Below are 288,358 nucleotides of genomic sequence, written 5' to 3'. Positions count from 1 at the left end.
AAGCCTTTGTTACTTATTAGTTAATGGTTTGTTCATCATTAGTAATTTCCTTTTCATACATAATTTATCATCAGTAAAGCATTTGTTCACACATTTATAAATGGTTTGTTCATAGTAAGTAAGCCTATCCAAAAAATATGTTTGTAAGTACATGATTTATACTTAATAAGTAATGATACAACCACTTATAAATGAAATAATTTTCTTATTATAAACCAGTTGCAAACTGTTACAAAATGCTTTGTTCATCATTTGTGAAGCATTGTTCCTATGTTAATTCTCATAAATAAAGTATTTGTACAAACAGTTAAGAATGGTTTGTTCATAGTAAATAAGCCTATATCTAAAATATGTTTATGAATTATTGTTAATACTTAATAGATTATGCAATAATATTTTGTTGATGAAGTAATATTTCCATTATTTAACAGTTGTTACATACACATGCACTAATGATTAGTTAGGGTGAGGATAGATATTTTATAAACCACTTCCTAATACTATAATTTATGATTAACTCAGGAGTTACAAGTGGTTAGTTAATTATATTTTGTGTGCTTATCTAAAGTGAGGACTTTCTATGCCTTGCAACACATTTTCAAATGAGTTGTAAAGATTACATTCACATTCATTCATTTAGCAGACAAGCGACGTACACATGTCAATTAAATTGAAGGCCATCGACATAACAGTGAAAGCCGGGAATCGAACCCCCAACTTTTCAGGCTACTGCATGCTAGTCCAACTCCTTATCCACTACACTACCTTGGCCCAGACAGAAACTCATGCAAGAGTTTCTGTTTTCTTCTATTACACACTGTTAAGCATTTATTAAACATCTGTAAACTATTATTAAATGCTGTATTCTTCGTTTGTAAAGCATTATTCCTACATTAATTCTCATCTGTAAATCATGTTTACGCACAGTTAAAAATGGTTTGTTCATAGTAAACACGCATATCTATATTACATTTTTGAAATGACTGTTGTAATACCACTGGGCAGAGGTAGTGTAGTGGATAGGGAGCCGGGTTAACATGTAGTAACCCATAAAGTTGGGGGTTCAAAACTTGGCGTCCTCCAATGTGGCTTTGCCCTTTAATTTCATTGGCATGTGTAAGTCGCTTTGGGTGGAAGTTTTGGCTAAATGAGTAAATGCAAGAGTAAACTTTTTAACACATTTGTAAATGTGTTGCAAGGCATAAAACGTCCTCACTTTAGATGAGCTCACAAAATATCATTAACTAACCACTTGTAACTCCTGAGTTAATTATTAATTATAGTATTAGGAAGTGGTTTATAAAATATGTATCCTCACCCTAACTAATCATTAGTGCATGTGTATGTAACAACTGTTAAATAATGGAAATATTACTTAATCAAAAATATATTATTGCATAATTTATTAAGTATTAACAATTATGTATAAACATATTTTAGATATAGGCTTATTTACTATGAACAAACTATTTATAACTGTGTGAACAAATGCTTTACTGATGATAAATTATGTATGAACAAGAAATTACTAATGATGAACAAACCATTAACTAATAAGTAACAAAGGCTTAATAAATGATGAATTGTGTGTAGTTATTATAAAGTGTTACCGATAAATTATGTGACATGAGTGTGAACTGTGACTAAAGCCACAGCCATTTCTCATAACTTTTCTACTGACCACCGCCTAACGGTTTAATAAGTTCACCGCCCAATCAGTTACACAATGAGAACTTCATAAAGATAAGTAAAGCCGTTTCACTTCCACAGTTTCAAACATTTACAATTAGTTGTAACCAATATGAAAGGACATGGAACAACACTTGGATCAACTTGTAAGTAGTGAAATTTTCATGGCATTATCTAATTGTATTATTTATATACTGTACAACCACATATCAGGAAAGGTTGGGATGTTGTGTAAAATAATATTCAGAGAATACAGAATATTAAAATATTCAGAGAATACAGAAAAATCTATGCAAACTAGGGATAGAGCTGAAAAACAATATTGGATGGACGTGGTATTTTGGACCTCAGATTGTACTGCATTAAAACTAGAACTGTTTCTGTAAAGAAAATCATTGTATGTGCTCAGGATAATAATAATTCGCCTTGCTTGCCACTGATAACCATGGTATTGAGCACAGCTTGATACTCAATTCAGAAATGCTAGTGTAAACTTTACCATGCAACAACCCAAATATACATGATACTATATAGAAATACCTCTGGGCATGAGCTTGTTTAAAATGGACTGGGGTAACGTGGAAAAAGGTCCTGTGGTTACACAAATCTTTTTTGCAATTCTTTTTGGAAATCATGGGCTCATGTGGGGCAAAAGAGGAGAGGACCTATTCAAGTATCCAGCCCATCCAACTTGTTTTAGTGCTCAGTTCGAAACCCAACATTTACGGTGTGGAGGTGCATCAGTGCCTACAGCATGAACATCTTGCCAGTGGCGGACACTTACACAAGTACATTTACTTGATTATACTTGAGTATGATTTTTGAGTATTTGTACTTTACTTGGGTATTAATATTTTTGAAAATTCACACAGAACCGTCACAACTCTGTTAAGCTTGCCAACCAACTCTATAGTATACATGATGTGATTGACCTGACCAGAGTTTGGTTTTCCAGCTCGCAAGCCAACAAAGAGTTGTTAGACGACAAATTTAATTTCATCCTCATTTCATACAATGACATTACATCTGGCTGCATTTCACATTCTGTTTTTATTTGCATTTTACACAACGTCCCAACTTTTCTGATTTCGGGTTGTAATTCTGCAGTATTTATGTTAGATGAGATGGTAACACTTAACTTAAAGGTATGATATGAGTGACATGACACTCATAAATGACATGACTCTGTCATGAACGTATCATAAACATTATAAACAAGTCATAAAAGTTTATGACTTCTGTCATTAAGTGTCATTTGGTTTTTGTCATGACAAGTTGACATTGTTTGGGTTGTCTTGATTATGACAACTTGACATTAATCAAAGTGAATTTACCAGAAGTTGTATTGGTCATGACAAGATGACATTAAACGTGTTTGGGATGTCTTTGTAATGACAACTTGACATTAACCAGGATAACATTACCAGAAGATGTATCTGTCATGACAACTTGACATTACATTTGTTTGGAGTATCCTTATTAAGACAACTTGACATTAAACAGGATGACATAACCAGAGGATGTATTTGTCATGACAATTTGACATAAACAGAAAATCCACCTCATTTTGTATTCATGACATGTTGACATAATGATTATCATAATTAGATATGTAACTTGTTTTTTTTATATATGTACAGTGCGTTTACTATTGTCCTACCGTAACCATCTACCCTGTTTTAGTGAGACCCAATATCCATATAAGGAGGGGGGGAGTATAGCACCACGTACAGAGGGTAACACATAACACAAAAAGCGTGACAAGGTGACAGAGAGACAACAGACAACAGAGGGAAGTGAGACAGGACGATAACAGAACTGAAAAGATGTGACTGGACAAGACCTTTGACAAACACAAGGACGTATTATTAATGATCTGTGATTCACATTAGGTGGTCACGGTTAGGGTGTACAAAGGGGTTGGCAATCTTGTTATAAAAGAAATACAAACAAATAAATAAACAAACTTCACATAACGGAAGAGGGAGGTATGCGTCTGGTAATGTATACAGCCTGTAGTTATGTTTTTGTTGAATTTAGAAACGTTAAAAATGGGGACAAGGTGTCTTCAAAGGCTGATATTTGCTTCCTTCTGTGGGCATCATGTTTTTCCATTGAAATGTGTTCTGAGATTAAATTTGTCCAGTGATTGGTGTGGCAAGATTTCTTTAATTTCCAGTTTTGGAAGACTACTTTCTTAGTGACAGCTAGAGATGAGCAACGGATTCTTTAATTTTTTGCAGGATGTGGATTTCGGAGGTGTCACCAAGGAGACATAGTGTTGGGGATGATGGGATTCTGTAGCTCAGGATGGTGGACAGTGTCTCAGTGACAGTGATCCAGAAAGAGTGAACTGGTTGACAGAGCCATATGGCGTGCAAATAGATGTCTGTGCTACCTAAAGTGCATTGTGAACAGATATCTGTGTTGGCTAAGCCCATTTAGAACATTTTTACTTTTGGGTGAATGGTAATGTGTTGGCATTTGGAAGTTGGATTTCTTGATTGATTGTGAAAGGAAGGGGAAGTCTGCATTTGGGATATTTGTACATTGTTTTTTTTTTTCAATTACAGCCATGGGTAATTATGCTTGTGTATATTGATCCATTTAACTAGGTACTGTAATTGATTTGCCAGGAAGTATTGATGGAAGTGTGGTGCCCCCTGTGTGATTTTTTTATTTTGTAGAGTTGTGAGTGATATTCTGGGTTTTTGTTTTTTGCAATAAAAATGTGTTGTTAATGAATTGAGAGTTTTGAACCATTTGTCTGTAGGAATGATGGGGATCATAGAAAAAAGGGGTAGGGTTTTCATTTTGACTGCAGCTATTCTTTTGATGAGAGTGAGTGGGAGTTTAGACCAGTGTTTGTATTACATTTTCCTGAGGAGGGGAGTGTAGTTGAGGGAGAAACGCTCTGACAGCCTGGGGGAAATCTGAATCCCTAGATACTTGATGTTGCCTGTGTGATGGTGGAGTAAAGTGTCCTGAGCTCCAGAATCCCATGCATCATCTGAGAGGGGTAGTAAAATTGACTTATTCCAGTTGATAGTGTAATGTGAGACAAGGGAGAATCTGTTGATGATATTGAACGTTTCTTGAAGTGATATTTTAGTGGCTGAATTTTAAATGTTTTTTTTTTTCTGTACGATTTCATCAAGTTCTATTCTGAGTTCCTTTAATTCCTTCTGTTTTGTTTCACTGGGATGGTGGGATATTTCATTTGTTAAGAGTTAGATTTTTTGTTCTAATTACAATGTAGGGGAGACTGGGGTTGGTTGTCACAATTTTTACTCATGCATGAATTGCTCATCTTCAAAAACTCTTTCAGCAGTAATTCCTACATTAAATAAAAGCTTGGGGTCTTGGCTTTAAATGTGTATAATTTTTACTTTTAGAATGTATTGTAACAGGGAGCAATTAACCATCAAATACACTCTGACACAATGTGACAATCAACCCCATCACGGGGTTAGTTGTCACAGGGTATGGGGTTGGTTGTCCCTATAGAGTTTCAATGGGATTTCAGTGATAAAATGGGATCTTAAAAATGATGTGTAACTTTTTAGTTTTTTAAGCTAGAAACTGCAAATAAGTTTTAATATGAATACCACCCCTATGGTAGTTGTCATCAATGCTCCTTATGTTTAAACAATGGGATTAAAGTAGGTGATCAGTTACTTGAATTGTCTACTGTGTTGAGAAATGCAATGAAATACATGTGACAACCAACCCCACAAGCTATGTGACAACCATCCCCAAATGACCTCTTGACAAAGATGTTAACCTAGCTGCCACATGGCTTTAACTTGGTAGCTAAAATATGACTCAAAATAAAGCTACTACCTTTGGCTTTTTAATGAGTGTTTTGTTTTTGAATTACTAATATCCTACAAGCTCTCAATACAAAAACAACACCAACATGAAAATTTACTCTGACCCATAAAATTTAAAAATGGTTTCCTCACCTCAATGTTGTGTGTCTGCTCAGCAAAATTCCTAGTGCAAATGAGTAAGCTTTCAAAGGGTTACAGTTTGATATAAAAATTTTACCACAGCGCCACCTAGTGTGCCTGGAATAAGCAACGTGACAACCAACCCGTGAGACAACCAGCCCCGGTCTCCCCTATATAAAAAAAGATGTGCAACTTGTTTATAATGTTAATGACATGTTCATGACAGTGTCATGTCATAGTTATGACAGTGTCACTCTTATGTAGATACCTTCAAGTAAAGTGTTACCGATGAGAAGAAATGAAAAGAAGTAAACTATTCATTTTTGTGAGATTGTGTGTGTGCATGTGTGTGAATGAGTGAGTGAAGAAGAGAGACAAAGAATGAAATCATAAATCATTTCTGTGATTTTTTTTTAACCACACCAGCAATCATTGTATTCTACCATGGCGCAGAAGATGGGCTCCATCTCCATCATCTCAGCGGCCTTCCTCACTGCTTCTTGTGTGTTTTGCTCTCCCTGTGACACTCAAGAGTACCATACAGACCAACACACATGCTGTCCTATGTGCTGTCCTATGTGCAATGCTGGTAAGTCATTTTGCAGATGTGTTGCACACTCAGAGCATGTGCCAAATGATTGGTGACTTAGAAAATTGTACAATGTCGATGGGTAATGTCCAACGCAGGGTTCCATGTGTCAGTCACTGTTCAGAACTGACTCATATGTGAGCCTTGTCCAGCGTCAACTTTCACCCAGTGAACTTTTTCAGTGCAGGCCCTGCACAGTTTGTGATACAGGTAAGCAAACTCCAAAAAGCAAACCTGAAATGAAAGCAATTTACCTTATTATAACGGCCACGCTAGCGAATCGACGGTCATACTTAGTCAGAGTTTTTTTTCATTTACTTCTTCTGGGCTGCATGACTTGGCTGCATGAAACTTGGTGGGCATGTAGTCTCACAAGGATGACACAGAACCATTATTTTTCGCTTTGATCCGAATGTAGGATCATTATCACACCCTCTGAATGCATGCCAAGTTTCGTGGAATTCCGTTTATGGTGGCCATATCTACACACATGCACGCACACACACACACACACACTCAAACACACACACACAGTACACATGCATGCACACGCACGCACATGCACACACACAGGCACATACACATGCACACACACAGGCACGGACACACGCGCACACACGTACGTACACACATGCACTCATGCACACACGTGCATGAAATAAACACACCTACATGCACGGATGCACACACACACACACCAGTGTTACGCGGACTGCCTGAAATTACTGTAAGCGGACACCTGACACATGATTGGGTGATACATGTCACATGATTGGGTTCACATAAATTAATTTATTGTATGGCCCCCCATGAACGAAAGTCCACGAAACTTGGCATGCATTCGTGAGTGTCATAATGATCCTACACTTTCAATTTTGTGCAGTTTTGACCTTGTCAGCCAGAGATATTGTGATGAAAACACCTAATTTTTTGCTTTTGAATTTTTAACTAGGTGGCACTATACATGAAATAAGTGGTAATGGGATGGGTTGACATGCCCCCTTAAGACAAACATACATAAAAAAGGTGGACCTCCTAGGCCCTACGGTTCTCGAGATATTCACAGAAAACTGTCTCCGGCCACCTACAGGCCAGTTGGTGTATAGTAACATAAATTAATTTATTGTGTGGCCCCCCATGAACGGAATTCCACAAAACTTGGCGTGCATACAGAGGGTGTCATAATGATCCTACACTTCCAGTTTCGTGCAGTTTTGACTATGTTAGGTCACAGATACCTTCAATTACAACACCTCATTTTTACTTTTTTGTGTTTAACTAGGTGGCGCTATACATGAAATGAGTGTTTATGGAATGGGTTGACATGGCCCCTTGAGATCAACATACAAAAAAAATGGTCCTCCTAAACCCTACGGTTTTCGAGATATTCACAGAAAACTGTGTCTGCCCTACCCTCCTTTCGGGGGGTCCAGTCCAGCGGGGAGGCTACAGATCAAAACGAAAAACGATGGTTCCATGCTATCCATGTGGGGTTACATGCCCACCAAGTTTCGTGTACCCCGGTCTTTCAGTGTCCCGGGAATCATTGACAGAAATTTGGGCATGCGAAAAAGAAAAAAAAGAGTCATTTGAACTATGCCCGTTGATCACACCTCTTGTGCAGTAGAAAATACATAACGGACTCCCCAGAGCAATGCTCAATCTTAAAAGATTGAGTTTGGTCTGGTGAAAGCCAGGCTAGTAGAGACCACATGAGTAACTCAGGTTTAACCCATCTGGGGCCTACATTAATCTGCCTATATGTGGTCTGATGATGGGCACTTTCATGGATATCATGTAGGGCCCACATGAGTAACCCAGGTTTCTCCCATTTAGGGCCTACAGTAATCTGGCCAGGTGGATTTACTTGGTATTTTAACATATTACAAATCTTAAGATAACTTTAAGATTAAAGATGTCAAGATGAAGTCTTGACATGAACATTTCTGAATATGTTGTCACTCACAGTATTCAGAAACATTCATTGTGAAAAGAAACATATAATTCTGAACCACTGATACTTTGTGCATACTCAATACTTAACACGCTCATGGTGGGGACAAAGTATGGTCCATCTTAAGCATAAAATAACATACAACTTCAAATTCTACTGATTTCTAAGCCTTACTCTCTTTAAGAAAACCCATGTGAAAACCTTTGGCAGCATTGATAGCTGTGTGATTATCTCTATGTAGTGTTCTTGCAAAGGCTCATGGGTACTCAATGAAATGGTGACACTCAGGCATTCCATGTGTTCATTTGCTTTCCGGGTTCAGTACACGCTTCACGTTGATCTTACATGGTTCTGTTGGATAAAATAATAGCATGCAAATAATATCATGATAAATGGGTCAGCCCAGACTTTGGCCTTTTTTCAGTGTTGGCATAACATGTTTTATGCTTTATAGATCATCGGACAATGCAATTTAAATTTTCCTTTGAGAATGTCACCCAGTTGGGACCCATGTTCGGTAAGCCCATTTCTAGTCACCATGGTCCCCATCTAAACCTACGCTCATGGCTACATGACATCTGCACATATGCAAGCACAGGTTACTTCTGGTCACAAATACAAAGGAGTATAAGTAAGTAAGTTTTTAATTTATATAGCACGTTTAAGACCAAAGTGCTTCACATACCGACAGTACTCGTGACCTCGAGAAACAGAGATCTATGTGAAAACTCGTCAGATTTCTTCTTTAATATTATAGAAAAATGAGGGCTGAAAAAATGAAACGTGGAAAGTCTAATAAATAAAATATTTATTAGTCATATAACTGCTTAAATTCTACGGAGCCCGAGAGGTGACATGAGGCTACATTGTGTTAATTCAGAGATTGAAGTTAAGAGTAGCTGTCTTTTTCTATTGGGATCCATAATATGATCCTAGCTTGCTGTTCCCAACAAAGAGTGTGATGCAGAGAAATGTTTCATTTTACGACGATATGCTGGTTGTGTGAATAGGAGGTGGGGGAGCCAAGGCTGTCCTTCAAGCTTTACACTACAGTGGGAGGGCCAAGCCAAATTACTTCTGCCTTTGCTGTCATTTAACTGTAGAAAACTTTAGGACTTCCTGTCTTTGATGTCTGTGATACACTCATTGGCCCTCATTTTTTAAATGAATGTACATAAAACATAAAACAGGCGTAGGACAGGCATACAAACATTTCCACCTAAAGCATGGCATTTATCAATTTGAACGTGAGTGATCGCTCGAATCTCACGTCAAGTCTCAAATTTTTGAGGCGGCATAGCATGGTGCAGCAGTAAATTGGTGGAGGATTGGAAAGTCGCTATAGTTTTCCGGGCTTTCTTAATGGCACTTTTTTTACTTTTTGTGGAACTATTATTTTCATCAAATGTTACACATTATTTTCAACAAATATACTGTAAGTCCCTTTAGACCAAAATCTGACATGAAGACTATAGCACATGCTTTTTTACAAAGTTACAGCTAACTGAGGATAGAGCCAATGATGCTAAAAATAAATTTGTACTAACAAATCCAACATAAGCAAATGCATCCCTAACATCACCCATCTGAATTGGAATTGAAGAATATGTAACCAAGACAAAACTCTGACAAATACAAGTGAGATGACAAAACATACCATACCAAGTATCCATAATTGTTCAAAAAATAAGGATATAAAAAAAGATATGACCAGGCCCATGAACCAGAAGATACGCCTCTCTGTATTAGGGCTGCATAAAAGAAACATGGTATGAAAATAAGTTACAAACCAAATGCAAGAAAAAAGTTGCATTGTTCTAAATCTTGGGTTTAATTGTGTGTCTTCCACGGGCCTGAAAAATACAAAAAGATAAAACAATATTATATGTGTAATATACATTGATAATATAAACGTGAAGTACTTGACTAATCCCCAAAAGTGAAAATATAAACAGACATAAACATTAACATATAGCAAAATTAGGCCTACTGTTTTTGTAAAAGGCAACGGCCATGGCTGCAGTGCAACATCCCACAATGCACATCTGAAGATGCTGTTCCTGTGTGTATTAAGAGTTGTGAATTGTTATTTATGCAGACACTTTTCAGCAGAGTGCTATGGATCAATAAATTATCTTTTCACACACCGTTCCTAGCGATTTGCTGTCCTGGTAGGCATTTAGAGTGTGCCTTAGCTCTTAGGCAGCCATCATTGATTGGGTCAGTACACCAGTGATATTCCAGAGGCTCACAGAGTGTGTCTGATGTTGGGCTGCATGCCCTCTTGATCTTTAAGCCCATCTCTGTTAGATACAAACAACAACAACAAATATAATTTTAGTATAGGTTAATAATGATAATATAGGTTGTGACTTGTGAGGTTATGGGTACCCATGCAGGCGAGTCACTTTTGCATTTCCTGTACAACTACGGTTAGCTTTTTACTAACATGGTACAATGCATCGTTCAACTAACCAACATCTAAGTTACAACAGTTTCCCAAAACCGTCGTACTTTAGTTAGTTTCCAAACTTCAGTAGTCTGGACTAAGGTGGTTAATGACACATTATAACACATGGACTGGCATACAGTACCTGCAAATAACAAATACTTAATGATGGACTATCTTAGTTTAATCCATGAATCATCTGTTTTATTTATTCAGGATCATTCAAGTTAATTAATTGGTTCTCATACAACAGTTAGGGCCGGTTGAGCTATTTATTAATTTTTGATTGGACGAGAGGCATTCTATCCCAGCACAGTACCACTCAAGACGTTTTACTGCTAGTAATCACTCTGCATATTGCATTGAATTACCAACACCAAAATTCCATTCATTCATAGTGAGAGAGAAACGATTTCATAATGTCACCTTGGAGTGAGAAAAACGCAAAGTAGGTGGCTGTCAGATAGCTTGTTAATGAGCTCAGATGTATTTGGTCACAAAACCTGGGTTATTAGATTTAATAGGGATTGTTTCTCGCTAAGTATTGCAAAATATAAAGGCACAAAGGCTGAACTTACTTTTTAATACCGAACTACTGCCGTGTTAGAGTTAGCTCCGCCATGTTGGATCATTTTTTTTTTAGTTCACTTTCAAGCAATGTATGTCTTGAGTGGTGTCATGTAGCTTGGCAAGGGTAAACGAAAAGCCTAAATATTAGAACTAATTGTGTGGGCGGAGGATGAACGAACACAAATCTAAATAAACAATAGAAAAAACTATTTTGTATCTGAAAACTACAGTAAATTAGTCGGTAATGAAACTGTTGCATAAAAGCAATATGACCCTCCTGTCATGAGGTTAGTAAAGGGTATCGCCACGGTTGTAATTGCCTTCGGTCTTGTACCTACGGCCAAATTACAGCTGTGGCGATATCCTTTCCCAACCCCACTCCTACTCGTGTGATATTGCTTATTGTCCCTACCTTGTGAATTAACAACTTCATTGAATTAACTTTTAAATATGTAATTTAAATGTGTTGATGGAACAGTTGTGCACTCTATTGTTATTTACACTATATGCACTCATTTACACCATCAGCTCTGCATCACGTTAAGGCTGATGACAGCTTGCGATGTGTAGCATAATACAGTCACCTGTACAAGAGTTTGAATCTGGGTTATACGTTTTGACTACAATATTCTTAACATTGTTTATATATAAGTCTATCTATTGTGCAGATCATATTATCCTAGGCTACACATTCTCCACTGACTCATCAAAAGTCTGCACCTTGTATCTGCAGGTATGTGAGTTTGAATTAAGTGCATTTGGCTGTAAATTCACTGTTAAATTATGTACAGTATTTTCTGCCTAAGGCATTTTAAAATATGGATTTATGGTGGTTGGAAGTGTAAAATATCAACCAGTACTTATTTACTACTAATAATAATGATTCTATTAATAATGACAAATAATACTAAATAAACAACAATTAATGACAATTTAGTTGTCTGGAGTTTACATACTTGGGTCACAAACTGTGCAAGACTTGAATTGCTGTCGTCCGTTAAGTCCATCAGTAAAACTTTGAAGGGGACATGGCTTACAAATTGTCATTCTTAAATTTGTACAATGCCTAAAAGCATAAAATCCTTTGGATAGAACAGAATCACAAAATATTAATTCAACATTAGATATTAACAAAAGTTAAAAAAAAAAAACTTAACAAATCCTGTTCCATATAAGTGTTTTCAGTTTTCAGCAGCTTAACATCCATGTGCCAAAACCACTCTCACCAGCCTTACACATAGGGCAACATCTTTGTTTGTCGGTTAGATACTCATGTTGGCCACAGGGGGTGCAGAACACACAGGCAGCAGTGAGGAACACTGCGGATGTGATGAAGATAGAGCCCAACTTCCACATTAGGATAAATGATGAGACCTGTGCAAAAGAGAACTTTTTTTTACTTTTTTGTGTGATATAACAGTAACATTATAGGAGTAGTACAAATAAGTACAAATAAGAGTATGTGCAGGATTAATAATACAAGCAGCAGTAGAATATGGCTGTATCTAGTGTAATTACAGTATGTACATTTATAAATGTAAATAGAACACTATGAGTGGGATAGAGTAGTGTAATTATCTAGTGGGATTGGGCAAAATGTCCACAAAATGTCTGCCTCCTTGTGAAGAGTACAAAGAGTAATAGAATATGGCTATGTATAAGTGTAATTACAGAATGTACACAGGTCAATGATTAATCTAGTTATGGCCTTGTCACATTCATAATATAAAGAAGGTATACTGTAGAAGATGATTGATCTCATTTTGCTACAACTTCTTCTATGCTTGTTTCTTATCCATCAAGACAAAAATGAGAATTGTTAAAACCTGTAAAGAAGGTTGTTTAAATGCTGTAATTCTGTGGTAAGATATTCTGAGACATTGATAGATGGTGGACTTGTTGTGACCTGCAGGAAGTCAAAGACCATTCTCAGAAGTGTCATGCTTGTGTTGAGAATTTGAGAAATGTGTCTCACATGTCATATCATGGCGAAAGCCGCCAAACAAATCCCAATGTCCTATTGCATTGACAGGGACACTGTACTGCAGGAGATGTTTTCCTTTGCATGAATGTTAAATTGAGGTCCTGACTCACCATGGTTGTTAAAGATTCCATGGCACTTGTCGCAAAGAGTAGATGGTTCCCTGATTTGCTTTTTTTTATGTACACACACATAGACACACACAAATGCGCACGCACACACACACACACACACACATACACACACACAAAAACACACACACACACTACACAAAAACACACACATACATGCACACACACGACACGTACAAACACGCACACAAACACATAAACACACATACACACACACACACACACACACACACACACACACACACACACATAAACCCACAAATACAAACACACCTACCTACACAAACACGTGCACACACACTCACACACAAATAAACACATACAAAACACATATACACAAAAACAACCACCCACTCTGCACACACTCAATTACAAACACACAAAAAAGGAACAAAGTAGGAAATGAACACAAGTTGACAAGCGTGACTTATTTTTCTTGAAAAAATGTGCTGGACTGGGCAGCGGTCATATTTTATACCGCTCTGCGGTAAATCTAGTATAAAACACTGCAATCTTTGTGTTTTTAATTTTATTTTATGTTTATTGTCAAAACACATTAGTGTGTTGAGTCAGTGACATTAAACTATAGCGCACCAGATTAACCTCAGAAATGTTAATGTAAGTTGAATGCTGTTTTTCGGGGTCACAGATTATGAGGGCTTGTAGTCGAGGCCATTTGCTGGCATCATCAGGAGGAGTGATGCTGTCTTGACGCCTCAAAAATCTTCCTGCTGACTTTATGGATAAACTACATCTTGCACAGATTCAACAATTTGAACAATGTAAAACTTTCAACAACTGTAAAACAACATCAGTTTAATTTAGAGTGGCTTAAGAACTGCATGCTTAGAGGTGGATAAGCATAATTTACAGGTGCATAAGTACATACTGTACCGATTAGGTACGTACATTTTCTAGCATTTTGTGATATTTCTTTTCATTGTAAAGCATTCCTCTGTGCGGGGAGAGAAATGTGTCCATTATATAACAGAAGCGATGCATAGCATTATGTTATGTTTGCCTAGGTTATATAAAGTCATATTTATGTCACTACCCCACCTTAAATTACATCCACCCTAAAGCAGTTAGTGAGTGATAACTTAGGGATTAGTGAAAATTACCATCTTTGGAGGACAAATACAGAAGAGTCTTGAACAGCCACCAACAGACAGAGACTAATCCTCAGTTGTCCACACTCCACCGTGGCATGTTAGTGTGTGTTTGCGATCCATCGAAAGGCCTGCACTGAATAGGCGATAATACACCCCATTACATCCTCCTCCAGCAAAAAGAGAACTAAATAAACAAAGCTCTTTTATAGGCCTATAATAAAAAGTGTAATGGTTGGTCTAATGGTGTAATTTGCCATATGAAGCCACAAGATCTTTCACTTCTTGTTTTGCGTGGCCTCATTGTAGCCTTTTTGCATGGCCTCACATGGTTCTGGTTTATAACTATGCTGACTGATGGACTTATATTTTTCCAGGAACTACAGAGGCTACAATTTAATATGGAAAGTAGCAGTAGCACTTTGTGTAGGCTACACTCACAAATATATTACATAAACAGAATATAGAAACAGGAAAATGTCTCAGATACACTTTTTATTGTGACTACAAGATTCTAACTTAAGTTAATTAACACACTCATCTGGGAACCATGGGGGTTGGTTGTGGGTTGACAAATGAACTCCATTTGAGCTACCTAGCTGAGGCCCAGCTAATTTTGGGTGCCATGGTGGCCCTACATGAGCAACAGTAAGTGAAAAAAAAATAAAAAATTCTCTTGATGTATAACATTCCGGTCTGACACATCTATAGATGCTTGATAACGGTGAATGACAAACTTGCTTTAGCGAAACAAAGGAGGAGAGGAGATATCCGCACACTGTGTCTCAAGCTCCCAGTTTAATGGTGGGTGATGCACAACGTTTCGACCACTCAGGTCTTCATCAGGTGTAAAAAAGTTTTTTTACACCTTGACCTTTGACCACCAACATTTGCTCAGTAAAAGTAACCATTTGTACCAAACTAAAACAATCCCCTCACGGCCTACCGGTCTGTACTGTGTTGGTCTGCATTAGGTCCACTAGACTTCAACCTGTACATAAAACGTGTACTACACAATCTGATGACACACACACAGACACACACACCCACACACCCACTCACACTGACAGCTACACAAAAGTAGTGCAGTCCACACACAGATGTACAGAGACCACCACATATGCCCATACATATCAGTGTAAACATTAAAGGTTCCAGGGTTCTCTGTGGACTTCTGTCCACACATGTCAATATAAAAGTAGCTATGAAACTGACCAAGGCGACGATTACTCCAGTTATGGCCATGTCACATTCATAATAATAATAAGATATAGAAGATGAAGGATCTCTCCCTGCTGCCTGTTCTTCTGTGTTTGTTTCATATCTGTCAAGAATGACAATGAGAAATTGTAAAAACCTGTAAAAAAACACTTATAAATGTAAATGTATTTATGAATTATAATGTAAAAGGTGTGGATATTGAAAGTAATTAATAGATGGCAGACTTACTGAGACCTGCAGGAAGTCAAAGACCCATTTGACAATCTGCCATGCTTACAAGCCTCACATGCCGTATCAGAGGAGGCTGTACCTGTGTGTGTGTACAGTATGTGTGTATGTGTGTGTGTGTGTGTGTGTGTATATATATATATATATATATATATATATATATATATATGTGTGTGTGTGTGTGTGCACAAGTGTGTTCTTAAATTAGTCACATCATGGACGATCTATGTATAACAGTTGTATAAACCATTAAATGTATATTTTCCAATACCATGACTATGATTTGTTTTAAGAGCTGCGTTAGACACTTGTCACATACTTTAACGTTTTGGAGAATTAACACACCTCTCTGTCTGATGTATTGTCCCGATAAGCACTTGGTGTGTTCCACAGCTCCTCGGCAGCCATCTTTGATTGGGTCAGTACACCAGTGACCTTCTATGGGCTCACAGAGTGTGTCTGATGTTGGGCTACATGTCTTTTTGACCTTCAATCCCACCTCTGTTGGAAACACACAGACATTAAAACAATAGTAGTACAAATAGTACAAATCCCATTTTCTCATTGACAATATAGTCATGTTTTCACCCACTTAAGTCACAGACTGTACAGGCCGTACACTGCAGTAGTCCATTGGGCTCATCAGTATAAGTTGAAGGGGGACATGGTGCACAAGCTGTTAAGCTGGACTTGTCACACTGCCACAGCACATAGGATCCTGCAAAGAAGGAATTTCCATAACATACTGCAGCTAATCATTACAGTAAATAAACTGTATGAATTAGTTCAGATCTAAACGGACTCACCAGGCTCACACAGAGGGCAGCACATGTGTTGGTCTGTGAGATACTCATCAGTGCCACAGTGGAGGTTAAATCCAAAACCAGTTGTGAGGAAGACTACTGAGATGATGCCCAGGATCCACATCAGGGCAGATGAAGACCAGTCCAGTTAATTACCACAATCTTCCCCTTGTGGAAATGGAACATGTTTGGGAGAGGATATAGTTAACAGGAGTTCTCTATCAATGTCAGCCTCCACCCCCATCTCTCTCACTCTCACACACACACACACACACATTAGCATGCATGCATGCACTGCACTCTGACTTTCATGCTTTGGATCTGTTTCTGATTTTGCTGAGACACTTATCTTTCAGTTTTCATTAAAACCGCATAAATGGCAGCACGGAGCAAAATGTTGATGTATAAGATAAAGAATAACTTACATGTTATATTACTTGGTAACTAACATTCAGGCATACATTGTTGATGACACCAGTAAAGTTCCTGTTTAGAAAGTGTCTTGTCTTTGTCTCACAAGAAAGCCCTTTTTTGCATCAGCTCTTCGTGTGATGGGACCTGTTTCTCCTAAATCTCCCTTAGGAGAGACTAGGAGCAATAGAAAAAGACTGAGAAGCAAAACAGAGCATTTTGAGATCTTGAGTTGAATTTCATTTGGAATTGGGCTAAAACAAGAGTAAGACAGTAGCTGGTCAGAAACAGGTCAGATCTAATTTAAAATTGTGCATTCCAAAGGGAAGTACTATGCAGGAATCATAGAAAGGCACCATATACTTACTTATACATGGAATAGGGATTTCCAGTAAGTGTCCTTATAAACTAAAGTAACTTTTCACCCAGCTCTAACAAGGACACTCACACTGAATCTGACAGTAAAAATAGCCAGCCTCTCATATTTCAGGCCTGCTTTTCTCTTATTGGCTGAGGGGAGTCTAGCAGGGGCCGATGCTTCCTTCAGTCTTTCCTGCTTGACGGCAATGGCCTCTGTGCACTAGCTTACTTGAAGACGGCAAACCCGTTTCTTGTTTTTAGGAAAGAGGTGGAAGCTAAAATCACTTTTATAACGACTTAAAGCCACGCAGAGTGGCACAGCAGTGCCTCTTAGAGACGCCCAAGGACATTAAGACTTATGTACATTGCATTTCTTATGTTTTGGTATAACTAAAGCACTCATCTTCAGATGCTTGTTGACAACCTTGTCAACGAACAGGAAACTGGTTTGCTGACTTCAAGTAAGCCGGTGCACAGAGCCCATAAGAGATAGGTGACAGTATTGGCGCCCACCGTCAGAAATGTTGTTGGCAGTTTAGTTAAGCTTCTCTGCAAGTTTTACATACATAAACATTACTTTATCATCAAAACACGCTACACAGCTCCAAAATGACTCATCATATATGCACAGAATATGATATGAGCAACGCATTCAGTCCCTGTTGTGCATATCCAGACTGAGGAAAGGGATACAGGGCCAGATGTACTAACGCTTTTGCGCCCATTTCAGGCGTATTTGTTTCGCAATGTGCGTGTAAAATCATTGCGAGGTATGTACAAACAGGCCGCAATGATGTAAAAGCGCAAACTACCTGTCGCGGGAGCTGAAAGTGGCAGATTGCGATTGTCATGTCATGCATATGCATTCATGGGAGGATCCAGGGGAAAGTGGGAGTTTAGCGTAAAAAGATGGGAGGGGAAGAGTAAAGAGCGCCTAGTTATGTATTCCGCGGTATGTACAAAGACTGCTCCTGAAAGCGCACGTCTATTCTGCGCCTAAATACTTCCGTCTTGTAAAAGCAGGTGTTAATCCACATTGCAGTTCAATGCGTCAATAAGAGAACCTTTCAAAGACAACAGAATCGCTATTTAGAACACCAGTTTTTGTGGTGAAAGTATTTGTACTACCAAAAGCAACCTCAACTTTCGTTGGCCTTTTGAATGTCTTACTTTCACTTTCACGTCATTCACATAAACTTTCCTACTTGCTAGATTTGACCAATCTTCCATAGCCTACGTGCACAAGTAGTTTGAGTAGAACTACTGATCTTCATTATCTCCCTGCTTGTTGACATCTTATCATGTATGGTATTATTTCATGATCGCTAAACGTTTGATTCTTTTTAATGTTGTCATCAGTTAACTTCATTCAACTGCGCTTGTAGGTGCTGCCATTCAGTTGTGGACGTAAATTGCGTTTATGGGCGGAGAAGAGCAGAGAAAGGCGCAGTTTACACTAAAGATTGAACGATCGATAAATATGACGGAAACTTGGGTCTGACAGCACTCGCAATCTGCGGTGTGTCCATGTCGCTGATAACGCTACGTTTGCAAATGTACGTACATCTGGCCCTCAGTGCTCTCAGGGCAGCAGTCCTCACAAATTACCATCTGCAAACAGGGAACAGAGAAGATTAATATGCTGTAAAACACACAGAACATGAAAAGATTATCACTGAAGCACTACTACCTTCACATGCATCTTTAATAAACACACGCCTTGGCACAAGTAAGCTTAAATAAGGGCTATGAGATGAAGAACATGTAGCCTAATACATCAGAATACTTTGACAGGATTTGGGAAAGATTGTTGAAAGATTGGAGTCTTTTAACTAATGCCCCCCTCTCAAGCTTTACTCAAAAGACTATCTTTCAAGAATCTTTCCCAAATCTTGTCAAAGTCTCTGTTGTAAGGATGGCTTAACACTACCCTTCACAAACTAAAGATCCATTTAGGCTGACTTGACCAGGTGGAGCATCTCTGAAATATGATATAATAATATAATATGAAACAATATAACTTATAATACGAACTCTAAAATCTCACTCTTTATACCTTGATTTGATGAAATGCTTTTGTATACAGATTGTCAGTGGGATTCATGCAAATCAGGGAACAAACAGCACACAGAAAGTAAGTAGCCACTTCTGCTAAAACCTCCCAAGCCAATGACCGGAAAGTGATGACATAACTTGCCATTTTTACTTTCAGTTTCTGTATGAGATACTAAGACAGCTTGTTCAAAAAAGTAGCACTCATCTGTAATGACTTTTCATTCAAATCAAGATGAATGTGCATCTACCTGTGTGTGTGTGTGTGAGAGAGAGAGAGAGAGCGAGAGAGAGATTTTGTCCGCACCTCAAACACTTTCCATTTACAGATGGGGAAATTGGAAGCACACATGCATCAGTCATCATGTTCTGCCCTGATGTGGAGGCTGTGTCCCATCTTCATCATCTCAGTAGTCTTCCTCACTGCAGTCTGTGTGTTCTGCTCTCCCTGTGGTCAATATGAGTATCTAACAGACCAACACACATGCTGCCCTACATGCAACCCTGGTGAGTCATTTTGGCACTGCTGTGCTCCACATGGAACAACAATCTACACATTGTAACAGAGTGAAAAATGGTGGTGGTGATAGCGTAGCGGCTAGGGAGCTGGGCTAGCATGCTAGTAGCCAGAAGAGTTCTGGGTTTGATTCCTGGCTGCCACCGATGTTGCTCTGGGGCGACTGACACGTGTAATAAGTGATACAAATCGCTTTGGATGAAAGCGTCAGCCAAACTAAGTATAATAGAGAAAGAGAAAAAGACAAAAAAACATTTAGCACAGTGTGTGTGTGTGTGTGTGTGTGTGTGATTGTGATTGTCACTTGGCCCTCTATGGGTTACTGTAATTTCCCCTTGGACAAATATTTGCTTGTGTTTTATATTGTTCTGAAATATGCCTCACAAAAGTGTTAATTATTGTAATATAGTCCAATATGCACATACATTTACTTAATGGATTTTTATATGTCTCCACATCCCTGTCTATACCTATGTGCAGGATTCTATGTGCAAAAACACTGTGATGAATTCGCCTCAACAGTCTGTGCATCATGTCCCCCTTCAACTTATACTGATGAACCCAATGGATTACTGCAGTGCAAGGCCTGCACAGTCTGTGACCCAAGTATGTGAACCCCTGTGCTGTACTGAGAAGAAACTGTGTTTTTTTATTGATTTTATTTTTTTTATTTTAGTTTGTCTGTGTTTCCAACAGAGGTGGGCTTAAAGGTCAGGAGGGCATGTAGCCTAACATCAGACACACTCTGTGAGCCTCTAGAGGGTCACTGGTGTACTGACCCAATCAAAGATGGCTGCCGAGGAGCTGCGGAACACATCAGGTGCTCATCAGGACAATACATTGAACAGAGAGGTGTGTTATTTTCCCACAGACATTCAACTGTGTAAATAATGAGGGTTTTAATCATGTTTGATCATTACTCATAATCAGAGCCATGGTGTTCAGAATAGAAATACTGTATATGCCTTTATTGTAAGAGTTTAGAAAGATGTCTTGCTAAGATAGTTAAGGTATCCATCATGTGATTAATGGATCACACATAAACACACACACGCTCACCTTATCTCTCTCTCTCACACACACACACACACACTCACCTTCTCTCTCTCTATCTCTCTCTCTCTCTCTCTCTCTCTCTCTCTCACACACACACACACACACACATACACACAGGTACAGCCTCCTCTGATACGACATGTGGGACGTGTGAGCATGGCACATTTTCAGATGGGGTTTTGACATCCTGCAGGTCTCAGTAAGTCAGCCCTCTCTCATCATCTCATCTCCTTACTTTCAAAATTCAAAGCTTTGTCTAAAAGCTTTTACAATTCCTCATTTTCATTTTCACAGACATGAGGCAAACATTGAAGAACATGTGGCAAGGAGAGACATCTCATCTTCTTCATCTCATTACTTTTATTATTATTATAAATGTGACAGTGTTAAAGTTTCAGTATCCCTTGCCCTGGCCAGTTTCATGGCTACCTTGATTTTAACTAGTGTCAACAGAGGTGAACAGAGACACCTGCAGCCTTTAATGTTTTCCCTGATATTAATGGTCATATGCGGTCTGCTGTGTTTATATACATGTGGGAGGCATTACTTATGTGTTGTTGCCAGTGTGATTGGGTGTGTGGGTATATGTGTTTGTGTGGTCAGAATATGTGGAACCCATTTCATTTTCACGTAGAGGTGGCACGCACGCACGCACGCACTCACACACACACACACACACACACACACACACACACACATACGTCATTAGCTAGAACAGGGGTCTCCAACCTTTTTGGGAATGAGGGCTACCTGAAGACCCGAAATCATATGGAGGGCTACTCATTTGAAACAAACATACCCTCACCCCTTTTTTGCGAGGGTCCTCCTAAATAATAGGCCTATGTGATTTTTACTTTTAAATTATCAATATTGTGTAGGCCTATAAGTCTTGATATATTAAGCAACTGTATTTTCAACTTTAATATCAATAGCCTATGCAACACTACCGCATGTGACTTGGTAGGTTGTCACCTACTCAGTTTTGACAAAGATAATTGTACAATAAATTACAATAAAGTTGAATATATATACATATATTCCATATCATATTTATATTGATATTGTTATAAAATGTGGACACTTGTTTATTATAAGGCCAATTTGCAATCTTTTAACCCTGCAGTATATCCGTGCAATTATGGAAACTCAGGACTGTGCTGCTAAAACAATAGCCTTTTCAATTAAAGTCAGTTACATATCAGGTCATGTAATGTGTATAATTCATTCACTTTTTCCCATTTGCATTCAGTGATTAAATGTTAATAGTCTGCTGCTACAATATAGAATTAACTTCCATGGGATTAATACAGTTAATCTTATCTTATTTTATCTTATCTTAGATACTTCCCAGTAAATTAAATGATGAATATTAAACCTAGTTATGAACAGTCTCTGATTATTATCGAATAGCGAAGTGGTCATATAATGATTGTCAAAGTTTTTTTTTTTTTTTTCCGTCATCTACTTCCTGAATTTTTGGTCAACGATACCCGGGACACCGAAACACCGGTGCACATGAAATTTAGTGGGTATGTAGCCCCACTAGACTTTTACGGAAAAATTTAGTTTCGTCCTTCGTCCCCCAAACCGCAAATAAAGTAGTTTTTCCTATGTTGGTCTCAAGGGCCCACATCAACCTGGCCCATAATCATTCATTTGTAATTTGCATCCCCCCGGTAAAAAATTAAAATGCAATATCGTTCTGCTTTAATCGCCCCTATCTTCAGTTAAGATGTTCAGAACTGCACCAAATGTTATGTGTATGATTGACCTGGCATTCTCTGGGGGTATGCCAAGTTTCGTAGAATTTCATCCATGGGGGGGGTCTAAAAAAATGTAGGTTATGTGTACATTTTGTGACTGTACACTCATTGCCCTGTAGATGGCGGTGCACACATATACCCATGCACACACACACAGGCACGCACATACTATCGGTATTAGAACGGCCGATACATAATTAAAAATTCAGTAGGATTAAAAGAAAGCCAAATATTCATCATCATCATCATGGCTGCATTTCCAGAAAGGCGATACGTAGTCGTTTGTCCACTAGATGGCGCATCGTTGCAGTGAGACGTAACTTTGTTGGAAGTTAAAAGTGGGTTGGAAAAACAATGTACGCTTCCTACAAGGACTGTAATTTACCGCAGAGAACGTCTAATAAGTATAGGACGATGTTCACATGAAATGTAATTCCCATTTCTTCTTGAAGCCGAAATAAATCTGAGAATGTTTATCGGACATGCTTGGTTTTTACTGCAGGTACGTTAATCTTATAATATCAATAAGGAGCTAACAATAATGTTACCATTAGCGTTGGTTGAGTGATGGAGGCCAATTTCATTGCATTTGTAGAAAACTATAAATGCGGTTATACCAAGCAAATTAATAGCAGCACTGTAATTGTATCTTTCGACTGTCATTTGTTGCACGTGCTACAAAAATAATTCTGTTTTATTTACCAACGTTACCAAGATTTACCAACGTTACGCCAGTCTGATACAGTTTTGCCTATACATGCGTGAGACTGAGACGCCTGTTTATTTGTTTTAAGTGTGTGCAGGGTGTGAGAGGGGAATCGATGTGCTTTGATTCCAGCTTGGTAGTTGTAGTCTGTGAGATTAAAAAGCACGTGTGTGTGAAGTATCCAAACAATGACACCTTCATTTCATTATGGCTGCTTTAGCAACACACCTTAAGCTACTGTGTAGTGGGTCCCATTTAGAAGTGGCTACTTCATTCGCGCTTTCCTTGACTCATGGAGCTGTGTGAATTTAATTACAACTTTTCGCCACGATATGGCAGTTTAGGTCCGCTTGATACTGTAAGACGTAAGCCATTGGTTTCCAAAGGAGATTTTTTTTGTGTCGCCAGCATAGCCTATTGACAATTTATGTTGTAAATAGGCCTACCTTATAGCCCTACCTGTAGCTTAGGGAAGCTACAGCTTTCTATTAGGATCTAGTTTGTTAGTTACAGTTTTGTCATAACTCCCTGATGCATTTTTGCATTTACAATAGCCAGAGCGTGGATATCTCAATCGGAAAATTAAACAATATCGGGTGCCTATGGACTAGGCTGGGTGAACCAGTGAACTGGTGAAAGCCAGACAAGCCATGAACCTCAGTTACACAATGCAAGGGAACATGAATCAGCCTATATTTGCACGAACAATAACGGACAACAGCTCTTCAACTTTGGCCCGTTAAAATGTGTATGAACAGTCTAGCGACGCATTTCATCAAGGCCCATTTGGACATGTCAGTTATTTGCACCACTGGTTAGATGTAAAACAGCATTTCGTTTCAGACTACTGTTACTTAATTTGTGCATTGACAATAAAGTATCACATGAACTAAAGATGACTAAAATCTTATGTAGAAGAAGAAACATTCACAAAAAATCCATCCATCCAAAAATTACCTTTGATTTTGATAGCTGTTGAAAACGGCATGGAACTGACAGAGATGTTTTTGTTTATTAATAAATAAATAAAAATATAACATTATGCTGATACCTTTTGCTTTTCCCAAATATAATGTAGCCTACAGGTGTAAGTGACCTTTCATCAATCCAGTTGCAATGGATGAACTGTGATGAACTGCCCTACTTGTGATTGTTTAAAGATTTTAAAGGTTTTATAACAATGCTACAACTTCTTTGGCTCTTCTACAATCTATTCACCTTTTCAGCGCCAGTAGGCTACTCTCTGTGCAGCCGCACACACACACACAGGCATGTCAAACAAGCATACAGAAAAGTTTCAAGAGTTGGGGATGGAGTAAAAGATGGAGACAAATTGATTAGTGTGATTTATTTTCGCGGAACGGATGTACAGGACTGAGCGGCGGTCATATTTTGTACCGCTATGTGGTACATCTAGTTTCATTTTACTTTTCACTTTTGATTTTTGGAAAATTGTGGGAGAATATGACATGCAAAGATGCAGATGACTTCAGACACCCTTTAGGAGAAATAGAGAAATAAGAATAGATTGAGAAAAAAAAAACGTTATGTTATTATCTTAGATAAAATTTAACTTGGGTTGGGACAAGAGGAGGATATGCCCCAGCTGTGAAGATTTAATTTTAAATGTGATGTGCTCAGTAACTATTCAGAATGGACTACTACTGCATGTGATCTTGTCCAGCATTCACTTTCACTGACAAAATTGACTTATTCAGTGCACACCCTGCAGTTTATGTTTCAAGTACAAATTCAAAAATTAAACTCAAACTCAAAGCAAATTACATTATTTACTCGTATGTGTGAAAAGTGAGGAGGCCATGCACCTCCACTCACACTCTGTTAGCTTCTGGGTCAGTTGATGTTTATTCATTTATTATCTTCATTTACTGGCTGGCATCTTTATCCAAAGGGACTTACAGATGTAAATGAATTGCAGGACTAGACTCCCTGGAGCAACTCTGGGTTAAGTGTCTTGCTCAAGGGCACAGCGGTGGTAGCTGGGAATAGAACTCACGACTTCTCAGTCTACAGTTTGCAAACCCGGCTCCTTATGAGCTACACTACTGGTGTCATAACTGTGCGGATTTTAGCGGGGGTCATATTCTTGGGACTGATGCTGTGTTGGGGCATGAATGTGCTCTGCTCTGTTGTATGTCTAAGTGAACTGAGCAAACTACCTTTAATGTATGCAAATGGAGCTAATGAGACACCAATGATATTAGATATCATGATGAATCTATTTGTGTTCTGTGAAAACCACATACACAATATCCTAACTAACATCTACACATACGGTTTTATCATAATAAATCCTAGAAATACAATAAGGTATTACATTTAATTTCACTCATATAATGCAAAGATGGTTTGGAACAAATGCACATTTAAATGTAAGGCTCTGTTCAATTTTAACACTTTATATGTCACTAACCGTACTTCTCCAATAACATTCTACCAGCACAAATATAGCCTGTTCTGTTTTCTAACTGAAATATTTGTTTTGTGTCAGTTTTATTTTCTTTGGTATAAAATTTGGGCCCGCATTCTGTGTATCAGGGTTTTTAGTTTCTGCAGTAAAGAAGTGAAAGACAAAGAAAGGCCCATAGAAAAATTGTTCTTCTGAAATTAATCCCATAGGGATGTGATCACTGATTATGTGAGTATAAATCAGTTTCGATCAGTATGAAACAAGTTAAACTGCTTTCATCAACAAGTAAGGTTTATGATATATACTTTCTGATTGTGTTAATACTGCTGTTAATACAAATGTCAGATCATAGGTATCCGGTTCTAAAATATGCAACATAAAACATATGCTTCACACAAATTTGACCATTGTGTGAGTATGTGTTTCTGTTTGTTTGTTTGTGTGTGTGCGTTTACAGATTCATCGGTCTGAAATGTATAGCACATTTTTTTTTTTCAGGAACCAGACATAACATGTGGAGGCTGTGCTCTGTCTTCATCTCATCAGCAGTCTTCCTCACTACTGCCTGCGTGTTCTGCTCTCCCTGTGGTCAACATAAACCTACTCCTTTCTTGCACTTACTTTGATATTTCTCTACACTCACGTTATTCTTTCTCTCCTCTTTATCTCTATTTTCTTTGTCTCACTTACTCATCTTGGGCAGCCGTGGCCCACTGGTTAGCACTCTGCACTTGTAACGGGAGGGTTGCCGGTTCGAGCCCCGACCAGTAGGCACGGCTGAAGTGCCCTTGAGCAAGGCACCTAAACCCTCACTGCTCCCCGAGCGCCGCTGTGGTTGCAGGCAGCTCACTGCGTCGGTATTAGTGTGTGCTTCACCTAAAAGAGTATATATACGTATACTTATCTTACATACTGATATTAGCATTTGCACTCATGCATACACGCTTCAAAACTCATTTTGGAACTTGTTGTCTCCCTTTATGTTGTGGTCTATTCACGAGCTGGCCGTAACAGGACATGTACATTATTGTAAGGTTACCTTCACACTTGGTCCGTTTCACTGGACTGAACTCAAGTGCAATTAATCCGCCCAAGCCTGACCCAACTGGTCTCTGTTCACATTACATTTTTGTTTGCTCACTCGGGTCCATTTATGTCATAAACACTAGCTATTTGTCACTATCACTTAGCAACGGTGCAAAAATGGTAGTTTATTTCCTTTTTTGGAACAGATAGCAAATGGTAAAATGTTGGTCCATATTCTGTGCATCATGCTTATAGTTCCCGCGGTTCCTATATTTTAGACAGAAAGAAACAGAAGTGAGAAGTAAAGAGTGAAAGACAGCGTATGCCGATAGCACAACTGTTTTTCATTAAGTTAACCCTATGGGGATGTGGCCAGTAGACCACACTGGCATCATGTGAAGCTCAACAAAAAAATAAAATCATGGGTTCTGGGAGTTTTGAAAATATGTCCAGCAGTTTCACTTCCTGATTAGTGGAGTATAAAACATCAGTAGGCTATGATGTTTTCGATCAGTATGAAACAAGTTAAACAATGCTTGACTGTGCCATTGATGTAATGCTGCCGTCAGATTAACTTACCTTCTTACTATTGTGTGAGTATATGTATGTTTGTGTGTGTCTACAGATTCATCGGTCTGAAAGTCAAAACACTTATTAAACATTTTTCTGTGATGTTTTCAGCAACCAGACAAATTCTACCCTGATGTGGAGGCTGTGCCCTGTCTTCATCATCTCAGTAGTCTTCCTCACTGCAGTCTGTGTGTTCTGCTCTCCCTGTGGTCAACATGAGTATCTAACAGACCAGCACACATGCTGCCCTATGTGCAATCCTGGTGAGTCATTTTGAAGCTTTGCTTTCATTTGAAGCATAAGTGCAAAGTGATTGGGGACTTGGAAAGCCAGACAATGTATATGGGTGATATCACATGCCGTTTACCCTCGCAGGGTTCCATGTGGTCAGTCACTGTTCAGAACCGAATCATACAACATGTGAGCCTTGTCCAGAATCCTCTTTTACTGATGAACTCAGTGGACTTCTTCAGTGCAGACCCTGCGCAGTTTGTGATCCAGGTAAGCAAACTCCAGACAGCAAACCTGAACTGAATGCAATTACCATTATTTAATGCAACAGCTGTCTATAGTACTATAGTTTATCAAGAACCTTTATCTTTCCCCATGGGTGCAGGGTTGAGAGTGAGGAGGCCATGCAACTCCACCTCAGACACACTCTGTAAACCTCTGGAAAGCACTGACACACCAAAACAAGAGGAGAAACTATCAGTTGGTGTCCTAGTAGCACTGATTTTACTGGGGATCTTTTGCTTGGTTCTGGTGTATTGCTGCTTAGTCTTTGTCTGTGGGCACGATAGTGCTCTAGCCTACTGTGTAACTCTGTGTGAACTGATTTCAAATATTTAATATGGTTATGCTATGTTTAATGTATGAAAATTGAGTTAATTAACCCTTTTATTATGTTCACATGTTGCTCCCTTTAGGGCTGTTTGGGTCAAACTGTCTCGGTACATTATTCTGGTATTTAAAATCGATTGATAAATAAAAATGTATTTAAAGTGTATTGTCTTGATTTCAAATTCCCAAAGAAATTCCGATAACATATGATATGATCAAGATGAATTAGCCTCTGGTAGACTCAGCACTGTTTTATCATAATAAATCCTTGGTATTAGCTGTTGTAATCCATACCGGGGCTAAAAGACCCATCATCTTACACAAACAGACAGAAAGTTTGGGGCACAGATGAACCCACCACCAGTCCCACCGCCCCAAACACCCCACAGAAACTCATGTGAAAAGCATGTAAACTGTGCCTCTGCTAGGGCACTCCACCCCTCTGCACCCTCTCCACCCTAGAATGGCAGTCCCACAGTCTGTGGGTGGTGCATGGGGATAATCACTTGCCCATGGCCCACACCAGAGGTGAAGGTATAGACCATTTCAACAAGATAAACAAAAACAATGCTTGAACATTCTATTTTGTTCCCAATCTACGTCCTCTGCATTAAGATAACACACGGAACGTTAAAACGGAAGCCTTGTGGGAACAACTATGATGCTGATAATGAAACTCTCTTGAAAGGGTCTATAAGGTAAGATGATTCTATTTGTATTTCTTTATTTAGGCAATATGACTTTGCTATAAACTTTTATGTTTATTGATGTCCTTGTAAGTCGCTTTGGACAAAAGTGTCTGCCAAGAGCCATAAACATAAAAATATTATTTATATAATTCTGCAGAACATTCTGCAGATGACAAGAAATTAAAAGAAGAAGAGAAATAATTTTTCATAAATGTGGACTAAAATCCATTGTGTGTGTATACATGCGTTAATAAAGACGTGAAAGAAAAAATAAGCCCATAGAAATATTGTTCTTCATAAATGAATCAATTCTTGGATAACAATAAATCAGTTTCAATCAGTATGAAACAAGTTAAACTGTGCTTTCATCAACAAGTCAGGCTTATCCCTGCCCACAAAATTTGAGGTCGGGAAGTTCGGTCGGGACTTGGCAGACCTCTGCGAAAACTTGAGAATTGTGCGAACCAATCGCATCATCCGGGCGGGCTTTATAATGATGAACAGATGAGCAAAGGTGCCTATACATTCACGTGACCTGAGTGCGCTTCGGTTGAATTTGTTTAGAGCAAAATGCTTGCCACTATTTCTATCGCTATCTGTCTGTTGTACAAGATATTAATAACTTAAAAAAAAAACAGTAATTAAGGCATTTGTCAAGAAAAAGGATGTTCTGACTGTTTTCTGATTCACGGTAAGCTATTTAGATGAATAGATAGATAGATAGATAGATAGATAGATACTTTATTGATCCCCAGGAAAAATTCAAGCTCTCAGTAGCATACAGACAACACACACACATTCACTAACAGCAGACAAAGTAATTAAAAGTATATTACTAACTAACACTTAATCTAAATCAATTCTAAAAACAGTATCCACATAGTGGTGATTAATCAATCAAGAGGCGCTTGCAATGACTGAGGCAGGGACTGAGCCTGTGATTCTCTGTGCATAGTAAGGTAAGGTAAGGTGCTCTGTGTGAGTGAGTGTCATGGTGATAGTGCAATGGTGATAGTGGTCATGGTGATAGTGCAAATGAGTAAGTCCAACAGTGCAACAGTGCAAGAATAGAGTCTATATATATATATATATATATATATATATATATAACTATTTTAAGAAAAGGTATAAGTGTGGCCACAGTTAGGCTATGGCATGGAGAAAGGGGTTATGCATATGTGCTAATGTGCTAATATAGCACGCAAACAGTGAGGCAGAAAGACAGTGGTAAAAAGTGGCTAGTGGACAGACAGTATCCAAACATGGAGGGGGTGAAGAGGCAGACAGACTATGCAGAGAAGTCTATCTCTCCTCTTCCCTTAAGTGAAGCATTAAACAGTTCAATGGCCCTGGGGACAAATGACTTCCTCAGTCTGTCTGTTGTGCAAGGCAGTGAGCGAAGTCTCCAGCTGATTAGGCTCTTCTGCTTAACAATAGTGCTGTGGATTTTGTTGCTCTGATTGGTTAGGTCTATCCAATTGTGTGCAGAGGCATTTCTCCCCCTGTATCAGTTGAAACACGCCCCATAATCACGTCCCATTGCAATGGTTTGGTTCCAAACTCAAATTCTGAATAGACTAACATAGACTATCAATGAGTAATGATACTGTGGGCCAGATGTACGTACATTTGCGAACGTAGCGTTATCAGCGACATGGACACACCGCAGATTGCGAGTGCTGTCAGACCCAAGTTTCCGTCATATTTATCGATCGTTCAATCTTTAGTGTAAACTGTGCCTTTCTCTGCCCTTCTCCGCCCATAAACGCAATTTACGTCCACAACTGAATGGCAGCGCCTACCAGCGCAGTTGAATGAAGTTAACTGATGACAACATTAAAAAGAATCAAACGTTTAACGATCATGAAATAATACCATACATGATAAGATGTCAACAAGCAGGGAGATAATGAAGATCAGTAGTTCTACTCAAACTACTTGTGCACGTAGGCTATGGAAGATTGGTCAAATCTAGCAAGTAGGAAAGTTTAAGTGAATGACGTGAAAGTGAAAGTAAGACATGCGAAAGGCCAACGAAAGTTAAGGTTGCTTTTGGTAGTACAAATACTTTCACCACAAAAACTGGTGTTCTAAATAGCGATTCTGTTGTCTTTGAAAGGTTCTCTTATTGACGCATTGAACTGCAATGTGGATTAACACCTGCTTTTACAAGGCGGAAGTATTTAGGCGCAGAATAGACGTGCGCTTTCAGGAGCAGTCTTTGTACATACCGCGGAATACATAACTAGGCGCTCTTTACTCTTCCCCTCCCATCTTTTTACGCTAAACTCCCACTTTCCCCTGGATCCTCCCATGAATGCATATGCATGACATGACAATCGCAATCTGCCACTTTCAGCTCCCGTGACAGGTAGTTTGCGCTTTTACGTCATTGCGGCCTGTTTGTACATACCTCGCAATGATTTTACACGCACATTGCGAAACAAATACGCCTGAAATGGGCGCAAAAGCGTTAGTGCATCTGGCCCTGAGTGCATTCTGCATATGCCAAATCAGTGTGTGCCACTTCCATTCAGGGAAAAAGGTTTCTACCTGGAGAGTTTACTCACTGTTTGTGTGTTTTCTTTGGAATATCAACAATGTTATATTTCTGAAATATACATCTATTGTGCCATATTTCTATACATGTGACATAGCAGAACATTACATATATTTACAATATATTGGTATCCCTAGTATGCGTACAAATACATAACTTATCATATATTAACATATATGCAACTGACATATATTTGTAATATATTTGTAGCCTATATCTGGGAAAATATATGTGACATATAAAAACGGCCAATTTTGCTATATTTTGAAATATATTTTACATGTATGTGTATATATGTGACTTATATGCGTGAGGCATACATTGACATACATTATATATGTAATTTACATATATTGCCATATATCACATTTTGGCTTGGGAGGGTTTAGAAGGCTACTTTCTGTGTGCTGTTTGTTCCCTGGTTGCTCTGAGAAGAAATGGAAGCGTTAGCGTTAAATTCTGTCAGGAAGACTCAATGCGTCACTCATTCATTCATTACTTCCGACCAATCACCAGTCTGCATCACTTTACTTTGCACCTGCCTGTCGCTTTCAGGTGCCGATTTTCGATATTCCGTATCCATGCACGGATAGCTAGTCATTCACTTCGCCACAACTTTTAACATGTGATGCAGTCACAGACCAGTAGCTTACTTTACGTTCGCTTCAACTGAGTTGGACGCATCACCAAAGTCTCGGGGGTTATCATTAATGTAGCATAGTAGCTCGTAAACGTCGGAGAGTAAGGTAGGTCAAATTGTTGCCACTGTTCGGGTTGTCCGCCCGGTCTTATCAACGGATCAATCAAGATCCACAGCTTGAAGGTTTCTCTTTCACCCTAGTCTCTTGTTAGATCCTAAGTTGCTTAATGAGGTTAACGTCTCGCTAACAACGCAAATATGGTTGCTAAACTTCCGAAAATCGTCAGACTTATCAGGCTACGCGGTTACCATTAACATACATGTACAGAACCTCATAGTTAATCCAGTTATCGTCACTGGCGATGGTTTTCTTGCCAAAGTTGCCATGATACAGCTTTGCTAGGTCCACATCCTAGGCAAATTGTCTCGCTGGTCAGGCTACTGTTGTGTATGGGAGGCCAACAGGAACAAATTTACTCTTCCTGTTCCTTCTTGGCTGCAGTGCAGTTGGTCCGTTCTTAGTGACTGCAGTTCATGACGGGATGTTAGTAGCAGAGATGCTGTCGGTAGGCTATTGTCTGCAGGGCAGTACTAATGTCATTAACCCATAATATTTCCGATGCACCTGAAGGCCATAGATTAATCTTATTTTCATTATCTCATGTCTGGCTGATCATTATTGTCTGTCATTGTCTGTTACTGTCATTGGTTATGTGTCTACATAATATGTAGGTCCATACATGTGTTTGTTGATTTAACGAATGGCAACGTAAATGTATCATGGCTGTTTATTTGCCTGCGTGCTAGGTCCTTTTGAAAATGCTATGTCTCCTCTCTAATTACTCCATTCCTCCTTGCAGGTCTTCAGGCTGTAGGGACTAACAAGATTTTTCCTCACACTCTTCTCTGCCAAAAGAGCAACACCTCTAGCAGGCACAAACTCTCCTTCAGGCCAATACTGCACTCACTCGTATACTTTTTCCAAGCACATTGCACTTTGCTTTCACAGCAGCCGCAAGCACAGGGATGGCATTCCTTCCCAGTTCTTCATTACAATTAATCATCTTAATTCTCAATCAGCAATTATTACATCACCAATTCACTCTAACTATTTACTTCTTTACAAGGACTGTGGTGCTGGTTCACATATTTTAAACGCCCACTTAATCTTGGCTCTGGAGCAGTGCTTTGTTTCACATTTAATCTTATTTCACCCAGTCAGCATGATGATTTACTCTTCCATCTCTTGTCTTTATTTTAGTTATGTTAAACCATCCTCAGCGACCATCCATAAGTGCTAGTGTACTCTAGCTATGTATCTGTTGATTGTATTTTGTCTTCTCCTGTTGTGTCCTTAGGTCTGCTGCTGGTTAGTTAACCTGGCTCTCTTTTCACTCCCTATATCCAGGGTGCGATTTGTAGGGGGGGATGGTGGGGATTTCCCCCCCTCTGGTTTTCCTATCCCTACCTCTGCTAAATTATTTTTATCCCCGGTGGGGACAACATTTATCCCCCTCTGCCCCTCATATTGATTAATGCTACTTCATGTAAGTAAAGCGCTGCAACGTGAGTACAGTCTAGTAGGCTAGCCTACATAATAATCTGACATCAGAAACGCACCGTCACCGTCAGCACTCATGCTGCTGTGCTGACACAGTGGCCTTGATCGTGCAGGACATTTCAGAATGTCGAGTGTGTAATCCATCATAAATGGCTAGTTTCAATGGAAAAGTTAGCTAGACAAATGAAAGAATACGAGAAGGATTCAGTGAAGCAGATAGTCATATTTTAGAACCTTCAAAATTAGAAAACTGATGCAACTGAGACAACTGCACGTAGAGTAGAACGTAGGCCTATTGTCCGAAGGAACTTACATTAAATGATGAGATATTTGCTTAATGTCACAAAAAGTGTTACAGAAATTGCTTGGCATCGCTTATTCAATGGCTCTCTACCGAAACCCCCCTCTGGTTTTTACACAAATCGCACCCTGCCTATATCAATTCACTCCTTGAAGCCGTGCTCCTCATGGCTTTCTATGGGTTCATGCGCTCTGGGGAATTTTGCTCCGACAGCCAGGTTTTTAACCCTTCTCAGGATTTGGCTTGCTCAGCCATCCTCTTCTCCTCCCACTTCTATAGTGTATTTCTGAAACATTCTAAAATGGATACCTCAGGTTCTGGTGTCATTATCAGAGTTTCTTAAGTAAATAACTCTTCTGTCCCTATACTTCTATGATCAACTATCTTAAACTTCGCCACACACTTCTCCTAATGCACCTCTTTCTTCTACCCATTGGGTTATCTATGTCTAAACAATGGTTCAGAATCCACTTGTCTACAGTGGTTGGTAGTTGTGGGCTCTCAACCTCCCACTATACTGGCCATTCCTTTCGCATAGGTGCTGCAACGTCAGCAGCTGCTCTAGGATTACCTGCATCCTAAATCAAGTTGCTCGGAAGATGGTCTTCGTCAGCTTACGAGTGCTATATAAGACCTCAGGATCAAGCCTTCTAGATGCGCAAATAGCTCTCGCAAGTGTCAATTAAGGTAAGCTACCTTGCAAAGTTCTGGTGGTGGTTATTCGGCTCAGCTAAAGCATTATTTTAATTATGATTGACCCGAGCCACTCTTCTCCAGTCACTACGCACAGTCGGCACCTAAGGCACAGAATAAAGTGAATACACATCGCACTAGACACATCGCACCACCGCCCTTGGTCTAGCTTTTGCAAGCAAAACCTCGGGTAATCTCACATCACAACAGTTAATGTCTTTTATATCCTACCATCACAACACTTCACTCATCATATACATACGCAACTCAACTCGGCAGTCGACTCTAATCGCAATCCTCATCGAAGCTCGATCGTTATCGAACCGAACGATCATTAAGCACTTTTCCACGGGGATTTGCACCACATTGCATTACATTCTTGCCATGCAAGAACCGAGCTTATGCAAGCTCCTTGACTTCGCTACATAAACCAATGCTGGTCATTTTCTTCTTTTCACCAGGGAGAGCTCAAGCTTTCTCAATACCTTTTCTCTCTGAACTTATTACCCATGGACAATGCTCAGTTGCACAATTGTGTATTTGATAGCATGAAAGTATAGCTTATAGTTTAAGATGGCTTATAAATTTTAACAAGCGGATTTCTACACAAGACATTACCTGTGTGCGTGTGTGTGGGGCGTGCAAGACAGAGTGAGTGTGTGCATGTGGACATGGTATAAGTGGTTTCTGGTCTAATAAATTGACAGAGGGATAGTAGGAGGAAGCCAGTGAAATGATGGAGGGAGGGAGAGAGAGAGAGAGAGAGAGAGAGAGATTCTCTTTGTGATGGAGGACATTAATATGAATGTGTCTTGTATTCACTCTGTCATTCATGTGCAGATGTTCCAATCCCATAGACCTCTCCAGAATAAGTCCCGCCTCCTAACTTCCGTATCCAACCTTCGGTCGTCAAATGTCTATGGGAAATAACATGGCGTTTTGAAAGATCGTACCTGTCAAACTGTAGGTGATAAAGTAGAAAAAGCTGGTGGGCAGATTGGCCTACACACTTCTGCCATCTAGTTTCCACTGGATTTTTTGATTGTCGGTGCCGTTTAGTGGAAACTAGATGGCAGAAGTGTGTAGGCCAATCTGCCCACCATTTTTTCTACTTCGCTACCTACAGATGTTTTACCGGTATGATATTTCGAAACGCCATGTTATTTCCCATAGACAATCGATGCCCGGAAGTTGGATGGATACGGAAGTTACGGACATCCGACTTATTCTGGAGAGGTCTATTTGCACCACTCTAATGTTAGGTTCCCGTAAGAAGAATGTTTAGCATGTCTGGTTGTAGTGAAGCTAACGCACCGTAGGGGGATAACGGTATTGTTTGGATAAGAAGCTCAGTCCAGCCAGCACGGAAACTCATGAATAAAGCTATGTATATATAGCATATATATAGCATTGTATGTTAAAGTAAAGCATTGCATAGAGGCAAGTAAACCTAATTTAAAAAAAAAAAAAACGGCACTAACGATAATCATTTCAGAGGTTTTCGATGGATTGACCGTAGGTCGGAAAAGTGGAAAGAAGATTAGCTTCAAGGCTATAACTTTTTTGTTTTGTTTTAGCATGACTGTTTTTGAAGATGATCATGTGTGGTATCTCCCTTCGGTGCGTTAACTTCCCTTCAACCGGAATGCTAAACATTCTTCTTACGGGAACCTAACGTTACATACGAGGTAGTCGAGTCTTGTTTTGCCTTTTATTGTTTATGTAGATAACACAGAAGCTACAATATCGGCACAGGATATATGTTATATGAAGTTATGGGAGTTCAAAAAAATCCTAAATGAATGGGTGTTCTATGGGGTTAGCAGAGAGTTGATAACCATCGCTACATCGATGCTTCTACTTCCGGGAATTCGCCTGCCCCCTTGGCGAGTACAAATGGTTACGGCACTTCTGTGACGTCACATTGTCGCGCTACCGGTCGGGTGCGTCGAGTATGTGGGACGTTTAACGCCTCACTGCCAGGGCTTCTGCAAAGGGTGGGTGGTCAGTGGCAGCAGATAAATTAGTCAGACATAAATATTGCATGAGTCCCACACACAGTGTACAAAGGTGTCGAGGTGTGAAGATGAGTTTGGTGTTCGTATTAGAAGAGATATTGTTACATATTCGTTTCAGGGGTACTCCACCTTTGAAAGGGGGGTGGGGTAATGTCACAAACCAGGAGGTGGAAGTTGTGTGTGTGTGTGTGTGTGTGTGTGGGGGGGGGGGGGGGGGGGGGGGGGGTGGTAGTTGGCCTATAGATATCCCCTGAAAGGTGTGTGCGTGTGTGTGTGTGTCTGAATCACCTATTTGTCCTATTCAGTACCAGCCAATGATGACAATTTGGGGATGTCACCAAAATGGCATCTGGTCACCAATATGTGCTGTTGATTGGACCATTAAAAAACAATCTGTTCTTTGGGAGTGCCTGCACTGAGACATTGGGTCAGTTACTATGGGCTCTGCTGGTGGAATCTCTAAAATGGGTTCTGTTGTGTGGGTTTGGTTGCACTGAGATGCTTATGAGGAGCAGACTGCTGGGTTTATACCTGTTTATCAAACCTGAGATAGAACAGCCACCCCGCACCCTTTCTGCTGCCCTACCCTCACCAACGTTTATCTCTCAAGACCAATGCTGTTGCCCCAACATCTCTTTCTCTCTGTGTTGCCCCACACCAACATCTCTCTCTCTCTCTCTCTCTCTCTCCCCACACCAACATCTCTCTCTCTGTTGCCCCACACCAACATCTCTCTCTCTCTCTCTCTCTCTCTCTCCCCACACCAACATCTCTCTCTCTCTCTCTCTGTTGCCCCAACATCTCTTTCTCTCTCTCTCTCTCTCTCTCCCCACACCAACATCTCTCTCTCTGTTGCCCCACACTAACACCTCTCTCTCTCTCTCTCTCTCTCTGCTGCCACACACCAACGTCCATCTCTCAAGACCAATGCTGTTGTCCCACACCAACATCTCTCTCTCTCTGCCCCACACCAACATCTCTCTCTCTCTCTCTTTCTCTGTTGCCCCACACCAGCGTCCCTCTCTGCCTCATCCCCACACCAACGTCCCTCTCTCTCTGCTGCCTCTCTGTCAGCCTGACCCCTCCCAAGACCAGCGAGCCTTTTCTCAGCATGCTGCCCTTCCACACTGCTGCTGCCAGGCTGCTGAAAGGGCTACAGAAAGTCCTGCTAGAGCAGGGGTGGGCAACTAATTTCCCCAAGGGGCCACATGACAAACTGGGACTGTTGAGGAGGGCCGGACCCAAAATACCAAACTCAGGTCTGAACTCAATTCTGTTCTGTTCTTGTATAACATTAAGTGTATATGTCCAGTATTTAATCCTGATTCTTGAAAAATATTTTTTGACATTTTTCAGTTTTCAAAGACTGATATAAAAAAGTAGTACAATATCTATATAATTAGGCTAGGCCATGAAAATGTGAATCAGTGAGGCCTGTGCCACCATTTCATCAACACTCATCATTAAATAATTACCATCGTTATTACCAAATTACCAAAACTCTATGCAGAATTAGACTATGAAAATGTGGAGCAGACAATAGTAGGCTGTCATTAGTTAATCAACATGCACAAAGAAAACTATTTTGAAAATGTAGGCTAATGTTTTTGCTTTACTTTTATACACAAAACTGTGATTAGTCAACTCGCTCTGTGTGTTGAGCCGGCTGCTTCACGCAACCTGTGGGTAGTAGCATCATACTAGTTCGCTAACTTAAGCTTTGCAAATAAACTCTAAATTCTGGTTACAATGACGGGGTTATCCGATTATAAACTGTCTATCTGTCAGTAACGTTTTGAAATTAACACTTCGTATCGCCAACGAACAGCAGTAGGAGTTTGAAATTCTAATAACCGTTGCGGTGGTGAGTGACGCAGACACAGGAGACACAAAACTTTGAAAGGTTTACGCAGATGTAAAGGCAACTGCATTGTGTCGACGCAGAAGCATAAATTCTATTCACCAGCACATCAGTGAGGGTGTTCACCTCGTATGCATCCACGCACAAATGTATGGGCGTACAAATAGCAGTCGCTTTCAAAATAAAAGCAACGATATTGATTTGCGTGCATTATCTCTATGCTAGGCTCTTGACTATTGTCAACTATTGGTTTGACTGCCCTGCTCCAGCTCCAATGGCGGTGGTCTGTCCACCATCCCACAGCCCCCACCCTCACACCCCCTCAATACCAGCGCAACACTCACCTCCATCATCACAGGCTATCGTATCCCCACCATCACTGGATTTTGCACACCTCCCCCACATGGCGATCATGAACAATGAGGTGACAACGACCTCAGTCAACAGCCATCAGACACACAGATCCCAGATGCACCCCTCCCCCTCCCCTCCCCTTACACCCCTCACCATTACAAAAGATCAAGTGACAGTCCAACTTAAGAAATTGCGCAGCAATAAAGCAGCTGGGCCTGACAGACTGTGCCCAAGGCTACTCAAGGCCTGTGCTGCTGAACTGGGGGAGCCACTGAAGCACATCTTCAATTTGAGCCTACGCCTTGGACAAGTTCCAACACTGTGGAAGACATCATGTCTCACCCCTGTCCCTAAGAAGCCACACCCTAGTGAGCTTAATGACTGCAGACCTGTCGCTCTTACATCACATGTGATGAAGACAATGGAGCGATTGGTCTTAGGCATGCTCAGACCCCAGGTACGCCATGCACTAGACCCGTTACAGTTTGCTTACCAGGAGAAAGTGGGCGTGGACGATGCCACCACTTATCTTCTACACAGGACACATTCCCACCTGGACAAGGGGAAAAGTGCTGTGAGAATCATGTTCTTTGATTTCTCAAGTGCTTTTAACACCATCCAGCCCCTCAGATTGGGAGACAAGCTCTTGCAGATGGGTGTGGACGCTCACCTGGTAACCTGGATTACAGATTACCTGACCGAGCGACCACAGTTCGTCAGACTGAAGAACTGTCTCTCTGACACTGTGATCTGCAGCACCGGAGCGCCACAGGGAACTGTGCTCTCTCCAGTCCTGTTCACCCTGTACACATCTGACTTCTGCTACAACACCGAGTCATGCCACATGCAGAAGTTTTCTGATGATACTGCAATTGTGGGATGTATCAGGAATGGGCAGGAGGAGGAGTACAGGAGCCTGGTGGAGGACTTTGTGCAATGGTGCAAACTCAATCATCTTCAACTTAACACTTCAAAGACCAAGGAGATGGTGGTGGATTTCCGCAGGTCTAAGCCCACTCTGCTACCAGTCCACATTGATGGGGTCAATGTGGAGGTGGTTAGCACCTACAAGTATCTGGGTCTCCACCTGGACAATAAATTGGACTGGTCAGCCAACACTGACGCACTCTACAAGAAAGGGCAGAGCAGGCTGTACTTCCTGAGGAGGCTGCAGTCCTTCAATGTGTGCAGTAAGCTCCTCAGGATGTTCTACCAGTCTGTTGTTGCCAGCGTCCTCTTCTATGCAGTAGTATGCTGGGGAGGAAGCACAAGGAAGAAGGATGTGGGGCGAATTGACAGGCTGGTAAGGAAAGCTGGCTCTGTAGTTGGAGCTGAACTGGAGTGCATCTGTGAGGAGGTGATCTCCCCCCTCCTCACTGCCACGCTGTGAACTCTTGATAGAGTAGCGTTTTGCGAGGATACTCGCAGCAGGTACCCTGGTTACGTTGCGCAAGCAAAGCGCAACGCGGAGTTCGTATTAACGTTCATATTTACGCACACTCGCATACACTCACACACATACACGTATGAAACACACCAGGACTTTGATGAACAATGTAATGCTTATGGACAATGTTGGTATGTTTGCTGGGAACTTGGGCAACATGCCAGGACTGGGGAAAAGTTTGTGGCGCCATTGCAACAGCCTCGCATTTTGGCGTTTTCACGCACAGAGCACCGCGACAGGGAAACGCACTCATTTATCATTTTTCCTTTCTGCATTACAAAGTAATTTACATACCATCTTTGACACGTAGTGAGGGCCCCACTGCCATGTCTCATTTTCCACCGTTCATTTCCCCATAGCCACGAACACAAGCATACCCAACTTACCTGTCTGCCGCTTCCAGCTCATCTGCCCATGCGAAGCGCGCTCGCTGGGAGAGGAGGGGTTTTCTCTCCAGCCTCAGAGCTGTGGGAGCGTGCATTGTGAACATTGGGGGTGGGGGGGGGGTGGCGTGCATTTAGCCATGATATGAATGTTTATTTCCTTGTTGTTATGTTGTTATGAATGTATATTGGTGGTGGATAATCGTGATTATGTATATTTTGATTTAGAGGGATTTATTGTTTGTGTAAATACTTTTGTGTGATATACTTACCTGTACGGGGGAAATGGGGTGAGCCACTTGGCTCTGATTGGTGTCAATTTGTAAGGGAGGGGTTTCCTTGTTAAAAGGGAGCCTCATTTCTGTTCAAGGGAGCGTTGGGGTGAGAGCTAAATGCTGATGGGCTGTAAGTACCATGCTCTGCTGACTTGTGTTTTTTTGACTGGCTAAAGATATGTTTTTTTTTTGTGCTTGTGCCAAACCGGGAGCTACAAGCTAATAGCTAAAAGCCCAGTATTTTTGTTGGACATTTATTTAATTTGCATCTTTGGTTATTTTTGGATTATTTTGCAATACTACGTTTGGCATTTCACCCCGTGTGGGTATTCATGGAACTGCACCTTTTTAAGAATAAACCACCACCTATGCTTGTACATCTTGCCTGGTGAGCCTCCTTCCACCTCCCAAAGTCCAGCCTTGCCTCACCCGCACCCAGGGTACCGCGAGCCCATTCACAGCATCACTTCACTATCTGACAAAAGGACCCTGAACAAACTGATCAACATCTTGGACAATGAGTGTCACCCACTCCACAGCACTATTGTTAAGCAGAAGAGCCTGATCAGCTGGAGACTTCGCTCACTGCCTTGCACAACTGACAGACTGAGAAAGTCATTTGTCCCCAGGGCCATTGAACTGTTCAATGCCTCACTTAAGGGAAGAGGAGAGATAGACTTCTCTGCATAGTCTGTCTGCCTCTTCACCCCCTCCATGTTTGGTACTGTCTGTCCACTAGCCACTTGTACCACTGTCTTTATGCCTCACTGTTTGCGTGCTATATTAGCACATCAGCACATATGCATAACCCCCCCCCCCCCCATGCCACAGCTGAACTGTGGCCACACTTATACATTTTCTTAAATAGTTAAATATATAGATATATAGACTTTACTTTACTTTATTTCTGCATTGTTGCACTGTTGACTTACTCATTTGCACTATCACCATGACCACTATCACCATTGCACTACCACCATGACACTCATTCACACAGAGCACCTTAGAGCACCTTACCATACCTTACTATGCACAGAGAATCACAGGCTCAGTCCCTGCCTCAGTCATTGCAAGCGCCTCTGATTTATTAATCACCACTATGTGGATACTGTTTTTATAATTGATTTAGATTAAGTGTTAGTATAATTTGTATTTTTGTAATTTGTATTTTAGTATATTTTTATATATTGTATTAAGTGTTAGTATAATTTGTATTTTAGTATATTTAGCATATTCTTTATCTTCTACTGTCCTTACTGCTTAGTTGTGTTTTTATATTATATACTTTAATTACTCTTTCTGCTGTTAAAGTATGTGTTTGTGTTCTATGTATGCTGCTGCTGAGACCTTGAATTTCCCCTGGGGATCAATAAAGTATCTATCTATCTATCTATTGTTCTTTCACGGACCTTACGCGGGCCGGTCAGGGAAAACCCACGGGCCGGATGTGGCCCGCGGGCCGTATGTTGCCCGTGTGTGCTAGAGGGAGACCTCTCACACACACCTCTCTCCAGCTTTAATATGCTCCCCCTTCAATCAGCTGCAGTGTGTATGTGTGTGTGTGTGTGTGTGTGTGTGTGGGAGGCAGCATCAGGTCAGGCCAGGTGAGAGAACTGGAACAACCTCAAGAACCTCAAATGTGTGTATAAGTGTGTGTGTGCGGGCGTGTGCATATATGTGTGTGTGGTGGTTGTGTGTGTGTGTCGCCTGTGGCCTTGATGCCAATCTGTCCAGATGCCAGGGTTTCTCCAGTGTGGAAACAAAACCCAGGTGCTGCCCACTCATCTGCCTGCTGATAATTAGAGAGAAAGAAAGAGAGGGATAGAGAGAGAGAGAGAGAGAAAGAGAGAGAGACAGCTGTTAGAAGCACCTCCTCACCTTCTCCACTGGGCCATTGATGTGTCCTGCTGTGACCCTGCCAGAACCTGTGTGTCTTTATGTGTGTGTGTGTGTGTGTGTGTGTGTGTCTAAATTTACATCTGGTTGGCCTTGTGTTTTTGTGTGGATTCAAGTGAGCTGTGTGTACATCCATTTGTGTGTGTGTGTGACCCAGTTTTCCACCTTCTGCCTTCTGTCACTGTGTGATGGATGGAAATGTGTGAGCAGAAGTGTGGCTCTGGCTGGCTCTTTGGCTCAAAAGACTTCTTTCACATTCAACTCACATGTTTGATTGCAGCATAAAAGAAATGTTAAATTCTCTCTCTCTCTCTCTCTCTCTCATTCTAATCTAGGCCTGTGTGTGCTGTTGTGCTCAAGGTGTCTGAAAATTTCACTTTTAAAGTAATACTGTTTTTCATATTCTCAATATATATTGAAATGGTACCCTTGCATTTGCCCCATGTCTATCTACGCCTTCCAGTGACTTTAAATCCAAAAGCACTTCCAAAAGTTTTACACTGGAGTAGGTCATCAATAACAGGTTCACGCGAAAGACAATATGACTTTAATATCAGAGTCAACAATGGTGGACGCTCGATGGAAACAAATGTGGTGTGTGTGTGTGTGTGTGTGTGTGCAACACTTTGTGAGGTACTGGATATGTTTAAGATATACTGTATATACTGTATTATACTATTTAAGATATACTGTATATACTGTATTCTAAATGCCCGTCTACAGGACTTCCTTACCGAACACAATGTCTTGAGTAAAGGTCAGATTGGCTTCTTACCAAAACATCGTACCACTGACCACATTTACACCCTACACACCCTAATTAACAAACATGTTATTCAAGCAAACAAAAGTAAAATCTTCGCTTGTTTTGTTGATTTTAAGAAAGCATTTGACTCAATTTGATGGATTGATTATTCTATAAAATAGAATGGATTATTCTATAAAACTTTACAAAGTGGTGTAGGGGGTAAAATATATGATATAATCAAATCCATGTATATGCGCTGCACAAATGCGCTGTGAAAATTGATAGCAGCAGAACAGAATACTTCACTCAGGGGCGTGGGGAGACAGGGCTGTAGTTTGAGTCCTACCCTGTTCAATATCTATATTAACTAGATCTGTGTATCTGTTTGTGCACATGTGTGCACATGAAATGGGTTAACATGACCCCTGGAGGCAAACATACGGAAAGAAATGGTCATCCTAGGCCCTACAGTTCTCAAGATATTCACAGAGAACTGTGTCTGCCCTACCCTCCTTTCGGGGGGTTCAGTCCAGCGGGGGGGGCTACAGATCAAAACGAAAAATGACGGTTCCATGCTAGCCATGTGGGGGTACATGCCCACCAAGTTTCGTGTACCCCGGTCTTTCAGTGTCCCGGGAATCCTTGTTGGTGTACGTCACTAAATGTACACATAAATTATTTTATTGTAAGGCCCCCCATGAACGAAAGTACACAACACTTGGCATGCATTCGGAGGGTGTCATAATGATCCTACACTTTTAATTTCGTGCAGTTTTGACCTTGTCAGCCAGAAATATTGTGATGAAAACACCTAATTTTTTGCTTTTTAATTTTTAACTAGGTGGCGCTATACATGAAATAAGTGGTAATGGGATGGGTTGACATGCCCCCTTAAGACCAACATACATAAAAAAGGTCGACCTCCTAGGCCCTACGGTTCTCGAGATATTCACAGAAAACTGTCTCCGGCCACCTACAGGCCAGTTGGTGTATAGTAACATAAATTAATTTATTGTGTGGCCCCCCATGAACGGAATTCCACAAAACTTGGCGTGCTTACAGAGGGTGTCATAATGATCCTACACTTCCAATTTCGTGCAGTTTTGACTATGTTAGGTCACAAATACCTTCAATTACAACACCTCATTTTTACTTTTTTGTGTTTAACTAGGTGGCGCTATACATGAAATGAGTGGTTATGGAATGGGTAGACATGGAAATCAACATACAAAAAAAAATGGTCCTCCTAAACCCTACGGTTTTCGAGATATTCACAGAAAACTGTGTCTGCCCTACCCTCCTTTCGGGGGGTCCAGTCCAGCGGGGGGGCTACAGATCAAAATGAAAAACGATGGTTCCATGCTATCCATGTGGGGTAACATGCCCACCAAGTTTCGTGTACCCCGGTCTTTCAGTGTCCTGGGAATCATTGACGGAAATTTGGGCATGCGAAAAAGGAAAAAAAAAAAAAATCTGACTAAACCTATATGACCGCCGCTTCGCTGTCAAAGTAAGAAAAAATATCTGGAACATTGGGATGATCAAACAAAATCACAATCCAAATTATAATGTTACTTGTCACTAAAACGAGATTATGAATTGGTAGAGTACCTCTCCACCGTCAGAGATACAAAGCAGAGACAGATTCTTACCAAGTACAGGCTAAGTGACCACAGCCTTGCCATAGAGAAAGGCCGGTGCAAAAAAAAATGGCTTCCTAAAGAGCAGCAGCTCTGTGGTCACATTTTTCTACAATTCTCAAATAAAATTCCAAATTTTAGCTCCCTTAGACTCTGATAAATTGGCCCACCTGCTAGGAGAAGGACTGACTGCTCCACTGGCTGCAAAATACGTTGCAGCTTGCCATGACATGAGGGACAGTGAGTCGGACACCTTGCCATAATGCCCGACCTAATGTCTGTACTGTGTTATAATGTGTATATGCTGTGTGTGTGTGTGTGTGTGTGTGTGTGTGTGTGAGATCACATGCCTACGTGTGTGTGTATGTGTGTGAAAGAGAGAGAGAAAGGGAGGGTATACACACAACTTTTCATGTTACATGTTACTGTTTCCCTTAATGCTGTCAATGTTCTAATTGTTGTGCTGTTTTACATTAATTGTGCTTTGGCAACACTGTACTTACAGTCATGCTAATAAAGCAACCTTGAATTGAAATTGAATTGAATATACAGCATTCTCCACTCTCGTCTCTATTAGCTGAATCACCACAGATATCAGTCTGTTCATTTTGACTGTTGTAGTCTTTCTACCAACTCGTCTCTGTCTTTTGTCACAATGGGAGCTTCTCCCAGAGACTCTCCTCCATTCTCAGCGTGGAGGGATTAGATAGAGATAGGGATCTGGAGGCCCATGTTGTCTGCATTGCTACAGCCATCTGCCTGGATAAATGCATGCACATGCGCGCACGCACACACACACACACACACACACACAGATATTCACACACAACCACAACCACACACACACACAGATATTCACATAAATCACATACCAGCAGACCTGTTGCTATCTCTATACACCAGGCACAACAGGCAAGGACAAAATTACACACACTCAACCATGGGGGAGAGGGGGAATACTCCACACTCATTTAACTAAAGAGGATAAGGAGAATGCATACACACACACACACTTCCCCCTCTCTCTCTTTCTTACTCACTGAGAGGAGAAACTTTTGATTCTCTCTCTCTCTTACCCACTGAAAGGAGAAACTTTAGATCCCCCCCCCCTCTCTCTCCCCTGGCCTCTCCTCTCCTCCCCACAGCTGTCTGTGTTGGGCACATCTGCCCGAGAGGCTCGAAGCGGCTCTGCCCCAGAGCCCCACATTAACTTGGCGTGATAAGAGTCCCTGAATGTGCCAAGGCGCCAACCCCCCAGGGGCACGCAGCTGTGCCAGGGTGATATGTGAGGATGGCTCCTGGCAGACTATCAGGCACCTGTGGGCATCTGTTTTCCTGTGCCCATCTGGGTGCTATTTGGGCGCTGCATGCCAGCGTTTGGGGTTTGGGTTTGGGTCAGCTCTCTTCAGGTTTCTGGGCTGTGCAGCCAGAAGAAGGAGTTAGTGTAATTTAGCCAATTTGAATAAACATTAGAGCCAGTACAGCAAGTTATTGTATGATTAAATTAGCTGTGAAGCTTCTATGACGGTACATTTAACATTCCACAATAACACAGACCCACACAAACATTCAAATATCCATACCTAAAAATACAGACACCCACACATGGTGGGGGCATTTACTTCCTGTCCCAAACTGAGTGCAGCTGTGGATCTACTATGCACTGTTTGGCAATCTTGGGGTTTGGGTCCAAAATACCAAAACAGAGGAGGCGACATACTCTAACCAATTAGGAAAGACATTAAAGATACAGCCAATCAGACATGTTAAGAGATTCAAGCCAATTAGAGGAGAGATTGGGAAACTACAACCAATCAGTGCTCACAGCCCTACATTTTTAGTGCTATCTAATGTGGAATATAAACCTCTATCCCACTCGTGTCTACTCAGATACATTCAGTAACATGCTTCTCTTCTGAGCTGCCATGTATTACAAAGGCAAGAGATGCCTATGTGTCCCTCTGGGGATGGCATCTTTGAAAGGGTGATAGGCCTATGTGGCACTGCCTTCTGACAGATGAAACATTCACACACACACACGCACGCATGCACGCCTGCACGCACACACACACACACACACACACACACTTACTTGACTTACAGTAATGGGGTAGCATGTTGCTGTTCAACTTAGTCAGGTAGCAGGTTACTTTTTGACTTTAGTGAGATAGTAGGGTGTTGTTCAACTTTGTCAGGTAGCAGAAGGCTGATCAACTGAGTCAGGTAGCAGGGTGCTGTTTGACTTAGATAGTAGGGTGCTGTTCGACTTAGTCGGGTAGCAGGGTGCTGTTTGACTTAGATAGTAGGGAGCTGTTCGACTTAGTCGGGTAGCAAGGTGCTGTTTGACTTAGCTAGTAGGGTGCTGTTCGACTTAGTCGGGTAGCAAGGTGCTGTTTGACTTAGCTAGTAGGGTGCTTCTTCACGCTGTCAGGCAGCAGGGTGCTGTTTGACTTAGATAGTAGGGTGCTGTTCGACTTAGTCGGGTAGCAGGGTGCTGTTTGACTTAGATAGTAGGGAGCTGTTCGACTTAGTCGGGTAGCATGGTGCTGTTTGACTTAGATAGTAGGGTGCTTCTTCACGCTGTCAGGCAGCAGGATGCCTTTTGACTCAGTCAGGCAGTTGGTTGATGCTCCATCTTTGACTCCCCCATCTTTGTTTTCTTCCTGCTACAAAGAGTTCAGCAGCTGTAGGCTTTGACTTTGTGCCCTCCATAAAGGGAAGTGTGATTCTTTATTAAACATGAGTTTTGTTCTTCTGGCACGTAAGGTGCAGGCTAACAGATGTAAGATCTCATTATATTTCCTCTCACCATATGGCAGCACACACTCTTCACCGCCCCTCAGGGACCCCCTGAACCATCACACACACACACACACACACACACACACACACAGGCACGCACACACTCACACACACATGAGGGCACAGACTTACGAATTCATACTTCTCTCGCTGTGTGTCTCTCTGTCTCTCTCTCTCTCTCTTTCTCTCTCTCTCACACACACACACACACACACACACACACACACACACAAATTCCCCTCCTCCTCTACTGGTTAATGTATATTGGTGGTGGTGGTTGGGGGTGCTTTTGAGTGTCTCTGACCGAAGGTTGTATCGTTTTTTGGCAGATGAAGGCCACTGAAATCAGCTTTACCCTCAGCTTTGCGCTGAATGTGAATACAAAGTATACACAAGGCAGAACTAATCAAGTCAGACTCAGGCTGATCATGATCAAGACAAAGTTAATTTACTCTGCTTCCTCTCTGCAGTCAACACTGCCAAATTATACTCCAGCAATCACACACCACCTTTCTGGGGTGTCAGACCTCAGCCAAACGCCTCAGACTAGCTCTGACAGCTCCAGTGGCGTTGGACTCGGTGTGAAACTGAGTGATTTTAGAGAGAGAGGAGAAAGAAGTGTCTTTCCTCTCATCATTGCACTGCAGTGGTATGTATGCCATTGAGTTAGTAACTCCTAAAACATAGTTCTTGTGCTTTCGAAATGTGAGAGTATGTATGAGACAGGTCCAAACACACACAGAGAGACAAACACACACACGCGCGCACACACACACACACACACACATACAATGAACCAAATATACCTCCTCACTGAGCCTCTACTTGTCTCCTTGTCTTTCTCTCCAAGTATGTATTATACATCCATCTCTCTCTCTCTCTCTCTCTCTCCCTCTCACATCACTGTGAACTCAGAGTGAGAGCAGAGGCAGGCCAAGCCAAGGGAAGCAGCTTCATGAGTGGGTCTGCGCCTCAAATTGAAAAAAAGTTAAGCTCCAAGTGAAATAGTGCCTGCCATCATTGCCTTTTATTAAAACATAGTGCATCTTGTGTTTTCCAAGCGGCAAACTGCCCCGTCTGACCTCTCCCTAGGACTGCCTGACTAATGAATATGCATTGTGTATGGTGGACATTGAAAAATGGCCAATCACTGGAATACTTTGAACAACTTGAGTTACCTTTTTGAGAAAACTACTTTCTCCCATCTTAAAGTGAGGTGAACAGAAGCTTAGAGGAAAAGCAGAGACGTTTCAAAGGCATTTCTCTCTCCCTGACAGTTACTCTTTAAATGAGATCGCATCTCACCTTCACACAGCCTCTGTGTGAGTCTCCATGGCGTCCTCTGAAGCAGCAGCTCATTACAGATCTCTGAACTTCATTACTCACAGAGAAACACAGAACCCGGAACCTTCTTCAGATGTTCCCTCAACCCGCCTAATTGGTTCAAGGCATCACTTTAAGCTCCTCTGATCTCGGAGTCAGGCAGGCAGTCATCACTCACACGTTCACACACAGCTGAGTTGAAACACTCCTCTTCCTTATGAACTGAGCGGTGAACCTGGCTTCAGCAGCGAAGATGAGACTGCGCTCACCAACAGTGGACAATTAGAGAAGATTACCAGCATGAACCTCATTCTGAGAATCATTTCCAAGTTAAGAAAGTGAAGACTCAAAGTGTGTGTGTTTGTGTCTTTGCTCCTTGAAGACTCAAAGCATGTGTGTGAGGAAGGGGGGGGGGTAGAGGAAAAGATGGAGAATGGAAGCTTCTAGTACTTCAGTCGTGTTTATCCTTGTTTTCTGGATTTTAACTGGTTTTCACATCTTTTCGTCCAGACATCGATCATGCCACACAGGGGCACCCAGCAGGGGCCAAATGGTTTACACCCTTACACACACACACACACACACACACACACACACACACACACACACACAGAGAGAGAGAGAAAGACACACTCACGCACGCACGCACGCACGCACACACACACACACACTTTCAAACACACACACACACACACATATACACACACCCACACACACACCCACACACACACACACACACATACACACACACACATACACAGAGCTCCTGGGGACTCCATTAGGGCCTGATGGAAAGCGATGGCAAACGGATTGGGGATACAGGGGCGTCCAAGTGCGATGCATGGTCACCCGGCGCGTCTCCGACAGGCAATCTGCTGTGATGAAGAGGCCCCTTCTCTCCTGGCCAATCGCCTCCTTCCCCTTCGTCCCCTTCAAGCCCTACTGAGCTGTACCCTGCACACACACACACACACACATCTTGTTTACGTCACCTTCACCATGTTACCAGTAGAGGTCACATGTAGGTGTTCTGACACAGGCAACACCTGCTAGAGCTCTACCCCCCACCCCCCACCTGGTCATCAGTTTGCTTCATGGCACACAAACACACCCATACACACACACACACACACACACACACACACACAGGGGACAACTGGAGCCTGCTCATCAGTCCACATCATGCTGAATGTGACCTCCTCTAATCCCCACACAGTGGCCCTTACTCAGTCATATGAGAGAGGGAGAGATTGTCCTGACACACACACACACACACACACACACACACACACACAAAGCTCTCCGCCATCAAAATGTTCTCTTTCTCTTTCCCACTCTCCTCTGTATCACACACACACACACACACAAAACACACATACACACACACTCACTTTCCCTCTCTTACTTTCCCGCTATCTCTCTCTCTCTCTCTCTCTCTTACAGACACACACACACACACACACACATCTCATCCACAGACACACAAACACACAGCACACTCTGTGCTGTGCGAAAGGTGTGTAGATTGGGCAGGGAATTGGGGCTGGTGAGATATAGGCTGACTGGAATACCTTTTCACTCCTGGTGGCTCTGGGGACGGTTTGAGGGACATGCTGCAATGACAGTAGGAATGCACCGAGGCACAGGCATATCCAGACACACAGACACACACTGGCTCGCTTCCAATGTTTATATGCAATAAGCAACATAAACAGACCCGCAGCCTGCAGGTAGGGGACGACTATCGCCACATCTGACACTGTTCACAGACGTTTAGATGTTACTGCTGACCCTGTGGGAGGTTACCTTGACGTCTGACAGGAGAGGGGGAAGTGACTTCAGCACTGTATGTTAGTATAATGTGTCTGTGTGTGTGTGTGTGTTAGTATTCAGGGCTGAGTGTTAGTCTGCACAAGGAACAAACCTGCACTCCCAAAGCGAATGATGAGCTTCCAATTGAATCGTGTTGATTTTGAGAGTGTGTGTCTTTTTTTCTGTACAACATGACTGCAATCCTAGAGTCCCTGGGTAGGAGTGGGAGACTGTGCTGTGAGGCGGATCAGCATGGGGTCATGATCTGCATGTGTGTGTGTTTATGTGTGTGTGTGTGAGAGAGAGAGACAGAGAGAGAAAGAGAAACCCTTCTAGTGGACAGTGGGACTGTGGACGCCAATGACCCTACTGTACCAGGCAGCAGACAGCCAGATGAACAGGAGGAAAGCGACTGACCCTATTTAGAGAACCTGACCAAGGAGGACATTTCTCCTTTTCAATTCTGAGATTTCCGAGAATCCCCCACACAGTATGTGCTTGCTTTTAATACTCACACTGACCAGCAGCAAGCTGAAGATTCTCTATTGTTCGCTCTGGTTCGGCAGCACAATGGTTGGTCCGGCTAGTATTGTGTTAGTGATATGACTTGGTTCAACTTTCAAGGTGTACTGCGAGGCTCATCAATGTTAGTGGGATGATACTTTCTGTCGTACAGAAATTAATACTTACTAATCACTTACCAATAAAATAATACATAATACCCTTTACCGCAGCCACATTGGTATTTTCAGTATGATCCCCGCCTTTGACTGAGAGCGACCGCCATTACTGCACTTGTTAACATGCATTTTATTCTTTCTTCTGACTCAAGACTCGTTCACCCAGCATGCTTTCAATATTTTTAGTATTCACTGTGGCCGAAAATGGATGCAAGCACTTTACTACTACTACCAGAGGAGATAGTGATGGCATTTCAAATAATCTTCAGTTTTATAGCTCATCTGGCTGTCTAGTGTTAGCTTATTCCAAGCTCATTCACTTTACATTGGTTGTTGTTGAGTTTTGAAATAAAAGTCAATGAGCTTTGTAATGATAATAGATGCCATTCTCGTCTCCGGTGAAAACGTTTCACAGTCCAAAACAGCAAGAACAAGGCAATGTTATATACATTACCATTTGATATACAAAGGCACTGATTCAGATCACCAGTTCGGTGGCAGATTGTTCTGATCACAGTGTCTGTCTGTGAGCATGAAATCAGAGGTTTGACTGAGCAGAGTTCCATCAATTCAAATAGCAGGGGTCCACTTGTGGAAATAAAGGAGTACTCTCTCTCTCTCTCGTACAAAAGCAAGTCACATCTGTCACTCTCTATGTTCTCTTTCTCCTTCACTCCTTCTTCTTCTTCTTCTTCTCTTTCACTCATTCTTCATGTCTTCTCTCCCCACTCTCCTCCTCTCCTTTTGTCATCCTCCTGTTCATCTTCTCATGTCTCTCTGATTGTGTCTCCCCAGTGCCCCTCTCCTCTCCTCTTTATCCCACCCTTCTCCTCTCCTCTTCTTCCATCTCCTCTCCTCTCCTCCCCTCTCCTCTCATCTCCTCCCCTCTCATCTCCTCTCCTCCCCTGTCATCTCCTCTCCACTCATCTCATCTCCTCCCCTCCCCTCCCATCTCCTTTCCTCTCATCTCATCTCATCTCTTCTAATCCCCTCCCATCTCCTCCTGTCACCTTTCCTGCCCTCCCCTCTCCTCCCTCCTTATCTAAAAACAGTTTCTACTCTACCTCCACAGTCACAGTGACTCCCTGTGGTCCTTGCCATTCTTCCCCTTAATGTGTTTATAGTTCTATTAAAACCTTGTACCTCTGTGTGTGTGTGTGCGTGCGTGCGTGTGTGCTTTTGTTTTGTTCGTTCGTTCATTAGACAGCCTACCCCAGAACTTTAGAGGCTATAATTACAACAGAGGTTGTTTTGAATTATAAACGACACAGCAACTCTGTGAACTTTTGAATGTTGACTTGAGAAAATTACAGACACTCTGTGAGGAAGTGGAATACTTATTCATTGTGACAATGATGTGAAAGGGCTGTCAAAACAAACTCAAACGGCAAAGACACTGACGAAAACACAGGGAGGATGATTTGTCTCTTAATTTGTTTTCATTTTCACATAGTTAGTAAGAGCTATGAAGTCTTTAAGACAGAACCTGACTATCTCTTATGTTACCCCATCTGGAGCAGTGTATGTGTATGTCTCTCTGTGTGTGTGTGTGTGTGTGTGTGTGTGTGTGGGTGGGTGTATGTGTGTGTCAAGAGACTCTCCAGAGGGCCATACTGACTTCGATAAAGTAAGTTGTGAGCCAAACATTTGGCAGCTGATTGAAAGACAAAATCCATTTTGCTGTTACAGTAAATGATGCTACTTGATTACAGTGGGCCTTTACCTATACCAAGCTTTATGTCATTACAACAAATATGCCGAAGAAACACATTGCATTGTGTTACTTACATGATTTCAAGGCTTTGTCTCTCTTGTGCATGAAGACAGATTTATGACATAACTTAATATTCTTCATATTGAAATGGTTGTTAAGTTGTATACTTTAAAGATAGCAATTTTTTTTTAGCGAATTAAACATATTACTTTTGAACTGGCAGTCATCACAAAACATGTATTACAGTCAACATCTCTCTTATTTGCCATATCCATTAAAATTTCACTGACTGTTTGCCATTGCAAGCACTAGACTTTCATTAAACCTGTGATTTGAGTACAGTGAGGAAGAGTAATCTTATTACTCTTAGCACAATTTCAATTATAGACAGTGCCCTCTGTTGGACTGAAGTTTATAGCAGTAGGCTGCATTTAGACTTGCCACTGGCATACAGAACACAGTGGAACAGCAGTGATTCAATGTTGCTGTGGGCTACATTAAAGTAGTTTGTGGGCTGTATGTTGCCCATGTGTTACACACACACACACACACACACACACACACACACACACACCTCTCAGTCCGCCCTTTTCACTCTTTCAATGCTGCTGGAGGGGTTTAGCATTGATAAGCATTTCCTCTCTCTTGGATTTCCCTCCATTGAAAGCTGTGATAGTCTGTGCTGTGATGAATGTTGAAATGTGAAAGTAGAAAGTAGATGTCTCTGTTGAAGAGTAACATGTTAAAAGCTCTCAGAAGTAGACAGAAGAGGGAGCTATACCTCTCTGTTGGTTTGGTTACAAGTGTTCTGCTTTGTGTGTGCGTGTGTGTGTGTCTGTGTGTGTGTCTACGTTTGTGTGTGTCAGAGAGAGAGGGGGGGGGGGGTATTTATTTATTATAAAGTGGAGTATGATGGGACTAATATGTAACATTGGGAGAATAAAGACAAAAGATGTCTTTCTCCTCGCCTTTCCTCTCCTATCCTCTCCTCACGGCTGGACCATAGCCATCATCGTCTCCACCAAAGTGGGACACAAGACACAGGAAGTGATGTGACAGCTTACACTTAAGTGATACCTTCAGACTTCAGACCCACACACTGTACTGCTCACTAAATAACTGTGCTTCAGTAAAGCTATGGCCATATTCTCTTGAGTGAAACTATGCCTATCTTCTCTAAAACTATGCCATGTTCTACACAGTGAAAATACGGTTTCCTCTATGGAAATTGCAGCCTTTTTCTCTATAGGGAAATCATGGGCTTCTCACAAAAAAAAGACAAACATGAGGGACAGCCCCCATCTGAGATGTGCTGTCTGCAGTTCACACACTGTCTGCAGTTCACACACAGTCATAGTCTGCAGCTGATTGTTCTTTTTTCTCCCCATGAGTTTGATTTAATCCCCCAAATTACAGGCCATGAGAACAGCATTAGTCCATTTTACTTGCACATCAGTAAATGATGGCTGCTTTAATGATCCCGGTGCAGATCCAGGGTTGGTTTTCTCCCTGCTTGGAGACGTGGCTTTGGTGGAGGAGGAGTTCCAGCAGCCTCCTGGAAAAGCCCTCGACTTATGTGTGTGTGCCATCAGCAGGAGATCCTACCAGCAGTGGGGTTCTGAAGCAGGAAATCCTGCCAGCGGTGACATTCTAAAGAGGGAGATCCTGCCAGCAGTGTGGTTTTAAAGCAGGAGATCCTGTCAGGAGTGGGGCTCTAAAGTGAGAGATACTGCCAACGGTATCCTGTCAGATTGAGCTCCTACTGACACAAGGGCTCTGGACTGGGATGAGGTCTTACTGAAACAAAAGATCCTGATCTTGGTTGCTCCCTCAAAATAACTGGTTCCTCCTCATTAATATTTTTTACACTAAGGTGAATAACCTAGTGTACATTTATCATGCCATATCATGAATAGCCTACTGTTATTTGTGCTGCTAAGCCACTCAACTATTCCCTTACTCCAACATTAGTTTCTCCAATCTGCTTGTTGTTTTTTGATGAGGTTGCTAATCATAACCTGTGATAGGTAAAAACTATTACCTCATTCAATCAACTGTGCATTTTGAGCAAAACCATTTACTAATTGTTTACAAATGTTTAATAAAAAGATGAATTGTGTGCTGATATTATAAAGTGTTAAGGCCCATTCACACCAAGAACGATAACGATAACTATAAATAAATATTGTTGTCGTTAATATGAATGACGACGTTCACACATAAACTATAACGATAACGACATGAAGAACGATATTGTTGGGGATCACTTTCAGAGCGATTTTCACAACGATAAAATGCTAATAGCCAATCAGAACCCATCGAATTTTAGCCGTCACATTTATTAACACAAGGAGAGACTTTGTTTATCGTTGTTCAGTGTGAACGCTTATCGTTATGGTTATAGTTATAGTTATCGTTATTGTTCTTGGTGTGAATGGGCCTTTACTGACTCGGTTGTTGATTGCCCACTGTGGGAAATCCCCTATCCACAGCACAAGGAATTTAACACCTCTCCTGTGTATCTGAAATTGGCACTAAACCATACATTCATGGAAAACGGAAAAAAAGTAATAAAAAATAATCATTGATTGAAGTTACCGGCTGCATATAAAACAAGTGAAAAATGACTTCTTGTTTTCAGGTTTGCTTCTTTTATATTTATTTTATCTGTAACAGTTTTTTTATACTGCATACTGTAATTAATAGCAAACTATACGGCATTTGGGACCATACTGATTAAAACACTGTATTAAAGTAAATGATGCAGATATGTGTCTGACTGGGGTCAGGGGCATAGCACAAGATCCTGGGCCCCTGCATAGGCAGTCCTGATGGGCCCCCATGTTTCTTCAACCCAGGTAAAATTAAATATATTCCAGACTTTTCAAGGGGCCTCTCTCCCCTTGGGCCCCTATAATCAGTAGTGGTTTTACCCCCAGTCCGACGCCCCTGGCTGGGTTGGTAAATCCTTGTATTTGACAGATATTCTACAACATCTGAAAGGTCTATAAAGTGTAAAGCAGAACAAATAAAAAATGTATTTCCTAAAAATGTTTATACAGACCTCATAGTGGCCCTCAGATGTTACCAAATGTATACAAGATGATCCAAACCCGCGAATGCTCATGGCCATCATATGCGTTAAACAAGACCTGACTAGTTCAATACCACTCAAGATATCAGATCCTTAGTAATCCACAGGCTCGCATCCTTATGGGTCATTTTTTTAAAAGTGTCTTTTGGGGCTTTTGCATTATTCAGATAGGACAGGGAAGAGTGACGTGAAGTGAAGGATGTCAGGTCGGATTTGAACCCAGGGCACTTGGACTCATATGTTGTTTGGTCACTGCGGTCACTTGCGCCACACCACCCCTGTCCATACGGGTCATTTCAGAGATGCACAATTCACCTTGACTGTAATGTAGTTTACTCAGTGTGAGGACAGTAAACGAGGAGAAGTGCTGGGATGTGTGTTGATGTCACCATCTGCTGGCTCCATCTCTGAGGAAGCCTTTTAGCAGTGTGGGACTGGCATTTGTGTGTGTGTGTGTGTGTGTCTTTGTATTTATGTATAACAGCTGCTACATGCAGCAATATATTTTCCTCAGCAATCGTGTTTGTTTCTTTCACTATATGCATGTGTTTATGTCTGTGTGTGTGTGTGTGTGTGTGTGTGTGTGTGTTTATCTCTTCCCTGGAATCCATCTGATGATAATCTGCCTAAATGCCTAGCATGGCTCATCGTTGCGCTGATCAATACAGTTAAATGTGCTCTATTGATCTTGTCTGATGTACTGTATCTCTATGTATTATAGCTGAAGTTGTTTGGGTGCGTTTTTGAACTGGGCTCTTTCTGACTCTCCAGCAGCCACAGATGGCAATGGAGGAAATCATGTCTATGGCCTCTTATGGCGTCCTTCCCTCAAACAAATAAACATACAAACAAATGCAGCTGATGTCCTGCTTCTACACATTTCAAATGTGTGTGTGTGTGTGTGTGTGTGTCTATGTGTCTGTAAGTCTGTGTGGGTTGTGGCCTTTGCCATCCATCCTGATCTCCTGATTAAATCTGCAGGTGACAGGAGCAGTGGAGAGAGGCGCGTGAAGGCATATGGGCCTGTCATAATTAACACAGAGCTCATTACTTCTGCCGCAGCAGATTAATGACCAATGCACCATTCTGACACACTCAGGCCACAATGTGTGTGTGTGTGTGTCTGTGTGTTTGTGTGTGAGAGAGAGTGAGATGTTGTGAATTCTCTCTGTGTCTTATTTTCACTCATTTACAATGTCTCTTCACATTCCTACACAATTCCTTGCTTGTTACCTTGGTAACAGTAGGGCAGTGCCCCCCCCTAAAAAAAACATAAACTACATCAGCTATCTCTCACCTCTTCCACCTTTCTTTCTTTCTTTGTCACACACACTTTCCCAACTTTGTTATTCTCTCTCATCTCCTTCAATTTCTTACATTGTCTTCCTCTCTGCTCTGGGACCAGTGTGTGTAATTGGTATGTCTATTTGTGTGTGTGTGTGTGTGTGTGTGTGTGTGTGTGTGTGTGTGTGTGTGTGTGTGAGTGAGTGAGCACGCATTAGTCAAAGAATTCCATTACATGCTCAATTCCTCCAGAATTTAGAGATAATACAGTCCTTTGATGGGCGTAAAATTGACTGTTGAAAACTACACTGGAATATTGGAACTCCTGGACAATATCGCTAACTCTGAGTACTACACAACTGTAGAGGCTTTGTAGCACTGCACTTGGCTTAGATGCAGTGATAGATGAATGTTTCTATTGCAACATCGAAGTTTGGATCCATTTAACATCACATTTCTTGTGTGTGTGTGTGATGTCTAGGCTCCTCGGTTTGATGATATCCCCCAGTGAGTAACTCTGTGTGTGTGTTGAGTCTATCTGATGAGAGTATTGATTCCAGTCTCCACAGATTGGAGATTAATGAAGGGATTTGAGAGGAACCATTTATGAAAAATAATCGTGGAAAACTACAGCAATGACTTGAGTGGTTTAACTTCACTCTGTGTTGTGGAAGAGGAAATACAATTATGCAGAGGTTATGAGAGATCAATATTCCTTTATTTATCTTAAGGCTCCTTAAGGCTCCTTAACACACACACACACACACAGTTTCTCACTCTCACTCTGGTTTCTCACTCTCATTTGGTTTCCTTGGATACAGCGGAGTGTTAATAGAACTCACACATAAATGGCTGTGTCCTTCTTTCAGATTGGGGCTCCCACCGTATATATTGAGTGGTGTTTGTGGTATCTGATGGTGTGTGTGTGGTATCTGATGGTGTGTGTGTGTGTGTGTGTGTGTGTGTGTCTGATGATGTGCATTGGTATCTGATTGTGTGTGTGTGTGTGTGTGTGTGTGTGTGTTGGTATCTGATAGTGTGTGTTGGTATCTGTTGTAGTGTGTTGGTACTGTATATGATGGTGTGTGTTGGTACATGATAGTGTGTGTTGGGTGGTGTGTGTATGTTGATATATGATGGTGTGTGTGTGTGTGTGTGTGTGTGTGTCACCCTCACCCCCGTCACAATGACCAGGAATAATCCTGACAAGACCATAAACAAAAATGGTAAAGAGTTAGTGCACCTCTGTCGCTCCTTAGGCCTGTACATGCTTAATGGTAGGATCAGAGGGGACTCTTTAGGAAGGTTCACATATTGCTCAGCTCTTGGGACTAGTGTAGTCGACTATGCCATTACTGACATGGACCCATCCTCCATAAGTGCATTCACTGTAAGACCACAGTCTCCCTTTTCAGATCACTGCCAGATAACTACATTCTTGAAAAGCATGAACGACAAAACATCTATACAAATCCCCTCCAAATTAATCCAATTAAATCAGAAATATAAATGGAAATCTGACAGTGTGACTGAATTTCATAAAGCAATCAATTCGGTTGAAATTACTAACAATATTAACATGTTCCTTTTAAAACAATTCAGACCCAATAGTGATGATGTCAACCTGGCAGCGGAGGAAATCTCCAATATATATAACAGAGCCGCCAAAATGGCAAACCTGCTGAAAAACTGTAAAAAAAGACAACCATCAAAAGAAAAATGGTTTGACCATGAATGTATAGAGAAACGGAAAAATCTCAGGCAATTATCAAACAAATAACGCCATGACCAAAAAAAATACCTGTCTGAGAGAAAATTATTCTGAAGCCCTAAAAGATTACAAATTAACAATTAAAAAGAAAAAACAACAATACTACAACAAAACGCTACAAGAAATTGAGGAAGAAATCTCCAAACCAACAATTTCTGGGAGAGTTGGAATCATTTAAACAATTCCCCACCAAAATAATTGGCAATTCAAAATCCAGACACCTGGAAAACATTTTACCAAAACCTGTACAAACCTATGCCAGATGACATCACTAAAGAACAAAAACATATCAAATCAAACCTTCAAAAGCTTGAAGAGGCCATTTGTGTTCACCAAAATCCACTTGATCACAGCATCTCAAGTGATGAACTCATAAAAAATCTTAAAAAGCTCAAGCCTGAAAAAGCTTGTGGTCCTGATAGTATCCGGACAGAAATGTTGAAATTCAGCCCACCCATTCTACAAATGGCTCTCCTCAAGTTATTCAATCTTGTTTTTCAAGCTGGTTGCTTCCCTGATGTCTGGAACAGGGGGCTTATATCCCCAATACATAAGAGTGGAGACAAATCTGACCCTAATAACTACCGAGGCATCTGTGTGAGCAGTAACCTGGGGAAGGTATTCGGCTGTATCCTCAACGCCCGTTTACAGGCCTTCCTTATTGAACACAATGTCTTGAGTAAAAATCCAATTGGCTTCTTACCAAATTGCCGCACTACAGATCATATTTACACCCTCCATACCCTGATAAACCAAAATGTTCACCAAAAAAGTAAGGGGGAAATATTTGCGTGTTTTATTGATTTTAAAAAAGCTTTCGATTCAATCTGGCATGAAGGATTGTACTTCAAAATCCTACAAAATGGTATAGGGGGTAAAATGTATAACATCATCAAATCAATTTATTTGGGCAATAAGTGTGGCGTAAAAATTGGCAACAAAAGAACTGAATACTTCACTCAAGGGCGTGGGGTGAGTAAGGGTTGCAGCCTGAGTCCAACCAGAGCCCGTCTACGGAGAGCCTTGCCACTCCGTATTAAGTCCCAATGTACCGAATTTTGGATGCAGTTCCACCAGAGTTCCACTGGGGGCGATCGCCATGAGTGCAGAATGAATGGGAGTCAATGAAGCTAGACGGCTAAATTTGTCTCTTTCACCTGATTGTCGTTGACAAATCTCAGATTTGATTGTAGTTTGTATAACTTCAACATGGGTTATAGGTCAAAAGTTGAATGAACGAGTACTTATGTCCTTTTGATTTCTTACAGGTTGGGTCGTTGTTGCACATAACACGCTAGCATTGTGCTAATGAATGACATCATTGACACATTTTAAAGGCTTTTTAGAACAATTAAGTGACTTTAAAAAATATAATACTCAACCAAGTGTATTTTCTTTGCCTCCCCTTTCGAATACAATACTCGATTCAATTACTTGAAAAAAAATTATATCCCGAGAAAAGTGGATTTTGAGGGGTACAGCTCCATAGACCTCCATGCATTCTGCACTCGTGGACGAGCGCCCTCATGTGGAACCACAGGAACTGCAACCAGTTCAGAAACCGGAAGTTTTCCGAGAGTGGCAGTTCTCCCCTTATTAGACATTCTCTGGTCCAACCTTGTTCAATATCTATATAAATGAGTTATTGGTGTTATTGGAACAATCTGAAACACCTGGGCTCACCCTGTTGGACACAGAAGTCAAATCCCTGCTCTTTGCGGATGACCTGGTGCTGCTGTCGGCCACTGAACAGGGCCTACAGAAGCACCTGGACCTGCTAGAACAGTACTGTCAGAACTGGGCCCTGACAGTCAATTTGGATAAATCTAAAGTTATGATCTTCCAGAAGCATCCCAGACCTCAGGGAACCAGACACCTCTTTACTCTAGGTAACACCGCCCTAGAGAATGTTACTTCTTATAACTACCTTGGCTTAAAAATGAACGCCTCTGGAAACTTTGGTCTTGCAGTGAATGCACTAAAATAAAAAGCACAACGAGCATTTTATGAAATAAAAAGAAATTTTCATCAAATAGATATACCAATTAAAATCTGGTCCAAAATATTTGACATAGTCATTTTGCCAATTGCACTTTATGGAAGTGAGATATGGGGTCCACTCAGTAAGCACGACTATCTAGATGGGACAAACACCCAATAGAAGCCCTGCATGCTGAATTCTGTAGAAATTTGTTACATATCCAAAGAAAAGTACCCACAAATGCTAGCAGGGCAGAATTAGGCCGATTTCCACTATTGATTAATATCCAAAAACGATCACTAAAATTCTGGATTCATCTAAAATTAAGCCCTCAAAATTCACTACATTTTAAAGCACTTAAATCCCAAGAGCTCAGCCCTAAGCCCAGTCCCCTATGTCAGTTGGTCTCGGATTTAACTAACCCACTAACCCCAACCCACAAATTGACCTATCACAAGTCCCGCCCATCGAATGCGGATGAGCCAATTGCAGTCCAGTAGCTCCGCACATGTAGATAAAGTCCGACCAGTCCGATGGCTTCACCTTACGGCTCCATAGAAATGCATTGGAAGCTGTGATTTTTTTCTAGTTTTATGGGATTGTATAGTGATGTATAGTGAAGTAAATGGAAAAGGGACGACCAAACGACATGTGTGGGATTAACGCAACACCGATACACAGAATAATGACTTAATCTTGATTATGCTTTTTTGTAATTATGTTAAATTAGATTAAATTATCTCCTCCCAGCTCTACCCTATTTTAAGCAAAGGGTTAAACCACAATGAAACAGTGCTCGACCACATCTATGGATTAAGCCAAACAGTTAACTCAATGTAAGTAAGATAAACAAGGTCGTTTATTGTTCTCAGTACTGCCAGCATTGTGTGTAAAATGATTGTCACTTAGAGGAGACTCGTAGACCACTAAGGTTAGCATAGTTAGCTAACCGCTGCTAACGTGCTAGCATCGCCTCGTCAGTGCACAGTAGTGTAACATTTATTCACCATAAATTAATAAAGTTGAAGTCGCTCTGCAGTGTAGACTATGTTTCCGTTTATTTGTAGTACCATGTTCCTTACATGACATGATCTGGTGCCCTTGTAATATGCATGCAAGTCTATCTAGCACAGCTAGCTATTAATACATAGGTGCCAACTCTCACGCATTGGCCGTGAGACACACGCATTTGATTAGTTTCACACGCCACACCCCCAGGCGCGGGAACCTATTTTTGACCAGGGGTGCTGAATAACAAAAATAATGGATGTCCGACGATTTCTCCCCTCCTGGACATGTTTCGGATTTTGACTGCTAAATACGTAATTTTAGCGCGGTGTGCGGGTGATAGAGAGAAGTTTTAGAAAACTCCTGGGCAGCCACAAATTCCAATGTTCCGCGACAGCAATCCGAAGCCACCTCGCCCACCCTAACCCCACAGAAGCGCACTTAGCCTATTTCAGTATAGCTAAGGAAAATTACTTTTCTGATCGTCAAAACCACACCAGAGATGTTTGGCTTTAAATATAGGCTAATAATCAGGCTGCAATTATCTCGCAAATAATTTCTGAATAGCCTAAAGTGTGTCGTCTCCACAGCAAGTGCCCTAATAATTTCTATCTTAGCGACTAGGATAGTGAAATGATTTCACTTGCTATACATGTATTAATTTTGCAAAACTGTAAAACACAATTCAAGTTTCTTTCAGCTTATCCATGTTTTTTTGAACGTGTAAATCGCATACAATTTGTAGGCTAGACCTATATCAACCGTACATCACATAGGCCTAGCTGAAACCACGCTACAGTTCTTACAGTAACTGACTCACGTTCACGTTGATCTCTATAACTGTTCATTTTTAGTAGCCTATATTCGAACCTATCCATAACCCTTTTTTGTTATTTGACTCATCATTTCACATACAAAAATATAAATAATGTCAGACAGCGAATTAGTAATTATTTAAACATGTAGCCTATATAATATTTTTAAAAAATCTCCTGCCAGCAGGGGGTGCTGCACCCCCCTTCCTGCGCCCTTGCACACCCCCGATTTCTCACGCTGAAGTGTCAACCCGGTCGGTCAGATGCCTGAAATATGAGTTTAGCCTATCTATAGATCTACCTGTTGAGCCACGGTTATGCTTTCAGAGACGGTGAGAGGGTTCAAGAGCACCCCCTGTCTGTGGAATTTTCTAAATTTTCTCTCATTTGCGATGCTATTTCAGAAGCCATCCCAGGCGCATTCCCCCCGCATTTCCCCGGCTTCAGGTATGCTTTGAGTATTATTGAGTATTTTTCACGCTGAAGTGTCAACCTGGTAGGCCAAATACCTGGCAGATGAGGTTCAACTAAACTAAACCTATACATATGATATCACACATCAGGTGAACGTGCGGAATCTAAGCTTTCCAATGATATTAGCGTCAAGTTGCTGTGATAAATGGTTCGCGAGAAAATTAACATTGAACTGACGTGCAATTTAGGCTAATCATATTTGCATTTTGCACACAGTGCACACCCATTACTCTCGGTTTAATATTTCACTAACCCTTCACACAACACGTGGCAAACCCAATATCACAATAAACAGCAAACCGTACCGAATACGAGGATATAAAGCATGCCTCTGTGCAATAAGTGGTTCCTGAGTAATCCGGTTTTGAAATTGCAACACATTTCTACATAGCCTCATTGGGGCGAAATTATAATGTATTCTAATGTAAACTATTTGTCAGTAGGCCTACATACATTTTTGTAAATTGCTCAGCCATAGATTATCCCACTATCATGGTTCTTATATTGTCAGGTTCCAGCCAATCCCATTAGAGATAAATGAATATATTTATATTGGCATGCTTCCTAGTGACATTAATGCAAAAATATGAAGAAAATCAAATAACGAGACACAAATATTGATAAAAGCCTGACATAAGCCATATGCAAACATTCACATCATGCAGATATGGGTACCTCCATGTCATCCATGTCAATATCATGTAGGCTATAGGCTATGGCCATTACAATGACCAATATATTATCTTAAATAAACTAGCTGAATAACACAGGTGACCACTTCTGCATAATTTCATGGAGTGCTGAAATGTACACACATTTTTGAACATTTCTGAACTGTGAAATGTAGCATATGTTTTTGTGGTTGTGAACTTATTGCAATATCACCATAACTATTCCACCTGTGTGTGCATGGTTATAATTCTGAAGTGCAAAATAGCTTAGGCTATAGCACAAATATTTCCATTAAAATAAGCAAGTCTGACCTCTGAATTTATTTTGAAAGTGCACCTGATTGATGCATTTAAAAGTTAAAATATACAAACATTTCTTAAATTCTTATAAAACACCCACACTTTTGCATACCAGTGCTGTTTTCAGCATCTGTTTAGTGCTTCATTGTCATTTTCATTGGATTCTGCCATTTGCGCGTAAATCGCTCATAAACTTTTTTTTTGTTGTTACACGCATTCTCCCATTCCTCTTCTGTCACACACACAGTGACAAGCGCCAAACCCCCACAGTGTTGAAGAGATCAGTCATCCCCCTCACTTTTGATAAGGTAAAAAGCCTTATAGGTACGCCAAATAAATATTAACCTATAGGTTTACGCTAGGCTATGTAAAACTCCCCATTAACAGCATCACGTCACTAACCACAGCTAAGACTGCACAATCTCTATTCACTCTGTTGGATATCTGAAGCCAGTTTGTCTACTTAGATACTGTAAATCCTCAAATTATGGCCGTTGTCTTAAGACAAAGTACAGGCCTTTATCTCAAAACAAGCTTAACTCGTGTCACACTGTTGGTCAACAGCAATATCCATCTTCTTTGTTTTCAAGTAGCAGGGAATTTAAGCCAAACCGTTGCAACTCTGCCATCAATCATTATGTTATGCTCCCCTAACGACTCTATAGACGATTTGATTGGCCTGATAGAAGTTTAATTTTTCGAGCTCACAAGCCAACGGAGAGTTGCTAGACTAGCCCTGGAAGCAAATGTAATTTGCTGCCGCTAGGGTGTGTCTAGATTTCTAAGCTACCAAAATGCACCAGAATACAAGAAATCACATCAAACAAATGAAGAAAATTCTGGGGGAGGACCCCCAAACCCCCATTCCACATATGCGACAATTAGTGGGGAGCCCTTAATACATGTGGGCCCAGGGGCCCGAAAGTTCATAATCTGTCCATGCCTGGTCCCTACATCTGAGAACCACTGATGTACGTTTTTTTTACTGTACAGTATAATGCTGAATGAGCCAAACAAAAATTTCCACAGCAAAATTTTGGTTGGCCCCACCAAATCTCACTCCAAGGTTTTTTGAAAAGTTGGCAGCCCTGATTAATATCAGTGAGTCCCACTCGCCCCCTGTCTAAGTTTGTCACCCAACAAACCTAGATATTAATTTTTATACATGTGTGTCCATGGCATACTGGAGTTGTTCAACGGATTCTAAATTAAATCAGGTCCGTGGCTCTGTAAAAGAGCCTCTTGGGTTGTAACAGACAGGCTTACAGCTACCATTGAAGTTCTAGTCAACTCCGGTCTTAGCTGTCGGACTTAGCAACAGTAACTAACGGGGGCGGGACTTCGCGAAAGGTCAATTGTCCAGACCAGCACTGCTTCCCAACCACCAATCAGAATCAACCAAATTAACAAGAACAACAAAAATTTGGGACACTGGAAGAAAGAAACAAAATTACAACACAAACTAGAATGTTACATTGGCATACGAAAAGACTATCAATTGGCAGAGTATCTCCACACTGTCTCTCTCTCTCTCTTTATACTCCCCCAGTTTCTTTCTGTCTTTCTGTCTCTTCCTCTCTCTCTCTCTCCTCTCTCACATCTGATTAATCCCAGCAGGAGTCTGGGGGGCAGGTATGACTGGGACAGATGTCTGGAAAGCATGTATCCTTCAGTGTACTTAATATCCCCAATCCACCACACACACGTGCGCAGATCCTCACCAAGTACAGGCTGAGTGACCACAGTCTAGCCATAGAGAAAGGCAGGCACAAGAAGTCATGGCTGCCCAAAGAGCAAAGGACATGTGGTCACTGTATCACAGGGGAGGTAGAGTCAGAGGTGCACTTTCTGCTACACTGTGACAAATATCGGTCCCAAAGAGACAAATATTTCACCATTTTGAACAACATCATTCCCAACTTCACAAAACTGGAGGAACAGAAAAAATTTGCTGTAGTTTTGAGTGAGGACACCAGCACATGCATACTTGCAGCCAGTTATGTGTCCTCACTCCATAACCTGAGAGAAGGCATTACTTAAGATACTTACCCTACTACCTCCACCTTTCAACACAACACTGCTCCCCAGCCCCAGTCTGTTACACCATGTCTACTGTTTGTTTTGTTTTGTCCTGTCTTGGTTTTCCTATGCACGTGTACAGACAGTGGTCTTGTATGGTTGTGACGTGCTGTGTGTGTGTGTGTGTGTGTGATGAAGTGTAACAATGTTTGCAATGTTTGTACATGTTTATATCATTTTGTATTTGTATTTTCTTTAATTATTATTATTCCTGTGAACGCTTTGGCAATGCATCATATGGTTTGTCGTGCCAATAAAGCATATTTGAATTTGAAGTAGTGTGTATTTTCTGTATGAGTTTGTGGCTGATGGAGTGTGTAGGGTTTATAGTGTATGACATGGTGTCTGTTTTTTTAGAAGATTGTGTTTGAAAAGTCCACGGCTGAGGTAGGAAACAATGCGAGTGTGACGGCACTTTAGATTTTCCTCAGATGTCAGTTCTGTCAACCGTGGTGAAAAGACAATTTAACAGAAAGGACAGGCTCTCTCTCTCTCTCTGTCATGCCTTCTCTCTTCCTCTCTCTGTCACGCCTTCTCTTTCTCTCTCTCACTCCTCTCTTCCTCTCTCTGTCTTTCCCTTGCTTTCTCTATCACTCCTTCTCTCTTCCTCTTTCTATCTCTCTCTTTCTCTCTCTATGTCACTCTCTCTCCCCCTGTTGCTATCCCTCCTCCTCCTCTGTAACTCTCTCTGATAACAAAAGCCCTGTATTGATCTATATGGGGATTCTTAATCATCTGTGCATTCCTCTGGCTAGCAGATAGCAGTCTCACATAATCAGTAGATGTACACATTACTGTCTAATATGATTAGGCAAGCCAGTTAGAGCTTCAGGAAACACTGACAGATCGTTTGTCACAGTGTTCTGTTCTGTCTACAAGAAGCAGGCGAACCTCTACCACATTATATGTCAAGTTGTTTGCATGAGACTTAATTGGACAAACTCCATTTGCTTTGAGTAAATTGTGATTAGCAAGATGCAGAAACTATAGGACTGGCTTTGTGTGGTTGTCAGTTGGACGTTTCCTGGTGGACTTGTTTATTTTCCTGTTTTTATGAAGGTAATGAGACAACCATTTAAAAACACACCGTGCACCATGACAGTCCTCTCAAAGCAGACGGGTCCAATGGGCTAATTAAAGCAATCAGTGTGCAGAAACAGAAGTCTGGCTGCTAATTACTACATGTATCTGGACTCTGGATTCCTCTGGCTGCTGGAGATGGGAGGAGGGTTTATATGGGCAGCTCAAACTTGAGTAAACAAACACAGTCACTCTTAAGGCTCTGGCATGCTCCTGCGTCACATTTGCGCGTGTCCAAGACGTGCGTCATTTTTGCCGTGGACGTGAAGCATACTCCAATTTCTGCTGTCCTGAATGCGCGTTAAATTGTTAAGGTTAGCGCCTGCGCACTACGGATTAACTGTGATACTCTGCCCCACCAACTGGGGGCGGTACGTCGAGCCTGAAAGTAGGACACAACCACCAAAGAAGCCTGAAACGCCTGAAGAAAAGAAGAACTTGGGATGTGCGAGCACTAAACGAAGGAAGAGCTGATGAAGGAAAAAGCACCACGAGTACGTTCGCCTGTCTGCTGGGAAGTTTGATAAGCTGGCCCATCGCATCGCTCCATTTATCATCCACCAGAACACACACCGCACACCTGTTGGTATAGCTGAGAGACTAGCTTAGCCTACTTGCTTATTAGGCTACTTAGCCTGTAGCTTAGTGACTCGGTGCTGCGAGGGCAGCAATATTGGTGCGATACAAAGTAAAGACATTTTTCTGAACACATGCAGCAGTGTCATGGTAAGAAAGAGTTGTGCGTACAGATGTCCTCAATTAAATTTGTATTGAGTCTTCACACCTGCCTCATACCAAAAAGTATGAACCAAAAACCTGTAAATATGACGTGTCAATAAAAGTTTTGAAGTAACTATTTGTGTTCATAATGTATGTCTCCTAGGTTATAGCCTAGGTTATTCCTTCAATTATTATTATGATAACATTATCCGGTGTTGACAGGCGAGTTTCGAGATTGAGTTCAGCAGTAGGCTAGGTGATAATGATTGCACCTGGGAGAGGTAGGCTACATTCCCTTTATTATTATAATCACTATTGATAACGCATTATATAAGGAACAGGAGAGAATGCATCTCGATCAGCAAGTGTTACATGGGTTTCGCCTGAGCGTTGTAGAAAGAGAGAGAGGTGTGTGTGTGTGAGAGAGAGAGAGAGGTCTGTGTGTGTGTGTGAGAGAGAGAGAGAGGTGTGTGTGTGTGTGTGTGTAGGATTAGCGAAGGAGGTTGTATAGGAGCTGAAGGCCTAATGGAGCTGGAGGTCAGAGAGATACGGAGGGGAGAGAGGAGAGGACCGGAGGAGGCCTAAGAAAGGGAGGCTTTGGAGAGGAGCTTAGAGGAGGCTGAGATGGACAGGGAGAAGAGAGGAGAGGAGATGCATCCCATCAGTTTGGGTGACACACCCACACACACACAGATACACACACAAACACACACACACACATGTACACTCTCTCTCACACACACACACACACACACCCGCACCCAGTCCAACACAGACAGACACACACAATGACACCTGTTCATACCTGCACACACAAACACATTCGATTAGTTTGTGTTTGTGTTTATGTCCTTGATTATCCCGTGTCTCATTAGTGATCAATTGGTCCGATTCTCCTTCCGGTCTTTTCCATAATTTTCCGTTTGTTCCCTCAGAGCCATTTTCCTGAGTGTACCCATTCAGGAAGGCGCAGGCTGAGTGATGTAGTGGCTCACAGGAAGGCAATAGCAGCCATTCCTCTTCCTCTTCCTCTGTCAGACTAATGTTATTTCAGACCGTCGCTTCCAGAAAGATCCGTAGAGAATCAGCACTCAGTTGAAATCCCTGCAGCTGTCAGAACAAGCACTGAAGATCGGGTGTGGAGGTGTTAATGTTTGTGTCTGTGTGAGCGTGTGTGTACGTGTATGTGTGCTTGTGTGTGTACAGATTAGAAGTGACTTCACGTCTGACTGATGCAACAACAGCAAATTATTCTGACTGGCTTCCTGGTACACAGACACAAACTCACACAAGCACACAGACTCATGAACACATACACAAACACACACACACAAACACAAACTCACAAGCTCACATACACACAAACACACACATACTCACATCACACATATGCATCCACATGTTAGCACATGTAAACGCACACACACACACACACACACACACTCACACACACACACACACATTTACAAACCCATACATACAGACACATGCTCACACACATCCACTCCCATGTACTAGTGCACTACTGTTTACACAGAGCTTTGGTTATCACCACCAGCTTGTCGGCTTTGACTCAATGGACTGGTATTTATTTATGTGGCAACAATAACAAGGCACACTGCCTCAAAGGAATTCACTGTAGAAGAAGGTACTTTAGAAGTGTGTGTGTGTGTGCGTGTTGTCTTGTTTGTGTGTGTATGTGTGTATGTCAGAGTGATTTGTTCTTCTCAAACTGCTCATCTGGATCACATAAATCATCACCGCTTGTTGGGTTAACTCTGCACAGGGAATGTGTGTGTGTGTGTGTGTGTGTGTGTACGTTTGTGTGTCATTTAAAGGACTCAGATATTTGTCAGGTGAATTCGCTGGCATGCCATCGCAACAATGTCACTTTTGTTTGTATTATTATCTTCACGTCTCATTTCCTGCCTGCTCATTCAGTATTCCCGTATGACACACACACACACACAAACACACACACACACACATAGAGTCAAATAGAGACATAGAGTCAACAGTTAGACACACACACACACACGTTTATACACATGCGGGTTGGCAAATATTTATTTACACCAGTCATGTGTACAGTAACACTGCTGCACTGTTTATTTCTGACTCTATTTCTGATTTCATTTATTACCCTTCCCACTCCCACTGAAGCCATATTAACTTAGTGAATGACAGAGAAAAGTCTCAAGAGAAACAGTGCAGATATTGTATTTAGTCATGACTGAAGAATGTAGGAGCTCTGTGTGTGTGTGTGTGTGTGTGTGTGGGTGCACTATTTTTACTTTCACTATATAATTTTGCATGAGCATGATATTGCTTTGAATCGTTGGTTTACTGTTATGTGGCCCATTGAAAATATGTTCTACATGGCATTACAAACAAGACATACAACATGGCTGCTTTTCCATCTGTTAGTGGGGAATTGTTTCTGTTCTCACGTTCCCACTCACATTTTCAGTGGCTGAGATCTTCTTCCTTAGCCTAGAAATCTAGACGCACCCTAGCGGCAGCAAATATAATTTGCAGCCAGGGTAGTCTAACAACTCTCCGTTGGCTTGCGAGCTGGAAAAATCAAACTTCAATCAGGCCAATCACATTGTTTATGGAGTCGGTAGGCGGGCTTAATGATAGATAAATAGATAGATAGATAGATAGATAGATAGATAGATACTTTATTGATCCCCAAGGGGAAATTCAGGGGGTCTCAGTAGCATACAGACATCACACACAACATGCACTTACAGCAGAAATGGTAAATATAAGTATAAGTATGATATAAATATAATATAAATATAATGGCAGAGTTGTGATGGTTCCGCGTGAATTCCCTGCTACTTGAAAACAAAGAAGATGGATGCTGCTGCTGCGAACAGGATGACAGAAGTTAAAGGTATACTATGCAGGTTTAGGTATTTTTGGCAGGTTTGAGCTCCCTCTAGACGATGCATTTATATGTTAGGCTACTCTGCTATTGTAAATAGCAAACTTCTCGCGAGTTATTATCCCAACCCTTGGATTGAGCACTGCGAATGGTGAGTTCCCAGACCCTACATCTTGATGTGGGTCTGGTTCGTCAGGCTACTTCTTCCTATGAGGAAAGGTACAAATTACACACACATGCACACATGCACGCATGAACGCAGGCACACATGCACGCATGAACGCAGGCACGCATGAACGCAGGCACACATGCACGCATGAACGCAGGCACACATGCACGCATGAACACATGCACATATGAACGCAGGCACACATGCACGCATGAACACATGCACACATGCACGCATGAACGCAGGCACACACACACACACCTAGTAAGTTCTTTACTCTCCTCCCCACTTCCCCCATCCCATCCAAGTCAGCCAGTCATTAATGAAGGATTGGTAGATTTGTAGCCTTGCTGTAAACAGCAACACAAAAAGTAATTTCATTTTCACCTGCGTGTCGTGATTCATACTCGCCTACCATCCCAGCCGCCCGTTGTTCACTGACCTTGGCCAAGCACGCTGCTTTTAGAACTCCCTATTACACCCAGCCACAGTACCAGGAGCCTCCATTTGTTTTCCAAAATCTCCCAAAGAACCATTAGTTATGTTTACCCCCACAGGGACAAGCTTGCAATCCTTTTAATGGATGTTTTATTTCAGCCTATTGTCATATTGTCTTGTAATTAAGTACTGGTTCTTTGGCAGGGGAGGCTTTGGCCTCACCCTCTTTTAATCCCCTCATAAATATGTTGCACATTTTTCTTTTAAAATTTACTGCGATCTGTGTTGCAGCAAAATAACAATGCACTTAGAGAGTTCTCACATTTCCATCCATCCTACATATTGTCCTCATGTAGGAGTACTGAGAGAGAGGGAGAGAGAGAGAGAGGGAGAGAGAAGAGAGAGAGAGAGAGAGAGAGAGAGAGCAGATCTTAAAGAGTGCGGATCTGGAGTGAAAAGATCAGGAGGCACATCTGCATCCTAAAAAGTCATCCCAGTGTATGAATCCCATCAGGATTAAAGTCCTAACCCCTGTGATCTAGAGAGTATGGGAGCTCTGGAATATGTCCTGGAAATCAACCACCTCCCACTGATTTCTAAACCTGTGCATGACATAGATATTTAAACAGATATTTTATTGATCCCAAGGGAAGTTTTAGCTGCAGACTATGTTAGAGAGACAATGGTGAATGTAGGTCATGTGCTCCATCTCTGTGGAGGAGATAACACATGATACATGTAGATTCACTTTACTTAGTCTCTCACTGATTGCAGTATCTCCCCAGAGGGCCTTGAGAGCATGTGTTTGCTGGCTAATACCTTCACAACATGTGACTCTTAAACAGCTGAGTGAAACGTTCCACATACTCGACGCACCCGACCTGTAGCGCGACAATGTGACGTCACAGAAGCGCCGTAACCATTTATACTTGCGTGTCGTGGTCACGACACTAGTTGCAATATTCTCCTGAACAGAGGTGTCGCTGTTGTGAAAAGATTAATGCTAACTACGTTACACAGCAGAAGAAGCTGCATTAAGAAACACTAGTAGCAGAGAATGTAAATGGGCTCTGCTATTAGCTAGCCTCTGTGATGGTACTTCAGACTTTGGTTGCTACTATTCACAACTACCACCATCATTATCATCTAGTTTCCAAGGTGTGCGCACAGGTAGATAGATAGATAGATACTTTAGTCATCCCGAGGGAAATTTTAATAATTTAAACAGTTTAGTTAGCTGGCTAGCTAGCTAGCAGCTGGCTGAGTTTGTGTAATTTCCTGAAGTGGAAAGAGATTTTGTTCAGGCCTTAATAGATATCCTTTGTTTGAAAATAAATCGTTTCTATTCTTTCCTCTTAAAGGAAAATTCCGGTGTGATATTGACCTAAAGTGTATTGAAACATGATACCGAGTGTGAACGTATGTCTCATAGCCCATCTCGGTTTGTCCCCTGCACTCCAAAATCTGGCGCTAGTTAGCCGATGCTACCAACAGCTTTTTCAATAGTGCTGCTTCGGCATCGGGCTAGCCATGCAAATAAATCAGTTTTACACCCATTTACGAGGCTCAATGTATCTCCACACTTCATTGGTAGACTTCCGAGGGCCCTGACATTTAAAACGAGACATTGAGAACTTTGAAAAAGCACTGGTAGTTTACTTACAAGACGATTTATACAGACAGTATCTTCACGAAGTTTAGCGTTTGCAGCCATCTTGAATTTAGTCACGATAAGTCGAGCAACGAGTAAGAATGAACAGGTATGATAAGGGATCAGATTCCAAAAATAATTCAATGGAAATGCATGGATTTCAGTTGCTGCTACTGAAAGAAACTGGAATCCATGCATTTCCACTCAATATTATTATATCTGATCCCTTATCATACCTGTTCATTCTTACTCGTTTATCGTGACTAAATTCAAGATGGCTGCAAACGCTAAACTTCGTGAAGATACTGTCTGTATAAATCGTCTTGTAACCACTATTGAAAAAGCTGTTGGTAGCATCGGCTAACTAGCGCCAGATTTTGGAGTGCAGGGGACAAGCCGAGATGGGCTATGAGACATACGTTCACACTCGGTATCATGTTTCAATACACTTTAGGTCAATATCACACCGGAATTCTCCTTTAATTCCATGTGTTGCAACTCTCGCTGGTAACTTTATTAACTTATCCAGCAAACTATTACAAATTCACGACTGTAACAAAACACTGCAACTCTCGCTTGCCCTCGAACTAGTCCATCTTCCTGTTTCCACTTTGTCGCGCTCGTCTGAAAAAAAATGAGTGGTGCGCTACCTCGCGCTACCTGGCTAAAATCCTGGTGCGCCAGCAAGATCTACGTCATTTTGACGTCACGGTGTCGCGCTACCGGTCGGGTGCGTCGAGTATGTAGAACGCCTGACTGAGCTTGACACATGTTGGAGCATCTCCGAACTGCTAGGGTCTAGTGCCCTCTGATACATCACTGGCTGTGTCTGAAACGGCATACTTTCATCAGTGCACTGCTAGTGTGCACTGAGCACTAGCTAGCGTGCCCACTTTTTCGATGGTTAGTATTATCCCCATATCTACAAGATTATACATGGCGGGGCAAGGAAGTTCATCGCAATTCATGTATATGGGCGCAAAATGGGGATCGAGTGCTGTGTCTGCATAAAGAGGCGTGTCGTTGACGTATTGATGAGCATAGGTGGAAACCAGCCAACAAACGCAGAATAAATCACAGGCGCACACCTGATATAAGGTTGAATTTCTCCAGACTGGAATGCTCAAAAATGCTAAAAATGTACCTGAAATGGTCAGAAGAGTTTGAGAATCATGAAAACGTGCCCAAAATTCACATTCCTAACTCTAAAGGACCAAGACCTTAGCATATGTGGTGAAATTCTGAGCTATGGCCATAGACTTCAATGGAACAGTCGCTGCTTCTGCTCTGCATAAAAGGGGATTTTGCACCCCCCCCCCCCCCCCGTGTGATCAGGGTTCCTGGAAATGGCTCCTGATTAAATATCTTGATTCGCCATGTATAATCTTTGTCTGCACTGTATACTTCAACTAAGTATTTGAAGTGTGCAAGTAGGCGGTTTGAGACACAGCCACTGTCTCCTACAGGTTGCATGGGCACCTATGAGCTTTAGCTCCCTGGCTAGCGTGCCCGCCTGACTAGATGTTAAAAGATTTTTTAAATCTTCTAAAACTATTTTATGCTCCGTGAACGCAAAGCTTCAGCGATGTGCCTGGTGTACCCTGCCTGTTAGCCTCACTTGCCCTGCCTGTATCTTCCCCACCCTCTGCTTCGTGTCTGGATCTTCTCCACTGTTCATCCACCCGCTCAGGTGAGCTGCTGCTGATGCTCTTTCACCTTTTAATGAACTCCTCTTTAAAATCACATTTGTCTGTCTGCCTGCTTTCCACTTAAGATTCCGCGAGGCGTAGAGGAATTAAAGACCCACAAATTGAATTCAGTCTTCGCCCCCACCCCCCCATCTCTCAGAAGGCTGAGTGACAGAGAAAATAGAGGTCAGAAGCCAGTATTTTAAATGGGTAACACTTTTCAATATGGATGTCAATCACATGCACATTTCTTAGAGTGGGTGACTCAGAGCAGAACATAGCATCTGTTTTATCCTAATAGGCTATCATTGTATGGACTTAACTGGTACTTTATTATGCAACCAGCTGTAATATAGTGGAGGGTATGAATCTATCATAATTGCAGGAAGGCAAAGGCTAGTTGTTTCAGTGGCTGATGATGTCAATCATACGTAAATCTGAGGCTAGACTACCCTGAGGAGATCGTATAGAGTCTCTTTCATCCTAAATGGCCCATTAGTACTGCATATGTAAGCCATTATTCTATGAATAATAGATCTATAAGGGTCATTCATCACCCGTGCAGCATTAAAGTTTAACTCCATATGATATATGAATCCATAAAGCAAATTAAAACAAAGGAACAAAGGTGCAGAGCTTCAGAGGCCAATAGGAGACACCCAAAGAGTACACACACACACACACACATACACACACTCACACAAAACATCCCTCTTCTATGTGTAGGAACATTACACTTAAAAGTACTGCCATAAACTCAAGCCATTTTTACATCCACTTTCCAGTTCTCTCTCTCTCTCCTCTGTCTTGACATGGATATGTATTTTTGGCCCCTCTGATAGTGAATATCTGAGTTCTGCTGCACTGCAATAGCCAGACAGAAAGTCACAGCGAAACTACATTGCAACTGTGTGTGTATGTTTGTGTGTGTGTGTGTGTGTGAAATGAGAAAACTTTTATCACCCTATTCTCCACTATTAGAATCATCACTGTGCGAGTGTGCGTGAGTCACAAATACTCACATTAGAGTGGCAGACGAGCTCCAGGAGCCTGCAGAGCATTGCTCTACTGTTTTACAATAACAGGAACGTAATTCGGTGGCATTTGTCATTCAGCGAAATCGATAGCCGCTTTAGTGTGGTGCAGCTCTTACACAGAACATTCTTCATGGAGCCTCATGTTGTCTGTGTTGCGCTGCAAGGCAGCATTCATTGTTCTACTTAAATGTGAGTGTAATTATTGTTAGTATTGTTAGGAAGGGAGATGGCCATCTACAACTATCCACTTCCATTCTCATCTCCATTCATTCTGCAGATCCCATCAGCCTGTGTGTATCCAGCAGACCACTAGAGAGACACTGATCTTCCTCACACACACACACGGAGCACAAGATCCTGGGCCCCTGCATAGGCAGTCCTGATGGGCCCCCATGTTCCTCAACTCAGGTAAAATAAAATATATTCTTTCAATATATTATTTAACTTCTCAAGGGCCCTCTCTCCCCTTGGGCCCCTATAATCAGTAGTGGTTTTATCCCCTGTCCGATACCCCTGCACACACACACAGATACACACACAAACAAACAAACACACACACACTTACAAAAGCATATCATATACACACCCGCACCCAATCCAACACAAACAGACACACACACACACACACACACTCACTCACACACACACTCACTCACCGCCTGTAGGGAACACTGGCCCTGACTGGATACTCCAGAACAGAGTGGCCAGGGCCTCATGTATGAAACATTCCTAAAGCTTACTAAAGATGAATACAGATGAGGGCTGCTGTGGTGCATTCAGCTGTGCATTTGTACCTCACTCATCTCCAAGTGCTCAAAGGCACCCAGGTTTGAAACCGACCTGCAATCCCAATCCCACCTCTCTCTCTCTCTCTCTCTCTCTCTCTCTCTTCACGCAAAGGCAAAATCCCAAACATATTTTAAAATATGAATACAGTAATTGAAAAGCATTTGTTTGGGAGAGGCCATCTGTAACACTTGTATCCCCTGTCTTATTTTTATCCATGTTCTGGCTCCCATCAGATCTAGTGACCTCTGGAGGACTCTAGAGGGCGCTATAACCCCTGACAGCCTCAGCAAGAGTGAGAACACTGCACTGCATACTCTTACTATTACTGAATGAAACTGTAACATTGTGTCATATTGCTAAACTTTACTAAAGGTCATTCCTTTCAGAAAGGAGGGTTGACATTTTCCTGAAGTATTCATGTTTCACTGAAGGCTGGAGTCAAACAAAGCTGGTTCCATGGTCAAATGAATTCTCTTACATTTAACCCTCCTGTTACCCAACGTTTAACATCATAAAATATATGGTTCACTTTTTTTTTTTTTGCTTCATGTTTCATGACTTTTCCTCAATTGAAGGGTACAACAGAGTTAGCATGAAAGTTGTACAATAATATGTTTTCAATGTCCTGTACAAATATTTTGTACATTGATGTTCCTTGGGGTCAGTTCGACCCCAGATGTATGAAACATAAGACACATGAATATTTGACACATTATGGATATTATCATTGTAATAGTAAGAGAACATGGGGCAGCCGTGGCCTACTGGTTAGCACTTCAGACTTGTGACCGGAGAGTTTCCGGTTCGAACCCCGACCAGTAGAAAGCGGCTGAAGTGCCCTTGAGCAAGGCACCTAACCCCTCACTGCTCCCCGAGCGACGCTGCTGTTGTTGCAGGCAGCTCACTGCGCCGGGATTAGTGTGTGCTTCACCTCACTATGTGCTGAGTGTGTTTCACTAATTCACGGATTGGGATAAATGCAGAGACCAAATTTCCCTCACGGGATCAAAAGAGTATATATACTTACTTATACATATTGTTATAATCATTATTACATACACAAGTACATATTACATATAAGTCATTTTGGCAGCACTGTTTAAGTCAAAAGGGGAAGGAACAGCAAGCCTTTGGGCTGCTGACACTGGATGGGCAATATTGCCAGCCAGGGTTCCAAGGTTCATAAAGGGGTGTGGGGGGGTGGGATTGTTTTGTAGGGCTTTTGATGGTGGTTATTACACTCTTGTTAAGTACTTGTCACAAAAAAAACTGGGTAAAAATGTGACCAGGCATGGCAAAACCAGGCACATGTCTCCCCAGAGACATTTTGAGTTATTCACAGATTCTGAATTGGATAGCTTTGAAGGTGTAGTTTCAAAGCTATCCAATGATGTCTCAGTCATGGAGATCTGATAATATTTGAATAAGTTGTAGCCATTTTAAAGTATACACATCTCAAAGCTACAAGCTGAGAAATCAGGGTTTTCAATTTGACTACTTTCTCCCTCAATCCATGGGAGGGGAACACAATGGTCCTCATTTACATTACATTAAGATCAACCCTCCCCCCTGTCACGGTCACTGATTTGTCAGCCTGCAGTGCTAATGACCCATCGAAACAATCTGTAATGGGTTACAGAACCAGCTAGTAGCAATGGATAAAGTAGTCTAAAACAAACATGAGATCACGTTTGCAAACCATGTTATTTTGAATGAACACCCAGTGCAAGGCACCAAGTTGGCAATGGATTTAGCAGGTTTAGCAATAGATAAAATAGTCTAAAACGCGAACTAAACAAACATGAGATCACGTTTGCAAACCCTGTTAATTTGAATGCACACACGATAAGGCACCCTGCCATTAGTCAAAACAAGACATTCTCGCATTATTCAAATTATTTGCCCACCGAAACTACACTATCTGTAATGGGTTTTGGCTAGTAGCCTATGGTGCCAATAGATAACGACAGTAGACCTACGTTAGCTAGTAGCAATGGATAAAGTTTCTAACACACAGACTTTATTCCCGTCAAATGTAACTGTGGAAATAGCATTTGATATTTTACGATCTAGTTCCTCTGCTGCCAGACCGAGAGATTCTTCCTCGTTGTAATTATCTTCGGTTAAGGTCAGCTCTAGATTAGGGATGTTCTCCAATGTAATGAAGTCGCCTTCATCATCCGATTCAGGTCATCTGCAATCCGCTGTGCTTTTATGAAGGTATATTGGGTGCAAAAGTGGCGAGCACATTTAACTGCAGATTTTGCATGTGCACACTAAAGTCATAAATGAGTTTAATAAACAGTAAAGTTGAAGTTGTACATATTTTTTGATATCTTGTTAACACAAAATAGGGGCTACGGGTTCACAAATCCTTTTTACAGGTACACAAATCCTGTCCTGTGAGTCACAACTTTCAAGAGTCACGCACTCAACACTTTTGCTCCAATCGGTGCGAAACACATTTGCACATCCGTGTTTCATAATCTGAGAACATGGACAACATTCGTGCATTTGTAAACCCAAATGTGAACTAATGCATCCGAAGTTGTGCATCTGTGAAATAATTTCTCATTAATAAAATTCTACAGATCGCTTTGATTTTCTTGCACGACTACAAGTCAATTGATACAAGTGCTCGAATCTGCTTCTACGAGTGACGATACTTTTGCTCCTGGCTAGGTGATATAATAGGAGCAAAACGATTTGTATGTGTGCACGTCGAGCGAATCGATCGAGAAAACAAGGCGGCCGGATCTGGATACTGGATCGCGCTCAGACTACCATTGCCTGCTCATAAAGTAAGTAACCTCAGCATGTTTCCTTATCAATGAAGGACACACGATTTATAGTTTTTCTTTGAACAAAGCGAGGAAAAAAATGTTGCGGTGTGCGGTGTTAAGTTTTACGACCTTATTATTCATAATGTCTGCACAGCAAACAATTGCAAACTTTCCTAGCACTATCCAATAGTCTTCGTGCAAGATACAACGATTGTGTCAGATTGTGTGTCCTAACGATTTTGGACGGGCAGTGTTATATTTCTGTACTTCTAAACTAGTTATTTATCTAGCGATAGCTAGCTTGATCTGGCACTGGATGATTTAGCAAGCAGGTAAACTAAGCTAAACATAGCTGTCATGATAATGTAAACCAACAAACAAGATAACTTTCTTCATATTATTATCATGTTACTTACCTTATGAGCAGGCAATGGTAGTCTGAGCGCGATCCAGATCCGGCCGCCTTGTTTTCTCGATCGATTCGCTCGACGTGCACACATACAAATCTTTTTGCTCCTATTATATCACCTAGCCAGGAGCAAAAGTATCGTCACTCGTAGAAGCAGATTCGAGCACTTGTATCAATTGACTTGTAGTCGTGCAAGAAAATCAAAGCGATCTGTAGAATTTTATTAATGAGAAATTATTTCTCAGATGCACAACTTTGGATGCATTAGTTCACATTTGGGTTTAGAAATGCACAAATGTTGTGCATGTTCTCAGATTATGAAACACGGATGTGGAAATATGTTTCGCACCAACTGCGCTGCAACGATTGGAGCAAAAGTGTCGAGTGTGTGACTCTTGAAAGTTGTGACTCACAGGATAGGATTTGTGTACCTGTAAAAAGGATTTGTGAACCTATTTTGTGTTAACAAGATATAAAAAATATGAACTTCAACTTTACTGTTACACATTTATGACTTTAGTGTGCACATGCAAAATCTGCAGTTAAATGTGCTCGCCACTTTTGCACCCAATATACCTTCATATGCTTTGTCCATCTCCATTCCAATTGTAAATAAACAGCATGCTGGTTCAGTAAGTAGCCATGAGGTTACTTCTAGCATACAGCTGATTGGCGACAAAACAAAAGAGCACTAATAGTCACGCCCAATTCAAACACTGGTTTACTTCCTGAAACCTAACCATTTTCAAAGACAAAATATACACTTTTAAAGCAACCAATGCTGTTATCTGAAACATGAAATTGCTTCTTTAGGACTTCAACTTGCACATTTTGCAAAAAAACGAAAATAACTAATTTTGAAAAAAAAAAAAAAAAAACCTTCAAAGTCGTTTTTCGCGACTTGAGCCTGGTTTTGCCATGCCTGGTCACAAATATGAATTATAATCTTTTCCTGAGGGTTTATGTATAAGTAAAATGCTGTCAGTGATGCAACCGTGAATATCTTTTTCTCCTAAACAGACTCAGACAGGCTAAAATGCTCTGTGGCAGCTCAGCTAATTCACTTGATGATGCAACAGCATCCACATTATAATTTAAAGTCACTACCCTTCTGCTGTCAAACAAGGTCATGTCACATACGTGTGTGTGTGTGTGTGTGCGTGTGCCATGAGAGGTCCACTAACAGTCAGGTCATGTGCAGCTTTATAGCTCTAATGAGCTCCCAATTCACATCAACACCAACTGACACCACACATACACACACCAACCAGTACAGTTGGTGTGTGTGGCATGAATGAATGGAATGTAATAAACATACTATCTCAGCATTTTGAGTTTGTTTATTACTCATGACTCCTCATGCTGTTTATTTAGTTACAGTAATCTCTCTTAGAAAGCTGTTCTGCTGCTGTTGTAAATATGAATCATCTTCTCGGGGTGTGGTAACAGGAGAGTGATTTAGGAGTGTTTATTTATTAACAGGAGGACTCATCGCTAAATATTGATTTACAGTAATTAAACATTTGGAGATGGAGCCTGCAGCTATTTGAAACCTTTAAAATATCATCTACACGCTTGATTCATTTCACGTGATTATCTCATAAGCAGTGTATTGCATATTGAAGTGCACCTCCTATTGAACCTCCTTGCTTAAGGCTTAATTAGGAAGGTGTAATCTGCCATGCAGGCAAGGGGGGGGCGGGGGGGGGGCAGAAAGGCTAGGCAATCAAGGACATGGGTAGATGGAGAAATCAAAAATAATAAATAAAGTTCTATGGAGATGTGCAAAAGTTGGAGAAAGTCAGATGTGTGTGTATGTGTTTTGACGTGTGATGAAATAAGAAAATAAATAACGTGTGATAAAATAAGGTCTGTAGCATAGGGTGAGGGATGTAAAAGTCTTGTAGGTGTGTGTGTGGGGGGGGGGGCATGAGTGCTGAGGAGTGAATGAGTGCAAAGTCAGTATAGTGTGAGTTCAGAGTTGGGAAATGTTTGAGAGTGCTGAGGAGTGAATGAGTGCAAAGTCAGTATAGTGTGAGTTCAGAGTTGGAAAATGTTTGAGAGTGCTGAGGAGTGAATGTGTGCAAAGTCAGTATAGTGTGAGTTCAGAGTTCGGATGGCCTGGGGAAAAAAACTTCTCCTGAGTCTCTCAGTTCTGGCTTTGTGACTACATAGGCGTCTTCTTGATTTCAGCGGTAGGAATAATCCATTGTTAGGATGAGAAGAGTCCTTCAGAATCTTTTGGGCTCTTAGGAGTACTCTTCTGGAATAGATATCTTGTAGAGCAGGGAGTTGAGTTCTTATAGTACGTTCAGCTGAGCGCACTACTCTCTGCAGAGTACTACAATCTCTAACTGTGGAGTTTCCATACCAGGTGATGATGCTACCAGTTAGAACACTCTCAACCGCTGAAGTGTAGAAGGCCTTCATGATGGATGTAGAAACTTTGAATTTCATCGACGAAGGAAGTAGAGTCGTTGTCTGGACTTCTTCAGAACATATTGATTGTTAACAGTTCATGTTAGGTCTTCAGTAATGTGGACACCAAGGTATTTAAAACTTGTGACTCTCTCTACAGGTTGCCCGCTGATCATTAGTGGGGTGTAACTGTAGTTCTGCTGCTGCCTTCTGTAATCCACTACCATTTCCTTGGTTTTATTGATATTCAGTGTCAAGCTGTTAGATTGACACCACTGTGCCACCTCATCAACCTGATCCAAGTAGAGCTGTTCATTGTTGTTACTAATCAGGCCCAAGATCACTGTGTCATCTGCAAACTTGATGATGGAGGTATGACTACTGTTGACTTTGCAGTCATGTGTGTAGATGTTGTACAGCAGTGGACTCAAAACACAGCCTTGGGGAGCACCAGTGCTGATGGTTAATGAGTCAGATGTCAGACCCCCCACTCCAACCACTTGTGAACGGTTGGTGAGGAAGTCAAATATCCAGTGACACAGGGTGGTGTTCAGTCCTAAGGCCTTGATCTTTGTGACCAAGGTGAGAGGTACTATCGTGTTGAATGCTGAACTAAAGTCAATGAACAGCATCCTCACATAATTCCCATTCCCCTCCTCCAGGTGAGTTAAGGTGGTGTGCATGAGGTTTGAGATGGCATCCTCTGTAGACCTGTTGGCTCTGTAAGCAAATTGGAGGGGGTCGAAGGAGGCAGGGAGGGATGAGCAGATAATGTTTTTCACAAGCTTCTCAAAACACTTCATCACTGTAGACGTCAGGGCTACTGGGCGGTAGTCATTCAGACATGATGGACTTTTGTTTTTCGGTACTGGAACAATAACAGACTGCTTGAGGCAAGTAGGAACTGTCTCTTGAGCCAATGATGTGTTAAAGATATAAGTGAACACAGGAGCTAACTGAGCAGCGCATGATTTCAAAACCCTGTTAGAAATTCCATCCGGTCCAGCAGCTTTTCTACAATTAATCCTCCTAAAGGCATTGCTCACATCGACCTCAGAGACACAGAAAGGTGCATCCTCATTTAACACTCTCTCTCTCTCTCACACGCACACACACACGCACATGTAAGCACATGTAAACACACACACATGCACCCACGTACAGCACTCAATGATTGGTGAAATAAACTAGATGTACCGCAGAGCGGTACAAAATATGACCGCCGCCCAGTCCAGCACATTTTTTCCACAAAAAGAAATCACGCTGAAAGGCTTATATGATTCTAACTGTCTCACTAAATTGCATTATCCACACTCAATTCTCTGGTATCTGTTAGACAACAAGTACCAAAACATGATTAGTTCATAGATTTCACATGTAAAATTGATTTTATACAACCCCACCTCCATCTTGCCTGTTCATAATTCTGAGAAATTCTTGATTGTTTGTGTTATGTTTATGTTATGTGTGTGGGTGTGTGTGTGTGTGAGTGCGTATGTGCCTGTGCATGCAAGCGTACATATGTCTACTGTGTGAGTATGTGTCATACGTATGATTACTGTTAATGTGTGTGTGTGTGTATCTGTTTGTGAAATGGGTTAACATGACCCCTGGAGGCAAACATACGGAAACAAATGGTCATCCTAGGCCCTACAGTTCTCAAGATATTCACAGAGAACTGTGTCTGCCCTACCCTCCTTTCGGGGGGTCCAGTCCAGCGGGGGGGCTACAGATCAAAGCGAAAAATGACGGTTCCATGCTATCCATGTGGGGGTACATGCCCACCAAGTTTTGTGTACCCCGGTCTTTCAGTGTCCCGGAAATCCTTGTTGGTGTACGTCACTAAATGTACACATAAATTATTTTATTGTAAGGCCCCCATGAACGAAAGCACACAAAACTTGGCATGCATTCAGAGGGTGTCATAATGATCCTACACTTTTAATTTCGTGCAGTTTTGACCTTGTCAGCCAGAGATATTGTGATGAAAACACCTAATTTTTTGCTTTTTAATTTTTAACTAGGTGGCGCTATACATGAAATAAGTGGTAATGGGATGGGTTGACATGCCCCCTTAAGACCAACATACATTAAAACGGTGGACCTCCTAGGAACTACGGTTCTCGAGATATTCACAGAAAACTGTCTCCGGCCACCTACAGGCCAGTTGGTGTATAGTAACATAAATTAATTTATTGTGTGGCCCCCCATGAACGGAATTCCACAAAACTTGGCGTGCATACAGAGGGTGTCATAATGATCATACAAGTCCAATTTCGTGCAGTTTTGACTATGTTAGGTCACAGATACCTTCAATTACAACACCTCATTTTTACTTTTTTGTGTTTAACTAGGTGGCGCTATACATGAAATGAGTGGTTATGGAATGGGTTGACATGGCCCCTTGAGATCAACATACAAAAAAAAATGGTCCTCCTAAACCCTACGGTTTTCGAGATATTCACAGAAAACTGTGTCTGCCCTACCCTCCTTTCGGGGGGGTCCAGTCCAGCGGGGGGGCTACAGATCAAAATGAAAAACAATGGTTCCATGCTATCCATGTGGGGTTACATGCCCACCAAGTTTCGTGTACCCCGGTCTTTCAGTGTCCCGGGAATCATTGACGGAAATTTGGGCATGCGAAAAAAAATCTGACTAAACCTATATGACCGCCGCTTCGCTGCGCGGCAGTCGTAATAATTTGTCACTTGAAAAGGTGGCTACAAAAAACGTTGTAGTTTCACTGTATATTTAAGCAATATAGCACGAGTTAGAGTGGGGTTGGTCATGGATATTCAGCCGTGGGAATATCCATGACCAATCTCACGATCACGAGTGCTATATTGCTTTTATACAACAATTCTACCACAAACTAAATAATCTGAAAACACCCCATTATTGTTACACATGTTAATTTCGACATTGTTCTTACGCATCCAAAAAAGTTCCCTTTTCAATAGACATTCTTGGTTGCTAGGTAACCAACATTCCAGATCCCTCGTTACGGGTCTTCGTGGTTTAGCCTACGTGTCTTTTTGAAAGAAATGTTGAAAGTCGGGCTGAAATCACATTCATATCTAGCTTTGCTGCATGCATGTTACAAGGACACTGGGCCATGTCATGTAAGGGACATGGTACTGCAAAAAAACGTAAACACAGCCTACATTGCAGAACCATTCAACTTTATTAATTTATGGTGAATAAATGTTACAGCAGCGGTTAGCTAACTATACTAACGTTAGTTATCTACAAGTCTCCTCCACAGTGACGTAACAAACCAATGGTGGGCCCAGGTGCGAAAGCGCTACGCGGGCCCAATACCAACTTTCTTTGACCCAGGATGAATTAACTCATGCTACATGCAATACACATTAAGGGTGACTTCAATTGTTTATGCAGAGGGCCTGAGGCACCTAAGTAGTTTATAGGATCCATTACATGTGAAAACATTAAAAATAATTTTATTAACAGCCTGTTTATTAACAGCCAGGGTAATCTAATATTACTGCATTAACATCAACTCGCATGGAATTATGGGAACACTCAATGCGCTCAATGCGCCTCTTCAACCCTCTGCTGAAACTGCAAGCGTAGATTGCTTGCTTATAAACTCACACTGTGCAGAAACAAAACTTAATGTAGCCTAACTTATTTAACCGTGCAGAAACCAAATAAAATAATTTATATGCATACATTCCCCAATATGCGTGAAGAAGGCCATCTTACGAGCCTTTCGTTAAAATTGTTAACGATGTTCCCAATATTTAATGCTCTGGTATTTTCAATGGACAGGATAGCTAACCCACTGAGCCTCTCCTGCCCCATGCTGCTCCTTAGGTAGGTCTTGATAAGTTTAATCTACATTTTCCAGAAACACCTACATACACTATATACAAAAATTACAGGAATCCAACAACTACAAAAACATGTAAACATGACCTCATTCTCTGTCCACTGTCATAATCTACCACCAGCATTTTGGCAAGTTGAAAAATAGATGGCTTCTGTGAAATCTCTGCTTTCTCTCAGCTGTTGGTAACTTGCCTTTTCAAGCAGTTCATCATCACCTGCGAGTTGAAGGGTCATAGGACGTAAAGACTCAAACACATGACAAGTTTCCCGCATACTTGCAAATCTTTGGGAGAGCTGACTGATTATGATGTCCAGAGTTGCATTAAATAATCGTAATCGTAATAATCGTATAATCGTAAATGGTGTAAAACAGTGATTTATTTGCATGGCTAACCCGATGCCGAAGCACCACCATTGAAAAAGCTGTTGGTTGCATCGGCTAACTAGCGCCAGATTTTGGAGTGCAGGGGACAAGCCGAGATGGGCTATGAGACATACGTTCACACTCGGTATCATGTTTCAACACACTTTAGGTCAATATTACACCGGAATTCTCCTTTAATTGGGCTTTCCTTGCCGATGAAAATACCATGAGTCAGAGGATTAAACACATCAGGTAAGTTGTATGCGTCCATAGACTGTACATTAGATACTGTTAAGTGACATAGCAGGCAGCAAGATGCAACCGTTAACTAGCATAACAGCTAATCTTATCGTTTCATTACGTTGGTGACGTACATCGTTTGAGACGAGAGATGTAGTCCACTGAGCGGATTCGCACAAAACCAACATAACTTTTGAAGTCTATCGAACAACAGTACTTTCTTGACAAGAAAAATTATCTTTTAAATTCACACACATCATATGTGAAATTCGTGGCACAATTCAAACTGGACCAAAAAATAATTGTTATCTCTCCATTAACTCCCGTTCATATTTTTTTGAAGTAGAAGGGTGTGACTTCGGCTCTCTATTCCAACTCATGGAACGTCTCTCGGCCAATCAGAAACAAATAAATAGTTCCATAGAACCCAATTGTTGTATAATTGTGTACATATATTTGAAACGTGTACTCTCTGCCCCCCCCTCCTCATCCCTCTCTCACGCTCCCAGGTAACCTCTGCAGACTGCACAGGTGCCATGGCTGATGAGTTCGAAGTCTCAGTTGGTGTGTGTGTGTGTAAGAGAGAGAGAGAGAGTGATAAATAGATAGATAGAGAGAGAGAGAGTGTGTGTGTGTCAGTGTCTTTATGTTCACACAAAAGAAGACAAAAGACTTGTGCTAGTTGATTCTCCTCTGGTGTGTCTCTCTAATGTTCCCTGTTTTATAGTTCAGCAGCTCTTTTTAACTGAGTATTCTACATATGAGACCTCATGGCCTGATCTCACACGCCTGCACTCTTAAAACGAGTGTGGACACAGAGATGCAACAATGGTTGTGTTGTTTTCAACGCAAGTTGTGCCATTTTCAACACATATTGTGTAACAAATAAAAAACGGAAACAACACAAACTGTGTTGTCCCTACTGTATTAAAAACAGCGCGAGTTGTGTTGTTTTCAACACGTTTGTTTTAAGAGTGTGCCATGCCTCTTCCGTTTCACAGTAGTTACAGCACCTATGGAGAGGTGTGTTATATCTGATTTAGATAGACCAATTAGTTTATGTTTCATTATGGTCTTGTTACCCTGTGAATTGGACATACCTGTTAATTCCACTGTCGCAGTTTCTGAGGGCTGACGGGCAGAGGGGGAGAAGAACTGATGCCTCGGGGCGCAACTCAAATAAGCCTTTACACCGGTCAAGGCTAGCAGCACAGAGAGTGGATCTGCACTTAAGACTCTATCCTCCTCTTTACTCGTCACACTGACATGTGTGTGTGTGTGATTAATCTTTAACATAGTCAGCAGTGCTGTGTGTAACGTGTTACAAAGTAACAAGTTATAGTAACGTAACTACTTTTTTGAGTAAGAAGTAGTGTAACACGCTACTATTGGAAATTTGGTAACAAAACAGTCAAATCCATATCGCCGCAACGTTACTTTTCCCAGGGACAGATCTGACAGCGACGCTGCTTTCTCTGCGCGCTTGCACAATACATGTAGTTTTTGCGATGTTGACAAACATGCGTAGCACATGGAAGCTCTTGATAGTGCATGCCACTAACTTCTATAAAAACAATATATTTATGGAATAAAACTAGAGTAGACAGGTAGCTCGGATTAGCATTGCTGTTTATTGTTTAACTGCAATTTTCTGCAGCCAGCGGAGGGCATTTAGTCCGGACAATATTGTGCGTGTCCCCTAACTCTGAAACAGTGGCACTGCTAAATGAAGAAGAAACGCTGAGAAGAAGTTAATGTTTTAAATAGGCTACATCAATAAAATATATTTAAGCAATATAGCACGAGTGAGAGTGGGGTTGGTCATGGATATTCCCACGGGTGTTGTTCGGCCGTAGCCACGAGGCCGGAGGCCGAGTGGCGCAGGCAACAACAGCCGTGGGAATATCCATGACCAATCCCACGATCACGAGTGCTACATTGCTTTTATACAACAATTCTACCACAAATTAAATAATCTGAAAACACCCCATTATTGTTTAAAAATGTTAATTTCGACATCGTTCTTACGCATCAAAAAATAGTTCCCTTTTCAATAGACAGCGTCTTGGTTGCTAGGTAACCAACATTCCAGACCCCTCGTTACGGGTCTTTGTGGTTTACATGTCTTCTTGAAAGAAATGTGGAAATCACATTCATATCTAAGTTTGCTGCATGCATGTTACAAGGACACTGGGCCATGTCATGTAAGGGACATGGTACTGCAAAAAAACGGAAACATAATCTACATTGCAGAACCACTCAACTTTGTATAGTGTATGTATAGTGAATAAATGTTACACTACTGTGCACAGCCTGACGTGACGATGCTAGCACGTTAGCAGCGGTTAGCTAATTATGCTAACGTTATCTACAAGTCTCCTCCAAGTGACAATCATATTATACACAATGCTGGCAATGCTGAGAACAATTAGCATCCTCGTTTATCTTACTTACATTGAGTTGACTGTGTGGCTTAATCCACAGATGTGGTGAAGCACTGTTTCGTTATGGTTTGCTAAGGAGTAACCCATTGCTTGAAATAGTGGAGAGCTGGGTGTCAAATCTTCACATTGTGTCGCGGAGTGATTTATTATTAGCTGTGCTGAGTCTGAGTTGAAATGTCCAGGGATATTCCAACTCATGGAACGTCTCTCGGCCAATCAGAAACAAATAAATAGTTCCATAGAACCCAATTGTTGTATAAAATAAGTGAAACTGGACGGGCCATAATCTCTGACTAGTTTTAGGCTACTTATTGTTAAATTGCAATGAGAGCGGCAGCCAGCAGGGGAGGATACGTCGGCAGGATTATATAAAAAGCAACTGATTGTCCGTCTGCCCTGATTCTGATACCGTGGCGGGCCGCCATGCTAAAATATAAATGTAGAGGAAACACTGAGCTGACTACCAGGTTATGTCCACTTTATTATGAACCCCCGCTACTGTTCTCATGATCATCCCCTCTCTTCTCTTCTCTTCTAGTCTCTACTCTTTTCTTCTCTTCTCTTCTAGTCTCTACTCTTTTCTTCTCTTCTCCTCTCTTCTCTTATAGTCTCTACTCTTCTCTTCCCTTCTCTTCTTTTCTAGTCTCTTCTTTTCTTTACTGTTTGTGTCTCTTCTCTGTTCTTCTCTTCTGGTCTCTGCTTTTCCCTCTTTTCCTCTACTGTCTTCTCTCCCCCATTCTTCCCATTTCGCCTCTCTTCTCTCTCTTCACACTCTTCTTTTCTCCTTTTTTCTATCCCCCCATCACGAACACACAGAGGCTGTGTCCGAAACAGAAAAGATCCTGCCTTCTAAGATAGCATTCGGTGGCAGCAAGGTATCAAGCATGTCTGAAATCTCATATATGTCTATAAAATGCTGCCTTCTAAGATACCTTTGTTTTGATGAATTTTGAAGGCAGTATAGATGTATCCATCATGCTACCTTCAACATCCAAAATTCCATCTAACTATGAGCAGCTGTTGGTAATTGGCAACAACTAAAAGATGTCCAGGGCTGTGCAGTTCCGTTATTCTGCTTTATGGTATCCTGGCAACAGCGTTCTGTGCTTCTATCTTGCTAAGCTGTCCGAAACAAAGTCCATAGCTGGTAGCTTGATGCCTGCTAGAGCAAGTGACTCATTAGACAGCTGAAGGCAGCAAGGTTTCAGACAGACCCAGAGAGAAGATTGTGTGTGTGTGTGTGTGTATGTTTGTGTGTGTTTCTCTCTCTCTCTCTCTCTCTCTGTGTGTGCGGATGCCCTGAAAAACACGACTGAAAAAACACAACTGATACTACATGCCCTTGCCTAATGGCTGACACACAAACATGTCAACAGTACACAGAATGCAGATCAATGAAGAAACAAAAACTTCACAATCTCACAGAGACTCAGTGATGAGGACAAAAGCTTTGTTCCTTGGATGTCTGATGGTAATGTATTTTGTTTTTGACCTTTTTTGATATTTGAGTATGGACTGCACTTTCTTGTTGAAATCAGCCCATCACAAAGATATGCTCTGTATGGGTACTCTTATGTGTTTGTCATGAAAAGAGAGACAGAGGAATCTTTTTCCTTTGATTCTGCAGGTATCTTAGAGACAGGCTTGATTGACAGCATTATGCAACCACTGCTCACTCATCAGGCAATCATCTTTTATGGGGCATGTGTGTCTGTGTGCATGTTAATGTTTGTGTGTTAATGTGTATTAATGTGTGTTAATGTATTAATGTGTGTGTGTTAATGTATGTTAACAGGAAGATGCTATTGTAGAGATTTGTGATGTAGAGAGGGAGAGAGAACAAGAGTTTGTGTGTGGATGACAGTGTGTGTGTGCATTAATTGTGATATAGAAATGATTATAGACCCTTTCAACAATAAAAACAAAAACAATGCTTGAACGTTCTATTTGGGCCCCAATCTACTTCCTCTGCATTAAGATAACATATGGAATGTTAAAACGGAAGTCTTGTGGGGCCAACTATGATGATGATAATGGAACTCTCTTGAAAGGGTCCATATGTGCAGTAATGTCTCCTGATCACGTGCCTGGCTGTTCCCTCTAGACGGAGCTTTGATCCCCTGTTTCCACAGCCTCCACTATATCACATATAGCACTGCACTATGTCAAGCATTTGGTGTTTGATGTTAGACGTTTGAAGTGGTGTATCTAGCATTAGTGTGTGTTCATCAGAGATCTCTCTGACGTGTGTGTGTCTGTGTTTTTGTGAGGGATGCCAAAAGAGTGTGTGTGTGTTTGTATGTGTGTGTGTGTGTGTGGCTGTGGTGGTTTGTGGCTGTGTGTGTGTGACGGGTGAGAGCGTGTGAGTGTGTGTCCAACTGCATTGGAGATCAGATTTTGCCAAATGTTTATTTTGGAAGGAAAAGACCCCTCTCTCCTTTCTCCTAGTATCTTTTCATTGCCAAATGGTTCAACTTGGCTCGGAAAACACTAGTGTGTGTTGTGGTAGGCATCCTGTGTTTGTGTGTGTGTGTGTGTCTGGTGAATAAGACCATTTCAGTGTCATTATTTAAAAACTTGGCATGCATCCATCCGTAACCAACACAATCAAACTGAAAAATGGCTCTTTGAAAAATGCCTCTTTGTCTGTATCGCTGTGAATTTGAGTTTATGTGTGTATGCGTGAATAACTACAGGCTCCTCTGACAAGAATTTGCCTTTTTTCCATCCTCACATGTTCACCTGTGGCTGTGAAAGGGACCGTTTCACCAGCACCTATTAAAGAGAGATTTTGTCTTGCCGCTGTTAAGGGGACATTTTCTCCTATGCCTGTTAAGAAGACATTTATATGAGATACATATCTGTGGTGGACTAGGGGCGGAGGGCGGGGTTGACCTCTTATGCTGACTCCTGAGGTCAGTGGCGGAACAAGTCAGAGCCGGGCCGGGGGCGGGTCACATGACCGGGCCCTTTATTAAACTCATCATAACATAATTTTACAACATACACATGCCTGCAACAGCGGGTCCTACAAGCGTCAGCGCCACGGAGAGTGACTACTGTATGTAATTTTGAAGTCCATCGAACGTACATGAAGTGTAACCAAGAGAACAACAACAAAAACATTAGGCTACATGACCCCTAATAATAAAACAACAATAATACGCAGCACTATTTGAAGGGCATATACGACGAGCCTTGCGCTCCGCGAACTCGTCCACGATGCTCTGTGTATGTCCATTTTCTTTGCTCCCTCATTCTCTATGGACAACATGGCAAGTCCACTCAGTCTCTCCTGTCTCACTGTGCTCCTGAAGTGGTTTTTAATGATCTTTAACTTGGAGAATGAGCGCTCAGAGTTTGCAACGGTGACGGGAAGAGTCAAAAATAATGTTTAAACAGCAAGCCAATTGTCAAGACATTAGGCAATTAGGCTACTGTACCCCGGAATACAAAAATAAACTTCAGAAAGACAGAAAGTTTGTTGTACTGTATTCTGTAGTCTGTATTCTGTAGTCTCAATGACCGAATCAGTAGATATACCTGTTGTCAGTTGAGTTCGTTCAATTCATTTATTGTACTGTAGGCTAATAGGCCTAGCCTAGGCAAATATGAAACGGAGATGTAACGTGGCTACCTGCGGGATTTTGAACTTGCATGTTTCATGCATTTTAGGGCAAAAAATACCATGGGATTGATGTGTTCTCCATTTGAGGAACCTAATCAATTGCGGACGTGCACAGACAGCTCAGACACAGAGCGCATATAGGCCTAGGTTAGGCTACTTTCACTTTCTAGAGCGCATTCATTAGGCTACGTAAAAGATGCTTCATACCAAAACAACGATCAAACATTATCAAATGTATCATGACGTGTTGTCACAAAGACTTACTCGAATTAGAAAATCGAAACCAAAATCATGTAAGTGTAAGTGTTCTCTCATTGACGCCTGTAGGAGACAATATCGTTGATCCAATTTTGTAAATTTGCACGTCGTAAAGTTCAATATGAGGGTTAAAATAAAGCCAGTCATACAGCAGAACATTTTATTCAATATTTTACACCTACCTAATCATCAAAGTAAATTTCAAAACTTTTCAGCAACCGTGAGTCATAACTCGTCCTGACTGGGGCGACCTATAAGCCTAATACGTCCCACTCTGATGAAAGTGATTGAAAAGAAACCGTTTGCATGATCTTAGCTCCTCCGGCCTTGTGCTGTGGGAGAGGCCTGTCCCACCTTACCCGGAGGTGGGGGAGGGGCGCCCTCGCACCGGGCCCCTGCGGGTCCCGGGCCGGGGGCGTGCTGCACCCCCCGCACCCCCTCAAGCTCCGCCCCTGCCTGAGGTCACCATCTGACAGAGAGCGTTTGCCTTTTTCCTCACTCTCACATTTTCACCTGCGGCCGTGAAAGGGGCATTTTCTCCTCTTTGTTGTCCTCTTGACAGCTTCGGGGCCCTTGATTGGTTGGTTCTGCTCTTCTTTCTGCCCCAGCAAGACCCTGACCTGCCCCCCGGGGGTAACTGAGGGGTTATCTGCGGAGCCTCCAGGGGGCAGATGAGCCCCGGAGCTTCAGAAGAGGCCGGGTCTGAGGGTCAGCGAGAGAGAGAGAGTGAGAGACAGAGAAGGTGTGTGTGTGTGTGTGTGTGTGTGTGATGAGCTCCAGGGTCTCAGGTTCATAGGGGGAGAGTGTGTGTGTGTGTGTGTGCGCGTGTGCGCGTGTGCATGTGTGTGTGTGTGCGTGTGCGTGCATGTGCGTGCGTGTGAGTGTGCATGTGTGCGTGTGTGTGTGTACATCTAGTTGTGTGCACCTGTGCCTGTTAGCGGAGCAGTGATGAGAGCCTGAATGATGGGGAATAATGAAACTGAGCTCATCGCCAGCGCTCTGCAACAGCAGCCTGAGATATTTGTGTTAGCGCTTCATGTGGCGCAAATTGGAATGATGATCGTGCAGAAAGGTCATCCCCTGATAGGAAATAAACCATCCCGACCTTTTCTGCTGCCCTTTGCTGGGCTAACAGAAGTCATTAGCGAGGCCAGCGCTAGTGCCAGTACTCACTAGCAAGGCCAGCGCTAGCGCCAGTACACACCCACTACAGACCTAAACACAGCTGCAGCCGCAGCAAAAGCTTAGCTGTGTTGTTTCAGCTACTTCATGGCTTTAAATAGTTAGCCATCCAGTCAAAGAAGCAAGCTGGTGCACCCTTGCGGGTGAAGCGTGTTTGTAAACAGGTACTAAGGCCCCGTTTACACGTAAGAAAAAAAACATAAATTTTCATGTGTTTTGGCCTTTCATTAACACGAAAGCAGAGGTTTTATCACTGAACAAGATTATTTCTGAAAACTCTGATCAAAGTGGAGATGTTTCATCCAAAAGTATTGACCTAATCTATGCAGAAGTGTTAATTTTGAGAATGTGTGAGAGCATCGACTGCAATGAAGAGAGTGACTCACCACAACAGGATGATGTGTGACAGAAAAATGTATCACACATACAGTGTGGGGGTGACAAGCCAAATGAAACCACAGACCCAGACAACCCATATATGTATTATCACACTTCAGATGGTGGCACGAAGACTGACTGCTATTCATTTTGTCATTCATGTTGTTTAATTATAGCAAGTGGTGTTGCACGTCATCTTTAAAGTCTATTTCATATCCAGCTGCATGTGTGGGCCATTATTTGTGCAGAGGAGATTAATAAAATCTTACTGCACAAGACACACTCGACACTCTTTAGCATGCTTTAAAGATCCATTATTTAACCGATTTACTATTTCAGTTTTTCTTAGTAATTAGTTTGCATTTTATTCTGGTGTGGTCCCAGTGGTAGCAGTAAACCCAGATGCACATGAGCTCTATGTAGCTGTTTGATTACATGTGTCTTCATTCTTACTTAACCATGAATTCAAGAGATGGATTTGTGCTTTTGAGTTGCGCTGGGCATGCAGTGGGACTAGTTCTGTGTGTTAGTTTTTATCAGTTGCTGCTGTGAGCGATTTTGGCATTGAAGCGTGATAGCAATTATTTTAGGGTTTAGTTAGCCATGTGCAGGGGCGCAGCTACCCATTTTTTGAAGGGTCTGCAACAACAATATTGGCGGCGCCCCCGCCCCCCCCCCCCCCCCCCCCCAAAAAAAAAAAACTAAAGCAAAACAAATACAAATAATTTACACTATTACTGTGTATAAATATAGGTTATATATATATACACCGGTATATATATGCTGCCAATGTGATGTTTAACTTGATGAAGTATTGATAAATGGTGCATTGTCTACAGAGATGGTGCAGAGTCTCATAATGTTCTTTTGCCAGCTATTGCTCACAAAGGATAAGGTTGATAGGCCTACTCTAGCCTTGTTTGTTTGCTTCACATTGACAACACAATATTAGGTTATTACAAGGAGCCTTCATTGTTAGGATATGGAAACATGTAATGAGTTGTTGCTAGACATTTCTAGCATTTGCACTTTGCCATTAAAAGTGCAGTATGAGCATGGTAGCCACCTAGCTATCTGAATGGAATAGGCTATGTTTCAATCGGCATATGCCTAACAAACGCTAGTTAGTCTGAACATGAATATTTGCAAGCCTCCAAGCACAGACGTCATCACTTTAAATCCTACCTGTTGCCTTTCACCGTCCACTTATTTAACTGCTGTCGCATCTCTTGACATGCCATCTCCTTTTCCCTCTTTCTTTTTCTGTTTTTCGCCGCTGACAGCTTTTTTTGCTGTATCCATCTTTTTCCATAGACGGCAACTCACTACTCGTAGGCCTACCTGCTCGCTCAGTGCTCACGGCGCCCCCACTCCCTCTTCTATGTCAAAAGTCTATGATGGAATCTTAGGGCGCCTACTCTAGCCTGTTAGTCCTCTAAAATGTTATATAACATTGAGAAAATGCTGAAATGATTTAGAAATGCACAGCAGTAGCTACACATAGAAAATACCAAATATATTATTTATTTATTTTTACCATCGCTTTGGCGCCCCTATGCGCCGCATATAGCGCACACCCACTCTTGGCATTAAACAAAAGACACCCTCCCCTCCCCCAATGAAATGCTAATGTACTGGCTCCAAGGGCTATCAGATCCACAAGACAAAGGATGTTACCTTGCTATAATGTATCCATGTGTCATGAAATGTAAATATATTCATGTTTGGTATCATTGTAATAGTCTCAGTACAAGGATTGTAATGATTTGATTGTGAGAATGTTTGGAACGTTCTATAAGTGATATTTCTGATGTATAGGATATCTCTCCTCATGCGGATTCAGATAAGAATGCATAGGTGTGAAGTAGGTGTGTGTAGGTGTGTCTGATGCCATCTGGAGGGACCAATCACGTGGGCTTGTTTTGCCGCTAATTCTTTCTTTGTTTAACCCATACAAAAGTGACTAACTTGCAATGTTTGTCAGACTAACGAGAACTAGATGGAGTACTGAAGAAGAGAGAGAGAGGTTGATCCAGGCCATGGCCTACATAGACCATTTTTTACCCTCTCTGCTTGTAACAGAATAAACCTGATTCCTGAGTGTTCCTGAAATTTGCCAGTCCAAGTTAATATTAAGTAATTATTCACCACAATTACTTTCAAGCGGTTTCTGTTCAATTAGGTCTGGTGCGTGTTTTAATCTTTGCTTTCTTGGATTTTCTTGCTTTGATACTTTGTTTGTATATACTGCAGTACAGTAGTTTTGCACTTGGGTTTTGAGATTTATCTTGGTTTATATAAAAGCATTTTTTTACCCTATCAACACAAGCAGTCAGCTAATAGGGCTGAATGTGACTGACTGGGAATGCACACACACACACACACACACCCTCACCCCCATAGACGGATTAATGCATGGGCAAAGTACGAGGTGTAACGGCTTTCGATGGCGCATTGGGGCCATATTACCACCTCGAATATGTATTACTTTCTATGAACCGAACGCTGTGTCGTCCATTATCCCTTCAGTGGTTCTCAAACTTTTTCTTTCATTCCCCACTTTGATCAAGGGGGCATTTTCGAGCCCCACCTGTCCCTCAAGAAAGTGGTAGGTCAATCTTAAAATTGTCAAATTTATTGAAATAATGACAAGTTCTAAATATATCCTCTTCAGCAGAGTTAAAATCAGCTGGTGCTGCAGATATAATAATAAATAAATACATAATGTGCCATTGTAAATTAAACACACATATTTCTGTTTTCCAGCAACATATTAGGAAGTATAGGCCAATTTACAGCATTGTACAATATATTCAATGAAATACCAACATGCTGCATTAAATGGATCCATAATCCAGTCATACTGAGCACTGCTGGTTGGGAAATATTTTTGAAATAAACTTTGCAGGGATGTGATGTAGGCCTAGTTTTTTGGTGAATGCAGTAATCTTATCTGCTAGTTGAGGTAGGTGCTTGTCTTTGCCTTGTAACTGGAGATAACTCATTTAGCTTTCCAAATATATCGCTAAGATAGGCTAGCTTCGTCAAGAAATGTTCATTAGTGAACGTGCTTGCAGATTCAAACATGTGCTCTTCTTCCAAGAAGAGGCGACTCGGAGCTCAAACACGCGCATCAGCACTTTACCTCGGGAAAGCCACCTTGCCTCGCTGTGAAACAGTACAGCCTTTTGGTCAGCTCCCATCTCCTCACAAAGTGCAGAAAATAGACACGCTTTTAAGGGCCTGGTCTTGATGAAATTCACCACTCTCACAACCTTGTTTAAAATCTCATTCAGGTCGGGACTAACTAAGCTGCCTTGACACGAGCACTTCCCTATGAATAACACAGTGCGTCCATTGCGCATCGGTTGCTACCTGGGCCTAGGCTGGGCCTACATTTTTTTTTTTTAAAAACTCCTGTTTTTCACATCAGTTCGTGCCCCACCTGGCATGTCTCCGCAACCCACAGTTTGAGAAATGCTGCCTTACTTAAACTAGCTAAAGTGGCCTTGACACGCCCTAAATGAACTTAAACCACTTCAGACCGTGCATTAATAAAATAAAAAAGACCCTCACACACACACTCACTCATTCACATACACTGCACCCTCAACTTTCTCTCAGAAACACACACACACACATACACGCACACACACACCTTTCACACACACATACACACTCTCTCTGTCATCCCTCACACACACAGACACACAAAATACTTAGTCTCACAAACATACACACACACACACTCAGTTTCACACACACTCGCTTATCCCTCTCATACACACAAGAAAGACTGATCAGCCTCATCAGCAGAGCCCCTGACTCCACCTCCATGTCATACTCTGGTGTTTGATTGGTCCTTAATGGCTTGGCGTGGTCTGACCACTCAGACATCCCATTGGCTGTCTGGAATTGATTCAGTTCTGACGCGTTGGTGTCACGGGCGTCACACAAATTTTACCAGTCCAATCAGTGAACAGAAGGGGTGGCTGAGAACGATGACATTGAGGTTGTGCGCTAGTTTGAGCCAGAGCGGTAGATGACATACGACCAAACGTTAGCGATTGGTCATGGCAGATCCAGAGTTTTAAACTTCAACAGAGTACTCACCTTCAAGGAAGTTAATGCTTGGCAATGGAAAGTGGCCAGACTCTCTGTACAAATGAAATGTTCATACGAGAGTCTGGTAAGACCAGGCTAGGTAATGATGTGATCCTCCACTGCATCCTGCACACCCTTGGAAACTGTCAGAGCATAGTTAATCTTGGAAATGTTCATCTGAGCTGGGTGGATGAGGGAGGGGCTGAGCTACAGAACACCAACAGCCTGCAGATTATAGGACAATCTTCGGTAACACTTTATAATAACTACACACAATTCATCATTTATTAAGCCTTTGTTACTTATTAGTAATTTCTGATTTATCATCAGTAAAGCATTTGTTTACACAGTTATAAATAGTTTGTTCATAGTAAATAAGCCTATATCTAAAATATGTTTATACATTATTGTGGTAACACTTTACTTAACGGGTGAGTTCATAACACATTCATAGCAGCTGTCATAAACTGCATATAAAGCATTCATGACTGTTTCATGAGACATGACTCAACATTCATACCAAACCTTTCATGAATGCTTCGCTAGCTATGCGAATCCAACTGTCTCAGCTTCTAAGCATACAATCTGTCTCTCCGTGAACTACACATCCTGTTGAAGTGTTTCCCGTGTGTCAAAATAAAAGTCACAGCCATAGCTCATGCTTTGCGCATTATATCTCCAGAACGGCTTGACACACATGCTTCAAATTTGGTACGAGGGTTTGTATGCACTCAAAGATGAAGTGAGTTGATGTTGGAGGTCAAAGGTCAAGTCCATGAATACTCTGAGCGCAATATCTCAAGACTGCCTTGACATACATGCCTGAAATTTGGTATGAGTGTTTGTATGGACTCAAAGATGAAGTGAATCGATGTTGGAGGTCAAAGCTCAAATGTCAAGGTCTAAAACACCTTGAGTGTTATATCTTAAGAACGCACTTGACACATAAGTTTTTTTTGGTATGAGGGTTTGTATGAACTCAAAGATTAAGAGATTCAATGTTTTTTTTTTCAGGAATCTCCCCACCAACATTAAGCTAGCAGCTTTCCATCCACTATTGTAATTCCTCTGGCATTACATTTCTAGTTCATATCAGAGCCATATAAAGGTACTTTTATATGGCTCTGGTTCATATACTTATTTCCTCTTATCGTTATAGTTGTTATTCCTGGTGTTAATGGCCCTTAAGTCCATAACTATAAAAAGACACGATTGCACTCAAAGTGAATTCATGTTTCATCCAAATGTCTTCACCTAAGCTATGCAGAAGTGTTAATTTTGAGAATGCGTGAGAACGTTGACTGCAACGAAGAGAATGCCTCACCACAACATGACGTGACGATGATGACGTGTGAAACCACACTAACAGTGATGCTCTCATGGAAAAGGAATGAAAAAATAGAACTGTGTAAATAGATACAGTGGTTGGGTTACAGTGGTCAGTACGTGGTACTATGTCATCCAGGCGCGCCTGCAGGTGTACGGCCGTATGCACTGTCCGTACCATCAGGATACTCAACAACAATGAGAGAGAATTTCCCCTGTGTGTATTCACACCAAGTTGGCATATCATAAATTCCCAACTCTGCACAGTATCCCATGAACTGCATGACAGTACTGACATTTACTGTTTTGTACTATTTCTGTAAAGTAAACAGATTACAGTATCAAAATCAATTGTATGCAGAACTATATGCACACCTTTTGTTTGAGCAGGAGAGAGCAACAGAAGTTGTAGGCTAGGCTAGTTGTTGCTTTCTTGTATTGTGTACTATTGTTGCTGGTTAACAGCACACAATGTTAAGCTAATTCATTAACCCAAGACTTCGAGGCCATCAAGGATATAACATGTTTTTTTGTAAACAACAAAAGCAAAAAGGATGGAGGCAGCAATGCTAGAGAAGTTATCTCAGATGGAAGAGAACAAGATAGGCAAAGTTGGTGTGCTTGTCAACACATTATTACAGCCGTTGCTACGCTGTTTAAAGCCATTCACAACAGTCAACTAGAACAAAACTAAAGGTAGCTCTAGCCCTTATAAGGCTGTATAAAGTGGTCCAAATTACTGGTTGTTAGGCATGAATGTTGGGGGGGGGGGGGGGGTGCGTAACATAGCACTTATCCTGCAGGCACCCCTAATGTCATCTTCTGAGGAAGTGATGTGTGTGTGACGGGTAGATTAATCCTCATCACACCCTGTGTGAGGCTCAGAGCAGAGACACACCAGCTCAGAGAGCAGACGCAATGGCAAAGCTGCACAACCCAACAGTGAGACTACTGCTGACTGTGTTGCTGCTACGGCAAGGTGAGACCAGGACAGAAACACTTAGAGGATGATGCATGTCAATATGTGACTCGTACCTCAGAAAGCCTCAGGTTTTTAAGGGCTTTTAATTTGGATAGACTAAAATGAAGTCACAAAACCTTTAAAAATGTAAACAATTTGTGCATATTTAAATACAATTTGAGTGTCTATGTATCTATTTCTCTGAGGGTATTAAATGTTCACTTTCCAGGTACCAGAGGAGACTTTATCACTGTGTCCTCCAGTGTGAGAGAGACTGCCACTCTGCCCTGTAAGAGTGTGCTCACACATTACCCAGACTGTTCAGCAACTACATGGACTTACGACAGGTCTGGAAAGACTTTTGAAGCAGTCACACTTGGGAGGATTAGATCAGAGAACATATACAGAGCTGAGAGACTGACTCTGCTACCTGACTGTTCTCTCCACATTACTGATGTCACCACAGAGGATATTGGACTCTACAGATGTTGGCAGTCCACAAATGGAGCATATGGACATGAACCGCTTACTTTAGTTTACCTCTCTGTTCTTACCAGTAAGTGTGATACATCAGACACTCTGGGCCAGATGTACTAACGCGTTTGCGCCCACTTCAGGCGTATTTGTTTCGCAACGTGCGTGTAAAATCATTGCGAGGTACAAACAGGCCGCAATGATGTAAAAGTGCAAACTGCCTGTCGCGGGAGCTGAACATGGCTAATTGCGTTTTTCATGTCATGCATATGCATTCATGGGAGGATCCAGGGGAAAGTGGGAGTTTAGCGTAAAAAGATGGGAGGGGAAGCGTAAAGAGCGCTTAATTATGTATTCCACGGTATGTACAAAGACTGCTCCTGAAAGCGCACGTCTATTCTGCGCCTCAATACTTCCGCCTTGTTATACTTTTGCAGGTGTTAATCCAAATTGCAGTTCAATGCGTCAATAAGAGAACCTTTCAAAGACAACAGAATCGCTATTTAGAGCACCAGTTTTGTAAGTATTTGTACTATCAAAAGCAACCTTAAATTTTGTCGGCCTTTTCAATGTCTTACTTTCATTTTCACGTCATTCACTTAAACTTTCTTGCTAGATTTGACCAATTTTCCATAGCCTACGTGCACAAGTACTTCTTCATTCTCCCTGCTTGTTGACATCTTATCATGAATGGTATAATTTCAATATCGCTAAATGTTTGATTCTTTTTAATGTTGTCATCAGTTAACTGCACTTGTATGGGCTCTGCTATTCAGTTGTGGACGTTCGTAAATTGTGTTTATGGGCGGAAAAAGGCAGAGAAAGTCGCAGTTTACACTACATGTAGTTTAATAAATACGACGGAAACTTGGGTCTGACAGCGTTCGCAGTCTGCGGTTTATCCATGACGCTGATAACGCTACGTTCACAGTGTACGTACATCTGGCCCTCTGCTTTAGCATCATATTTCATATCCAGCTGCATGTGTGGGCCGTTCCTTGTGTCAGAGAAGATGGATAAAACAAGACACACTCTACATTCTATAGCAGGGGTGGGCAAACGTTTTTGGCTCGAGGGCCACATTGGGTTTTGAAATTTGGCTGGCAGGCTGCAACTCCAACCCAACCGTAGTTTGCCCAACCCTTCTCTATAGCAATCTGGGACGGTGTGTTCCATTATTTAATCAATTTCCTGTTAATATTCAGTTTTTCTTAGTAATTTGTATTTTATTCTGGTGTGGCCCCAGTGGTAGCAGTAGACCCAGATGCTCATGGGCTCTGTGTAGCTGTTTGATTACATGTGTCTTTATTCTTACTTAACCATGAATTCATGTGTTGGATTTGTGCTTGTGAGTTGCACTGGACACACAGTGGGACTAGATCCTTGGGGTGCCCTGGCCGATTGGCCTAAGTGATTAGTGGAGCCTGTTCATTTAGAAGATCGCCTGCTCTATGTACATCCATATCACGGGAGTTAAGTGGGCTCTTTATTTTGTGCACTAGATGTGTGTTTTTGTCAGTTGCAGCGGTGAGCGATTTTGGCATTGAAGTGGTGTCTGTTCAGTTAGGTCTGGTGTGTGATCTTGTGCATGTTTTAGTCTTTGATCTTTTGGATTTTCTTGGTTTGATACTTTGTTTGTAAATACAGTAGTTTTGCACCTGGGTTCTGAGATTTATCTTGGTTTACCTAATCTTGGTCTTTTTCACCCCATCAACACAAACAGTCAGCAAATAGAGCTGAATGTGACTGGGAATACACACACACACATACACACACACACAAATACACGTACCCATACTCTTACCCCTCACACACACACACTCACTCACACTCATACACACAGACAAAGAAACACACACACACCCTCACCCCCATAGACACTCTCTCTGTCATTCCTCACACACACAGACACACAAACTCTAGGCTACTCAGTCTCACAAACACACACACACACACAAACACACACACTCACTCCGTCTCTCTCTTCCCTCTCACACACACACAGGCAAGACTGATCAGCCTCATCAGAGGAGCCCCTGACTCTGCCTCCATGCCATACTCTGGTGTTTGATTGGTCCTTAATGGTTTTGTGTGGTCTGACCACTCAGGCTAGAAATCCCATTGGCTGTCTGGACTTGGTTCAGTTCTGAGATGCTGGTGTCACAGGCGTCACAACGCACGGCAGTAACAGTGTGTCTGTTTTTTTCATCTCATCTGTTTTCTAGTTTACGCAAGTGAGGCTGGCAATGATGTTTTCCTTGACTGCATCCTGGAAACACATGACAACTGTCACAGGATACTTAGTGTTGGAAATGTTCATCTGAGCTGGGTGGATGAGGGAGGGGCTGAGTTGCAGAACACCAACAGCCTCCAGATTAGTAGAGCATCTTTCTGTGAAACCAGACTGACTGAGAAGCTCAGAGCTCCAAACCCCACTTCCACTCAGAGGACACGGAGATGCCATGTGACTGCAGGAGGGCAGGTTCAGACTTCTGTCTCCTACACACTTAGAGAGCCAGGTCAGTGATTATGTGTTTCTCTTATGTCAGACACATGCTCTGGTATCACATTCACTCTGACCTTCAACTCCACATCCACCAGATGGACCTGCAGCACCACAACCAGCAACACCATCACCAACAACTCCCCCCCCACCACAACCAGATCCAACAGCACCAGAAACACCACCACAACCTCCATCAACACCACCCAAAACAGCACCCACTCCTACTCCAACTCCAGGTTCTGCATCTGACCCGGGTAAGTTTGGAATACCCATCTTATTTTATATACAACAGAATGGGTGTTAAAGCACAACCTGGTGACTAAGTAGCTTCCCATGCAAAATAACGCACTTTTAATTCATTGATTTGTCTTTCTATATTTCAAATTTTATAATTTACTCCTCCTGCCTCCCCCTCTTTCAGTATTATACACTTCTCTGTGCACTGGGCTGTTGGCTGTAGTGGCTGTGTGTGCAGCAGCATTTCTGGTGAGCAGGAAGAGGGGAAGAGCATGTGAGTGTCCAAGATCCATTTCATACATTTCATGTTATGACCGTAATATTACTGTGATATTACAGTTTATAACACTGTAAAGATTTGGACCCCTGATCAATCTAATTCTATTCTGAGTGTCCTGTCCTCATGTACCTCAATGGGCAGGTGGAAAAAGAGATGGACAACTGACTCAGACAGACACAGTGAGTCAAACACACATCACCTGCCTCCTCTGTCACATAGAGCCCAACCCAGATACACACATTACCCATTACCTACATCCCAACCCAGACACACACACCACCTGTCTCCTCCGTAACATAGAGCCTAACCCAGACACACACACCACCTGTCTCCTCCGTAACATAGAGCCTAACCCAGACACACACACCACCTGTCACCTCCCTAACATAGAGCCTAACCCAGACACACACACCACCTGTCTCCTCCATAACATAAAGCCTAACCCAGACACACACATCACCTGTCTCCATCACAAAGAGCCCAACACACACGCACATAGGGTGACCACCGCCATGACACTGAAAAATAGGACACTTGTGCCCAAAAGTTAGGACAAAGGTCCAAAAGTGAGGACACATACGGAATCAGAGTAACATATGGGCAATAATATTAGAAAATAAACCATTTCTATAGAAAGCACCTATTTATTGTAACATAATTTATTTTAGTAACATTTGTTGTTGTTTTTTTCACATTAGTCAGCTATTTCCAACATTCCCATACTTATTATAATAACATAGTAACATTAGTTTTTGTGTGTGTGTGTGTTTTTTCCACATTAGTCAACAAACCCACCTTTTTAACCCAATAACTTTTTAGTCACAGACAGGAAACTTAACATATGCTGAGGTTGCTCAACGCTCTCAAGCACACGCCCTCCCTCCTAACGTGAGTGCACAGTGTGGACTGGGTGAGTTCATTGTGATCACAGGTGATATATTTCATAGTTAATAACCATTTTATAACTGCCCCACCTTGATTCCTGGTGCAGGCTGCAGACAGTGTTACCTATGCCACCATCAACATCACCCATCAGGCCTAAATCAAGAAGAGAAACCAAATAAGAGTTATATTCATCGGGTGTGTGACATGAAAGTGCAAGTGTGACGGAGCACAGCACGTCTGTCACTGGCAATAGCAGCTGCACTATTAAATACTGCAAATACTGCACTATTAATTAATGTCATGAGGTTGGTCTGTTTGATGCTGTTACATGCATATTATTGGTGTTTAAAGGAGAATTCCAGTGTGAAATTGACCTTAGCTGCACTGAAAGATGTTGCCGAGTACTTACATGTGTCCAATAGGCACCTTCGGTCACCCCCTAGTATTCCGCCGATTTTTCGCCGAACTTGCATAAGGCTAGCTGTGTAGGCATAGCGTAGCCTATGCAGCTAAATCACTATTTTTACACCATTAAAAATGTTCCAAGTAACTCCACACTGCATTGGTAGACTTCTGAGGGTCCAGACATTTAAAACGAGATACTGAGAACTTTGGAAGTGCACAGGAAGTTTATTTAAAAAGACTGTTTATACAAGCAGTACCTTCAGAGAATCTCTCCGCTGGCCGCCATCTTGTCGCGATTAGTCGACTGCCGAGCACGAACGAACAGGAAGGACAGGGGAACAGATTGCAAAAGTAATTTCAAAACTACTAATTACTAATTACAAAAGTAAATAGGAAATATATAGTTACTGTCTACATGAGCATGATGAGTACACGGTATCAACGAAGCTCAAAAGGTTTTACATCAGTGATGGGAATCTTGCGTAATGTTGTTGACGGAAGACGTGCTGCACACGTGAAGGAAACAGCTGATCAGTTACGTGATTATTTACATTACTTGTGGACTGGACTTGGAAGTTTGCAAATCTTGAGAAGATGGCAGAATACGAAGAAGACACAGAGTTATACGAGGAATTTGAAATCATTGGATCTGCAAAATATAAATGACTATTACGCTATTAAAAATTTCCGGATACTAGTGACTGGCTTGGACACCATTCCCAATGCAATGGGTGCAACCACTCACCTCGGCGGACCCCGAGTCACGTTCGGCCAAGTTAGGTTACCTGGAAAGCGTTCGGTCCCCCACGCATGCATCTATTCCATTTATCAAAATACACACTGAAACGCCCACCCCTTCCTCCCTCCCAAACTACATTTCTTTCTATTTCTGATGGTGGGCTAGGAAAAGTAACGTCAGCATAAACTGCTCTCCGGAATACAAAGCTAAGTGGCTTGTTAGCAAGCAAAGTTTGGTCATGTAACGTTACACGATTCCAAAACGGTGTGATTTACATGCAAATAGTCAAACAATTTCATACATACCTCCGGAGCAATTACCGTCGCTTTCGGGATGGCATTTTTCTTCAGATGTACCCGTCTTGGGGGGTTTGATCCTCTTGTAGGGATAGCAAACGCGTCTGCATCAAAATGTCGACTACATACACGGTAATCCTTCTGTTTTAGAATATTGACAGGTGTGACTTCCTGTGCACTTCCAAAGTTCTCAGTATCTCGTTTTAAATGTCAGGACCCTCAGAAGTCTACCAATGCAGTGTGGAGTTACTTGGAACATTTTTAATGGTGTAAAAATAGCGATTTAGCTGCATAGGCTACGCTATGCCCCCACAGCTAGCTGAAAACCTTATGCAAGTTCGGCGAAAATCAGCGCAATTCGGAATAGTAGGGGGTGCCTATTGGACACATGTAAGTACTCGGCAACATCTTTCAGTGCAGCTAAGGTCAATTTCACACCGGAATTCTCCTTTAAGACCTGATGCTAGTCAAGACTGAATTTAATTTAATATGGGAAAACTGGTTGCCAGATTTGTTAATTAAATCAAATACACAATATGTGGCACAGTATATGGACTGAAGCATGATCTATTTAAAAGTGCGCATAAATTAAGAGTTTGGTTCCAAAACGTTATATCTCCATTTTTAAAAACATTAAAAAGTCAGGCTATTTAATTGTGCATTTCAGGTAATATCAATCAAATTGCAGTTGTGCTGTTTTGATTGAGTAAAGATAAATCAAATAACAATACCCAATTACAGTTATACTGAAATTACTTGGAAAACAAAATGTAAACGGAAAATTCATTAAAATGGTGGATATAGCGTTTTGGAAACAAACTCCTCAAATGTAGGCTTATATGTGTGTGTGAGTGAATGTACTCACCGGTTGTTGGCATTCCTGTTGCCTTCTGGATATGGGGGAGCGTACCAGGATGCTGCAAGGGACACTTTTCTGTGCATATTTCACGCTCTGATTTAGGAAGCGCTCACTGAAGGGGTGTTTAGAGTGTTAAGAGTGTTTTTTTTTCTCTTGCTTAATGAGGTTTCCTGCGCCATTGTAAGGAAACAACATAGATGTCTGTTAGTAATGTGTATTGCCTTTGTGATGTGTTAACTGTAATATTGTGTATACGTTAATTGATTTGTTTCTATGCATGGTTTAGACCATGGTTTTAAATTGTGGCTGCATAGCTCGACGAGAGATTCCTTTGTAGTGAAAGGTCAAGCTGAAAGACCTGAGGTAGGCCTGGATAGGAATGGGCATTGTCCATGTTTTTTTTTTTTTTACTCTCTTTTGAATGTTTTGTTTGTTTGTTTTGTCGTCAATGTTTTTGTATAACCTGCCAGTAGCCTAAAATCATAATAATCATAGTAATAATAATAATAAAAACTATTTGGATACAGTATGCTGTATTTGTCCATCATTCAGTCCTGACCAACCCACCCACTCAAGGCGGAAATTAGTGATCTGCATCGTTCATGAAAAGCTATGTTTGTGTTAAACCATTCACACAAAGCATAATATCTGATGTGTTTTCTCCATTGTTAACATGGCATATGTCTCCATGTAGGATAGTGGGGTAGTGTTGAGCAGTGAAGTGATAATACATAAGGTAGCCAAGGTTCACGTCATGAGAAAGGACTACTTGCTCTGTAGGCTAAAGATATTTCTGTCCCTCCCAAACCGTGTTATGGTGTGTTTAACAGTCAGACCCCCCCCCCCCCCCCACACACACACACACTCTCTCTCTCTCACTCACACACACAATTTTGAAAAGCTTGAAATTCCCCTATGTGTAGCCCACATTTTAACTTACACTACAGCCAGTGTTGTAAAAGTTAAACAGTTTGTGTTTGTCCAGTATTTGATAAGTGATATATAGAGGGCTTTCTGTTCCTGTTTATGTAAATGTTTTAACAGGCTCAACAAGGATACACTTTAGGCTGTTGGGCTACAATAACCAAAAGCGCACATTTTTGGAACCTGGGTCGGGTTAATCTTAATTCATTTTCGTGGTTTGAGTTACGGTTTGGGTTGATATACATATCGGGGAGCCATAGACCAGGGGCTTCAGGTGGTATTAAGACACCCATGATGTTGTACAGTATGTGGGTTTGTGGAAAGGGAGGAAGTCCCCTCTCCAAATAGCATTGGTCTCTAAACCACAGACAGCTCTGTATCAGATGGCACATCTTCACACGTCTCTGTTCCTGCTGCAACACATCTTCACACTTCTATTTCTGCTGCAAGCTCAAACCCTCCACAGCACCACTGACATCCTGTTTGATTCACATCATGGACACATTAGTGTTTCTCATTTTGATGCCTTTCTCAGAGCAGTATATAAAGGAAAGAAAGTTCAAGCGACGGCGCCTGAAGAGAGACAGACAGAGGTTGTTCCAGTGCTAGTTGCACAACCCCTACGGTGGGGTCGTCCTCCGTCGGTTATGATAGAAATGACAAACCAATCCCTACATAATCAATTTCATGTGAAATAACACAAATTTCATGTAACATAATTTCCTGGCTATACATTGATTTTGCAAAATTTCTTCAGCTATGAGGTTAATACACGGGGGTGGGCTATACATGGGAAAGCATTTCTTTTCTTCATTCTGATTCATTGAGCTATTGTGCACTGTGGTTAATACATGTTTTTTTATTTACATGTATTTATTTTTTAATTTGTGTAAAACACTTGTGGTTTATACACAATGCAGCTTAAGCCCTATTCGAACAGGATTAGTTTTACATGGAGACGTGGGGTAAAGTAATTATTACCAAGGGTTTTAGTCCCGTCCATATGCGCTATGTCAGTAATTATTATGATCAATGTCAGTAGATTATGGCAACTTTTACTTTCTGTAAAAGTCTGGAAGAAATACCTCGGGTAATATTAATCCTGTGTGAATTCAACCCTGTGAGTTGTTGATAATCAACCCTGTATGTTGTTCAATGTATGTTGATATTCCGTCATATCCTGTTTAAACATAGTTTTCTGCATTTTTTTGAGCATGGAGGGGCTTAAGAATGCAAAGCAACCACAGGGTGATGATATTGCCTGCAAGGTAAAGTATAGGCTACCAATGTAATTGCCAAAGAGGGTGAATTTGTGTGAATTTTTTAAGCTGTTGCCTGTAGAATAGCCGAGTCTCACCACAAACATTTAATTGTAGCTTACAGTCGTCCTTGATATATTGAACACTTTCCATGTGACTAGTGAAAGACCTTTGCAACACCTTATGCTAGACCCAGCCTGAAAAGTTAATATATCTAAGATCTACGTAAGATCTGCCATGCTAGGCTGGATTAGCCCCTTCCTTTCACTATGTTACTGAATGCCAGGATTGTTGTAAAAACTCACAGCCAAACATTGATGAACAGAGCTACCTCATTCGGATGCTTCCTTTAGGATGGCTACGTCTAGCCTTTCAGCCTCAGAGCTTTTGGACTGTTTCTGACAATCAGGGCTGAAATGAACCTGCTGCTGATACTGATGTTTTCTAACTGACTGTGGAGATGACAGGCAGTCTTTACTCTTGATGAATGCTGTTTGGTTTTAATTCACAGAATCCAAATGCCCCTCAGCCTTCTGCAACCTCTCATGTTGGCTTGAGTGTTTGTGTGTGTTTATTTGTGAATTTGTATTCATGTGTGTGTGTGTGTGTGTGTGTGTGTGTGTGTGTGTGTGTGTGTGATGTCTATATAATGACAGTTGCTGATTGCCGCCGGTCACCTATTTTTTCTTCCTGCTCACTGTGAGCCGCAAGGGCTTCCTCCAACTTCCTGTCCTCTCTTTCACTCCTCTTCTCTCATCCACTTCTTCTATCCCCCTCATCATACATTCTCTTCTTGAACCCGCACTCCCCCCATCTTTCTCTCATTCTTGCTTCCTCTAACTGTCTCTACTTGCACACGTTCTCCATCTCTGTTTCCCTTACTTTATCTCTCCTTCTCTACCTCTTTCACTATGTCATTCATGCTCTCTGTTTTGCACTCATTCTCTCTCCCTCCATTAACTCCATCTCTCTGTTTTTGAGTTTGCACTCCTTCTGGTGCACTGGGGATTCACTGAGATGATGCTCCAGTGCCTCTAGGAACCTGACAGCACACATTAACTGCCGAGCCACATCTCTCTTTCATTCCGTCTTCTCATTCTCAATTTCTATCTATCTCTTCTTCTTCCCCTCTCTGTAAACACACTGTGTGTGTGTGTGTGTGTGTGTATTTATGACAATATGAAGTAGTCTCAGTCCCTCTGAGAAACAGAACACAGCAAACGGAACGCAGAAACTTTTGATGAAATTCTCAGGGGAAATCTGCCATTCCAACGCCTTCTGTGTTTTTCTGTGGGTGTCAGGAGTTCACTGCTGGAGGAACGCAGCACAGCAACTTTCAGCAGAGCAGTCTGTGACTGACTACAACACACTGCTGTCCCTGAAGGACGTCACAGAACAAATGCTTTTCTTTTACATGCGTTGAAATAAACTCAGGTAGGGTAAATATTTGTAACTTCTTGACAAACTTACAGAAATGTAACATTTGACCCAAAGCCTCAGAAATCTCAGGAGTCTCTATGTTGAGGTTTGTGTGCACCTGGAGACTTATGGTAATGGAACTACAAACTAACATGATTGCGCACGCGCGCACACACACACACACACACACACACACACACTGACTGACTGTCCCTGTATATTTATGGTAGTTGCTGATCTGATGCATGATTGCATTCCTCTGATTGTAAGGATGTATTTGAAAGCTCCAACCCTCACTGGGACAGTGTCTGTTTATGGTGTTCCATGAGTGACAGAAATTTAAATTTTGTGGAATACTTGCGTCCTCTGAAGATGTGAAATTTGTCTACTGTACGTGTATGTCATTGCTCTCCTCACAAAAACGATTGTCTGTGTCAGGTTAAGTTTTAATTCCATCTGAGGGGCAGGTTTCATCTGAGGGCCAGTAGGCCAATCTACAAGGTCTTGAGCTATGTGTTGATTTCTATCATGTGCTCTCCTGTGTTCTATTATGTGCTCTTCCGTGGTCTACGTAAAGTGCAAAAAAGAAAAAAGAACCATAAGTTGAAGTACAGCAGTTAAACTGTAATTATTGATATTTGATTTATCTTTATTTAATCAAAATTGATATTACCTGAATTGCACAATTAAACAACATACATTGTTAATATTCTTAAAAATGCAGATTAGATTATTATGATCACCTTTTATTTCATTCACAGATATAACTACATATTATTGAGCAGAGTAATATGTTTGTTTACTACATTTACATAAAAACATTTACAACATATAACAACATGACATGAAGAACTTTGATGCAGGATATGGTGAGATTTGGTTAAATGGAAAGTACTGTAATTGTGTGGAATGTCGGTGATCTGATCTATGTGCCCTACAATTTTAAGATGTGTCAAGTCATGTCAAGTCAAGCTTATTTATACCACATTTCATACACAGAAGTCATTCAATGTGCTTTACATAAAAGCAAATAGTAATAGCAAATAAAAGCATAGAAGGCCAATAGTCAAAGAATAGTTTAAAAGGTAAAGATCATAATAAAAAAGAAAGCATAAAACGCACAAGGTAAAATCGTTTTAAAAAAAGAAAAAGACAAAATAAAAGACACACGGTAGAATAATTTAAAGGCTGATTCAGAATGTGTAAGTCTAGATTTAAAACTGGCTACAATTTGGGCCTTTTTAATGTCGCTTGATGGTGTTTTAAGCCCCCACTGTTGACTTCAATGCAGCGCTGCGACCGTCGGCTTCAAGGCACCTAACCTTAACCCTAACCGTTGCCTAACCCTAGTGCCTTCCATGCAGTGCTGCCTGGAAGACAACGTTGGGGGCTTAAAACCCCATCGTGCTTTGATGTCATCAGAAAGTTGGTTCCAGAGCTGAACCATATAGCAGCTAAAAGCTGCTTCACCATGTTTAGTTCTAACAGCAGGTTTTACTGCAGGTTTTTCTCTTGAGACCTGAGAGGTCGAGAAAGTGTGTACTGCTGAAGCATGTCTGATAGGTATTTAGGTCCTGCTTCATTTACTGATTTATAAACAAGCAGTAGTGCTTTAAAGTCAATTCTGTGACTGAAAGCCTGTGCAGGGACTTAAGAATTGGAATAATTTCAAAGTTGTTTTTTATTTTTGTGAGAACCCTAGCTGCTGCATTTTGTATCACCTGAAGCTGTTTGATAGTTTTTTTAGGAAGGCCAGTGAAAAGCCCATTGCAGTAATCAACCCTGGAGATAAATGCATGAATGAGCTTTTCTAAATCATGTTTTGACATCAGCCCTCTAAGCTTGGCAATATTTTTGAGGTAAAAAGGTAAAAAGCTGATTTAGCTATTGCTTTCATGTGGCTGTTGAAATTTAGATCACTGTCAATTAATACATGAGATTTTTAACAGTATCCTTTGCTTTCAACCCTTTGGTGTCAAGGAGAGTGGCAAGTCTTAAGCCCTAAGTCTTTCCTCCTTTTTACCAAATAATTACTTCAGTTTTTTCTTTGTTCAGCTGAAAGAAATTCTGAGACATCCAGTGTTGTTTATTTTTTGTTTGATTTGTTAAGTTCAGTACACTGACAAAGAGATTGTAGGGGACCATAGCATGTTATGCAGGTTTGGTCACAAGTGGCCTGAGCTCACCCGATATTTTAATCAACCCGACTGCAACTCGGACTGCGAATATTAATTAAGACTAATTTAAGAAAATTATACCCGACCCACGATCCGACCCGTTATTTACAAAATGTGTGCTTTTGGTTATAGCCTACCATGCAGTGTGACAGTAGGCCATTTCTGTAAAACAAACTAATTTATTTGTGAAACTTTATGCAGTAGAACTACACACAGCTAGGCATGTGGGACATAATGTTTGCACAGGAGAGAGAATGAGAATAGGAGTGATTAATTGCACCTGGGTGTTTTTAGTGGAATAGAGGCATTTTTTTATTTACACCCAAACCTAAAAACAGGAAATGCGTGCTATCCAACATGGCGGACCATTTTGAGAAAAGGTAGGGGATAGCCTACCTAGGTCCTCAAGTTATCCTAACAAGTTATGATTTTTACAACAAGCTTTCTGATGGAAAAGTGATGTTTAATTTCCATAATCTTCAGTGAACGCATAACACCGTCAGTTTGCAAGCGAAATCAAGAATTACAATCTTTCAATTTGTTTACCGTAACCTAGCAACCAAAGCTTCTAGTCATTCAACTTTTCAGCAGTTTTATTTTGTTCAGGTTGAGGCGTAGGCTATTGTAGCGGAGAGTTAATCAGGATATGGCTCTCAGTGATCTCAATAAATTCATTAAAAAATAACAAGCCAGCTGGAACCTGTCGCCCTCTCTCCCTCTTGTGCATGCTCAAATGCGTTCCCAATTAAATGGAGTAGCATAACGTAGTTAGATCTGCTGCAATGGAGATATGTATCTCGATGTAACAAGCTGTTTTGACATTGACATGGTAAACGCTCTCTAAGAAGAGTGTAAAGCAGTTTGCAGTAGCCTAAAGTTAATCACAACGTTGTCCAGGCCCTGTGCTGGAAAAAAATAGCGAGGGGCCTATGATAACCTAATTAATTAAATGCACGGCAGGCTGGATTAAAGTGTGTGGCGGGCCGGATCTTGATAAACTAATAAATGCTCGGCGGGCCGGATTAAAGTGCGTGGCGGGCCGCAGTTGGCCCGCGGGCCGTAGTTTGGACACCCCTGCACTAAGACAACATTTCAAAGCCATGGACATATACAGAAATGGTGAAGGTAGGCGAGAGATACATTCAGGGATGGATTACTGCACGCGCCTATGTTGAATTAGTACTTGGCCAGATATGTTGAGTCTGATTTTGTCAATTTTACCTTTGAAAAAAGATGCATTAGATGAGAGAAGTTCAGTCGCTAATTGTGAGGGGGGATTTGTAAAAGTGTTATTTGAACTTCTACTGATGATGAGAAGAAAGACTGTCTTGCTTTGCATATTTCAGAGTTATATGTGCGGATTGCTTAATAACAAAACTTAGCATTAGACCTAACTCCGATCCATAGTGCTGGATAGACAAGTTGTCTGAAGTAAATATACTCTCTGTGAAGTAGTCTCAATGTGTCCGAGACACTATAAAAAGACAGAGTTCCTTTTTTGAAATTCACATACACCCCTACTCTTTTAGAGCTTGGGACAGTGATTTCTCGGGTTTTCTGATTGTGTCTAAAACAACAATGGCTGGGAGAACACTCTAAGCTCCAGGACAAGTCATTGTGCCCCAAAATAATATCCCCAGTGCACCACTGCCTTTTAATACCCACATATGTGACGGCCACATAGACCCCATTCTTTCCAGCCCACTCCACTTCCCAGTATGAGGGTCCAGACAGACACTCTTTACCCAGCACCTGATTATAGAAGTTGAATCTCTGGGGAAGATCAGGATAAGGAAGAGCCTCATCACTCCAGGTCTGTTCCCATCCGAAAGGCTGAGGTGGTTATATGCTGTGTTAATATCCAGTGTTATTTGAGTGGTATCTAAAAGAAAAAAATACAATGGTTAAACCTGAACACAAAACATTCTGGGCACTAATTTGTTTCTGCAGTGTGCATGGCTAATGAAGCAGAAATCAGTTGAATAATTGATTTAATGTCTATAGAAACACAACGGAAGTGAACCTTAAAGGTAGGGTATGGGATTCTCTTTTTTGGCCATTTTTTGCAAAATCACTTGAAATCCTATTCCTAACCCACTTACAGACACTGAGTTGGAAGCACTGAAATGGAAATTAAACAAGTCAATCATCTGTGGAACGGGCAGGGCTCGAAAAACTCCATCCAGTTATTTCCAAGACCACCTAGAATCATTGGGCAGTAAGTTCATCAATCAAATGGTCGTACTATACACCCACACCCCCCCCTTCCCCATCCCCCTTGCGTGCGTGACCCCTTCGTGCACATACTCAAAGCTTGTGACCCAGTCAGAGCAAGTGCCAAGTGCAAGTTGCTTTCGTTTGACTTTGATCTTGCAGTACTGGAGCTAGCTGATAACTAGAAGATAATGGCAGACAAGACACCACCACCACCATCAGCAAACGTAAAAAGGAAATCTATATTTGAGAGAGTATTGCGAACAAAAAATAAGAAAAAGCGAAAACAAGAGTATAAGTATATATACTCTTTTGATCCCGTGAGGGAAATATGGTCTCTGCATTTATCCCAATCCGTGAATTAGTGAAACACACTCAGCACACAGTGAGGTGAAGCATGCAGTGAGCTGTCTGCTACAGCAGCGCTCAGGGAGCAGTGAGGGGTTAGGTGCCTTGCTCAAGGGCACTTCAGCCATTCCTACTGGTCGGGGTTCGGCAACCCTACGGTTATAAGTCCGAAGCCCTAACCAATAGGCCACGGCTGCCCCCTCATTCTAGAGTCATCCTAGGCGCTGCTTTCCAACGGCGGTGACAACTGAAGGACCAGGAAGGTCTACAAACAGATGTGGCTGTGGCATTTTTTCTGCTGGACAGGTGAGAAGCCGATAAACAATTAACCCGCACGGACATGTGATGGAGTATTTTTGTCATTTCAATTCATTGTCTTGAATTTCCTCTTGGGTATCAATAAAGTATCTATCTATCTATCATTTACACGACATTACTGAAGACTTAACATGGACTGTTAACACTCAATATGTTCTGAAGAAGTCCAGACAACGACTCTACTTCCTTCGTCAGCTAAGGAAATTCAAAGTTTCTACATCCATCATGAAGGCCTTCTACACTTCAGCGGTTGAGAGTGTTCTAACTGGTAGCATCATCACCTGGTATGGGAACTCCACAGTTAGAGATTGTAGTACTCTGCAGAGAGTAGTGCGCTCAGCTGAACGTACTATAAGAACTCAACTCCCTGCTCTACAAGATATCTATTCCAGAAGAGTACTCCTAAGAGCCCAAAAGATTCTGATGGACTCTTCTCATCCTAACAATGGATTATTCCTACCGCTGAAATCAAGAAGACGCCTATGTAGTCACAAAGCCAGAACTGAGAGACTCAGGAGAAGTTTTTATCCCCAGGCCATCCGAACTCTGAACTCACACTATACTGACTTTGCACACATTCACTCCTCAGCACTCTCAAACATTTCCCAACTCTGAACTCACACTATACTGACTTTGCACTCATTCACTCCTCAGCACTCATGACCCCCCCCCCCCCCCCCCACACACACACACACCCACACACACCTACAAGACTTTTAGCACTTTTACATCCCTCTCCCTATGCTACAGACCTTTTATTTATTTTCTTATTTCATCACACGTCAAAACACACACACACACACACACACACACACATATCTGACTTTCTCCAACTTTTGCACACTTTTTATTTATTATTTTTGATTTCTCCTCCATCTACCCATGTCCTTGATTGCCTTGCCTTTCTGCCCCCCCCCCACCCCATCCCCAACACACACACTTACATCATCACTGTCATCACTTCACATACATACAGCACACTGCTTGCTACAGTAAGCCTCCTCTACATACTTGCTGCACACTGCCCCCCCCCCCACACACACACACACACACATACACAGCACATTGTCTTCAGGATCTTCTCCAACACACATCCTCTACATACTTACAGCACACTGCCCCCACCTACCCACACACACACTACACACACACACACACACAGTTACTGCTCCACTCCCCTCCCGCCCACACACACATCTTCACTGTCATCACTCACATACATTACATACAGTACTCTGCTTGCAATAGTAAGTCCCTCCCCCCCCCCCCCCCCCCCCCCAACGCACACACTTACATCATCACTGTCATCACTTCACATACATACAGCACACTGCTTGCTACAGTAAGCCTCCTCTACATACTTGCTGCACACTGCCCCCCCCCACCCCACATACACAGCACATTGTCTTCAGGATCTTCTCCAACACACATCCTCTACATACTTACAGCACACTGCCCCCACCTACCCACACACACACTACACACACACACACACAGTCACTGCTCCACTCCCCTCCCGCCCACACACACATCTTCACTGTCATCACTCACATACATTACATACAGTACTCTGCTTGCAATAGTAAGTCCCTGCCCCCCCCCCCCCCTACATACACAGCACATTATTTCATCAGGAAGCTTCTCCAACACACATCCCCAACATACTTACAGCACACTGCCCCCCCCCCCCAATACACAGGACATTGTCTCATGAGGAAGCTTCTCCAATACACATATTGCACACTGCCCTCTCCCCACATACACAGCACACTATCCCATCTCCCCTGTCATCCCCCCAACACACACACCAAGACCCCTGGCAGTTGGGTTAGCCCCTTGAGCCGTGGATCTGCCCAAGGTTTCTTCCTTGGTAAGGGAGTTTTTCCTTGCCCCTGTTGCTCTTGGGTGCTCCTTGTTGGTGCCCCCCCACCCAATCCCAATCCTCCCCCACCTTTTTTATGCAGCCCTTGCCACTTAATCTACTAAACCCCTCTTCTACTGCACTTTTTACCCCCCCCCCCCATTAATGCACAAATAGGCTGACACCAGACATAATTTCACTGCATTTCTTACTTCCAGTAACTATATGCATGTGACAATAAACTTCCTTGTATCCTTGTATCCTTGTAAAACCACAAAGCTAACGGGTCTTTATTGGCTCTTGTTGTCAGCATATTAGCAGCTACATGTGTGTTGTAGTCCTGGCGATTGGCTTGGAACTAGGAGGAAAGAGGGTTGGAGGAAAGAGGGTAGGACCATTTGAGTTGTGTATTTTCAAAATCTACCGCCCGTTTTGCGAATCCCATACCCCACCTTTAAATGAGAGTTTATAATAACTAGTTATTCATGTGTCATTAAAGACCCTTAAACAAGATTTCTACTTTACTCACACTTCAGGAAATCCTGTCTGATCAGAGGTTCCTCCGACTCAATTATGCGGTCCTGCTTGACTGTTGATTAAATAACATTTTCAGGTAATAAGTGCATTTTCAGGTAATAAGTACGGGACAATGTATTGTCCACTGATCTTTATCAGAAAATAAGTCCCAACAGGGCAGCCCAACAGGACCCTGACGTGAAGCAGAGGGCTCTTCCTTTGTCCTGAAGAGACTTAGTTTCCAATAATGATCATCCGACAATACATTATTGCACGTCTACGGACCTAAACGAGAAAATTAACTTCATACTATTTGTCTTTTTAAATAATTTTGTTACTGTTTTGTCGCTTTTGCCGAGAAATAAATGGTGGGCAAAGCAAAGCAAACAAGCAACAAGCAAAGTTTTCATAAAACGATAACTATCATGTGGCATGTGTGAGCATTGAGCAGACCCATCCATCTGTTAAGCTATGATTTTCCCTAGCTATTAAATTAGCTTGGGTTAGACTTATGACTTTGCACTTTGTACATCATTGAAATTAAGCTCCAGTGTTCATGGTTCATACATTTCCAAGAGCCAATTTGCACTCTCACCTGTAGATGACATTTTGTCAAAATCCACCTGAAGAATTTGCTCAACTCTCTGCTTCAGACTCAGAACAAACTTCTCAGTTTTCTCATAAAGGGAGTTGGTATTGATGGAAACTTTGGGCAAACTCTCAGATCCAGGGCATGGACAGATTTTCACTGCATTCTGAAATATCAGCGAGAACTTTAATTCATTAACTGTGAACTTTCACAAATGACAGAATCATATTGTCTCCAAAGAATTTAACTGATACAAACTAATGACAGATTCTTACTTACTTGAGGTCTTAATGACTATTTAGAATATTATCATAAAATGGAATATCAGCCACATGGTCATGGAGCAGTTATCTGAAAAAGTTACCTCAAGAAAATGAATGTGATCCTCGGTCTTTAAGAACTGTTCCAGTTCTGCATATTTCTGCTTCAGCATGGTGATCTCAACACTGACTTGCTTGAAAAAGTCAGCTGCTCGACTCAAGTCAGCCTTCTCCTGAGATCGGATCATATGTGTCATGGCGGTGCACTTCTTCTCAATGGAACCTATCAGTTCGGTAAAGATCCTCTCACTGCTTTGTACTGCTGAATTTGCAGAGAGCTAAAGGGACAGAAAATTGTTACAATGATTAGTGACTAATATTGTTACTATTAATGTTGTAATTTATGTAAGAACCAATTCTAAAATACAACACTAATTCATTCAGATGTATTCACACATGCATAGGTGAACAAATCCTCTGCAAGTGCATAAGTTAATAATAATACATGCAACTAAGACTAGTCTGGTAGATAGAATATAGCCTGGCAGGCCATTTTAGCAGGAATATGTCCCTTTGTGGTAGTTTAGCATGCCAAATCACTTTACACATTCATATTGTACAGTAAACCAGTGGATTTGCTGGGTTGGAGTATGTTGCCTGTGTACCTTTGTCCAAATTCAGTGCGGAAATTTGCAAAAATATTTAGAAATCAGAAGTGGCAGTACATTGAATCTACACAATTAGAGTAATATGATCATGATGAACATTTGCTTCATTTAATGACAAATAAAGATGAACTGATTAAGTCAACTGCCAACTGACCTGTACATACCATACTTTACAAAGTTTACAATACTTTCATTTGTCAGCAGGTGCCCTCTCCACACTACTACCAAAGTGTAATGGTACTTTGACTCTTGTCAGTGGTGTAAAAATAGTGATTTGTTTTGACGTGATTCCATGCCCCTTGCACTTCAAACTGTAAGCCAAACCATTCCTATTCATGTACAGTATTTATGCTCACAAACGAAAGTTTGAACTCGTTATCATCCATAAATACACCTTGTTTTAACTCTGGATAGTACCTTTAAATGCATGTAGATTTAACTTTAATCTACAAGTTTAGGGAGGATGGTCATCCCTTTCCTCCATGACCGAACTGTACACTACACATATCATGTACTGTACACTCTTTGTACCCCCTGGTCAGTGCTCACCTTGATAGTGTTTATAGCTTTTCTCATGCTTATAGCTATGTCACTAGTGCTCTAAAGATTATAAAAACTAGTATGACCGGTTTCAAAACCAGAATGGTAAAACTAGTAGGTGTCTGTTAAATTATTTTATGTACAAGCTGGGTACCAAACAAATTATTATCCAATCTAATCAGGAATAGTAATCCAATCAGATTGCTCATTTGTATTACATCAAAAACAAACCTGTTTTCTCGTAATTTCCTCGTCTGCTGACACAAGCCGATGTTGTTTGTGTCCCCAATCGAGACAATGCAAGCACAGACATTCTTGGTCATCATCACAGAATATCTCACAGGGTAAAGCATGTTTGTCAGGATGACTCCGATGACATATTTTCCATGGTCTTTCAGAGACTTTGATCAAGGGGTGGGAATTGTAGGCAGGAGACTCCTGATGCGGCTTAGCATGGGTTTCACAGTAGGCTACTAAGCACTTGAGACATTGATGAACAGCTTTTTGTTTTCTGTCCATGCAAAGGCCACATGGCACATCTCCAGGTGCTGCATACGAGTGAGGATGTGGACGCGACTGGAATCTTCGTCTTCTTGGAATCTTCTCTGGAGTCCTCATTCTCGCCAACATCTCAGCCAGAATGATGTTCTTAGCCAGGACAGGCCTCTGAGCAAAGCTGGACTTACACAGTGGACACTTGCAGACTCCCCTCTGGTCAGGATGGTTCCAGTAACCCTTAATGCAGCCCATACAGTAACTGTGTCCGCAGGGAATGGTCACTGGATCCTTCAGTATGTCCACACATACTGAACAATTGAACTCGTCCTGGGAAACAGATATACTGGCCTCTGCCATTTTGTCTGCTACAAACAGTGCTCAACTCAAACACAGACTGTGAACTCAAACACAGAATGTGAAACCAACAGAATAGTTTTGTTTATCTGGAACAGGGTGTGTATGTAATAGTCACATGCCATTCCTGCGCTTAATTTTTTTTAACCCTGTAAATGCCAGAAAATGACGTATGAGGGCATTGTTTTATCACCTATATCACATTTGCATAGCCTGTAGATGTATCTTCGATAATGAGGTCTCTCACGCACGCACACACAGACACACACAGAGACACAGACACACACACACACACACAATTGATCCCATAATACTAAAACTTACAGGGCTGGTAAGACAGGCCTAAATTTCACTGCGGGATTGCGGGTATTGCGCATAATTTAGTCCCGCAACTCTAGCCATCATAATGCGAGAAATTCCCGCATACACTTTTACAGCCTGTCTGATGACGTTAATCTAATCATGAAGTGGCGTGAATGCGGTGTTATTGACCGGACGGATCAACTACCGAGTTGAATTGAACATACAGTAGCCTCATGCAGACGCAGACACACACACACACGCAGAGAGAGAGAGAGAGAGAGAGAGAGACTTTGCCCTTACGCAAATAGGCTACGCAGCCATGGCAAACTTTTATATCTGGAGAGAGCCCCTTGGTAACTACCCTGCTAGCTCAGGTCACGTCTGCCAGTAATGCTCACTAAAATCATTATTGCAAAACACTTGATCCCAGAAAGATTGTCTTCGACTTGTTAATTTTTTGAACATTTATTTTATCTAATGACATAGAAAACATAATGAATTGCATCCACATATCCTTATGCACTATACACGGGTTTCCCGTTTACCAACAAAACTGGACTATTTAGGTTAAGTTTATAGGCCTAACGTTGTGGACGCTTGGTGGCCGTCCACAACGTTAGGCCTATAAACTTAACCTAAATAGTCGGCTGCTGTAAGCTACAATCGGATTTTTTCGTATACCCCTGTTGTCTCAATGATAATAACATCTCATTACAGTGCATGAAAATGCACTGTACTGTTCTTCCTAGGCAACAACTTCTTCTTCTTCTTATTCCGCTTACCACTTTTTCCGTACGCTATTTCTCTTGAACAGTTTAACTTAGAAACTTCATTCAAACTTTGTAACGTAGGTATTCAAACGGACGAAGCTGCTATGTCTTTTCAACTTTGAAACTTTTATACTTTTTAAACTATTAAAGAAAAACTTTTTAAAAATCCCCATAGACTTAACATTGCCGATTGTGACATCATAATACGGCCGTTAAGCAATTAGAATCCTATGGCAGGTGTTCAGGCCACCTGGATCAACTGCCAGTCTCAGGCTTTAAGCATACAAACGGGCCCTATTAAGACTACACATCCTGTTCAACTGCTTCCTCTGCCAAAAACTGTTTCAAAATAAAAGTCCTCACTACAACATGTCTACTAAAATGATTAGCTAGGTTAGCTAAGTCACATGGTTAGTATTGTTAGCATGCTAGTTAGCATAGTTAGCATAACTATTAAAACTGATAAGCTAGGTTAGCTAAGTCACATGGTTAACATAGTTAGCATGTTAGCATTGCTAGCATAGTTAGCATGTTTAGCAAAACTGCTATAAAACATTAGCTAAGTAGCATGGTTAGCATAGTTAAAAATCTTAGCATAACTGCTAGCAAACATTAGAGCCATTCCAACTTTCAGTTATCGTCAAATATCTACTTATACACAGCCATTAAACTATTTGAATATCAACATTCATTAAACTGCTAGAAAACATTAGCTAAGTTAGCTAAGTAGCATGGTTAGCATGTTATCATTGCTAGCACTGCTATAAAACATTAGCTAAGTAGCATGGTTAGCATAGTTAAAAATCTTAGCATAACTGCTAGCAAACTATAGAGCCATTCCAACTTTCGTCAAATTATCGTCAAATATCTACCTATACACATTCATTAAATTTTCCAGTCTGTCAACAACTTTTAAACTATTTACCTTCAACTTTTAAACGGTCTACTTTTAAACTATCTATTAAACTAGCTGTCTATCAACAACTTTTAAACTATCTACTGGCTATCAACAACTTTTAAACTATCTACATTCAGCTTTTAAACAGTCTACTTTTAAACTATCAACTTTTATTAAGCTATGCAGCCACCATGTCTATCCTAGCATCACCGTAGTAACCATCTCTGTATTATCTATTTTAACTATGATACATGATATTTTACATCACAACTTTAGCATTTTCATGCACTGGTAATTCCTTGGAATTGCATTTCTAGTTTCAGACTATTATTTCAAAGTTTGCCGTTCATTTGCATTATTAATATAACATCGTATTTTGTCATTTTTGCCGAAGACATGTGTAACTGGGTAGACTTCTGCGTTGTGTTGATTATTAATAAAGATGACCCAAAACGAGCACGGGATACAGCAAAGCATACAGTACAGCAGTGGTCGCCAACCCGTCGATCGCGAACGACCAGTAGATCTTTAGGACTTGCCTAGTAGATCCCGAGAATAACAGGACAATTAAAAACACTCACCAAATTCCCACATGTTCGCCAACGTTTACAGGGCCTAGCCTACATTTCAGCGTGGGGTAGGATAGCGCATGATTTATTCAAGACCCATCATAATGCGAGAAATTCCTGCACACATTTACAGTGCTGTCTGATAACGTTAATCTAATAATGGAGCAGCGTGAACCAACTTCTGACTCTCTCTCTCTCTCTCTCGCAACAGGACTTGTCACCGCTGAAGTCAAATTATGTTAGGTGCTTCTATATAAACTGCTAACTGACAGAAAATAAAAAACAAAAGTTTAGCGATCAGGAATTTGTTCTCCATTTGAAGAATGTAATCGATTGCGGACGTGCACAAACACGGAGTGCATTGTAGGCCTAGGCTTAGGTTACTTTCACTTTCTAGAGTACGCATTAATTACGTGAAAGATGCTTCATACCAAAACAGCGATCAAACATCAAATTTATCATGACGTATTATCACAAACACTTACTCCAATTAGAAAATCAAAACCAAAATCATGTAAGTAAAAACTATGTTAAAGTGTTGTTATCTCATTGACGCCTGTAGCCTATAAGGGGGTTGTCGTTGACATTTGCCTAAATAAAAGGCCTTAAATTGTAAGTATTTTAGCTTTGATTTTCTTTTGACGCTTCAAGGTAGATTTTGCCTTTGTTCAGGGCGAGGTTAGGGATCTTGGGCTCAAAAAGGTTGGTGACCACTGGCTTAGAGTTTATCCACCTCTCAAAAGAGTTTATTCACCAATTGCAACTTTTAACATTCAAACATCACACTCTATTATCCACATTCAGGGGTGGAGTGGCAATCATGACGATCAGAAGTTTTCCCTGTGGGCCGGCCGAGGAAAGAGTGCGGTGCGGGCCGGCCCACGAAGTCTCTGTTACGGCCGTGAGGCGGTAATCGAAATCATGGTTTCATTTTGAATTTTCCGGGAAAATGTTACTGATCTACACTTTAATGTCTATAGAAGTCTAACCAATATTTATACCACTCGCTCACTGTCTATAGGTCATTCATGGTTACTCTGCACACTCATCTCTCTCATGCTGATTTTTGTGTAGGCTAGCCTTCATTTTTTTTTATCTTAATTCATTTTTGTCTTATTCAGGCGTTACAGAACTTTCATGGTCACAAGTAAAAAAAAAAAGACAATTTAATTTGTTTGTTTGTTCTTAAATTAACGTAGGCCTAGGCTAGAATGGAGCAAAGCCTCCTGGGACTGGAGGATGTGTTTCTGGTTTATCCAATGAACCGATTGCAGGTCAAGTCTATTTACAGAAATGTAGGGGGATAAATTAGCGGCCCCCTCGTCTAATGGCATGACCCTACAAGCGATCAACAGGATGTTTGACAGTCGACAGATTTGCGTGCTTGCTGTTACATGGATGGAAGGCAGAGAGAAAGGTTAGCGGAGCTAAAGAATTGACGCTATATGCTAGCGCTAGGCGGAAACTAGCACAAGCTAGTCTTATGTTGATATGTAGCCCTAGCCTAATGACTAATTAGTGGGCCACTCAGGCTGATAAATGGTTTGTGGAAGTGCCTGGTTTTCTAATTATTTAATTACCTGTGTTATTAGGTTGGCATTGTCTGGCATTGTCCCTAAGGGCCTGACACCTGGAGGAGAGGGTTCAATTTTAGGCCCTGTCCACACGGAGGCACTTTTTGGGTTAAACGCACCGCTTTTGCTTCGTCTTGGCCGATCGTCCAAATTAATCCTCTAAATGCACTGCCCGAAACCGCACTTTTTTTAAACCTGGTCCCAGGGTGGAAAAATCTGAAACCGTAGCCCTTGTGAGTTTGTTAGGACGGCGAAACCGCATACTGTACCTTCGTATTGATGATGTTATCGCCACACCTCAGCTGCCCTGGACTTGACACTTATAGTATTACAATACTAGTTTTCATACATGACATTACCTACGATTACACTCAGTAGATAAATATCACCACTGGTGCTGGGCAGCGCCAATCATGACTCATTCTCATGACTTCATGAGAAGATCATTATTATGACTTGGTGGACTGAACAGTGTTTTCCCTGTGTTTTCTTGATGCATTTCTAGCTATCGTCGGTGACGCGAGAGAACTAGTCAAAAGTTATTAGGGAAGTGCGGTGTAAGTTTAAATTAATTTGTGCGTAGTGTCGGTGTCGTTCATTTATTTTACATGTCTTACAACATAAATAAATGCATTCATAGTCTAGTGAAGTCTAGAGCCCGACCGATTTATCGGCGGGCCGATATTAGGCATTTTCCAAACTATCGGTATCGGCATTTATAATGGCCGATAAATGAATATTTTAAAAATAAAATAAAAACGGACAAAACACCCTTCAACCATGTCATGAGTGTTGGCGTTGTATAGTTTGTCCACCAGAGGGCACTCTATGGCAACACTTGTGTATAACGCGCCACACATCCTGCTGATCCAGCCAGAGTCGGGCAGAGAGAACCAGTTATCCGTGAGTGAGATCATCAGTGAAGTGTGTTCATGGTGATTTGGTCACGAGACATACATTGCTTGAAATAACAATTAAAATAACATCCCCATCAGGTCTCTTAACTCAAATAAGCATGAGAAAATTCGTGAAAACAATGTCCAGTTTTGCTGCTGTTAAATAACCCGAGAGTGAAGCGGAATTAGCTAGTAATTACGTTACGTTGTTACAGTGTAGTTGACTGTCTGTCCTTTTAACTTTTGACAATGTGACTGAAGATGTATTTCTTTAATAGCGTGACAGTTATAGCAGTGAGACGTATCATCTCTCCCCGGCCTGTTATAGGGAGGGAAAGTAATCTCATCGCCATCTAGTGGTTGCGTTCCTAGAGTTTAGCGGAGGGGATGGGATTTTTTTTTAGAAAAAATATATCTCGGTGCACATTGGGATCTTAATTTAATGCCTTCCATATGTTAGGCACTGGGGTCACCTCTATTGCTTCAAGTGGTCATACCTTATTTTTAGGATCAGTTGAATTGTTTTGAGTTTTTGTCGTAACATGGTGATAACAAACTACAGTTGCATGTGACGTCACAGGTTTGGGCGCTTAATCTCTAACTGATCAGTACAGCAATTTGCTTAACTGGCTTACATATTTTTGTAATAATGGAAGGTGATGTAAACCGCGTGGTGATAACCTTTATGTCTGGATAACTGGTGTTGTGCTTCTACTCACATGAAGAGCTGGCAGTAAGTGTTAAGTGGCAATGCTAACCAGGCTAATAAACAAACCATGCTACCGTGAGTAACGTCAAAGGGTAAAGTCACGTGGCTTTTTTGTAGTTCGTTTATGAAACAAAAGGAGCAATTTCGATTTTTTTAAATAAGGCAAAATATGGTCTGACATTTTCACAGTTAGAAGATTATTACTGTATAGACACTGAAAAATATTTTTGGTGGATAAGATCGCTGATTTGGCTTCACAGTATTTTTAAAAAAAATAGGTCTATGGGACTTAACATTGGAGCTGCTCTTCGATAGGAACGCAACCACTTGGGGCGCTGGTTTTCACTTTCCCTCCCTATTTTGAAAGCGTATGTTTTACAATTTGCAGTTATCCAGGGCTCATCATAGACTAGCTAACCACAAAGCTAGCTAATGCCATGAATATCAGTGGAAGACCGCTAACGTTAACATTAATGAGCTTGGAAACCACAACAAACTTATTCTGCCTAAATAAAGTAATGATTTATAACTAGTATATGTGTAGTTACAGTCCCTGCATTGTAAAATGTAAGTTAGACGTGCGAGAAGTGAACATTTAGACATAGAGAAAAAGTATCAAACGTAGCTTGTGCATTAACGAGTTACATAATGGATTTAGATCACTAAATAGTAGGTTTTAGAAGGCAGGCAGCAACTGATGATTGAAAATGGTTTGATGTAGCTTGATGGAAATCATTTTAAAAGTGCAGGTAAAGGGATAAGCAAGCTGACATTGTAATTATAAGGTAGCTTATAAGGCAATAGGGACTATTACAAACGCTCAAACATTTAAGTGACCTTTATCTTGTTTAATGATAATACTGTAACGATTTGACACACACAGTAGTCCAATCAAAAGGTTTATTAGCTGAGAATGAGAGCAGGGACACAGAACACAATACACACAGAGCAAGTCAAGTACACACACACACTACACATACAGGGGAGGACGCAGCCCCCCACACAAAAAGGATCACACACGAGGGAGAACTAAAAGGGAAACATGTCACAATAAAGACGCTAACATTACACTCAAAACTAAGGAGAAATACAGACATAAACCCCCAAATGTTCGCTCCCGTATCCCAGCATGCCCTGTGTGGGAGAACGCTAACAATGTCTTGTGCCCCGACGTTACAATACAAATGATGATGATCGTAATAATGTCATCATTATTTTTTGTAATTATTAAGTCTTAGTTCAAAGTGATATTTTGCTTATGAAGCTTATTAAGTCTTTTTTTATTATTTAATACTGGTAACTTTGATTTGGTTGTTGTTATTGTGTTTTTGTTCAAAAGACTAAGTTTCATATCTTAAGTTTCTATTTTTATATATTTTATTTATCAGAACTTTAATATATTTTTATGTTCCTCTGTTCCACTGTGACAATATTATTTCAAAATAAACAAGTTTGTTTTTGAAATGCATTATCATATTATTTTAGTCAATACTCATAAATAACTACAAATAACTAATGTTAGGGAAATCTGTTAATGTTTTGTTGCGCGTTTCTGAAAAAAAAAAATATATATATATATATATATATATATCGGAATATCGGATTTTTAAATCAACAAATATTTGTATCGGTATCGGCCTTCAAAATCCTTTATCGGTCGGGCTCTAGTGAAGTCAGATATGAGCATACAAAGACGCGTAACTCATGTTAAGCCTATGGTAGATGCGCACTAAATGCGAATGCGCGATTTTTTGATGCAGGCAAAAGTATCGACTGTTACTAACAAAGGTATTATAGCAATATTATAAATGTGGCGACAGAATAGCCTAACTTGGGTAGACCTAGTGTTTAGTAGCCTATGCATTAGCCAAAACTAATGTGAATCGCGGACTATCCTACAACCAAAGAAAGTAAAGGAGATTATTTGTACCTGCGTTAAAGGATAAAGGACGGGACTGCACCCTTCACAAACCGTAAAAATGAAGTTTATTAGTTTTACAGTTGACTACAGTTGGCAGTTCACTATCAGTCCACACAAACAATTCTGGTTTCCTTGCACTATAGGCCGTAAGGTGAACCACGAAAAGTCTTTCAGAAAATGAATCCCGCTCCACAGTCTGGCATCTACACAATCTTTAGATCATAAAAAAGAACGAGTCGTGCTTAGCAACCAAAAAAAAGTTTGTCGGTGAAATTCCAGTCTATTGTCGATGCGTCTATGTTTTATGCAGAACTAGTGTCTTCAGAGCGTAATAACATTTTGATCGTAAGTGGTGGCATGGCTCGACACGTGATCATGCTACACCAATAAGGTAGCTGCATTTTGTCAACAGAGTGGCAAGATGGCAGCCACCATGACTTCCTCAAGCAGCACAGATGATGAAGAAAATGCACCCGATTGTGTTAATAAATCGAAATGTAGACATTGCTACATGCACATTGCTTCGGTGAAGCATGAGGAGGTCAACCATTTTACCGCTACAAGATGGAACACTCAAGCCTGCAAAAGTGGCTGGAGTTGGAGGGTGAGTGTCAAAATGTGACAAAAAAGATATCTCAAAGGTGGATCGACGGCTCGCACAAGAAAGACCGCAACAAGGTACAGAAGACGAGGCCATTCCGTCGACGTCTGGCTGCAGTCCAACCAAGAAACTGCGATCCCGGTCAGGACTGCCAATTGCAGGCTCTGGCTCCGTACTTCCTCCCATTTGCATAATACGCAAGAAGAAGGAAAGGCTTATCAACCGAGCAGGCAAGTGTCAAAGAGATCCTCTATCTAAGGCCGAAACATTAACAGCAGGTTAACACACACACACACAGGTGGAAAACTCCTAGAGTAAAAGTCCAAGCATGTATTGGTTCTACCTGTGCACTTAACACAGGTGATCTAGTCAATTAGCTGCTCTACCTGGTTGAACAGTTGTGCTAATTAGAATCAGCTGGTTTAAGTGAATGGTTGGCACAGATTATGTGGTAGGACTTTTAGTTTCTGAAGCTGGACTTTTTCACCTGGTAATTATGTGTGAGATATGTCAACAAACTCATTGAGTTATCCTTTTTGTTTCGTTAAGGCCAATTGCAGAAAGATGCCGAGTTGAAAGCAGATCAAAGTATCCTTATACACATTAAAGATAAAGACTGTGTGGCCCTGGAAGTCCAGTACCACAAAGGCTGCTACAGCCAGTACACCAGGTTCTTGACGAGGCCTGCCAAACTTATAAAAGAACAGCAAGTTATTTATTATATTGCATTTCAAGTTCTAGTAACTTAACATACAAGTAAACATTTAATCTGCCTTCTGTTGTATGTGCACACAATCACATTCATTGATCTGGTTAAAGAAAATGAAGATATTGATGCCTCAAACTACAGGTAACTGCAATGGATTTTTCTCAAGTCTTATTTCTCATGTGCAAGGCCAGCTTTATACAAAATGTGTGTGACAGGCCTGTTTTGAGAAACAGTCTTTAAGTCTTGCTGTTTGCAGACATGTACCAGTTGGCAACAAGGAGAACAGCTGATGTGTAGTGTGCTGATGTGTAGTTTGTGTGTGTGGTGTGGTTTGTGATGTTGTGGGCCTTTCTTGGGCATCTTTGGTGTTAAATGTGTTGTATGGCAGATAGGTTCTAGCCTGTAATGTCTTGTACCACCTCCATCATTCTCTGCTTTTGGTGGTACTCCTCTGACTCTGAATTGTCACTGTTTTGTTGTGTTGCAGACTGGATATGTTGAAGAAGAGGCTGACTCGTGATTTCCCCCAGCTGGTGTTTCACATGCCCACCAAGCGCAACATCTGCGAGCTGGTTTTTGTAGAGTCTGTCAAAGGATACACTAGTGGACATACTGCCTTATCCATCAGGTGCAGAGACCACACAGTCAAGTGAGTTGAGCCAGACGGACAGCGAGACTGAAAAAGGGACAACTAAGTGCCAAACAACACAAGAGGACACAAGGACACTATATACAGCAGCCAACACAAAAGAAAAAGAGCAACTGGAAGATAACTGTCCTGACTCTGACAATGAGGAATAGAAGTGTCCTTATTCTCTTTTTACAGTTGTATATATCAGATCATATTTTTCAAAGATTGTTTTTTATGGTTGATCAGTGTTATTTTCATTTGTGGAAGAATGAATGAATGAATGAATGAATGAATGAACAAACAGTCATTGGTATAAATTCAATTACTGCCTTTTATTGATAGCATAATGATTATTTGTCACATACATAGAAATACTAACGTAACGCATGTAGTACATTTTTTTTTGGTGTTAAGCTTTTTCTATGTGAGTGTGAAGAAAGAAAGATCAAGAAATGTTTTTCATAATTAGCAAGAGACAGTATAAAGGTGCAGTGTATGTACAGTCCATGTGCAAGTGTGGAAAAAAGTGTTTGCAGTTTATAGTCATTGTGTGTGCAGGATACAGAATGCTTGAGGAAATAAGCTCCTCCTCAGTTTCTCTGTTCTGGTCTTGTAGCAGCAGAGACCTTTGCCTGACCTCAGTGTTTTGAAAAGTCCAAGGTCAGGATGTGAGGAGTCCTTTACAGTATTCCTTTTACGTTTTTACGACTTTTACGTAGTCTTCCCTTGTAGGACTCCTGCAGAGTAGGCTAGGGAGCGGTGCTCTGGTGGTGCAGCACTGCAGTCACGGGCTGTACAGTTCATATACCAAGTGATGATGCTGTCAGGACACTCTCCACAACTGATGGGTGCTGATACATTGAACTTCCTTAGCTGACGTGAAGTACAGTCTTGATTTCTTCAGTGTGTGCTGGGTGTTCACAGTCATGTTCGACAGTAGCCTAAGGTGTAGGCTACTCCCAGGTATTTGAAACTTGTTCTAAATGACTTAACGTAAACATAACATTATCGTATATTTGCCTTATTGTTCTTCTTGGACGCGGCTATGTATACAGCACTGTTTAGAATCCATTTAGCCCACTTTTGAGGATGTTCGGGTGTTTTCCGGTAACTTTATCGGTAACGTTGAATCTATGGGAGCTGCCATCTTGCCATTCTGTTGACAAAAAGCAGCTACCTCATTGGTGTAGAACGATCACGTGTCGAACCGTGCCACCGAAATCCTATTACGCTCTGAAGAAACTAGTTCTGCATAAAACATAGACGCATCGACAATCGACTGGAATTTCAGCGACAAACTTTTTGTTGGTAGCTAAGCACGACTCGTTCTTTTTTATGATCTAAAGATTGTGTAGATGCCAGACTGTGGAGCGGGATGAAACGATAACAGGGTTCACCTTACGGCATGGGCGGACTGGCCATCTGGCATACCGGGGCATTTTCCCGGTGGGCCGACGCACCTTTTGGGCCGATAGAAAAGGCTATAATTTAATCATTTTGGCCAACGATCGGCCCAAAGGAAGGACAACCAGCGGCCCATTGGTTACATTTCCATATTGACACTCGACTGATCCGATAACAGCTCACGTCAGGCCCCACCCCTCACATTTTGGCTCAGAGCCAGGATTTTGTGAGCGCATCAAAAGTTAATGGAAGTTGCCTACACGAAATTGCGGCGAGTGCCGGTAGTGTCAATAGTGCAAAAGTAACACTAATGTAGAAGCTTCAAAAATACAATATTGCAAGTAGGCTAGCATATGTCAGCAACATGTTGAAGTTTGTTGAGTTTGAACGAGGATATAAGCTAGCATACAGAGCAAGGGACAGTGAGCAGGTGGTGGAGCCTAGTTGAGGCTACATAAGAACTCGGTGGTGGTGCAGGTAGGCTATGTGTGACATGCCATGCTGACGATGATTATGATCATCGATGATTATGATGACTTTATTAATTGCGATAATGTAATAATATGGTAATGATAACGTAAGGCCGTGCTGTGATTATAATAACAAATAGCGCAACTTAAATGTTCTAAATGAATGATTTGCAAACCCAGACAGCAAAAGAGTGTCAAATCGATGTCAGATCGAGGTCAGATTGATCAGTTTCCGTCAGATGCCCAAAATTCAACATCGATGGCATGAGAGTGGTGGTTGGTCTCTCAAAGTAGAGCGTCGAAAGGGTTCTATCTTGGAAGGGTTATCATGGTAAAGATGGGCTAAAAGACTGTAGACTGACGGAAATGTAGGCTACAAAACATCAAGTCATATTCATACACAAGCCAACTAATATACAATAACCTATATGATAGGCTACTGGAAGACATTAAAGATAATTAGTTAATGTAGCTATAATGTTCCAAAATGTACCAGCAATGTAGATAATGTATGTAATAAAATATTTCCAGCAACAGCCCTGTTTATTTTGTGTTGTTTCAGTTGTCCTACAGTGATAACTGGTATAAATTACATTAATGTCTAAGACAATCTGGTTATTTTAACTCTTTACACATAGGCTTCAGTAATTTTTGGTGCTGCTGTCAATTGTAGCCTATTGAATAATTTGAAATAATACTTTGAATTCAAGCAGAAACTCTTCTTTAATAATTGCTTGTTAGCCTACTTGAATATAGAGATCATGTGCTCCATGGCTACCTCTGATCAGTCAGAGTGATAGCCAATGAGGCCTACATCACTTTCAGTGCTCCATGACAGTTGAAAATATATGCATAGTTAGAGGGTAATGCAAAGATTTTGTATTTAATTAGGTGTGCCCGACCGATTTGAGGGCCGTTTGGGCCAAATATGCCAGGGCCGATTTTTGGTCCCAGTCCGCCACTGCCTTACGGCCTACTAGCCATTTTTGTCCTAGCCTATTCTGTCTGTTTGTATAGCCTACAGCGCGCAAGCTTTGGTCAATTTCTGTAAGAGAAACAGTGCCACCTATAGGCCTAGGATATGAAGTAACGTGTTGAGTCGTGTTGAGATGGATCCGTTTGGACGCAAATATTTTTGATACGGTTCCAGGGAAGACGGAGGAAAAAAGGATCGGTTTGGTACGTGTGGACTAGGCCTTAGAATAAGCTCTGCTGGTTTAATGGCCTGACACCTAGAGATGCAGGTTCTCTCTCCCTGATGAGCATCATATGCTCTCGCACACCCAACACTGGACAATTAAGTTTGTGTATTACAGTGTTTCTGTATTAGAGACTTTCTCCACATCTCAGTCTGTGGGATCCCCTCAATCTCTCTCTCTCTCTCTGCCCTACTGGTCTCTGGGTGCCTTAGAGCTCAGCCCTGTCCTGTTGCTGGTGCATTGTGGATAGAAGTGGTGATCTCTGAGGAGAGATAAAAATGAGGAGTTCTCTTCAGGGACATTGACAACCACACAGGGACCCCAAAGCCAATATTTTATTTAGCACAGATACTGAGGCTTTCATCCATTTTTTCTTCAACTTCCATGAACTTCTTTGCTGACCTTGTCAATACCATGGATTTGAAAATATAAGTATGACTGGATCAAGCCTTCATATCATAGCTGTTCATATGCTATATAGGATTTCATTCATATGCTATAGGATTCTTTTCTCAGGCTGCATTGAATGCTGTCAGTTGGTCTTTGCCTTGACGTGCTAATCAGTAGAAACACTCTGTCATCTGAGGAGTCTCATCCCAGGACTTGAGAGTAGCTGCAGATTACCCCACTTATGACAACACAACAACACACATGCAAAAATGTTTTAATTGACCCATGTATGAATCTCATATTTGTTAACAATTAAAAACAGGTAAACAGGCAATATTGTGCTGGTTATAAGTTGGAGCATAAACAATGTACTGTAGCTCAAGATCAGCTACAATCATCAAGAATGATTGTAAATGATGAGAGTAAACCCTCTTCCAGGAAGCACAGCAGAATGTGAGTATTTATTTTGTCTGGTGAGCAGCACTGGCTACAGCATCTCACCTCAAGCATCTCTAAAACAATTCCCAAACCACTGGATCACACTAGACACTAGACACACATACAACTAGGCAAGATATGAAAAAAAAATCTAATTAATTATATACTCTGTGATTAATTAATCTAAATTAATCGCATATATAATTTTTTCTGTGAAAGTATTTTTCAAATGTTTTAATTCAAATGAATCATTGAAAAAAGTTAGTTTAACATTCACAAGGCTTGTTTTTTGAATAAACTGATGACACCATTTTTTAGTTTTTTTAAAAATAATAATATATAAAACCAATGCCTCTCTACCAGTTGACTTCATGGCATCAAACCAGCTGTGCAATATAGAGACTAATGTGCCTTACATGCCACAACACAAGGCTTGATTTTGAAACATACCTTTTTCTATAATTTTTAACCATTTGTTTTTCAAAATATAAAACCATTATGCTCCCTGATGAACTGATCTTATGACCAATATTAAACCAACTGTGCAATATACTGTAAAGACTGATGTCCATTGCATGCCATAAGGTATTATGATTTTCAATACACCCTTTGTTGTTTGAAAGGTATATTTGAGTGTTGCACAGTTATTTGCATTTTGAATGGTAAATGAACATTGAATGTTTAAGTAACTTTACCAAGGTGGTCAACTGTGTTATGGCGTCCCTGGCAGGATCAGCGTGTCATCCTCCTCCTCACCAGGTACGCAGTGATAGCAGCCATGCACACAGGATCCCCGCGGCGATGGCCACTCCTGTCAGATCACCGGTGGAGTTGGTGGAGCCTGAGGCTGAAGCAGAGAGGGCCATAGCAGTGTTTAGTGTTAGACTGAATGCCGTTGCCCAAACGCTCGCTCAACCCAGTTCAACCTCTGGACTCTGGAAAATGCCTTGAGATATTATTGATTGTTATAAGCAATATATAAATAAATTAAGAAAATGTAATTAAAATTAATTTATCTTCATCTGCTTGGTAGAGAAATGTACAGTAGGATGTGAAAAGGATCATGACAGCACAGCTCACCTTCCACCATTGCATTCATTGGAGATTCTGGTAAACATAAACAAATATAAACAAGTGGCCATTTATTTTACAATATATACACAAACCTTAAATTAAATGTACGAAATGTGCAAAACATGGAGTGATAAAATTAGGCTTTGTCTGATTTTTCAATATCAAATGTGTTCATACTAGTCCAGTTTGATTTTTAGTTAGTGTAGCTCTATAATTCTCTCACCACTCTTGTGAAGATGGGCCCGGATGACACCATAGCTACTTCAGATTCAGACTCTGCCTCCCTCCTCTTCCTATTGGCCAAGACAGACTCCACCTCCCTTCTTCTCCTCCAGTTGCAGGTCTAAGAATGGAGACAGGTCATTTAGCCCAGTTATATTCATCAGAAAAATCTAAAAAGATCTCTTCCTGTCTTTATAGCCTGGGAACTATACAAATCTGAGAACACATTTAAAGGAGAATTGACCTAAAGTGTGTTGAAACATGATACCGAGTGTGAACATATGTCTCATAGCCCATCTCGGCTTGTCCCCTGCACTCCAAAATCTGGCGCTAGTTAGCCGATGCTACCAACAGCTTTTTCAATGGTGGTGCTTCGGCATCGGGCTAGTCATGCAAATAAATCACTGTTTTACACCATTTACGAGGCTCAATATATCTCCACACTTCATTGGTAGACTTCCGAGGGCCCTGACATTTAAAACGAGACATTGAGAACTTTGAAAAAGCACTGGTAGTTTACTTACAAGACGATTTATACAGACAGTATCTTCATGAACACTCCCCTCAATGTCAACACTTATTTCTTTGCAATGACCATATCATTGATATCATAGAGTTGATGAACTCTGATGCTATGCAAATTCCTTGCTGCAGACATTGCAGAGGACTTTATTTTCAACACTTTATTTTTTATCAACACCATCAGGTCGTTTTTTTAAAAGTAAATGTTCCAATCAATGATCCAGGCAGCATGTTTTCTTCTCTCTCCTTCATTTTACAGTCTAATTTTTACTGACTAGAACGGCTCGGGGTCAAAGGTCATACGGAATCGATTAATCTGCACTAATTTTATTTAATCAGTTATTTTTTCTCAAATTAATTAATCGAAATTAATCAGTTATTTTGACAGCCCTAATTTTGATAAGAGAAGTCCACTAAATTACAACAGGTTGGTGATTTAGTCAATCAAAGCACTGCTAAACAAACACTCTGCATATAAACTGACACAGCCAACCTGCCAGTGCGTCAAGCAAATACGTTTTAAAAGCAAGAAAATTTAGCTGCCAGTGCGTTGAGCAAATTTGTCTTTCCTTAAAATAAGTCAAACTCTTATTGAATTAAGCCAAAATGATCTTACAAGAGAGAGTGTTTATAGAAAACAACACCAAATATATTTTTGATGTTAATATTAAGGTTAATAACACTTAGTTAGAGTTAGATTTCATTTTTGCATTTGGATTTGTATTGTTTTATTGTTATTGCATGTTTTCTTGACTTGACACACACACATACACAACTTGACACACACACACACTCACACACACACACACTGTTTGGCAGTCAGTGCATTACCTTATATTATTCCTGTTGCCGACATCTTGTGAGTACAAGTCAGTACAAATTGATTACTGAACTTTTTCGTTAACACTTTACGGTAAGGGTACATGAATTATCATGAATTCATGCATGAATTAATTCATGATTTATGTATTACTTCATTCCTTAATATCTCATGAATCATCAGGAATTTACATGAGTTCATAGTCTGTCATTTATGACCTCATACATGAACAACACATCAACTTACTAAAGCATTAAGTATGGTGGGCACATCATTATGATTTATGATTTATTAAGAATGATCATGATGATTTCTTTTTCTGACAAAAAAGTAGTCATCACAACTCAAATTCTGATTTGAAACCAAAACTTTGCAGTTCTCTGAACACATGTCATTATCCACCACTTTAGTTGTTGTTTAGTTGTTAAAGGGGAACTTGGCAACTATTTCAACATAAACCTGTTTAGAAATCATTTGGATGGTTAAATGACCTGTTCCGGTGAAAATGGTGACTTTTCCCGCTGCCCCTAGCGTCCCCAGGTGGAAAACCAACCTTGCAACATTGAGACTACCGTCCCGGAAAGAGAAGTGAGAAACAAGAAACTCGTTTTAAATCGTGTTTCTTACCTTGTAACATCCACATTGTCTGCCGAACCTATGCTAACCGTTTTGCTAGCTTGTAAACAAATCCATGTGCTTTATCGTTACCTTTTTCCACAGTTTGAAATAGCATAATGCACAATTTCTCCAGCAGAGGGGGAAATCCTGCCAAGTTTCCCTTTAACATCTCCAACAATTTATACTCAATCAGACCCTTGGTTGTTGTTACTAAACTTTTCCTCTAGGAGTTAGAAAAAAAGAAAAGAGCAACATTAATGATCTGACGTTTCAGTTAATGAGAACTTCATCAGAGTTAATCAGAGACCTTCATCAGGAGTCACCAGACATGTATAAAGTGCTAGAGACCCAGACTTGAGTAAAAGTACAAGTGCTCTATCAAAAAAATTACTTGAGTAGAAGTTGAAGTGCTCTTTAAGCACCACACTTAAGTGGAAGTACTAAAGTATTAAATATGTTTTGTACTTAAGTATTGCAAGTAGTTTATTTTAAAATGTACTACTCAAGTACTGAAAGTAAAAGTACAAGTATTGTGTAACGTAGTTATTAAAGAAACCAGTGAAAAGTTTGAATATCAAATTGTTTATATTATTTCAAAGGTTTAGCCTAAAGGACACTCACAATTCCTTTGGCTGTAGGCTAGCAGCAGTACAAAGACAGGAATGTACAAAAGCAACTTAAAACACTGAGCTTAACTTTTTGTAAACAAAAGTGTGTCTGTAAACTGTCTTCTAAATAAACTTTCAGCACACATACAATGTTGCCAATGCCTCGTTTTAAATGTTAAGAACCTAATTACACTGTCGACAAAGTGTGGAGCTCTTGTTAGCCTTGTAGATGGGTTAAAACAGGGGTCTCAAACTCAAATGAGCTGGGGGCCACTTCTGCCAACGTCATCTGATTGGAGGGCCGGCTATTTCTGAAAATGCAATGTTCTTTTTTTCAAATACCACACAAAACTGCAAACAGAAAGTGTTTTTATCTAGTTTTAGACACCTGTGCTAGCAACCTTAGCTTATAAATAAAATAATGATAAAATAAATATTACTACAAATTATAAAACAAATGCATAAACGCATAAAAAACAAAAGCATAAAAACGGGTATGTGTGTGTTTCACACCAAATAAAAATATTTTCCTCTCATAACTTTTTTAAACCTGGCAAACTAGGCATCAGGGTTAAGAAAGAAACACCATTGGATTTTTATATCAAAATTTCAAGCCATGGCTTGAAAGTGGTCAGAGATAAAGTCCTACTGTAAATGTAGAAATCTTTGAGTATAAACAAAAGTTTATGAAGGGGGTAAATGTACCCATCACTGAATGGCAAGCACCTCAAATTATGCACATTTCAGTAAATACTGGATGAACATATTTGAACAGGTTTACTTTTCTTTTTTCATATTACCCACATAACAAATTAACAGGCAAAAACCCAAGATGTATACCAACACCTAAGATGTATATGGTTTAGTGATGTATTACTAAACCACAAGGCCTACAATAAAGTATTCTGGTCAAATAAGTTTCTATCGCGGGTAATCTGAGTACCCAGAAGTATCGCATCATATTGCGGGTGACTTTGTAGTTCTTTAGAGCCCTGTTTCTACTAGCCCTGCTGTCTGTACCACGTCCATTACGGACACTTTCATCACGATTACCACTGCAACCTCCAAGCTATGTTGGGCAGAGGGTCGAAATAAGCATGGTATGCTTAGTAGACACCGTCGTATACACGCAAAGACGCACCTCCATTCACAGACGCACTGTGACTATCACTGTCAATAGACGATCGATCATAATCTCCAAAAGGATATTCTCCTTCAGAATCAGAATAGGTGAATAACATAGCCTACCTAAGACTTCATCACACGTGAATGTTTTTCAACATTAGGTGTAGGCCTATTTCTGCTTCAATTTGTGCAAAACTATGGCCTGCATCGCTTCCGCGTCATTACAAATGCACGTGTTTGTGTTTCTCGCGTGTAATACAAGTTTTTCCTGAAAACTTTGCGCAGCGATTTTGGGTTTGAATCAAGCTCTGGATGTCTAGCACATAGTGGAGCAGAGTAGGCTACAAATGAGATTTCTCACCGTACTTGGATCTATCGTCTACTTTAATCAGTATCGTTGTTTGTCGCAATTAAAAATAGCCTCAAGGGCCGGATTACATTATTATTTTGACATACGTCGCGGGCCGGGTGTTTGAGACCCCTGGGTTAAAAGAAGCGATTTATGTGCAGTGAAACCGATGCCCGGTTTGCTACACCATTCAGCGTGACTGACAGCCTTTATGATAGCCAGCTAGTTAACGTTAAGTGAACACAGCATGTCATGAACCGCGGGTAGCTAGTTAGCTAGCACTTACTGATAGCTCAAGCTGGTGTGCCATTTGTGTATTATAATATTTGTAACTTACTTATGTTTCTTCATATTAGATGGTACATTTTTGAAGGCCATTATTTCGCAATCTTTCGGAAGGCAGAGTAAGCACTTAATTATGAATTGTCTTTCACTCCGGCAAATGAATTCAGCTTCATCAAACCTGGTGACAGAGCCATCTACCGCTGGCAGTGATAATGTGGGTTTGGAATGATTCGTAACATTTTTATAATTGTAACGAGTAACGATGCAGCACATAAAAATGTATCGGAGTAAAAGTATTAAACTCATCAAAAATATGTACTGAAGTAAAAGTGGAAGTAGGAGGAAAAAATAATACTCCAGTAGAGTACAGATACAGCCTTTTAGTACTTAAGTACAGTAGTGAAGTAGTTCTACTTCGTTACTATACATCTCTGGGAGTCAATATGGTAACTGCTGTGGTGGATGTGGTGCTTTACCGGCATCATAGAGGCGCAGGTGGAGTTCTCACACAGCCGGGTGAGACAGTGCAGGTAGAAGGTGGAGACGGTCTCGTTCTTGTGCTCCGTGAAGCGAAAAGCCTCGAAGGAGAACCGGGCCCTCTGAGTGACTCCGTTCAGGTCCACCACCGTCTGTGTATCTTTGCTACACCTGTGGTTAGACAGCAGAACTCGCTCAGCAGGTTTCAATCCAGATCAATTCAATTTAGTTCCACTCAATTCAATTGAATTAAATTCAGTTTCACTCATTTCTATGAATGCATATTTTTTATATACTTTTGTTACTTGAATATTGACTGATAAAGTTAAAGTGATTGTCAGACAGAGGCGATACCACTGTTCCACCAATAATGAGTCAAAAGACTTAGCAAAGAGCGAGCCTGAAGCTTTGACTCTTGACCTTGACACAGAATTAATGTGCCCGCAGACCCACGGCAGAGAGGTGTGTATGTAGTCTGGTGTACGTACCCAACAAACAGGTCGTAGAAGGTGCTATTTGTGGGGGCGGGGCTCGTACTGGCATAGCAGCGGTCCAGGATAACATTGAACCTGTCAGTGGAATGATTGATTGGCATCTGTCAAGATGATTTTGAGTCGTTTGACCCTTCATTGTTACTCAAATAAAAGTACAGTCACAGACTCACCTGTCTGTGAGATTAGTGGCCTTGATTTCCACAAAGATTCGGGTTTTCAGCTGGAGGCCATTTTGTGGCATCGACATGGGTTCTGTGTAACCTTGATCCTATGTTTTAGAACACACACTTTATGCCAGTTCACTTTCTAGAGTTATCAGTATTCCTAAGGTCTAGAAATAGATACACACATAGACCACCATGAACACACACGTGTACACACACACACACACACACAAAAAAACGCACACACACACACACTAGCCTTACCTTGTAGAGTGACATGCTCAGTGTGCTAATGAAGCTGCCATTGTTGTCCTTAACAGCAAGACTTACCCCTGACCTGTTAGAGACGTGTGTTAATGAGTCACACAAACATACTCATACTACCCGTCTGAATAAGTCTCTCTCTCTCTCTGTCTCTTTCTTTCTCAACCCCTTTCCCAACACACACAAATACACACACACACACAGAGAGAGAGAGAGAGAGAGATCTGTTTCTACTCACACACTCTGTTCTGTGTTGTTGACAAAAAACTGCAGCGGGTATTGACAGGAGAACTGGTACATGACCTCCTGCTTATAGTTGATGGTTCCGGCGCTGGGGTCATGTGAGTTGATTTTCCCAGAGATGTTGACTTGCTGCACGTTTGAGTATTGGGAAAATATCCCTGTCCCCAACTCACTGGTGATCTGTCAGGACATCAGTCAGTCGGTATGTGCACATACGGGATACTCTACCATGGGCCTCCTATGACATACCCACACAGTACTGACATACACATAGGGTCCTGACAAACCCATACAGTACTGATATACCCATACAGTACTGACATACCCATATATACAGTGACATTTTAAGCTAGCTTGAAATAATGCTGTAAGCTTTGAAAATTGCAATAGTTTTATCTTCTCAATCCACCACCTACAAATTGCTTTGAGGATGTTTGAAAATCTAAATACAGGCTCAGTAATGCAGAAGAAAATTACACACACACACACGCTCGCACACACCACACACACACCACACACACACACACACACACACACACGCTCGCACACACCACACACACCACACACACACACACACACATACACACACTCAGTGGCCCGGTACCTTCAGTGAGTTACCGCAGAGGTTTACACCCTGTTTGCTGATACCAAAGCTGAACTTGAGGACTGGAGAGCTGGTGTTCAGTTCAGCGATGCCCTGGCACCCTGGCGTGTTGAATTGGCTGTTGAGGGCCATGAGGGTCTCGTTGTACCCAATAAAGTATATAGGACACAGCAGAATACTCAAGTACACCTTATCGGTCCCACAGGTCACGTTCATATCAGAGTTTTCTGTATGACACAATATGACACACTATGAGCTATTCTATTCAGATGCAATGAATAGAAATGCATGTTTGCTATGAGTCATCTCAAAATAGAAGACGTACACAAACAGGACACAGCAGAACACTCAAGTAGATTTCGGATAACCCACAGTCCACCGTGAGATCAGTGTTTTCTGTATGACACAGTATGACACACTATGAACGGTAACACTTTGACACTTGACTTTGACTTTGACACTTGACAGTATCGGCATAAGAGTGACATGACACATGACCCCTAATCCTAACCCTATCCCCCTATCTCTAACCCTTACCCTAAACCCTAACTTATTATGACAAAAACCAAATGACACTAATAACAGAAGCGTTATGTCATAAACGGTCATGATAATAATGAAAACAAGGACATTTCAAAGTGACTCCAAACTTTTGAATGGTAGTGTACATATATACAATATAAACAAACAATATATCTGTCCTCATGTCCATCTGGACATAGATATGCCAAGAGTGGTCCAGAGATACAGGGGAGTTTGACTCACGGGGTGGTCGGTAGTCCACAGAGTCCCTGGTGCACTTCACAAGGGTTGAGTCTTGAGCTTGACACAAGACAATGAGCTCCATAAAACAGACCAACAGGCACAGTTGCATGATGCCCTGTCAACAAGAGCCAAAAGACACCTTTTACATGATAACAAGCTACTGTTATTTCCAATCAATAAGTCACCTTAGACAACATGATCTCATTTTCATGTAATATTTAATATTACATTAAACATAATAGTCAACATATATTAATAATATACTCTGGAGTCCTATAGAGAGCCCTAGAAGCACTTTACCATGACTGTTGAAAGGAGAGAAATCCCGAGAGCTCAGAAACAGACGGATCCCCAGCGCTCCTGTGACCTGCTCCACCAGACTGTATGCTTCTCCAGGGCCTTTTATAGCGTCCAGCCGGGGACACAATACCCCTGAAAGGGAATAGGCCAAAAAGATGAGCAACATGAGAATACCTTATACCACCCTAATTCTTTGTTAAACATCAGTTCTGTAACACAATACAATTTCAAATTTACACTTTCACGTACAGTACATTTCCTGTCAGTACACCACTAAACAATACATGTATTTTAATCAACTTCAGGTGAAATTGGAAGGGTATGTGCCAATACTAGCCATCAGATCGATGTCAGTTACACAAGAAGCTGATACCAAGATGTTTTTCCAACTCACTCAGACATAGGCATCATTTTTAGTTGACACCAGTGTGCGGTGGTGACCCTTTCTTGTTGACAAATTATGAACCTGCAACGCACCAGCTCCTGGCTTCAAGACACACTTGGCTGTGCAAAGGGATTTTTTACTTTTTAAATCATAATAGTTGATTTATAATTCTGAAGTGATTGAGAAGTATTATGAAATCATAATACTTCTCACTCTTCCATGTTGATTAAAGGTGAGCAAAAGCCCATTCTGTGTGTGACGGACTGCTGTTTGTAAGCTACATTGGATATATTAACACCATTGTCCATTATCTTTTCCATTTCTATTGGAAGTGTATCAGATTTTGATGCCTAGATTCTGCAGTGTATACTGTATTCTGAATGTAATGTAAAAATGAAAGCACCTTTGACCTCTGATGAACTTTTATAAAACACCCAGTGTTATATGATTGTTGGGTGCTGTTGAAGCCTGATACAAAGAGATTTCTCAGACTGAATACTTGTGTAAAAGCAGCTTTCTCATTCTAGTGGGCAATTACCCAAGGATTACTTTCATTTTCTTGTACAAACACGTTTGTGCCAGACCATGTTTTGTGTATGCATATATGAAGATGTCAGGTCACACTGTTATGCGACAGGCTGATTGAGAGTGTGCCCAGGGCTGCATACATCCATGATTGCAGAGAGGAAGAGCTGATCTCGTGGAAATTTGTTTGGCAGTCATGAGTATCAGACCTGTTAACAGTGAAAAAGCAACCACATGTAATGTTTTTTTTTTTTTCAGAAAAAATATCTCTTTTTCTGTAAACCCATGGGATTGTTTAACTGGCTTAAACACATTTTGCAAAACACCACACACAATTTTCTACCTAATACACAAAAATCTAACAGGAAGTAACTTGATTTCGTTCTTCAAACACAACCCATCAAAATGCCACACTAAATCACCAGTGCTTCACTCTTTCTCTTCACATGTGCAAACACTATTTCATTTACTGAACACCATCCAATCATTGCCTTAGTATAGGTCTATGAATAGATATACTCTCTATATAGGTATGGACCCTTTCAATCTGCTCCTAGAGGATTTCCGGTTGAAATATTCAGAACCAATGCAGATACTTTGAAAATGACAGTAATCGGACTTTAGCTTACAGTAATGTTCTACAAAAAGTTGACTTTATGTAAAATTTGTCTTTTTACTTAATTTTTGTTTGTCCCCATGTTACAGTACCATTAGCTCAATACATTTTTCTGTGCCTCCAGAAATGCCTTAGGAACGCTTACTGTAGAATTGTTTGTTTCTGCAGTTGAAATGGTTTATAGGCCTATGAATACATACTGTACACCCCCCCCTCCCACATACACACACACACACACACACACTTGTCTTTGGAAAAAAACAAAATCAGTGTTTTCAAAACTCCATGTACATCTGGTGGTCTTGTTTTCTTGTTTGCTGTAAAATACTGTATTCGCAACAGGAAAAATCACTAGTTGGAAAAATCACTATTTTTGGTTTCAATATTGCTTGCATTTTTACTGTGTATTTCAACTTATCTTTGTTGATACCGTAACTTTCACTCTTGTATGGAAATACATATAGAAAGCCTAAGACAGAAGAGCTTTAGGTTTTGAGCAACAGTGTGTACATGATGTATCCAAAATGTCATATTATGACAAAAGTGTTTGTAATGTGAGGCGAATGTTTGCTTTAAAGATGTGATGTTTGCTTTAAAGATGTGTTTTTTGCTGGAGATTTGAGGCATTTTGCATTTTGTGTGAGCAATTGTGGGTTTTGTGTGTGGAGTTTTGAAAAATAGACACAGAGTTTTGAAAATGTGTGTAAACAATTGTAAAAAACTGTAAGTGAAGTCAGTCTGTTCATCATATGATTTGTATAACATTAACAACAACAACAACAACAAATTGCACCAAAAGCACCCAAAGTGTGTTACTGTACATTAAGCTATGCCCACCATGCTCAGCCAAAAAAAATCCTGCCTGTGTGAGACAAGTAAGTTGTGTAGTTAAATAGGCAGTTCCAGTTTTGGCTCTCCAGGGCCATTCAATCATGTGCCATAACACTGTGTCCTTCATACCCGTCGGGCTATTACACATGTCCCTGTGGAGAGCATCTCCCCTTCGCACCCACCCTCTCTTCTCCAGAGAGTATGTTTGTTTTCTTGTTGATCTTTCCTGCATAAAGGAGTTTCAATCACGCCCATAACACAATATGCCCTCTTGTTATTAAGCACACCTTACCTATTCTTTCAGTGGGAACAGAAGCCACCAAGGTTAGGTTTCAGTGTTGACAGTATACTGTACTGAATGTGTAACTAACAGTTTATGGCAGCAGAGGAATGAAGTTCAAATTGGTTGGTGTCCGAGAGCTGATTTTTTAATTCACCGTGAACATATCAGCACTTTGAACCGCTGTAATGTAAGAGAGGACCTGCTGAGAGAACATTTATTTGTGTTTGAAATGTTCACTCGTTCACTCACTATAGTAGCCTAGAAATCTAGACGCGCCCCTAGCGGAAGCAAATTACATTTGCTGCCAGGGCTAGTCTAGCAACTCTCCGTTGGCTTGTGAGCTCCAGAAATCGAAACTTAATCAGGCCAATGAAATCGTGTATAGAGTCGTGGTGGGCTTAAGGTGGGCTTAACATAATGATTGATGGCAGAGTTGCAACGGTTTGGCTTGAATTCCCTGCTACTTGAAAACAAATAAGATGGATGTTGCTGCTAGCGAACAGTGTGACACGAGTTAAGCTTTTATTAAGTTGGCAAACGTTTGAACTAGCCAACTAGCTCTGCTGGTGGGAAACGCATGGGACTCATAGCGCTGCCACTGTCCTATTGCGTGCAGAGGGAATTTGAAAGACAACTGATTATCCTGCCCCTCGGACTGAGCACTGCGAACGGTGAGTGCCCAGACCCTACATTTTAATGTGGGTCTGGCTCGTCAGGCTAGTCAACTCCACCACCACCAGATAAAAAGCAGAAGTGTCGGGCGTATCTGTCGGAATCAGTGACATTGGAAGTTGAGACCAGTATTTCTTTCGAAATCGAAATGAAGTTGTATGGACTGGACTATGTTTTTTTTTTTTTTAAAAACAGCGACGAAATTGTGAATTTCCAGAGCGTATTACTCCACACTCGGCAATCGACTCCTATGGACTTTCCCCTAAAGACGCCAGCTGCAGCAGCAACATTTCCGGAAAGGTACTGGCTTGATGAAATTCATTCTGGATTCTCTATCCGACCACATAAAGACCTCGGGATACTTCGGTTTGGCTTTAGGGACCCTCTACTCACTACCACGTAAGTGTAATGTTGTTTGGAACTGTAGAAGAGGTATAAAAATAGCGTTTTGTAGCGGCGAAATTACTTGCCCTGGTCACTTCCAGGCTAACGAGTTTTGACTAAAAACGGTAACATCGAACTTTCTCAAAACACAACCGAATGACATGATTTTGATGTCAACTCAACGTATGTACTCCCAATCATCTGTAAATTGATCTAAAGTGTATTTTACTCCGGATAATTCCTTTAAGTTAGGCTAATGAACATGTTGCATTGTATACAGCCTGATTATGTCATTCTTTAAGCTACATAGCCTGTCTCCAGTTTTCCTCAATTTGACTAATTAAGAAGGGATAATAGGATATTTGACCGGCATATCATCAAAATGTCCGGAAAACGAAACCTCTGCCGGTCACTTTGACCGGCACCATTTTTTTCTAGCGGAAACTCTACTCTAAGTATCAAAACTGGTATATAACTGCCGTTTTGATCCATACTGCATTTTGAGTGTATCTCGCTAGGCCTACTTGCAGTTTTATGCTATCTATTTGCTGGTGTGTTTGCCCAGCAGACTGCCAGGCCCCTCCCATCACACCCATGTGACTGATCTGGGCGGTGGTAGTGTAGCGGTTAAGGAGCTGGGCTAGCGTCCAGTAGCCTGACAAGTTGTCGGTTCAATTCCCAGCTTCCACCGTTGTGCCCTTGAGCAAGGCACTTAACCCCAAGTTGCTCCAGGGACAATGTGATCCCTTGTAATATAGCTGACATATGTAAGTCACTTTGGTCAAGAAGTGTCTGCTAAATGTAATGTAATGTAATATACTTTTTTGATCCCGTGAGGGAAATTTGGTCTCTGCATTTAACCCAATCGGTGAATTAGTGAAACACAAACAGCACACAGTGTACACACAGTGAGGTGAAGCACACAACGGCGGCGCTCGGGGAGCAGTGAGGGGTTAGGTGCCTTGCTCAAGGGCACTTCAGCCACAGCCCACTGGTCGGGGCTTCAACCCTCCGGTTTCAAGTCCAGAGTGCTAACCAGTGGGCCACGGCTGCCCCTACTTGCAGGTATCTTTGGCTGACGTGTTCAGAACTGCATAAAATTTGACGTGTAAGATCACTATGAGAGCCTCTGAATGCCTGCTGAGTTCCGTCAAAGTCCTTTTAGGCAAGTCCCTCCACTCGGCGGCCATATACCAACGTTTTATGGGCACTCATCGGGCACAGTCTTTGGGTCGAACTGCGCGTGCGCAAGGCTTCACGACACCAATCTTGCTCCAGCGGCGAGATCACAACACATGATTGGCACGATGTCTTCACAACACACCATATGATTGGCTCAATGTATTCACATCACACCAAATGATTGGCTCAATGTATTTACATGTCGACGTTTTGCCGAGGAAGGGGTGGGATATGTGTAGACAACGGCCATATTGGCGTGACAAACTAGCCCCATGCATTTCTATGGAGTATTTTTTGAGTGCTGTGTCTCCACATTAGAAAGTCTCTGGTTCCGTTCATGGGGGGCAATACAATTAATTAATTTATGTGTAGTGACTCTACACCAATTGGCCTGTAGATGGTGGAGTTGAGCAAAGGATTGCACACACACACACGCACACAAACACACACATAAACACACCTACACACATAAAGACACAGACACAGGCATGGACATGCACAAAAGCACTCACACACACACACCATGACCCACACACACAACACAAGCAAACACACACTGTGGGCTGCTTTCTGGCGACTGAAAAGGTACAGTGATTGGGCCCCCCATAACTATGCTTCACTCATATCAACACATCAAGCATGTGTCAATTCTCTTACATCAACACATACATGTGAGCACACACACATAAACACACATTTTATTATGGGTTATTAGTATTACATTTTTTTTTTTAGCTCCGCGAACCATTCAGAACGGTTCTACAGCCCACCAGTTAAGGAAAACTGCTGATAATAATTCTGAAATACATTTTGCTTCAATGCCCATGCACTTAATCATCAGCTTTGCGGCTTTAGGCGTAAGACTTCGGGGCATGTAATAGGATTGCAACATGTTGGAGGTCTGGTAGTACATTTTTTTAAGTATATTTTTTTGGGGCTTTTTATGCATTTATTTAGACAGGACACGACCACAGGTCGGATTTGAACCTGGGTCCCCATGGGTGCTTGAACCCTTTCATGGTATGGGCGCTGTAGCCTGCTTGGTAGTACATTTAACCAGGGGGAACTTGTTGTGATTAAGCAGATAGCTGATAGCCCCCACCTTGCCAGCGAAGAAAGAAGCAGAGATATATGACAAAGATACAGTAAAAAAACCTCTTTTAAACATGGATGAGTGGAGCTAGGCGGAACGAAATTCATCTGGTGAGAGTCAGGTTATGTCAAGACTACCTTTGCACCAAAAATCTCTGCTCTTCATTCACAGACGACCGTCTAGGCTTGTCGTTGAACGCAGGGATTTCTCTTACAGTTAATTCTGTTCACGCGTCAAGGCAAACTTTGAAGAGAACATGTCGCGAGCTATAGCTAGTATAGCTCTGCTACTAACCCTTCCGAAGGCACGCACTGGGTCCACAGCACCCCGATCCTGCCCCTCCAATTGTGGCTTTAAGATCTCCGGAAAGGACCCCCATCCCATGTGCATCGCCTGCATGGGGGAGAGGCATGCCCAGCAGTCCTTAGCCAACCTGGACGTCCGTATCCACTGCAGTGGATCTTGGAGAGACGCCTTCGAGTGGCATCTACGTCAAAGAACAACCGTGCCCCTCGACTACCCTACTGAGCGAGTCGAGGCCCTCCGCTTCTGCCTTACAGGGTGGCTCCTGGGGCGACTTCGTGGATATTGACTCTCCCCTGCCCAATTTGTTCGACAACCAGCTGCTGGACGAAGGGCTGGGTGGAGAGGAGGAGGACGAAGACGATTAGACGCTCACACGACTCCTCTGTGAGAATGAGGGCGACAAGGAGGATGCCGTTCTCCCACCAAGGCTAGCAGGACAGCTAGTGGCAGCCCCGAACAGGTGGATTTCAGCCTTATCGAATTCAGGAGAGCCGCAGCTAAGCATGGATTCCAGTTGCTGCTACTGGAAGCAACTGGAATCCATGCATTTCCACTGAATTATTTTTCGACATGAACACATCTCAGGCAAATTGAAGCATATCACTGTGGGCCCAGCAGGAATCTGGGGAGTTAGCAGTGCAAACAACATCTACAAATTGGTTGCAACCAAGTGGATGCAAGTACCTGATAAGATAAACTTCACCATTGATAATATATTGAATGGTGGGGTAACAATCAAAGTGTTGCATGCAGCCATTTTAAAGACAGTTAAACACAATATGACTATTACCTCAGTGTGTTTCTGTATGATTTCATAAGAATGCTAATCTGTGTTTAATATTGATTATGTCTAAAGGCTGTACAATTCATGTATGTTTATGTTTATATAGTACATACAACATTGTGTTTGATATGCAATCTGTAATTCTAATCTCATATACTTTGTAAATGTCAAATTCTCCAAATTCACTGTGGTGTGATTCCTATATGTTTTTGTTGTGGACCAGGGGCCGTATTCACAAAGAATTTTAAGGCTAAAAGTAGCTCCTAACTGGCGAATTTAGGAGCAACTCCTAAAAATAATGGGCGTGTCACTCCTAACTTTAGGACTCCTATTTCTTTTCTCTAAAAGTAATTCACGAAGCATTTTAGACCTAAAAGTAGCACCTATAAGTCTGGGACAGCGTAAAAAAAGTCGAGAGGACTCCTAACTCAAAAAAGACCTATTCACAAACAATCCTAAGCCACTTTTTGTGGCATTTCACGTCGCGATGTTTTGAAATGCACATGCGGCTACAGCTCTCAACCACGAGGGAATAATTGTGCATTGTAACTAAGGGATGCAATAACGCCACCAACAACAACCTAAACCATTCATTGCCAACATGTAAACTAAATGTAACGTTGTAAATGTAACAATGTAAATTGTTTCTCCCATTCACAAACGTAGCTACATGTCTTCATACAAATTAATTACATGTTGCAAAGATATTGCATCAATCCATTGTATTTCATTATTTCATTACTTTGTCTTACTCTTTATTCATGTAGGCTATTTATTCATAATCTTCCATCCTTCGCGGTAGCTTTTTGTGTAGCGCACACCAGCAAAGACTCATCGTCGTAGGGGAGTTTTTTTGGTATCATTCCCGCGCTATAATTATCAGCCAATGAAAGTGGTTACTTCGATCAAGCTCATGCATGAGTAATGACGTCAACCATAGCAACGAAGATTCACTCTTAGTTTAGGAGTTGTCATTTTTCCTTATTAAGAGTAGTCTGAGAGGCTTTGTGAATAACTTTTAGGAGAAAACTCCTAGCTAAAATCTTTTAGTGTGATTTATGGCGGCCTTACATTGTACGATTTTGGTCTGTTTTCACAGTCGGCGTCTAAATTTCCAAAGTCGGACAGAAATCATGGGAGTTGTACTGGAATCGCGGTGCGCTCCCGTCAATTAGATCGTTAAAGGAGAATTCCGGTGTGATATTGACCTAAAGTGTATCGAAACATGATACCGAGTGTGAACGTATGTCTCATAGCCCATCTCGGCTTGTCCCCTGCACTCCAAAATCTGGCGCTAGTTAGCCGATGCTACCAACATCTTTTTCAATAGTGGTGCTTCGGCATCGGGCTAGCCATGCAAATAAATCACTGTTTTACACCCATTTACGAGGCTCAATGTATCTCCACACTTCATTGGTAGACTTCCGAGGGCCCTGACATTTAAAACGAGACATTGAGAACTTTGAAAAAGCACTGGTAGTTTACTTACAAGACGATTTATACAGACAGTATCTTCACGAAGTTTAGCGTTTGCAGCCATCTTGAATTTAGTCACGATAAGTCGAGCAACGAGTAAGTCAAGTCAAGTCAAGTCAAGTCAAGTTTATTTATATAGCACATTTCATACACAGAGGTCATTCAATGTGCTTTACATAAACAAAACCAAACGATAATAACAAATAAAAGCATAGAAGGGCAATATAGTCAAAGAATAGTTAAAAGGTAAAGATCATAATAAAAAGAAAACATAAAACACAAGGTAAAATCATTTAAAAATAAAGAATAATTAGTAAGCAAAAACAAAGGCAAAAGTAGTAAAAAAAAGTAATAAAAGACAAAGTAGAATAATTATCGAGGCAGATTCAGAATTTGTAACTCGGCACAGTTAGCAGAAAGCGTCTGAGAACAGTTTGGTCTTAAGTCTAGATTTAAAACTGGCTACAGTTGGGGCCTTTTTAATGTCATCCGAAAGTTGGTTCCACAGCTGAGCCGCATAGCAGCTAAAAGCTGCTTCACCATGTTTAGTTCTAACTGTAGGTTTTACTAGCAGGTTTTTCACCTGGGACCTGAGAGGACGAGAAGGTGTGTACTGCTGAAGCATATCTGACAAGTATTTAGGTCCTGCTCCATTTACTGATTTATAAACAAGCAATAGTGCTTTAAAGTCAATTCTGTGACTTACTGGAAGCCAGTGCAAGGACTTAAGAATTGGAGTAATGTGGTCAGTTCTTTTAGTTTTTGTTAGAGTCCTAGCTGCTGCATTTTGTATCACCTGAAGCTGTTTAATAGTCTTTTTAGGAAGGCCTGTGAACAGTCCATTGCAGTAATCAACCCTGCTGGAGATAAATGCATGAATGAGTTTTTCTAAGTCATGTTTTGACATCAGCCCTCTGAGTTTGACAATATTTTTGAGGTGGTAAAAAGCTGATTTAGTTATCGCTTTCATGTGGCTGTTGAAATTTAGATCACTGTCAATTAATACACCAAGGTTTTTAACAGTATCCTTTGCCTTCAACCCTTTTGTGTCAAGGAGAGTGGCAACCCTAAGTCTTTCCTCATTTTTACCAAATATAATTACTTCAGTTTTTTCTTTGTTCAGCTGAAGAAAATTTTGAGACATCCAGGTGTTGATTTGTTCTATACACTGACACATAGATTCAAGAGGACCATAGTTGTTTGGTGATAGAGCTAAGTAAATTTGTGTGTCATCTGCATAGCTATGATATGAAATCAAATTATTTTGAATGATTTGTCCAAGTGGGAGCATATAGAGGTTGAATAATAGTGGCCCCAAGATCGACCCCTGGGGAACACCACAGGTCAAGGACGTTGGTGTTGAGGTACAGTTTCCGATGGCAACAAAGAAGCTCCTTTCTTGTAGATATGATTTTAGCCAGCTGATAACTATGCCTGTAAATCCAACCCAGTGTTCTAGTCTGTGTAGTAAAATATTGTGATCAACAGTGTCAAATGCTGCACTAAGGTCCAGTAGCACTAGGACTGATGTTTTACCTGAATCTGTGTTGAGGCGTATGTCATTGGAAACTTTAATGAGAGCTGTTTCAGTGCTGTGATTTGCCCGAAAACCAGACTGAAAGTAATCAAAATACCCATTTGATGTTAGGAAGGTGGTTAATTGATTAAAGACTACTTTTTCAATAATTTTGCCAATAAAAGGTAGATTGGATATGGGCCTGTAATTGTTTATGAACAGCTATGATAAGGGATCAGATTCCAAAAATAATTCAGTGGAAATGCATGGATTCCAGTTGCTGCTACTGGAAGAAACTGGAATCCATGCATTTCCACTGAATTATTTTTGGAATCTGATCCCTTATCATACCTGTTAATTCTTACTCGTTGCTCGACTTATCGTGACTAAATTCAAGATGGCTGCAAACGTTAAACTTCGTGAAGATACTGTCTGTATAAATCGTCTTGTAAGTAAACTACCAGTGCTTTTTCAAAGTTCTCAATGTCTCGTTTCAAATGTCAGGGCCCTAGGAAGTCTACCAATGAAGTGTGGAGATACATTGAGCCTCGTAAATGGGTGTAAAACAGTGATTTATTTGCATGGCTAGCCCGATGCCGAAGCACCACTACTGAAAAAGTTGTTGGTAGCATCGGCTAACTAGCGCCAGATTTTGGAGTGCAGGGGACAAGTCGAGATGGGCTATGAGACATACGTTCACACTCGGTATCATGTTTCAATACACTTTAGGTCAATATCACACCGGAATTCTCCTTTAAGTGTAAGGTGCCAATCTTAGCGGTTTTAAGTCAGTCGGAGTCAGTCCTTTTCTAGTTTTGCCGTTACGACAATATCAAACATGTTTGATATTATCGCAAGTCTTTCTAGTCGTAGCTCATGCAAACGGTGACGTGAACTATAAAAACCAATAGTCACCTCTCTCCAACACCAAACAGGAAGGGGCAAAGTAGGCGACAGCTGTAGCCTATATGATTATTTGTTATTCTTATAATATTTGTCATTTCTTATACATATTTAGTCGGCTTTTCCACGTAACAGAACAACTCTATATCGGTTAGGGATGTCACGCATGAAACAATGCTGCAGAAACACGAAAATACGACTTTGAGTTTAGTAGGCATCATTTCAGTTCCTGTTTATCTATTGCACGATGGGTAATCATTTAAAGGAATCTAGTTGTAGTCTTGTAAATAGTGACCCTGCAAGATCCATAGTCATTGCAAAATCATAGTCTGTGACTTAAAACTCTACTACTTGTCTTTAGATGTGAGAGGGTCTGAAACTGTAGTCTTTCAAAAATCTTTTCCAAATCTTTGCAAATCTTTCCAAAGTCTGTCAGTGTAAGGAGGGCTTTAGGAGTACTCCTAGTGGTAAGATAAAAGGCTTTGTGAATACAGCCTCAGGACTCTTGAAGCAGATTGATGCTGGTGGAGACCAGTTTGTGTCAGGAGCCAATCATGTCCCCTTCTGTCTTCCAATGGACAGCACGATTGGCTACATTGGAGCAAACAGTCCTGTAGACTGGGTCAGCCTCGGGGGCAAATTAAAGTACTACAGCTGTGGCCCTTATAGCTGCTGGGGTGTTAGCAGTAAGGATCAAATCTTTATGAGGAAGGTAAGGCTGGACGGGGCAGTTTGGGGAATGGTCAATAAGCAAAATAAATAAATGTAATTGATTTTTCTCATCCACCTTTGTTGGATCCTCTAGAAGGTGAATTCCACTCATTGTCAGGGAGTCGGTGGCTGGCAGCACATTGCAGGATCCTTGTCTATGATTGAGGTGGGAGGTGACTGCTCTGTCTATGGAGTGAATTCTATAGGAAATGTGTACCGCAGATTTGTCTTTACAAGCTTGTCTGTATGGAGGGTGCTGGGGGTTTTAAAGCCACTAAGTATTTATTCATAATTCCATAATTATGATAAATTATTTCCCTTCAACTCTAAAATATTTCATCATGTGGTCAAATTCATTACAGGGATGTCACATCTGACTGTCACCCAGAGGGTCAAGGCTGGACCCAGATTCCCCTCTACAGCGGTGATGTGAAGCATGTGTCCTACGATACGGGTCATCTCTGGATCATCCGGAAGAATGACAACATCTTCGACTGCACAGTCTGAGCAATGCTCTTCTTGAGAGGCAGCCCTGCTACATGAACCCTGCAGCTTCATTACTTATTCATTACTGCAGCCCGTAACATACTGGCATCAATTTCCAAAGAAGGGTGGACAGTCATATAGACGCTACAGTTTATTTCTGTCACTTTGGCACATTTTTCAGATCAGACCTGCTTGCTCAAACTCAACTTCATCACAGTTTTTCTCAGTTGCTTTGGTGCATTTTTCGAATCAGTATTAACATTTGCACAACAGTTAGCGCATTTCTCAAAACAATTAATGCAAACTGTACCGCATTGTAGATAACCTGCAAAAGCATGTATCTTGCTCAAAATGCTTGGTTTATGTCTCAAAAAAGTATTTATACCAATGAAACTGTCAATGCAATTACAAGTCCTGATTGTTTATGTGAAGTTTGTTTTGTCTTGTTACACTTTACTCTGTAAGTAGTTATATATAAAGCATTATTTTCTATTTCAAACATACAAAGTTACACATTATTGTGTGTGGAGAGGGTTGATTGCATGACAGTGGGTATGTTTAAAAGTTTTGTCTGTTGACAGACATTGTGACTGTATGAAGAAAACAAAGGCTTTTACAGCATTGTGCAAATGAAAAATGACCAATATACAGTAAAACATCCCTTGGCCAGAACTCACCTAAAGCAGTAAACACAGTTTATCCACCTCTGAAATTTCAGAAATAGAATTTATCCACGTCTTATTAGAGTTTAACCACCTCTCAAAAGAGTTTATTCACCAATAGCAACTTTTAACATTCAAAAATCACACTATATTATCAACATTCACAATATGTACACTACGCATATGGCACAGTCCACCTTACCATTATCACAGAATTCCTAGTTTACCACTTCACCCCTGATCCTCATGTTCCTGTTCCTGTGAGACGTGGCACTTTTCTTGGCTGATTTGACATGGAACTACTCTCATTCCGGCATAATAATCAAGGAATGTTGCGGACGTACCATGGGCGCAGCAGCACAATGATATCATGCAGCACCTGAAAATAGTCCCGTAGGCTATAACTTCCAGCAACAAGGTTGAGCTGCAGCAGATTATTACGCTGGAATGAGAGTACAGTTCTATGTCAAATCAGCCTAGAAAATCGCCATGTTCCATTTTCCGTTGATCTTATTACACTTTCTAACTTGAGAGGAGACAAGTTTAAACAGGAAAATTACCGGAAATCTTAGTCACTTTTACGTAAACGTGATGCTAGCAGGCGAGAAGCAAATGGTCTAATCAGATTCAATGATCTATGCTAGGCTGGAGCTAAAACTGGTATTGCCAGACTCAGAGAACAGCTGGATGAACTGGAGAAAGGTAAAAATCAATTGTTTAACTCAAGGGGAGGTGGGTAATGAGTGTAATTCCCCAAATGGTGGAATATCCCTTTAAGGTTGGATTTTTAAGGTTGGAGATTACAGTAAAAAATCACCAAAAGATAATTTTTTTAGTCAACTTTATCAAAGTTGCCAATTATTCTGGAGGGTACTGTAGGTCAAATATTACTATAACAGGGATGCAGACAGGCAAAGGGAGCTGTAGAGAGACAGCAGCAATGAAAATTGACAGGATACAATGTTAAAATCATGAAGATTTCACCATTCATTTCAATGGGAATTGAAAAGAAAATAGCTGTTCATTTGGAAAGGTTATCATTCATCATTCTACTATAATAGACTGTCATAAATCATTTCATTCAAATTTCATTTTCATTTCATGGTTCTCACTGCACATGTGTACACTGACTTGCAGTGGGGCAGTGGTAGCATACAAGCTAAGGAGCTGGGCTAGCATGCAGTAGCCTGAAAATGTGTGGGTTCAATTCCCTTGTATCCCTTCTGGATAAAGTTGTCTGCTAAATGAATGAATGTACATTTAAATGTGAGCAATGCAACTTCATGCATTTGAATTATGGGTAACACTTTACTTGACGGGTGAGTTCCTAACACATTCATAGCAGCTATCATAAACTGCACATAAAGCATTCATGACTGTTTCATGAGACATGAATCAACATTCATACCAAACCTTTCATGAATGTGGAAGACAGAACGACGACAACTTGTCAAAATAAAAGTGCAACAATCGCAAAGCAGCATTGCCGTTTTTGTTCCAAACCTCTTACCTGATCACGTCACATCTGAGTCAATGGGCTACTCCAGTGCCAAAAAGACAGAACATGGTCAAGCAAATATTTTTTGTTTCATAAAAATGTATTTGTTTTATGATGTAACCTTTGCAGATGATTTCCCATCTTTTGCTACTGGGAATGTCCAAACGTTCCAGGTTACACAAATACAGGTCAGCTGAATGTAGGCTAGTTTACCTCCCAGTGTTAAACTCAGTGATTACGAATACTTCATAACTTGTATAGTAAAGTGACACTCGATGTAGACTTCATAAGATATTCATGAAATATTTACAAAGGCTGGAGAGATTAAATTAATGCTATCCAGGTTACACAAATACGGGTCAGCTGAATGTAGGCTAGTTTACCGCGATGCTGCTTTGCAATTGATGGACTTTTATTTTGACAAGTTGTCCCTGTTCTGTCCTCCACATTCATGAAAGGTTTGGTATGAATGTTGAGTCATGTCTCATGAAACAGTCGTGAATGCTTTATGTGCAGTTTATGACAGCTGCTATGAATGTGTTATGAACTCACCCGTCAAGTAAAGTGTTACCGAATTATGAAGTGAACTGACTAAGCACTGTATGCATTTATAAAATAATAATACAAAAAATGGAAAGAGTTGCATTTGGCAAGACCTGGTTTGGTTTCCTCATTCATGTTCTGTCTCCCATGTCTCCATTATCATGTCTCCACTATCATGTCTCCATTTTCATTGCTCCATTATCATGCTCCACTGTTCCATGTCTCTGCTATCATGTCTCCACTATCGTAAAAGCACCAATTACCGCCCCTTTCGTTCGAAAATTCTAAAACAACAATGTTTTTTAATACTTCAAAATAACATTTGATAAATGAACCTTACATTTTTCAGTAGCCATAGGTGTGTAGATTTTAACAAAATCTGGTTTGGTTCTTACCGGGGCTTTTACTGCCTGAAATATCCGATTTTGTTTACCACGCTCTGAGTTTAGATCTGGGCTGGTACTGTAGGTGCCCATTTTAACCTTTTCACATGGCACATCAACGGTTAGACTGAGAATTTTCGTCGCAAATCAAAATTCCACTGGAGCTCCAAACGGATTTGTACACACAGCCTTACAACACTGTTCACAGCTCTTCGAGTCATGGTAAAATGTCATTTTTGGTACATAGCTAATTTAGATACACTTATGGTGTGGGTGCTTGCATTTCTTTAGGAATCCACCGTCTTGGTTTGTATAGAAATGAAATACACATAAGAGGGCGGAAATAGGGGACGGGCGGTAATTGATATATCATATCTCCACTCTCCCATGTCTCCACTATCATGGTTCCACTATCATGTCTACACTATCATGGTTCCACTATCATGGTTCCACTATCATTGGTTCCACCATCCATGTCTCCACTATCATGGTTCCACTATCATGTCTACACTATCATTGGTTCCACCATCCATGTCTCCACTATCATGGTTCCACTATCATGTCTACACTATCATTGGTTCCACCATCCATGTCTCCACTCTCCCATGTTTGCTTTCGCACCCCGAGGTCATAGCTAAGGCAGAAATGCAATCGCAGATGCTAAAGTGTTGGGTTGTATTGGGCACAACAATGTTTGGTTTCATCGTATGGTGTCAGTGCAAGTGGTTTAATGGTCTTATAGAGCAGTGGTTTTCAAATGGGGGTACGTGAAGGCACTCCAGGGGGTATGTGAGATTTTAAAATATACATATCATTTGCAACATATACAATCATTTGCAATACATTTAGTCATGGATTGTTAAAATTTAAAATGTTCAAAATAGTTTTTTTTCCAAATGTTGGAATTTTGTATGTGTTCCATGTATCAGTTCCAAAGTTTAATAAATTTGACACTGGTGTTTCTCAACTAAAAAATTTTTGCGCTGGTTAGGGGGTACTTGGCTGAAATATTTTACAGGGGTACATCACTAAAAAAAAGGTTGAGAACCACTGTTATAGAGAATAAGTTGGTCCAAGTAAAGATCTCAGAGATTCAGGATTTATGATTCCTACTGAATAATGGGGCGCGTGACTTCTTCATAGGAGGCAGGCTTTTTCCTCTGCAAATATCAAAACATCTGCAGAGCCCCATACAGTAAATGGAAAAGGAAGAAGCTTTCTCTCCTGCAGCTGCTGCTGCTCCCCCTGCTGCTGCTCCTTCTTCTGTTGCTATACTCTTGCTACTGCTGCTCCTCCGTCTGTTGCTGCTGCTGTTCTTCCTCCTCCTTCTGCTCCTCCTCTGCTGCTACTGCTCCTCCTCGTACCGCTGCTGCTGCTCCTCCTGCAGGTCCTGCTCTTCCTATTTCTCCTCCTCCCGCTGCTCCTCCTGCTGCTGCTGCAGGGTTGCTGGGTTTGGTGCTTGTTGAATCCTCCTTTTGTGTAAACTAAAACACAATGGCTGTAAACAAACTGCTGCTTTAGCTTTAGCTTGGGACAGTGTAGTGTAGAACAATATCTCTCTCTCTCTCTCTCTCTCTCTCTCTCTCTCTCGGAGTGTGTCAGCCTGTGCGGAGCTACTGCAGAGCCATTGGCTCATCTGGGTCCGATGGGCAGGACTTAGCGAAGGGTCAAATTGGGGCTCCACTCTTTAAAAGGGTCTTATTATGACCCGCTGGGAGAACACGCACTTTGGTCACTGTCACGCCATGCTACTGTACATTCTGCTCCACTGCTCAGCGAAAGCCACGCGCTCTGGACAATGTTGTTACCGTCGCTCCTGCACGCTCTCAGAGTGGGAGACTAGGGCCTGCTTTTAAGCAGAGGTGTAAAAGTCCGGCTTCAAAAACTAAAAGTCCAACCATGTATTGTTTCTACCTGTGCACTTTGTTATATCCTGGTCTAGGGCTTGTGGGACATGACAAAGTATTTGAATTGTGAGAAACGGGCAGACAACGAAACGTAACATTAACGTGTATTTATTAATAGAAAAATAGTTTAAATAAAAAACAAGGCCTAAACGTAGGCCTCTGTAGCCAGGCACTCTCTCCTGGTCTCTCACCCCAGGGAGTGGAAAATCGACAGTGGTTGCACAGGCAATGCCCCGAGGCTGACCCTAGTGGCCACGGAGTGCGGGAGCAGTGGAGCCAACGAAAAGTGATCCGCAAAGCAAGCAACAGCGAGAACTCCCGTAAGACGTCAGCCAGACACTTTTAAAGGGGCAGGTGGACGTGGTGTCCAATTGGATCACCACACCAATCAGCTGCACCAATCAGCCTAGCAGACACACAACGAGAGAACAGACACAAGGAACACACAGAAATGACCCAGAGAGTCATAACAACTTAACACAGGTGATATCATCAATTATCTCATCTACCTGGCTGAGGAGTTGCACTTATTAGATTCAGCTGATTTAGTGAATGGTTGGAGCAAATGTGGCAGGACTTTTATTTTCTGAAGTTGGACTTTTACAACTCATTTAAGGCCTTTTGTTTGGACTTTCTTTGGACTGTTTTACAGCCTTAGTTCTGATTCATTCTTCTTTTTGCTATTACTTTATTTTATAACTAAAATAACTAAATATATACTTTCAATTTATCCTTTATGGTAATTTTTGCTTCCTGACATGTCAAAAATGTTTTTGTTCGTGTTCTGTAACCCCTAGAGCAGGGCATGACTGTGTGTGTGTACAGTATATATGTGTGCATATTATATGTATGTGTGTATGTGTGTGTGTGTGTGTGTGTGTGTGTGTATGTTCAGATCTGCTGTGGGTTTATGAATGCCTTTTGACCTCTGCCGCTCCACCATGCAGTATGTGATCTTCACCTGAAGCGGCTGGGCACCCAGGTGAAGGGACAGCGTCACCTGGAGGAAGACGTTGATACTTCTCCCTTTCTCTATTTCTCTCCTCTCTCTCTTTCTTTCTCTCTCTAGTCCAGTTTGCTACTGTTTTCTTATTTTTTTTACTCTTCTCTCTCTTTCTCCTTCTCTCTCACTGTTTCTCTCTATCCCTTCATCTGCTCCTTTTCTGCCTGTGATCATGCTGTTATAAATCTTCTAATGATTCCCATGACCTTCTCTGCACTTCTCCTCTCGTCATCTTCCTCTTTCTCTAATAATTCTCTCTCTCTCTATTCACTTCTCTCTCTTTTCCATCTCTCTCTTACTCTCCCTCTCTCCCCTGTTGGCTTGTTCATTCTGTGGCTCTTTTATTTCAGACAAAAAAGCATGAAGCTGGAGAATCAGAGGAGCAGAAAGGCAGAAAAATAGAATTATTACCCAGCATCCTCAGGCTACAGGCTCAGCTCACTCCTCCATGATGCAACCTCGAGTAAGCGCCAGTGCTTTTATTGGAAATTACCAATGTGGACCGCTTCACTTTACAAAGGTATCACTAATCTTTCAAAGGGAATATTTTCATTGCCCAAAGCAAATTATAGGTAATATAAGGCTGTGAACATGCCACAGTTCTTCCATATCAACGCCAGACAACAGACCAAGAATTAACTTAACCAATTGCAAACATGTTTACATGAGCCTTTTTTCATGAGGTTACAAGTCATCAACATGTTATAACACATGCCCTAACAAACAACACACGCACACACCCTCCATACATACACACACACACACACATGCGTGTGCGCACGCATGCTCACACCGACACCGACACACACACACGGTCATAAACATGTCATAACACATGCCTTAATCATACCTCTGGCTGTCACAGCTGATGTTCTGTGATGCTCCAATATCATGTTACCTGAAATGTCACAGCATTAGATGCCATTATTCCTTGACTAAAACTCTGTCAAACCATCAAACATCACTACTATGGCAGCTGTCATGACTCTTACCAGTACAGGGGGCCTGACACTGCTCTGTTACTCGCAAATCTGCGTCATAAAATGTTAACATGGCAGTAGAGAGCACCTGTTGTTGCATGTATGTCTGTTTGTGTGAGATGTGTGAGGTGTGGGTGTGTGTGTGTGTGTGTTTGCATGTCTGTCTGTGTGATAGAGAGTGCGAGAGAGAGAAAGATTGTGTATGTGTGTGTGTGTGTGTTTACAGTACGTGTGTGTCTGTGTGATAGAGAGTGCGCGAGGGAGAGAGAGAGAGAGAGAGAGAAAGATTGTGTGTGTGTGTGGAGGGTGTGTGTGTGTGTGAATGTGCGTGTGAGTATGCCCTGGCCTGTCTGGAGCTTCTGGGGTGGATGAGTGCTGGGGTTGCCATGGCATTTGACCCCAATCTGCCTTACTTGGCCTGCTTCAGTTTGCCAGCAGCAAAAGAGAGACAGCACACACACAAACACACACACACACACACACACACACACAGGTAAAACTCAGACACAGGGCAGAGTAACAGAGAGATAGGTACTTTATCTTCTGACACACAAATGCAGAGGGCACTCTGATACATGAACACACACACATTCCATTTCCTTTACAGGTGAGATGTATTGAAAGGACACACAGACACACATGCACACACACACTCAAACACACGTAAACACACACACGCAAGCAAACACATTCAAACACACACTTAAACACACACACACACACACACACACACACACACACACACGCAAACAAACACACATACACAAACTCACACACACACACTCAAACACACGCACACACACACAAACAAACACACACACACACTGACACACACACACACACTGACACACACACACACACTGACACACACACAGAGGACAAAGAAGCTGACACTCCAGCAGAAGTACTCTCTGCCCTCAATATAGTCACGGAACTCGCCACACACACACACACACATACACTGCAGAACATGTTACCAACTAGTAGAGAGTCAGAGACACACACAAACTGACATACACATGATGTGGCAGACCCACTCAGTGACAATGTCATCTTAAATTCCTGTCAGAATTACAATGAGGTTTCAAGGTTTCAGCAGAGCCGAGTGTCATCTGTGTGTGTAGTGTGTCGCGACCACTTGGCTCGGAGTGAGCACGACATGAAGGGGAGACCACACCGAAGTATATTTTAAACAAAAGTATATTTATTAACTGATATATTTACAAAGTCAGTATGTGTAAGGAAAAGCAAAACTGATGTGTTGGTCAGCATGTGAATGGGTAGTGCAAAAGTAAAGGATCAGCTCTGCTGCCAGCCCTGCCAGGAGTGTGCTCGTGATTGCAGTGTCAGAGCGGGAACCAACTGGAGACCACTGATTATATACACCCTCCAATTAGGCCATCAATTAGCCACCTTGATAGAACCTCCACAGCTCCTCCTTCAGGCCAAGACAGGAACAGACAAGATCAAGCCACACACAAAGTCAGGGAGAAAGAGGAAGACCCAGCACGGTAGAGCTGGGGTGTCACAAGTGCTATATGTGAGGTGTGTGTGTGTCTGTGTGTGTGTGTGTGTGTGTGTGTGTGTGTGTGTGTGTGTGTGTGTGTGTGTGTGTGTGTGTGTGCGTGTCTCATTAGTCTCTTCATCTCTCCCTGATAAAGTGATGAGACAGGGCAACCTAATTGATCAATTCAATACATTTACTCCTTTCAGAGAGAACTGGTTTGCATTTCTCCGTCTCTCTATCTCTCTCTCTGTGTCTGTATGTGTGTGTGTGTGTGTGTGTGGGGGGGGGGGGGGGGGGTAAGTTGTTAATGCCCTTATGCAATGTTTATTTGTGTGTGTGTGTGTGTGTCTGTGTGTGTGTCTCTGTGTGTGTGTGTGAGAGAGAGAGAGAGAGAGAGGGAGTGTGTGTGTTTGTGTGTGTGTGTGAGAGAGTGTGTTTGTCTGTGTGTGTGTGTGTGTGAGAGAGAGAGATGGAGTGTGTGTGTGTGTGTGTCTTGATAGATGATGGTGCCCTGTGTGTGCCCGTCTCTCTGTCTGTGCCCTTCTGACCGAAACAAAGAGAAGGGCTGCCAGAGGACTGGCACAATGAGGCCACCTCAGTCACAAACACACACACACACACACACACACACAAATGCACATATATCCGCACGCACACATGCACATACACACTAGTACACAGAAGTGTCATCTGATGGGGTGAATGAGGATATCTAAGTCTAGTAGAAGCTTGGGTAAATGCCAGCTATCAGAGGACTCTGGCTATATTCACCCAATATCACATTGACACACACACACACACACACACACACACACACACACACACACACACACACTGGTAAGCATGCATGTCACTTGTATCTTTCCATCTGCCCTCCCATCAGATCAGATCAGATCAGGCTGTTCTTTCTTGCAACATGGAACTCCAACTGACTCCATCTGAATTAATACAGTTCCTGTCTCTCAATTGACGCCACACACACACACACACACACACACACGGTGTCTCTCTCTCTCCAGGACATGTTGAAATGGAGTGTGTGGAGATGACTGTAGCAGGTGTCTGAATCCATCCCTGTCTCCTCAATGAAAAACTCTCTCTGTGCACATCAGCTCTATCACCACTCTCTCTCTCTCTCTCTCTCTCTCTCTCTCTCTCTCTCACACACACACACACACACTAACACACACTCACATATACATATAAACACACACATACACACACACTCACACACATACACACACACACGAACTTATTACCACATCATTCCACACTCCCTGCTGTCCCTGCTCCTGTTACATTGGTCATGCACGTCCAGATAGTCAGGAAGAATCAGATCGGCACAAACACACACACAAACACAAACACACACAGAGAAGTGTCATCTGATGGGGTGAATGAGGATATCTTAAGCTAGTGGAAGCTTGGAGACATGCCAGCTATCAGAGGACTCAAGCTATATTCACCCATTCACACTCAGACATACACACACACAAACACACACACACACACACACACACACACACAAACGCATTACTAGTAAGCACACGTCAGACTCTTTACTCACACCGGTTCTGTTGCCACACACACACACACACACACACACTCACACTCTTAGCTGTCGATTGTGTATAATGACGACGCTTGCTCTAGGGAGGAGGTACTGTAGGGGGTGTTGGTGGCTGTGGAGGTCGATGTGTGATGCATCATCATGCGGTCACTGTCCCTCTCCGGTCACTGTCACCATCAACAGTCCTGTTCTGTTAGTGATGCAAACATCAGTCAGTAAGAATCAGAGCAACACACAGCACACATACAACACACACACACACACACACACACACACACACACACACACACACACACACACACACACACACACAATGATACACGCGTGCACACACACTGACTGATATACATGTGTACACACACACACACAGTAATGGGAGTATGGCTTTTTTAAAACGTTGTATTAGCTACAGATAAAGAAGAAATAAATAGAAATACACATAGTCGATTTTCTCTTTGCTCTCAACACGACCATTAGTGTATTTGTCATCAGTTATAAAGGACTGTTAAAGGCTGTTTCCAGGAAATGCAAAATTAATGATGTGTGTCTCTCAAAACATCTCCCAATTACAGACTATTTCTGTATTTCTGTTGGATGAATCCAGAGATGTGTTTATCCCCCCTTTAGAAGCCCTCTCACATGTCTCTCTCTGAACGCAAGAGAGTCTCTGCTCCTGTGAAATCCATTCCCTGCATTTGTGACATAGGAATTGCAGGGTCTACAGGTATGGACTCTTAGGTTCACAATTAGGGCTTTCAGACATACGTGTAAGACCGGAGGTTCTGCTGATGTTAAACGGTCATATGGAAGTCCGAACTTAGCTGGTTGTTCTACTGCTTCCCCCCTAGTATTTCCTCCGGACATTATGTAAATGTGCTGTGTCTAAACGAAGCGTAGAACATGCGGTTAAAATTCACACCTAGTGAGAGGGCGTGTCGGTGACGTTTCTTTTGTGCGTCCATGTGGTTAAATCTGACTTAAATGCCAGTGTCATGATGGAGTGGCATAGTGCTGTCTAGAAAATCTCCGACCTGGAAAGATGCAGACATGGACATGGAGCTACTGTCCATGAGGGCGGACAGCATTGTGATAGAACACATGAAGGGAACGGCAAGAGACACGTTGATGTAGCCTACAACTGCATCGCAATATATCCCCGACAAATCCCCGATATTTGTTGAGCATAAATATGCCTAGAGAAAATGAAAACGAAGAAAACCCAACTTTGTTCCAAGCTCCTTACGTAAATGCAATAGACACATGGGGAGAGGATGCTTTTTGAAAAAATAAACCATGAAAAAACGAACCACTTCACTGTTATGTTAGTATTTTGTTTGTTGCTTAAAAACGTTGTATAGGATGGCCATATGATTACCATGAAGGTACCATACAGTTTGTGCATGCTCTCTCCAACGCAAACCAGATTTGGGGTTCCATAGCCAAGTAATTCTGCTACATAACGTTGAAAACAGATAAATGTGTTTATTTGAAGCACATACAAATACTTTAGGTCAGTTTCAAGTATGTGCACTTACGTGACTACTTCAAGTATTAGCCTACGCACAATACATTTTTCTTCTTTAGCCTACATAATGCATACACTTTGTAAACAAACAGCAGCTGTGACAGCGGCCACATATATTCTGCGTCATATCTCGCCTCTTGTGAACTCTACGAGCCCCCACCCCTCACTCAACAACAACACGGAGTTTCTGTAATGCATGTGCATGTATGTCTTTCACACATATAAGGTCCGTATAAGGTCAGTATAAGGTCCGCAGGTTAGCATCATATCTGAATCATCCGGGGTGGTTGAACATTGAAATTGTTGATTTTGAGATTGTTTGTGTAGAATTCTAGAAGGAACTAGGAAAATAATTCACTCCTCTTACAGGTTAAGTATGTTTTTTTCCCCTTATCTCAAAGGACAGTGAGAAGATGGACAGGAAGTGGGCTGGAGAGATGGGCTGAGATGGGAAATAACCCGAGTCGAATTTGAACCAGGGACACCATGGGCACCTGGGCCCAACTGTGGCACAGGTGCTGCAGCCAGTTGTGCCACAGCACCCCCTACAGGTGCCTTTTTAAGTGATTGTTAGTCTCGGCGCGTGTGTGTGTGTCCTTGGGGGATAAAGGGCTTTGGCTGGGAAATGGCTCTGTTCTCTGCCCTGTTCCTCTATTCTGCTCCCTCTGCTCTCCTGAAGACAAGTTGCAATTAAGGCGGTGGTCGACTGAAAGGAGCGGGATAATTGATTGTCACACTCGGCATGTGATCCTGTCAATTATGCATACACACACACACACACTGAGGGAGGGTGTGGTAGAGGAGGAGATGACAGGGCGTGAGAAAGGTGAAGAGGAGGAAGAGGAGAGAGGAGCTGGTGTCCTGTCACTCACACACACACACACACACACACACTCTACTCTCTGTAGGGACACAAACCCTGCATTCACTCAGAGCTTACAGCCAGCCAGAGACCATCTCCAGGGTCAACGAGGTCGTGCACAGAGAGGACACTTCCTCAGAAAGTTCCAGAAATAAACAAACCAAAAAACAAGCACAGGTCTTCAGTACTGGTCAATAGCTCCCAGTTCATCCTGTGCATGTTTTGTATCCTCACACACCCATGTTTGTTTCATCAGTGACTCCTGCGTGTGTCTGTGTGTGTTATGGAGATTCTTATCTCTGCTCCAGGATGAATCTTGGCCTCGGGCCTTGTGCCTACGGCCGAACCACCGCTGTGGACTTATCCTTGCCATATTGCTATTATATAACAGTTCCACTTACAACCAATCAAGTTCAAAGACATCAAATGGAGTTTTCCTCATTAGTGAGTTTTCTATATGCCTGCACCGCCACAATTAGTTCCAATTTAGTATTGGCATCTTGTTGTCAATCAAAGGAAAATGTCACCCTGCTGCCAAGTTGGTGAGAAAGGCAGTAATTTGTTTACGTGCTTATCACATTAATCTGGACATTCAGCCTACTCTGTTTAATTCAATAACTGTCAAATGTGATGTTAAGAAATGAATGCTCTCTTGGTTTGTATGTATGGAATGTTTGCGTTGGACAATTTAATACAAAATGTGGAGTGATTACTAAGAGGTTGAGTGGGGATGTAGATATAGAATGCCTCTCGTTCAATCAGAAATTAATAAATAGCTTGACTGTAGCTAATTGCTGTATTATCAATTAATCTTGAATCAATTTTGCCCACACACACACGCAAACACACACAGTATATGCCCACTTCCATGATTGATTTCCAATCCGTACAATGCAGTCCTGCTATCGATGCAGCTGCCCCTAGTTGGGTATTAATTGCAGGGGGTATTTATTGCCTCCCATACTTGCCCAAAACAGCAGGAGTGACTCGGAAAGAATTGGACATGAGTGTATGAGTGTGCATGGCTCCCAAAGGCACTCGTGGTCTGGAAGGAGGTGTTCAGATGGTTTAATTGCTGTGCTTTTTGTGTTATAGTATTAGAATGAGGGATCACCTCACACATGTGTGTGTCCCATTCAAACCTACAGGAATCAAGCCTCTTAGTCAAGACCACAAAACAGGTGATGGCAGAATCTGCTCACAGTCATAGCAAACACTGACAGACATATCACAAATGGCAGATTAGTGGGCTAGAAAGGTATACTAAATTGTCCTATTGTGGGACACTGCCTAATGTGGGACACCTAAGCTCCAGTGGGTGTGGCCCTTCCCCAGACTAATAAATGCCGGTGAAACTATGGGAAAGCCAAAGCTGCAGGGTATGTAGCCTATGTTGAGCACCTTAAACCTTAAAGGTGTGGGTTTTTGAACATTCTAACATAAGATTCCATTCCACAACAATTCAAGGTTCTAAAATTCTCTTATAATAATAATCAGCACATGTGTGTGAGTGCTGATTCCAACCCCTCACACAATCACATTAACGCCAGCGCTAGTCTGTGAAGCTGATAATGGTGTGTGTGTGTGTGTGTGTCTGAATGTCCGAATGAAAAGGTAATAGCTGCTAATTAAGAGGTGATTGTCAGCGGTGTTGTTGTGGCATGATGAGAGGAATCTACTCATTTCCTCATCTCTCTCTTTCTGTGGGGGGCATCAGTGGGCTATTCTATTAGTTTTTGAAGAAGGCCTTTTGAATAATATCCCCCTGTTTATGTTTGCTGTTATGCCTTTTATGTGGATATAGTCTTAGTGTAAAGATTTATAAGAGTAGCTTGTGTGTGTGTGTGAGAGAGAGAGAGAGAGACAGAGAGACAGAGAGAGAGAGTGAGTGAGTGTGTGTGTGTATTTGTCTGTGCCCGTGGATGTATTTTAATGAAACTCTGAGCTTTGCTACCTCATTACCAGAGAGGAGAGCTCTCCTCACCCCAGGCAGCGCATGGCAGCTCCAGGGGATTAGACATCAACGCGCGTGCGTGCGTGCGTGCGTGCGTGCGTCCAAGCAGCTTTAGGGGATCAGACATCAACATGATGTTGAAGGTCCAGGATGTCCACAGGGTCACAACCCATCTGAGGAGAGATGAGATTCTCTGCAATCACAGAAGGTCTGCAGCATCCGCAAGCCTGAAATATTCTCTCTCTCTCTCTCTCTCTCTCTCTCTCTCTTATGCTCTCTCATTCTCTCTCTCTCTGGGTGAGCAGGATAGCTTTGGAATGCCGTGAAACCCTTGCGAAGTGTTGAAATCTGTTCTGTTCTATGTTATCTCAGCTACTGTGTGTATGTGTTTGTGTGTGTGTATGCACGCTTGGACGTGTATTTATATAAAAGTATACATGTGTGTGTTACTGTGTGTGAAGATGTGTATGTACTGTATGTGACTGTGTGTGTGTGTGTGTGTGTTTGTGTGTTTGTGTGAGAGAGAGAGAGGGTGTGTGTGTGTGTGATTTACCAGCTCCCTCATGAGCGGCTCAATATCTCGCCCTCATCCCAGTCAACCTGAGCGCAGTGGGCTGGGACAGAGCTGCTAAATATTCAACAGGAATGAATCAGTCTGGACACACACACAGTGACACACACACATACACACACACATACACACACACACACACACACACACACACACACACACACACACACACATGCACACACATTCACACTCACATATAAACACAAAACACACAGGCATGCACGCACTCTCTCTATCTCACACAAAAAACACACACACACACGCTCCCAAACCAGTCGCTGTGCGAGTATGTTTGCATCAGGCAACATTCCATCTCCCTGTTCAGCATCAGCCCTGTGCAGCCTAATAGTTAATGCATTTTCCCTGCCGCGGAAGAAAGAAGGGAGCGTGTGATAAAGGCAGAAGAAAGAGAGGGGTGGAGAGAGAGAGAGAGGGGTGGAGAGAGAGAGAGGGGCAGAACTGAGGGGCAGAACTGACTGCATTTTCAGCTGCAATTGAAAAGCATCTCGGCTGAACAAGCTCTGACACTTAGTGATAAATTCTGCGTGATGCTGCTTGAAGCTGTTAATCAGTTTGGGATGTCGAACATAATGCTGCATGTCTGTTCACCCCAGTGAGGGGAGAGACCTGCGGCCCTGATGCTGTCAACAACAGGGCCGGCGGAAGGCAATCCTGCGGCCCTGGTGCTGTCGACAACAGGGCCGGCGGAAGGTAATCCTGCGCCCTGGGCGAAATAGGACTATGTTCATAGACTGGCTGCAGCGTGCAGATCTGTTTCAATGTGGGGGAGCTCAACGTTGCTATTTTCCAGCGCTACTGTTGTGGGAAAATTGCGACCAGGCCTCACAGAAAAAATGGTTGCCTACAATTAGGCTAAGCAATTAGGCTTTTCACGTAACATAAACATATCACTGTAGGCTTAAATTGTATATGTTTTGATCAGACGTTCAGGCTGTGTCCCTTTGTTGATGGTTATAGGCGCCTTTTCTCAATAGTCAACTGGGCTTACTTCATGCAGAGGTGTTTGTGTGCATGTGTGCGTGTGCTTGTTTGTGTTTGTGTTCGTGCGTGCATGTGTACTTGTGTGCCAGTGTGTGTGTGTGTGTGGGCATTTGCGTGTGTCTATGAATATCTGTGTGTGTGTGTGTTTAGGCATCTGTATGCGTGTGGGTTTGTTTGTGTGTGTGTGTGTGTGTAGGTGTAACAAGTCTGATTGTATCTAATTTATCCTGAGCAAACAGCATTTTTTTGCTGTGTGCAAAGTCGTGTCTTCATGGTGTATTTCAGAGAACACTGGAAAACCTACCAGTATATGAAGAGTTCAGATGCAAAACCCTCTAAATCCGTCTGACCACTTTTCTTTTAAATGAGCATTTAAATTCAGGCTCCTATAGGTTTTTGCCTATAAATCGATATTTCAGACCAGGAAGAGAGTGGTATTTAGTGGGTTTAGAAGTTAAATTATTTGATTAGCGTATACTATGTGTGGAGCGCATCCCCTCACCATCTTTATCTCATTTTTGACATAGGTGGCATTTAGAGGCTTTTGCATCTGAACCCTTCATATGTTCAGGCATGGCTAATTGCATATTTGATACTTTACAGTGTGAATATATTTGAAATTGTGGTGAGGCTTGCAGCTGCCTGTTTTTTTAATCAAGGGCCAAGCACACAAAGGCAGAGTGAGCTATTTTAAATATGTTGTCAGACCTCTCCCCATGCAACTATATTAATGACATGGATCTGTTTAACAAATATACTGCTCAAAAAATTGTTGAAATTGACACTGTTTGGTTCTGAGCACAAGTAAAACTTTTGTTTTGAAAGAACTGTCAGACATTCTGTGAATGTAGCTTGAGAATGGAAAAAAGGGTGGAAGGTTTCAAAAAATGTTTTGAAAAACAATTTTTTTGAGCAGTGTATATTGATAATTTGAACTCTGAACCACTGACATCCAACCAATGATAACGCAGAGGTATATCCCCGAGAGTGCTCAGGGATTGGTGATCAGCGGTAGTTGTTGGTGCATGTCACCCATGCCTACAAAAGGCCCAAGGACATCCAGCAGGCTTATTGCATTCTGTGGAGAGTATGCTTAAACCCCCTAGAACAGTGGTTCTCAAACTTTTCACAAGTCCCACCATTATGACTGACATTAAAATTAAGTAGTGTAGACCAAATAAACTATTTTACATTGTACATACTGTTTTACATCATTTTTCCCCCAAGAAAGAAAAAAAAAAAATAGTTAAGTTAACTTCACTGATCAAGGACTTTTTATTGTATATATTTTGATGTAAGTGATTAATACATCTTTATGAAAGAAAAAAACCAACTCATGGAACATCTCTTGGCCAATCAGAAACAAATACATAATTCCAAAGAATCCAATTGTAGTATAATCTTAGAACACTCGACACCAAAGCTTTATTTACTTGCTTATGTGTTGCAGATATCAGTGCAGGACCATCGGTTCTCTTTATCTGAAGAAAAACTGAGCTAAACAAAATTTGAAGGATGAGTACAGACTCCCAAAGCCCTTATCCTTGCCTGTGGCACATTTGAGTAGAAACAGAGTCAATTTGGATTGTGTTAAAACCTTGATCATCATCATGCACACATAAGCAATATGGCAGTAGAATTTTAAACTTTCAGTTTTGGCTAAACCATGAGACAAGTAGTCAGTAAAACCACTCGACAAGCAACTTGGAACAAATGATCTCGGACAACTAAATTCCAAATACACTTTTTAATATATGCATTAAATGACACATATTGGAATAAAGAGTTGGAAAATAAAAAGTTGAGTAGGGAATGGTTTTGGAGTGCTGTTGAATTGATTCCACATTGATTCTGTGGAAGCTCTAGAATGTGCTTCTGTAGTTGGTGCAACAGTAGTTTTAGAGAGTTTTCACAGGCATTACAGGGTAGTAGCCTCCAAAGAGGGGATGCATCCACGGATTCTGTGGAGGAAGCTCTGCATCTGTGGAAGGTGCTTCTGTAGTTGGTGCAGCAGTAGTTTCAGGGGGGGGGAGGTGCAATAGTAGTTTCAGAGGGAGTCTTCACAGGCATTACAGGGTAGTAGCCTCCAAAGAGGGGATGCATCCACGGATTCTGTGGAGGAAGCTCTGCATCTGTGGAAGGTGCTTCTGTAGTTGGTGCAGCAGTAGTTTCAGGGGGGGGAGGTGCAATAGTAGTTTCAGAGGGAGTCTTCACAGGCATTACAGGGTAGTAGCCTCCAAAGAGGGGATGCATCCACGGATTCTGTGGAGGAAGCTCTGCATCTGTGGAAGGTGCTTCTGTAGTTGGTGCAGCAGTAGTTTCAGGGGGGGGAGGTGCAATAGTAGTTTCAGAGGGAGTCTTCACAGGCATTACAGGGTAGTAGCCTCCAAAGAGGGGATGCATCCACGGATTCTGTGGAGGAAGCTCTGCATCTGTGGAAGGTGCTTCTGTAGTTGGTGCAGCAGTAGTTTCAGGGGGGGGAGGTGCAATAGTAGTTTCAGAGGGAGTCTTCACAGGCATTACAGGGTAGTAGCCTCCAAAGAGGGGATGCATCCACGGATTCTGTGGAGGAAGCTCTGCATCTGTGGAAGGTGCTTCTGTAGTTGGTGCAGCAGTAGTTTCAGGGGGGGGAGGTGCAATAGTAGTTTCAGAGGGAGTCTTCACAGGCATTACAGGGTAGTAGCCTCCAAAGAGGGGATGCATCCACGGATTCTGTGGAGGAAGCTCTGCATCTGTGGAAGGTGCTTCTGTAGTTGGTGCAGCAGTAGTTTCAGGGGGGGGAGGTGCAATAGTAGTTTCAGAGGGAGTCTTCACAGGCATTACAGGGTAGTAGCCTCCAAAGAGGGGATGCATCCACGGATTCTGTGGAGGAAGCTCTGCATCTGTGGAAGGTGCTTCTGTAGTTGGTGCAACAGTAGTTTTAAGGGGGCAAGGTGCAGCAGTAGTTTTAAGGGGGCAAGGTGCAGCAGTAGTTTTAAGGGGGCAAGGTGCAGCAGTAGTTTCAGGGGGGGGAGGTGCAATAGTAGTTTCAGAGGGAGTCTTCACAGGCATTACAGGGTAGTAGCCTCCAAAGAGGGGATGCATCCACTGTTTCTGTGGAGGAAGCCCGGCAGCTGTGGAAGGTGCTTCTGTAGTTGGTGCAACAGTAGTTTTAAGGGGGCAAGGTGCAGCAGTAGTTTTAAGGGGGCAAGGTGCAGCAGTAGTTTTAAGGGGGAAAGGTGCAACAGTAGTTTTAAGGGGGCAAGGTGCAACAGTAGTTTTAAGGGGGCAAGGTGCAACAGTAGTTTTAAGGGGGCAAGGTGCAGCAGCAGTTTTAAGGGGGCAAGGTGCAACAGTAGTTTTAAGGGGGAAAGGTGCAACAGTAGTTTTAAGGGGGCAAGGTGCAGCAGTAGTTTTAAGGGGGAAAGGTGCAACAGTAGTTTTAAGGGGGCAAGGTGCAGCAGTAGTTTTAAGGGGGCAAGGTGCAGCAGTAGTTTCAGGGGGGGGAGGTGCAATAGTAGTTTCAGAGGGAGTCTTCACAGGCATTACAGGATAGTAGCCTCCAAAGAGGGGATGCATCCACTGTTGCTTCTGTGGAGGAAGCACGGCAGCTGTGGAAGGTGCAACAGTAGTTTTAGGGGGGGAAGGTGCAACAGTAGTTTCAGAGGGAGTCTTCACAGGCATTACAGGGTAGTAGCCTCCAAAGGGGGGCATCCACTGTTGATTCTGTGGAGGAAGCCCAGCAGCTGTGGAAGGTGCTTTTGTAGTTGGTGCAACAGTAGTTTCAGAGGGAGTCTTCACAGGCATTACAGGGTAGTAGCCTCCAAAGAAGGGGGGCATCCACTGTTGATTCTGTGGAGGAAGCCCAGCAGCTGTGGTAGGTGCTTCTGTGGTTGGAGCTGGAGTAGTGGATAAAACTGGAGAGACTTGGTCTGAGCTTGATGCAGAGCAGGAGAGGGTTACTGGATTGTTGTGCCACAACAACTGCAGCAAGTGGCTATTTCCCTGGAGGAAGACATAAAATAATGCAGTCATACACCTAAGTATAAGTATATATACTCTTTTGATCCCGTGAGGGAAATTTGGTCTCTGCATTTATCCCAATCCGTGAATTAGTGAAACACTCAGCACACAGTGAACGCACAGTGAGGTGAAGCACATGAATCCCAGCGCATTGAGCTGCCTGCAACAGCGGCGCTCGGTGAGCAGTGAGGGGTTAGGTGCCTTGCTCAAGGGCACTTCAGCCATGCCTACTGGTCAAGGTTTGAACCAGCAACCCTCCGGTTACCTAGCTCAACAAAACTGAAACATGTCCCACATTAATTGAAATGCTAAATAATTGCTTGGGGTCCCTTTGCCCAACTTCAGGAACACTTTTGGTTTAAGAGCCTTTCATCTACAACCAGTAAGGACACTCCTATGCACACATATCTGTTTACAAGGGACCAAATTGTATGTAATTTTTATTATGTTCACCATTAGCTTCCACCCCTCTGGTGAGTTGATTGGACTTCACCCAGGAAAGTCTAACTGTTCAAGCTACTAAAATCGATTCATGAAATGTATGCCAACAAAAAAGCCTGAAGGCAACAGAATATGTCAAGATCACTGTTACAGTAAGTGAGCTTGCCTTTTTAATGTGCGAGTGTGAACTTCCTCAATCTTACATTTAAGGTGTCAATTCAGGGGGGTCCCTATATTTGTGATTAAGGACAATAAGGATCTTAATTTTATTTTCAGGTGTTAATTCAGGGATTCCTTGATTAAGGGGGGGGGAGGGGGGGGGGGGGGGGTTAAGGGGAAATCAGGTAAAGGGGGGAAAAGGGGTAAATTCAGTAGGCTTCTCTCCTTAATTGACCTAAATCCACACACTTCTACGTAAACAGCTTCTGTAATTAAGTAGTTGTTTTTAAAGTCAAAAATAAATCATTAAAGGGAGTGAAAATTAGTTGTTTCATAGTGATTGATGGCATCTCTATGGGCGGCTGTTACTCCCACCCTGACAATTTAAAAGAGAAAATCCCCTGACGTGACATGAAAACCATAGCTTACCCATTTTAGAACATCACAACCATCAAATGGGGCGACAAACACAAGGCCCACTGCAGTCCTTTTCACAGAATAGCCACAGTCTCCTGGTAGCTGGCTTAATGAGAGAGGCGTGCCACCTGTTAGAAAAAAAAAAAAAAAAGTCCCAAGGGTTGCAAGGAATCAGCTGAATTAGGTTACTGATGTCGACAGACAGTTATCGTGTACACTGCAAAAAAAAAAAAAAAAAAAAAGTAGTAATTCAATACTTTTCTTACCTCTGTTTAACTGGAGTGAAGAACATCCAGGGCCTTGTGCAGAGAACTCCATGAGGTCATTAGTACATAATAAATTTGGTTGCATACGATGCCAAGCCTTAAAGTCTTCAGTGGCGCTTTGTCCACCCACCTGGCCAGGATGTGGATCGTCAGCTTGAAATTTATCAGAGCCATCGTCTGCAGTGTTTTCTCCAACAGATCGTCCCTCATATTCCAGATTTCGACCAAGTGAAATATCCCCTGTGCCGAAAGTAATTGTCCCAGTGTGAATGTTCTCAGACCTTTCCTTACGATGCAGCTCGTCTCTTTGCACTATTTCGAGGCTTATACCACATGTTTGGCCAATGTAAAGAAATACAAAACACAAACCAAGCCTCATTTTTATAAAAGTAGTAGCCTACAACCAGGGAGCTGGACTAACCATGGTCTCACAACTCTTTCAGTAGCCTATAAATAGGCCTACTCAATTACCACCAATTGAAATGAGATCAGTGACCAAGCCTCTGATCAGGCTTTAATTGATGATGCAGCTGAACACTTAAATAATCAAGACCTACTATAGGGCTCTGGGCCTACTCTTTAATTTCATTAACAGCTGAACAGATACAGCTGGCCCATTGGTTTTAGGAAGGCTACATCAATTAGGCTAAGTGGACAAGCTGTCCCAGTAAACTTTTTGTCAAGGAGCATACATTATTATTACAGACTATTACAAAAATCGGTCTACCTACAGTATTTAATATGATGCCATCTGTTAGGTGTGCATTTAAACGTGACATTAGGAACGCACTACTAGTGTCGCTGTCTCATATCACCCCGCGATAGGACCATCTTATTGCGGGGAAACGAGCTCATTGCGCCACTGATTCGGTGACATGGTGAGATTCAGACTTTACCTTATTACATTGTCTTCTCTCTGCTACGTTCCACTGCTAGCAACCTGACGATTCAGGCACGCGGGAGAAAAGTTTTTCAACCTGTGCACTTTTCTGTATTCTGCAGCACTATGCTTTGAACGTCTCATTCATGACTGTTATTTAACCGATATCAGTGAAAATGAATTGCTTACAGCTCCTGCATTTAAACCATCTATGTCATTATTTGACAATCAATGTGTTTTCAATGTTGTAGCTCGCTGTGCTGTGGCGCCCCCTAATTGCCCAGAATGCCCATGCCTTCCGCCGGCCCTGGTCGACAACTGCTGTGTGTGTGTATGTGTGTGTGTGTAAAATAGAGTGACTCATCTGAACAGCTGTGTGTCCTAACAGCTCTCCAGCAGGAAGAGGCCGCTCTTTTTGTCCAGCAGAGAAGGTCTGACCATCAGCCCTCCGTCCCTCTGGCCACTGGCTGAAAGGGGATTATGAGCTAAAAACAATTTGGAGCATCAGAGGAAAGGTGCTGCCCAGAGTCCAGAAGACCTTTCTTTCCACAGCTTCTAGCCTGTGAAAGGAAACTAAAAGTGTGTGTGTGTGTGTGTGTGTGTGTGTCACAGCCCACCCCTGATCTTTCCAACAGTGCTGGTTCCTGTTTAACTGCAGAACAGAGACATTTGTGCTTCTTCCATTAAACTCTGTGGCCCCATGTGTGTTATCAGGGGAGGTAACAGCCTACATCGCCTTAACCAAGAACCAACTCCAAGGTCCTCCCGCCCCTCTCGTCTCAACACCTGTCTTTTTTCCTCTACACTCCTCCCTTCCTCCTCTCCTTCCTCTTATCACCTGTCTTTTTTCCTCTCCACTTTCTTCTCAACTCCTTTCCTATCTTTTTCCCTCCTCTCCTCTGTTATCTCCTTTCCTTCTCTGACCTCTTCTTTCCATCTCTCCTCTCCTTTCCCCACCTGTCCTCCCTTCCTCTCTTCCCTCCTCTCCTCCTCCTCCATCCCCCACTCCCTGAGTGTTTTCAGTTGTAGGTGTCAGTCCCAGCGCTGTCTTTATCAGGGGTTAACCAGAGTAAACAGCCACTTCTCCCCCCGGCTGATTGAATTCATGTTGAGAGTGTTTGTTTGTAATCAGCTGGCTGCTTCCAAAGCCTCTGGCAGCGGCCGGCTTCAGAGCGGGGCAGGGAGAGGTTGGGGGGGGGGGGGGAGGTTGGGGGGGCAGGGAGAGGTTGGGGTTGGGGGGGGGGAGGTTGGGGGGGGGGGGGGGGGGGGGGGGGGGGGGGTCCATTGCAGATTGGCCATTACCTAAATAAGAGCACACGAGAAGGCCACAGCACTTGGCTGCCTCAAATGCGGAGACACAGAATTGTGATCAGTTCAAGGGCCACAAAACATGGCAAACTAAGCAGAGGCTTCAAGTGCCTCTATATGGGATATATGGAAGGGTGGAGTGTGTGTGTGTGTGTGTGTGTGTGTGCGTAAATGTGTATTTTCTTTAACGCTACAAAGTTTTTCTAGCAGGCTGTTTCTTTGTTTTCAGAAGAGTACCTTGGGTTCTTATTGGATATTGTCTTATTGCGATTTGTTTCTGCTTATGGGGAGCCAGATAACACTCAGTCTAACCTAGAGCAGGTGTGTGTGTCCTGCAGTGGATGTGTGTGCTGCTGCTCCCTGGTGAGGAGTCTGCCTGTCCACTCCTGCGACACTGACTGTGTTTCAAGGAAACTTAATCAGCTGATCTTCCTACAGGAACTGTTCAGGCATTCTCACACACACACACACACACACACACACATTATGATTGTGTGTGTGTGTGTGTGTGTGTGTGTATGTGTAGATATGCATGTTGTACATGACCATATGTGAAAATGTGGATGTGTATATATTCAGTACATGTGTGTGTGTGTGTGTGTGTGTGTGTGTGTGTGTGTGTGTGTGTGTGAGATTTACCAGCTCAATATCTCGCCCTCATCCCAGTCAGCTTGAGCACACTGGGCCAGGACAGAGCTGCTAAATATTCAACAGGATCGAATCAGTCTGGACACATACACACACACGCTGATAGACAAATGCATACAGTTTTCCTCTTCCGTCTGCTAACCTGAAATATTACAGGAAGATGTAGAGACCACCACAACACTCACCAGACAGAAAGAGACACACACACACACACACACACAAACCTCCTGTTCTATGAAACTTAAGCACAAAGGGCCTTGATCAGATCTGAGGGAGGGTCTCGTAATGAGGCCTATGCAGCCAGCCAGCCACCCGCCACCACACACACACACACACACACACACACACACACACACACACACAGTGCCTTCATGTTGGTCAGTGATATTGGTCTGCTGCTTCTGTAAGACCACATCCGTAAAGGTTTGTTTGCACTTGGACGTCAAACAGATTTCATAATTCACCTGCCGGAAGCATACGGCTTTTTCTGCCTGTCATGTCAATGTCTCTCTCAGTCTCGAGATTTGCACTTCTGTCAGCAGACTTATCTCTGAAGATCAACGTCAATGTTATGGGTGGAAAAGTACAATCTTTCAGCTTCTCCTATTTGGCATGCTCCAACCTGGCTGGGATTTCCTCTGTGCGCGTGTGTGTGTATGAGTGTATGCAAATGTATGACTTCCTTTTTACCGCATCAGATTGGCTCCCACACTGATCGGATGCTTTGGATAATTGGGGCTGAATTATTGGTTCATTCTGAGGTTGAAAGTGGTTCTGGTGTTTAGGGCCTGCTTCGCCCAGCGAGGCCGTGATCCACTTGTGAGCGGCCCGTCACGAGAGCCGCAAGGTTAACACTCCACTTATAGAGGAGTCAATATCAGCTCTGCTTCATTAGCACGAGGCTGTTGGGCATGGGAGCTTTCATGAATTTCATGAGGGGTGGACTCATTTAAATGGTAGTGATGGTGCAGCTGTCTACACACACACACACACAGGATAGACATACAGGCTGGAGGGAAGGCTATCTTTGTTTTTCTACATGTCCATGTGCGCACACGCACACATGTGTCTAAAAACACTGAAATAAAAAAAGATGCCTGCTTGTTTCCTGGAGGCCTATTTTTGTCCATTAAAAATATATGTATAGTTTATACTTTATACACTTTGTACACTGTTTCAAATTAATTGTGTAATGCAGTGAATAAATGCATAATTCCAGCTTTTAGCTTTTACACAGATATCGGGACATCATAGATCAATCTTTTTCTCAATGCATTTAGTATTGTAGAATCACTGAATTGTCATATCATTGTTATGGGCAAAGTCTTGTGAGGCATCGATTTATCAGTTACTCTGTGATTCCCACCCCTACACACACACACACACACACGTTTAATTCTCACCCAACACCAGTGATGCCTCTGTGTGTGTCATTTCACTCCCACCTCATTATCACCAGTGTACCACCACAGCAGGTAAATGGCAGCCAGCCATGTTTACTAGCTTCAGGTGAACAATAAATGGGAATGAAGTGAGTGTGTGTGTGTGTGTGTGTGTGTGTCTGTGTGTGAGGAGGACTCTCAGATAAACTCATGACTTTGGCTCAGGTCCTACACACACAACAGCAGGGGATAAGACCTGCTGTAAGATTGATCACTTTAACAAACACACCCACACACACATATACTGTAACAGCAGGAGGGGTGAACACACAGAATAGTCAAATAATAACACACACACACAGGATGACAAATATTAACACAGACACAAACACAGAAATAATAACAAACACATAAATGATGATAGAGTAACACATCTACCTTTCAGAGAACATAATTAGTGACATTGGGTAGGAATCTTGCATGTGACAGAGCTCCTCAGCGTGCACGCACACACACATACACACACACACACAGACTGATGTGGGGGCGTGAGCTGACATGTCTGCAGTTCACTTACAGGCAGCTAATGAGTTCTGACCTTGTTTCAAAGCCGTACACGGATGACCTACATACGTCCAGGGAATGCAATGGTGCCAGAAATAGCAAATAGAATGTCTATTACTCTGGGAAATCTGGTGCAGGCCCTATGTGGCAGGATGATTATCATGTCCAGTACATCTTTAGGGTCAAGTTTTCTTATTTAGTTTAAAGCCTCATGAATGTTTCAACAGTTGGAGACTTTGAGAGCAACCAATGCCATGGTGTGTGTGTGTGTGTGTTTGAGGGGAATCCATCCATCTTTTTGACACCAGCTCAAATCTTTAACAAATCACTAACCTGTTGTCTCCACACAATATTTTTTGATGAGCGTGCAAAACTATAATCAAGACAAAACCTAATGATTGTATTTTCTTACAGTATAGTCAAGACAAATCCTAATGATTGTATTCTCTTACAGTCTAGTTAAGACAAAACCCAACTGTCCTCTTTTACACCAGTAGAAAGAATATGATGAAACAATAAAATAAAAGAATCTTGACAAGACCCACTATGTGTCAAAAGAGTTTCTACTCAAGAACTCTATTCTGTGCACGCAAACAAACAAAAACAAAAACACACACACAAACCATACTCATACTCTAACAGACATGAACAGTAATATGCTTGTAGATTGTGGTTAAGAAAATGTGACCCTCAAAATGGCCTCTTTTGGAGCGAATATTGTAAAGCGTCTTTACTAAGATTGCAAAGTGAAAAAGTCATGTGTGTGTGTGTGTGACCTGTTGAGGTAAATGTGACACACATACACAGCTCTTTCGCTCTCTTACACACACCTTTCATCTCTCTCCCCTTCTGCTCCCCCTCTCATCTTCAGTGTGTGTGTTTGTATGTGTATGTGTGTAATTGACAGGAGCATGTGCAGAGTGTGACAATCGATTATCCGGCTCCTTTCAGTCGACCGCTGCCTTAATTGCAACCTGTCTTTGGGAGTGGAGCGAGAGCAGAGAGGCGCACGGGGGTGGGGGGGCACTTTTCCCTCTCTGTTCCTAAAGGACACACATAGGCAGGACGACATATAAAAGAGTCTTCAGTGTAAAGTGCCTCTGGGAAGGAAATCGTGAGCGACAGCTTCAGGAGTGAATGTAAGCAGCCGCAAACAGAAAAAAGCAAACATCATTGCATACATTCAACAGCAACCGCACCTGTAATTACATGAGGTCCTGAGGGACGTTGTGTTTTGTCATTTGAGACATAGTGGAAATTACCTCCTCGGTCTAGTAACAATAAAACCAACTAGGCTACACAATTTTGCATTGAAACTGGAATTTAATACACTTTTTTCTTCTTCTAAATGTACAGCAAAAACACATAGACAGGTATGCAAGTGCACACACGGGCAAGCACACGTCTCTGGTGTGAGATCAGAAATGTGCTTCAGGGCACAAACAGACAACCCACAGTCCCTCCTCCCTTCCACATGCCAATGCAGAAATGAAAAGGAAGGGAAAAAGGCTTTGGAAATGGGGGCTCTCTCACGTGTTGAGACTGTGGTCTAACAGCGCCCCCTGCTGCTGCCATGCTGATACATATGAACTAATAAAGGCAGAGCTGCTGTATCTGACTGGTTTGGAGCATAAGGGTGTGTTTCGTTCCTCCCTTACCAAGCTATCAACACCTTCCAATAGGTGTAGTTTGGTGTAACATTAAAATGGAGTTGTCAAAGATAGTCCTGGTCATGGTAATTATAATTCACAAGTCTGGGATGATCCAAATTGGCCTCAGATACTGTAGCAGAAGCAACAGAAGAGGGTCTGTGTCTGTCTGCCTTTGGAGACCACAGGACTGCATTGATGTGTGGATTCTCTCACAGACTCCAATCATGTATGAAATTAAAGTAACAGCAAGTAGCACGCATATAAACACACCCATCTCAAAGATTGTCATTTAGGGTTGGTACTTCCCTAACACTCTGCACTTTGTATCTGGCGCAATACACACCACCACCAAGATTCATGGGAGGTGTGATTTTTTCTGTCATAAAATTGCTATTACACTACTGATTAGTCTATTTTTGTCCTATTTTGGTTGGTGCATTTGTTCAAGAAGAACAGTATCTAATATTTCAACTATCACTTTCTCCATTTCAACAACAAAAAAAAAGTTCCTTGTACATTTCTCAAGAAAATAAAGCATCAAGCACCCTTTGATCTGAAAAGTAAGCAGCACAGCACACACATTTGCAGTAATCATTAGACACTAGTGCATGAACAGACGGAGACGGAGTCGGCTTTGTGGAGGTTTTTGAGATGTTGTTGCAGCTTTTATTTTCCAGATGTGTCACCACCATGACCACCCATTACACACTGATGCGTTCAGCCAGAGTCGGGAGGGGCAGCGGGGACACTCTGACCCCAAGGTCGTAGGGTCAGAGGTCGGGAGGGGTACAAGGGGTCACACACAGTCCTTACAGGAGGACCCAGCGAAATGTACCGAGGACAGGAAAATGAGCAGCAGACAAGCCTCTCTGATTGGCTCAGATTGGCTCAGAGCAACCAACAAGCCTCTCTAATTGGCTCTGAGCAGCTGACAAGCCTCTCTGATTGGCTCTGAGCAGCTGACAAGCCTCTCTGATTGGCTCTGAGCAGCTGATAAGCCTCTCTGATTGGTTCAGAGCAGACGATGAGCCTCTCTGATTGGCTCTGAGCAGCCAACGAGCCTTTTGGATAGGCTTGGAGTAGCTCTACTTCCTGTCCTTGGGGACTCTACTCAAGTGCAATTCTGTGCTCACAGTCCTGATCGGCACTTCAGGGGGGGGGGTAAGAGTTGGGGTGGGCGGGGGCATCAGGCTAGAGAACGCTGCAGCCCCCAAAAGCATGCACACAACACAGGAGACAATTAGAAACAAAAAACATAAGAGAAAAATAAATACATTTGGGATTAAAAAAAAAAAAATCTTAATACATTACTTAAGTTTTTATGTCTTTTGTTTTTTTTTTTCTTTCCTTTTATCGTCTTCTACTGTTTATGTGTTTAATATATATATTCTAAACACACAGCACTTTGTACAATTTGGCTTACAAGTTCTCTGTCTTCTTAGCAGGGGAATGGGGAAGGGAGAAGGGAGGTTTCAGCAGAGGGGGCAAACAGCAACATCGGCAGGCACGAGGTGAGGAGGCGGGGGGCATTTAGGAGGGGGATATTTTGGGATAGCTTGAGGGAGGGGGGCAGGTCCATCATCCCTGATTGCCTTTAGCCATTGGAGGAGGAGACACAGGATCACGCTCCTGACTCCTCCCCCTCTTCTTCTTTCTTTTTCCTCCTCTTTTCTCCTCTCTTCTCTCTCTCTCCATCTCTTCTGTGCCCTAGGAAAGAGTCTTAGCAGGAGTGCGAAGAGGAAAGGAATAAAAGAGTTGTGTGTGTGTGTGTGTGTGTGTGGAGAGAGAAATCTATAGAGATAACCAAACAGAATGGTTGAGTGAGAGAGAAGAGAAGAGAAGAGAAGAGAAGAGAAGAGAAGGAAAGAAAGAAAGGAAGGAAGAGAAGAGGAGAAAGAGAGAGAGAGAACCCAGGGCGGAGAAGAGGGGTTTGAGGAAGAAAAGCTCCTCTCGCGTTGGCTGGGCAGAGAGATCTTGGTAGCACTATCTCTTATCTGTGGAGAGACACAAGGACACAGGAAGGACATTTAGAGAAGAAAAAAGACCATAAAAGCATCTATCCGTCACACCATAACACAGTCCACAACCACCAGGCACTCCAGACACGCCATCAGCAACGCCAGAGTCTACATTCTCCATAATGGAATAGAATGGAAATCAGCGTGGCATCAACATGGTTTCGGGGTTTGGGTGTTAAAGTGCTGTGTGGTATTTTAAAAGTAAGAGATGGTTTTGGGGTTTGGATTTTAAAGTGCTGTGTGGTATTTTAAAAGTAAGAGATGGTTTTGGGGTTTGGATGTTAAAGTGCTGTACCTTTGCTCTCCTCGGGGTCCTCCGTCGGGCCTGCTTGCCTTTGGCGCAGTAGACTAAAGTACTTGGTCTCCATTTCCTGTGGAACACCACAAATACCATACACTTTACTACACTACTCTACGTTTACATTGGTAAAAAAAATAAATATACAAACGTATTGAAGTCCAGGTCTACAATGGTACTATAGCCACTTCTCAGTGTCAAACACAACATGGATGTATGGATGTTTAATTACCATAACATTCAGAGTGGTTCATACTTGATGCTGTTTTAGACAGCCAAGGTTCACTTTTGAGCCAGTAGTGTTTTGTACAAAATATGAACAATTAGCGTGCTAAAGTGACATGGTACTCTAGTACTGTAAAAAAGGCTACCGTCACTAAAAACAAATCTGGACTAATGCTGCTATATGTTATATTAGATCCAGGATTTTAAGCTGTCGGAAATGTATTGGTGAATTCGGTATCTATCGATCTAACTATAATACACACACAGACAATCACACACACACACACACACACACACACACACACACCTTGAGCTGGTTGAGGCTGGCCTGTAGGTTGCGCAGGTGTGTGAAGACCTGTCGGCTGAAGGTGGAGATGCTGCCCGTAGGGTATCCCGAGGGGCAGCGCAGGCTGATGCCCGAGTCGCCCACGCAGCCGCGCGACAGGGCCAGTCCCTTGGCCCCCACTGCCAGCTCGTCGTCCGTGCTGCTCTCGCCCGAACCCCCGAAGCCCTCCAGTACCAGATAACCTGCTGCCAGACGGGGACGGAGCAGAGAGGAGGAGGTGAGTGAGGAGCAGAGAGGAGGAGGTGAGTGAGGAGCAGAAAGGAGGAGGTGAGTGAGGAGCAGGAGGTGAGTGAGGAGCAGAGAGGAGGAGGTGAGTGAGGAGCAGGAGGTGAGTGAGGAGCAGTGAGGAGCAGAGAGGAGGAGGTGAGTGAGAAGCAGGAGGTGAGTGAGGAGCAGAGAGGAGGTGAGTGAGGAGCAATGGAGCAGAGAGGAGAAGGTGAGTGAGGAGCAGGAGGTAAGTGAGGAGCAGGAGATGAGTGAGGAGCAAAGGAGGAGGTGAGTGAGGAGCAGGAGGTAAGTGAGGAGCAGGAGATGAGTGAGGAGCAAAGGAGGAGGTGAGTGAGGAGCAGAGAGCAGGAGGTGAGTGAGCAATGGAGCAGAGAGGAGGTGAGTGAGGAGCAGGAGATGAGTGAGGAGCAGAGAGGCGGAGGTGAGTGAGGAGCAGAGAGCAGGAGGTGAGTGAGGAGCAGAGAGGAGGAGGTGAGTGAGGAGCAGAGAGGAGGTGAGTGAGGAGCAGAGAGGAGGAGGTGAGTGAGGAGCAATGGAGCAGAGAGGAGAAGGTGAGTGAGGAGCAGGAGGTAAGTGAGGAGCAGGAGATGAGTGAGGAGCAGAGGAGGAGGTGAGTGAGGAGCAGGAGATGAGTGAGGAGCAGAGGAGGAGGTGAGTGAGGAGCAGGAGGTAAGTGAGGAGCAGGAGATGAGTGAGGAGCAAAGGAGGAGGTGAGTGAGGAGCAGAGAGCAGGAGGTGAGTGAGCAATGGAGCAGAGAGGAGGTGAGTGAGGAGCAGAGAGGCGGAGGTGAGTGAGGAGCAGAGAGCAGGAGGTGAGTGAGGAGCAGAGAGGAGGAGGTGAGTGAGGAGCAGAGAGGAGGTGAGTGAGGAGCAGAGAGGAGGAGGTGAGTGAGGAGCAGGAGGTGAGTGAGGAGCAGAGAGGAGGAGGTGAGTGAGGAGCAATGGAGCAGAGAGGAGGAGGTGAGTGAGGAGCAGGAGGTAAGTGAGGAGCAGGAGATGAGTGAGGAGCAGGAGATGAGTGAGGAGCAGGAGATGAGTGAGGAGCAGAGGAGGAGGTGAGTGAGGAGCAGAGAGGAGGAGGTTAGTGAGGAGCAATGGAGCAGAGAGCAGGAGGTGAGTGAGGAGCAGAGAGGAGGATGTGAGTGAGGAGCAGAGAGGAGGTGGTGAGTGAGGAGCAATGGAGCAGAGAGGAGGAGGTGAGTGAGGAGCAATGGAGCAGAGAGGAGGAGGTGAGTGAGGAGCAATGGAGCAGAGAGGAGGAGGTGAGTGAGGAGCAGGAGGTGAGTGAGGAGCAGAGAGCAGGAGGTGAGTGAGGAGCAATGGAGCAGAGAGGAGGAGGTGAGTGAGGAGCAGAGAGGAGGTGGTGAGTGAGGAGCAATGGAGCAGAGAGGAGGAGGTGAGTGAGGAGCAGAGAGGAGGTGGTGAGTGAGGAGCAGAGAGGAGGAGGTGAGTGAGGAGCAATGGAGCAGAGAGCAGGAGGTGAGTGAGGAGCAGGAGGTGAGAGGAGCAGAGAGGAGGAGGTGAGTGAGGAGCAGAGAGGAGGAGGTGAGTGAGGAGCAATGGAGCAGAGAGCAGGAGAGAGTAAATGAACAGAGAAGAGGAGCAGCTGTACTGTAGAAAGGGCTGAATCTCATCATAATAACAGAGTAATGAAGCAGTGGGCTATGGCCAATAACCTACAGAAGAATTTATTTAAATGGTAGCTTCTGATAAAAAGCAACAATATTATCTCAGTTGATCTGCAGTTGCCTAATTTAATGTAGCGCTATATTAGAGAAGCTAATCGAGCAGCTGAGAAGCCAAGTCCCAATTTCCAAGATCAATGGCAAATGATGGTGAAAGTCAAGTGATAAGAGTGAGGATCCACACATCAATTATGCAGCTACTAAATCTGTCCACCAGAGGGTTCTGAAGAGGCTCCATCTGCTCACCATAGTCCTCGGCCGCCTCGAAGAAGCCCGTGTCCCCGGAGGCGAGGTCCTGCGGCAGCGGCCGGTCCGCTCTGGGCTCGGCGGCCCTCCCTGAGCCGTTCTCTATCGCCGCCCTGCTGGGGGAGTCGGCGGCGGGGGTGCGCAGCGACGTGGTCCTCAGGAGACGGCTGCCCGAGCCGCGGCCCCCGCGAGAGCTCTCCTCCTGAGTCATGAGCTGCGCCAGCAACACCTGCTTCAGTGACGACACTGCAACACACACACACACACACACACACACACACATATATTAGAGAAGCAGTGAATGGGGGAGGGTACACAGAGTAACACAGTAAGTAGTTTAGTGTGTGTGTGTGTGTGTGTGTGTGTGTGTGTGTGTATGTGTCTGCTCAACTCACAGGTTTTAACCCTGTGTTAGTGTGTGTCTGTGTGTACTCTGACAGGTTTTGAGCACCTCTGTAATATGTAGTGCAGTGTGTGTGTGTGTGTGTGTGTGTGTGTGTGTGTGTGTGTACACTCTCTACTCACAGGTTCTGAGTGCCTCCTCTGCCCTGTAGGGTTCTAAATCCCTGCCGTCATTGGCCCCGCCCGGCGGCTGCTGGAGGAATGCCATCCCATCAGCCCCCTCTGCGTCCAGGTACGAGCCTTCCTCTGGGATGACATCGTCTTCCTCATCTGGCTTCATCGTCCCTGTGAAGGACACAGCGCTCTGGTCAACTAAGGACAAAGGGACACAGTCCTCGTCAAGCAGGAGTTAGATACGAGATGTGAAGCAGAGAAGGACAGAAGAGTGTAAAGACAATGCACGTCACAGTTACATTGACAGCTATATACAGTTACATTGACAGCTATACACAGTTACATTGACAGCTATATACAGTTACATTGACAGCTATATACAGTTACATTGACAGCTATATACAGTTACATTGACAGCTATATACAGTATTTCTTGGGGGTTTTCTTTTTGCCTTTATGCAGATAGGATAGTGACGAGACTTGACAGAAAGAGAGTGGGAGAGAGACGGGGTAGGATTGGGAAATGACCCAGGCTGGACTCGAACCCGGGTCCCCGTGAGCACTTGGACCTAAAGGTGGTATGGACGCTGTAGCCAGTTGCACCACACACACACATTAACAGCTATACTGACAATTATGAGGATACAGTAGCTAAAGTTAGCATGTTAATTAGCAAATTACGTTACTGAAATGGTTACCGGTAGATAACGTTAGCTATTTTGTTTGACTAGCAATACTTCGCAATATTAAAACCGGCAGACCTGTAAACTGTCATTGTCTGTCATACTGTGTACAGTACAAGGAAGTTCATCAGCCGGTATAAGCGAATCCAGAATTGTGACGCACATTGAGCGCATAACGTGTGACACTGCTAATGCTATAGCTGATGAAAATGATAAGGTCACCTACCTGTAGAGTGGGCGCTTCCTGAGGAGAGACGGTCAGAGTCCTTCCCTAGTTTGGACACACCTGCCGAGATCAGATCCACACCGTCCCTCTCGCCACTATAGACACACACACACACAAAGACAGGGTTGAGGGTCAGGAACCGCTCGAGTGAATCCACACAAGAACAGAATGGAACAGACCTTCCTGTTGAGAGCAATGCTTTGTGCTGCTGAACACAGTGGAGACACAGACACAGACACACAGACACACACACACACACACACACACACACACACACACACACACACACACCCTTTGTGGTGCAGTTGTCCACCAATGAGTCTCAATCGATGAAAGCCCATTACATGATCCTTACTGGCCTATCACAGCAGGGGCCATAGAGAGGCTTGCATTAAATAATTATAGCACTCAGCCAAAGGAAATGAGTCAGTGGATTTCTCCAGTAGTTCTAAAGGCCATGCAATATTTAAGTGTCTCTTACTTTCAGTGATTATGCATCTACTGTACATAGTACATCGTCTCCTATACCATAAACATCTGGGTGGTTAGGATTGTCTATTCGGTTATTAAATCATGATGCAATTATGGGCTGATAATTCTCTTTCCAGGTCCAACGGCTTTCAGAGCCGCTCGTTTTTCTCCATAGACAGTAAAATGAACTATTTTTTCAGAGTAGCCTTTAAAAAAAAAATTGTCGTTCTACTACTCACTTGTTGCCTCAGCCTAGTGATGGTGACAAGGTTTACAAATTGCGTAAACCGACTGGCTGCGCTATGAAAAATGTTTTGGCGAAAAAGCTGTTGGGCCCGTGACATTGGACTTAACAACCAAATATACTCCAATAGCAGAGACATCTGGGTGGTTATGATCGTTTTAATATACTCCAATAGCACAGACATCTGATCATCTATACTCCTACACCATAGATATCAGGGTGGTTATGATTGTCTGTACTCACTCTGGTTGAGGCAGTGGGATGACACTGTGTGGCTTCACCTTCATGGCTTCTGCCCTCTGGCTGATCTGACGCTGCCACCTAGTAGAGAGAGAGAGAGAGAGAGAGAGAGAGAGAGAGAGAGAGAGAGAGAGAGAGAGAGAGAGAGAGAGAGAGAGAAGTGTTTGTGATCTGACATCTGACACCAGGGACATTCAGAAAGAGAATTAGAGCTAGAGAGAGATGAGGGGAGGAGAGAGAAAGAGGGGGGGGGGGGGGCACTCACGTCCTCTGCTCGGACACAGTCTGGGCCATCAACTCGTAGATCTGAGCTCCGTTGTCCGACATGGACAGCACAAAGAAGGACCTGTTATCTGATGGATGGACACACAAACGGACACACACATACACACACAGTTAGAGCTGCATTTCCACTCACATTCACCACTGCATGTTTGTGTGTGTGTGTGTGTGTGTGTGTGTGTGTGTGTGTGTGTGTGTGTGTGTGTCTTACCTGTGGCGACTGACCGGACCATGACGGTGCTGAGTTTGATGACGGGGCTAAAGATGTGTTTGGTGTCGGCGGTTCCTGCCAGGTTCTTGCTGTGGCACTTGAGCACCAGACGCTCGTCCTGTTTTTGCAGCAGAACCAGAATGTCCTCCAGCAGCAGCGTGTAGAGCTCTGACACACACACACACACACACAGAGAAGAGAGACGTTAGGACACACACACACAGTATGCAATTGTTAGGAGACTTTGCTCAGTGGCCGATGAAGGACGAAGCCTAATCAATAAAATAAAGTGACAGAGGATTCAAGAGCAATGCAGAGGACAGCCACAACACATGCTGCATGCTGTACCCAGGATCTAGGGGTCAACACATGCCCTGTACCCAGGATCTAGGGGTCAACACATGCACTGTGTCCGCAGCCATTCACACTATATGGGAATAATCTGACTTCTCTAAACAGTGGCAGTGTGGTCAGTGGCTTACCGATGGTCTTGTCTTTGTTCACCTTCCAGGACAGGGGTCCTTCGTGAACCATCTTCTTTTTGGTCAAGTCCAGGGTCTGAGATGCCGCCGGCGAAAAACAAGGAAGACAACAAGATCAGCATGTACAGCTAGCAGGCCTCTGGAGCACAATCCGAGTGTAAACAAAAACACTAGAGCAGAATTCCACTGTAAACAAAAACAAACACCATTCTAGAAAACACACCTTAAACTCCGAGATCATGGGGTTCTCACTCTGCTTTAGAGATGACAGATCCAAACGCCTCTGGTAGTCCTCCAGCCTCTGCAAACACACGTCAACATTGACATAAGACACAATTTCAAATGCACAATGAAATAATCTATGTGGATATAAAGCCCTTGGCTATTTAAAACAGAGAGACAGAGACGGAGCGAGACACAGAGAGAGAGGAAAGAAAGAAAGAAAGAAAGAAAGAAGAGAAACTAGATACCAGGTGACTCATCCCATAAAGTCCAGTATGGTGATGGGGGGGGATCTCACCTGCTTGTTCTCGGCCTCCTTCACCACCTGGTTCACGTAACTCAGGATCCGCCTGCAGCAGTCAGCCGCACTCTTAACCTTCTCCTTCTCTTCTGCCTCCTCTGCACACACACAGTGTGAGTGTTTTGAGGGTACGTGTGGGTTTGTTTACCTCTTTTTTAGTCAATGTCTAAGAGCAGACTATATTTGCTGTGTGCTGTGCTGTGCTGTGCATGTGTGTGTGTGAGTGTGTATATATGTTTGAGTACCTGTATATTTGGAGATGTTGTCCAGGAGCAGAGGATACTTGGTGAACCTCATCATCTCAGCAGGGATGATGTCCTTCAGCTGGAGTCGCCGACACAGGCGATTACTCTCAGCCTCCTGCACACACACACACACACACACACACACACACACACAAACACACCAGTTTGTGTGCTGAGCACAGGCTTGCTTGACTACATCTACCACAGATAACAATTGGGCCTGGTAATGTCTCTGTGAGTATGTGTGTGTGTGTGTGTGAGAGAGTGTGAGTGTGTCTGTGTGAGTGTGTGAGTCTCTCTCACCTGCATGAATGAGCTGAAGCGTGTGTCCTTCTTCTGCTTGGTCTTGATGAGCTCCAGGGCGAAGGGCTGGTTACTGCAGAAGGTGGCCACCGCCTGCTTCACCCGCTCCTCCTCACTGCTCCCAAACTGAGAGGGGGAGAGAGAGATAGAGAGAAAAAAGGAAGAAAGAAAGAAAGAAAGAAAGAAAGAAAGAAAGAAAGAAAGAAAGAGAGAGAGAGAGAGAGAGAGAAAGGGGGAGAGGAAGAGAGAGAAAGAGAGGATATGGGGAAGAAGAAGAGAGAGAGAAAGGAGGAGAGGGGGGGTAGAGAAAGAGAGTGGTGGAGGGGTGGAGAGAGAGGAAAGAGAGAGGAGGAAATAGAGGAAGAGAGAGAGAGGGGTGGAGGAAGTAAAAAAACAGAGGAAGAGGCAGAGTAGTGATAAAGAATGAAAGAGAGAGAAAGGAGAAAGAGAGAAAGGAGGAAGAGAGACCGGCAGAATGGGGTCAGTCTCAAGAGCCGTAGCAACATTCCAAAGCAACATGCCATGGCAACGCTTCTCTGTGTGTGCCGGAGGTGAGGGGAGTGGTGCCCATGACTGGTGGGTACTGGCTGTGAATGGTAGTGGGTGGGCACTGCCCCCCTAAAGCCATTCCTGCTGGCCTACACTTAGTGATGGGAGAACGTTCATGGAAGCAAACACACTCTGGGATCACAGCACACACACAACGGAAGATCGGTTGCACTAAAGAAACACACACACTAAGATCAGTTGTACTGAAGAAAACACACACACTAAGATCAGTTCCGCTGAAGAGAACACACAAACTAAGACCATCTACACACACTCTCAGACCAGAGCAGACCACGTCAGCTCCATGTCCATTTAAGGACCTGTTCATTGACCTTTGAAATGCAATGCTCCCTGAGGAAGTACACTTAGCCCCTGGCAATGTGACGTTTTTAAATGATTCCAACATTGACAAAGCCTTTTAAACTGGCTAATTATTATTTTACCTCTTTGTGTGTTTTTATTAAAGAGCACAATTATTTTATTAAGGTCAGTTCAAAGAAGTTCTCCAGTGCAGTGTGTGTTCTGCATACGAGAGCCATTACAATAGAGTACCGAAGCCATGACGTGCTGTTGCCATGGTAGCATTTTTTCTGGAGCCACAGAAATCAATCTAACCATAGTGGTGGCTTTCTTAATCTATTCAAACAATGACATTAATATTTTTTTTACACTGTAGGATTCACATACTACAATGTATATTCATCCCAAAACAATCAAATTCGTGACTAATTTTAACATGTGTTTCCTCCGTAAAAGAAACCTGCATTTAACTTCACAGCCTGCATTTAAAATCCTTAAATTCCCTGATATGTCTTGGTTTTACTTTTGAGGCAAATAAAAAATCTTAACAGTTCTTTGATAAAAGCAATATCCACTGGGATTTTGTTTCATACGGTCACACCTGTCAAGGGGTCTGTGTTATGTGGCTAAGCTGCTACTTAGCAGGTAAAACATAATTAAACCGCTTTAGCCTACATTTTGAAACCATCGTGTGAGGTAGAAACGATACAACATGTCTACACACAATGCTATTGATGACACCTCACCACCTGATTGTTTGGATCCAGAGGAACTGCGGTCATGGAAACAGTATGTCACACTTCAGCACTCCATGGGATTTGAAGAGAGGAAAGCACACAGCGTCTTACCCAGGCCAACAGGTCATCTCCAATCTGCTCGACCACAGGGCTGTCGTTCTTCTTGCGGATGGAGTTCATCTGGTCCGATATGGAGACTGCAACCAAAACACACAAGTGAGGATGGAGGCTTAGAAAGATGAGTGTGTGTGTGTGTGTGCATTAAATCACTACCTATTTTAAATAAAGAAACCTAGCACTATGAGCAGACGCCCCCCCCCCCCCCAAACACAAACACAGACATCACTAATATTCCAGTGAGTGTCTCCGTCTGTATGCAGCGTGTGTCCTGTACCATGCATCTGGATGATGTCCTCCAGGTTGGTGAAGATGCTTTTGACGTCAGCAGGGGGCAGTATGTTGTCTCGTGTGAGCTTCTGGTAGAAGACCGAGTCCAGCACCTTCAGCCTGCGCACGTGGGAGCGCTCTGTGTGGAACAGCTCTGCAGAGGGGACAACACAAAACGGCAGGGGTTTAGACACACATACACACACACACACACACACACACATCAGGGTTTTATACACACACAGACACACACACACACAGACACACACACACACAGACACACACACACCAGGAGTTTTGACACACACACACCAGGGGTTTTGACACACACACACACACCCAAACAAACACATTAGGGGTTGAGACACACACACACACACACACACACACACCAGGGTTTCATACAGATACAGACAGACACACACACACACACACCAGGGTTTCATACAGATACAGACAGACAGACACACACACACACACACACACACACACACACACACACACACACCAGGTGTTTAGACACAAAAACGCCTGTGCTCTGTGTTGTAACCACTAAAGTCGGACTGTACCCTTGTGTAACAGCATTTTGCACCTTATCAGGCACTGTATCCATTACATGCAAGTCAATGGAGGGTGCAGTTACCGTTGATGACTTCCTGTCTCTTGATCTGGTGGGGCGTTAGACTGGCCAGAACCTCGCGGGTCACCTGCTGCTGCCAGTTGGGTCGGTCCAGGTCAGAGTCCATCTCCGAGCCCTGGTCGTCCTCGCTCTGGGTCTCTGCCAAGCCCACCACATTCAGCCTGACACACACACACACAAACACACACAATGTCATCTTCATCATAATCATCATCCTCATCATCATCCTCACCATTCTTGCAAAGAAATACTGACCTTCTCAGCAGTTTGGGTGTACCTCCCTCCAGAAACCTGAGAAAGTAAAAGTAGGTGAGTCCAAGTCAGGATAATGTCCATGTTTGGCATTTGCCATTCGCTCTCCCAGATGTGTGTGTGCATGTGTCCATCTGTCACCTTCTGGTGTGTGTGTGTGTGTGTACACACCTGTCGCTGTCCCACTCATCCTTCTGTTGCTACTCCATATGTGTATGTGCATGCCTCTGTGTGTGTGTGTGTGTGTGTACACACCTGTTGTCGTTTGTCTCAACTGGAAGCTGCTTCGAGTGTGTGTCTGTGTCTGTGTGTGTGTGTGTGCATACCTGTCGCTATCACTCTCCACCTCCTGTAGCTGCTCCAGATGTATATGTGTGCATGTCTCTGTGTCTCTGTGTGTGTGTGTCTGTCTGTGTGTGTGTGTGTGTGTGTGTGTGCATACCTGTCGCTATCCCTCTCCTCCTCCTGGAGCTGCTCCAGGTTGCTGGGGCTGAGGTCTAGGCCGCTGGGCGGGGACAGTGGGCTGTCCATGGTGTCAGAGAGCAGTCCATCGGCCAGCCGCGATGCCCCAGAGAAGGGAGACATGCCTGGGGGGTGGGGGGGGTGGGTGAGACTTTAACATAGACTACAAACACAAACACCATCTATGCATCTACCAAGAAATCTAAACATTTTCATAATGGCCTGATGCCATGGCAGCAGTCATTGTGCAACAAGGGTGCTACAAAACTGAAATGCTACAGAAATGCCTCTTTTTCTGCCATGATCTGATTGCAGGTAAGCAACACAAGCACATCAGGTCTTTTTTACCCTGAAAGGATGTGTGTGTTGGGTTGCTCACTGCTCTCGGAGCTCCTTGGCAGAAGAGCCACTGGCGGGGTAAGGGTGTGTGTGTGTGTGTGTGTGTGTGTGTGTGTGTGTGTGTGTGTGTATGCTGCTCACCACTGTCGGAGTCTCTGGCGGTGGGGTCGGAGATGCCCCCGGTTGAAGGGCTGCAGAGGGGTGACCCGAAGAATCCGGCTGGGTAGGTGAGTTCTGAGCCCTCGCTGGACTGGCTGCCCCTCAGACGAATCCCGTCCAGCGGCTCCGACACGCCCATCACCGGCTGGGACAGCTGCTTCTGGGGACGCTGCTTACTCTGGTCCATCGCACGACCTACTGCTCCACACACACACACACACACACACACACACACACACACACACGCACGCACGCACACACACGCACACACACACACACACACACACACACACACACACACACACACACACACACACAGAGGTCAGGACACAAAAACAATTTCACCACTAAGAAAGGCAGCCTATGAATAATGGGCCCACGTAAAAAAATGTAAAAATTAAAGTCCATAAGAGGAATCCCGTGGGATCATGGGAGCTTACTTGACGTTGCATCATTGCGACTGAGACGCCTCTGTGGCCCGAGGATGCTGGGAAATCGAGTTTTCTTGACCTTCTCCTTCTCCTCTCCCTCTTTCTCTGGAGGCTTGGCGCTTTTCTATTTGAAGTGAAACAGCACAGGTGGGGTTAGCCGGACAGGGAAGAGAGAGCGTGCGCAGGGGAGAGTGTGTGTGCGCGGGGGAGAGTGTGTGTGCGCGGGGGAGAGTGTGTGTGCGCGGGGGAGAGTGTGTGTGCGCAGGGGAGAGTGTGTGTGCGCGGGGGAGAGTGTGTGTGTGTGTGCACAGACACAGGGACAAGGAGAGGATGACCAATCAAGCCTTACTTTGATCTTGGGCAGGAAGTTGATGCGGACCCGTTTGGACTCCAGGTTGCGCTGCTCCTTCACCCTGACACCCAAGTGCTTCATGTAGGTGAAGATCACATACTGCATGGTGGTGCTGCAGGGGTCAGGGGTCAGAGGTCATTTGTGCACAGGTGCATGCATATGTTGTGTTACAGAAATAGAGGTCGTAGAGGAATGTGCAGTGTGTGTGTGTTACAGAGAGAGGTATAAGAGAATGTGCAGTGTGTGTGTGTGTTACAGAGAGAGGTATAAGAGAATGTGCAGTGTGTGTGTGTGTGTGTGTGTGTGTGTGTGTGTGTGTGTGTGTGTGTGTGTGTGTTACAGAGAGGGATATAAAAAACTGTTCATTGTTGCTTGTGCCAGTCATCTCACCTCTTGTCTTCCTCTGTGGGCTGGGAGGTCAACCTGCGATGAAATCACATGAGTTAAAGGCCTGTCTCTTTCAAATACACGTGGTCATATATATACACATCCAGAGATCACCCTCTCTCACACACACACACACTCTCTTTGCATTACATCATCTGTGTGGAATACATGGGCACTCAAGTCTTGAAGCTTCAGATCACTGGTGTCTTACAACACTATTATATCCAGAGTTAGGCCAACATGCGACTTGAATAGAAAGTGATGCAATGCTGGCGTAAAGTGACATCGGTTACACAACCATGTAGCGTGTGTACTGTGGGGACGTGCCATGTGGAAACGACCCTGTGCGGAGTGTGTTATACACAAAGGGACTGGTGCGCTAAGAGAGACGAGAGAGTGGAGTGTTACTGGGACCTGTGTCCTCAGGCTTTTTTTTCTCTCTCTCTCTCTCTCTCTCTCTCTCTCTCTCTCTCTCTCTCAAATTGCGATAGTTTTTTGCATGCCTTCGTACCGCTGTCCTAAGGAACTTTTTAAAATGTTGTTGCATGTTCATGGTGTTGCCAAAGGAAGTAACAAAATACTCCCAAATAATCAGAGTTGTTAGCAGCACAATTAATTGCGGCCTTTCACGATTTGTGCAATTGCATTCGTTTAAATTGCGATTCCAATTAAAACATCCCTTCCTCCCTAACAAATCGACACAGAGCCTTATCAACCCTAGCGCCAGCCCACCCACCCACACACTTATGTATGACTACACAAAGCCTGATCAACTCCTTGACCCAATCCCATCTCCCTTCTCCTGCATGGAGACTGCAGAGTGAGTCCTGAGGTCCATATTTCTGCACAGAAAGGAGCTGCAGGATCTTTGCACAGAATTATCCAATTACCAGCTCCCTCGTAACTCACCACAGGGGGCGCTGGTGGTGATGCGCAGTTGGGTCAGTGAAATATGGATGAGGTGGGAAACGGGGCGCCAGTACGAGCCCATTATTGCAAGAAGACAATAGAAATAAAAAACACTATTCAAACATTGTATTTTCCTTGCATTCCATGTTTTTGAAAAGATCATTTTCAGGCATTATGACTGGAAGCTTTTTAAGCTAAGAGTTGTGCCAGAGAGGACCATTTAACTCTACTGCTGGGACCAACTAGAGACTTAGTCAGGCACACTGATGGACAGCCCCGGGGGCCTTTCAGTAAAGCGTAGGCAGAGTGCCACAGGGCCAGTGCAAAGGGCGTCCTACCAACGCACGCAGTCTTACACACCACACCAGAGGGTACGGCTCCTCAGGGCTCGGAGTCCATACCCTGGCTCTGAGTGTGTGTGTGTTCGTGTGTTTTTGTGCTTACAGTATGTCCTCTACCAAACCAGAGGGCACAGCTCCTCAGGGCTCAAGTCCATACGTGTGTGTTTGTGTGTGTGTGTGTGTGTGTGACAGTATGTCCTCCATCACACATTCCATGGAGCACTCAATCCATACTACTCTGTTTGTGCCAACACACACCAAGTGATCAAACACGTTGTGTCTACTCTACTTCACTTAGCACATCCTCCGTCTCGCCATTCTATTCTATTCTATTCTATTCTATTCTACTCTACTCTACTCTACTCTACTCTACTCTACTTCACTTAGCACATCCTCCGTCTCGCCATTCTATTCTATTCTATTCTACTCTACTCTACTCTACTCTACTCTACTCTACTCTACTCTACTTCACTTAGCACATCCTCCGTCTCGCCATTCCATTCCACTCTACTCTACTCTACTCTACTCTACTCTACTCTACTCTACTCTACTCTACTCTACTCTACTCTACTCTACTCTACTCTACTCTACTCTACTCTACTCTACTCTACTCTACTCTACTCTACTTCACTTAGCACATCCTCCGTCTCCACGGTGTTCTGATCTTCTCTGGACAGGAAGGTGACTGTGTGTATGTGCTCATGTTATGGTAGATTTTGGAATTCACCAGCCACAGCCACAGTGGCAGGTGGACAAAATATTTAATTTCCATCCCTTGTGTGTATGTGTATGTGTGTATACACTTACAGCAGGTCCTCTAGAGCAGGTGATGCTCTGTGTGTGTGTGTATGTGTGTGTGTGTGTGTGTGTGTGTTACAGCAGGACCTCTATCTTGCTGATGATGCTCTGTGTGTGTACACTTACAGCACGTCCTCTATCTTGCTGATGATTCTCTGTGTGTGTGTGTGTGTGTGTGTGTACACTTACAGCACGTCCTCTATCTTGCTGATGATGCTCTGTGTGTGTGTGTGTGTGTGTGTGTGTGTACACACACTTACAGCACGTCCTCCATCTTGCTGATGATGCTCTGTGTGTGTGTACATACACTTACAGCACGTCCTCTATCTTGCTGATGATGCTCTGTGTGTGTGTGTGTGTGTGTGTGTGTGTGTGTGTGTGTGTGTGTGTGTGTGTGTGTGTGTACACACTTACAGCACGTCCTCCATCTTGCTGATGATGCTCTGTGTGTGTGTGTGTGTGTGTGTGTGTGTGTGTGTACACTTACAGCACGTCCTCTATCTTGCTGATGATGCTCTGTGTGTGTGTGTGTGTGTGTGTGTACACTTACAGCACGTCCTCCATCTTGCTGATGATGCTCTGTGTGTGTGTGTACACTTACAGCACGTCCTCCATCTTGCTGATGATGCTCTGTGTGTGTGTGTGTGTGTGTGTGTGTGTGTGTGTGTGTGTGTGTGTGTGTGTGTGTGTGTACACTTACAGCACGTCCTCTATCTTGCTGATGATGCTCTCTGCACAGGACCGTTCTCTCTCCAGGGCCACTCGGTCTCTGAGCCGCTCCGTGTCCAGACGGGTCAGCTCCCCGTCAGCCAGCGTCAGGCCCATACTGCGCTTCTGCCTGTAACACACACACACACACACACACACACACGTATAAACCCAACATAAATACATACAAATAGGTCCTATGAATTAAAAAATGCTTACATAAATTCCATAGTACAATTAAACTGTGTCCCTGTCAAAGAAAACGGTATTGGTGTTTCACCTGAAGTCCTCTAGGTGGCGCTGTACGTCTGGTAGGAGTTTTTCCTGCATCTGCTGAATGTACTGTCTGTGCAGCTCCTCTGGAATCAGCTCAGGACGCCTTCTCTCTGGTACACGGACGCACAAACACACCAATTAGATGGGAAACAGGGCAAATTGAACAAGATTACATTTATAAAAGCAGTAAAAGTGGAAATATCCAAGGGGGATACTTCAGAGGCACTGAGCATAGTCTAGTTTAAAGGAACCGTATGTAAGAAATGTAATTCAATTAATCATAAAATGGCCCTGATTTGTCACTAGACATTAGGAAATCATGCTAATTTCAAATACTTATATCACTGACAACAGTAGTCCGGCCAGGATATCGTCATTTAAAAAAGTGAAGTTGCAGCCCTCAACTGATGTTGATGTTTACATATTTGTGTTTTAGCCTGATCCACCACCCTCCACCTATCTAGTAATCACAAAGTCAGTAGTGTTTCGGCATCTGGGTTGCCAGCTCTGCTCTAGTTACCACATATGCGGTGTACACCGCTCTACAGTATTTTGAAAGTGATTGTAGTACCAGTTTTGGCCAAAATCCTACATACGGTTCCTTTAACCTTTTTGCTTGTATAGGCACGCGCGCGCACACACACACACCCACACACACACACACACACACGTTCAGAGTATAGAGCTCATCGTGTGGTGTGGCACAGTGCTTGGAGGCAAGTTTGGTAATTAAGTAAACACTACACACATGAATCATAATTAAAGCCCCCCCCCCCCTTCCCACCGCTGTTCAGCCGAGAGGGGAGACATGATCTGTGGGGTAGGCCATCAAACACACACACACAAACATTAAAACATTCAAACACACTTAAACATGAACACACTCACACACAAACAGCACTGAACAAAACACACACACACACACACACACAGACAGACAGCCAGCCATAAACACAAACACACACACACTAAAACAACGCCTGGGGACACGATGGTGTAGACGGAACAGCTTGTTCTGAGGAGCTCATTACACATGTAGGAGACGACCGGCAGATGTGGAGCAGCAGTCAAAACTAACACACTCGGCCAGCGACAACTGCTATGTGAGTGTGTGTGTGTGTGTGTGTGCGCATGTGAGTGTGTGTGTGTTCACACTAACCCAGCTCCGAAGAAATGGACTCCGGAACCTGCACTTTCAAGTTCTGAAAAAAGAAAGAAAAAAAAAAGACAGAGAGCCCATTATTGCAAGAAGACAATAGAAATAAAAAAACACTATTCAAACATTGTTATATTTTCCTTGCATTCCATGTTTTTGAAAAGATCATTTCCAGGCATTACGACTGGAAGCTTTTTAAGCTAAGAGTTGTGCCAGAGAGGACCATTTAACTCTACTGCTGGGACCAACTAGAGACTTAGTCAGGCACACTGATGGACAGCCCCGGGGGCCTTTCAGTAATGCGTAGGCAGCATGCCTCAGGGCCAGTGCAAAGGGAAAGCCGATGCCTCAGTAGAACTTATTTAAATGCAGCCCCTGTCTAGATATACAGTATGTTATCAAAACACTTATTAATAAAAATCTGTGCAAATACTCGCTGTCTGTGGTGATCACCTGACTTGCTGTTGTGCACGTTCCCAAGTGAATGATAAGAGTCAACAAGAACTGCACTGTTTGCTTAGAGCTGCATGCTGAGAGAAGTTAGACTACAAACATGCACGTTATCACCATGAGACTGGATCTTTTATCATCCAGACAGTGCTATTCAAAGAGAATGCAAATTATTGCAAGGGGTAATACCATAGGGCTAATACAAGGTAGACACATCAATAGGGAAGAGACACAGTCTTCACTAAAGAGCTTTAGCCTCGCTGAGAATCATTCAGTTCCCATGGCAATGACAAAGCATGGCCAATAGTCATCAGAATGTTGACAAAAACGGTGCGAATTCCAGCTGGAACCAGAACTGATGGTTTCAGAGCTGAGGGTCTACAGGGGTGTGTGGATGGGCTGTCAAAGCCAAACAAAAGAGAGCTGCTAACATCTCCATGCAGGAGGGTTAAAGCCCTGCTCTAGTGAAGTCTCAGTAGTTAATTCAATCAAAAAAACCAAAACATGGCAGAACACATTCCTTATTTCTCCTAATCAACACATCAGTATTTGATCAAAGGCTGTCTGCATGAAAACCTTGAGGAGCTTTCTAGTTGTTCTACTGTGAATCCACAAAGTACTAACTACTCTACTTGTACTCCGGCAGCAACACTGAGGCACTGCAACGAGGTAAACAAGGACTCCACACATACTTCAGCGAACCTAAAAGAAGCCTGAGGCCATGTATGTGTATATGTATATGTATGTATATGTATGTGTCTGTGTGTGTGTGAGATGTGGACCCTCACCGCTCCTCGGTCGATAAAGATGGTGAGGAAGTCCATGAAGACCCGGCGTGTCTCCTTGGAGTTGGTCTGCTTGTACAACTCAGCATACAGGTAGCAGAGCTGAAGAGGAACAGAAGGGGGCAGAGGAGACTCAACATGTGATGGGTACACTACACACACACACACACACACACACACACACTCGCTGAATACACACACACACACACGCTGAATACACACACACACACACGCTGAATACACACACACACACACACACACACACTCTGAAGACACACACACATACACACTGAAAATACAAACAGACACACACTCACCAGAGGTACAGGGTCAAACTGTGACACCACGTGATGCAGGAAAGCAGCGAGATGGGCGGGCCGAGACTTCAGCAGATCAATGCTCTGGAAACAACTGCACTGGCCATTCACCTACACATACACCCACCCCCACACACACACACACACACACACACACACACGCACGCACGTGGAGATGCACAGAGAAAAAACAAACAAACAGCCATAAAGACACACACACACACACACACATACAATCAAGAAAAAAAAGACAGTGAAAACCAGCTCCTTAGAGAAGTAAATATACTTCCAATGTTCAGTCCAAATGTCAGGGGTTCGTACCTGGTCGGGTTCAGAGTCAAAGTAGTCATCCTCTGCTCCAATAATCTGGGGGCCTGGACGAGACGAGGGGCTCCCCACCGCTGCTTGGGGGTCCTGATTGAGATTATAACACACACACACCCCGCCACATTTCAAGACACACTCTACCAAGGTTACTGTGCTTTACAGTAGATTGCGTACATGATCAAAATAATGTGTGCTGACCAGGACTATGTTGCCTTCTCCACCCAGTACTAAGTGGTGTGTGCTTTGAGTGTGTGTGCACAAGATGACCAGCTCTACGAGAGGTCCTGGATGTAAGGTTGTCTTGTGTTTGTGTGCCTGTGTGCTAACCAAATCTGCGCTACCCTTTATAGGCGTTTTTTCGTCTAAACAGTTATAAGAACTTCTAACTGGAAAGGCTACCCCTAGAACCACAAAGCTTTTTTGCATGTTTGCATTCACACACACAGAGAGAGAGAGAGAGAGAGAGAGAGAGAGAGAGAGAGAGAGAGAGAGAGAGAGAGAGAGAGAGAGAGAGAGAGAGAAGAGAGAGAGAGGAGAGAGAGAGAGAGAGAGAGAGAGAGAGAGAGAGAGAGAGGAGAGACTGACCAGGTCTGCGTTATCCTCAGTGTCTGCTTCCGGAGAGTTCCAGGATGTGAGGCTGTTTCGTGGCGCAGTGCGGGGGCTGTCAGTGGGGGTGGAGCCTCTGAGGGCCCCATCTCTAGACCCCGCCCCAACTGGGGAACTGAAGGGCCGGTAGTTCTGCTGCAGAGACATGACACAACACACACACACACACACAAAGTATTCAGCTTAGTAACAAACCTGGGCAAGCTGAGTTTTTGGTGAAGATCTCTACTGAAGTTTAATAGGACTGGTTTCGTTAGGACCAGTTTATTAAGACTGGCTTAGTTTGGACCGTTTCGTTAGGACTGGTTCATTAAGACCAGGTAGTTAGGACCAGTTTTGTTAGGATCAGTTTAGTTAGAACTGGTTTAGAACACAGATGGTGCTGGGGTTAATGACACAGAAAGGACTGTGTGAGTCTGTGTGTGTGTGTGTGTGTGTGTGGGGGGGGGGGGGGGGGGAGTCTTACATGGCCACTCCAGACACCGTCAGTGTTGCTGCCCTGGTCCCATTCAACCACACCACCTTCATCACTGTCCAAACACTGGCCATCCTGCAACACACGCACACACACTTAGATGCACTGACCTTAGGCTCATATACAGGGTTTCTGCAGGGTTCAGTCAGTCAAATGTAAGACTTGTTAAGACCTTTTTATGACCATTATGATCTAAATTTATGACCCACACGAATTACGAAAAATAACAGTTATTAAAATTCCCTTCAAAATATTTTTTCGGACGGTGTTAGTGTCTGGGAACATTGTTTGGAAAAGTTTGGCTAGATCTTCATTCCCGTTGTACAAGTGATGTTTGGTCACGGTATTCAACATCCACAGGATCTCCGCTTTCAAGGTGGAGGTTGATCCGAACCCACTGTGTGTGCAACTGGAGACGACACAGACCGATTGTTTGTAACGGATAATACCGATTGTTAGTAACGGGTTTGAGCCAACTACTAAACGCACCGTCTTCGAGCCATACTGTAGCTGATGGCTTATGTCATATGTTTCTATTTCATCTTTTGGCATTCATATCAACTTTCTACAGCTCTGGAAAACATCAGGAGACCACTTCACATTTGTCTGATGTCATCCTACGGTTGCGGAGTGACATTCGAATGAGTTGACGGTCATATTCAAATTTGCAGCGGTGTCTTAAATTTTGAATATGACCATCAATTCATTAAAAAAAATCTGAAAAATGTGCAGTGGTCTTTTAATATACAGCCCTGGAAAAAATTTTGTTAATAATTTCTGGTATTTTATGATCTGCATAATTAGTAATAGCTAAAGATTTAGTAATTTGAATACTTTATTGTTAATACATTGGTGGAGTGTAGGTCTAATTGAGTGCCTGTCACTTTAAGAAGAATGTAAAAAGTAATTAGCCGTCAGTCTCACAGTTTTAAGCTAGTGGAAAATAGTTGCGCACAGTGCAAGGATATGTGGATGCAAATCATTGTGTTTTCAATGTCATTAGATAAATAAATGTTCAAATAACTAACAAGCCAAAGAAAATCTTTCTGGGATCATGGAAGAGATGGAAGTGTCTTGCAATGTTCATTTCTATGATTTTGGTGAGTTTGTCAATAGGCTGTGTAGCCTATTTCTAAAATGTCATTAAACCCAACAGTAGACCTAAATGAACTAAATTCCATAGCCTAGGTAGGGTAGCAACACAAACTTGAGAGGTGCATTTCACCAAATCAACTTAGCATTAGCTAGGCTATTATTTGTTGCTTTGCAGTCACAGTATCACACACATGACAGCTGCAGGTTAAGAGCTGCATGTGTGTGTGAGGGGAAAAGACAAATAGGCTACGGTAAGCACTAGAAGCATGCTTTGCGCACACGGACATTAAATATGCATCTTATTGCGAAACACTGTCATTCTTATTGAACATAATCGCCGGAATTTCACAGAAACCCGCTTCAACCCTCTCTGGTGCAACACTTGACCATAGACTGTAACTGCACTGCCGTATGGACCTTGTAGTTGTGGAATGCTGTGACGACACCCAGATTCCTCAGACAGAACTACAGTACAACAAGCGGAATGGATGAATGCCGCCGCCAGCGCATTTCTCGTGGGGGAAAAAGCGATGGTAGCCTAGAACCGTTGAATGAACCAATTTATGAATTTAAGACTAAGGAAAATCCGACTTCTTAGGGCCTAAAATTCTTATATCAAATTTAAGACTTTTTATTACTTAGTTAGTGTGTGCTTCACCTCACTGTGTGTTCACTAATTCACGGATGGGATAAATACAGAGACCAAATTCCTTTTATACTTGGCCTACGAACCTAATTTACATTTTTACATTTACTTTTTATGACCATGCGGAAACCCTGATGTAATTTTAGAATAGCCTATATTCATGAGTGATCAAACCACTCAAACCACACACACACACACCTGCGTAGCTGCGGTGGCTTTGCTGATCTGGTCCTGCAGATGTGGAATGTGCTTCTGCGCCTCCTGGATCTCACGTGCAAGTTTGGGGGAGGGGTTCCGACTGTACTCCTGCTTCAAGGACTAAACGTCACAAGACAGACTTAATAGCTGGTGTGTTGGGTGTGTGTGTGTGTGTGTGTGTGTGTGTGTGTGTGTGTGTGTGTGTGTGTGTGTGTGTGTGTATATTCTCATACCAAGCATGTGTGTAATGCATCAAAAGTTCATCTGGTGTCAGGTAAAGACCAGTGCACTCACACCCTTTCTCTCTCACACACACACACACACACGGCCCCCACATAGACTTTTAGGCCCCCTCCCATACTGCACTCAGGTGTCCTACACTAGTGCGTCCTACACCAACTGTGGTCCTACTGAGGCCAGGGTCTACCAAATATTACCAGACCTTACAGAAGGTAGATTAGGATGCAGGCTCCATCATGTGATCATGTGTCCTTTCTTAAGGAGCATGCATATCGGCAAAGACACATTTCTGTACAGTACAGTGACACACACTGAACAAGCCATTTACCATTGGTCTATGCTGTATTGTAAGAACCCAGTGCAGTAGTGTGTGTGTGTGTGTGTGGCGGTGTATTTGGCTGTGAGAAAATGTGTTCCTGAGTCCTCTATCAGCCTGAGGGTAGTAGACCACTCTCACCACAAGATAAACTTGGTGTTGTGTGCATGTGTCTGTGTGTTGGTTTCTGGGCTGTTGTGAGCACATTAGTAGCCAGTCGAGTCGTGAGTTTCTGTTTCCACTGACCTGTGTGGTTGGGTGCCAAAAACTCAACTATTCTCACACGCACACAGACAAGCATACATGGATGTATACATAAACAAACACACGCACACGCACACACACACAAAAAAAAACACAAACTAGGGCTGCCCTAATATCGCAATATGAACCTAAATCATGGCTACAAGTAAATGTGCACAGTTAATCTTGTCACATTTATGACTTTTATATTCATGTCATCCTCCATGCCACTTCTGATTGGTGAGCATGCCTAGCATGTGAGGAGCACAGCAATTCTGATTGGTGAGCTTCACAGCCGATCAGAAGTGCTGTGCTTGGCATGCACTAGGCATGTTCCCCAATCAGAAGTAACACAACTTAAAGAGACATTTGAAATATTGAACTGAATCAATTAACTGACATTCAAAAATCCTATAGCAAATCACAAGATTTTTAAGATATTTTTAAGATATTTTCCCCAAATCTAATACAGGCACAAACATACAGCATACAAAAACACAGACACAAACCCTCAAACACATAGACAGATGTGCATCAACACACACAGATACAGACACACACACAGACACAGACACACACACTTAAAGCATATCTGTGGCACTGAAGCTGCCAATTAGTCTCAACAGGAAGCTTCACTCTTATCGGCAAGGCACACACCAAACGTTCCTGCTAGTCAACGCCAGGCTCTGAAAATAGTTCAGTTTGCCCGTAGCGTCTCTCTCTCTCTGTCTCTCACACACACACACACACACAGTACACAACTCTCACTTAAACATCTCACTTCACACTCAGCACAACAGTATGGCACCGTCGCCACGGTTACCGTCGGCAGAGACGACGGCACCCATTCACAACCCTTCCCTTCTCTGCCTACCCTCATTCTCACCCAACAATAATAATTAGCATTAGCACCCGAGCGCTAACCTGTAACTCCAGCAGCCCCTTCGACAACATCCTCTGCAAGATGTCAACCTTTTGGCTGTGTGCGCTGCTGTTCTCTTCCTGTTAGGAGGGAGGGAGGGAGGGAGGGAGAGAGAGAAGGAGCAAGAGAGACAGCGAGAGAGAGAGAGAGGAATACAGGAGGGTTGGCCAGGGCATGACACCCATGTTAAGCAGATGGTGGAGAGTGAAGGAATGAGAGAGAAGGTAAGAAAAACAGAGAGAGAAAGAGAAAGAGAGGGGGGAGGGGGTAACAGAGAGGGAGGAGAAACGCCAAGCAACAGAGTGAGTGAGTGGCTTCAGAACAATCCACAGGGAGGGCGGAAAAATCATAACAAACATGACTCAACTACAGAATAATACACACATACACACCACTAATCCATTCAGAGATAGATAGAGAGATCCACATAGACCTGAACAGGTTTATGGATGGTGGATACGTTTTAAAGAGACGACACACTTACACCTGAACAGGTTTATGAATGGTGGATACGTTTTAAAGTGCGCCTCATAAACTTCAACAGGTTTGTGGGCAGGACTAGTACATACAGGTTAGGCTTGATAGTCACAGGTTAAAACCAACACAACACACAAGGTTTGAAAATCAACACACATACACCTGAACAGGTTTAAGAATGAGGGAAAAAAAAAATACAGGGGGAAATACACACAGACAATATTAAGGATGACGGGTAAGAGAGATAACAACAAGTAGTTTAGACTTCAAACAGGTATGACTACAGATGTTGCTGAGGCTACAGACAGGTGACAGGTGACAGATCTGATGTCATACTACAGAGAGAAAGAAGTGAGACTGCAAAAACAGGTCAGACTGGTGTGTGTGTGTGTGTGTGCGCATGTGCCTGGTGTGTGTGTGTGTGTGCATGTGCCTGGTGTGTGTGTGTGTGCATGTGCCTGGTGTGTGTGTGTGTGCGTGTGTGTGTGTGTGTGTGTGTGCGTGTGCCTGGTGTGTGTGTGTGCATGTGCCTGGTGTGTGTGTGTGTGTGTGCATGTGCCTGGTGTGTGTGTGTGCATGTGCCTGGTGTGTGTGTGTGCATGTGCCTGGTGTGTGTGTGTGTGCATGTGCCTGGTGTGTGTGTGTGTGTGCATGTGCCTGGTGTGTGTGTGTGTGTGTGTGTGTGTGTGTGCGCGCGTGCGGTCTTACCCAGGCGTGCAACGGCGAGGCGGGGGGCTCTGCGGTGCTGAAGCCCCTCTCCCCGGCCATGGTGGGGGTGGAGAGGGGAGAGGAGACGGCCGAGCCCCCCAGCGTGGAGGACAGCTCGCCATCGCCCTCTGTCAGCGGAATCTGGGGCAGCCCAGGGGGACGCCCCAAAACAGTGAGGGCCACATACGAGCCCGCTGCCGAGAGCAGGAGAGGGGAGGAGAGACAAGCAGAGAGTCACAGGCATATCAGCGTCATAATCCGCCTACACACACACACAGTTCGGGTAATACTTCAAGTTGTCAAGGTTGTTATGCTTGTCTATGTTCAGTCCTATTTTGCGGTTTTAAAACCTGCGCTTTAATATTGTTTTGGAAACTAAACTTCCTGAGCTCACAAACAGTGAACATACAAATTACCAAACAGACACACACCCTATCAAGTATGAGGAGCAGAGAAGATGGAATAGGTTGTGGTGGAATCTTATAATGTACTGTAGCTGGCCATACTTACATTTTATCAACTTGACAACCTCCACATGATTTGATTGTGTTACTAAGGTCCCGTTAACCTAAACACCACAACAACAACAACAACAACAACATTAATGCAAATTCCAGAGAACAAAACAGATAAACAATAAAACAATATAGCCGCATCATGGCTTTCCCAAGAAATGACTTCCTGTTATTATGTCGTCAGAGATACTTGTCATATGGGTAGATGCCCATCAGGGGGCAGTATAGACAGGTGAAAAACATGCATGGCATGGATGTTATATCTGTGTGTGTCTAGACAGACAGGGGAAGAAAAAAAAAAACATGTACAAGTGCATGTAGAGAGAGTCTGTGCACGTGTGTGTGTGTGCGCGCGCGTGTGCGTGTGTGTGTGTGTGCGCGTGTGCGTGCGCGAGTTCAGGTACATATGTGTGAGCATGCATGTTGACAGAGGAGAGGTGCAGTGCACACAGGGCATGTACAACAGGAGGTATCTGGGAGGTTCAGGCTCCATAAAGCAACTTAATGATCCTATCAGCCATCTCGAGGCCAGTACACAAGCGTGTATGTGCGTATGTCTCTCTCTCTCTATGTACATGTGTGTGTGTGTCTCTGTCTGTCTGTCTCTCTCTCTGTCTGTGTGTGTGTGTGTGTGTGTGTGTGTGTGTGTGTGAGCAAAGGCACCTTAATGATCCTGTCCCCCGTCTGAACACCAGCTCGCATAGCAGCTCCATCTGAAGCAGGGGAGGAAAAAACACAGGCAAACATTAAGACACCTACACCCTAAAAGTGGTCCTCAAGAGTTCTGCAACAACACCTTATGATTTAAACATTTTAATATAACTCCCACCTCTTCAACACTCCAGAGCTACCCTAAAGACTCCTACAAACATTGCTACAAATTATATAATCGAAGCATATTATGCATGATGAATCTAATAATCTAATGTATTCATAAAGTCTCTGAATAGCCATATCTGTCAATTCAAACCAGAATAGCACTGACTTTGCATGGTAATGTTAACCGGCCATGAAAGACAATCTTATGGCTGACAGAGAAAAAAAAAGACCTACAGGACGACCAGTTTCCTTATTAAGCCTCGCCCTGGGCTCAAAGAGAACCTTCAAGCACTTTGAAAAGAATACCCATCTTTTCTCTTGATTAGCTGTATGAGTGCATCGTACCTAGGGATGGGCATTGTTAAGAAATTATCAATATCGATGCCATTGTCAGGTCTGCTTATCGATGCGATTTCTTATCGATTCCTATGCCATTTGCTGAACACTTATAGGATGGCTTTGAGAGTTGTTGGCTTTGAACTTCTAATTTAAAGTGGTTTTAGAGAATGAATATCAAGTGTGCAATATCAATACAGAAGTTGAATGCTTTAAAATGTCAATTTCGCATACTGTGACGTGCCGAGACGCGGGAATGGATGGGACAGAACGGAACATTGGGAATCGTTAGTGAAATCTTAACGTTAAAGGGACACCAGGCAAGCCTGATACTTTTTCTCTACGAAACTCCCCCTCACTTGGTCTGAAGCTCTTTTCCTTTTCTTTGCATCTTCCATCAAGGGGTTTCGCTGCTTCTTCGCCGGCTCTGCCATTATACACACGTTTGCAACAATCTCTAGCGTTTTGTTAGCTTGCCTCTGTGCTGTAAACTGATCCTGCTTCGGTCGGCGGGTAGGATACACCGAACTTGCAAATGGGATATTCTTCCTACAGGCAGTAGGGGTGGGCGAGAAAGCCTTCATTCGCCCCGTAATGAGTCATTTAACCATATACCGACTTACGAAGATGATTAATTAACACAAAAACGTTGCCTGGTGGCGATTCCAATGGATCGGAACATTTGGAACCAGTTCCAAAACGAAACCTGGAACCTAATCGTACCTCACCTGTGTCGCTTTGCATAACAGCATGTGGCATCTGAGGACTAAATGTAAAGAGTGGTCACACGCTCAAACCGTCCATGCAAAACTATTTTCTTTTATTTCGACCAACGTGCCATCGTTTTCTACACCTTAATCAGGGTCAAAGAGGGTTTTCTTTGTTTTCAATCAGTTGATCACCTCAGCTAAGTGTGCATTTACCAACTACATTAGACTAAATGTAAATGTAACCATGTAACAAATAGACTAAATGTAAATGTAACCATGGATGCCCCCCCCCCTCTGCTGGCTTTTATGAAGCCTGGTGTGTGTGTGTGTGTGTGTGTGTTAGTGTGCGGCCTGCTAAGTGATCCTCGGGCGGGAACATGATTAAGTGATACTGGGCTGGGAAACTAATCCCCCTGTGTGCTTTAGAGTGGCCAACATCTGCCCCGACTCAGACATGCACACACTCTCACATCAAAGAGACAGACACCACACAGCTGCAACTACACACACACACACACACCAATCACAGGAGCTCCTACTGCCAGTACTAACTTCACAGACCAATCATCAAAGCTCTTACTGAAACGCTAAACCACATGAAGCAGCAAGGAGCTGAAACTGATCCTGTAGTAGCCTAAACAGAAGAGAGTTCTTACTTACACTATACTCACTATACACAAAATAAGATTACGCTATAAACAGCACTCAACAGAGCAATACATGCTGGACATCTCCAAATATCTCCAATTTACTCCTTATGGCATAAAGGACATGCTCCACCACACATACATAATTTTAGCAAACCCTGATTGATTGATTGATTGATTGATTAGCTGCTGTGTGTTCCTGGGAAGAACATGTCTTCATTTCTAAACTGCTAGATAATTTCACGACTGCAGGGACTATGGAGAAACGTGAGAAACCACATAGAAGATTTCCCTATTATGATGCACCTCATTTCCTCTAATCCTTCCCTACTGAGTCCGAGTAGCCACGTTTACGTAGACAGTTTTTTTTTGTCATTCCAATTAAACTATTACGATTGAAAAATCTGTGCTGTCTATTTACATGGGGTACGTTCTATTCCGATCAGCTGCTCTCAAGCGCTTTAGAATCTTTGATCGGAATAGTAGTCATTGCCTACTTTTCCTTGAGAAGATACAGCAGTCAATCCGAATGACCATATACATGCTGTTCAATCGGACAGGAACGGACTACACCACCTCTTTCATTCCGATTAAAATTCTGATGGGATCAGGAATTTTCATTCCGATTGAGGTGTTTATATGACTATTTTTATTCCGATTGAGCCGTTATTCCGTTTGTAATCGGAATAGAAGTGTCCATGTAAACGTGGCTAGTGACAGTGTCACATTGAGAGCGTCCAGGTATTAGGCTGCTGGGAGAGATCTGTTCTACTCAAAGGAAGCATAAGGCTATGCTCCAGCCAGGCTCATTTTCTCTATGCAAAAAAATTGGCACTGCTTCCTAGATGCCTAGTCAGCCAGCGCAGTATTGCTACAATCACACACACACACAAACATATAGACATTTATCTACACTAGTGTTGCACGGTGTATCGATACTAAAAAGGTATCACGATGCCTTAACGCAAAAAACGTTTTTAGAATCGATACTTTATTAAAATAATAATGTTCTGTGTCTGTGTGGACTGCTCCCACTCTCCATGCACGAATCTAGGCAAGTGGGCGTGTCAAGCATGCATCTCTGAGTGAATGAGTGCGCAGCCAACGTCAACTAGTTCTTTGCAGAAAGTCCTCGGCTTGTAGATAAAACAGAAGGTGAAGTGAAATCTGGAACTATTACGGATACATCGCCCGGATAGTGAAGGCAAGCCATCAGGTACACAGAGGCCCGTTTGTAAAATATCTCAGTCATTCAAAAGCAGTAGGCTACGCATAGAACTTGGCTAAGCACCTCGCAGACATATCCCAACATTTTTAAAAGAGTTCAAAGAACGACAGGTTAACGAATAGGCTATAGAAAACACCACTACATGATTAGTGCCAAGTTCATCTCTTCAGTTTTAGTCTAGCCTAACTGAAATGAGTATGGTTTTCTGGGATAAAACAAACCTTCCTTCATCAGTGAATTTTGACGAGACAACGACTGATCATAGTGTGCTGTGATGAAAACGCAATGTTCGGTCAGTACTACTGGTAATGTTTGTCATGGCATGTAGACTGCAATTTGTTAAATAATTATTGCCCAGATGTAGGGTAGGCTACCCGAAATGCGCCAATTGAAGCCCACAGCATAGGCTATAATGCCACTGAAGCGTGTTGAGTCCTAATTATAATAATAGCGGCTTTTACGTGGTAGCAAATAATGTTATCAAAGAAATAGACGTAATGTAGCCTACACAGATATATTGCAACAGGTAATGGTGTAGGCCTATCTGACAAAGACCTGGTTGGAACGTCGTACTTGTACACTGGGAGCAAAGAAGACTATCTTCACCTTTTCCCCTTTGCAACTGTCAAAGAAATCCTATAAACACAGGAAGGCCTAGGGTAGCCTACATCAGATGGCCTAAAGATTAGGCCCCTCCGCATAGCATTCAGTGATTTGCATGCAGTAATTTTAACACTGTCCTTGACCTAGGCTACTTTGGCTATTTAAAAGGTACTTTATTGCCGAAACACAACACCATGTAAATGGAGACAACAAAGGACTTAATCACACACAAATTACTATTTTACTGTCTATAAAAAATAATAATTATGTAGGAAGTTTAGAACCCAGAATTGACCTGCACACTACAAATGTGCACCAAATTCACCACAAATGGCTCAATACACTTGGAGGAGGTCTGCGTCCTTTCTTTTCCAGATATTTTAGGATTTTGCCGTGGTATCGTTTCAATATCGAGCATCGAGATATTTATGGCAGGTATCGTATCGAAGTCATAATTTTGGTATCATGACGACACTAATCTACACACACACACACTTACAAAGATGAGCGCACACACACAGAGACATATGTAGACATATATCTACACACTTACAAACATAAGCGCACACTCACTGACACATACACTTTCTTTAAGCTCATAATGAGAAAAAAGCAGCTTGCAACTGGTGAGAGATCACAAGATGGAGGATGGAACACAGCGATCGATCGGGCACAGCACATAGGCACAGCGCCAAGTGGCCATGCTGTTAAACTGAGATGATCAATCAATAATGTAGAACAATCAGATCGGCAGTGCACGACTGGTGGCAGATAAGGTCGTTTGTGGTGGTGGCAAACACAGATAAGCACTAAACCAAGCAAGCATGCACACGCGCACACACACACACTTTAATACAACATGCACCGTTTCCAGTCCAGATCCGATTTCTTTAGATTACTTTAAAAACAAGCACTCAAGCACAGAAGCACAAAATAAATAAACCCATACCAGCAATACAGCCACCAGAACCACTATCTCTCTCTTCATCTCTCTCTCATCTAAGTGTCGGAGAGTATATTGCTATTCTCTCCCTCTCTGCAGCTTCAGGCTGAGGGAACCCTAATTGGGCTTGTTCAGAGTCTATCAGTTCTGCTTCGCTCCAGGAAGCAGCGAGACTGGAGGACTGCAGAACACTGCAGAGTGGACTGGAGCTGCCCCAGAGACGCTCACTTTAACTCTCTGTAACTATAACTCACTGTAACTATAACTCACTGTAACGGTAACCCTCACTTTAACTCTCTGTAACTATAACTCACTGTAACTATAACTCACTGTAACGGTAACACTCACTTTAACTCTCTGTAACTATAATTCACTGTAACTATAACTCACTGTAACGGTAACACTCACTTTAACTCTCTGTAACTATAATTCACTGTAACTATAACTCTTACTTTAACTCTCTGTAACTATAATTCACTGTACCTATAACGCTCACTTTAACTCACTATAACTATAACTCACTGTACCGATAACTCTCACTTTAACTCTCTGTAACTATAAACTGTAACGATAACTCTCACTTCAACTCATTGTAACCAAAACTTACTTAAACTCACTGTATAACTCAATTTCACTGTAACTATACTGTAACTCACTTTGGGCAATTTCCTACCCGAAACCAGAAAAGGTTGCTAGGTCGGTAATTGCCTACATAGAATAGCAGAAGTGCCATTCGTCATGTTATGAGGTTATGTGCCATTAAAACAGGGCTCAACTGTAATGGTTGCCTGGTTGTTAGATTAGATTAGATTAGATTCAACTTTACAAGTGGCAATAAGATTTGGTTGGCTTTGGCAGCCAAAACCTCATTCCTGGTTGCCAAGCTGGCAACCACTTTTAAAAGTTGATTTTGGAAATGTTATGTTAAGGTCACTGTAAATATAACTCACTGTAACTACACTTAAACTCACTCTAACTGTAACTAACTTTAACTCACATGAACTATAACTCACTTTAACCATAGGTCTCATTATTACTCCCTGTAGGTCATTCAATCAAACCTAAACTCACTGTAAATCATTGTAACTATATATCACTTTAACTCACTCTAACTGTAACTCCCTTTAACTCACACTAACTGTAACTCACTTTAACTCACTGTAACTATAAATCACTTCAACTAACTTCACTATAACTATACATTCAGGGCTCTACAGTGCGCCCATTTCACTCGCACATGAAAATGATGGCGTGCGAGTGCAAAAAAATATTTAGGCGCACTGGTGCGAATGACTTCTAACCATGTCAATGTTTGTCTACAAAATACACCGCAACATCGGGAAACATTACTGGTGCAAACCATAGAATCACGTTGCGAATGCAGCATAAAAACTACACCTCCCATCAACGTTAGCAGTTTCGCGTTGTGACTCGCTAGTAGTCGCTTCTATCAAATCCAAGAGCGCGCAGAAAAAGCGGAAAGTTAGACTAGCCAGCCAAGATGCAAAGATTGAAGAAATTAGTTCTTCTATCCACCGAATTCATCGGATATAGGAGAAACAGGATGAGATTCTGAGAATGCAGTGAGAGAAGGAAAGGTAACCTAACATGCCTTTTAGCCCAGTTGACGTATTGGCTGCAATATGCAAAATATAGCTGTAACGAACCGGCACAAAAGTAGCCTCCCGTAATACTCCCATTTTATTCAAAGGTAGAACGCTACTGACAACTCCAGGCTTCCATGCATTCTTGTTTGTTTACACTGAATACAAGCTGAAGTGCAAAAGTATTAAAAAAAATATATATCCTTGATTAGACTATGTTGGGTTTTGTGGAAGAGCAAATTGACTGTCTTAGTAGTAGTAGTATTCAGTATGCAGTCAGATAGGTCACCATAGGCATATTTGGATTAGCTACAGATGGATTCACAAATAAATAAATTAGCCTACATTTGGCAGGATACTTGATATACAGGCTGAATGCAAATATGGCAATGTATTATATTATTTTACATTAACAAAATGTAGGAAAATAGAACAGACTGAAAATAAAGTAGGCACTGATCTTTAAAATCCTGTTTCCTGTAGCCTAAATGTCGTCAGTCATTCTTAATCTTCGCAATTGGTGCACTGGCATGTTTAACTGTTAGCTGCAGTGTAATGTTAGATTATGTGTAAGTTAAGTACAGAACTGACTGTGTGCCCAAATTTGTGTCTGTGCTCCTAATCTTTTTTAATTTGGGCGCACATGTGCTCCTGGAAAAAATGTTAGTGTAGAGCCCTGACGTTTCTCTATAACTTCCTGCAGGAGGAGTGACATTTAGAACAGGAAGGGAAACCCTAACTTTGACCAAAAATATATTTAGGCTACTCACTTCCATATTTAGCGGTTTTGACAGCATGTTTGTAAACTCTGAATCATAATGTATAGGCATGAGTGAATGCCCTTCATTATGGCTGACGTGTGTGGAGGGACTAGGAGGACAGCGACCCATTGAGGAGAGGGACTCACCTTGCTTGACGTGTTGTACAAACACAGGGTTGTCTCCGCTCACAGTCAGCCCGAAGCCGTTCTCATCTTTCTGGATGATGACGCATCTCTGCACAAGCCCTGCACCGGACAGACAAGGACGGGAAGTTAGAGACCCACACATGCAAACACACACACACGCACGCAAACAGCCTTGCAAATACAAACACAACAGACAAACAGACGGACACATACACACACACACACACACAGTGCAAAGGTGTTTAGATTCAACCAATAAACAATGCTATCAATAAACAGAGAGACAATTCAGATGATAATCTCTTTGCTGACAAGTCAAGCGCTAATCTTAACCAATTAGGGATGCAACATTTAATTAATTAATCAATCAGTTGTTCAACTACTACATTAATCACCAACTATTTTGGTAATTGGTTATTTGGTTTGTGTCATTTATTAAGGAATCTAAAAACTCTAATTGTTGCTTCTAAAACTTGAATATGTTAAGCTTTACTAGCTTCTCTATGACCGTAAACTAAATATATTTGCCGAGTGGACAAAAAAAAGGCATTTGAGGACATGACATTGAGCTTTGGGAAACAAAACAAAACACCATTTTACTGATCAAACAACAAATCAATTAATCGAGATTAATCAACTATGACAATAATCGTTAGTTGCAGCCCTAATACAACTAACTACTAACACAAAAGCAACAGATGGAAGGAACCACTAAGAACAGAATGGCCAGAGGGTAAAGGTCAGAAACCCGGGGGCAACAGCCCTGAGGAGGCCCCACGGAGCTTAAACACCAGGAGTGATAATGGGGAAGCAGTTAGCCGTCACACCTTAGCTCCTCCGGCTTTGGAACGATAGTCGGAACACCGCTATAGTGCTCCAGGTACGTGGCTTATCTGTGCAACTTAACTCAAGGTAAGTGTTAACCTTTCTAATAGAAGAAGCTTTTAGCTTTTATAACTTTGATACTCTCTGGTGTGAGTTTTATTGTGAGTATTTTAGGCATTGGTCCATATGTTGGCACACTGATAAATCCCTTAAAGGGACACCAGGCAACGTTTTTGTGTTAATTAATCATCTTCGTAAGTCGGTATATGGTTAAATGACTCATTACAGGGCAAATGAAGACTCTCTCATCCGCCCCTACTGCCTGTAGGAAGAATATCCCGCTTGCAAGTTCAGTGTATCGTACCCGCCGACCTTCAGTCTCACAAAGTCTCAGATGTTGCAAGAAGCAGGATCACTTTACATCCTGCATCCACAGCACAGAGGCAGGCTAACAAAACACTAGCGATTGTTGCAAACGTGTGTATAATGGCAGAGCCGGCGAAGATGCAGCGAAAACCCTTGACGGAAGATGCAAAGAAAAGGAAAATAGGTTCAGACCGAGCGAGGGCTCGCACACGTATCAACTTGCCTGGTGTCCCTTTAAAATCACCAGGTACCTGCACAAACCTGTTGTTTCTCTTGGACAACACTGACCATAGTAACAGCAAGGTGAGCAAACAAATACAAGCTCAACAGTGCAGGGTGACACTCCGTTGAGCCGTCATCTGTGAACTAAGCATCTCCTCAAAAGAAGCCATGTACCATCCCCATTCCCACTGGAGTCTGCCACCTCAAGGCCCATCAGTTGTAAGAACACTATGGCTGCATTTCATTGGACATTCTCTCCGTCTTTCTCTCATCATTGGCTCAGAAGGCATTCAAGTGTTGAGGTTGGAGTCTCCATGCAGGAAGCCACTCTGAGACATCCACCCACCCATGACCCGAGCTCTGTCACACAAATGTAGTCTCCACTCTTATTGGTGGCTGGGTTTGTGTCTGCTTTCCTATTGGTAGTTCAGAATTCCCTCCCTCTTCCTCATTGGTGTGTACAGAGGCTGCTTGAGGGAAGTCATTGTGAATAACCCAAGCCCTGCTTGACCGCTCTCATGGGCACTGAACTGATGTATTTGAAAGGAGAGGGGACACCCCTAGCCAGGGCTAAAAGAAATGCAGGAAGGGATAAGAAGGAGGTGTGGCAATTGAGGAAGATGGAGGGATGGAGAGAGGGATCACTGAGACCCAGGGAGGAGGGTACAGGGACAAAGGCAGCCAAGGCAGAGGACCGAGAATGCAAATAATAATGGAGACAGAGCCCACAACAAAAGATGGATGAACACCACACACACACACACACACACACACAAACACACACAAACACACACAAACACACACAGAGCGCACAGTGTACACACACAACAAACAACAAAGATGGATGAAATAACACACACACACAGACCAAATAATAAAGACGCTTGAACAACATACACACATACATACAGTAGCTTCACACACACTCACAAAGAAACAATAAAGATGGAGAACCACACATACACACACAAACAATAAAATGGATGAACAAAGACAGAGTCGTAGCACCATACACAGTCTCTCTCTCACACACACACACACACACACACACACCTGCGTACACACACATAATACGGCAGCAGCAAGCAGGCTTACCGCAGGACTCAGGCCGGACTTCCACCACCTCACTGCCTACTTTCCTCTGCAGTTGATCGTCTGGCCACACACACACACACACACGCAACATTGTGCACCCATACCATAACACACATCACACACACACACCCAGACAGGCAAAACACACCCACACAGAAAGAGAGATATGGAGAACAAAAAAAAAGAGAAAACTCAAATGAAAAAGGAAGCGCAGAAATTCAACCCCAGTGTTTACGGATGAATGGTGCGGCTTCAGTTCACACAGAACAGCACTCTGGTTACATGTGCAGACAGTTAGGAGTTAAACAAATATGGTGGTAGTTGCAATACTGAGAGATATTAGTAATGACAGCCACACTATTCAGGAGAAAAATCATAAAAGACTGAATGGAACACTGGATGGAAAATAAACTTGTATTAGTTTGGTTAGAAGTCATGACACGTCATGCAAAAAGCAAAGCTCGGCGAGAAAGCCTTGAAGGAAAAACCTTCTCAAAACCAGTGAGATGGTGAAAGAAAGCCCCATCAGGCCTTGAGAGCAGGTTTCCAACGTGACCATGAATGACACCAGTGTCCCACCTTAGGAAAAGGGGCGCTCGGAGCTGGGCGAAAATGCCTTTATATGGCTGGAAAGCCTGACTAAGTGCTAGAGAAAACATCGCCTCTTACAGCTTAACGCCAAGTCCATCGGAGAGTGGATCAACACCAGCCCAGTGGACACACGGACACACACACACACACACATAGAGGGGCCCTTTCAGAGTGCGGGATTGAGGGAACACAATCCTATTAAAAGACTGGTGACTTCAAGGCTAAACGCTCAGCACTCATACAAGGATAAGTTTCCAGGGCTAAAGCACCCTCATTAAGACACCATTCTCCAATCCTCTCTGTCAAAACTGCCAATCAAGTCCACTCTCCCTTTCTCTACCTAGGATGTCATTCTCCAATTTTACAGTACAGAACTACCAAGCAATCCTCACTCACTCTCTCCCTGTGAAAGAGGCCATTCTCAAATTCTCCGGTCAAAGACTGTGAATCAAACCTCTCTACCTCTCTATCATTTTTCCGATTCCCCAGTCAAATCTGTGAATAGAACCTCATTCTTTCTAATGGAGTCACCTAGAAGCAAGATGACAGCTGACTATACAGCCAATGTGGTCCTACTCTGGCACAGAACCACTAGAACTGGACCAGGATCGGGTCGGTTCCGGACCAGAACTAGCACACCACTCACATTAGTAGTCATCAGTCCTGGCCATGCTTGCTTGAGACCTTTTACAGTGTATGCCGTGTGGGTTTAGTACAACCAGGGTTCACAGATCATGTGCATGATTGGCTTCCATGCCAGCCAAGTATGAAACATGGGGTGCATGTTTGCCGGTGCTTGGCAGAAACAGGCCCTGGGTCTCCTGCATGATCTTGAGAGGGGAGAGAACAGGACCAGTACTGACAGTACCGCACTGGGCCGCCACAGCTTTAAGCAGTCTCTGTATAAAGCCTCATCAGCGCTGTTAAACACAGGAGCCTGAAAGCTTTGCTGTACTGCAGTTGTGAGCAGCAGACAAATGGAAAACACCAGCAAACCTGCACACAGGTGCATTAACACACACAGGCATATGCACACACACACACACACACACACTTCAAACCACACATGCCCTTCTTCTGGACAGACAAGTGTGTGTATGTGTGTGTGTGTGTGTGTGTGTGTGTGTGTGTGTGTGTGTGTGTGTGTGTGTGTGTGTGTGTGTGTGTGTGTGTGTGAAAGAGAGAGAGAGTGAGCACAAGAGTTTGTTGGGGCATTAAAGGAGAATTCCGGTGTGATATTGACCTAAAGTGTATTGAAACATGATACCGAGTGTGAACGTATGTCTCATAGCCCATCTCGACTTGTCCCCTGCACTCCAAAATCTGGCGCTAGTTAGCCGATGCTACCAACAACTTTTTCAGTAGTGGTGCTTCGGCATCGGGCTAGCCATGCAAATAAATCACTGTTTTACACCCATTTACGAGGCTCAATGTATCTCCACACTTCATTGGTAGACTTCCTAAACTCCCTAACTTCCTTCAAAAAATAATTCAGTGGAAATGCATGGATTCCAGTTTCTTCCAGTAGCAGCAACTGGAATCCATGCATTTCCACTGAATTATTTTTGGAATCTGATCCCTTATCATAGCTGTTCATTCTTACTCGTTGCTCGACTTATCGTGACTAAATTCAAGATGGCTGCAAACGCTAAACTTCGTGAAGATACTGTCTGTATAAATCGTCTTGTAAGTAAACTACCAGTGCTTTTTCAAAGTTCTCAATGTCTCGTTTTAAATGTCAGGGCCCTCGGAAGTCTACCAATGAAGTGTGGAGATACATTGAGCCTCGTAAATGGGTGTAAAACAGTGATTTATTTGCATGGCTAGCCCGATGCCGAAGCACCACTATTGAAAAAGATGTTGGTAGCATCGGCTAACTAGCGCCAGATTTTGGAGTGCAGGGGACAAGCCGAGATGGGCTATGAGACATACGTTCACACTCGGTATCATGTTTCGATACACTTTAGGTCAAGATCACACCGGAATTCTCCTTTAATGGAGGTGTGTCTGTATGTTTGCATGTGTTTTTGAGTGTGTGTGTGTGTGTGTGTGTGTGAGTGAGTGAGTGAGTGAGTGAGAGAGAGTGGATGAGCACAAGAGTGTGTTGGGACATTTATGGAGGTGTGTATGTTTTGAGTGTGTGTGTGTGTGTGTGTGTGTGTGTGTGTGTGTGTGTGTGTGTGTGTGTGTGTGTGTGTGTAAGTGTAAAAGGAGAGAGGGGTGCTGGTTACCTGTAGGGTCAAACTCATGGGGGGGTGAGAGTGAGCCTTTGTCACTCTTGGGCTTCTTGTCTGGGGGGTGGTCTTTGCTGAGAATACTGCTGCTTCTGCCATGGGGAACAAGCACAACAGAAGGCTCATTAGGTGTTTTACATACCCCAAAAAGGGTGTGCAGTACTAAACATGTGTCAATGTACAATAAATAAGATAACCTACGCATTTAATTTATGATTTACTTACATAAATATGGCATGATTTATACATACAAGAGAATGTTCAGGACAACAGAGCAAAAATAACAACAAAAACAGCAAAAATAACAACAAACAACAGTCTTTCTTTGTTTACCTAGCTTTTCTTGTTATTGATAGCCTTTAGTAGAGTGGAAACAAAAATATTCATAAAAAAAATTAAACCATTTTTCGGTCTTTCAGGCCTTCATATGCAAAATAATAAAAATCACTGCAACTGTCATCGGTTAATGTCATATAAATTTGCCGACTGCCGATATCATTCAATCTAAGCCGATATTGGTCGATACCAATGTTGGCCAACATACCGGTGCATCTCTAGTAGTTTGTCCCCCACTATATAGGCCTCATAAAACAAGAGCAGAGGTCTCCAAACAGAAAACCTTCAGCCACTGAGATGCTCAGTCACATAGGACACATGATTCTGATTGGCCAGTCTGGGCTGTGCGAGTCATGTGACCATATTGGGACAGTGAAGGGCTTTTCCTTCTAGAACTTTTAGGAGCCGCCACTCAACTCGTGCCAAGAAAAGACCAACCCAGAAATACAGCCCCGGCCACAGGCCTGTCGTCAACAGGCCCGACCGGCCCCAACTGGGCCAGGCCCAACCCAAACCGGGCCCTGCCTACCGCCTGGGCTACCACAGCAAAGCCCAAAACCAAACACAGCCTGCAAACACAGGGCCCTGCAGCCAGCAGGGTACACAGCCAACGTTCTGCAAGTAGCCTATACAATCACAGCATTCTGAACGCAGCCTGCTCAGACTCAGCTTTCTGCCTGTTGGCTTTACAGATAAAGCTCTCTGCCTGCAGCCTACACAGACACCACGTACTGCCTACTCTGATGAAGACACAGTAGTGTCGAAACGTTAATCAAGTGTTTGCACTGAAATGACCGCAAGCGATAAGTGTGCTCCAACTCCCTCCCTTTTTCTTAAAACCTGCTGTCCTACTGAGAAGCACTAGATTGCACAGTTTCCTAAGGATGATGCGTGGAATGCCCTACTTTAATTACTGCGTACTGCCTGTTGGCTATACAACCACAGCCTTCTGCCTGCACAAACACTGCTCAGCCACAGGCAAGGCCATGCTCATGACCTCAGGTAAATCTAAAAGCAGGCAATGTTTCTACACTAACACAGCTTCAATCCTGTGTAACCCAGGGCAACATGACTTGTGAGTGACAACTCTGACCAGCAGAGCTTGTTTGTCTATAGCCCAGCCCGGCCCAACCTGGACACAGCTGCTCAACACCAGCTGACTGACTAATAATAACAAAATGTACATAAGAAAAAAAAGAAAAAAAGAACCAAAGCTACAGGTAGCCTACAGTAGGCGTCATCAGAGCAGCTGCTACCAGATCCAGTCCAACTCTCTCTCTTCCCCTCCACACACAGACTTCCCAGAACAACAACCCCAGCTACAGGCTATCCCAGGTAGGCATTACAGAGCAGCTGTTGCTACTACCAAACCTTCTCCCACCCCCTTCCCTTCCCTCCCTTCACTCCCTCCCTTTCTATCCGCAGGCTGCCTGCATCGTCAGAGTGGCCTCTGTTCTGCAGGGCATGCTGGGAAGGGCTGGGAAGGGCTGAGCCGGGCGGTGGGAACAGGAGGCTTTTGTGCCGCTGCAGTCGCCCAGACTGAGACGCGTCTGTACCCAGGAGCCCTGCGCTGCTCAAATATGACGTGGCAGCGCCCGATTGGCCAGCGGAGTTTCGCCTGCGCTACACTACAAACAGCCACCGCTGGAAAAAACTCTGTCAAACACATCAATGACAAAATATAGATAAACAAATACACCAGTCTCTTACCTGATTGCTTTTTTAGGAAACCTGCAGAAAGAGTAAGAAAGAGAGAGAGGGTTAAAATTATTCAAGCTTTAGAATTTTGAGTTAACTTCAAAATACATAAACAAATCAGGAAAATACAGATTAACACATCCAACATCACTACCGTAGGCTTCTACCATCTCCCTACCTAACTACCTCTCATCTCCCCGTCACCAGTAACCGACGTCTAATCTTTAGCCCTAAATCGATCTGCACTGCAAATCTTGGGGATTACACTGTAATTGCCATTAAGCCTAATCCTATGTGCACATAACTCTGCTGAAGTTTTCATACACAGCATGTCAATCCTGACCCCTTTATTCTGTCCCGCTGGTCTCTGGGCCGAGCGGACGACCCCCTGCAGCCCGCACACAGATTAGAGGTCCGACTCGCCTGTTCGCTTCATATTCCCCAGCTGCAACATGACTGCCAGCAAGAGGCACCATAATCTACCGAGAGTCGACCAAATCAATAGAACACACTGTAACCTAGTCCCTTTACCTTAAAATAGTGGCTTCAAATTAATGTGGATGCTGCACTGACTTTCAATATGGAAAGGATATGTTGTTGTTGTTGCGAGTAGGAGCATGGCCTTATTTCATTGGTTTTAGACAAACTAGGAATCGCGTTAGAGCTAAAGGTCAAGGGGAATTCCTACAATGTGTTACTTTGAGGGATAAGTGTCATATTCCATCCATGTTTATGGTCTACACAGACAGATTGTGCCACCTTTACTTTCGGTTCACTTCTTGCTTTTGTGTGTTGACCAATGTATCGTTTTTTTCTATTTTTTTTTTAATTTAAACCTTTATTTTACCAGGAAGGTCCCATTGAGACACAATGTCTCTTCTGCCAGGGAGTCCTGGTCAAGATGGCAGCAATTTTTTTTTTTTTAAAAAGACAAAGAAAATACAACATGGGACATGGGTACAGAGCAAAGACATCAACAGCACACTAACACAGAGGACACAGAGTCAGAGACAATGCATCGGTTGACTGCAAAAGCAATGCAGCCTTTGACATAACTTGAACAACTAGTTATCGTGTTTTGGGAGCTGAACCTCCCTTTCCCAACTCAATAAATCTTCTACCTCAAGCACCAATGAGCACAGGTCGGCTGGAGGGTAAAGGTGAGGCCAGAAACAATAATACAATAGCCCTGAGGAAGCCCCGCGGTGGCATGATCAAGGACCAGGAGTGATAATAACCGGGAAACGATGGGTCGCCACAGGCCTTAATTGGCCCAGATTTGGCCCAGCATTGGCCCGACAGTGGGGAAGTGGCTAATGAAGTTCGGTTCTGTCTGTTCTGTTGCTAAGGACCTATTCCAGTGTCCACACATTATCTGCACAACGTCATACCATGCGTACCATTACATCAAAGGGCTTTTCTTAAGCCTTGATGAACATCACAGATGTAGCCTACTAGTAGCATTTTAATGGTCTGGTGATTATTTATCATTTACGTTACAGATAAGTGCTCTTCTTAAGCTAAAGCAGGGATGAAGCATCTTGTTGTGGTGCTTTCATGAAGATATATGGCGACATGAAGACAAATAGATGTGCAACTATACAGCAGTCTGAATTTTTCAATCAATGCAAAAGGGTCATTCCACGTCAATTCAACCAGGGACCACGCACTTAGGCCTCAAAAAATTACCAGGTGTACCTATGTTACCCAGGAGACACACTGTAAAATTACTTTCATGTAAGATCAATACTTTCCAAGATACAGCCAGTTTTACAGGGGGAGGGGGGTGTCGGCCTTTTGTTCAGCCTCTTTTTTTTTGTCAAAGTTCAAAAGCCCATAGCGCAAGAACTAAACAATGTAAATTTTACAGTGTGTCTCCTGGGTAACATAGGTACACCTGGTATTTTTTTCAGATTTTTTTTGAAACCTAAGGGCGTGGGCCCTGGTTGAATTGACATGGAATGACCCAAAAAGCTGTGGCTTAAAACAAATATTCAAAAACTGGCCCTGAAATGTCAAATTCAGATGCAACTTCTCGCAATGGGCCATCATTTTGTGTTGATAACGGAAAACGATTTCAGTGTGTTTATGAAACTGCATTCCTTGTTTGTTCCTTGTTTATTTATGCACATCATAATCACTGCTTTTATACAAACAACAACTGAAATAGCCTCAGATTAACACCCATAAAGATTTAAGCTGCTTGCACTCAAAGCATCACTGATGCAATATTAACAAAGATGCATGCATGGGTTTGTAAACTTCACCAGTAATTTGATGGTACCATGCTCTGAAATGTAATTACATGTTCTTATGTCTCTTGCATCATGGACATGGCAGTACAGGTTCCATAACCAGCTAGTTGAGGTGGTTTTCTGTTCTGTTAATTTAGTGTGTGAGCTCCGTTAGTGCACTGGGCATATGCCATATTCCCCATCTAAAATTAAAAGTGCTCTGCAGTGTGGTGTGGTGTGGTGTGGTGTGGTGTGACTTGGTGCATTCACACTCAGCGATGAGACAGGCTGCGACCACACATTATGGGATGGATTCCCGGAAACAGCGAGAGCTCCTGGCTGACATCCCACTTCCTGCGTTACTGTGGAGATGCCCTGGCCAGGAAGGCATTGTGGGGAAAGGCCAGGCCTGGGGCCAGACTGGAATAGATGGAACTAGCTTAGCTTAGCTCATTAGTTCCCAGCTCTGCATCCTTCCCCACAGCCACCACCTCCAAACTAGGGGATCACAGAGTATTTCACAAATCGCTTGGCCGACAACAACAATAATATCACAATTCAGTGATTATTACTGTGATGATATCTCTATGATTAGGCCTAATCACAATATCTTTACCTGTTGAACAAACAAAATATCCCTAAGTATGCACAAAAATACCCCTAAATGGGCAAAACGTACATGTATTTGATGTACAAACAACAAAATGCTCAGAGTTTTTGCACTCTATGATATTTCCTCTGTCAGTTTCTTTTCACTCATTCATTTGTGCCCAGTAGTGATGATACATCAGAATCGTTTGGTCAAATGAGTCGAGTTATCAATTAAGAACACCTGCATGTTTAAATAAAAATATCTACATTTGTTGGCAGTGTATCAATAACCTATCACTAGCATCTGCCAATTTTATATTCAATATTTCATCCCACATCTACTCCAAAGGACAAGGCACCACTGCAGAGGATGCAGAGAAAGTTCCCAAGGGGAGCCTTTCACCCTAAAAAACCCTTCACAGGAAATATAACCAATTAGCACATTTATTTTTACCTTCCAAACAGATGTCCAATATCAAGAGGTTTCTAATGCAAATTTCACCATGAGAATAGCCTACGTGTTGCAGCAAGGTTCGTCAAGGACAGGGTTTAACAGTGATTTTGTAAACAATTACAATTATGCAGACAGCAATGTCCCACCAGACAGAATAATCAAGTGGCATTTGCAAGGATTGATCAAAAAGATTTAGCGGATTTAGTTTGGCTGGAACTGGACCTCCGGAACCAACCAGACAGACAAACATCATAATCAACAGCCTCCTTGCACCGTTGCTTTGTGTGTTCTGAAATGTGTTTTTGTAGCATTGGGGGAGGGGCATTATCCCAAATCACTGATGGAACACTGAGGGAACATGTTATTCCTTCTCATAATCCACCAACCACGGAAAAAGAGAACACTGCTAGCACTATTAACCACAGAACCGATATCTAGCTGTCGCCATCTAGAACTTGCTCAAATACAATTTCCCGCTCATAATAACAACACAACAGCAACTCACAGCAGCAGGAGTAAACAGACTGATAACTCCATTACTCCATTATCTCCCTGGCCGTCACTGGAGGTCCATTCACACAGGGACCAGCAGGACTTGATCTTTCCTCCCAGTGTTGCTATTTGCAACGAGCCACTACTGCCAAAGCTGATGCAATGTAGCTACTTCACGTAAAGTTGGGGGTGACACACACACACACACAGTAGCAGTTTGTTGATGCAGCAGCGGTTGCTAGGCTAAGACACAACACACTGGTCCAGTGAGAGGAGCGAGAGAAGAGAAGAGGGAAAAGTGAGGGGAGAAGAAACCGGCGACGGTGCTTTGGGCCATGGCGTCACCGTCACACCCGACCAGCGGCCCAGAAAAAGACACCGTGTGGTTAACCTGACCGGGAAACGCCGTGGAGCCAATGACCGCCCGCCTGGCCCAACCCCCCCCCCCCAGCCCAGCGGCAGCTGGCGCCGACTCTGGCTGTGACATGGGCCAGATGGGGGCCACCTCTACGCCGGACTCCACTGGAAACCAGGAGGCGACGTGGAATAATCCCGCCGAGTAAAAAGCAGGCCGTGAATAGAGCTTTTATAAGACTACGTCTTGTCTGTAATACACTCCACCGTCAGGGCCAAGACACACACACACTCTCAGTAACAGTGAATGGCATGTACACACACAGGGCAGGCACATAGGCAAGAGTTTCTCTCACACACACACACAGCATGCAAGAGAGCTGTTATGATGAACTGAAAGTGCAACAGTGAATGGCACCTCTGTGAATTGGGACAGTTCAGGTCTTAGAGGACCCTGGGGAGAGATTCGGAGCTCTTGCTCCAACAACGAGAGGACGGAGGAGCCGAAGGTCGACTCGCACCGCCATCTCCGAGAGACATCTCGGCGTACCGGAGATTACCACTCTGTACTTTTGGCTTGTTGTGGCACTCTGTACTTCTGGCTCGTGTTTGGCTTGTAAATCATAAAACACTGGGGCTAGTCTTACATGGTCATTGCGGCGACAAGACTGGCTCCATATCAAACAAATAATAAAAAAGAAATGTCCAAAAAGGCAAATCTCCCCCAAACACAAAATGTTCCTTTTGGAGATGACTCGTGCTGTTCGACATGTGGTCGCTTAGCCTCTATCACTCTCTGGCTCGGAAAGTGACTTTTGTGTACGTGTGTGTGTGTACTGAGTTAATGAGTATGTGTGTCTGTATGTCAGTCTCTGTCCGCAAGGTTGAGTATGAGTGAGTGTGCTTGTCCGTGTGAGTGTGTGTGTGTGTGTGAGTGTGAGTGTGAGTGTGAGAGAGAGAGTGTGTGTGTATGGGGGTTGGTTGCAGGGCTGTGGGACACACAAGCCACAGGAAGTGCTGAAGAAGGGGGGTGGAAGTGGGGGGTAGCGCTGTGTGTGTGTGTGTGTGTGTGTGTGTGTGCGTGAGTATTCTGAAGGGGGGCTGAATTGAGGTTTTGTGCTTCACTGGGGGGAGGACGATGGGGGGTGGGTGTGAGGCGGGGGACCCAGCTCCACTAAGTGCCAAAAGGGGACACTCACTCGGAGCAGAATACAGTGCTTATCTGTGAGAGGCTGCACAGGGCTCAGCTAGCACACCAGAGGAGGATGCAGCGGATGAAGAGGAGGAGGAAGGAGAGTGAAAAGAAACAGACTCCATGGACAAGAGCCTGGCATGGACGCCACAGCAACAGCAAAGCTCAGCACGACCTGGTGACCCGTGGTTGACAGCTGACCTTGGGTATTTAGCCCGCTTAAGATCTTTTCATTCTCAAATAGGACAAACAAACAAATGAAAACAATGTCCTTAATTCCATGTGATCTGTGCTCATCACAAATCCCCCAACGCTGACTGAGTGTTCCTCAGTAAGCAATGTCAGGGAAATCCGCAGTCAGAGGCGCAAAGATATGCCAACTAGAGATGAGGAGTTCTCACTGTTAGAGTGCATTCACTTTACACTTAGCCTACATGACTTTATTCAACACCATTAGTGTAGTACTGATATGCTGCTTTATATTAATCACATGTTCATAACTTAGGGATTGACCCTATGATCTTGGTGTTATTTTTTCGATTTACTTTCATTCATTTATATTATACACTGGCGTTAATTATTATTCATGTATTCCTCAACCTTTTTTTATTTTCATTTTGAAGTATTGCATTAAAGAGTTGATGGAAACTACAACCGCTTCAGGCCATAACTGGACAAATATCAGGGCCCTGTCAGAGCCAGACAAGGGCCGTATCCATAACAGAAGTGAGCCAGAGGAGACTGATTACTGGAGGGAGAAGAGCACACGCATGTGCTCAAGTCTGAGGCACGGCGCACGCAGATCCATTCTCAGGGCACCAGAGGAGTGTGTGTGCTCACATCCAAAAGACCAAGAAAGGACAACACACGCCACTGCAGACTACTACCCTGACCACAGGGCACTGAGCACATGACATCTCACACACACACACAGAGAGAGAGAGAGAGAGAGAGAGAGAGAGAGAGAGAGAGAGAGAGAGAGAGAGAGAGAGAGAGAGAGAGAGAGAGAGAGAGAGAGAGAGAGAGAGAGAGCCACACAGACACAACAGATCAAATATGTACATAAAAACACACACAATACCATATGTAGATGACATGTTCACAAATGTATGCACCCCCCACCACACACGCACGCACAGAGATACAGGCATGTGCTATGCAGAGCCAGACAAAGGCAGCCCCATCAACAAGGTCTGCTGTCCAACCAGTATTTTTTTTCTTTTCCTCTCCCCAGCCCCTGCTCACACACACACACACACATCACTCCACTCTTCACTCACACACAGATCGGGATCATGCCTACCACACAATTTCACTCCTCTCACTCTCTCCAACACACACAAACACAGAAACAGACACATATACAGGTGTTTACAGAGAAGGTGGTGCTGTTACTTCCCCTCTTTAGAGCCCTTTCATCCCCTGCTAGAGAAGGGCAGATTCAAGCAGATTAGCCTACCCCACAGCACACTCAAGCAGACCAGCCTACCCCACAGCACACTCAAGCAGACTAGCCTACCCCACAACAGACTAGCCTACACCACAGCACACTCAAGCAGACTAGCCTACCCCACAACAGACTAGCCTACACCACAGCACACTCAAGCAGACTAGCCTACACCACAACAGACTAGCCTACTCCACAGCAGACTAGTCTACGCCACAGCAGACTAGCCTACCCCACAGCAGACTAGCCTACCTCACAACAGACTAGCCTACCTCACAACAGGTTAGCCACCCTCACAGCAGACTAGCCTACCCCACAGCAGACTAGCCTACCTCACAACAGACTAGCCTACCTCACAACAGGTTAGCCACCCTCACAGCAGACTAGCCTACCTCACAACAGACTAGCCTACCCCACAGCAGACTCAGACTAGCCTACCCCACAACAGACTCAGACTAGCCTACCCTACAACAGACTAGCCTACCTCACAGCAGACTAGCCTACCCCATAACATACTCAGACTAGCCTACCTCACAACAGATTAGCCTACCCCATAACATACTCAGACTAGCCTACCCACATCAAATCCAGGCACACTAGCAAGGGAGAGGGAAAGGGAGAGGCATGCGCCATTAGAGCATACAGTAGTATAAACTGTGTCTACGCAGGCCACATATTACCAAAGTCCAGTGTCTTCTCCACGCCAGGCCTCAGACACAATTCCATTAGAGAGGAGCTGAGTCTGCACTGCTCCATGATGATTACTTGCTAAGTGCACAGCTAGCAGTTCCTAAAACACAACATCATCGTCGTTGTAATCTATTCTATGTGCCCTGAGCATCAGCAGAGAGTCAACATTAGGTGAGGTAAAGCAAATGAATGTAAACCTATGGCAGCTTATCTGGGGAGTATGCAACCTTGTCTGGCTCAATTTCTTTAATGGAAATCAATTGTGGGACTTCATCATATTACTGACCATAACACATTTTGCAATTTTGCATAAACATCTTTCCCTACAACAAAGCAACCAAAATAACATGGGAGTATGAGGGAAGAGGCAAACTGCACTCTCTGTGTGTGTGTGTGTGTGTGTGTGTGTGTGTGTGTGTGTGTGTGTGGGTGGAGGTGAACTACTACACTGCTATATTGGATCGTGTGCATTTTTTTTTGACAGTTGATATCCGTATTTGATATCTCTTGCTGCTATGACAATTTTATTGTCCTTCAGGGCATTCATACAGTCATCTATCTCTATGATATCTATGACTCAGTCATACAACAACAGTCTAACACTGAAAATACACAAAACTTCCTCTTGAACTTTACCTTTACCTAAACCCTTAACTTCCTTTACTATGAAGATAGATAGATACTTTATTGATCCCCAAGGGGAAATTCAAGCCGGATAGCTGCCCGTACTTAGCATCTGTTCTTTCCTGATAACATTAACAAAGAAGTCCAGCCTATATTTTCTTTCAGTCAACTCAACAGTAAAGTTGGTGGTGAACAGCTACTTTTATGTTTAATAATTCAGGCTGAAAGCAACCATAAACCTGCATTAAAGTACAAGTGCAAAGTGTTCTTATATTGATCATATTATAGTGTAGCCAGCACTCTGGTATCTACCACCAGCAGAGCCGGCATGTGGTTTAGGAAAATTAATTCTCCCTCATCCCCTGCCATGTAGCCTACTAGGCACACAGACACAGACACACACACGGACAGACAGACAGACAGACACTCCCAAGTATTCTGTGCTGTGTTCAGACAGTACTGTAATTCTCACAACTATTGTATAGATTTGTTTTATATATCTGTTGATGAACTGCTGAAGATTCTCATTGTGTGAACATTTGATGCCCAGTGTGTGTGGGGACACTTGATACCCCTATGTGTGTGAACACTCAATGCCTTGTGTGTGTGGACACTCGATGCCCTGTTTGTTTGTGTGTGTGTGTGTGTGTGTGTGTGTGTGTGTGTGCGTGCGTGTGAACACTCAATGCCTTGTGCTGCCAGTGGGGGGTCCAGACGCCAGTGTGGACTCTGACACCATTTTATTAATGTGAGTGAGTCAGACACAGACAGACAGACAGACACCGGGACGTGCAGACCGGGGCTTTAAATGTGTCCTGAGGCTCTGTGTCCTCAATCGGGAGCTACAGAAGAGAAGAGGAGAGAAGAAAGGAATAGATAAAAAAAAACAGGACTAGGAAATGGGAGCAGAGAGAGAGAGGAGAGAGAGAGAGAGAGAGAGAGGACAGACAGACCGAGAGACAGGCAGACAGAGTGAGAGAGTGGATGGAGATACAGAATGAGAGATATAAATTGGACAAAAAGGAAGAGAAGCAGATAGACAGACAAGATAAAGGGGGGGAGGGTGGATAAAGAGTGATAAAGGTGAAAGGATGTAGCGAGAAACAAGAGTAGACAGGAGAGAGAGAGAGAGAGAGAGAGAGAGAGAGAGAGAGAGAGAGAGAGAGAGAGAGAGAGAGAGGAGAGAGAGAGAGGAGAGAGAGAGAGAGAGAGAGAGAGAGTTGGAACCGACAATTCCACTACTGTCAGTCAGAAACCCCAAAGGAAAGGAAAAACAGAGTAAAGGAGAGTGAGAAAGAGTGACTGAGTGAGAGATAGATCAAGAGCGAGACACAATGGAGGGATGGAAAGAGACGGAGGGATGGAAAGAGACAGGGTTAACTGTGATTAAACTGTGTCAGTCAGAATCAACAGAGAAACTGAGGGAGAGGGAGAGAGAGAGAGAGAGAGAGAGAGAGAGAGAGAGAGAGGAGAGAGAGAGAGAGAGAGAGAGAGAGAGAGAGAGAAAGAGAGCTCCATTTCCACAGTCTACTCAAGGTGGAAATGCTGAGCAGTCATTTTGTGTCGACGGTCTGTATAATTAGAATTACCTTGTTGCAGTGGTATTCCCCCAGGCAACCGTGAACGTCTGGTTACAATTGTGTAACGAGCATGTAATACATACATTATCAAGTTGATAGGAATCTATCCAGTCGTTTAGTCGAACGCTCATGCTAAATTTGACGAATGTGCCTCAAGGCATCTTGTTCAAGAGAAATGGACATAGGGCCTACTGTACATCTGGTCACAGTGACCTTGAACATCAAAAATCAACCTCAAAAATCAAATCAGTTGATCGTAGAGTCCAATTGAACATTTCTAACAAATCTGAAGCCATGCCTTGAGGTGTTCTTGAGATATCGCATTCGCAAGATCAGGATGGAGACAGATGAATGGACAACCCCAAAACATAATGCCTTCGGCCACGAGGCAAGAAAACGCAAGGCATTGTTGTTCTGCCATTCACAGAGTAAAATCGTTGTCTGTTTGTAGGGGAAAAGCCAATATGGCAAGACAGGACAGGGTGTGATGCAGTCTAGCAGCTAAGCAAGACTCTTAACACAAGATCATACGTCTCTGAAAAGCAACATCGTAGCTTACATAGAACACCAGCATGCTGCCCATGCTGCACGCTGGTGTAGCATGACACATGATGGCTTGGTTCAGTGTAAACAAACAACAGCGTCATAACAATGGGGTTTTCTTAATGGCGCCAAAACAGGTCAAGGATAGGGAGATCACTGGAGAACGACTGGCTGGACATTAAGCATCCCTCTCCTTGCCTCTCCCCTGGGTGACATCACAGCTTAGTGAAAGGGTAAGAGAGCGTGGCGGGGCCACTGCCTGCTGCCTGCCCGGGGGGAATTCTTCCCTTTCTGCCCCAGTAAACCTGCCCCCCCCCCCTTCCCGCCCGCCCCATGACATGTGCAGCAGCAAAGCTGGCTGGCTGGGTTCAGTGCTAAGACGGGGAGTGGGGGGGGGGGGGGGGGGGGGGGGGGGGGTGGGCTGTTGCAGCTCTCCAAGACTGAGTGTGGGTCTCTATCTCCAGTTGTGAGACCACAGCGCTCAAAGGCATTGGGTAAACATAGCACAACAACAATGGATGGAACCAGCAGGAGAGACAGAAAGTCAGACAGACACACAGAGATGCATTAATGCCACAATACTCACTCACACACACGCAACACACACACGCATGCACACACACACACAGCACACAAGAATGTTATGCATATGCATAACCACATATGCACACAAACACCTAAATACTGTTTCAGTACAGACACCAATCGCTCTTCCTAGTGCACAGGAAGTAAACCTGTATGAGAAGAGCCAGCGCAATGCAATCTCATCTGCAGAGCCCTAGTGGGACGCACGCACCGACACACACAGACAGCTGTTGAAACCACCAGATTGTTGTTGTTGTTTGTTTGTGTTTGTGTGTGTGTGTGTGTGTGTGTGTCATTCTCTAGTCTGTTTGGATTGCATGTGCAGTTGGTGACATTATAGCATAGTGGTGGACGCAGAAAATTGGAGGGTCGTGCATGAACCCTCTGATGACAGAATTTATATCGCTTGGACCCTAGCAGACCACCGCATACTTGCACACACAAAGTAAAACAATGGCCTGGACACACACACACACACACACACACACACACACTAATACACAAAGTATAACACTGGCCTGAGGCAGACGTAGCATCACGCATCTCTGACTGAGCTACATCTCCACTGCTTAACAGCACTGAGAGTGTATCGCAACTCTCTCACACACACACACACACACACACAATCAGGAACACCAAGATGGAGCCCAAATTAGATCACAGCCTCACACTGAAAACATTCAATAGCCTTGTGCCTCCGCACCGCCAAACAATGCGCCGGGATAGAGTGGGTATTGTCATATTGAATTTCATTGTTGCCATCATGTGGGTCTATTACATAATAGCGGCTTTCAGCCTAGTTAAATGCTACTGAGACACACACTCTGGTGCGCTAGTCACCCGCTATGTAGACACAAACTTGACAAATGACACAGAGACAGTTACGCTAGTTAAAATATGTCTTGAATGGAATGAAGCTGCTCCCATGCTTGTGACCATTTAACACATTATTTAACTAGCCTAACAGTGTCCATGCCATTGGTTAAGGCTCCTTCTCGGAAAGGCCTTAAGCTTGCTGTGTGGAAGGGGGGGACACACAAACGGAGGGTGGGGGAAGGGTGGAGTCTCTAGCACTCCCCATGGGGTCAGATTTGCAGGATGCTTCAGCAGAAAAACGGGGACAGATGGCTTCCGAAATGGAACCTCAACCAATGGTCAGTGATTGGCCAGTGATAGGAGACTGCTGATGCCCTTGTACTTATGCACTCAAGCCCAATCTTAAATTCATCACAGTGCGTGCGCCGTGCGTGCGTGCGTGCGTGACAGGTTTTACCGTATCAAAGGACCTCACAATGAGAGAAGCATTCCCATTACTGTATTTCCCACTGTAGGCTAATCCTTGTAAAGGCCATTATCCCTCTCCTTCAATCTGCCCCTATTAGGGCTTGGGGTTACTTGGTCCTGCCTCCCCTTCTCTGAGCCGAGGCTCTGCTCTCTCTCCACACACACGGCGCTGGTCTTGGAAGTTGGTCAAGCATGACTTCACCAAGTAATCGTCTCAGCCAAAGGCTTCATTATCCAGTTAAGCAGCACTTAAGTGGCTTACTGGAGGACCTGACAGCTAGGCCAACACACACACACACACACACACAGCGCCCCACGGCACTACACACAAATACACCGATACGGCAGTGGGTGCCCCACTCCAAAGAAACACACCTTCATCGCCGCACCAAAATCATGGATAGAGTTTCAGGAGTTTTGTTGTCGGAAAACATTAAGTAAGCACAGAAGAAGCGCACGTGCACGCACACGCGCACATGCACACGCACACACGCACACGCACACTCGCACACGCTAGGGCAACAACAGGGTCACTCCACTCTCTGACCAGCGAAACTTTCAATCTCAACATGCGCCAGTCTGAAGCCAGCGAATTTCCCCTGCTAGCCACAAAAACCGATAGCTCATCTTGAGCACCCATAATACCTCTTCAAAACAACTCGGTCTCATGTCACTCGAGTGTCTCTCTGTATCTGACAACACCTGGGAAAAACAAGTGTCTGAAACACGTGTTGAGCCTCATTCTGGAAAAAATTAAGTCTCTTCTTGAAAAACACCTGGAGTGTCTCGACTGTTGAGAACACCTTAGATGTCCTTCAGACGTTTCCATGGCACCACTGGACCAGAGCATGAGTCTCTTTAATCCTCTCTCACACACAAACACAAACTAAAAGGGGACCTGTGCCACAGCTTCAAGATCACACACACACAGTGAAAGGGGACCTCTGCCACAGGCTCAAGATCTCTCACACACACACACACTCACACCATGAGAGAGAAGAGGGGAAAATAAATCACATCTAATTAGCCTCTGCAGGCAAGCAAGCAGGCAGGCACACAGTCACAGAGAGAGAGAGCAAGAGCTTCAGACCTCCCATCATGTGCTAGCGCAGTAAAGATCCATCACGCTGAGCATAGCGAGGGCCACCTCGACCTCCTCTGTGTGTGTGTGTGTGTGTGTGTGTGTGTGTGTGTGTGTGTGTGTGTGTGTGTGTGTCTGTTGGCTCCCAGGGAAGACAATCCCATTAAATCACTGGCAGCCCAGCCGATCCACTGGGCCCATCGGGTCCACTGGCACCAGGCCCACCTCGCAGCAGCACCCTCTCACACACACCCCTGGGCAAAAATCTGCCCGCTCATCGGGACCAACATACTCCCGGAGGGGTGGGGTGTGGGTAGGTGTGTAGGTACACAATACACCAGAGGGCAATATGTACATGAATGAGCAGAGGGACAAACACACAGTGAGAGACAGAGAGAGAAAGTGTGTGTATGTGTGTATGTGTGTATGTGTATGTGTGTGTAGGACTCAGGCTTGTTCGCACAGGCGCCTTATTTATAATAAACAGAAGTGAAGATTAATCTGCTCTCTGAAAGCAGAAGTCCTTCCTAAGGCCAGTCTGAACTTCAGCACTCAAACTGGTCCCCCCCCCCCCCACACACACACACACACACACACACACACACACACAGAGAGAGAGAGCTCACACTGGCTCCAGCAGGCCCAGACAACACACCACTAATACCCTAGATTAAAGGGAGTGTCCTCGAAACACAACACACCACATTAGTGTGGGCCGTACCCTTCACAATACCTGAGCAACCGACAAGAGTGTGTGAGTGTGTGTGTGTGTGTGTGTGTGTGTGTGTGTGTATACATGTGTGTGTGTGTGTGCTTGCGTGAGTTAGTGTATTTGTGAGAGTTTGTGTGTATTTGCATGTATTTGCGTGTGTATGCATTTGTGTGTACGCGTGTGTTTGTGTGTATTTGCGTGTGTGTGTGTGTGGATAAAAAAAAAAAAAAATTTCCATTCAGAGCATCCAACAGCTGCTGTCAGAGCAAGGTCCTCCCTCAGTCTTCATGTCACAAACTCACACACTGTAAACACATGAACACATGCTATTTCACACACTGTACACTGGGATGTTTTGATTGCAACTCAAGGGCAGGACATCTACCTTACCTAGACCATCATATCTTTGCTTTGTCATCTACCTTACCTAGACCATCATATCTTTGCTTTGTCATCTACCTTACCTAGACCATCATATCTTTGCTTTGTCACCTACCTTAGCTAGACCATCATATCTTTGCTTTGTCATCTACCTTACCTAGACCATGATATCTTTGCTTTGTCACCTACCTTACCTAGACCATCATATCTTTGCTTTGTCATCTACCTTACCTAGACCATCATATCTTTGCTTTGTCATCTACCTTACCTAGACCATCATATATTTGCTGTCACCTACCTTACCTACCCTAATATCCTTGCTTTGTCACATACCTTACCTACCCTATAATATCCTTGCTTTGTCACCTACCTTACTTAGACCATCATATCCTTGCTTTGTCACCAACCTTACCTAGACAATAATATCCTTGCGGTCACAGTGAAGAGCCAGAGCTTTGTCTTGAAGGAAGACATAAAGTGAGTGCTGTCTGGGTGACGCAGTAGCCACTCCTACAGCTTGTTAAGAGCCTTGCTGACATTTTCTTGTTAGTGTATATGATACAGCCAGCAGTGTTGCTGTTGGTAGGTCTGACGAAGAGAGGCTGAGTGAATATTCATGCTCAGCCCAAGGAGCACCATAACTCATGTTAATGTTTCCGGAGCCCCAGGGGTTTATCTACAGTGCATTAAGGCGGCATGCTTCTGTTGCATTGCTAATGAAGCTTTCACTGGTGTGGAGCATTAAAGGTGTGGGTTTTTGAACATTGTAACATAAGATTCCGTTCCGCAACAATTCAAGGTTCTAAAACTCGATGTTGAATTCAATGAACCCAGATATTCTTTAGAACATTCATTTTCCAACATTCCTGTCACACCGGTGGGACGGGACACCTTTAAGGGTGAATATACATTATATATATATATATATATATATATATATATATATATATATATATATATATATAAAACTCGGATTGGTCCGTGCAATTGGTATCTGTAAGTCGCTAGGGGTAAAGCAAGTAGGTGAAGGAATGCCTTGTTATATTACCAAACTAGCCGACGTATTTGCACATGTATGAATGTTATTTCATTGCTTTGTAAGCTTCTATTATGCTAAATTCTCTAAGCGTCTTTATACTTCAGGTGAGGGCATTCATTCAAAGATGATGTAATGTTTTGGAGGACAACACACCGCTGTGGTAGCATGATCTCCATCTGGAGATGGACCGGGGTAGAAATGATCTGCCCTCAGGTAGCCTTCAAGTACAGCATGAGGAATATATTACTACTGCGGGAGCAAAGTGTGCAGTGCACTTAAGTGTTATATGACATCATCATGAGTGACTCAGTTGCAGCAAAACATACTGTTGTGTTTACAGTGTTGCTCCTAGTTACCAGGTACTCCTCGCATTCACACGCATTCACACACACACACACACACACCTTACTTCCACTGAACTCGGGACTACAGGCGTGGCCCTTCAGTCACCTTAGAAGGATGTAAAAGCTTTGTTCACACACACCATAAGGGACCGGAGGGGAAGGGGAGGGGCAATCAGTGGGACCGGTGTGTGTGTTTCTGTGTGTGTGTGTGTGTGGGGGGGGGGATACGGTTCCAGGGAAGACGACCTTTTCTTCCCTGGAACCGTATCAAGAACATTTGCGTCCAAACAAATTCATCTCAACATGACTCAACACGTTACTTCATATCCCAGGCCTATAAGTGGCACTGTTTGTTACAGAAATTGACCAAAGCTTGCGCGCTGTGTAGGCCATACAACAGACAGAGTAGGCTACGACAAAACTGGCTAGTGCAAGGAAACCAGAATTGTTTGTGTGGACTTATAGTGAACTGTCAACTGTAGTCAATGGTAAAACTAATAAACTTAATTTTCACGGTTTGTGAAGGGTGCAGTCCCGTCCTTTATTTGGCTAACGCAGGTAAAAATAATCTCCTTTACTTTCTTTGGTTGTAGGATAGTCCGCGATTCACATTAGTTTTGGTTATCACCGCAAGTGCAAAGGCTAGGCGTACCCAAGTTCTAGGCTGTTCCGTCGCCACATTTATAATATTGCTATAATACCTTTGTTAGTAACAGTCAATACTTTTGCTTGCATCAAATCGCGCATTCGCATTTAGTGCACATCTATAGGCTTAACATGAGTTCTAAGCGTCTTTGTATGCTCATATCTGACTTCACTATGAATGCATTTATTTATGTTGTAAGTCATGTAAAATAAATGAATGACACCGGCACTACGCACAAATTAATGTAAACTTGCACGCACTTCCCTAATAACTTAAGTTCTCTCGAGTCACTGACAGTAGCTAGAATGCATAAAAAAACACCAGGAAAAACAGTGTTCAGTCCACCAAGTCATAAGCTATCGGCGCTGCGCAGCACCAGTTGTGATATTTATCCTACGGAGTGTAATCGTAGGTAATGTCATGTATGAAAACTAGTATTGTTAGGCAATACTATAAGTGTCCAGGGCAGCTGAGGTGTGGCGATGACATCATCAATACGCAAGTAGGATGTGCGGTTTCGCTGTCCAAACGAATTCAAAAGGGCTACGGTTTCAGATTTTTCCACTCTGGGACCAGGTTTCAAAAAAGTGCGGTTTCGGGCAGTGCGTTTACAGGATTTGTTTGGACTCTTCGCCAAGACGAAGCAAAACCTCTGCGTTTAACCCAAAAAGCGTCTCCGTGTGGACGGGCCCTAACTCTGCTGCGATCTTCATTTGCACACTGGTGTGAGCCTTTCTTGGGCCGAGGAGTCTCTGTGTGTGTGTGTGTGTGTGTGTGTGTGTGACTGCAGTGGTGTGGAGAGATCATGATGTGTGTGTGTGTGTGTGTGTGTGTGTGACTGCAGTGGTGTGGAGTGATCATGATATGTGTGTGTGTTGTTCCTCCATAATCCCATTAGAATTTCATTTATTATTATTTTTAAATCGATTTTTATTTGAATATTTAATGCTCAAATTTGGCCTATTATTAATATTTACTATGCATCTCTATACACTGTATAAACGGGCTTATGCATTGCCAATGCCACGATCAATGCGTGGTTGCCTTGAAGAAAAAAAAAGCACATCCGTGATCTCCGTGGGTGCATCTTTCTGCCATTTTTAGATTGTGCATTAGACATGACAAAAGCATTTCGATTTCACATTTCAAACTCCCAAAAAAACACATTGGAATAGTAATTTCAAAATTCGATTAGTATTGATTCTTTAAATATTTGATTTATAATCGACTTCGGAAGTTCGTTCCAACAGCCCTAGTTGTGTGTTTGTGTGTTTCCTGAATATTTTCCACACATCATGATGATGCATACAACCACAAAGCGCTAAAGGAAAGTATACAGCAACAACAGGCCGCTTTTTAAAAAAAAGGACCTTGGCTTGAGCCAAGCCTCTGATACTACCCACTTTCAATGGTTGCTTCACTTATTTTCCACCAGCGTGTGTCTGTGTCTGTGTGTGTGTCTTGGTCCTAGCGTCAGAGGAAAGCACTGTAGGCTAGAGTGACTAGTAGAGCTCTCTCATTAGTCAGCAGGAGGCCAACTTGACTCAGCACAATAACAAGGCACAGCTGCCGAGAGCCATCTCAACAATCACACACACACACACACGCACAACAACTAACATCAGTCCAACTCCAAAATATAGCCTACCATTCAAGGTCTGAACATCAGTTTTAGGTGCTATAGTTTATAAATATTATATAAATAGTTTATAAAATAGATGCAGGCTAGTTTTATATGATACGAATTGACAATGCAATAAAATACTAACAATGTGTGCGACAAATGTATGTAATGCGTTCCGAGAGTCATGTTGAAGCTTTCGGCTCAGGCCTGCACATCTCATAACACAATCGCAATATGAACCACAGCAATTATCTAAATCACAAAAACTATAAATAATCGTTCATCTTGTCATATTTATGATTTTTATAATCATGTCATCTTCTCTGACTATGCCACTTCTGATTGGTGAGCATGCCTAGTGCGTGAGAAGCTTAGCACTTCTGATTGGTGAGCTTCACAGAGCGTTTTTCGACCAACCGAGAAAGCATTCTTGAACGCGTTTTTGAACCTTGGTGCTATATATCAATTCCCGGCTTCCACGGTTTTGCCCCCAAGGCATTTAAGCTCAAGTTACTCCGGGGACAATGGCCCTCATGACATGTTGCTCTAGATAAAGTTGTCTGCTAAATTAAGAAATGTAAATGTAATCTAGTGAACCAACCTGCATTTCCACCAGTTTTGAACAGAACCAAGGATGTGTCCTCAACAACAGCTGTTGCATGCATAAATAATAGTTCATTAAAAGAGGAGGATGATATGATGGTTGCCCTGTAAAAACTGTAGAAATGATAGTTAACGTCTGCGGTGTAGTGCTAGTTGACTGTCATGGCAACAGTTGATACCATACTTTCCCAACTATCAGCTGAGGTTTATGCATCGATTTAGCAAAATCACACACTATTAATATGGTATTAATATGTTTTTTTTTTTTTTTAACATAATACACCGTCCTGCGGTTTTTACACAATGCAGCTAATACACGGGAAATTACTGTACAGAGGGAGAACTCCGCTTTTATCCTTCTCCCCTCTGAACGGTAGAATGACACGCCCACCCCAGCTTGCAGGAAAAACCCACTATTTTTAGTTCCAGCTCTGAACCAAAGTGCCACCTTCCAAACGGTTTTCTCGAAATGCTGCGAATGGTTCAAATGTTGGTTCACGAATGAGAACGGAACCAGTTTTCTGTCGGTGGAAAATGGCAAACAGTCAATCTGGAGTGCTGTGCTTCACATAGAGACATCTGGAATATTGAACTGAATCAATTTATTGGCATTCAAAATTCATATTGCAAATCTAGTGTTAATTTTGTCACCTATTTTTAATTTAGTCTTAGGACGAAATGTCCTTTTTAGTCTTTGTCATATTTAGTCATTCAAATATAATTTTTGTTAATCAAGTTTTAGTCGACTAAAAGTCTCGTAATTTTAGTCTAGTTTTAGTCAAAAGAAAACTAAAGGTATCTTAGTCTTAGTCAGTTTTAGTCAACACATTTTAGTCTTTTTTTTTATAACAAATTATTTCTGATTACCATTTGAGTCAAATAGTGTTTCACACATCTCAATTTTCCAACAATATTGTGTGTCCACAGGGCTACTCGTCTGTTATAATTACTCATTCTGATTTTTTGTCAGTCAGTATGTTTACATGCACAGGTAGGGATTTGACCATAGACAGTAAAAGATTTGACTGGACCACTCACATATTCGTAGACCAGTGTTTCTCAAAGTGTGGTCTGGGGATCACTGGTGGTCCGCAAGCTATCCCAAGTGGTCCGCGAGCAGACGTGGTAAAATATAATATAGATGAGTTGTTTGCAATATTGAACCAACTTGTATGTAAAAACAGTTCTGCAACACTGTCTATGTAAGATATGCCAGTTTAAATCATACAGTATGAAGCCACACAATAAGCAAAGTGCAAAGACATTAAGCAAGGTGGTTTAGTGAGCAGGCCTATTGTGTAGACTAATTATAGGCTACTGTTGAAGTAGGTCTAATCTTTTTTTTTTTTAGCTAGGGTTAGTTAAGTGGTCCTGTAACTGAAAAAGTTTGAGAAACACTGTCGTAGGCCAAAGTATTAAAGTTTTACTCCGCCTCACTAGATGGTGATATGCACCCAAACACAACACATTCCCCAAACAGACTTCATCTTAGCCATAGCTAACTGGCTAGCGAACTTTCCATATTAGCTTACTTGCTAGCAAACTTTGCATCATCAGTCATAACTAGTTAAATAGTTGACATTACATGATTAACATTTTCGTATGGACATTCTGGGGGATGTTAATTTGTATAAGAGAAGCTTCAACTTCTGGGTATGTAGTATTGTAGCATAAAGCTTAGGTAGTTAGCTTGCTAACTCTGGCAGAAATATCCAGTGTTCTTGTTCCATGTAGTTTCATGTTGCAGCCACAGGGTTGCAGCAACAGCACGTAGACTAGCCTACAGGAAAGCTGTTGCGTATGAACTCATTCGGAATATTTTGAAAACGTAACAGCTAGATATTCTGTCTTCTCATTTTGTAGACGAAAATGAAGAGAGATTTTATCTTAGTTTTTATTTCATGCAAAACATTTTAGTCTCGTCTTTTTTCGTCAATAATAATGCATCTTAAGATAGTCTTAGTCAGTGTTTCAGGACATTACTGCCGTCTCGTCTTAGTCATGAAAAAAAGGTAATTGACGAACATATTTCCTCTTGTCTCGTCTGACGAAATTAACACTACAAATCACAATTAGCTATTTACCCCAAATTATGCAGCCCCATCTCACTTCCTGAGGGTTGGACAAGATCTCTCTCTCTCAGCAGAGGATGTGAAACCCTACAGAAGTCCTGCAATGCTTATCCTCTCATAACCTGGCATTCAGAAGCCAATAATCTTCTCTCTCTCTCTCTCTCTCTCTGTGTGTAAAATAATAATAATATTTTTTTTTATTTCAGGGAAAAAGGATGAGGGGGATGACCTGATCATCAGGAGCAAAACACACAGCCTCTGTGTGTGAAGAGGAGGGCCCACGTACAGCTGACAGGAAGAGCATTGTGGAGCCACGAAGGAACAAGCTCAGCATGAATGCACTTAATCGGGCCGCTCATAACTCTAATGGAGGGATGGCAACGTTAGCAGCAGACACTGCACCGAAGAGAGGGTAGAGAGGGGAGCAGAGAAGAGAGGGGAGAGGAGAGAGGAGAGGAGAGGGGAGAGAGGGGAGGGGAGAGGAAAAAGGAGAGAGAGTAGAGGAGAGGGGAGAGGAAAGTCTGAGCTCATCCCGCCTGCAGCACCGAACCTGCCTGGGCCGAACCTGCCTGGGCTTTACAGGCTCTGGACTACAGCATAAGACAAATACAGACAAATACAGAATCACATCTAAAAAGCAGACCAAAAAAGACTGAGGCATTGCTTGACTGTGGTCAGTTTTCTTCAATCCTTTCTGTGGTATTGTATTATTCACAGGAAGACCACACAATGCCCCTGACTGGATCAGGACTTCAAAACATCATAATTTACTGGATCACAACTCACTCAATCAGCCTCGAGGGAATGGTATCGCTTCCATTTGGTAAGGGACAAACACTGAATGACAAGTAGCCCAGTTCTCTCTCTCACTCACTCACACACCCACACATCCACTCACACACTCTTGCTCGCTCTCCATCATCTCCCTCCCCCCCTCTATCCCCTCACTGCATAAGAGGTGCAGGTTTCTTCTGTGCCCTTACAGAAGTTCAGCGTGTCTCGGACGCAGCAGTGAGTAGCTGGGCTCATCTCAGTGGATCTGTCAGCCTGAATTAGTTCAGGTGGGAAAACTCACTCTCCACACAGTCTATCCACTCGATTCAGCCAGAGAGACAGCGTTTGTGTGCACGTGCACACACGCACACACACACTCTCCTGTTCTTCAAGACAAGGCAGGCACATCAACTCATTCACTAATTTCTGCTAAATCAGTCTGAAGGAAAGACGCACAGCCCAATCGCTCTCTCTCTGCCCTCTGTCTGAGGTTGTGTACAAACTAATACACTTACTATCCATCCCTCCCCCTGCTTTTATGTCTGAGACGACAGACATCGGCTAACTAATTTACCTCTATATCTGTCTGAGACTACACACATACACACCCCCTTCAACAGCCTGAGGCAGTATAGTGCCGCACCTACCTAGCCACGCACACACACACTCTCTCACACACACACACACACACCAATGCCACTCTTAAGTACCAGCTGCAGGTGCAGTCAGGGTCACTGAGGCTGAAAATCACATCCCACCATCACTGACGTGACCCGCAGGCCGTGAGCTATGTCTGTGTGTGTGTGTGTGTGTGTGTGTTTTCTCTCCTCTAGGGTGGATGGGTGGATGGATGGAGAAAGAGAGGGATGTGTTCAAGCGCAGATCACTGATCTATTAAATCCTGATGCATGCGGATGATAAAATGTAGGGCATGTTGCATCATTGCATTTGCAATAAAATAAGTGACTGTCCAAAAGCAATGCGACTGTCCAAAAGCAATGTGTTATCTTCATAACATCACTGACCAAAGTTATCTTCAAAACATCAAATCAAAGTCTGCTTTTGCTGCATCCTGAGGCACAGCATCTCTTTCTTGAAACTGTCATTTAGGTTAGCACAGAAATTCACACTATTTGAAAGAAGGATTAAAACCCTCACTCTTTCCTTTGATGTAACCATGCATGTATTTTTGTCTGTATCTGGTAAAGTTTGATCACAAAATGTTCCAAGAAGGCAGATGCAGCACCAGCAACAACAACATGACTCATAAACAGACATCCCAACTTGTAAGTCAGATAGCTCTCCGGCTGCCGCTGCCTAAAGGCCACAGAATTCCTAAGGGACGCTTAACCCATCTATTACACTTGATTATATAGCACACAGACAGGGAGACTACTGCAGGGTTGGTCTACTGGTTTGTAGTCATGTGAACAGGGATGACACGGTTTAAAAATCACAAACTCACTCACCTGTCAGTGATTGTGGGCTGTGTGTCACTCATTGGGCTTCCGTATCTACTTTTCCAGCGGTTTACATCCAATGACCATCTTCACAAACATGAAGCAGTGCACCACTTTCGCTGTAAGGTATCCCTAACATCCGACAATGGTTACGTCCGTTCCTTCGTATTTAAATCGTCCTCAGTTGTTAATGAGCAGAAATTGTGGAATAAATGGCAAAGCTCTGAATGTGCTATTCAGGATTTTTAGACAGGTGACTTTCGTGTCCGTGCGTGCTGGTATTCGGTTGCATTCGGCAGCTGGACATACGTCAGAAATGCAAAATGAACAAGTCCAGCTAGCTAGCAAGCTAACTAATCAGTGGAGACAAAGTAACAAAATATTAATCAGTTGGCAATAAAACACCGTTTGAACATAACAAAATATAAAAATCACAACTATAAGTCTTCTCTCGAGCAAGAGGAAATAAATAGCTGGCAAAAGTAAGCTTAATTTGCGGTAACTAGTTGGTTATGTACTGTCAATTCTTCATTCCCTGATAATCACGCTCCCGTCGACGCCGTTATAATACTGGCAACACCCGCATTTATAGAAACCGAATGTGCTTTGATCGTTTCCAAAAGATACAGTGTAAATTGTAAGCGACTTGAACCTTCAGTCAGCAAAAAAGTCATTAGCGTAAAAACACGAACTACACACATCAAGTGGGCTAGCTAACGCTTCACGGGACGCGTCTCAAATCAGCTGAAACTGGACATTTGTATGCTCCTTCCAGTCGAATTCATACAAACGTGGCCACTGGGATGCTTCTCCAGCAGTCTTAAATAAACACGCTACTTGCAAACTTTCCACCCAACTGGACGTTTTGCGGCTAGTTTTAGCAACAGCTTGCTGTTGTCTTCCTTTTCTTTTAAAGATACATCGATAAATTAACTTAATGATAACGTTAGTTGTTTCGCTGGGTACTGTACCTCGCTAGTTTGATATCACAGGGTACCGAATTTAATGAGGGCGAAGGACCAATTCCTCGTGACCATGAGAATTTAAGAACTTTGGCTTTAAAAGAAGGGAGCAACCCTTCAACAGAAAAGTCACAATTATTCCAACGAGTCGACGCCAGTAACATTACACCTCTGAATGGAGTAACGAGGCCTCTGAAATTTTAGGAGAGCTAACAGTTAACCTAGCGAGCTAGCAATAATGTTAGCCTAAGGTCTGGAAAATGGAGAACCTTTCCCCCAACCAGGCGTCCCAAACGCGTCGAATTAAAACACATCGGTTTTACGATTCTTTGTAGATTCAAAGTCCCCTGAACTAAATCAAACAATCCTGAAACTAAAGCACGGAAAATGCGTGTTTCACTGCAGTAAAATGTTTGTCAGTATCCTGGTTTGAAACTTTGCAACAATAATCCCAAACTCCAAATGTAACGTTAGCTAGCTATCTATTAACCACATCCATGAAAAGCGTGTTTTCCCACGAGAATTCTCATGTAAACGGTCTTCAGGTTGTTCTTGTCAGATATATGCAGAATCCAGACGTGTGCGTTGCCTCAAAAGTCCTTTGATCAAAACAAAAGCCCCCAAAGTTAAAACTCAGCCGTCTGATTGCTCCGTCTCCATGTTTTCCGAATTGGGCCGTTCTGACTTGTTTTCTGTGGAATCTGTTCACCTTCAGCCACTGGCCGACTAAAAGCTAGCCAGTGCTACAAGTTAGCTCCGCTCTCTTAAAGCGACATAAATGTATCGACTATGGACCAATGGCCCCACTATATACAATCTGGAAATACATAGACAAAGCTTACGCGTTCGTTTTACATAATATTAAAGTACACGTGTGCATAGGCTGTGTTATGTTTAGTCCACGTTCATGTCTGTTTCAGCTACTATCAATACATATTGACACGTTGACCAAAGTCTATATCATATTCTTGTATTTTAGTAACATTTTTTGTCAAATATTTACTTTTTTTGACATGGTGCAACTTTGCAAATTCATGATTGTTCCTTCCTTTGTCGCCGACAATAAACTTAAAACATACATGTAGGCTAAAAGGTGTAGCCTGTATTAAAAGGTGCATTTATTTGCAGGCCAAACTTGTTTTACTTTGATAACTGCAATTATATCGTCATATGTTTAAATCTCTACCTACTGTGTAATTTAAAAAAGTTGTCAATTTGACATAGGCTACTGCTGGGTTTGTTGCATTTCATGAAGAGATAATCAGAAGAAGATGTCTATTGCTGCATATTATCAGAGCCGTATATTATTATTCGTGTTTGCCATCTTGTGGCCTGTTATATGTACTGCACTTCATTATCCGCTTTGCTGAGTAATCCACGTCCTTTCATTTGATTAAACCCTGGCCTGTTCACACTAAATAGGCCTGTATTGACCAGATTGATATTTCACTCAAACACACACAGGGCTGCTGTTCCATGTAACAAGACCCACACACTTTTGCTGAAGCACTGTTGTGAAGATAGACAATCACTGTCTCTCCAATGTCCAGAAAAACACAGTACCATTCTGTCATTTTCCTTCTTCCACTCTCAGCTAGCACACATACATACACACACACAGACACACATACATACACACATACGCGCACACGCACACACACACACTCACCCACATATACTCAAACAAAGAGAGAAATTGATTTCTCCAATGACAAAGCCATTGTGCTCTTTTTGTAATGCAGAACTTAACAAATTCTTTATTCTGCAAGCTTTGTTTTTACAACAATCATAAGTATTGCTATATTAAAATTACAGCATCCACAATCACTTCCATATTAAAAAGGCAAAAATGTCTACTTTACTAGTAAAAACAGTATTCAAACATCTTTCAAACAAATTTTGTCTTTTAGAGAATTATCTTGAGGACATTCTACATACCACATAATTAATAGTTGTCAAACTGCATTAATTAAAGTTATCAAACATTGTCCTCTTGTACAATGCATTGATTTCCCCCAACTTTAAATGACAAGTACACAGACCATTACATAAAACGTATCAGTGTCTGCTGTCATAAGCACAACCCCTTTTATAGCATTTTACTCTGGACCGGGTCCAACTTTGATCTAGCACAAAGCAGCCGCATCAGGGCCAGATCAGGGCTGGATCAGGAGTTCAGGACCCCATCAGGGCTGAATCTCAGCCAGATCCGCCCTAAACTCGGCTGTTCGGCAGGGGGGCAGCTGAGTGCTGTGCAGTGGCGTTTTGAAATGCAGTCTGGCACGCAGTGGGCAGTCTTATTTGTAACAATGTTGAACTATGGCTCATTTCTTACTGCTTCACTCATTCCAGTCCCCAGACGGACGGACAGAAAGCCCCAGCCAGTCACTCCAAGGTGCAATCTGGGCTATTCAGCAATAACATGGCCCTCATCATACATGCTTCTTTATATCTGTCTCAGGAAACATCAGGCCATGCATTGTCCACAGATTTTTTTCAATTATCATCATGTTATTTAAAAATGTCTTTCTTTCTTGCTCTGTTTTTAAAATGTCTATGAGGAAATGGCAAGTGGGTATGTCCTCAGTCTGTCTTTGCGTGCGGCCCATTGGTCTCGATCGGTTTGTCTTTGGTCTTAGCAGCCTGCCCTCGCACAGTCCAGCGGCGGTATTTACGCACGGCAAACCGGGTGATGTCCACCATGAACACCCAGCTGAGCACGTACATGGCCACACCACTGCACTTGATGATGAACTTGGGGCGCGGTGAAATGAGCTCGCAGTAGAGCATGTTGGCGCCCACCACAACGCGCATGAACACGAAGAGCAGCACGAAAGTGACATCCACAACGTCGCCGAGCCAGCTCTCGTAGCGGCCCGTCTGCCGGAGGAACCAGCGCGCCTGCAGCAGTGGGTTGGTGATCTCGCTGCCATAGAGCACCGCGCATGCCTCGATGCCCGACTCGCCAATGCTCAGTGTCAGGATGATGCCCAGAATGCTGATGGTGTGGTGCGCCAACATGACAAGGCCCTCCGTCTGGAAGTAGATGCACCAGCCCATGTCAAACAGGAAGTATCCCAGGCTTATCACCATAGCACTGGCCTGCAGTGGTGTGGTCTTTGTACCTGGGAACCATGATCAGAAATAACAGGACAAAAAAATTGAAGCTCAAATGATATGGTTAAAAAATAGTGCAATTGTAGTTATACAGTTATAGAACCAGAAAATCCTTGTCCTAAATGTATGCTGTAAATATCCACTAAGTATCTACTGATGTCTGGAATAAACTCATGACATTCTGCTAAAGTTCTTATAATCAATTTGAGATGGTCGAATGCTGAGAGGGATTTATAACAGATACACAGTACTGTGCAGCATATAACTGAGTGTGTGAGACTGTTCCCAGAGGACAGCAACCTCTGACTAAGGACTAAGGTTGCTTTTACACTGGGTCCGTTTAACTGGACCGTACCCAAGTGTGATCACTCCCCCCCTAGCCCTGACCCAGCTGGTCTACATTTTTGTTTGCGGACAACATTTATGTCATAAATACTAGCTTATTTTTACCAATATCGCTCGGCAACGTCGCAAAAACAGCAGTTTATTCCCTTGTTTTGAAACAGATAGCATTCCCCAGACCCCCGTTTCCTAGCGGACCCTGGTCTGCACCCGGTCGGTAGACTGCGTTCACATTAGCAAAAATCACCGAACCATTGGTCCAAACTAACTCATGTCCGGACCAAACAGTCTTGTGTGAATGCTAAGAACAGAATAGAATAGAATTAAATATAATAGAATAGAATAAAATGGTACTTCTTGGCAGCCCTGGCATGCACATGGTCACCTTCCTAAAAGTATTTTTTTGACAAAAATATTTTTTTGCCTAAATCATTTTTGGTCAACTTTTTTGTGTTTTCTGAAAAAAAAAAAAAACTTAAATGCCATTATTTTAGAAAGGTGACAACATGTTAATAACAAACAGAAACGAACAAAGCATTTTCTAAAGCTAAGCATTGTATTAATATAAAAGCGAAGCAGTGTATTAGTAGACTTGTCTTGTCTTCAACTATGAGTAATACTTTCAGACTTTTTTGAGACTTTTATACAAATGTCCACACTTCACCAGGTCTGGAAACCAATATTTCATGACTCCATATTCTCCCAGACCTGCATGATGCATCTGTCCATACCATGATGCCTGCATCTGCCCATACCATGATGTCTGTAGTGGTCTGCATGTCTCTGCATCTCACCTGGATGACTGAAGGGCCAGGGACCGTCCACATAGCCAATGTAGGCCGTGATTCCCACTGCCAGGAGTCCATGGGCCAGAGTGACCAGGCGACAGTTCCACTCATATCCATGGGAACCGTTTGAGTGGCAGAGAAAAGCATAAAGGCTGATCCATCCCACAAGGCACAGAATCACTCCGACTACAAGGAATGTCATCTCGCTGGGACAGACACAATACACTACTTTAGAATTCACTCAGAAGGCCGTAGCTCACAATCTAGCTCAAATACACACTCATAGTACAACAAACACACTGTGCCTAATAATGGGCTAACTAACTACCACACCTATTAAATGCAATCTAGAAAACATTCCTTCTGTATGACTCTCGAAATTCCTGTACCTTCAGCTCTACCCCACAGTAAATGAAAATGCCCACTCATAGACTACCGCTTCCAAATGCTCTCCTGAATAATCCTATGTGTGTACGACAGCTTAGAGTTCTTCAGTGAAAAGTAACAGGTCTTTCTGTGGTAAGTGTTTCACAGTGAGTAGGGAAGATCTAAAGTGAATGGGCTGAGGGATCCTGGGTATTGGGAAATAAGGCAGCTGCCTGACTACAATGTCAAAACTAGTGCAAAAGTAACTATGTTTGGAGCTTCCGCCTGAGTCCACAGGGAGAACAGACAGACAGCACTGAACTGAAACCATTTATTTTATTTTCAGTCTTTTTCCATTCATTGTCTTTGCTAGGATATAACTATGGCCACTATAACAAAACATCACTATCATGATTTCATAGTAGCAAGTACAACATCAGTGTATGGCACATTTATGCTATGTTTTTACATAATAGTGTGTGCACTCCTACGAGGCAAAAGCTAAGCTCTGGACTTCAAGCATAGACTACAACACACTCCATTTATTTTACAAACAGCACAAACAGTTCTTACATAACAGTGAGTATGGTAGGCTACAGTGTAAATAATAGGATTGTGGACAATGGAACAGGTTAGGCTACATATCACAAATGTTAAATTCATCAGATCAACAATTAAAGTGTGCTAGCATGATAATGGTAGACTGTCACAATTGTCCCATATATTTAAGAGGTCTTTCCATATCTGAATTTGCACATGGGTAAAGAAGATAGGCTTAATTATTTATTTCCACCCATACGGAACAGAATATTTAAGAGGTAGGCTATTGCACCTCAGGAATTTAAGTCGATAGCCTATTATAACTGCCATACAGGCTTTCACAACATTAAACAATAGCCCATTTGAGCATGAAAGCGTTGCCTACGCTCTAAAACATCTCATTACATTCACCGCACAAGGGAATGTTTAGATGCGTGGCGAACTTACCTGAACTATACAAGAACCACCGTTCCATCGGAGTATCCGGATAGATGTATTCACTTGGTCTGTCCACAATAATGATGTTGTGACACTAGGATCCTCGTGGCACCAGGGCCTGTTGGAACGTTTAAACCGAATATAACCTCAACATCCCCCTGTAGCCTACGTCTCACGCCTCAAGAAAGAAAGGCACTGTCTGAATTATTCTCAAACAAACAACGTCTTCACGGAGACAGGACCCAGTGCTCCACATAAACAAAAGCGACATTATTCTCGAAGAATCATCAACGATGTCTACAAAGAGAAGAGGGTTGTCTTGTTTCCAGGCGACAGATGCTCCTGTCATCCCAGCTAGGCGCGACGCCTGCTGGTCCGGTTGTGGAAAGACATGCACGTCTTTTATTTGGAATTCCGGCAGTCCAGTGGCATGAGGCATGACATGACATGACATGACATGAGTTTGTAGGTCACATCACATTACGAACAGCTTAAATGTCACCTATTGTTCACTTTGTATGGGGACATTTAGTCATCTTTAACTGACATGGAATGCCAGTTACAGGATTCACTTTTGATGACATGTAACTATAGGCTCCCAAAAAACACAGCTAGAGACAGGGCGAGAGGAACAGTGATGACAAATGGTGGCCTATGGAATATGGATGGAATTACTTGAAAAGTAACTATCTTTCTATTTCTCTATCTCTGACACACACACAATAATAGGAGACATCTGTAAAGATATACTTTTTATTTGAAAATTATTACTTCATTCTCACTGCCATCATGGATTGAGTCCTAACATAATATATTTATATAAAAATATGTCCACTCTAACTTAACAAAGCAATCAATACAAATGTCGGTATTAAGGCACTTGTTTATCAAAAATGGATGAAAGTCTGAAATCTTTCACAATCATTTGGCTTGACAGTTGGGGTGTGATCTGATTTTAAATTGTTCGACAAGTTAAATGTATTAGAAGCAGTACCATTATTTTTCAGGTTCTAATGAGTTCTACAACTAGGCCTACACTACCTAAAAAATTACATCACTTTGAACTTGTGAGACAACAGACAGAAAAAAAAAACTAATAAAACATTACTCTTTCCAGCGAAAAAAAAACTAATAAAACATTACTCTTTCCAGCGACATACTGCATTATTAATACAAACACAGAAAACAATTTGTGTGTGATGTAACAGCAAAAGTTTTGTATTTGATATCACAGTTCTGACAACAGAGCGAAGTTCAATGCCCATAATAGCTAGTGGCGGCTTTTACAGAATACAGAAATTGGCATGTGAAGCTTTCAGCGGCCTCACATCCATCAACTTAATTTGCACTGCCACCCTTCACTCCCTCTGTAAAGGTAGACTTTGGTTTGATTTAAATCCTTGCAATAAAACATGTGAGTTACGTGAGGTTTAGTTTATGTGACTAAAGGGTTCCGTTCCGGTGTTCTGACATAACGAGAGAGTGTGACGTCACTGTGTGAGATCACGGTGAACTCTTAGTCACCTACAGATGACAAGTGTGTACTGGAATGTGCATTAACCCTTTTGGTCCACTATCTATGTCATCTCAAAGTCTACATTCAGTAATAAAGAGTGAAATTACACACATGGACAGACACGCGCGCGCGCGCGCACACACACACACACACACACACACACACACACACACACACACACACACACACACACCTAACTAATTTTCGAATCAAAGTAAATGAAGAAAAAAAAAAATTAAATTAAGGCCACGGGAATGCAAGAATCAAAGGCATAAGGCTCTCCTACCTTATACTCTTAAAGACATGTTACTCTACCCTTCTACTTTCAGTTAGACACCAAGACAAAATATGCACATAAAACACAAAACTAACTAACCAAGTCGTCACTAAGAGAAATATAGGTCAAGAAGAAATATTTAAACAGATAGTGTGACACAACAGGAAACAGCATGAAATCAGAGTGAATGGTGTTATGGGTTTCCACTTTGTACATTAGCTTCTTTGATAATTTCTTTTTGCAAACAAAATAAATAATGAACAGTAATCAAAATAAAATACAAACAACCTGAATTGATGTGAACCAGCAAGGTAGCAGAGGACTATACAAAGACTACACAGCTGCTGTACATATAAACAAATGAAAAATATCTTGGCTCACAGTTCCTTCATCCCTCAATCATCTCCACGCAATGCATCTTGGGATCTGTAGTTCCAGTGGTTGATTTCACAGCCCAGGCATGTTAGAATGCTGCTTTCTTCAGCCATATGCATATACATTAGAAGAGGCCCTTTAGATTGCACAAAGAGTTCTTTTGAGCAACGGTGCCCCCACACCCCCCTCTTTCCCAAACACATACACACACACAAAGGAAGACTGTGTCCATCACACACACACACACATGGTTCTGATCGTCACACATAGGCACTAGACTGCTTAAGACACTGACTCTTGTTCTGGGAGCTCAGAACTTATGCTGAAGTTCCCCCTGATGAGGCCTTGCCCTCCTCCACTCTCCCCTCCTCCCTGGTGGACTTACAGTGTGACATTATCGAGTTGGAGCTGGAGGAGTTGGACTCGGCCCTGTCCTGCTGATCATTATAAAGTAGAGATTATAAACAGCAATCCCATCATGCTTCTCTGTCTCTCTGTCTCTCTCTCTCTGCTGCACTGGCTAGGCCTCGCCATCCCACAGGCACAGCTGCTTGTGAGGCACGTAGTAGGTGAAGTGGTAGCCCTTGCTGCAGCTCTTGATGCCACACTTGTAGGGGTTGCCACGGCCAGTGGTGTCCCGGTTGCGGCAGTACTTGAGCAGGCAGGGGTACCACTCCAGCCGCAGGCTAAAGGAGCAAGAGCACGCCTGCCACACGTCCTGCGCCTGTGAGCAGCTCTGCAACCCTGGTGTCTCCGCCGCCTGAGGGAGCAGCTCAAACATGGAGCCCTCCACGCCTGCAGGGGGAGACAGAGCACAACACAAACACCAAGTTTATTACCACTTTCTCCACTTGGAATTACTGTCTGTTATTACAACTTTGCTATTCCACAATTCAATTTTTACAGTATTTTACTGAAGTTCTGCTGATGTTATAAAATGTCAGTACTTACAATCATGTCTCTTTATCTATGATACTTAAAGTTTTTGTCATAATTTGATTTCATTTTCAGTGAATTATGATTACTTATAAAGTGAATTTCCATTGACTACTGATTTTGTGCACTGTTGTCCTACATGCCTCTAGCTGACCATGTCAAAATTGAACTTTTGTTTGTTTCTGTGCAGAACCATACACAGTGAAACTCCAGGCCAACCCCTCAAAATAGGACATGTTCAAAGCACTGATGTATCTGTGAGACTGACATATAAAAATGTGCAAAGCCCAAAAGTACCAGTTTACAAATATAAAATGGTATAATTTCTGATGATTTCATAGTTTCAGAAATGCGTTTTGTATTTATGGATGTGAAGATGGGTGGTAAGCCAATTGTGTGTGGATGTCTAGTGCGACGTGGTGTGTGTGTGTGTGTGTGTGTGTGTGTGTTAGAATGGTGTATAATTATGGGGCCATTCCACTTGCCTCTTTCCAGCCAGTGTTTGACGTCAGCCTCGCGCGTGTAGACAGCCTCGCGGGCGACGCTACACATGTTGTGGATGTGTGCGCTCAGCTGCCAGCTCCGCGTCAGGTTGACCGCCACGTTCATGGTCATCTGCTCCACACCACGCCGCTCTTCCGCCGTGCGGATTGCATGCGGGTTTTTCTGTAGAACAGGAACGATCATGTCACTTCCTGCTACCCATGCCACTCACTAACTCATTCTATCCCAAGCATCTCATTGTGAAACGTCTTGTACTCTCTACACACACTTCCTGACAAGTGAAAGTCATACACCAGAATTCCAAAAATTATGTTTCACAGCGTATGTGTGTGTGTGTGTATGTGTCTGTGTGTGTGTGTGTGTGTGTGTGTGTGTGTGTAGGCTGCACTGTATGTGTGAGTAGGCAATACTGACCTCACTAATGCTGATGTGTGTGTATGTGTGTGTGTGTGTGTGTGTGTGTGTAGGCTGCGGTGTGTGTGAGTAGGCAATACTGACCTCACTGATGCTGGTGTGTGTGTGTGTGTGTGTGTGTGTGTGTGTGTGTGTGTGTGTGTGTGTGTGTGTGCGTGTAATGTACTGACCTGTCTGAGTCGTGCCATGGACTCGCTGGGGATGATCTCGTTGCGGTTGAGGCGTGTGATGAAGCACAGGGCCTGGTACTGGCTCTGGCCTCTCTCCAGCTCCCCCAGGATCAGCGCCCGGAAGATCTTCACATCCTAAACGCACACACACACACACACACACATTTAATTATCTTATTTGGAATGACTCATACGCTACTCACCAGGGCGGTGGTAGCGTAGTGGTTTACAGAGCTGTGCTAGCATGCAGTGGCCTGAAAAGTTGAGGGTTCAATTCCTGGGTTCCGCTGTTGTGCCCTTAAGCAAGGCACTTAACCCTTAAAGGAGTAGTCACACCGGTGTGACGGGAATGTTGGGAAATTAACATTCTAAAGAATATCTGGGTTCATTGAATTCAACATAGAATTTTAGAACCTTCAATTGTTGCGGAACTTAGAATGTTCAAAAACCTACACCTTTAAGGGTTAACCTCGAATTGCTCTTGGAACAATAGCCCTTTTAATATGATTGACATAAGTCGCTTTGAATAAAAGTGTCTGCTAAATGAATAAATGTAAATGTGATTACAACACCACAGCATCCAAATATTCACAAAGAGACAGTTTATGTTTCACATGGCAATACAAACAATGTGCTAATAGATAGATAGATAATAATAGTCACAACCACATAAATAAATAAGTATAGTAGTATATAAGTATATATACACTCTTTTGATCCCGTGAGGGAAATTTGGTCTCTGCATTTATCCCAATCCGTGAATTAGTGAAACACACACAGCACACCGTGTACACACAGTGAGGTGAAGCCCACACTAATCCCGGCGCAGTGAGCTGCCTGCATCAACAGCGTATCTCAACATAACATATCTCACCAATCACACTTCATGGAGTCACGCACATATGATGATCAAGCCTCGGCATTCATCGCTCTAGTCTGATCATCACTGGCGCCATGCAGAGACAGTAATGTCTGAATGGCCATTTAAGTGCACTGTGCAATAGTGGTACATATTTAACCATCTTCCCCATCATTGCAGGGCTCTTGATACTTATAGCCTTGTGTCTATAGCTAGACACGAGCATAGGAGAGAGAATGATGAGAGAGAAAGAGAGTCCACCACAAGAAACGGCATATGCCCACAGCCCTGTTATTAGACCTGACTTGATCCCATCCTCTCGTATGGAAAAATGTGGGGAAAAAATGGAAAAATGAGAGGCATTTTTTTGTCTTAAATAGAGATCTTCTGGAGATCTTCTGTCTGCGTGGCAGCTGGTCTAGCCTCTGGGTTTTAAAGATGTCAGTTTGCACTTTTCTATTGACGGAGGTTAGCTCAGCCCAGCACAGCACAGCTCTCTGTGTGGAGTGTGGAAGGGGAGCGATATCCCAGCCCAGCTGTGTCAGGGACTGCACTCTCCAGCCAGGGAATGGGGGAAGAGGGAAAAAGGGGAAAAAGCTCTATTTAAGGCACAGTGATTCATGTAGAGGAGGGAAATGGACACACACACACACACAGAGAGAGACAGAGAGAGAGAGACACAGAGAGAGAGAGAGAGACACACAGACACAAACGCGAGGGAGACAGAAGCTGTTTCCACTCTTGGAGTTGGCTCGGATTAGGAATGACATTTTCAAGTTGGGCTCTGGAGTCAAAGGCCTGAATGACTGAACACGGGATGACAGCACACACACACACACACACACACACACACACAGCTGGGATCCTCTACTGGTGCTGGCAACAAGGCAGTAGCCCCAGACCAATAAAATCCTCAGCACAATGAGACAGAGGGGTGGAGTGTCAAAGAGAGGAAAGGAGAACGGGGGACAGAGGAGAGGAGAGGAGAGAAGACCAAAATGCTCTACCACTGATTTGTCAGCTCATTCATCAACCTGCCATCCTTCACCCTGCCCCCCCCCCCCCCCCCCCACATCTGATATGCTGACACATATGAATACACATTATTCTCAACACATTTCTGTGTAAATGGACATTAAATATCTTATCTTACAAGCAAACTCTGACAAACAAAATAGGGTGCTAAATATGCTCTTGAACACACACACACACACAGAGGACCAGTATGGAGAGATGCTGCCTGCACCACACACACACGCAGATATCCTTCTAACACAAACACACTACTCCTCCGTATTTCACACTGGCATCTCAGTCTGACAGTCTCCAGAGGGGACAGAGACTTCCAGAGATTGATTCCCAAGCCAGAACAGCACTTGGACAGTATCCACACACACACACAAAGTGAGCTACACGCCACACACACACACACACACACACACACACACACACACACACACACACACCTCTAAGCCCTCTCGCTCTGTTTGCTGTGCATCCTCTCCCAGAGGTCTCCATCTGGTCAGCAGCGCTGGTAAATATTACCCCCCTCACTTATCTGCTAAAGACAACATCTCAGACAGCCCCATCCTGACAGCACAGAGGCTACTCCCTCACTAGGCTTAAACAACGCACACACACACACACACACACACACACACACACACACACACACACACACACACAGTCTTCTCACAAGCAAACACACACACAAGCAGTCTTAACACTGAAACAACACCAGTTGCACTCAGTCACACACACACACACACTAACGAAACCCCCCAGCTGTCCTCATATAGTGTTGCTCGAACAGCAGCAGTCGGCCCCTCAGAGTTCCACTGCTAACCAGAAGCTGGAACCGTTTCACTACAAAGCAATACAAGCAGAGACAATAATAATGGATCTCTCTACATTATGGAGCTACAGGAGACGTGAAGCAATCCCCAAACACAGGAGGGCTGTGAAGGAGCGCAGGCGATGGGGGAGGGGAGGACACGCTCCCCTCCTCTTCCCCCTCCCTCACGCCCTCAACACTCTTCGTTAGGCCCAGGACAGGAGGCTATGGTGCTGAGACCTCCCAGTAGGCAGATAAACAAGGTGGTGTCGGGTTCAGCATGTGTGTGTGTGTGTGTTTGTGTGTGTGTGTGTGTGTGTGTGGGTGTGTGGGTGTGTGTGTGTGGGTGTGTGGGTGTGTGGGTGTGTCTGACTGTGTTTCTGTGTGACTGTGAAGGGGGTTATATAGCCCCTGGCGCACACACACTCTCTTTCTCACACACATACTGTAATTACAGGGAAGCAGAGGCATCAGTCCCCCAATAAGCACCTCACTGAAAGACAAGAGAGTGCCACCAGCAGGGACACACACACACACACACACACACACACCTGTGTGTATCTTCATCAGGCTCCGGTAGCCTCAGCTGGCCTGCTCTGCCTGGGAATGGCTTTACTGGGAACATAGCCCTGAGTGTGTGTGTGTGTGTGTGTGGGGGGGGGGGGGGGGTATGGTTGACTATCTGACTATCTGACCCTGATTGAGTGAGATTGAACGTGCCCAGCTGCTCCTCTCATGCTGTGAACACAATTGTCCCCCACTGTGTGAGAGCATGACTGGGTGGATGACCCCATGTAAGAGTGAACGTGCCCATCTGACCCCCCCCCCCCCCCCCCCCCCCCCCGTCTGTGAAGGCACATGACATGACTAGCTGACCCTGTGGGAGACTGAACATGCCCAGATGACCCTCACCATGGGACACACAAAGAGCTGGACCAAAGTGGGAACGATCTGAGGAACGGCCATATTGGCACTCAGTGAAAGAATATTACTGGCTGAGCGGAGCCATCTCTAAAAAATGAACGTGCCCAGCTTGGTCACTGTGATAAAGCACTTGACTAGCTAGTTCGCATCTGTGAGAATGAACGTGCCCAATGCTGAACTTTTCTGAATGGTGACTGGCTACCCTCACAACATTGTTGTGTAGGAACATGCCTCCACTAGCCACTGAATGACCCTTCACTACAAGGTGAATCAACAGTTCAGATTCACACTCCCTCAGTTATGAAAACAGACCCGGTTACACAATGCCGCCACTCACGACTCAGTGGGCACAAACACAACTTCCACACACTGACTGATCCACAGGTGAAGGGTGCAGTTTTGGCAGTGTAACAGTTTGTGGTTAAGTGCTACGTCACCTACACTAGTGTACTTTCCACAACAAACACCGCATCATGCAACCACGCGATCACAACATCAGGGCCTTGGCACACAATATCAAAAAATGAAATCCCTCTGGAGTGCAGAGCGTGTTGTCACAGGTACGCTGCTGTTAGTAACGTTATTAGATGATCCTAAGCCTTCCATCGCAGCGGCTTCCTCACACTCAGGTGACAGCAGACAGTAGGCGGTTAGGTAATGCCTGCTGCTGGTTGCCAAACACAGACATGTTTTTGCCTTAGGAGTGTGTGTGTGTGTGTGTGTGTGTGTGTGTGTGTGTGTGTGTGTGTGTGTGAGAGAGAGAGAGAGAATATCCCTGTTGGCTCGCTCTAAACGCTGCACAAACATCGTAACTCATGAGGAAACACTCACTTTAAGCATAACTCACTTTAAGCAGTATTAAAACCACACACACACAGACACACAGATACACAGACAGACACACACACACACACACACCTCTGTGCTCCCGCAAGGAGTATGGATTTATTGGTAGAGTGCTCGAGAGTAATAATTACTGCCTGATGACATGAGGTCTAAATCACTCCCAGGTCTCCCTCTCATGCAGCCATAATTACAGAGAGTGGGCTTGTATGGTGCTATATGCGGAGACGACTTGAAGATCCGGTTTCGCAAAAAAATATCCTTCCACACTTAGTGTTTATAGTTGAACTCAAAGCCAGACCATCTTCAAAGATTAAGGAGATGTGAGCTTTATTGAATTTAGATTGAGTCAACCTTTCAAAAATAGAGATGGTGCGTGCATTCTGTGCTCCATAAAGTTCTACATTCACCCACGGCACAGCTGAGTCAGACTTAGCCATCAACAAAAAAAGAAAAAAGAAAATGAAATAGAAAAGAAAGTGAGCCACAAATCTTGCCGAGATGAAGTCCAAAGCTGTCTGAAATGAAAAGCGCTGCCTCGCCCCAGACAGAAGAGCTCCGACTCCGGCTCCAGGAGCTAAGCTCCAGGCCCAGGGATCTCTCCCTGCACCCTGCCCAGCCCTGAATGCCTGTCCCTGGCCACGGCCCAGCGCTTTCCGGCCTGTGGACACCTCCAGCCCCTGCCACACTGCCCCCTCTGATCCCTCACAATGCAGGCCTCTGCCAAGCGTCTCCAGGGGCTCTGCCCCACTTCCTGTTGGCCAATCCCCCCGCATAGACCCTGTTTGTTTGATAAAGTCGGACGCTGGGAGCGCGCCAGGGCCAGGCCTGCAGATTAACTCCACTTATTTCAACCAGGCAGTGGACGGGGTCACTGTAGAGACATCACAGAGGTTTTCTCTAATGTCTTTAGCATGACTGGAGAAAGAGACAGACAGAGAGAGAGAGAGAGAGAGAGAGAGAGAGAGAGAGAGAGAGAGAGAGAGAGAGATGGAGAGACTGAGTGAGCGAGTGAGTGAGAAATAGAGAGAATGGGAGACAGACAGAGACACAGAGAGAGTGAGCAAGTGAGTGAGAGAGAAAGAGACAGAGAGAGAGAGACTGAGTGAGAGAGTGAGAGAGAAATAGAGAGACAGAGAGGGAGAGAGAAAGTGAGTGGGTGAGAATGAGAGAGAGAAAAAGAGACAGAGAGAGAGAGAGAGAGAGAGAGAGAGAGAGAGAGAGAGACAGGAGAGAGAGAGAGAGAGAAAGTGAGTGGGAGATTGATGGGATTTCACCTCAGAGGTGTGAGGTGACACGGTGTGTGCCTACAGACTGGTCTCTCCAGGCCTGCCTCTTGTGTTGTTCCTCCTTGCGCAATACCTCTGGAGAAAGAATTCCTGCTCTGCTTCACTTCACAGAAGTAGCGAGCGCCTAAAAACACGGCGCCATACACACGCAGCGCGGCGTAAAGAGCAGAGCGGGCGGCGAGCCAGCGGCAGAACAAACAAACGTCAAGGCGTGCCCACCGACCAGAGCAGAGTAGAGCAGAGTGGAGTAGAGCGGAGTAGAGTGGAGTAGAGCGACTCTCAACAACAGAGGCGCTGGCGGCAGCTGCAGCAGCAGCAGCTGGCCTGAGGCAGCTCACCCCACTTCCACGGCACGATGGTAAAACAAACTCGAAGCCACCGCCCCACAGGGCCCTGTCTGCAGAGGAGGAGGAGGTGGAGGAGGTGGAGGAGGAGGAGGAGGTGGAGGAGGTGGAGGAGGTGGAGGAGGAGGAGAAGGTGGATGAGAAGTAGGAGGTGGAGGAGTTGGGGGATGGACTTGTTTTGAGATGCTTGAGATGTTTGCACTTGTGTCCGGTGAAGCGCACCACCCTGAATAGGCACAGGTGCACTACCTGATCCGCACCCCAAACAACACCTCACCTTCACCCCTCACCCCAAACCCCACACACACACCCACACACACACCCACACACCCGTTGCACATAGGGGCGAAAGGGTCCAGACCCCCCAACAAAAGGCCCGGAAGAAAAGGAGGCTGGGAGGAGAAATGCTTGACTTGAGACTAATTATAGGAGGACTCACAGCAGGAATGTGATGCTCCTCACACCTGGCCTTACATGCACTTACACACCCCCTACACACACACACGCATGCACACACCCCGCCCCATACATACACCCTGCAAACACATACACACACACACACACACACACCCCATACATGCAACCCCCAAATACACACACACATATAACCCTCAGAAGAGTTAACTTAAACCCCCCTCCCCCCTTCCCCCACCAGCCTTGCATGCACTCACACACCCCATACATACACCCCCCAAACACACACACCCCTCAGAAGAGTAATCTTCAACCCCACCTTCTCCCCACCCTATCCCCCCTAGAGGAAAACATGAGGCCACGGAGCACCCAGACAAGAGTTCTGCCGCCGGAGGGACCACTTCATAAATCAGATTAATAGAACATGCTCAGCGGGAGACTAGGAAAACCAAACCGCGGGACAAAAGGTGGACGTGGCTTATTAAATACGGGGCGCCTTCACCAGACGCCGTGCAATGCTGGGGTTTCGAGAGGACATCTCTAGAGGCAACGTCCTCTTTTCTATGTATCTGTATCTGTGTGTGTAATATGACTGAGTGTATATGTCAGTTTGAGCATGTTTGTGTGTAAGTCCAAGTATTTGAAAGATGAGTGGAAGTGTTCATTCATTCATACAACCTTTATTTAATTCATGGAAATTGTGTGTGTGTGTGTGTGTGTGTGTGTGTGTGTGTGTGTGTGTGTGTGTGTGTGTGTGTGTGTGTTTGTCTGTGTGTATATGTATCTGTGTGAGAGAGTTTGTGTGCGTGTGTACGTGAGTTTGTGTGTGTGTATATGTGTGTGCGTGTGAGTGTACGTGTCTGTGTGTGTGAGTGTGTGTCGGTGCCTGTGTGTTTTGGCTGCAGTGACCCGGCTCCAGTGCAGTGTTGATCTAAGGGCAGTTCTCTCAGTGCACAGCTCTGTGCTGTTTGTGCCTACGCTGCATTTCAGCATGTAATGAGATCGCTGCTCCTGCTCTCGCCCCACCCCCCGCCCCCCACACCCCCCACACACACACTCACACACACACACACACACACACACACACACACACACACACACACACACACACACACACACACACTCCTGCTCTCGCTCCCTCTGCATCCACTCACCACAGAGGACCTGTCTGGAGAAACGCTTCCAGTATCACACACACACAAACACAGACACACCACACACACACACACACACTATCCATCCACTCACCACAGAGGACCAGTCTGGAGAGACGCTGCCTACACGAAACACACACACACACACACACACACACACGCTCTCTCTCTCTCTCTAACTCACACATACACACAGACACACCCCACAATCCTGCTCTCGCTTCCTCTGCATCCGCTCACCACAGAGGACCAGTCTGGAGAGACGCTGCCTGCACCACAGCCAGCACACACACTTACCTGTGCTCTAGCAGCAGATAAGTGACGAAAGTGACTAAAAGCAGATGAATGAGTCTGCTAAATGAACAGAAGTGCTTTCAGCATGTGTGTACATCCGGACAGCGTGAGGTTGAGCCGCACTCTGGACCCCTCTCAGCCACCTGGGCGCTTTTCCAAGCACATGGTTCAGTGACAGACCTGGTACATGAACTCATAGTAGGTGGTAAACCTGGTACGTGGTAAGTGGTAAAACTTTTAAAAAGAGGAGCCCCTTTGGCTTTGTTTTGCAATGGGGTCATTCCACGTCAATTCAACCAGGGCCCACACACTTAGGTCTCAAAAAATTCTGAAAAAATTACCAGGTGTACCTATGTTACCCAGGAGACACACTGTAAAATTACTCTTATGTAAGATCAATACTTTCCAAGATACAGCCAGTTTTACAGGGGGAGGGGGGTGTCGATTTTGTTCGGGCTCTTTTTTTTGTCAAAGTTCACAAGCCCACAGCGCAAGAACTAAACCATGTAGGAGGCTCAAATTTTGCATGCTGGTACATAAATAGGAATAGTATGTAACAAAATAGTCACGTTTGGTCTGGATAATCCTGCATGGTCATAGCTGTCCCTCAAAGTTGATACAAATTTTATTGGAGTTTTTGGCTGGGCTCTGTTTAAGCCTTTAGAAGACATATTTGTACTCAACATAGGCTCTTGATTTATTTTCCTTACTGAGATAAGTAGAAACACTCTCACAAAAAACAATGAACAGAAAATAAATTCCTTCAGGGTTTGAACAGCAGACCTTAGAAGTCTAAAAAATCATTTTGGTTCTCATTTTCAGAGCACCTAAACACCTTGTGGGAATATACAAAGATTTTTTAAATATTTTTTTCTTTGCCCCATTGACATATTGATGTCAATGGGGCATTTTGCCCATGTTCAGGGTGGAAAATAAAAAAGAAAGATTTGCATAAGACAAGTCAAATTGGTGTTTTCAAAAAGAAGGGATCATGGAGAATAAGGAAAAACATATTTAAAAAATCTTTGTATATTCCCACAAGGTGTTTGGGTGCTCTGAAAATGATAACCAAAATGATTTTTCCGACTTGTGAGGTCTGCTGTTCAGACCCTGAAGGGATTTATTTTCTGTTCATTGCTTTTTGTGAGAGTGTTTCTACTTATCTCAGTAAGGAAAATAAATCAAGAGCCTATGTTGAGTACAAATATGTCTTCTGAAGGCTTAAACAGAGCCCAGCCAAAAACTCCAATAAAATTTGTATCAACTTTGAGGGACAGCTATGACCATGCAGGATTATCCAGACCAAACGTGACGATTTTGCTACATACTATTCCTATTTATGTACCACCAAGCAAAATTTAAGCCTCCTATATGGTTTAGTTCTTGCGCTGTGGGCTTGTGAACTTTGACAAAAAAAAGAGGCTGGACAAAATCGACACCCCCCTCCCCCTGTAAAACTGGCTGTATCTTGGAAAGTATTGATCTTACATAAGAGTAATTTTACAGTGCGTCTCCTGGGTAACATAGGTACACCTGGTAATTTTTTCAGAATTTTTTGAGACCTAAGTGCGTGGGCCCTGGTTGAACTGACGTGGAATGACCCAATGAGAATGAAGCCAAATGGCTCTTTTATTAGGAGATTTTAAGTACCCTGAATCAACTCACCCAGACAAGTCACTAAGCCACATACTTGGAACCACCCCCCACCCCCCACCCCCCACCACACACACACACACACACACACACACACACACACACACACACACACACACACACACACACACACACGCACACACACACTCTCCACCCCCCTGGTTTGACCGGTTCACTTCTGACACATTCATCCACAGAGAGAGGGCAACAGTGTTTTCCATTTAACACTCATTCCATATCTGCATTTGCATATATCCACACGCACATCTGTTGCTCAACACCAACATGTCAGACTGTGGGACCAGGACTATACTCGGGTGACTTCACCAGATGTAGACTTTTCCAGCACAACGAGTAGGAGGATGCTGCTGACGCAGAGGAACTCAACTTCCTCCTCACTGAAACACACACACACACACACACACACACACACAGGCTCATCATGGATCAGCATAGCACAGCAACAGTTAGCCTGTCTCCAGTGAACCTGTTTTTGGTGTCATCTAGGGTGAGCACACCTTCCCTGAGCGAAGAGAATGGCTTTGAGAGACACTGTTTACTCTGCAGACTTCATTGACATTGCAGTCCTCAGTGAGCTCTAACCAGACACTGAACTCACCTCAGAGGGAGAGAGAGAGAGGGAGAGGGAGGGGTAGAGAGAGGGAGAGAGAGGGGGAGAGGGAGAGAGAGAGAGAGAGAGAGAGAAAGAGGGGGAGGGATAGAGAGAGAGAGAGAAAGGGATTAAGAGAGAGATAGAAAGCTGAGGACTGTGTACTATCCGTGTCCACAGCATTCATTCAGCATGCACAAACCAGATGCTGTACATTAACTTCAGAGAGAGAGAGAGAGAGAGAGAGAGAGAGAAGAGAGAGAGAGAGTTCTAAAACTTGTGAGTTTTTAATAAATAAAACTGTTTCCATGTTCTGTTCTACACTATGGCAAGAGTGGTGGTGTGGGGGTTGCTTAATGTCTGTCCAGATCATTCACTAAAACTGCAAACCTGGAGCTCAAATCTGTCATTCTGCCATTTGCCTCAACATAAACTCTCAAAGAGCCGACCAATAGGAAACACACCACTACTGCAGCCTCTATTCAAACTGCGCATAAGAGTATCAACCAGCTTTCATTTCACTTAACACACCTTGTTTTATGATAACTCTTTTATTTGTGGCCTTCCGGACTGGTGGTGTGTTTGTGTGTGTTTGTGTGTGTGTGTGTGTGTGTGTGTGTGTGTGTGTGTGTGAGAGAAAGAGAGAAAGAGTCAAGTTGAGCCAGGACACACCCTAGAGAGCTCCCTTTAACAGCATGCTTTGGCTGCTTTGTGTGTGTGTGTGTGTGTGTGTGTGTGACTGCGGGGGTTGTATTGTGAAGAAGCTGACAGGGAAGTTCAAAGGTGCCGCGCCAGGAGAGGAGTGAAGAGGAACGTCGGGGAGGGGGTTGGGGGGGGGCTGAGCGCGGCTCTGGTCTGTCGGCCGTCTGTTCTGTGGGAAACTGGGATAGCTCCATTATCTGCTGCACTCCAGAGCCCAACATCTGTCAGGCCCACGCTAACATATCAGAGGCATACATCTGAGCTGCACAGCAGCCCAGCACATGAGAACAGAGCAAAGAAGAGAGGAGCTGACCACAGCCCAGGGGGAGAGAGAGAGAGAGAGAGAGAAAGAGAAAGAGAAAGAGAAAGAGAGAGAGAGAGAAAGAGAGAAAGAGAGAGGGGGAGAGAGAGAGAGAGAGAGAGAGAGAAGGCCAGGCAATTGAAGGAAACCACACACATACACACACACTCTCTTTGTTCCTCCCTTAAATTCTAAAACTATATTCTTTCACCCTCTTCTCTCATCTTCATATATCTGAATAATTGTCATAAATCACTAAACTTTTAACACTAATACTTTTAAGATCCTCTACTGCTATTTATTACTCTTTCTGTTTATAACACAGTTTCCACCACACACACACACACACACACACACACACACACAGCTATTGAGTGCCAGCAAATTTGGCTTGCGACACTTTTCACGAAATTCTCAGAAATATGGTTAAAGTGCAGAGGGCAGAGCGGGAAAGACCAGGCCAGGGCATGCGCACACACGCACACACACACACGCACACACACACACACACACACACACACACACACACACACACACACACACACACACACACACACACACACACACACACACACACACACACACACACACACACACACACACACAGTGACTCATCTTGACAATCCATGCATGCACTCACTCTGAATAATCCAGATTTTGTATACACTCACAATCACGCACGCACGCACGCACGCACGCACGCACGCACGCACGCACGCACGCACGTACACCACATACCCATCCCTCCATTCATGCCCAGAGTCATCTTCTGGCACACCTCTGACGGGAACAGGTGACAATACCAGAGTAAAGCAGGCAAGTTTCTACAAGTGACACAACAGAATGGTGTGGCCATTTGGAGGCCACGGTGTGTTAAAAGACATGCACACACACACACACACACACACAGGTCTGCTGTGTAGAGGCATTTACTTGCTCAACACTCTGGAGCCTATAGGGCCAGGAGGTCAAGCTGCCTGCCCAAAACATGCCTCTGAAAGCCTCTACTGAAGGGTCACACTCACACACACACACACACACACACACACACACACACACACACACGGCACCTTTCACCGATTTATCACTGCAACATTGAAACACATACAACAATGCTCCAATGTTAATTTCATGGACATCGGCAAGGTCCAAGTTAGTTTTTTCCTCCCTTTCTCTCTCTCTCTCTCTCTCTCTCTCTAAGTTTCCATGCACTTGCCCAAGGTTAGGGGTAGATATGGGAGAGGAGAAGGGAGAGGGGCTGGTACGCCGCCAAGCGGGTCATGGATAGCCCAGTGGGGAGATGTTCATAAAGGCCAAGCACCACAAACACACACACACACATACACACACACACACACACACACACACACAAAGGTGGGTGTGTGGAGAAACTGCCAATTCAAATCCACAGTTAGCCAAGTGACTCCTCATGGCCACTGTGTGTCCACATTAAGGCTACATCCACACTATCCCATTGTTTGTTTGAATCCAGAACACTTTTGTTTGTCTACACATGATCATCTTCACCTCTCCCCCCACACACACACACACACACACACACATCTACTCTTCTCCAGTGTTTTCAAGTCCCTGAAATGGAATAATTTGAAAATGTTCTTGGCCTCGTTTTAATTTGAAAACTCCATGGACATCACCAGTCTGATGGTTCTTCACTCTCCATGACAACTTTTTAGTAGCATGTAGTGCAGTGAAATTCTGCATTTTAAAAGTGCTGACAATTGTGTGAATGGTCATGTGATTTGAGCAAATGGTCACGTGATCCACGCTTCAGGGATTCAGGGATGTGGTCAAGGTTCCGGAATTGCAAACATGTGTCTGGACGGAGATCCTATGGACCCTTTCACCCACAAGACTTCCTTTTCAACATTCCATATGTTATCTTAATGCAGAGGAAGTAGATTGGGGCCCAAATAGAACGTTCAAGCATTGTTTTTGTTTACCTTGTTGAAAGGGTCCATACGTTATAAAAAACTAAGATCAGTGAAGGACAAATGGACACCAATACTGCATGGGCCACATGGGAGGACAGAGATGGGAGAATACCAGTGGGCTCATTCACACATGGGTCACATAGGGAAGCGCGTGTCTGTGTGTTAGCCTTGGTGTGAACACACACTAGTGGCTGTTCCAGCACATCCTGCAGGGCCTGATGGGTCTTAAACACGCAGACACACAACTGAGAGACATTTTTTCAACAGATGCGTAGGACTGGTGTCTTTTTTCAGTTTGTCTTTTGGCCTGTTTTTTTATTTGTTTGATTTTTTTTTTTTGTGAGCACATCTGTTTGTGATGAAGAGACTGAGAGCTCATCAGAGAAGTCTGTGTGTGTGTGTCTGTGTGTGTGTGTGTGGGTGTGTGTGTGTGTCTGGCACATGATTGCAGAGATGGTGGGAGTTATTGTTTAAAGTTTCAGGGGAACAGAGAAACATCCCAGGGGAAACGCGACACCGTGCCACTTGAATTCAGTCCCAGACTCATCCTGTTCATGATATGACCCCCCCCCCCCCACACACACACACACACACATTAATATTCTCTCTCTAATGTTTGCCATTTTCTTTCACTCCATTTCTTTATCAGTCCATCACTCAAAGTCTCATTCTCTCTCTCTCTCTGTTTAATATACCTATCTGTCTCTTTCTCACTCTAGCTCTCATTTCTCTCTGTCTCTAATATCGCTCTCTCCCTCTCTCAGTTTGTTATGCCACCACTGTCCACTCCAGTCAGAGGGTAATGATTATCCCGGTGGCCAAAGTTCTATGGTAATTACGGTTTCATTCAGCTGGTTAGAACGCAATGCCTCAGGCCACGCATGACGCAGCTCCTGGAGATTGAGTGTGAGAAAGCGAGAGTGTGTGTGTGTGTGTGTGTGTGTGTGTGTGTGTGTGTGTGTATGTGTACGAGTGCCTTAAACAGTTTTAAATAACCAAATAACTGGTGAGCTTAATGTGAATTGAATTATGTGTTTTAAAGGGGCTGAGCTTTAGGACAGCAGTGCATGTAAATGTGGTAGTAAATGTGTGCATGTAAATGAGCTGTCTGGGCCCATTCCTCCTCCTGCTCTGACCGCTGATGCTCTGAGTGACTCATCAGGTTAATGAGGCGAAGCACGTGGTGCCTTCCCACCAGCAAACAGACACACACACAGACACACACACACACAGACACACACACATATGCACTACCCCTCTCATGTTGCGCCTTCCCTCCAGCAAACATCACATGACTGTGCTTACAGAAAGCCCCAGCAGGGGTAAACAATAAACAATAAACACACAGCTGGCTTGAACATAACACCGTCTCTGGGAGCGTAGCCTACAGTATATAGGCAGTGTAACCCAGATCTGGCCCAGATGAGGCACTCAGCTGGCCCAGAACTGGCTGGTGTGTGGGAGGCATGTGGGCCTTGGAGCACTGGCCAGCATTTGGCACACACAGCCTGAAACTGAGAAACCTCAGTACCCACATCACAGGAAGATGTGGGAGAAGATGCAAATGGACTGCAGTAATACTCATTACGGAGGAAGCACAGCTCTGTGGAGTGAACTCATTATGGGGGAAGCTTAACTACGTGCAGTTAACTTATTACAGGTGAAGCAGAGCTCTGTGGAGTGAACTCATTATGGGGGAAGCTTAACTACGTGCAGTTAACTTATTACAGGTGAAGCAGAGCTCTGTGGAGTGAACTCATTATGGGGGAAGCACAGCCACGTGCAGTTAGTTAATTCATTATGGGGGAAGCACAGCTAGGTGCAGTTAACTCACTACAGACTCAGGGATGGATTACTGCACGGGCCTTCCGGGCCCAGGGGCCCAAGGGGTCAGGGGGCCCTGAAGCCCAAGCCTTTGCATGGAATCATTGCCTCAATATCAACACATCAGGATGTAGGCTATGAATCTGATTGAATTTAGTATTGGCCATCCCCAAAATGCACCAGAATACAGGAAATCACATCAAACAAATTGAAAAAATTCTGATGGAGGACCCCTAAACCCCCCTTCCACATATGCGACAATTAGCGGGGAGCCCTTAATACATGTGGGCCCAGGGGCCCGAAAGTTCATAATCCGTCCATGTACAGACTAAGCACAGCTACATGCAGTTAACACAGTATGGAGGAAGCACAGCTCTAAAGAGTTAACTGGTGGTCTAGTATGGTCTAGTAGTGACCTGTGACACTTCGCCCTAAGCCCGTACAGTCTGATTTAAGGACACGCTTATTGATTTAGCAGATGATATCATATCATGCAAAGTGGCTTACAGTACAGAGGTGCCCTATGATCAGTATGCTTGCCAGCTGGTTACTGAACTCTTGGTGTTGGTGACAGCATCTTCCTCTATACCAACTTCCTCCCTAACAGTTGACCTTCAGTAACATCACAAGTCTGCATAGTTCTGCTGCAAATCCAGCATGAGGAATGGACGTCACAGCTCATTCAGATTTCCATAAAGTCCCAGAGATAGCCTGAGTCTCAGATGAAAAACACATGCGAGAAGAAGAAAGAGAGAGGCCCCCCAAAAGCAACTGATAAAGAGAGAGAGAGAGTTGAGGAAGAGAGGAGGAAGAGAGGAGAAGGAGAGGACTCATGCTTTCTGCTTCCTCTACAGTACAGTGGAAAAGGATCATAAATCAGTCTTTGCATGGACGATATAGTGGAGACATCACCATGAGCAATGCAGAGTATCTCCACAGCGAGCTTTTCTAGAATGGTTCCAGCCCTGACGTGGCTAAGAACAGTCAGACCCCTGCCAGATGTATTCTAGTGTCTGTTTCTATTCTGTGAATGCTGAATTGATGTGAAGTACTGAATAATCATTCATTTCCAGCCATCTGGGTGAAAAACAATTGATCTGTTGGATCAGTGGCCTTATTTAATACACCAGGTTACGAAATGTGGATAACACGGTGCCACAGAAATGCCTAAAATGACAGTGTGTGAGAACAAAATCACAGATCACATCTAGAGGACCGGGCTGGAATGGACAGCATGTACAGTTGTAGATGACAGCAACTGTCTCAATTCAGACACAAAAGAACCCAAAGTTCACTTATTTTCATGGCACACCAGACATCATACACCTTGTTTCAGTGTGATTTCAGAATCAAGGGAGGGAACAAAAGTAAACGTTAAGTCAGATCCTAAAATAAAATATATAATTAATTTCGTGCTATTTAGAAACTCAAGTGTTTTACTGGGACTGTGAAAACTACTCTTTGACCCAAAACTAAAAATTTGTTGAGAATAGCCTACCAGCGGCAGTGGTAAAAATGTGGTAAACTTTTTTTTTTAACTTTACATGAGGAAATATACATTGTATTAAATATAGGCCTATATACACGCACATCAACTTACCTGCTTAAAATCAGCGACGAAAGTTATAAGTGTGCCATCTCCTTGTTTGTACTCCAAAGTGATGGAGTCGCGCTCACTGTCCGCCTCTAAAACTTCATTAGTGATTTGTCCATCAGCTAAGCGTACACGCACCTTTAATTCTGAGCAAAATCCCAGTGTAATTAAACTTATCACCCAGAGAAATAAACGTATCCGAACTGAAACCCGTAAAATCCACCTCGCAAACATCCCAAAACGTCCAACAAATCGCAGAAGCAGACTTGACTTGATTCTTGATAAGGAGTTCCGAAACGTCCCAGTTCAAGCTCACAAAATACTAAACTTATCTCAATCCGCCAACCTTGGAACATAGCCACGATCCTCTGCGCTGCTGGTATATAGGTCCTTGTTTTGTTTCCATACTTTTGAAGTAGTATAGAAAGCGGAGCATTCTGTGAATGTACTGGCAGATATTCTCTTTTGAGTGAACTACAGCTCAGCGCGACGCGAAATCAATCTCAGATTTTCACTCCGATCTGACTTCTCATTCAGGAACTTCCGACAGCTCCGGGCGGTAATTACAGACGCAGTGTGACACCTCTCAGTTTCTTTCAGAGACTTGTGCATGCTGCCTCGGTCTTGCTCTCTGTTTTTCTTCTCAACTGTTTTTTTTTTACCTAACACTCACCGTCACTTCCTTCGCAATCCCAACTCCAGCGCAGTTCTTCCCTGGCCTCCAAAGTTTCACTGGCAGGGCTGCCTAGCCACGGACCCTTGTAAACTCTTAAAGGCATAGTGTACCAATCTCACGTTAGTTTAAGTATGAAAGTAGCCCAGACTGTGCATTGTATTTGCAGAAACTGATCAAGTCAAATACATTTTGAAGAATCATGTAAGTCGTCGCCTTTGATGAAGGTGTCAGCTAAAGAAATAGCTATAACTCCCATGATGAAAATACATGATTCACTCATAATAATAGGTAATGGAGTCTGCCAATGAATCATTAAAATTTACTTTACACACTTAGAACCTACAAAACAACTCTTGACATTTTCATTTTCTGTGCATACATGGATCACAATTAAATTCTACATTTTATATGACAAAATGCAATTTGAAAATAGGCCTGTGTAATTTGAGAACATTTGATTTAAAGCACATGCAAAATCAAAGTTACAGTGTTTCAAATGCAAAATCAAAGTTACAGGCAAACAAATCTGTTGATTGAACTGTTATATCCAAATATGTTTTACTTAGTCAAATCATTGTACAAATAATGCCCTTGAAGAGTGACAGGAAGTGGTGGAAAGAGATAGGATGGGATCGGGAAATGATTGTGGGTCGGTTTCAAACCCGGGTCCCCACTTGGGACCCGAATGTGGTACGGACAATGCAGCCGCTTGCACCACAGCGCCACCACATGGTGCCCTTGACATTTTGACACTGAGAAAATTAAATAAATACAGAGCATTGAGATAGCGTTTGATAGGTTGATGGATTGCTTTGTCCCAAACTTGCTGACAAGTAGATTTAACAGATGGCTCAGAAAATTGGTGGTTGTGCGAAGACGACCCCCTCCCCCCTTTTTAAAGGAGAGCTTCACACCCGTGATCATGCATATTCTTGACTTTTTATGATGCCCTGGAGGGGAGAGATTGACAATGACTAGACCCAACTGTAGCACCACATACATCGAGAAACATCTGAAACTGTCCCAGGGATCAAAGCGGCACATTCAAAATGTGAAGTTGTCTCTAGAGGTTGGGATCTTCCTCCGGAGCTCTAGGCTCACCTGAGCGTCTCTGTCCCCAGGTGAGGCTAGTCTCTCTGGGTGGGCCCCAGGTCAAAGACTTCCTGAGGCGGGCGGCACTGCTGGTGCTCCAGAGAAGGAGAAAACAAGCACAGAATCAGAGAGCAACAAACAGCAGTGAAGAGAAGGAGAGGAGGAGAGAGGAGAGGGGGAGAGAGGAGAGGAGAGGAGGAGAGAGGAGAAGAGGGGGAGAGAGGAGAGGAGAGGAGAGAGGAGAGGAGAGGGGGACAGAGGACAGAGGGAGAGAAGAGGAGAGAAGGAGAGGAGAGGTTGAAGAGAGAAGGAGAGAGGAGAGTAGGGGGAAGAGGAGAGGAAGACAAATGGAGAGAGGAGGGGAGAGGAAGAGGAAGAGAGAGTGAAAAGGAGAGGAGATGAAAGGAAAAGAAAGGAGAGGAGACAAAAGGGGTTGATTGAGGCCCCGTCCATACGGAGACGCTTTTTGGGATAAACGCACTGGTTTTGCTTCGTCTTGGCCGATCGTCCAAACGAATCCTGTAAACGCACTGCCGAAACCGCACTTTTTTGAAACCTGGTCCCAGGGTGGAAAAATCTGAAACCGTAGCCCTTGTGAGTTCGTTTGGACGGCGAAACCGAAAACTTGGCGTATTGATGATGTCATCGCCACACCTCAGCTGCCCTGGACTTGACACTTATATTGCCAACAATACTAGTTTTCATACATGACATTACCTACGATTACACTCAGTAGGATAAATATTACAACTGGTGCTGCGCAGCGCTAATAGCTTATGACTTAATGGACTGAACAGTGTTTTTCCCGGTGTTTTTTTAATGCATTCTAGCTACTGTCAGTGACGCGAGAGAACTAGTCAGAAGTTATTAGGGAAGTGCGGTGTAAGTTTTAATTAATTTGTGCGTAGTGCCAGTGTCATTCATTTATTTTACATGTCTTACAACGTATATACATGCATTCACAGTCTAGTGAAGTCAGATATGAGCATACAAAGACGCTTAGAACCCATGTTAAGCCGATGGTAGCGCACTAAATGCGAATGCGCAATTTGATGCAAAAGTATTGACTGTTACTAACTAAGGTTTTATAGCAATATTATAAATGTGGCGACGGAATAGCCTAGAACTTGGGTAGGCCTAGCGTTTAGTAGCCTAATTGCGGTGATAGCCAAAACTAATGTGAATCGCGGACTATCCTACAACCAAAGAAAGTAAAGGAGATTATTTGTACCTGCGTTAGCCAAATAAAGGACGGGACTGCACCCTTCACAAACCGTAAAAATTAAGTTTATTAGTTTTACAGTTGACAGTTCACCATCAGTCCACACAAACAATTCTGGTTTCCTTGCACTAGCCATTTCGTCGTAGCCTATTCTGTCTGTTTGTATAGCCTACAGCGCGACAAGGAACCGACAAGGCAAGCAGAGCAGGAGCAGGCCAGTGTGTGTGTGTTTATTGTGTCCAATGTGTGTGTTGTGTTGTGAAAAAGAATAAAAACCTTGAAAGTAAACTACCAGCTGGAAAATAATTGGAGTTTACTCAGAGATCGGCCTCATGATGATCTCTATCAAACTTGATACCCAAGCACTTTCAACCAAAGTACAGAGCTTTCGTGAGAACTGTTGGCTCCTTAAGACAACGTTTCACCCATTTTATCACCCTCACCACATACCCGTACATACAAAGGTGTTTATGATTAACCAAACGTTCAATAATCAAGCCATCTGTCCAGCCAGGGAAACGCCAACCCAGCCGACGTGGCGACGCCGCTGAATCTGGTACACTCGGGCTCTCGTCTGGCACGTCTCTACCCTCAAGTGTGGGTGTGTGTGTGTGTGTGTATGTGTGTGTGTGTGTGTGTGTGTGACAAAGCAGACCCACTGTCACCTGCTGAGTTGGGCACACATTCACATCACACCGCCTCGTGGGATATGGGGGCGGGGCTAAACCGACAGCGAAGTAAGCAGCAGGGGGTGGAGGGGGAGCGGTGTTTGTGTGTGTGTTTGTGTGTGTTAGTGGTGGTGGTGGTGTGTGTGTGTGTGTGTGGGGGGGTGTTCTTTTATAGATGAATCTCCTCTCTGATTTAGTGCAGGATGAATGATGCACTTTCACTGGCAAAACAAAAGTGTTGTTTTCCCACGTTCTACTCGAGTGGACTCACCACTCCCTCCCTCCCTCTCTCTCTCTCTCTCTCTCTATGTCTCTCTATCTCTCTTGCATGTAGTCTCTTTTTTCTATTTACCTCTTCTTTTCTCTTTCGTGATATAAACATATTTGCGGTTGGTGACTCATAGAGTATGAATACTCAGCCTGGGTTTTTTAGTCCACATTGAACTCTTATCTAAATATGCATTCAATCCAAGAATGCATTCATGGGATACAGGGTCAACAAGCACTACTTAGAAAAAGTGATTTGCACTAAAGGTTATTTGAGTGTCAATGTAATCACTTGGTACTGGTAAATGGACAAACCATAGTGTTTAAAATTGGGTATGTTTGAAGGTTGTCAAGAGCATTTCATTATTGTGTACAATCTTGTGATTGTATGTGATTGAGTGTATGCAATTGTGTGTGTGTGTGTGTGTGTGTGTGTGTGTGTCCGTGTGTGTGTCCGTGTGTGTGTGCGGGGGTGCATGTGTGTATGTCTGTATGTGTGTGTGTGTGTGTGTGTTTGTGTGTGTGTGTGTGTGTGTTTCCGTCCGTCCTATGAACTTTTGTGAGTGTACCACTCATTATGTGCAGAGATATAAATTCAACTGGCAGAACGTGCCGGAACAGGGCCCATGTCTACTTCTTATTTAAGCATCACCACCTTTCGTGCCACGATTGCACTCACAGCCAGCCATGCGGTTTGAGTCCTTCTTCACCTTGCCTTTCATCTTTATGTAAGAGTAGGGGCTTGTAGAGACGTAGCACCAGGCCGCGTAGACAATGCCGAGACCAAGCTCATTACAGCCCCATGCTAAAGCATCGCATGCATGTTCATTGGCACATCAAAGCACATCTCAACTTGGATCTTTACTTCAACGTCTGCAATTAAATATAACAAGCTCATTTCAGAGAAGTCATAAATGGTGATATATTTTTACTAGGGCTGTCAAAATAACTGATTAATTTCGATTAATTATTTGAGAAAAAATAACTGATTAAAAAAATTAGTGCAGATTGATCGATTCCTTATGACCTTTGACCCGAGCCGTTCTAGTCAGTAAAAATTAGACTGTAAAATGAAGGAGAAGAAAACGTGCTGCCTGGATCATTGATTGGAACATTTACTTTTAAAAAACGCCCTGATGGTGTTGATAAAAACAAAGTGTTGAAAATAAAGTCCTTCGCAATGTCTGCAGCAAGGAATTTGCATATCACTGGAGTTCATCAACTCTATAGTCGCACATCAATGCAAAGGAATAAGTGTTGACATTGAGGGGAGTGTTAATTTATTTTCATTGTGTCTCCTAGGTTATATCTGTGGCCTGAAATGCCTTATATGTGAAGAAAAAACTTCTTCCCGAAGCAGTTTTGAATTTATTTCCTCAGCATATTAGGTCATATCATAGATTATTATGGCCGTTATTTGAACAGTGAAAATAATAATAAGAACTTTAATGTCACTAATGCTGATTATTCAATGATTCATTTGAATTTAAATATTTAAAATACTTTCACAGCAAAAATTATATATGCAATTAATTTAGATTAATTAATCACAGAGTATGTAATTAATTAGATTATTATTTTTTAATCGATTGACAGCCCTAATTTTTACAAATGCAGATGCACCCTGATAGGCGAAGTTACTTTGCATGCAACTTCTAGCCAAAAGGCCTCCTTAAAGGATATTTCCGGTATTTAGCACTTTGAGTCCCTTTTCTGGTTTGATGAACTAGAGTGGTGGACACGACTTTCTAACTCGTTTTGAATTGCTTTTGACTGTTTCAGAGTGGCTGGCTGGACATGCACAAACATGTCCTTAAAACAACCCTTAACGTTCGTTTTCAAAACTGTGTAACTCACCGAGTGGTTAGTGGTGTTCATTGATTATTAAAAACAAATATATCGACGCAATATATGATTTCAATCTGTGTTATTTGCTATTGTGGAACTATTTTTTCAGATACCTCACAACCGCGTATAAACTTCCACTCAATATTTGAGTCTGAAGACAGTAAAAGAAGGTCTCGCGGAAAGACTACCAAATGTAGTGCAGTAATATCAACAAGCAATGAGTTTTCCAACAGAAATCAATGGGATTTTACAAAATGCCAAATAAAACACTACAGAAACTGTATTTCGCTATGCTACTTGTGTTGGAACATCAACGAACATCACTAACCACTCGGTGAGTTGCACAGTTTTGAAAATGAATGTTAAGGGTTGTTTTAAAGACATGTTTGTGCATGCCCATAGCCAGCCACACTGAAATCTGTGCATTCTGATAAAGCCGAGTCTGTGAGTAAAGTTACTATGGTGAAGAGACTCACTGATAGCCTGAAACGAGCGAGGAGAGGAGACAGAACGAGAGATATCTAAGTTAGCGATAAGTAAGTTATTTTAAAATCATGGATTGCTCAAAGAGGAGAAAGCTAGACAGCGAGAACAGAGCTTTATATAACGATACAGGGGCAATACCACGCAAAACTTACACGTCCATAACGGCAACTAAATAGGCTACCATGGCATTGTGTTGCCGTTATGGATGTGACAGTTTTGCGCTGATTTGCCCTGGACCGACTCTTCTACATATTCTGAGATGGGCGATTTGAAGCACCTCTACTAGACAAAGCACATATTTTGAGCAAGCATAGGGTAGTCTAGGCCTACCCATTTAACAGTAAACTGAGACCACAGAATATTTTACGATTTAAGAGGGCAATATGATTGATCCACCACAATCTAGTTACATCCATTCACTGCCCAACAATGTGATGTTCCTGGGTTTCCAGGATTTTGGGTCAACATAAAAAATAATACAAAAAATAAAATTAAACTTGTTGATTGATGGGTTTAAGGAACCACCTGTGGAATATCCATCCTTGTTTCAGCTCAAATTTTATTTTAAGTTCACGTTAAGATCTTAAAAATAGCCAAGGAGGACATTTTCCGTAACTGGACCTCACTGAAGGTTAATTAAATACCCCTGCTTTAAGGTGTCTCTTACCTCAACTGGAGTCAAAAGAGCACTGGCTGCACTGATCTTCTCTGGCTGAGGACAATTGCGTTCGTACTCTGGATTAACCCGGCCAGACAGCATGACTCTAACACCACATTCTTTAGTCGGAGGTCCCTGCTGGAGAAAAAAGGCTGCTAGCTAGAATTAGCCTGCTAGAGAGCCATTTGCCCAATGGGGCAGAAGTTAAGGGTGACCCTGACAGGGTTTAACCTCAGGGGTATAAAACATCCCACCCCCCACCCATCCCCAACTCACACACACACACACACCCTTTGTCCGCTGATTTAGTGAGGATGTGTGTGTTTGGGGGAAGAGGTATGGGTGGGCGGGTGAACTATGGGTTACCAGATTCCTCCCCTGCCTCAGATATGGGAAGACTTTTCACCAGAGAGGGTAAACAAGTGGTGGTCAATGAGAGAGTGTTTACTTTGAGGACCCTCAGGATTTCAGGATGCCTTTATCGAGCAACACAAACAGAAAGACAGCCCCCCCCCCCCCCCGTCTCCTCTCACCTGAACCAGTGGGTTGATGTTGTTTCTCCAAAGCATTATGGTGATGTGAGCTTTGTTAAAAGTGCAGTTCCTGTCTCCTCTCACCTGAGTTAGGGGTTGTTGTTGTTTTTCCAACGCATTATGGTGACATGGGCTTTGTTAAAGATGCAGGGGTGTGTTGTTGTTTTTCCAAAGCACCATGGTGACGTGGTCTTCAGTAATGCTGGTTTTTATTCCAATACAGTCTTCATTAAATGGCGGAAATCATCAAAAGGATAAATGAAACAGTCGCTAGTTTATGGCAACTCAAGCGTTTGGAAAAGACAGTCGATGGACAATTCACAATGCACACACACACACACACACACACACACACACACAGACTTTCACAACTCTGCATTCATCAGTTGCTCAGGGTCCAGACTGTAAAAACGAAGAATTCTGTCGAGTTCTCGGACTTTGTGAGCACCCAGCAGGCCAGGCTAGTCTCAGTGTCTGTCCCACGGCGAGAGAGACTACAACCGGTGAGTAATTGTGCTGACCTTTCCGTGATGGATACTGTGCCTTAACTCTTTCGTTTGTTTAAGCAGGCAGACCCGTAGAGTTTTAGAAGAGCACACTGGTGTTGCTTGGGAGGGGATGATGTGAAAAGCCAACAGCAGTGGACACTAAAGGCAGCCTCCACTGTCCACTGCAGCTGAGACCTTACAAAACAAGTTCTTCATCAGTTTTAAAATACAAAGGTTCCACATTTAACTTTGTGCTGAGCACAAAGTTTTCTATCATTTAGACCAATGATGAATCTCACCTGAAAATATGGTTATTGCCAAATGAAATCTTACAGAACCCTCAATTTGAAGTGAAACATGTACAGTATGTCTTACTTTATGCAAAAGAAACAGAAGATTCTATATCGATTTGATTTATTGGATTCATTTTGCACACGTGGTTGCATACTGTTACTTTCTAAAACTGTTCTTCATCTTAAAAATCTAAACTGTTTTTATAGCCAAATGATTTCCGAGTCCAACAGAAGTTTGTTAAAAGAGAACCCTGCACATGAAAATCAAATCTGTATGTGTCCTTTTCTGCAAGTGAGAACAGAGAGTGCAGCAATAGCGCTAGTGCTAGTTGGCTACATACCACGACTTGATCTCTACTCCAGACAGATGTGAGGCTCGGAGGAAGTAGAGAGTGTAGGGGTGGGGGTTGGGGCTGGGGGGGGGGGGGGGGGGTTACTGGCCATATTTATATAAGGAGCTCTGCTGGAGTTTTGAGCTGGAGTTGGGGTTCCAGGCGCTGGAGTCGTCAGGCTGTGGCCGGCCCTGTCTGAGCAGAGGAGGCCGCGCGCTGTCTGGCAGAGATGGAGCCAACGTATCCCCTTACATGTGGGGTTCTGTCAGTAGCTTACCCCTCACCCCACGCACTCTCTCCCCCTACACACATGCACACACACACACACACACACACACAAAGCCCCTCTACACACACACAAACACATCAGAAGCCCCCCCCCCCCCCTGCATACACACTGTCCCCCTTCACACACACACACACACACACACACCCCTCCACACAGTCTGCCTGTCTCTCTCTCTCTCTAACACACACACACACACACACACACACACAGAGTAACCCCCAGGAGCCCAGGCACAGATGGAGGAAAGGATTCAAGCTAAATGGTCAGAAAAGGACCTGAAAAGAGACTCTAAAGGAAAAAAGCAGAGGATGAAAGACCTGTTATCACGCTATGCATCTGCAAAAAGTCCTGATCCAGATGTTGTCATGGAGACCTCTCTGGACCCCATCTGGACCCCATCTCTCTGCATCCGGTGTGGGAGATAAATGCGGTTTGAACGGGTCAACGACTCTGTGGAGCCAGCCCAGCGTTACAGTAAGCTAACCTGCCGCACCGAAGAACACACATCTGCTCAGCATATGCGTCAGCTGCTCGCAATAGGATAAGGACCCGTCGTATCTGCTTCCAGAATAGACAATGTGTTATGTGTGTGTGTGAGTGTGTGTGCCTGCAGGTCTATGTGCATGTGTCTGCCTCCAGAATAGACTGTGTGTGTGTGTGTGTGTGTGTGTGTGTGTGTGTGTGTGTGAGAGAGAGAGCGCGAGAGAGAGAGAGAGTCTGTGGTGTGAATTTCAATTGGAGATTAGAAACACTCTATCTATGTCTATTGTCTATGGATGTCATTCTGAAATGTGCAACACAAAAGATGCCAGACTAGATCAAAAAATGTGTTTTACATTAGTGTCTCTGTATGTGACAAATAAAAGTCCTGGAATCCTTGAAATGCTGACGACAAAACAGTAGAGAAATGAAGATGAAGACGGCTGCAGACACAGTGACTGGGCACACACACACACACACACACACACACACACACACACACACACACACACACACACACACACACACACACACACACACACACACACACACACACACACACACACACACACACACATTCACACACACACACACACACACACACACACACACTGTAGCAATGCTGTCATATAGTGTAACTAGAAGGTCTACTATTGTCAATACTGCAGCTCATCTCCAGATGGCTCCAACTCCCAATGGCCAAATATAAGTGTCTGAGATTGGTGTGTGTGTGTGTGTGTGTGTGTGTGTGTGTGTGTGTGTGTGTGTGTGTGCGTGTATGCGTGTGTATGTGAAAGAGAGAAAGACAGTGTGTGTTTTAGGCCATTTGTTCATTTGGTGATATCATTGAACTGTGGCATTCAGAGAAGCATGGATCTCATCTCAGACAGAACCCCTTGGATTCCTCTCCATGGAAATTCCCTTTGAGCAGGGGATGGGGGAGAACAGGAGGAGAGAGGGGGAAAAACTCTTTTCAGATCACAAAAATAAACAAACCTGTTTGGACTCATCCTGGGCGCGATCTTCAGTGCAGAAGTTGCTTTCTGTCATGAGCTGAATGCGAGATGAAAGCATATCCCTCCTTAAATGCCCTGCCAGACATGCTATTTACCTTGCCTTGTTATGGGAGGTCAAAACACTTACACAGTAATAGCTGGCGCTATCACGCCAGGCTGCGCTGCGTTCTCCTGCATCTAACCTTGTCCTCAGTTTGTGTGTGTGTGTGTGTGTGTGTGTGTCCACGTAATTACAGAACGGAGTGCCTGTCTTTCCATAGGCTGGCATGCACACATCTGTAGAAATGGCTACCTCCACTAACGTTGCAGCTATAAATAAGAATTTGCTGTCATCATCTTCATCATCATCATCAACAACATCAGACAGACAGACTGCCTTCATATGAACGCCACATGAACCCATCAATTTGCCATGTCTCCATCCCCTGGAAACTATTCACCACACCACTCCACACCACAACACAACGCAGCACAGCACAACGCAGCACACAACACCCAGAACAGTACAGCACACCGCAGCCTTCAGCCTGCCAAGGGTCTGCTGCAAACGGTCAGGTGCAGTTGATTAAAACCTAGTCCTCGGGAGGCATACGACCCATGGCCATCTGTTAAAAGAGAGAGAGAGAGAGAGAGAGAGAGAGAGAAAGAAGGGGAGAGAGAGATAGAGGGGAGAGAGCTGAGGAGACACTGTGTTTAATTAAATGGAAAAAGTTACGCTGAACGACTTCAGCTCTCTTTAAGTAGTCATAATCC

General features: G+C 43.0%; 9 protein-coding genes and 3 long non-coding RNA genes across 22 annotated transcripts; 5 read left to right on the top strand and 7 right to left on the bottom strand.

Annotated features, from left to right (window-relative positions):
- Positions 1 to 8,811: 8,811 nt before the first annotated feature.
- On the bottom strand, positions 8,812 to 14,617 carry LOC121688296. 2 transcript variants are annotated; one of them, XR_006024548.1, is made up of 6 exons: positions 14,438 to 14,617; positions 12,431 to 12,578; positions 12,161 to 12,286; positions 10,333 to 10,488; positions 10,176 to 10,245; positions 8,812 to 10,038 (listed from the first exon to the last, which is right to left on the bottom strand). It is a non-coding gene; the product is annotated as an uncharacterized LOC121688296 (long non-coding RNA). The 2 variants fall into 2 exon arrangements; XR_006024549.1 differs by having other exon boundaries at positions 12,440 to 12,578.
- Positions 14,618 to 19,864: 5,247 nt separating this feature from the next.
- LOC121688943 (tumor necrosis factor receptor superfamily member 14-like) lies at positions 19,865 to 21,276 on the top strand. The gene is made up of 4 exons (XM_042068859.1): positions 19,865 to 19,910; positions 20,498 to 20,623; positions 20,714 to 20,869; positions 21,191 to 21,276. The coding sequence occupies exons 1-4, from the start codon at positions 19,865 to 19,867 to the stop codon at positions 21,274 to 21,276; spliced, it is 414 nt and encodes a 137-aa protein (XP_041924793.1).
- Positions 21,277 to 27,524: 6,248 nt separating this feature from the next.
- LOC121688392 lies at positions 27,525 to 28,069 on the top strand. The gene is made up of 3 exons (XR_006024574.1): positions 27,525 to 27,592; positions 27,681 to 27,832; positions 27,945 to 28,069. It is a non-coding gene; the product is annotated as an uncharacterized LOC121688392 (long non-coding RNA).
- A 40,862-nt stretch (positions 28,070 to 68,931) lies between these two features.
- On the top strand, positions 68,932 to 85,243 carry LOC121688387. The gene is made up of 3 exons (XR_006024571.1): positions 68,932 to 69,089; positions 70,744 to 70,746; positions 85,233 to 85,243. It is a non-coding gene; the product is annotated as an uncharacterized LOC121688387 (long non-coding RNA).
- Positions 85,244 to 101,993: 16,750 nt separating this feature from the next.
- LOC121688684 (formin-binding protein 4-like) lies at positions 101,994 to 107,529 on the top strand. Of its 2 annotated transcripts, XM_042068439.1 has the most exons (8): positions 101,994 to 102,113; positions 102,325 to 102,651; positions 104,795 to 105,088; positions 105,171 to 105,329; positions 105,497 to 105,586; positions 105,734 to 105,771; positions 106,412 to 106,480; positions 106,584 to 107,529. In XM_042068439.1, the coding sequence occupies exons 1-8, from the start codon at positions 102,053 to 102,055 to the stop codon at positions 106,632 to 106,634; spliced, it is 1,089 nt and encodes a 362-aa protein (XP_041924373.1). In that variant the 5' UTR covers positions 101,994 to 102,052; the 3' UTR covers positions 106,635 to 107,529. The 2 variants fall into 2 exon arrangements, with proteins under 2 accessions (XP_041924373.1, XP_041924372.1); XM_042068438.1 differs by lacking the exons at positions 106,412 to 106,480; positions 106,584 to 107,529 and having other exon boundaries at positions 105,195 to 105,329; positions 105,734 to 106,402.
- Positions 107,530 to 115,384: 7,855 nt separating this feature from the next.
- LOC121688686 lies at positions 115,385 to 121,898 on the bottom strand. The gene is made up of 5 exons (XM_042068443.1): positions 121,879 to 121,898; positions 120,766 to 120,999; positions 120,408 to 120,567; positions 119,826 to 119,885; positions 115,385 to 116,437 (listed from the first exon to the last, which is right to left on the bottom strand). The coding sequence occupies exons 2-5, from the start codon at positions 120,916 to 120,918 to the stop codon at positions 116,151 to 116,153; spliced, it is 660 nt and encodes a 219-aa protein (XP_041924377.1). The 5' UTR covers positions 120,919 to 120,999; positions 121,879 to 121,898; the 3' UTR covers positions 115,385 to 116,150.
- A 14,814-nt stretch (positions 121,899 to 136,712) lies between these two features.
- On the bottom strand, positions 136,713 to 145,596 carry LOC121688685 (zona pellucida-like domain-containing protein 1). 2 transcript variants are annotated; one of them, XM_042068441.1, is made up of 12 exons: positions 145,532 to 145,596; positions 145,138 to 145,269; positions 144,838 to 144,952; positions 144,073 to 144,299; positions 143,464 to 143,648; positions 143,226 to 143,298; positions 142,968 to 143,065; positions 142,792 to 142,872; positions 142,303 to 142,474; positions 137,501 to 137,620; positions 137,284 to 137,310; positions 136,713 to 137,050 (listed from the first exon to the last, which is right to left on the bottom strand). In XM_042068441.1, the coding sequence occupies exons 2-11, from the start codon at positions 145,138 to 145,140 to the stop codon at positions 137,299 to 137,301; spliced, it is 1,086 nt and encodes a 361-aa protein (XP_041924375.1). In that variant the 5' UTR covers positions 145,141 to 145,269; positions 145,532 to 145,596; the 3' UTR covers positions 136,713 to 137,050; positions 137,284 to 137,298. The 2 variants fall into 2 exon arrangements, with proteins under 2 accessions (XP_041924375.1, XP_041924376.1); XM_042068442.1 differs by lacking the exons at positions 144,838 to 144,952; positions 145,138 to 145,269; positions 145,532 to 145,596 and adding an exon at positions 144,398 to 144,449.
- A 5,909-nt stretch (positions 145,597 to 151,505) lies between these two features.
- On the top strand, positions 151,506 to 158,788 carry LOC121688941 (fish-egg lectin-like). The gene is made up of 6 exons (XM_042068858.1): positions 151,506 to 151,669; positions 151,977 to 152,101; positions 156,594 to 156,805; positions 156,899 to 157,026; positions 157,167 to 157,384; positions 158,776 to 158,788. Exons 1-5 carry the CDS (start codon positions 151,506 to 151,508, stop codon positions 157,309 to 157,311), a joined length of 774 nt encoding a protein of 257 aa, XP_041924792.1. The 3' UTR covers positions 157,312 to 157,384; positions 158,776 to 158,788.
- Positions 158,789 to 175,276: 16,488 nt separating this feature from the next.
- Positions 175,277 to 179,000, bottom strand: LOC121688940 (mucin-2-like). The gene is made up of 4 exons (XM_042068857.1): positions 178,543 to 179,000; positions 178,289 to 178,404; positions 176,723 to 177,241; positions 175,277 to 176,383 (listed from the first exon to the last, which is right to left on the bottom strand). Exons 1-4 carry the CDS (start codon positions 178,919 to 178,921, stop codon positions 175,277 to 175,279), a joined length of 2,121 nt encoding a protein of 706 aa, XP_041924791.1. The 5' UTR covers positions 178,922 to 179,000.
- A 6,609-nt stretch (positions 179,001 to 185,609) lies between these two features.
- Positions 185,610 to 251,632, bottom strand: arhgef12a (Rho guanine nucleotide exchange factor (GEF) 12a). 4 transcript variants are annotated; one of them, XM_042067033.1, is made up of 41 exons: positions 249,931 to 251,632; positions 227,128 to 227,148; positions 225,079 to 225,173; positions 222,257 to 222,316; positions 219,749 to 219,847; positions 212,615 to 212,664; positions 211,947 to 212,004; positions 211,437 to 211,630; positions 210,254 to 210,331; positions 208,531 to 208,650; positions 206,583 to 206,666; positions 206,096 to 206,251; positions 205,505 to 205,597; positions 205,184 to 205,294; positions 204,870 to 204,968; positions 203,635 to 203,677; positions 202,480 to 202,585; positions 202,192 to 202,329; positions 199,447 to 199,479; positions 199,054 to 199,168; positions 198,714 to 198,828; positions 198,256 to 198,471; positions 197,756 to 197,900; positions 197,317 to 197,352; positions 197,065 to 197,222; positions 196,429 to 196,575; positions 196,146 to 196,231; positions 194,449 to 194,574; positions 194,146 to 194,260; positions 193,898 to 193,998; positions 193,601 to 193,678; positions 193,378 to 193,453; positions 192,896 to 193,063; positions 192,668 to 192,755; positions 192,406 to 192,483; positions 191,448 to 191,542; positions 190,548 to 190,736; positions 190,023 to 190,268; positions 187,825 to 188,045; positions 187,290 to 187,365; positions 185,610 to 186,970 (listed from the first exon to the last, which is right to left on the bottom strand). In XM_042067033.1, exons 1-41 carry the CDS (start codon positions 249,960 to 249,962, stop codon positions 186,960 to 186,962), a joined length of 4,356 nt encoding a protein of 1,451 aa, XP_041922967.1. In that variant the 5' UTR covers positions 249,963 to 251,632; the 3' UTR covers positions 185,610 to 186,959. The 4 variants fall into 4 exon arrangements, with proteins under 4 accessions (XP_041922967.1, XP_041922966.1, XP_041922968.1 ...); XM_042067032.1 differs by having other exon boundaries at positions 187,825 to 188,048; positions 249,931 to 251,631; XM_042067034.1 differs by having other exon boundaries at positions 187,825 to 188,048; positions 190,548 to 190,709; positions 249,931 to 251,631.
- On the bottom strand, positions 242,788 to 277,924 carry LOC121687882 (out at first protein homolog). 4 transcript variants are annotated; one of them, XR_006024445.1, is made up of 5 exons: positions 277,264 to 277,924; positions 260,667 to 260,801; positions 260,064 to 260,244; positions 258,878 to 259,437; positions 242,788 to 242,802 (listed from the first exon to the last, which is right to left on the bottom strand). XR_006024445.1 is itself a non-coding variant. In XM_042067036.1 (4 exons), the coding sequence occupies exons 1-4, from the start codon at positions 277,489 to 277,491 to the stop codon at positions 259,163 to 259,165; spliced, it is 819 nt and encodes a 272-aa protein (XP_041922970.1). In that variant the 5' UTR covers positions 277,492 to 277,924; the 3' UTR covers positions 257,214 to 259,162. The 4 variants fall into 4 exon arrangements, 1 of the variants encoding a protein (XP_041922970.1); XR_006024443.1 differs by lacking the exon at positions 242,788 to 242,802 and adding an exon at positions 257,214 to 258,309 and having other exon boundaries at positions 258,345 to 259,437; XR_006024444.1 differs by lacking the exon at positions 242,788 to 242,802 and adding an exon at positions 257,214 to 258,183.
- On the bottom strand, positions 253,189 to 256,861 carry LOC121687883 (TLC domain-containing protein 5-like). Of its 2 annotated transcripts, none has more exons than XM_042067037.1 (3): positions 256,484 to 256,861; positions 255,137 to 255,336; positions 253,189 to 254,008 (listed from the first exon to the last, which is right to left on the bottom strand). In XM_042067037.1, the coding sequence occupies exons 2-3, from the start codon at positions 255,330 to 255,332 to the stop codon at positions 253,467 to 253,469; spliced, it is 738 nt and encodes a 245-aa protein (XP_041922971.1). In that variant the 5' UTR covers positions 255,333 to 255,336; positions 256,484 to 256,861; the 3' UTR covers positions 253,189 to 253,466. The 2 variants fall into 2 exon arrangements, with proteins under 2 accessions (XP_041922971.1, XP_041922972.1); XM_042067038.1 differs by lacking the exon at positions 256,484 to 256,861 and adding an exon at positions 255,520 to 256,141.
- Positions 277,925 to 288,358: the final 10,434 nt, after the last annotated feature.

This window comes from Alosa sapidissima, chromosome 17 (assembly GCF_018492685.1).
Source record: "Alosa sapidissima isolate fAloSap1 chromosome 17, fAloSap1.pri, whole genome shotgun sequence".
In the NCBI taxonomy this organism is placed as follows: Eukaryota; Metazoa; Chordata; class Actinopteri; order Clupeiformes; family Clupeidae; genus Alosa; species Alosa sapidissima.
Note: the sequence above shows the minus strand (reverse complement) of the source record. Positions and strands in the feature narration are given on the sequence as shown.

Excerpts from the sequence above, each read along its gene's own strand:
- LOC121687882 (XM_042067036.1), bottom strand. The coding sequence starts at position 277,491 with ATGTTTGCGAGGTGGATTTTACGGGTTTCAGTTCGGATACGTTTATTT. Across the intron at positions 260,245-260,666 it reads CCATGGCACGACTCAGACAG|AAAAACCCGCATGCAATCCG; the intron begins GTCAGTACATTA and ends CCTGTTCTACAG. Across the intron at positions 259,438-260,063 it reads CAAACACTGGCTGGAAAGAG|GCGTGGAGGGCTCCATGTTT; the intron begins GCAAGTGGAATG and ends CTCCCCCTGCAG.
- LOC121688943 (XM_042068859.1), top strand. The coding sequence starts at position 19,865 with ATGTTCTGCCCTGATGTGGAGGCTGTGTCCCATCTTCATCATCTCA. Across the intron at positions 19,911-20,497 it reads GTCCCATCTTCATCATCTCA|GATTCTATGTGCAAAAACAC; the intron begins GTAGTCTTCCTC and ends ACCTATGTGCAG. Across the intron at positions 20,624-20,713 it reads CTGCACAGTCTGTGACCCAA|AGGTGGGCTTAAAGGTCAGG; the intron begins GTATGTGAACCC and ends TGTTTCCAACAG.
- arhgef12a (XM_042067032.1), bottom strand. The coding sequence starts at position 249,962 with ATGAGTGACACACAGCCCACAATCACTGACAG. Across the intron at positions 219,848-222,256 it reads AGTCCGGCCTGAGTCCTGCG|GGCTTGTGCAGAGATGCGTC; the intron begins GTAAGCCTGCTT and ends TGTCCGGTGCAG. Across the intron at positions 198,829-199,053 it reads ACTTCCTGCCCAAGATCAAA|AAAAGCGCCAAGCCTCCAGA; the intron begins GTAAGGCTTGAT and ends CACTTCAAATAG.
- LOC121688684 (XM_042068438.1), top strand. The coding sequence starts at position 102,053 with ATGGCAAAGCTGCACAACCCAACAGTGAGACTACTGCTGACTGTGTTG. Across the intron at positions 102,652-104,794 it reads TTACCTCTCTGTTCTTACCA|TTTACGCAAGTGAGGCTGGC; the intron begins GTAAGTGTGATA and ends TCTGTTTTCTAG. Across the intron at positions 105,587-105,733 it reads CAGGAAGAGGGGAAGAGCAT|GTGGAAAAAGAGATGGACAA; the intron begins GTGAGTGTCCAA and ends CTCAATGGGCAG.
- LOC121688686 (XM_042068443.1), bottom strand. The coding sequence starts at position 120,918 with ATGACACATATGATCCGATCTCAGGAGAAGGCTGACTTGAGTCGAGCA. Across the intron at positions 119,886-120,407 it reads TGACAAAATGTCATCTACAG|TCAAGCAGGACCGCATAATT; the intron begins GTGAGAGTGCAA and ends TTTAATCAACAG. Across the intron at positions 116,438-119,825 it reads CAGACAGGATTTCCTGAAGT|ATACCACTCAAATAACACTG; the intron begins GTGAGTAAAGTA and ends TTTTTCTTTTAG.
- LOC121688940 (XM_042068857.1), bottom strand. The coding sequence starts at position 178,921 with ATGAGGCTTGGTTTGTGTTTTGTATTTCTTTACATTGGCCAAACATGT. Across the intron at positions 178,405-178,542 it reads TTCACTCCAGTTAAACAGAG|GTGGCACGCCTCTCTCATTA; the intron begins GTAAGAAAAGTA and ends TTTTTCTAACAG. Across the intron at positions 177,242-178,288 it reads GTTGTGATGTTCTAAAATGG|GGAAATAGCCACTTGCTGCA; the intron begins GTAAGCTATGGT and ends GTCTTCCTCCAG.
- LOC121688685 (XM_042068441.1), bottom strand. Across the intron at positions 143,299-143,463 it reads AACAACACAGAACAGAGTGT|GTCAGGGGTAAGTCTTGCTG; the intron begins GTGAGTAGAAAC and ends CGTCTCTAACAG. Across the intron at positions 142,873-142,967 it reads GCCACTAATCTCACAGACAG|GTTCAATGTTATCCTGGACC; the intron begins GTGAGTCTGTGA and ends TTCCACTGACAG.
- LOC121688941 (XM_042068858.1), top strand. The coding sequence starts at position 151,506 with ATGGGGGAGAGGCATGCCCAGCAGTCCTTAGCCAACCTGGACGTCCGT. Across the intron at positions 156,806-156,898 it reads ATCAAATCTTTATGAGGAAG|AAGGTGAATTCCACTCATTG; the intron begins GTAAGGCTGGAC and ends TGGATCCTCTAG. Across the intron at positions 157,027-157,166 it reads ATAGGAAATGTGTACCGCAG|GGATGTCACATCTGACTGTC; the intron begins ATTTGTCTTTAC and ends AATTCATTACAG.
- LOC121687883 (XM_042067037.1), bottom strand. The coding sequence starts at position 255,332 with ATGACATTCCTTGTAGTCGGAGTGATTCTGTGCCTTGTGGGATGGATC. Across the intron at positions 254,009-255,136 it reads CTGGCCCTTCAGTCATCCAG|GTACAAAGACCACACCACTG; the intron begins GTGAGATGCAGA and ends CATGGTTCCCAG.